Here is a 288358-nt window from a genome sequence, read left to right on the forward strand (position 1 = left end):
ATCACCTGATGCTTCAGCCATGTTGGGATTGAGTTTAGAATTTGACTGTTTAATAATGGAGACTTTTTGTAGCATGTCTTGTACTGACTTCCTCTTTGTCGCCACCAACTTGGTATGCTAATCTAGTGGGTTCCTGGCATGCAAATAGAAGTAACACTCAGAGGAGTTTAGTTAGCAATTAGTTCGGCAAATCTTATGATGTAGCTGCATCCACCCACCCGTTGGCCATGTGCAGTGAGATTAGGTAGTGCCTCGTAGTGTGATCCTGCTTAGTCCTGTGTCAGTCTGTTAGACCAGGCCCCTTGCTCCAAAAGTCAAAGCCTTTTTTTTCGAGGATCTGTAGAGCACCTTTGGATTACCAAACTCAGAGCAATTTGCATATGCTAATCTCTGACACTGGACTTTTCACTCCACATTGAAAGCCAGTGACTCTAGACTGCTCACAGGTTTTGAATAATGGCTTAACGATGGCTCACATGACTCGGAATTTATTTCCACATTTTACAGATTTCTCATTGAGTCCTCTCTTGTCACTAAGACCCTGGGCCAGCGCATAAGGGAGGAAGAACTGGGACAATCATGTTTTATCAAAGAATGGGAACGCCTCTAGGACCGGGCACAGACATTCGCAACAGATGTCTGCATTCACGAAATGCAATATAAATTCTTGAAATACATGTACAGGCCACCGGAGAAAATCAACAAATGGAACCTGACTTTGTCCAGGAGCTTCTGTAGAGGATGTTGCACCTCCGGGACCCTCCTAAACCTTCTGTGGCACTGCCCTAACCTGGGGAGGTTATGGGATGAAAGCCTGTAAGACATCCAAATCCTGCGTGATCCAACAGTGGTCCTTCTGGATTGAAAGCACAAGACCTGGACTCCAATTTGGCTGACCCACTCCAAACAACTGGCTATGTGCCTGGTGGCTGTGACTCAAGTCTTGATGACCAACTAAGGAAGTGTTAAAGTGCCTAACATCACATGGTAGCATAAAAGTCTCTGGAACATTCTTGACTTAGAAAAAATCACCTTGGAAATTACCAATGCCCTCAAAGCTTATGAAACCAGCTGATGGCCATTTATTGAGCTGCTGACTAATGAAGTCAGAGAACTGTCATGTCCCAGGTACCTGTAGTCTATCAACTTGATACCAGATAAGTTTTCTAAAATACTGCTGACTCAACAAATGTACAGATGCTCCCTTTCCAGTGCACTTTCCAAATGAGAAATAGGGAAGTGTCTCACTTCAGTTATTTTAAACACATCAGCTATTCTAAAACATGCAGTGGGGTACAAGGTGGAAGGGCTTTATTAATTGTTTATCATTAAACCTGTACTTTATGCCTTTTGAGCTCCCCGTCCGCCCGATGGCTGTAGGTAATGGTATGTGCAAACTATTGAATGAACACAGTTGTCACTAAAAACGTTCACTTTTTGAAAGGTTTCTTTGAGAGATGACATTGATCTCCTGGACCACCACCTACACCCTTGAAACTTTTTTAAAAATTCACAAAGGGGATGGGGTTGAATGGGGACCCATTTACTTTTACAAATGAGATACCACCCCAAATTGGAGATTGGTAACTTTACAATGATTTACAACCACTCTTTTGGTTGTAAACTATTAATATATATGAAAAAGAATTGCTACTTATAAGGGACGTCTAGTACACGCCCCTTCCAAATAGCGATTTGTTATGCATTTCTAAACTCATGTTAGAAGTTGGTGAAACCTTTCTTACTCCTGAAATGGGTTTAGTATATTTGGAAAAAACACTTTTTCAGTCGTTAACTCTAATTTGGAGTGATTGCGACTGTAAAAGTACTTAGTACATCTGGCCCCAGTTGACCTAACTGTGCTTTAGGACCATATTAGACTGGTGGACAGTGGTGATGTGGGAATCTAGTCTTGTTAGATCTCTCAGTTGTCTTTGAGGTCATTGATCACCCCATCCTTTTCTCTAGATTGTCTGAGGTTGGTATTTCATGCTTAGTCTTAGAATAGCTGAAGTCCTATCTGAGTAAAATATGTTATTTAGTTATGCTTCCCCTATTCACTCGCAGTCAAAATGATTAGCTGCAGCCTACCATAGGAGTCCATAATTCCCTCATATTTAACATGTACATGTAACAAATTGCTCTATCTAGAATGGGCCCAGATTTATATGTATTCTGATGATACTCAGTTCATGTATAGTTTGGTAAAGTCCCTTCAATCCTGCAGTGGGAACCATGAACTAGTTTCTCCCTTACACATTCATCACAAGTTTGTAGATGGTAGCCAACTTTGTGAAACTGAATTCTTCTAACGCAGACCTTCTCATCAACAAAGGTGACCACGGACCCGAACAACCCACTAGGTCAGTGTTATAATTACATCCCTTTACCTTACATATTTCTTCCTCCATCTTATATTATTTTCTTCCCTTGGAACCTTCCTCCCTTTTCCCTGTCTTCCCCTCCTCCCCACGCTGTTGGTATATTCCTACTGTTGGCCTTGAGGCTACCTTAGAATGTTGAAGTGGACCTTCTGAAGAGAGCTGTTTAGACGAACTGTGGAGGTGAAATAAAGATGTTCTTACCTGCATTAGCTTTCCAGTCATCTTTTTAACACTGGCGACGAGAAGACTGCGTAAGAGAGCAGTATTCACCTCCTTCCCTTCTGTGTGAGCGAAGTAATCCAGTTCTGTGGATTTAAAGCGTAAACCTTGTGGCCCACAAGGTCAGGTACATTTATTGATAATAAGGAAAAGATTGATCAGTTCCACGGGAATTAAAGGACTTCTATTGAACAGAGCAACGTAAAGTTACGTGACTTTAAAAAGAGAAGTTCCGGATGTTTTTCATGGTTCGCATCGACATGAAAAGGAAAATTTAATTATATAACGCTTTAAGTGTAAAGCTATATACGAACTTCAATCCTTTTACAGACTCTCGCTATATTTTCAAAGTGGGCAATCTAACAGCTGAGGATCTGAGGGGCTTTTGATTGATTCTGCTTGTAGGCGCAACCGGGAGTAGCGGTCCTAACATCCGTTGCGGACGATTTTTTCCGTCTTTTTCTGAGGAGAAACGAAGCATTATTTTCCTTCCGCATACGTGTCTTCCCAGCCATGGCCGCCCTCACCAACGTCACGCCTCTAATTTCTAGCGGCGCGCCATCTTTGAGGAGGCGGGTCAGGCTCTAGTGTTTACACGGACAATTAACCCCTCACAAGGAATCTTTGGTTTTAAAAGGAGATATACCAGCATAATTCTGCTCGATACGAAATCCTCTGCAGAAAGGTTTCTGCCTGCTTTTCTTTATCCACGGTGACAGGCACATCTCTAACTCCTTGGCAGCCTGTGAATATACATATAATTGTAATCTCCGCTTCAGACGACTTGGGAATTTAGAGTCATAATTGAAGGACTACCGCGGTGACAGGCACACCATTAATACTTTCAGAAATGTGCATACGGTGAAAACATTCGTCTACACAGCCTGTTTATTTCAGTGACAGGCACACTTCTTCATATTGGGAATTAGAGTTATTATTGAAAGTCTACTGCGGTGACAGGCACCCCATCTACATTTTCAGCTATGTGCATACTGTGAGAACATTTGTCTACACAGCCTGTTTATTTCAGTGACAGACTTCTTCATATATATATTATTGATTTGTTATCTTTTCTTTTCAGTGACAAGCACACTTACTAATTATTTGGGTGTTATTTTAACTATTCAATTGTTCTGTGGGGTATTTTGTTTTATCAACCTTACTATTGTCATTTGATAACCAGCTTGGTATTGGTAATTTTTATGATGGCGGCTAGTATGGCTCAACCTTCTCCATATTTAAATGAGTTTTCTGAACCTAATTGCCCTTGGAAAGAATGGGAGAAAGCATTTGAATCTTACTTGATAGCTATTGGGGGGGAAAGATTTGGCCCATTTAGGAAACAACATATACTACTACACAACCACGGTACTCATGGCAGAAAGATTTTTGATACTCTTCCAGACATTCCACAAGGTTCAAATTTAGCTGATGATCAAATGGTCGTTTACAATTTGGCACTGTTAAAATTGAGGTTACACTTTGGAGATAAGGTGAATATTGTTCTTGAACGACACAAATTCTTTAGCAGGTTACAAGGGAAGCAGGAAAGCATTTCAAATTATGTTGCTGTGCTTAGGGGCCTGAGTGAATTGTGCGAATTTGGGGATCTTCAAGATTCCCTAATTAGAGATCAGATAGTTAGGTGTACCAACAACCCTAGAATCCAGAAAAAGCTACTACAGAAACAACCAAACCTCTAAAATGCAATAGAAATAGCAAAATCTATTGAACATACAGCGTTATGCATAAAAGAAATGAAAACCCCAGCAACTAATGAACAAGTGTCTGAAGTCACAAAGTTGGCAATAGAGCATACTATATGCAAAGTGAAAGAGAAAAGCAAAGAACACCCACATAGTGATGAAAATACCAAGCTAAAATGTTATCGTTGTGGCAGCAGCAACCACTTAGCTAATAGTCCTAATTGCCAAGCTAGATCGTCTATATGTAGAAAATGTAATAAAAAGGTACACTTGGCTAGGTTATGCCACAGTAATTTAAAGAAACCCTCTAGTGGTAATGACACACATGAGAGTAAACAAGAATGTGTGAAGAAAATTGTTTTTCAGATTCATGATTGCAGTGGGGTCAATCAGATCAAGTACCCACAATGTGAGGTGGGTTTGAATGGGAAAATGATAAATATGTATGCAGATTCGTGTTCACCATTTACTTTGCTTAATGTTTCAGACTTCAAGAAAATGGCGATTTGTCAGGAAGAGGAGTTACAGGTGGCAGATATTTCCCCTAGCAGTTACACTAGGGATTCGATTCCCATAAAAGGGATGATGAATACTAGAATCTCTTTCAAGGACTGTTCTACCACAGGGAAGGTTTATGTTGTTGAAGAAGGATCAAACCTATTGGGATGGCAACATCAGAAGGAATTAGGAATCAAACTGGATCCTAACAATCCAGAACAGGTGCTTGTAATAGACCAGGGAGCGTCAAGTAAAGAGATTTGTAGTAAATTTCCTGAAGTGTTTACTAAAGAGTTAGGGCTACTCAAACATTACCAGCACCACATCAAACTGAAACTGAATGCTAAGCCCAAGGTATATAAAACCAGACCTATACCACACCTCATGTGGGAACCACTAAAAAAGAATTAACCAAATTACAAAACTTAGGTATCATACATCCTATAGACTGCTCGGAATGGGTTGCCCCTATTGTGATTGCCAGGAAGGCCCAGGGAGAAGACATCAGGTTATGCATTGATCTTAGAGATCTTAATGACAGCATAATAGTTGAAAGGCACCCATTGCCCCACATAAATGAAATACTCAGCACGATGGGCAAGGCAACATGCTTTATTGTTCTAGATCTATCAATGGCATACCACCAGGTGGAATTGCACCCAGATTCGAGGGAACTTACGGCATTCACCACTCCTTTGGGCACATTCATGTTTTGCAGGATGCCTTTCGGTTTGGCTTCAGCGGCCGCATACCCAAGACTTTATGCTTCCAGGATGATGTCCTAATTTATGGTGCAACCACAGAGGAGCATAATTAGGAATTTATTTCAAGTTCTTTCTAAATTTAAGGAGGCTGGTCTTACACTCAAGGAAGAAAAATGTAAAATTGGGGTGACCGCAGTTGATTACCTTGGACACACCATCACAAAGGAAGGTTTCAAACCTAAAATGTGCCTGGTGGAAGCAGTAAAGAATGCTCCTGCTCCTCCAAACAAACAAGAACTTTTATCTTTCTTAGGCTTAGCTGAGTACATGGCCAAATATGTTAAAATTTTTGCAGATCTTACTAGCAAGATCAGAGATCTTACTAAAAGTAACACACAATTTAAGTGGCAAGAAGAACACCAGGAAACTTTTGAAAATTAAAATCAGCCATACTCTCCACTCCATACCTGTGCAATTTTGATCCTAAAAGAAGGACAATACTCACTACAGACGCCAGTAATAAAGGTCTTGGTGCTACTCTGTCACAAGTAATTGATGGTAAAGAGCGCATAGTTGCATTTGCATCACGCATTCTTAACAACTCTGCAAAAAACTACTCTGTACTTGAAAAGGAGGCCCTATCCTGCTTCTGGGCCATTAAACACTTCAAATTCTATTTATGGGGTATAAAATTTACTGTGCGAACTTACCACAAACCTCTCATATTTATGTTCAACCCGAAAGGGACTTTTAACAGCACTCCAAGAGTAGCAAGGTGGGTGTTGGGTTTAGAGGGATTCTGTTTCAAGGTTGAATATGTTGCAGGAGAACACAACTTAGTTGCAGACTTCCTTTCGAGAGCACCCTTAAATGTGGAAGAACAGTTTGAAATCACAGAGTACCCAATCCTGGAAATACACTCATCCACCAAAAGCTCCGATGAATGGTGTGCTTTTCAGAACCAAGATATGATTCTGACTCAATTAAAGAACTGCACGTTGCAGGGGTGGCCAGACACATATGATGAGGTCAACCAGGAAATTAGAAAATATTGAGAGGTGAGACATGAAATTAATCTACACCAAGACCGTATTTGGAGAAATGACAAGATTATACCACCATCAGGGTTGAGGGATAAAATCATCGACCTCGTTCATGAGGGAAATCTGGGGCGTAGTTTGACTAAGTCCAGACTCAGAGAACGATATTGGTTCCCTGGAATGGATTCCTTGGTAGAGAATAAGGTAAAAAATTGCAGTGTGTGCGCTAACAGTGACAAATCCAAGGCTACATATAAAGCACCGTTGTCTCCGGTATCTATACCTTGCAAACCATGGGACAAACTAGCCTTGGATATTATTGGTCCTATCAACAAAAAAGGAGTTAGTAAAAGATTTGCATTTGTGTTGACAGATTACCATTCTCACTGGGTGGTCATCAGAATGGTTAATCAAACTAATACAGAAACACTTATACATTTCTTGAGAGACACATTTGCATCTGAAGGCATCCCATCAACCATTGTAACAGATAATGGGGTGCCATTCACTTCATCAGCCATGTCGTCATTCTTGTCTAAGTTAGGGATCACACAGAATAAGACAGCTCTTTATTGTCCCAGGGCAAACGGCATGGTTGAAAGAGTCAACAGAATGGTCAAAGAACATATCCAACTTGCATGCTCTAACCAGTTGCCAGTGGAAAAAGTGTTGCAAGAAATGTTATGGGCATACCATACTACTCCTAATCAAATTACAGGCATCTCTCCATTTTCATGCCTCAGAGGGAGGAAACCTGGTACCAAATTCTTTCCTAATTGGATTGGTGGGGGAGAAAGTGTTGAGCATGATGAGGATGAGAGGAGTAGAAAAGTTGTTGCCAACCAGAATAAATATAAACATTACTATGATATCAAAAAGGGTACAAAAGAACAGAAATGGGCAATTGGAGACTTGGTGTTAGTTAAAAGACCCACACGTAGTGGGGAGAGTGAATCAAAATTCTTTGAACCAATGAAGATTGTGGAGGTTAAGCAGAATACTGTCATTCTTGAGAATGGTCAATGCTGGAGCATGGATAGACTGACCAGATCCCTTGATCCTGCCTCGGAACACTTAATGGTCTCCCTTGTTCATCCTTCTCAGCAACCATCCTCAGGAAAATAACATAGAGGCATTTATCGGAACAGTTTTCAGACTTTCGCTTTTGAATGGTTGTTAAGCTGACTGTAATATTACTTGTATTTCCCCTTCTTTAAGGGGGAAGATGTGTTATAATTACATCCCTTTACCTTACATATTTCTTCCTCCATCTTATACTATTTTCTTCCCTTGGAACCTTCCTACCTTTTCCCTGTCTTCCCCTCCTCCCCACGCTGTTGGTATATTCCTACTGTTGGCCTTGAGGCTACCTTAGAATGTTGAAGTGGACCTTCTGAAGAGAGCTGTTTAGACGAACTGTGGAGGTGAAATAAAGATGTTCTTACCTGCATTAGCGTTCCAGTCATCTTTTAAACAGTGAGGTGTCATGAGCTCCCTTCCTCAGTCCTTTTAGCATGTGCACAATCTGGGGATCCACCTTGATGCAAACTTCTCCCTTGAAACTTAGACTTCTAAGACCTCCAGCGGCTGCTTCGTGCAAGTAAAATCCCTTTAAAGAATAGTTCCTTTTATCTAACCCTTACATCATGTATCAGTAGTGAATGCAATGATACAGTCTGGGTTAGACTTCTGCACCTCCGTCTAAGCACAACAGTAGAGTTGTGGGACAGACTTCAACTGATCCAGAGTATGGTAGCCCCGATGATGGCTGGTCAGTCCAGATGCAAGCATGGTAGCCTCTTCACTTCACTGGCTCTCATTTACATCACAGATTGTAATTTATGACAATGGCTATTACCCAAAGGACTGTTTACCTAGTTTACACCTGGATTCCTTGCAGCTACATTTAAGTGGCACTTCCAGGACTGGAATCTTTGCTCTGCCTCCTTGCTCTCCTCTCTGGTCCCAAAATAAGAACAACTACATTTGTTTTTCACTGCGGTAAATTCTCCTACCTGTGCTTCCATCACTTTTAAAGATGTTGTTGACCCAATAGTTGTTGCGTATGTTTGGCCTGCCTAACTGAACTATTTTATTTCATTCTGCATAGCTGTTGTATTTTATTTGATCTCAAAGAATCTGCTTCCTATGTGCCCTTTAATACTAATTTACATGTTATTACTAAATTTAACAAAACATAACTGCACCTCCCTGGCCACCTGCTTGGAAGGATCCCTAGGTGACCTGTCTCTTCTCCGGCCCATGTAGGAGTGTGCCTATGTGCTCAGTCACTCATCTAGCCTGCACGGGGTTGCTCCTAAGGAGCTAGTGACTCAGCCTACTTGGGATAAACCTAAATGGCCCATTCATTTTCCAGCCTGCGCAGGGGTGTCCATATGCGACCCTTCACTCTTCCCGCTTGTGTAGCGGAGTCCATATCTGGCCAGTTCTTCAGTCTCTGAGAGGTGCCCCTATGTCACGATTCTCTCTTCTAATCTGTGAGAGGTTGTCGTGATGAGACTTGTCCCTCCCCACTTTGCATTGGGGGTGTCCCTACCAAATGTGACTATCCAGTGCCTCTCGCAATCTGCTTAGGTATGTCCTTATGTTGCATGTTTCCACTCGGTGTAGTAGTGTCCCTACGTAGTTAATGCCATTCCAGCCAGCGCAGGGGTGTCACTATTAAATGCATCTTTCCTCTTGTCTGCACGGGGACCACTTCCTGCTCCAGTCAATTCCTACGTGGCAAGGTACCTCCAAGCCCGCATGTTCGAGTGCGCTCAACTCGTCAGTACAGTCCTGGAAAGTAACAAATTCATTATAGAACAAGCATTTACAATGCAATAGGTCTCGCATTTAAGCGAGTTTGAGCTATTGGCATTGTAATGACAATGCATTTTATTTATGTTTTTTTTAAAAACTTATATAAAAGGCATTGTCATTTATAATGCCAATAGCTAAAACTCGCGTAAATGCGAAACCTATTGCATTGCGTTGCGTGCACATCATCTGTCCGGGCAAGTGCACATCTCCTGTCCCCCTTCGGCAACCAAGTCGACGACAATAGATCTCGCCAATACATCTACATCAACATTCCATACACACAGACACATGACCATATACACAAACACACACAGAAATTCACACAGGTGTACACACACGCATAGGCACTACCACCTACACAAGAGTAAACAGATATACTTTTATCCGTAGACAGACAAGCAACTCGAGGCACAACAGACACAAGCACAAAAGTACACATGGAATGGAAGCCCACAAATACAGAAAATGACAACATGCACACACATATACCCACACACCTGCAACTTACTGTTGTGAAAGCATATTTACAGGCACACGCGCACAAGCATCAATTTACACAAATTTGTACCAATACACAGGCACATGCCTTAACACATACACATTGACACACAACCATGGACACATGAAGAAATAGCTGCATACGCAAGTATAAACAAATATAGAGACATACAACCAGATGGCACAGGCATAAAGACACAGGTCTACATTGGCACACCAACGCATACACATACATGCACTAGCAAAAATACACCACCTACCAGCTTACAGACCCATCCTATATATAAACAACTCCATATGTTCTTATTTGTACACATTTATACACCAAGAAATACACAGATACACAAGCACTTATGCACATGTCAAAACATGCAAACACAAACGTACACATACAGACTCGTACTCAAAGACTTACACACTTGACCACGTGCAAACACAAGCATAGACGAGTACGCAGGCACAAACACACACAGACTTGCAGGCACACATACTCACATACACACAGACTCATAGATCCAGACACACCATCCAACACACTGATCCACACGGCACGCACACACACAGACTCACAGATCTAGACACACACCATCAGACAGACGCACAGACACACTCACAGAGAATCATGGGGCAATACAAGCCTGGTGGAAGAAATGGCTGCGGAGAGAAATAAGCATAAAGATAGATCCAGACACACCATCCAACACACTGATCCACACGGCACGCACATACAATCACACATGCACACAGACTCACAGATCTAGACACACACCATCAGACAGACACACAGACACACTCACAGAGAGTCAGGGCACAATACAAGCCTGGTGGAAGAAATGGCTGCGGAGAGAAATAAGCATAAAGATACATATAACCATTAAGAAACAACAAAACGTAATACTGGAAAGCAAGCACCCATGTAACTGGTATCGAACCCTTCCAGTGCCACCCTTCCTCATCGCTCCCCAGAATCGTTTTAAACATAAAAGTACATCATATGGACTAGCAGTTCTTATTTTGATCGTGCTAAATCCTGAATTGTCCTGATCCTGTCCTCCCTGCTCGTGGAGGTACCCCTACACCACCGCCACCAACTCGTGGTTGGCAGGAACGGTGACCGTGTGAGCGCAACATGCTCTCCCACTCATACAACAATCCCACCACCCACCACTGACCAGAAAAAAACACTGAGTTCCTCTGCTGCATCACTGCACAGCTGGTGTTACTGAGGGACAAGACCTCAGCAGCTATGACACACTGGGAGCGCAAACGCCCAACTTCCCTGATTGCCTCATCGCAGCCCACAGCTTTGTTCCGGAAAACACACGCATAAACCAAGCGCGGCCGCTAAAGTTAGCGGACTGCGCTCCAAAATAATTAAGTAAATAAACAAATGCAAATGCAACAATACAAGCCCGGTGTAAGAAATGGCTGCGGAGCGAAATAAGCAGAAAGATACATATAACTATTAGGAAACAACAAAACATAATACTAGAAAGCAAGTACCCATGTAACTGGTATTGAACCCTTCCAGGGCCCCCCTTCCTCATCGCTCCCCAGAATCGTTTTAAACATCAAAGTACATCATACAGACTTACAACATACGGATTTGGATCGTGCTAAGTGAAAGTGAAGAGACGCTGTGCGCGTGCCCATCTGCTGTCCGGGGGCAAGCTGAAAGATACGCTGTGAGCGTGCACATTGGCTGTCCGGGCAAGTGCACATCTCCTGTCCCCCTTCGGCAACCACGTCGACAACAATAGATCTTGCATGCGCTGTGTCGCTAGGCGAGACCTAAAAACCTCTGCCCAGCATTAAAGCTGCTCACGGAGCAACTTAAACGACAATAGTGCACGTTAAAGGCATCCCACCTCTTGCAGAAGTATACCAAAGCTGAACCAAATAAAAACAGGAAAGCGGAAACAAGATGGTGAGTGTAGCAGGAGCTAGCCATGAACACAGTCCAACTTAAAGTGTGTTTTAAATACCTAAAGGCCAGCCTTTTCAGGCTGGCTTTAGAGCTAAAGTCAGAATTATTGGCCAATCCTCAGGCTATCTTGAATCATATGGAAATATGTCAAGTTAAAGAAAGACCAGCTGTATGTTACCATTGTGGGCCTGCGGGCAGCATTCGATCTTGTCCCCAGACATGTTTTGTTCTAGTAATGCTAATGCAATTATAATTAGTTTACATGAAAATAACTATGCGCAGATGCTCTGGGGCAGGCAGGGGGAACTTAGAGAACGCATCCCTGTTTGTAGATCGTGTGCGGCAGGGATGCGTTTGACCCTTTTTCCCCTTTATATTAACAATGTCATTGAAGCCTCTTGGACTGCATACATGATTCTCTCAAAATAAATTGCATTTTAATAAAAGCCCTATTCTTCATCGACGATACTCTGTTAATATTGAGCGCACCGATGGGATTTCATTTGCTGGCTAAGTTTAAAGCCTTGTGCAATTTGATAGGCCATGAAATTAATACCCCAAAAGTCTTTAGTGTACATGGCTCTCTGCCCACCCACATAGATCCTTTGGGGGAAAATCATGTTGGGGGCTACTCGTCTGGACTGGGTCGGCAAGTTTAACTATTTGAGCATTTAGGTCGACCTTAGAATAGCCTGGAACCCTCACATTGAGAAGAGTGGGGCCTTATTACTCCACACGGTTCTAAAAATACATTGAGCAACCATCGCTAAATCTGCATCTCTGGCATTAGAGATTCATAGTGCCAAATCGCAATCTGTTGCCCTTTTTGGAGCTGAAATTCGGGGTTCTGAAAATGTCAAGGTGCTTTCCTTAAGGGAGAGTGACTTCGTTATAAATGTCATCATTCAACCTACCTCAGAGAACTCCTTTGCTGCCTTTATATTTCAACACCGCCTCTAAAAACATGGACATCTTGCAGTTTTAAGACCTCTTTTGTTTTCAATTTATGGCAGGTTGAAGAGCTTGCCCCCGTATAGTGATGAATTAATGGAGATCCTGAGCTTTGACACAGTGGTTATCTTGCCATGGCTCTGACATGTCAGATTTTGGTTAGATGCCCTGGAATTGGAAAGTATGTGACCTGTCCTGCGCTCCTTAACCCTAAGGGTCTTTTAAAACACAACTATTTTGTAATCATACTTTGGGTTCATGGTCCCAGAATATTCAAAATGAGAGCTTATGTCTACTAAATTCTTGGAGTTCAAGCTTTTCCCCCCTCTTTTGTATTATACATGGCCGAAATCAACCAAACCATGCAAGAACATTCTGTATAAAATTTCACTTTGGCATTCTGCGAATCAAGACTTTCACGTCCGAGTGGAAATCCTGCCCTGCTGAGAATAACTTGTGAGATTTATGTCGTAATCACTAGGGGTGGGCGGAATTTGCGTAGTCGCGCTACGCAAAACTCAGCGAAACAGTAAAAAATTTCCGTGTGCACGCAGAGTTCCGCGAACATGCAGATTTGCTTGTTCCGCCCGTTCGCGATGCTTTTTTCCTGTTCGTGAACGCTGTTTGCGTGCTCGGGGGGAAATATCTCACGAACACGCATTTTGAAAGCGCAAACGAGCAAAAAATTCTGCGAAGCCGCGGAATTTTTGGCAATTCTGCGTTTTCCGCGGAACGCAAAATTACCCAAATTCCACGAGCGGAACAGAATTTACCACCCAGGCCTAGTAATCACGCTATCTAAAATATCGAGCATGTGTAATTCTTTGACTGGCATACCAGTTTGCTAGAAAGAAATGGATTCGTCCTTTATGCCTCAGCTTGGCCTTTCGTCAGTATTTGCCTGCCCTAAAAATGTTTAAATCTGACACATACACCTGTATAAGTGTTTTAAAGCAGGTTTCTGTATTGTGTTTGGTTGCGTAGGCAGCGTCTGAGAATTGACTTTCAACTTTTAATTGCTCGACTCTATGATTCATTTTTTATGATTCTGTAACTGATTATTACTGGCTCTGACATTTTTAATTCTATTTTATTTTAAAGGACCATGCAATATATCTGAATTGTATTTTACTATATCAAGACGTCTCTTTTATTGTGTGTTTTGTGGGGGTAATACCACTAAATAAACGTATTTACTACTACTACTAGTAAATGGCATAAAAGTGTCCGTAAAAATGAAGCCAATGGAAGCGGGAGAAATGAATGGGTTGGTATCAAAAATAAAACTAGACTGAATCGTAGAGTTGGGCAAGTCAGAGATTTCATTGGCTGAGCCAACCCAGGGCCAAACTGGAGGTCGTTTTTGGTTCTAAGACCCAAAACAAGGTCCGGGACTACAAACACCACTGTGTGTGAAAAGAAAAAATTCACACACTTTTTCTCTTCCAGGGCGACATAAATTACTCGGCAAATGGGGCAGTCCTTGGAGATAAGTGCAGCTGGGAATGAGGGCCATAAGTATAAGTGATCCCTTTTCCTTCCAAGTACAGTGCAGGCCGGTGATAAAAACTTCTGCTAAAAAGATGTAATTGATAATAGGATGAACAGTGGGTTGGCAGATACAACAAGATAGGTAAGGGAAGAATGAATTCACCACAGTTAAAGAAGCTTAAATATTCACAGACCTATCAATTAAAAGGGTTTCTTGCAGAGTAAGTGGGCTGGCTGTCTAAAAGACTATCAAGTCGCAGTGTCTTATTGATGTAGACGTCCCTTGGAATATGCTAGCACTGGGACAGAAGTTGGTTGAATAGCTGTGTTGTGAGATGTTTCCTGAAAGTAGCAAGAGGCGTGAGTTTTCTAAGGTGCACAAGTAGGGAGTTGCACGCAATAACGGCTGCTCCAGAAAATTATTCTTTTCTTGCTAGTGAAGGTGTAAATTTGAGCACCTCCAGCAACAAAGAGTTTTTGCTTCACAATCCTGGACTCTCCTGAGATGGTTAATATTTCGGCAGGATATAGAGGACCATTTTCATGTATGGGCGTGTGGATCAGGAAACAACTTTGAACATACCTGAGCCGGTTGGGGATGCAAGTGGAGGTCAACAAGAGTTGAAGGGATGTTGGCCTATTTTTTTTGCATTATGAACCCATCTTGCCTCCCAGTAAAGACAGCTTTGATTGGGGACCGGTGTGACTGGTGAACTGCAGCGGGTAAGGCGTTACCAAAATCTAGTTTGCATGTGACAAGAGCCGCCACTGAAGTTTGGTGGAGATGCAAGAGATTAGGTGACTTGTCTTCTGGACATATGTAGATGGAAATGTGCTGCTTTGGCAGTCTTGTGAATGGGAAGAATCAATGGTGAATCCCAATGATTTAACTGATGTCGCCGGAGCAGAAGTGAAACCATTGAGGTAACAAAGGCTCAAACGAGACGGATGCGATCTTTTAATTACCGAGGAGAAGGAATTTTTCTTTTTTTAATCCCACACTATCTCACTTTCTGTATAAGCCTCCTTTGTCTCTCTCTTTCCTGCTGTCTCCCCCTTTCTTTCTTATTCTTCTTCTTTCTTTTGCTGTCCCCTGCATCTCATTGTCACTCCAGTCTCTCTCATCTCTCTATTCCTCTCCAGTTTCTCTGCTCCTCTTTCTCTCTGTCTCTGTTGCCTCAGGGTATGAGCCTGATGGAAGTGCCAGTGTCAGTTGTAGTTATTGATTTGCCTGTTTGGAAAGCCCCACATCCCGCCTCCCTGGAAAATCAATGGCCTCCAGAGCCATCTGATGTAAAACAAAAAACATAATTCGTGTAATACAGGTGTTGCCGGTGCAATAACACAGCAGCACTGGGAAGGCCATGTGTAATACTGGAGAAGCAATTTATACCCTGTATGGCTTCTTCCTGTCTTAAACACAGCCTTCTCAGTGCTGTAAATAACTCGAATCCCTGCGGGCTCCACCCTCCCATTCACCACAAGGGCTTTTTGCATTTTCACAAGGGGGTAATCAAAATGCAAAAAGCTTGTAATATAGCTTAGCCTCTCTGCTGCTGCACCCAGGGTAGCTGCAGTGACCCACATGAAGGCATGACCTGGATAGCAGGGTGTACTAACCATGAAACCCCAGTGCTACAAGGGCCATTACAGTTTAGACTTTTTTGTAGTTTTGAGCCTAATAGAAAACAATGGGGCATCCATAAATATACAGTAGCCAAACACTGCGGAATATTTACAGGTAGAACTTATGATGATTGAGCGGTGGGGGTTAAAAGTACTACTTAAGGTTTATGGTGGCTCCCCCACACATCGCTTTCCCTACTGTATGCCTCTGCACTTAGGGTCACGACGACTGCCACCATTTCGCGATGAGTTGATCTGTTGAGATGAGGATAACTATATTAGCGTGTTATCCAAGCTGTCAACTTTGACTATTACAATCAGTGGTGCGTATGCTTTTGCGGACTCCTAATGAAGATGTTACGGGTAAATGTATTCAATATTTGTAATTGAACCAAAGACTGGAAGGATTCCCAGATTATATACTTTTCAGTGTTGCCACTTGGCTTTTCCACTATCAAATCGCTGATGGGTATCATGCCACTCTTCCAGAGTCTAAACAAATTTCTTGAACTTTTGCAATAATCTACAAGTGCCTCTACTACGGTGTTGGTCCATCAAACTCTTACATGGACTCCCAAAGTATTGTAGCGTACATTGTACGTTAAGTGTTCTCAAGTTGTTTACCTCTTCTCTTTGCCCTGATGGAAGTACACTTAAATTTGACAAGTCGCGAAACGTGTTCGCTTCAGTTCTGAAAGACAATAACCATTAAAAATCGCATTTTTGAGAATTTTGCTCATTCTTTATGGCTTATTGACTCTCACCCAAAAGAGCCTTTGCATCTCTCGCTACTAAATATGAGTGTCCTGTGGCTATTGTGTTATATTTATTAATAAAAAGGGTTGCCCGCCTTTGGTCAATTTAAGTGCTAAAGCCAGGTTACATTTTTTCACCACTGACAATGTAAACAATTCACAATTAGATGAAAAATATGTACATTTATCTGAAATAAATTGCCTGAAATGTCTGGCGTGCCTCAATCCCTTAAGGAATAAGACTGGATACATGTAATTAATAATTGCAGTTCACAAATCGTTGTTCTTGCTCCCAAAAATGTTCCAAATATATCTGAGTTAAAACCATGCAGTGCTAGCGTGCCTATCCAGAGATCTCTCACATTAAATTCCTTATCACACGCGATCCGGATTTGTATTCTTCTGTTCAAGGTGGAGGTTGATGTTTTTACTCTCTCCCACACCTCCAAACTTGGTTTGTGCGAACATGAAGTTAGTTTGTGGGGGGTTTCTGCTCTTTGCTTGGTTGTGAACACCATGTTATTGTGGATGGGCACGTTTTTGCCATATCCCAGAAGTGTAGTTATAAGTGATGCAGCTGGTGCAGTGGCGCCATGGCACAGATGCGAGTGGGAGGCCCAGGCCTACACTGTACCGGCTGCAGTTAGATGACAGTTTACATGCTGTAAAAGATTTAAATACAGTCTAGCTGGGGCCTGGCACTGTGTTGACTCTTAGTTGGGGGACTAGTAGATGGATTATGGAGGAGAGCATAGAGGATGTGAAAAATGGAGCCAAAAGAGAAGTGATGAAAGAAAAGGAAAGGATGAAAGATAGAAAGGAAAGGGCAAAGTGACAGAAAGAAGAAGATAACGATGAGCAAGGGGGATAGAAAAGAGGAAGAGAAAGGACCGTAAGGATATGAGAGAGAGAACATGAGAAATGAGATGGAAGACAAAAAGAAGTGAACATAATATATGTGTCTGAGAAGAGGGAGGAAGGAGATAGAACAGGTAGATTAAGAGGAGGTTGCTAGAGAGAAGGAAAAAGATGCTGTTGTACTTGGGGGAAAGGACGAGAAAGAGAAGAAAGGGTTTTAGTCAAGCAAGGAGAGAAAGCGTGTGAGAAAGGACATAAGCATGAAAGAGGAAGAAGAGAGACAAAGGAAGCGAAAGGGAGAAGTGGGGGTGGAAGGAGGACAGGGATGAAGTGAAGGATGTGAGAGAGAACGGCAGGTAGAATGAGGGTCTTTGAGACCAATAGTCACCATTAGTGCAGGGAGTATAGTGACAACTGGGCTAAGGGGTGTGAGGGGCACTCTGCACCCCAATATCTTTTATTATTGACCGCAGGTGTAAGGGGCCTAGTTTCCTTTCTTGCATTAGGATCCATGTCATCTGGGCATGATAGTTATCAGTTCTGCTGACAATTAGAGTAGCTAGAGCAAGGGAGGAATGAAAGCAATCAATCAATCAATCAATCAGGGGTTTATAAAGCGCGCTACTCACCCGTGAGGGTCTCAAGTCGCTGGGGGAGGGGGGGCAAGGGGAGCAGCTCCGTATCAGTCAAAGAGCCAGGTCTTGAAGTCCTTCCCGAACATGTGAAGGGTGGGGGAGGGGCTGAGGTTCACCGGGAGCTCGTTCCAGGTTTTGGCTGCGATGTAGGAGAAGGTTCTCCCGCCTGCTCTGTTTCTGCGGATGCGGGGGACCTATGCCAAGGCGAGGTCGGCGAAGCGGTGGTTCCTCTTGGGTACGTGGAAGGATATTCTCTTGTTGAGGTATTTGCAGTTTCAACAATACCTGGGTAACGAAAGGTGAGAGATCTTCATCCAACGAGTTTAGTAATATAAGTTAAAACTGGCATGTGCCAATCATGGGGTATTCTCCAGCAGAGATTAGGCATATAGCGAAAGTCTGGACATTGTGGTGATTAACAGATCGGCAATCAGAGCAGCTCAGAGTATACAGCCCTCAAGCTCTCATTTTGGCGCAGTCAAGTAGCATCAGAGAGAGCTCCCTACATCTATTAGCTGTATAAGAGATATCGGCTTGTGTTATTACATGCCGGCTGCAGTACTGACATGGACTAGAGACTCAAGACTGAATCCAGGGCGCGCAAGTTGCAAATGAGCTGCACTTTCAATGTGCAGTGAGGTATGATCCCATCAAAAAATACATCTTCATTGATTGTTGACGTTTCAAACCATTTAATTTATCCAATGGCGTTTGACAGTAGAGTAAAAGTCTGACTTTTTTATGTTTAATGGTCATCACCCATAAAATGTCACATTGTGGTCTTACCACCTTTATGGCCAAACAATGTTACAACACGATGTAAAAAAGTCCCTTAAATGAATGGAAAAAGTCAATTTTTCAGAAAAGCATAGGACTGAAAACTTAACTTGATACGAGCCAAGACATGGGTTGGACCAAGAAAGACACAGGTAGTTCAACAACCAAAAGTTGACAGAAGTGGTAACTGAAGAGAGCCACAGTCATTGGTGAAACATATTATTAGGCTATTTTAAAATGTGCCAGTTTATCCCATTAAAGCAAAGTATTTACTTTCTCTGACATATTTTACCACAACCAGGCGAGCAAGTAAGTCACTTTTAACAATGCTGTTAAAGTAAAAAGGCTCTTGTGCCTTCAGAAACCTGGCTCTTGTAATGTGGGTTCCTGCTGCACCACGCACCTATTATACTGAAAAACTATATGCAAGCCTCTACTGTGATGGAGCCCCCCTCCCCAAAAAGCCTTATTGATGAAGTACCTATCACTTGTATCTTTCGGATTCTATCATAAACTAGGCAGAGTTCACGTACTAATTCAGGACTTGCATGAAACACACCACACCTGTTCTATCCTAAAAGGCCTAAAGTTGTATTATAGTTTATTCGGAATGGATCATCCCTCTACCCAAAATTCCCAAAAATATTAGTCCAAAATATTGCTTATTCTTAGTGATTTTCTCATTGAAGTGTGTACAAAACAAGATGTATCTTCCAGGGTCCTCTTTCACCACAGGAAATCAGATGCACTCTTGTCCACAGTAACAGACCTTTCTAATCACTCCTTGGCAATGTTCCCTCTGCATAGAAACACGCCATTGTCAAACCCTTACTAAAAAAGCCCTGGGCCGATCCTCTACTTGTAGAAAATTACAGACCAATCTCCTTACTTCTGGTAGCGAGCAAAGTACTAAAAAAACATGAACTAACACCTCTCTGGCTATTTGGGAACTCAAGCCATTCTCCATCCCACCCAAACAGGCTTTAGAGCAGGCAGCAGCACGAGGACTGTCCTGCTAGTAGCCACAGAGGAACTTAGTTCAATCCTTGGCTAAGGCGGCTCAGCAGCTATGATAATTCTAGACCTGAGCATGGTCTTTGACACTGTTTGGCATTTGATCCTTATTCAGAGGCTGGAGAAAGGCAGAAGTTCTGAGGCTGCACTAAAATGGCTAGTAGCCTTCCTAGAAAATAGGAGCTTCCAGGTCTACAAAGTAGCCCTTTTCCTCGCCAGCCACCCCTTAAAATACGGGGTCCAACAGGCCTCCTTCCTTAGCCCTACATAATTCAATCTATGTGTGCTTCCTCTGGCGCAGTTTGTGTGCGTACAGGACCTCACACTTGTGTCTTATGCAGGTGACACGCCGATCATCATATCTCTCACGCCAGAAATTGGGAAGACATCTAACCAACTAAACTACTGTCTAAAGGAGGTTACAGACTGGATGTCCGCAAGCAGCCTAAAACTGAAGTACTAGTCGTTGGAAACAACCTCTCAAGGTGGAAGGAACTTTCATGGCCGGACCACCTTGGTGATCTTTCCAACCCACCCTAGCAGTCAAAAGCCTGGGTTTTTGGGTCGATAACAAACTCTTCATGGAATCCCAGACCAGTAAGCTCACCGGAACCTGTATTGGAATTCTGGGAACTCTAAGAAAACTGCTACAATGGCTACCACCCTCCTCAAGAAGAGTGGTGGTGCAGGGACTGATCAACTCCTGCCTAGATTATGGGAACTCCCTTTATCTGGGCAGCCTCAAGTCTGTGATAAAAAGACTACAAGTTGTCCAGAATGTGGCAGCTCGGATTCTTAAAAAAATCCCCAAACACCAGTCGGCTGCACTGGCTTTAGCAGCCCTGCACTGGCTTCCGGTGCAGAAAAGAATCCATTTCAAGGCACTGTGCCACGCCCATTGGGCCATTTACGGGAGAGGCTCACTGCTTATACAGCAACTACTCAATCTTTACATCCACAGGAGGTCTCTAGAGTTCGGTAATCTAAGGTTGCTAACAGTCCAATAGATTTAACAGACAAAGTGTGGGCCGCTCTTTCGTCTTCCCTGCCCCCCAAATTTGGAACAAACTCCCCACAGTCCTCACAATGAACCAGTCTGAATCCAGTTGTAGGAAACTTCTGAAAACAAATCTATTTTAGGCTTTTTCCTTATTTTTTTGTACATCTAGTAATCTTGCAGATGTGTTGTCTTTAGCCCTGGGAGACCCGGTTGGATAGCTACAAGCTGTACAAAAAACACGAGAATAGAATAGAATACTACAGACACCAGGGCCATGGTGGTGGTGTGCGGAGGTGTTCTTTTTTGAGCTACATGGTGGTCTTCATGTGTTCAGATGCTTAAGGAGCCATTTCCATCTTCTCTGACCTCAAAAGTGGAAGTGTCTATTTGGTTTGGAAGAACATGGTTCAGTGTTTTGGCGATTTCATCAGGGTTGTTCAGTCTGGCCAACATCAGTGTGTACTCTCTCTCCAAGATGGACAGACGCTTCTCCTAAAAAACAGAGAGATCATCATTAGACTTGACAAAGACTCCTTAACCTGTGCTACTTATTTCAGTATGCGGCTCTAACATGGTGCATCTGTATACACACTAGCTGGTGTGCAGAATTCTGGAGGTATTAGTGTATTGGGGAATGTTTTTGGGCTGATTTGTGTATATGTATTTTACTACAGTTGCATTATATAGCGCTTCATTCATTGCGGACGAGTATATTACTCTGTGGGAGTGTTACGAATGGCAGAGTGTGTGTCTGTCTCGTAGACTGTATGTGAAGTGTGGTGCTTCACGTCGGAAGGGTGCTTGTTTCAGCCATGTATGGCAGAAACTGCTCGTAACTGTGGTGTAGCAGGAGATTAGCTGTGCCTGTACATGGGTTTAGGAGAAAAGTGTGAGAATAGAATCTGTCACTCATGCGGATACTGTCTGTAGTTGGAATGGTCTGTATCATACAGCCTAAACTGCATTCAGTAAGAGGCACATAGGCACACCCAACAGCTAAGGGTGTTACATCCCCCCCCAACCCCCCGTACTATACTGTGTGCGCTAATTCCATAGGAGAGAGCACCATCTGAGAATGGGCATTATGCAGTCAGGGATGGTTTATATATGTATTAGAGTCCATCCAGGAGTCACATGGAGCTACCCAAAAAATGAGGATAGTACAACAAGCAATGGTATATGCTGAAATGTGTCCACCCGAGAAAAAAGGAGGGACACATTATTATATGACCAGACACAATATATGCCTAAGGATTCTGTCGAGGTGTAGCAGGAAGAAGCCCATCAGAATGCGCATTTATACATTCAGACAGAATATAAGATGTTACATTGCGGTGTTCACACCGTGATACCTTTACAGCGCAGGCATTACAATGCAAGTCGTTACAACGACTTGCGCTGGAGGGCGCTGGACTTAGGAATAGTATGATTTAGTATTCCAACTCCAGTCTACATACGGTAGGGAAGGCGTTGGAATAGTAAATCATACTATTCCTTAGGTTAGAGCGCCATACAGCGCAAGTCATTGTAATGACTTGTGTTGTAATACCCGGGTTGTAAAGGTATTGCGGTGTAAACACCGCGATGTAACCGATGTTTCCCATCCAGACATGGTACATTCTATCCACTGAGATGAGACAGGGAAAAACATTGAAATGGGCATTATTCACTTACATATTCACTCTGGTGTCTATTCAGGAGAAACTACGGAGTAACCTTAAAGCAACTAGCTATGTTCTATGCTCTGAGGAGTCGGCACAGGAGTGGTAGAGATGAAAATGAGCCACAGTACATGTTCTGAGATGTCATTCCAAGAGCAGCAGGGAGTGTCCCATAGGAACGGGCATTTAACAGCCAGCCATGGTATATTGTCTTAGGAATACACATACGAGTGGCAGAAGAGCAACCCAAGGAAATCTACGTAGATCTTGAAGGTCAACCCAATTAAGTCAATAGAGACCACATATACTTTGCGCTTTGGGGTCCACTCTAGATAATGCTTGTCGCCGTGAATTTCTTCAGAATGCACATCTATTCTGGTCTTTCTGGAGTGCTTTTGGAAAGTTTACAGGAAGAAAGGCCACCTTGTCTACAAATAATACCACAAATAAATGTATACAGAGACAGACCAAGCCCTTTTCTTAGAGGGTGTTGTGTTTTTATTGGGTCTTTATTATACAGTTTTTTTAATGTAAGGTTCTCTTACGGTGTCGTCCCTTTAGTTAGCTTTGTTTATTCTGTGAGGCATTTTCCTTCTTGTTTTTATATTGCAAGGCCTTTTGACATTTACTTCCTTGATTTTATTTTGACAGCAACCTTACTTTGTCCCTATATTACGAGAGTATATTTATCCTAATGATCAGAAAACAACTTTTGTGGTAAGTATTTAGTATCAGGGTAAAAAAAGGAGATCATTTGCAAATCATTTATATTAATGCAATCTGATTAACTTATGGTTAGGTTTAGGGTTGGTAAATCAGTGGCGGCTGGTGACCGCAACAAGCGGTGAGGCGGAAGTCCATACACAGAACTGCACTATGCTGGTCAGCATTGCACACAAGCCCGATTCGAGATCTTGTTTCAGGGAGGATTTAGCTGGGAGAAGGGTGTGGGGATATTATAACGTTATTCATTTTCACTCAACTCATCAGTTCTCATTTTATAGATCTTGAGGGGATGGAACGCTGAGAGAAGTGCTGGAGTTCAAACCTTGGGGTCCCATACAAATGATCAGCTTTGTCTGAAAGTTTAATGGATGCATTGGTGCATTGAGCCGGAGAGGCAAGAGGCCTGTGACTGAAAATTTCTCTTCAAACCTTCACCTATATTACTGTACACGACATTCCATGCCAGAAGCGCAGTGCCATGCAACACACTGACCACTGGTGCATAAAACTAGAGTCCCTTACCCCAGAAGCCAGTTCTCAGAATGGGGAGGATGGGTGGGGAGGTAAGGAATCCATAACTAATATATGTGTCTTACGGATATATCGTTACCGAGGGTAAGTAACTTGTTATCTGAAAGAAACTATTAGTTATGGATTCCTTACCTTAGAATAGATACCCCAGCAATACCAACCCCGGAGGTGGGTCTGCAAACTAAGTTCACACCAGAAAGTCCTGGAGAACTGAACAGCCAAAGAAGCCGTCTCTCCGGACTTGGCTGTCCAGACAGTAATGCTTAGTGAATGTGTGTAAGGAAGCCCACGTGGCTGCCTGGAAGATGTCATGAAGGGGGACTTCACGTCCCAAAGCAGTAGTGGCTGCTGTCGCCCTGGTGGAATGGGCGCCCAACCCCACTGGAGGTTCCTTCTTCGCCAAGGAATAACAAATTTTAATGCAAAGAACGACCCATCGAGAGATAGTTCGCTTTTGCATGGCCTGACCTTTCTTGGCCCCCACATAGCCAACAAAGAGCTGATCATTCACCCGGAATTGTCTTGTGCAATCCAGATAAAAAGAGGGCACATGTTTTGCATCCAGACAGTGGAGCCTCTCCTGTTATGTTATCATAATTTTATAAAGCGCACAGCTACCCAACAAGGGTTTCCCAGCGCTGAAGACTAACAGAAAAAACTGGAGCACTCCGACAGTAAAGGGAATTACAGAAACTGGTTATTGGTCAAACAACCAAGTCTTAAGGAATTTTCGAAAGACCAATAAAGACGGCTCGATACGGAGTGCTATTGGGAGGGAATTCCAAAGCACAGGTCCGAGATAGGCAAAGGAGCGGCCGCCCATTCTTTTCAGCTTGATAAAGGGCACCATGTATTTACCTTGGGTAGCAGAACGAAGCACACGAGAGGGCAAATAAGGGTGCACCAGAGCTTGAAGATATTTAGGGGACGAGCCCGATTTAATTTTGTGCATATAGCACAAGGCTTTAAATTTCACTCTGCTTCCAATCTTGGGCCAGTGCAGATTATACAAAGCACTTGAAGTGAGGAATGTTTGGGCAGCAAACAGAGCAGCCTAGCAGCTGAATTTTGCACCACTTGTAGTTTCCGGGTGACCTCCCTATTAATACCCAAGTACAAAACATTACAATAGTCTAGTCGCGAAGTCACGAGGGCCTGGACAACGTTTTTTTTGGCTGGGCATGGGGTCATCCACATGATTTTTTTTAACCATTTTAAGATGGTGAAACAGGTGGCGGCTACTTTTACCACCTGTTGTTTCATAGATAGGTTGACATCAATCAAAACTCCCAAGTTACGAACACATTCAGCGGGCTGAGGCGGGGCTCCCATTTCACACGGCCAATGTAGAGGGCCCCAGAGATCTTTATTCTTCCCTAAGATAAGGAGCTCGGTCTTATTTTTGTTTAAACATTTTCTCTTTATTTGCATTCATCTGCATCATAACATCTTCAATAAGGAGCTCGGTCTTATCGTCATTAAGCTTAAGGAAATTGCTCTGCATCCACGAAGCAATATTCCTCAAACCCATCTGAAGTTTGGATGAACCATGGCACTGTCCAGAGGAAAGGGAGAAAATAATCTGAGTATCATCAGCGTAGGAAAATAGACAGAGACCTGCTTCTTCTGCTATAATTGCCAAAGGTTTGACATATAGATTAAAAAGAATGGGACTCAAGATAGAGCCCTGGGGCACACCATAGGAAGAGAGGTAAGTTTTAGACATAGCTTTAGAAGAAAAAACTTGAAAGGTCCGTTTAGTAAGAAAAGATGCAAGCCAATCAAGAGCAGTGCCGATGATACCAGAGTCCTGTAATATTTTTAGGAGCACAGTATGGGACACCGTATCAAATGCAGCGCTCAAATCAAGCAAGATGAGAGCTACGGTGTCCCCAGCATCCAAATGCTGCCGCAACAACTCTGAGACTCCGAGCAATGTAGATTCCGTAGAAAAACCAGCTCGGAAACCCGATTGAGAAGGGTGAAGAAGATTAGATGAATCTACAAACAGTGTGAGTTGTTGATTAACATGTCTTTCCAATACTTTGGAATAGATGGGAAGCAGGGAAATAGGCCTAAAACTGGACAGCTGCGATCGATCAGCTCCGGCCTTTTTCAAAAGAGGAAGCACCATCGCATGCTTCCAGTCAGAAGGCACAACAGCCTCCTGAATTGAGGCATTCAACAGTTGCATGATAAGGAGTAAAGAAGAAGAGTCCAACTGCTGCAACACAGAAACTGGCATCAAATCACGGGGAGATCCTGACTTGATTCCATTTAAAATTTTTCTGAAAGAAGTAATATCAAGAAGTGACCAGGTTTCCAGAGTCATGGGACTGCAAGTCCTATGATCAGGTTCCGTCCGGCAGAGAGTTGGACTGGATACTACAGTCCGAGTATTTTGTAGAACAGAGTAGATTTTTTGACTTTGTCCACAAAAAAGTTTGCAAGATTATCACACTGTTATTCGTTAAGAGTAGGTGGACGTGCCTGCGTATCAGAGCCCGCAAGTTTTTTTACTGTACTAAACAATGTTCGAGAGCAGTTTCCAGAATTAGAAATGGTCTGAGATATATAGGCCTCTTTAGAAGGATGCGGCAGCGGGAAGAAGGTGGGCAAAGTGATGGTCGGTCCTATGTGGAAAGAGGTAACCGCTTTGGGAAGAAAAGAAGGTCGAGTTCGAAGGAAAACCTTGTTCGGATAAACAGCAAGGAAAGGAGGCTTAGAAGAAAGAGCCTGAAGCTCACTCACCCTGCGAGCAGAGGTGATGGCAATCAGTAAGGCAGTCTTCAGAGTCAAAAATCTGAGAGGACAATTATGTAATGGCTCGAAGGGAGCACACATCAGATAAGTCAGAAGAGGATTCAAGTCCCACAGAGACATTACGAAAGGGATAGGTGGAAAGAGATGAATAATGCCCTGTAGAAACCTATTTACAATAGCGGACTTGAAAAGAGAAGGCTGATCTAGAAGGCGAAGAAAGGCCGAAACGGTCGAAAGATAGCCTTTAAGGGTGCCCAGAGCAGAGGCCTACTTGGCCAAAGAAAGAAGGAAGAGGAGAGCCTCTGAAAGAGGGGTGGAAAGGGGATCCACAGCCTTTGCTGTGCCCCATGCCACACATTTGTTCCATTTGCAGGCGTATACTGATTTAGTGGAGAGACGCCTGGTTGCCAAGATGACATTACAGACTTTGGGAGGAAGGTCGAAAGCTGTAAACTGTCGTCGCTCAATCTCCATGCAAGGAGGTGGAGGCTGGACAGGTTCAGGTGGAGGACCGTCCCCTGCTGCAGTGACAGAAGAGGCAGTCTGATCGGAGGATCCATGGCCATGTGCAAGATCTCGGGATACCAGAATCTTCGTGCCCAGTGCTGAGCCACAAGAATGACTTGGGACCGGTCGCGCTTGATCTTATTCAGCACTCTGGGCAGAAGTGGTATAGGCGGAAAGGCGTATAGAAGACAGCAACTCCACTTGCGGTGAAAAGCGTCACCGAGCGAGTGCTGCCTCGGAAATTCCAACGCGCAGAACTGCTGACATTGCTCGTTCTCTTTGGTGGGGAATAGATCTAACCAAGGCTCTTCCTAGTGCTGAAAGAGATCTTGCACCGCCATTCGTGATCCATCATGCACTGGCGGCTGAGTTGTCCGCCCTGGAGTTCAGGTAAGCCCCCCCCCCCCCAGGTGTTGAACCACCAGGGACATGCCCTGATGTTCCGGCCACTTCCAGAGACGAAGGGCCTCCTGACAGCGGGCCCACGACCCCACTCCACCTTCTTTGTTGCAATACCACATGGTGGTGGTGTTGTCCATGAATACCTGCGCTACTCTTCCTTTGACTGAAGGAAGGAATGCCGTCAGTGCAAGACAAATCGCCCGGAGCTCCAGAAGGTTAATGTGGAGCCCGGACTCCGCCGGAGACCAGAGGCCTCTGATCTCTGCCTTCCCCATGTGGCCGCCCCACCCCAGAAGTGATCCACCTGTCACCACTGAGAACTCTGGGTGGGGAGGGGAGAGGGCTCTGTCGTTGACCTAATCCTGGTCCGTCAGCCACCTCTGCAGTTAGTGTGCAGTGCCCTCTGAGATCTGGATGCAATCGGAAAGATTCCCCTGATGCTGTGCCCACTGGAACTTCAAGTCCCACTGCAGATCCCACATGTTCCACCTGGCATGATGCACCAGCAGGATGCAGGAGGCCATGAGACCCAGCAGCCTCAGAGTCATTCTAACCAAAACCTGGGATAGAGGCTGTAAGATCGGAATCATACCCCGAATATCCCAGACTCGGTGCTAGGGAGGATAGGCCCAAAACTGCGCTGTGTCCAGAACTGCCCTGATAAAAAGGAGCTTCTGAGAGGGAATCAGGTGTGACTTCGGCACGTTGACAGTGAACCCCAGTGAATGCAGGAGGTCTGCCGTAGTCTCGAGGTGAGAGACGACAGCCTAGGGCGAGCTCGCCTTCAACAACCAGTCGTCGAGATAGGGGAAGACTGGAACCCCTGATCTGCGCAGCTGAGCTGCGACCACCGCCATCACTTTCGTGAACACCCTAGGGGTGCTGGTAAGGCCAAAGGGGAGCACGGTGAACTGAAAATGCTCGTGACCTACTGCGAAACACAGGTAACGCCGGTGGGTGAGCAGGATGGGGATGTGAAAATAGGCGTCCTGCAAGTCCAACGCTACCAACCAGTCTCCAGGGTCGAGGGCAGACAGGACCTGAGCCAATGTCAACATTTTTAACTTCACCTTCCGGAGGAAGCGGTTGATGTTCCTGAGATCCAAGATAGGACACAGGCCTTTGTCCTTCTTGGGCACCAGAAAGTAGTGGGAATAACAAACACTACCTACTCTGGGGCAGGAACTTGCTCAATAGCTCCCTTGACCAAGAGAGCCGTAACTTCCTGGTGGAGAAGGGCCAAGTGAAACCCAACTGTCAGACTTGATGGTTTGACAGTGGGGGAGATGATGGCGGATCCTGCTGCCCACTGGTAACTGGTGGCCCTGAAAGGTCGGACTAGGAGGGCTTGGAGGCTGCTGCAGAAGGGGCACTGGTGGACTGACCCGCCCGCTGGCTCCACGACCCATAACGCTGGGTCCCACGTCCCCGGCCACGCAGAGGCTGAGCAGCTTGCGCCGGCCTGTGGCTCTGAGAGGAACGTGGCGGGGCACCCCTTCCGTAGCCACGAAAGAGGTGAAAGGCAGATTGCATGGGCGAGATGTAGTTGCGAGGCCCAAGGACCTGGCCGTAGCCCGAGGCTCCTTGAAGCCCTCAAGCGCGTGGTCTGCCTTGTCGCCAAACAAGTGACGGCCATCAAAGGGCATGTCCAACAGTGTAGATTGGATATCACTCGAGAAGCCAGTGGACTCAGCCAGGCGTAGCGTCTCAGGGCTACCGACGTTGAAATAGTCCTGCCTATCGAGTCGGCGGCGTCCAGTCCGCAGCGAATGGCAAACTTTGCTGCATCTCTTGCCTCGTCAACCGCACGGGAGAGCGCGGCCCGGGCCTCCTCCGGGCACTGCGGCAGCACCTGCTCAACTATATCCCACACAGAGTAAGTGTAATGGCCCAATAGATATGTGGTGTTCACCGACTGCAGCCGCAAGCTGGCGGAAGAAAACAGCTCCTTCCCAAGGTTTTCCAGCTTCTTGTTACCAATCTGGGGGAGCAGTAGGGAACGAGCCTTTCGAGGTAGAGGATTGGACAACCAAGCTCTCAGAGGTAGGGTGTTGGGAGAGGAAAATGGGGTCGCCATTTCTGTCGTATACGATGAGCTGAAACTGAACGACTGACCCACCTGCAGGAGATATCATAGATTCTGAAATACAGGCTGACCCACCTATTAGGATATGTAGCAAACCTTTGAGGAGACCTGCTGCCATGTTACACCAGTTATCTAAACACCAGGCTGACATATTCTGGTTCAGGGGCCCTAACCCCACACTTTAGACATGAGTACAAGATGCAACACTGTGCAACACGAACGCTGACACATATCAGGCTCTACAACATGACAAGGCTCGGCCACAAGACATTTAACCCTGTCCCACAGCCACCATGGCACAAGACACATTTTGAACTGGGGGCATTTAAGTTCAGGGCTGGAGCCTGGCCATAAAGCTTATGATTAGATACATTGTCACATTCCCAATGACCGGGCTGTGCATGGACTGAACCCGCTTTCTTTTTCTTTGTCTCTCCTTGCCTCTTCTGAACATCTAAGCAGTAAAATGAACACTCGCTGTAATGCCCAATGAGCCCAATGAATTGCTCTTGTTGATGATTAACACATACAAAAGGGGTAGGTAGATACAGAGTCTGCCTTTCTTGGAATGAATGTGTTGTGCATGCATTTGTATAATGTGTTTTGGGATACAATAGTTATTAAAGATACTCTATCACTAAAATGCTTTTCTGTTTTTGTGACGGGTGCTGGATCTGTCATCCTAGAAAGTATTTTGACATTAGTTTGTATGACAGAAAGCACTTTAAGTTCAATTAATATAAAGGTGCTCCTCTGCCTTTCTACAAATTGTGTTTTGATACAGAATGTATAAAAGGTACTTGGCCTTTCTTCCAATAAACTTGTTTGTGGTACAGTTTCTATAAAAGGCCCTGTGGGTGTCTTTACACAAGGCACTTTCAGGTATATTTCTCATAAAGGGCTTATCCCACTTTGAGACATGCTTTTCTTGTTAATTTAGCATTTGCTCTCCAGCATCACTTACCAGGCCTGTGATCCTTTGTTCTGTGTCACAGGGAGTTGTTTCTCCTGGTTGCCCTTGCCCTTGCTTCTTCTCGTCAGCGGAGGCACGCCTAATAGTGAAAGGAACATTTCTGTGAAGAGGGGTGATAGTTAATGTGAAATTTACCTAATCTAGACCACATGTACCCCGATTTTGAGTTTGATGGACGGTACTCCACTTGTTAGTGTGGCGGGGGACATTATCTCTGCGATCCTAACAGACTACCACTTGTCAAATTTACAGATGACTGCCGACCCAGTGAATAGTCATCTTTGTATCTTAAAGGGAGCCGCCATCATGACGGTTCCATTCAAGGTCCAAAAAAGTTGGTGGACTGCTGCCATCGAACTTGATGGCCATCCACCAAACCTAAATTATTTTTTTTGTTTTCAAAAAGAATCAGCTAAATTGGGAGTTTCTTTTTGAGAAACAAAAAACAAACGATTCCCACACCTTGCGAGTTTTCTCTCATAGTGTGAGAGATATTATTGTGTTTTTTCTGTCCCTCGTCACAAGACGGACAGAAAAAAAGGACATGGCACCATCCATCCTAAGTAGGACAGATGGCGTAATGCGCTGATTCCAATAGGCCCTACACTATTGGGCCGATGGAGAAAGCTTTCTGTTCACTGAACCAATGGATGCTCCATCGAGAGAAACCTTACTGTCCATTTGTCTCTAAATGAGGCGGGCAAACTCGGGAGCTTATTCACAAGCCCTTTGCGCCGCAGGTACGTCACTTTTTCCTATATTAAAATTGGCACGCCTGAGGCGCAAGAGCCTTTTAAATAAGCCCACCAGAGTTTAGCGATAGGGTACTCTGTTGCATTTGTGATGAAATACCTGTCTGCCAAACTCTAAATCGGGCCCTACATTTTTATTTAACTTCTCTGGTTATGGCATACTATCATGCAGTATTGCTTTTGTGATACCATGGTGAAGGCACACTGTGGGATTCACCATTTCTTACCCCTTTTACCTGCTATATCTTTGCTCCAGGTGGTTTTCCTTTTGCTTGAGTGGGCCACTTAGTCTCTGCTGGCTGTCTTGAAGGTGGTGCAGTGCCTTTAGTTGTCCAAGCATTTCTTCCAAATGGGCCTCCAAGCTTTGCTGCCTCTCCTTCGTCACCTGCAGCTCTCTCCGCAACTCTGTGATCTGCTTTGTGTACTGAAATTACACAGTGAGAGGTTTTTAAAATGTATGTCCTAAAAGGGTTATCTGCAGAGGTGCACTGTTATATGATAAAATTGCAAGATTGTACAACTTGGCTGCAGTAATGTAGCAAGGGTGCCTTGGGCTCTGACACATGCAGAGACAACGGGTCCCCCTACTGCTGTTTAAGCAATAAAATACAGCAATAATCATGGCTCAGTGGGTCTCTCAGGCCTCTAGCTCCCGGTCTACTGTACCTGCTGCCCCACTGATAGCTGCTCTCTTGTTTGGCTGTCCGGCACATAGTTGGTGACTTCAGGCTCTCCTTGCGACACATCAATCTTACAGCATGGCAAGTGACATTGCTTTTTTCAACCTACTATCGTGTGTGCATCTTAAGCAGAGTTTTGAGGAGGATGCACATGTAATGTACAACTTTAAAAAATATATATATATAAAAAACACTGGCACAATATTTTATAGCACCTAGACATACAGAACAGTTCGCAATTATTCGAGGGTCATTTACTGCTGCAAACGCATTACAGTTTAACAGAGCCACAGAGACAGCAGTTTCCATTCACATTTCCATTAGCCCATGAAAACCCAACCACTTGCCCCACACACAGTCATACTTGACTGGACACCCTCTTGCCTCATATATAGGTTTTTCTTACGTGGCACACCAATCAAGTCCCTTATACCAGCGGGAGATAGTAGGGGACAGGATCCATCCAAGTGACTGCTATATCATGTTTGGCCACCATGGTGGCCATCCCCAGAAATGCTTTGTCAGCTCAAGAGCCTCCAAAACCCTCCATAATCCCCAAGATGAGGACCAAGGAAGTAAGCGGGACCTCCCATCCCAGAATGATACCCAGTTCGCTCAATACCTCATCCAGTATTTAGTGAGAGCATTGCAGGACTAGCTCATGTGGCACAGCGTGGGCTTCGTGGAGTCGGGAGAAAACCAGTGCGGTGCAGTCGGATTGGAGTGAGAAAAGCGCAGTGGAGATAGTAAATTTGGATCAACCGTAGTCTGGCTGAGATGGTGATCACTCGAGGGGCCATATGAGTATCTCTCCAGTCCGCCACCTCCAGGGGGCCCAATCTTCGTTCCCAATGGTTCCTCAGATGATCTAAGGTGGTTGGGGAGTTGTTAATGAGAGAATGGTGGACCTGGGACACCCCACCTTTCAACAGGTTACCCATAAGGAGTTTGGCCTCTTGTGGACTAAACTCAGGAAGTGTGGTGCTGGCTGGAACGTTGAGGGTGATAGTGTGCCGGAGCTGTAGGTATTTATAGAATTGAGTGTAGTGAAGGGAGTACATGTCTTTCAATCTTGAAAGGTACGCAGGTGTTCCCCCGACCAAATATCCCCAAGTTGCAAATGCCAATTAAATCCCACTTCCTGAATCCCTCTAATGCAGCTACCTCCCTCATCCAAGTAAAATGCCACAAAGGCATCTGTAATGTGAGCTTAGCATCCTATTGAGTATAGTGCAGAGCGCCATGCAAGAAGGATGGCTGGAGTCACTGTCGGGAGAGCGTGGGGAATCGGAGCGCTGTAGAGCATTTCTTGGATCTGGGTGAATCCCAGGCTCTTTAGCTCCAGTTGATATGTCGGGTCCGACCATCCCCCCGAGAACCATTCATTACTCACTAGGAGGCGAGTTGCCATATACTAAGAAAAAGGCTGGTCATCCCCATCCCGCCCTCATAGGGGGCCCGCGGGCAATGAGCAAGGGCCATGAGTGGTCTTGAATTACCCCAGAGAAATGCTGTAGTCATTTTGTCTAGGAAGTGGAGCTACTGGCGCAGAAGGTGGAGAGACAGATTTAGCAGTACATACACAAATCGGGGGAGCACCATCATTTTGAATAGGACGATGTTTCCTAGAGGATTCAGGGGAAGGTCTTCTTTGGTTTTCTTTAATAGTGGGGTGAGGTTGAGGGACCAGGTAAGTTCCGGGTGGAGCGCCACCCAGATCCCCAGGTATCGAAAACTGAGGCACATTACAGGGCTGTCAGACTGCCATGCCACACATTTTCGAGAGCCATGCAGGATTATTAGAGTTGATCTGGCTGGGTTCAGGCATAGGCCAGACGCCTCCACGAATAGCTGTTGGATGCGGTGACAACGGGGACCCGAATGCGCATGATCCCCAATGAAGAGAAGAACATCGTCTGTGTATAAAGCGATATGATCTTCATGGGAGCCCTTCCATTGCCACCCTTGTATTTGTGCATCACATCGGATAAGTTGGCCAAGTGGCTCTATCGCTAGGACGAAGAAGAGGGGAGATGGGGGCAGCCCTGCCTCATTCCTTGATGGATAGGGAAGATATCAGAAAGAACACTATTCATGTCGGCCAAATCCCGCTCTAAACAGCACACCTTCTAAATATTGCCAGTCGACTGTATCAAAGGCTTTTTTTAAATCTATTGGTAGCAAGGCCAAGTGGGCTGAGAGGAGGTGGCAATTGGCCAACGCTACTTGCAGGTGCCGCAAGCAGTGCCTCGTGCTGCGATGAGGTATAAAGCTACATTGATTAAGATGTATCAGAGTGGCAAGTACAGGTTTAAAACGTGTGGCTAGGATGGTGGTGTAGATTTTAACTTCAGTGTTAATGAGTGAAATTGGATGGAAGTCCGAACAAGAGGGTGATGGGAAGTGCGTATTAGGGATGACTACAACAGTGGCCGTATCAATGTCAGCTGGAAAGGCCCCTTTCTCCACCGCTTCCTTGTAGAGAGCATGAAGGCACCGTATTAAAATATCTTTAAATGCTATATAGTACTCCGCCAGGTACCCATCGGGGCCCAGAGTCTTCCTAGTCACCATTGTGGAGACAGCCGTGGAAGAGCCACATCTCAGAAGAAATGAGGGTTAGGGTCTGGGCGCTGGGATGGAGCCGCTGAGTAGAGGCGCTTATAATAATCAGCGAAGGCCTGTGAAATGGCAGTAGGGGCACGCTGTGTGGGCCCCTCCACGTCCAGAATCTCAGGGACTATCCGGTTGGCCAGGAGGCGAGATGCAAGCCAATCATGAAGTTTGCCATTTTTCTCTACTCAGCCATATACTCTGGCCGTAGAAGATCTCCATATCTGCTTAGCCGACTCTAGGGAGACATGGCATATTTCTTCACGCAGGAGTTTGAGTTGCCGGAAACCGACGTTGTGGTCAGCTGCGTTAGTGGCTTGTTCCAGACTGAGAGCTCGAGCTTCTAGCCAGGAGAGGTGTTCCACTCGGGCCAAATGTTTCTTCTTGAGATACCCTTTAGCAAAGCCTCTGACCATGGCCTTGCCAGCCGCCCACAGTGTTGCCTCTTTATATTGAAAGTATTGCTTAATCTCCTCACCCACAGTCTGTTTATAGAGCTTGTCTTGCAGAAACCAAGCGTTAAGCCACCAGATGGGACGCAAAGGCACCTGTAGGGCCTCCCAAACAAAGGAGGAGGGGCAGGTGACCAGAAATTCCTCGAGCTAGAATTTGGAGTTTGGCTACCCTACAGGGGCGGGCATAAATATCAGGTCAATACGGGAGTGAGTGTGATAGGCCCCAGAGGTGTGGATGTATTGACACGATCGAGGATTCCATGTTCACCACACATCACACAGGGTGATTCTGGATGCCCACTCAGTGAGGCGCTTAGCACTCAACCACGGATGAGGGGAGGTGGACCCTGTAGCATCGCAAGTTAAGTTTAGGACAGCATTAAAGTCTCCTCTGATCACTGTCAGTCCCAGGGGGAGGGATGACAGTAAGGCTGCAAGATCTCAGAGAGGGGCTCAAGAGGTGCCGGAGGTACATAGACCGAGACGGGATTGAGGATAGCCCCCCAGACTCCCGGTAAGGGCCACAAAGCGTCCCTGGGGGACTTTGGTATCCTGGGGACTGTGAAGGAGAGGAAGCGGTGCAGGAGAATTGCCACACCCCGAGAACCTTGTGTAAATTCCACATGGAAAACTCTATCATACCCTTGGCATGTGAGGAATGGACAGTGATTTCCCATGAGATGCAATTCTTGCAACAATAGGACGTTAGGGATGGATCTCTGTAAACACTTTAGGACTGCTATGCATTTCACACAATCTAGGAGGCCGTTAACATTCAATGAAAGAATCTGAAGTGGTTCCCAATCATAGTGGGGCATGGTCGTATTTGCCACTTATTAAAGAGAGGGGCCATCTGTCTGGGAAGTATACGGGTGCCTGGCTGTCATGTCCTGAGGACCCCAGTGGAGGCATCGCTGTGTTGTGCGATCTGTAAGCATGCGGGTTGAAAATGTCATTCCAAGTGCTGCAGACAAAGAGAAGGGATACAAAAACAAGTGAACATTCCCAACCAACCCCCCAGCCCATACTTCTTTCAAGGAAGCATCTATCGCCCTAACAGAGAAAACTCCAACAACCGGACTGATTTGGGAGCGGAGTGGTGGACCCCTCCATACTGCAGGATCAAGAAAGCTTCAAGGAGTCAGGGACAGTCACAACATTGGGCCCTTCAGGGGCAGGGAAAGGTCAGTGTCCTCCAAACTAGTTGCAGGGGGTAGTAGAAAACGTCTGTGGAACATCCCAGAATCCGACCCCGGATCTTGCGAGAGTTTAAGTGGTCCGGCAGGTTCAGGATACTCATTCAAACCCCTTGTGGTGACCACAGGCGACAAAGTGGCCACTCTTCGAGCATTGCGCCCTCTGCGGGTGAGTCTTCTCTGAGGCTTGATATCCTTGCCTGCTGTAGATCGTGCCCGGGAGGGGGAAGAGGAACCATTGTTTTGTAAATGTAGTGGGTGCTTCTCAGTCAGCCAGGTCCATGCCGCCTCTGGGGTATCGAAGAAGTTGCTTTTATTGTTGAAGACCACCCTAAGGTGGGCTGGGAACAGAAGTCTGTACTGGAGATTGAGGGCCCGTAGTTTTTGTTTGACTACAGCATAAGATTGACGCTGTGCTTGCACCTCCCTGGTATAATCAGGGAAGATCATCACCTTACTTCCTCGGTAGGACAAGTTAGGATGAGAGCGGGCCTCTTGCAGGATGGCATCTCTGTCCTTGAAGTTGAGGATCCATGCAATGATCGGTCTGAGTGGGGCTCCGGGCTTAGGGGCAAGGGCTCGGTGGGCATGTCCCATGGTGAACCATGATGAGAGGCGGTCTGATGGTATCCAAGACTTGATCCAGGCCTCCATGTAGATCGCAGCTTGCGTGGGTTCCACTCCTGCGGGGATGCCCACCTGGTGAAGATTGTTCCAACGGGAGCGATTTTCGGCATCTTCTGTGTGCCGATGGAGATCATTTGTATGAGACAGCAGCCACGAAACCTGCGCCTTCAGAGTCACGTTATCCTCCACTGTAGACAGGTGGGATTCGGCCTGTGAAATTATAGCTGTAGCGTTGCCGAGGTCTTGCCGTATGAGGGCCTTGTCGACGCGCACCTCACCTATTTTGGTCTCTACAGAGTCCTGCGAGGAGCGTATGGCTTGAAGGATAGTGGCAAGATCTCCCTCTGGGAGAGGGCCTTAGCCGGAGCGAGATCGCTATTGCTGGCCCCTCCCATGGTATATTGGTCCATGCGGGTTTGAGATGGAGGTGGTTTCGCTACTTTGTCTTTTCCCATGTCTAAGTCGTGGAGGGAGGGAAGTTGATCAGACAATACAATTCACCCCTGGGAGGGCAGCACAGCCAGGACCGACAGTGATCCGGCAATTCAGGATGCTGGAGGATTCTGGAGGATTCATCCCTCCACCTCCACTCTCAATCTCGCTTCGGAGTACTTCAGAACGAGATCAAGGGGGGAGGGAGGGTGGCGGGGATACTCACCTGACCACTGATGTAGTTGAAGCCAGCAGGGGCAGGGCTGCCCCAACGTCTAGGTAGCTTGCACTCTTGTGTCCCTGCCAGATTACCAGGATAGGCAAGGGTTGCCCGCAGTGTCTGCATCCGTGCAGCAACTACTACATGTCTTTAAAGGTGGCCACTGACACAGCTCAGCCGCAGCTCCTACTGCATGTGTGTTTTGCCGATCTAGGGAACCATAGCCCATCTCCAGCCCCCTGACCAAGGAGCGACCACTGAATGAAACAGTAGGTCCGACTACCCCGCTCTCTGTCCAGTGATGGGAGTGGACCCACATTTCCCTATGCCATTTGCCTGAGGTCAGGCCACTCTTCAAGTTTCCTCCTCCACAGGCCCCACACCTGGCCTGTGGCATCGGCGCTCAGGATGCAGTAGCCTGACAGGAGCTCAACTGCCAAAGAATCCCTGCCCGAGCGCCTCCACTCCACCGGGCGGGGACTGCTGCAGCGTCAATCAAGGCCCAGGCTCTTCTCTCAGGAGGCCCTCGACCCAACGTGGTGCAGCTCTAGTGTCCCCCCTCAGCCACAGGGTCAGCCCCGTCCACCGCCCACCAATCTGGGCCCCCTCACCTGCCAAGATGCCCTCAGTGAAGATGCCTACTCAGGGCACTGCTGCTGGTATTCTTCAGCAGCCACCACGAAGGGCATGAATGGAGCCTCAGAGGTCCGCTGGTGCCGCAAGTCTATAGGCCAACTGCCCGGCCCCCTCTCTTGAATGCGGCAGAGTGCTCAGCAAGCCGGGGAAGTATGGCTCAGGCCCCGGAGCCGGGATGAGGTCGGGCAGGCCCACGCATCCTCCAGTCTCTCTGTGGGTTCTCAGCAGTACACGTCAGGCAATCTGAAACAGGACCCTTTCAGGGCGCTGCCATTTAGTGCTCGCGGCTGCTGTCTGGGGGCAATGCCTGTGGAGCGCGGGAGTCATGAGCGGCAAAACCTGTACAAATGGTTCACCAGATCATGGCTGGGCGATTGGAGGTGTCCCCTACTACAGAATCCCTGCCTGAATGCGATCAGATGACGGAGGAGGTCAGGAGCACTCTTAGAGTTGACCACTGTCTTGACGCTCGTAGCCACGCCCTCGTAATGTTCGTCTTAATCTACTCATTAACAAGTGAAGGAAAATTAAAAAATACTCAGACTTTCAGTTTCAGGAAAATGTTTGTTATTTTATTTGGAGACTTCGAGAAATCCATGGATCTTGTGAACTTTTGAGAGAAACGTGAGTTAATAATAATAATACTGGATTTTATAAAGCGCGAACAGCTACCTCACGAGGAGGTGTCCCGGCGCTAGAGGAACCACAGAAGTCCTGGGGCGGAGATAGAAGACCTAGCGTGGCTGGGAGAAGAGCCAGGTCTTTAGCATCTTCTTAAAGCAGGGTTCAGATGGAGCCTGCTGGATTGCTTGAGGTAGAGAGTTCCACAGAACGGAGACGTTTGCTGAAAAGGTACGACCGCCAAGGCGGGCCTTTTTTGCTCGCGGGACAACCAGTAAGACACGGTCATTTGACCGTAATGCACGGCTTTGGGAATATCTTGGAAGGCGTTTTTTTTAGGTAAAGTGGGCAGGAGCCATGCAAAGATCTGAACGCAAGCGTCAGAGCTTTGAATTTTATCCGGTTGACCACAGGAAGCCAGTGCAGGGTTCGAAGATGCGGAGAGACTGACTGCTTGAAAGGAATTTGCAGTAGCAGCCTCGCAGCCGCGTTTTGAACTACCTGCAGTTTATGGGTTAGGAATTTTGGGAGGCCCAGGTAAAGACCATTAGCATAGTCAAGCCGTGAGGTGACCGTTGCATGGACTACCATTTTTCTACAGCTCTCTGGTAGAAGTTTAAGAAATTTTCGGAGGTTTCTTAGTTTACTTAAACAGCAACCAGCCACTTGTTGGATATGGGAAGTGAAAGACATTTTATTATCCCATCTCACTCCAAGGTTTTTTGCCGAGTGACTGGGCAAAGGGGGGGGGCCCATCTCCACCGGCCACCATAGCTCTGGGGCGGGGGTGGGACCCTTACCGAAAAAGATAACTTCGGTTTTATTGGCATTTAGTTTTAGTTTGTTAGTATTCATCCAGTGAGCAATGTCCTGGAGACAGCCTTTAAAGTTTGCGAGGGATTCCTGTGTCATCTCAGAGTATGGAAATACCAACTGGGTGTCGTCGGCATAAGAAATTGCCTTAACACCCCAGTTGGCAATTAGCGTAAAAAGGGGGGCCAGATAGATATTGAACAAGAGAGGGCTGAGGGCCGAGCCCTGCGGGACTCCACAGTTGAGGGTTTTAGGTGTGGAAGAAATCGTCCCAAGTGCCACCTTCTGCGTTCTCTGAGATAGATAGGAGTTTATCCACCTCAACGCGTTGTCTTGAATGCCTATCTCTGCCAGCCGGCTGAGTAGTCTAGCGTGGTCCACCGTATCGAAGGCGGCCGACAGATCCAGGAGTACCAGCATAGCTGAACTTCCTGCATCCATCGACCACCTCACTGACTCGGCTACCTCTAGGAGCGCTGTTTCTGTGCTGAAACCGGGTCGAAAGCCAGATGGAGTTTCATGGAGAATGTTGTTGGTTTCCACAAATTTACTCAATTGGCGTTGTATCACTTTTTCCAGCATTTTTCCCGGGGCGGCTAGAAGGGATATTGGGCGGAGATTCGTGAGGTCATCTGGGTCCCCGTTTGGTTTTTTCTTTAGGGGAAGGAGAGTGGCATGCTTCCAAACGTCAGGAAAAATTCCTGACGTGATGGAAGAATTCCAGATACTTTGAAGTGTGGGCGCTACAGAGTCCGCTATGGCACTCCATAGTTTAGCAGGACAGGGGTCATCAGGGGAGCCGGATTTACAGCGGCTGAGTTCTTGCCTCACCTCGTTCAGAGGGATATGCGCGAACTGGGTGAGGGTTTCTCCTGTCTCGCCATTGTTCGCTGTGTCCTGTTTCACAGTACTTATTACTGGGCCAAAGGAGTCATATACTTTCTTAATTTTAAGATCGAAGTATTCTGAAATTTGCTCGCAAAGTAATGGTGTGGGAACAACCTCTCTTTCAATGCATTGAGGTTTGAGGAAGGACTGTACTACTTTAAAAACTTGTTTGCTGGACTGTTCTGCCTGTATAATCGAGTCCGCGTAGAAGCGATTTTTATTTTTCCTAATGGCTTTTCGGAATTTTTTTGATGCTTCCTTATATCTAGTTTTTTCTTCTAAGCCGTAGTTTTCTCTCCAGAGTCTTTCCAGTTGTTTACAAGCCGCTTTCTCCTCTCTAAGTTCCTGCGTAAACCAGGGAGCTGAGGGGGATTCTCTTTTTGATAAAGCCCGAGAGGCTGATCCAAATTTAGAGACAACTTACATTTTGAATTTTGTGGCTGTGATGGGATTCCATTTAATGAATGCACAGTTTACTGCATGCTCAGTGATTTTTTTCTAAACTTTTATTTCTCTCCCAGAACAAGAGGAATTAATTCCGCTGGGCGTTAATTTTAGTAGTGCGTGCGTAGTCAGCAGCACTGTTTGGACCTATGTGTGAATGGCTGAAAGTCAGTCAAGAGAGTAAAAAAAATATAGTGTAGATTATCATCTCAAACAGACTGGTCAAGTGTAGGCCCGGAGGTGAGGGGACTGGGGGGTTTGGGTTTTTACCAAATTTGATTATATCCCCCATAGAATAAATTTACATACAGTGACTCTAGATGGAAATCCTGGTAATCCTGAGAAACTGGTATGCACCTACGTTGATCACCCCAGTGTACAGCATTCTAGTGTATAAATCCTTTTTGCCATATTCTAAAGATTAGGGATCTAAATTAGTTTGGTTGCGAAGATGCCCAGCAGCAAAAAGGCAGGGTTCCCACCTGCCAAACTCGCATATCGCATGCCTCATTTAGGTTTAAATCTCTTTATTGTTACCATCCCCAAAATCAAGGTATAGTTCCGAAAATGTTAAAGAAATGAAAATCACTATGTCCCCAGATTTTAAACCCAGAACAAATAAAATAGGCAATTCCCCCAATTTGTTACAATAGAAAAACACAGAGGGCCAAAAAGGGCCCAGAAAGGAGGGAAAGAGAGGACAAAGATCACAAACCCCATGAGAAGTTCCCCAGCCCATATATCCACAATCCTTGACCAGAGACTCCGAAAGATCCTTAAACAACTAATGTAGTCTGCAGTTCAGTACTACCCATCAGAGCTGGTAAACCACAAAGGAAGGCTCCTGCCATGTCCACCTGGGAGAGGGTGAAATGTTTCTCCTCATGTACCACAATCAAACTTGCAGGATAGATGACTGAAGCTACCAGCCCCAGTGACACCAATTTTATTTGTTATGTCCTCCAACACCTTCTTCCTTTTCAGAGTATCAAGGGTGATGTTGGAAAGAACAGGAGAAAGCATTCCCTCATCTGCACTATTTTTAAAATCTTGACTGCTGTCCTGCTCATTTTGTTTTCCCAATCCACTGAATGAAGTGACACTAAGACTGTAATGACTTCCGAGGTATTCCTTCCTCATTTTCAGGAAGGAAGCCTATTTAACAACCTCACAACCTCATGACCAGGGTTCTTCTCAATGTCCACCAAAAACACCAGCAGCTTGAGCACTTCAATTGGAAGAAGTTCTACCAGTACTTACGGGGGAACTCCTAGGATCCACAAATGAGCCAATTCAGTCTTCGATTTCAGAGTCCAGCAACAGAATTTCTCCTCCATCGCAATAACCTTGAAGGATGTCAAGCCATGCACAGTGGTATTAGTCTCCATTCAACAGTCCTCCACTGACTGAAGCCACCCCAAGTTCTATATCCAGTACTTTACTAGTGAGGCCCTCCAGCGTTACCCTCTACCACTTTCACAGCAGCCTCAATGGTTGCCATCTTATCAGCAATGTTGGAACACAGTGCCTCTATCCTGCCTCATTTACAGATAGACAGAGCGCATGGCTTCAATCAGCAGAGCCTCAGCAGGCAATCTCATTAGAAAACCCTTGAATAGGTGTCCGATTTGTCACTGGGCCGCTAGGTCGTAGCAACAGTTGCTGCGCAACAGTCATTCGATTTGCCTGCCCATAATTGCCAAGGGAGGCATGGCGGTCCTAGGCAGGGGAATCCAGCTAGCCAACAAAGTTGGTTTATTGTCCTGGTGAATCTCCTCTTCAGCATGTTGATAGGTACTCATGTGACTTGTGGTGGTGCACCAAAACTACTGGTCCTTAGTCTAGGAGGATCATTCAATTTGAGTGTTTATTACTACTTTGGGTTTCCCGTTGTGCTGCAGTTTTTGCACCTTGGTGCTGCCTACTGCCAGCGGGACAGACCAGTGCCCCTAGATCATGTTCCTTCAAATCACCAGTCTCCTATGTTGCTAATGCCTCTAGCCAAGCAGCCCTTTCGATCTCGATATCTCCCACCACAGTAGGTGTGCTTCCCTCGCTGACTCACATGACTTACAGTGCTTCCCTAGCAGTTTCAAAATGACCTTATTTTATGACCCGAAGTTATGCCCCTCTGATCTTGCACAGCAAACATCAATGGGCAAAACCCAGGGGCATCCCGTGCTCTTTGGTGCTGCGTTGCTGCCTCCCATAGCTTCAATATTGCTCCTCCCTTACTCTGCTCTCACTGCAGCTCCATATATGTGACTCTGAGTTCCTCACAGTGTCTTCTGGTAGTAGGATTTTGCCACTGCATCAACCCCGACCTTCAGTTCTATTAAGTGCTTCAGCAGTACTCTCCCTCTGGTTCTTGTTCCCTGAGCTGGTGTATCGCTTCTGACTGGTGAGTCTCATGGGGGTTCCTTAGTTTGGTTCACGACCAAGGGGATTGTGCACTCCAGTTACTCAAGTCTTCTTACGAGTTTTATGCCACCCTGGCTGCTCTTCCCCAAGGTAACGGGGCAAACCCTGTCTCTTCTAGTCCTCAGTCTGCTATGCAACCTGTGTTCTCATGAAAGCATGGTAAGTGTTCCCCTAGTTTGCCCAGCTGTCAGTGCCAACCTCAGGATTGGAATGTTTTTCCACTGCGATGTTGATCACCCTAATGTCATTGCTGCAGTCGAAGCTCACAAAATGTGCTTCGGCCATGTAAGCCACGCTCACATTGCAATGACCAGCATGAGAAGGGTTGGGAGCACGTTATGTTCTAGCATCTGGTGCACTTTGGGGTGGTGAGGAGGGTTGGTTGGGCAGAAGGAATTGAGGGAAAATTTGGTATTTAATTTTGACTAGTATGATGCTGCATCTTCATCCCTTTGTGAACTGGAAAGTTGAGCGGTAGCTGTGACTGTAAGATGAAACTTGTTAGAAAAGGCCCAGGACTTTACTTTTGTGATATTTTTTGTATGGTCACAATTAATCAGTAATGTTTGCATTTTTTGTACAAAGTTTTGTTAAGTTTTGGATTTTTCCCTCCGTTGTTTTAAGCTTGCCTTTGCTCATGTAAAGTGTTCCTTGGCCTTGCAAGATCATGTTCAACACATTTACTTTTTGCTGAATTGTTCTATGCACAGTGGAAATTTGTATGCAGAATATTTCTATGCAAATTATTCTTATGTGACGTAAATTGTTGAACACAGGAGGGGGCGTGGTCAAGCAGACCAAGATGGTGGATGCTTCTCTCTGAGATCCCGTGCTTGAGTGGCTAAATGGATGATCCTCAGTGCTGACAGGGATCCCTCGCTGACACCCACTGACCTGAGGTGCTCCAGCTGAATCCTTGGGCAGTTTTTGAATTGGGAGAGTGACTCACCTGTTGCACGCAATTGCCACGTGTCGCGATCCTGAATCAGAGAGGGGATCCGGGGTTGTCTGCTCACTCCTCCCCTTGTAACGCAGGCACATGGAGACCCAGGGAGAACAGGGCGCCACAGAACGGAGCGCAGGTAACAAAAAACTACAAGGCCCAGAATGCCAAGGGACAGCGACCTGCGCATCACAGCAGGAGCCGCCTGTTCATTTGCCAGATTATAAATATATATACAGCGCTCCAGCAAAGTAGTATGTTAAAGCGCTTTATTAGACAAATATTTACTTGGCATCCTGCTGCAACATCAATTCCAATGCATTCACTGCCTGCTTGACGCTGTCTCTGCCCCTCCTTCCCTAAAGTAGCAATATTGGGCTACTTTGGGCTACTTTTTGGTTGGCTTTGGGCTATAGAAAGCTTCAAAAATCTGACAACACGGCAAACGGGGCTTGACAAACTTCCTGATTACCCCCGTGTATGCAACGTTCAGCGGATGGTGTTCCCCGCAGGAGTTTGAGCGCTGGATTTCTTCTGATGCTGCCGAGCCGGTTCTTGCTGAAATTCCCGACCCATTGTGTTTCACGGACATCAGTGTTTTGTTTTGCTGAGGATTCAAGGGCGTAGAAGCCCTTTCAGGTATTTAGGTTCTTACAGGGTTGTGGTTGCTATTTCCGCTCCTCCCGCAATTCCATTATTGTTTTCACTCCCCTGTCTCCCGGACTCGGAGGGGACTACCGGCTCAACAATTACTTAGGGTCCTATGTTCACTGTGACGTAACAGCCATTACGGATACCGGAAGAAGTGCAGGCCGGTCTTCACTGTGACATTTCCCTCTCGTCTGCATTTCCCTGATACCATCTACATTGAAGGTGCTGTGACTTCAACAAGCCTTTCTTTTCTCCTATAGACATTGATGTCGGGTATTTCTTATCCTGCTTATCGCCAGTTACCCGGTACTATTTTCAGAGTCGTGGGATTCCTTGTTCTTCGGAGCCATTGTGGTTTGTTATAGTAAGGAGGGGTCTTTTGGGCATATATATATATAGGAAGGAAGTTAATTGTATGACTGGTGTTGTTACCATTCTTCCACCTCACATGTATGTCCTTGTGGTTTCTTCCCTATGCAGCTCTCCCATGAGGGGTCTTCACTAATGCTGGACTGCTCTACCAGAAGCTATATCAAAACCGCAGTGTTTGTTGTTTTCTCCACTTCCCTTTCTTCCCCAGGGTGCTTCCTTACGCAGTGGTATTTGTGTTCCTCTGGGTGGGGTTGTTCCCTGGGGAGGAAGGGGGCTTTCTTCACATCATCGTCCCTGCTGGTCGACTTTTGAGGTTAGTGGCCTTCCAGATCTTATGCTACTAACGGCCTGACACCACAGAAGACAGCGGCCATGGTGGCCGGTGAGACAAGATGGTGCCCATGACCTGTCCGGGCTGTTGAATTGTCTGAGAGCAGTTTCTTGCCTGCAACTGGAGGCCAGATGACTGTCGTGCAGTGACAGGGTCATCGCAGCAACAATCCCGCAGCCTGGAGGTATTCTGGCGCTCATGGGACTTGGTACTGCATTTCGAGTGAGATCCTAGGCCCAGTGCTTGTGACCGCATGGCCATAACATGCCATGTGTCGGTCCCCACCTAGAAAGCAGTGCAGCTCAAGAACTCCCACAACACTTGGGGAGGTGAACTGTGACAGAGGGGGCAGTGGGACATAGCCAGACTCCTCTGGCCTGCCTGGACTTTGGCACGGCCTCTGGGGTAAACTTCAGGACCCTGCCCCCATAATCACACCTCTGGCACCCCCCCCCCCCCCCTCACAGGGGCAAAGTGATGAGGACAGCAGATACTTTATTAATTTGGAAGACTTTCCCCGAGGCAGAGCCAGAGATTGAGCGGCTAGACTGGACATTGGCATAGCCCCTAAGATGGCTTTGTGTGCTTTGTGCTTGAAGAGGAGCATGGGGGCGAGTTCTGGACCTTCAATACATGTGCTCATCCCCCTCTCTGGGAGGTAGATGAGAGACTGGGGCCCACAAAAGAGGCAAACAGCATGTACAGGGCCTAGCTCAGGGATATAAGTCCTCTACGACTGAGGTGCGAGTGAAGACTGGGGCTTCAGGCGATCCAGGGCCAACACCGGCGCTATGTAATCCCGCTATGGAGGAGGCTTCCCCCTTGACTGCTTCTGCTGCATGCCATGGTGGGCAGGTGGTGCAAGCAAGCTAGGGGTCTTCACTAGGCCGGTGGCGCACTTCCCATCCAACTATGAATTATTACCTGATCCAGAAGCGGGTGGTGGGGCTCCCTTGTCCTGATGAACCGGTGGTTACTCTTTCCTGGCAGAGAACTTTGACTGAACCAGTCATCATGGCACGAGACAAGCCAGTGGCTCAACATATGCAAAGCAAATTGAACATTTCATGGCTCTGACATCAGGTACTGGCGGGATGGCAGGGCAGGAGGGACAGCCCACACAGATACCCGGGACAGCCAACACTAACACCATCCATATCTGCCGCTCGTTCCTCAAAACAAAAATTGGGGAGGGCGAATTTGAATTTGACGGAGCGGGTTACTGAGGCGGATGACCGTGTTTTGGAGTTGACAAGGTGAAGGAACTCACAACTACGGAGTCCCATCTCATATATGTCAAGAACCCTGGAAAACCAGGTAGAAGATGCCGAAAACAGGGCAAGACGTTGTAATCTTCGCTTCGTGGACTTTCAAGATGGGACAGAGGGCTCCGCTCCAGAGACATTCCTTCAACAATGGGTTATATCCTGGGTGCTCGCAGACTGTCTGTCCACCTGCTTTGTCATCAAACGGGCCCATAGATCCCTAGCACAGAAGCTCTACCTGGTTCTCCACCATGCCCTCTTATTGAAAAGATTCTCAATTATAAGGATAGAGACACAATCATGCGAGAGGCATATTGAGTGGGGAACCCGGTCTTCCCAGTCTCAATGCATAATAATGATCTTCCCCGACTGTATTCGCTAGGTGCAGCAACAGAGGAAATGTTTTGACAAGGTAAAGAAGAAACTACAGGCCCTTTAACTTCAGTATATGCTCCTGTTTCCGGTGAAACTCAGGGTGATCCACGCCTCCATAGCGTTCTGCTTTGACACACTGAATTCTGCCTGGAACTGGACAATGGAACAGGGAAACCTCTGGAGCAATCAAACCCTCCCCTAAGGCATCACGGACGATCAACGGGGTTCTGGGCGGGAGGCAGCATGTGGGGGGTCATAGGAGGTCTTGTAGAAGGCGGCAAACAATGTACAGGAGGCGACCATCCTCTGACTCAGATAATGCCCTACCAGACTGGGCCCTCAATACTGATACTACTGCACCTCAAAGAGGTCGCCATCCCCTTTACTCTTTGACTCATAGACTTCCACGGGCTTGAGAGCACTTTGCTGAGGAAATCTGCAATTACCTGTCAGCACCACTATATCCTTCACCAAGCTGCTACTGCCTGGCTCATGTTGTATGACTGATACGATTAAGACTATCACCTACTTATATTTGGGGGGTGACAGATGATTCTGGAGGAAGTATTGGGAGGAGGGTAGTTGGAGAGAGGGGAGTTATTTATGTTTCCCCGACTGGGCCTGTTCCTCTTCAAGGGTTTTGTTGTAGTTCTAACAGTCTTGTGTAGGTTGACAACTGCCTCCCGGGGTACCATATTGCTTCACTCACCCTGGACTGTCCGCCTGTCAGGCCAGCAAGGGCCCGCATGCACTACACAGCAGTTTCCCCAATATCATGCAAGAGTTTTCACTCATGACACGGAGTGTAAATAGCAATATTAAATGCACCGCAGTCCTGAGATTTGCCAAACAGCACCCCCCGGCTGTTCTGTTTCTCCCAGAGGGGAAACAATCTTTACATAGCGGTCATTAGACCGCGATGTCTTTACAATGCGGTTGTTACAATGACCGCGTTGTTACAACGCAATGCCATTACTACGCAAGTCATTACATCGACTTGCAGTAGATGGCGGTCTAACATAAGGAATAGTATAATTTACTATTCCAACACCTTCCCTACTGTTGCGTTGGCTGGAGTTGGAGTAGTAAATTATACATTCCTAATGTTACAGTGCCATCTACTGCAAGTCGATGTAATGACTTGCGTAGTAATGACATCGCATTGTAACAACGCGGTCGTTGTAACGACCCCATTGTTACGGAACGCGATGTATTTGCATGCGTTGTAGCATGCTATATTCCTCCCGGAGACACACTAGTTGGAGAATAGTTGCCCCCTCATGGGTTGTTAAATACAACAGTGTGTGCCAATCCGGATATACAAGAGGTTGCCTGGGGAAGGGGTAGTGATCCTTATACACAAAGCCTACCTGCTAGCCATATTCTGAGTTTCACACGATCCCTTAAGCAGATATGTTGTGGCAGCAGAGGGTACCCTTGAGAGGCTCCTCATCTATCTCCTGAGCAGGTATAACCCCTTCACTACTGAGCAAAGACACCTCAATGACGTTCTGGGACTTGATACTGAGGCTACCTCAGGGACTTACCATCATAGGGGTCAATCAATGATGTGGTGAACCCAGAAAAGACTCCATACCACTCCAGAGATCAGGGGGTGGTCCTAGAGGAATACTGAGGGGATGACTTGATGGCCTGGGTCTCTGTGATGCATAGAGTGTGTAACTCCCTGATCTGGCTTATACCCACTTGAGGGCTGCACATGGAACATCATCATGCATCAACCTCTTCCTGCTTTCAGCTTCTGACCTGAACATCTGAGGCCCATACATTACTCTGGTGCATCTCAGACCATGCTCCTGTTACTCTCTGTATTGGATCACCGAGCGAGGGAAATCACCTAGTCTGGTGCTTCAATGCATGGAACGTCATGAACGCTCCCTTTACAAAGTTTCTCGCCCACGAAATTAAACACTACCTAGGGATAAATAAAGATTCATTCTCCTCCCATGACACGCTCTGGGCCCCCGGGAAGGCCACTCTATGGGGCATAACTAGAGCCTCCCTGAGGGGCAAGGAACAGGAGACAGGCCAATATATGCCCAACCTAGAGACTGACATCTTAAACCTGTAGCACCTCCACTAGAGGTGCCCCTCCGGACAGACACAATGACGCCTAATTACGGCCAGGGCGTCCCTCTGAGAATTATCGCTCAATGAGGCACGCCAATGTTGGATGGCCTCAACTAGAAGAGTGTATGATTGGGGTGACAAACTGAGTAAATTACTGTACTGGCTGGTGATGAGAGACGCAGCCGCACATATGGTCACATTGGTAGTCATTGCCCAAGGGGAGAGACTGGTTGAAGCAGCGGATATGGAAGCAACGTTCGCAGCAAATTACTGTACACTGTAGGCATCTTGTGAGCACCCCACCTAGAGAAGTATCCCACTGCCTAATTGATGGCCTTCCCCTGCCACGCTTGCACTCAACTGACCATCAAGTGCTTGAACAACCTCTGCACTCTGATGAAATCTGACAGGCTCTCCATGACCTGAACACAGCAAAAAAACGTCGGGAGTGGATGGATACCCGGTGGAGTATTATCAAAGGTTTGTGATGCTTCTAATGCCACCACTTCTTAATATGTACCAACAGGCAATTACCAAGGGGCATTTCCTGCCGGAATTGGACTTAGCCACCATTGTTGTACTACATAAACCAAGTCATCCCATGGATTGGCGTGATGCATACTGACCAATATCCCTAATCAACTCAGAGCTCAAGATCTATGCTAAAATGTTGACAAACATACTGCTCACACTACTGCCACATTTGGTTTACCCAGACCAGAGTGGGTTCATACCATACCAGAGTACCAGACACTGCATTCACAGGGTACAGATTGAGCTGGCCCACCTGTCAGGCATACGAGACCTTGCTGTCCTAATGCTAATCGATTTAGAGAAGGCCTTCAACTCAGTTGACTAGTCTTTCATGGAGAGTGCAGCCATGAAACTGGGCTTCAATTCAAGATTTCGAACTTATGTCAAAGCCCTATACTCACAAAAAAGGACGCAAGTCTATACCAATTGTACCCTTTCAGGCCTCATCACGAATGGACAAGGTACCCGCCAAGGATGTCATTAAACCTCCTTCTACTTGCGCTGGCTGTAGAACCGCTGACAACATGAGTGTGATGTGATATGGGGCTTTGATTGGGAGCTGGCTGGCTACGTGAATGTACTCCATCTGTTCCTCGCACATCCCTCCCTCATGGGCCCTTACCTACTCCAAATGCTGATGCTATATGGTGAGACATCCGGCATGCAGGTCAATTGGACTAAGTCCCTCTTGGTACCACTAAAGGGTGCTTGAGCATGGTGGACTGGCAGGTACAACTGCCAATCCGCAGACTGAGCTTTCAGTACTTAGGGTTATATATTGCCTTGGACCCCAGCCTCACTTGGCACTTAAACCTAGCCCCTCTAATGGTCAAACGCTCAGCGACCCTCACCATATAGTTCAGGCTCTGCGGAATGTGCTACGCAAGTTGCCATTATTTAAAATTATTATGCTCCCATACATCCTTTACACAGTTTAGAATTTTCCATTTCCAGTATCCCGCGGGCAGTTTAAAAAATGACCACCAAATTCCGCTCCTTCCTCTGGCTGAATTGTCCGGCCAGAGTGGCATATGGCGAATATGTTGAGTCGCCATATGATGGGAGTAAGGGTATGGCGAAGGTTCACCTATATTACTGTGCCGTGCAACTCCTGATAGTGAATGACTGGCTAATTAAGGGTTGGCATGAGGGAGCATTCTGCCTCGAGGTGGCATGAATCAGTTGAGACAATACACTCAATATACTTTATAAATGCGTAATTCCCCAGCCCCTTTGTGACATCACCTGGGTAGTCCTTGGGGCTTTACGCTCAGCTCTGAAATGGATTGGCTGGGACCGAAACATGACTCTTGAAACCCTCCCTCTGGACAGGTAATTGGTTACACCAGACGTCAAAATTCAAGGGGTTTGAAATATGGAACCTCATTGGCATGACCAAAGTGGGCAACATTTGGCTGGGTTCTCACTTAAAGAATTTTTATGAACTCCCTACACAAATCCCAATTCTTCTTTTACCTACACTATGTAGTGCTTTGTCAAGGTGTTCTATGTTGACCCTATGCGGCTGTTCTGCTGTGCTCACATCATGATTTTCATGCACATGTGGAAATGCATAAAACATATTAAGTCTGTGAAGTTGGTGAAGTTTTACAAAATAACTTGGCAAAGGTTGCGAAAAAAACATTCTTCAGAAATGTGCACACCCAACACTTAATGACAGTAACAGCTATCTTATAACAATGCTTTTATTTTCATTCTATTATTGTCTGACATTTGATGTTCCATTCACGTGTCTCTATATATTACACATAGTTCTATATGAGTCTGCTAGTGTATTTTACCCGTAAAAACATAGTATTTCCCTACATATACACCGTGGAGTCAGAGGAGCCGTCTAGATGCACTCTGGACTGATGGTGTAATTGAATTACTGGATGAATATCCCTCACACCCACGGCCATCCTACGCCTATTTATTGCTTTTGAGTAGAGACTGTGAAGGCTAGAAACCATTACCAAAAAACAACCCATTGTAGAAAGCAGAAGATTCCTTTTCACTTAAGGGATTCACACTTTGATTAAAACAATTCAAACACTGTTAATTTCTGTCAGTTTTACATGATGAACTATATTTCTTTGCATTGCCCTTTTTAGGTGTACTTTAGTAATGGAGACTATACGTCCTTTGCCTGCAGAGTATTTCCATGCTGTATAACATACACTATGTGTCCCTTACCTGCTTGGACGGCCAGCAGTGATCCATCTCCTTGTTGGCTTGCCCAGCTTCTTCAGAAGATCGTAACCAGGGGACCGTGGACTTCCTTCGGGGCAAAGACGCCGACTGCCGTACTCTTGGTCGCCCCTGTAAACATGTATACATCTGCTGTCTTTATTTTGTTCAAAACAGACAAAATACAGTGAGTACCTAATTAAATTACACAGCACATATGATAAAATGGATTAACTAGGTTATGTTTTTTTTTGTCAATATCTTTATTTGCTTAAATGTAGGGAATATACAGCATGCACATTATTATGTCCTTCAAGGAATACAATCAAAGTACGCTCCACACATAATATTCACACTTTTGAAAATATCCATATTTTGAGCATATTTATTAAAAATATAGCTTTTGCAAAGGCATATTTTTAATAAGTTCTAAATTGAAAAATATGCATATAGGTGATTTGTTTTTTTAAATATAGTCATGTGATTGACGTGTATTCGTTCAATTCCAGTAGGTGTGGGAGATGGATGATTGTAAATATTTGTGGTTGTGTTTTGAAGACTATTCCAGGTATTGAGACTGGATTTTCCCTATTTGCTGTGTCAATCTTGTAAACTGTGATGCTGTTATCCCTATCTGGTTACCAGAATGAGCAAACTTTGCTTAATAAAATGCGGGGAAATTATATGAAAAATATTTGTAATGTAACAATAAGATTTGTCAGTTAAAACTTAAAACAGTAAGGAAGGTACAAAGTCACTGCTTTCACCAAACTCCGCCCCCAGTTCATCAATAGTCACATTGACAAATGTATTCGTTTTTACACCTTCTGACATTGAAAGTATACATTGATCTGACACTGAAACTGTAAGACGATATTCTGATGTCAGAACCTTGAGCCATTTCACTGACATCAGTGCCATGAGACAATTGTCTTATAAAGGATGCATGAGCATATCCCCTAAGAATAGGCCTATGAAGGGATCCTCGGGCATCTTTTGCATGTCTTGTGCCATTAGAACCAGGGGCCAATCTTTTAAGATCAGGAACATCTGTGACTCTGATGACCTCACACGTGTGAGCCAATCTTAAGAATATCATAATTATGAATCAAGCACATCACAACTATAAGATCTGAAATTAAAATCATGAACTAGTCGTCTTATATTTGTATTGTGATCTAGTCTCTGACATATAATAACTAGGGCTCCCGGTTTTATGGTATTTAATTTTTTTGACATTTCTGTCTGTATTTATGCATATGTATTTTTTGGCAACTTTATCTGTAGTTATCTATATTTATTATGGGTTTTGTCAAAAAAATAAAGCTGAAACTGATATATTTCCGCATTTATTTCACCAATAAATATTCTGTCCTGCTTGAATGCCTTCTAGGTTTCGGTGATATGAACATCTGCTGAAGGTAAATCAATGCACTTATATGAAATATGCACATTTCAATCAATCAATCAATCAATCAAATAATTTGTAAAGCGCACTACATACCCGCAAGGGTTTCAAGGCGCTGAAGGTGGGGAGAGGGGGGTGCTGTTGCTACTGGTCGAACAGCCAGGTCTTGAGTTGTCTCCTGAAGGTTAGAAGGTCTTCGGTTTGTCGTAGGATGAGGGGGAGGGTGTTCCAGGTCTTGGCGGCGCGGTGGGAGAAGGATCTGCCTCCGGCTGTGGTTCTACGGATGCGTGGGATGGTAGCCAGGGAGAGGTCTGCGGAGTATCAGCCTTGTGCCTATCTACTACTGTTTAAGCCTCTTTATTAAAATTATTTTCTTTTTTAACCCCCTTACCTATCAATCCACAAAGTTATTGGTTTGGCAGGCATGGCAAAGTGTATTTAGAATCACTCAAAAGGCACCCGATTTCCGTTTTTATCCACATTTAAAAATAAATACAGACAAGAAAGTAAATGGTTTTCTGTCTGTATTTATCTGTAAAAATCTGTAAAAACGGAAAACATTGAGCCTTAATTATAACTATGTAAAGATATTTTGAATCCAAAATCTGCTTTTGTAATATCAAGAGTATGAGACAATCCTCAAACCGTGGCAGAATAATGACAGATTTTCTGAGTTTAGAATCTTGACTAAACCCTATGATATTATTACAAAGGTTATCAGTCTGAAATAATTATCATATGTTTGTATGTTGACATACCAAATCAACTGATTTCAGTTTTACTTTGATATTGATAGCATTCTGTGTTAAATTCAAAAGGAAATCCACTTACCAAAATAGGTTGCCATTAGAAAGGCTATTGGAATTGAAACAATTATTTAGTGTACATACTTTTGTCAAATGAGAGATGTACCAGTCCCACTGATCTGTGACTTTCTCTCCCTGCCAATATCGACCACTCAGAGGCATTAGCCTGTCAAGAATAATGTCTAATTACTACAGACCAATCAGCCTCCTCTGTTCCATTTCTGAAGAGAAACGAGACACATTCTTTAGTTTTGGTATGACCGATTGCCTTAGTATTGAATTCACTGCAACAAGAACAAAGTGATTGATGGAATTCTTGAATTAATCTCAGTCACTGGCAATCCCTCGGTGCTGCAATCCAGTCCACCATTTTGCCCATCATGCCACTCTAGACAAATACCCGCTTCGTACAAATCCGAATCTGCCTTCTCTTCATTGGAATAGTCCATCCGGAAATGCCCAGGACAACAGGATGGACAATGGAATCAAGATGCATCTCACTGACGAGGCCCAAGTAGAGTGACATCTGCATGGGCTTGTTAGTTTCCCCTCTTGAAGGTGATCTGGCCTGGGACTTTGGACTGAACTGTTCTTCTTGGAGCAGGAGCAAAGTGGATTTGCATAGGGTTGGTCACTGTCTGAAGTGGCATAGTGGGGAAAAACATACATAGGATTGTAGTCCTAATAATTACCAGTTTTGAGATTAATTCAGATATTCCATCCATCACTTACTTCGTTTTCTCACTGGGTCCGTTTCAATGTTTCTAGAGTATGGGCTTTTTTGTATCAATGCCCCTTCAGAAACTGGTTATATCATGTGATGTGCAATCTACATGGGAAGGACATCCTAAAAACAGGGCGAGTACAAACAGGGGTGGCACTTGATGACCATCTAACTTATGTGCTTCTATGAAAACACTCCCAAAGTGTATGCTTTTAATATTGTTGTAGTAACCCTTCAAAAATGTTTTCCCGGGATGGGTGCTGCCGCTCAAGAAAACGTTGGGTGAGGGTGCTATGCCTTCCTCTGCCACTTACCTACTTTCACGTTGGTGAACTTGGCAAGAATGTTAGTTCTAGATATAATGCTACCACAAGGAATGGAACCAAGCAAGGGATCTTGTCACATAGATGGGTCATTACACCGTGGACACTAATGTGTTAACACTTACCTGAGGCACGCTCACCCCCCCTGGGGGCGATATCTGAAGGCAGGCTATTTTTCTGCCATCTTCTTTCTGGAGCAGCTGTGGTAGGTGTTCGGTGCTGCTGGGCTTGTGCATCCGATGGTCTCGGCTCCCGGCCGGCACGCTCTGAGTCCTATGGATATGTCTCCTGGTCTTAGTGAAGCTCTGGGAGGTGACCAATCCGTGAAAGGCTCTCTCCTCCTCACGGCCTTTGTTTTTTTGGATGCTCATCATGGATATGCTTTTTGTCACCAGGGGGCTATGTTTAGGAAGGTCTCTGGGAGCCAGGAACCCAGGCTTCTCGTTTTCTCCATCGCTGAAACAGAAGAGTGGAACTCAATGTGTGAGAGTAGGGATTATTTATAGAGTTTACACAGTCTCCAGTACCTTCAGTGTCTGTCTTTAAGAAATAGCAATGTATACCCAATGTACAGAGATTCAGAAATATGCAGTGACAAAGCAACTACTGACTCCAAAACTAGTGCTTTCCTCAGCAAACCTATCACATCTCAGACCATTCATCCTGACGTAACTGGACAATATAGTCACTGATGTTGAGAGACCTCTATGAGATAATGTATCAGTTGCAGGGATCTGTGTGCAATGGTCACAAGCTTGAGTCCCATAGACTGCTTATGCTTTTCTCCAGCCTTCTGATGATTGATAACATTAGTACCAAGTCTATTGGGTAATAGTAATTCTGTTAACCATTTTCGAAGCATAGAATGTGTTGGTATCAACCTTCTAAAGTAACAAATGTTAGAAACTATAAAGTTTGTGTCCTGGTGGAATTTGGTGGCGCATATAGAATGGGATAAGACAACTTACATAAAAATACTGCAATAGATAAAAACTAACAATGCAGAGGAGCAAAAGGCTAAGAAAAGCTGTCTCCTAGCTCTAGAAAAAATCAGTGAAATCACTTAGCTGAGTCCATACTAGTGCTAGTGTCAATTGCCATGCACAACATAAAGTACTTGCCATTACATCTATTCTGAACTTCCATGTGGAGCTTTTTTGATGTCACTACAGAAGAAGTATAGACCCAGATATGGAGCAAGAAATTACACTTTACAATTAAACAGGAAGTCAGGCAGCCCAGCTTTGTGCTTCCCAAGATACTGATAGCGGGCCAAGGCTGAAGCAACACTTAGGCAAGCCCAAGCTTGATGAGCTGGCTTGATAAGGATGTGATTGATAAGAGTGTGTCTGTCGAAGCTAGGATGTTAGATGCAACATGAAAGTTCATTCTTCTGGCTTTACCTCTTCAATATGTGAGGCATGGTGGTCCCTTTTCCAATTTGGCATATTTTTCATCACTCAGTTATACAAATGTAATTGTGCAGTTAATGATATAGGGATGCTACTGATAGGGAGTCAACTTGATAATTACAATGTGAAGGCCTGTAAAGTTCCTTTGTTGATCTCCTGACTCCAGGGAAGGGAAACAGCCTGCTGTGCTATCCAGGCGTAGATTCCAGTAGAAGTTCCAATTGCTCTAAACCACAAATCAGGGATACAAATAGGAGCAAAGGGGCAAAGAATGTGACAAGAAAATTAGGGAAATAATTTGTTACGACGATCGTCTTCTCACGATTACCTCCTTTATATATGCTTAAAAAAGTAGCTGATATCACAGTAAAAGTGCCTATTACAAGCTATGGACAGGCCACCATCTTCAACAGGGCTGCCTTTTACGTTTGCCCATGCCTGTTTTCTGGAATTTATGGCATTCTTTTGGCAATAGAAGAAGCCCAAGTTTGACATCCTTTGCGCTGTGCTGAGTTCTGCATTCCCGCTGTCATATTTTATGTTCCACACTCCAAGAGGTACTTGGAGCACCCTCCTGGGTGACCGCAAGCACAGAGATGGCAGTACATTCTCAGTGGCAAGGGTGGTCATCCATGAGCTGAGCACGATGTCCAACAATGTGCTGTCAAGCAACATAACATATGTATTTGTAAAGCGCATGTTCACCTAGGAGTATCTTGGCACTGAATAACAGATATTTATTGTTACCCAGTGCAATGGTACTCATTTTATTGACCTCAAAATGAGGGAAGGCTGAGTGGACTTGTTGGGATTTGGACCTGTGACCATGAGGTCGAACACAGGCCCCTACAGTGGATGCATTATTCCACTAAGTCACCAGACCACTCCACGCATGGAGTGCTCCTTCCCTTCTGAACAGTGGTGTAGCGGGGGGCGGTCCGCCCTGGGCAGCATGTGTGTTTGTGAGGGAGGCAGCTCCCCCTCCCGCTCTTACATAAGTTTGCCGTGGGGGGCAAAGGCAAGAACGGCTACGAGTGTCAAAATGTGTAGCTACGCCACTGCTTCTGAATGTGTGAAGTCTCTGGTTTGCTCTTTCACTGCTCCTGGAAGTGCTCTCGGCACAGATTTTCGCTCTGATGTAACACTAAGATCAAATTATTCATATGTGATGTTGACTGTGAAATAAGAAACTCAAGTTTGCAACAACAGATGTAATTTCTAACTTGTATTTGTAGGTTTGCCCAACATCCAAGTACCATACAAAATAGTCTGGTTTGCAAAAAGAGGTAAGACACACTTTCCAGAGACATTCATTGTAATGTGGGTTCTCTAAAAATACTCACGAGATCCTCTCTCTCTCTGTCTCTCTCTCTCTCTCTCTCCATATATATATATATATATATATATATATATATTCACTGAAAAAACCATAGGTTTCACACACGTTATAGTTAGGAATTAGCATTTAAAAAACCTTGCAAATTCACTGAAAAAACCATAGGTTTCACACATGTTATAGTTAGTGGAAATTTTACTGATAAAAAACCAATGAAATTGCCCCGTTATAGTTAGCGCAGGCAACTATAACTCACGCGACCACAATCCTCTGCTGATGCTAATACTGTATTTAGACACTTATTTGCCCATGTCTTCTTCCATACATTTTTAGCTATACATATATTACAAATATTTTTTTTTCATAAAGACACATATGTCATCAGCAGAGGATTGCGGTCGCGTGAGTTATAGTTGCCTGCGCTAACTATAACGGGGCAATTTCATTGGTTTTTTATCAGTAAAATTTCCACTAACTATAACATGTGTGAAACCTATGGTTTTTTCAGTGAATTTGCAAGGTTTTTTAAATGCTAATTCCTAACTATAACGTGTGTGAAACCTATGGTTTTTTCAGTGAATTAGTACGGTTTTTTAAATGCTAAGTTTTTTTCCCTTATAATAAGCCCTGTACATTTGGTGGCCTACGGCCACCAAAAGCACAGGGGGTGGGGTAAGTGTGGATAGTGTTTTTTTCCATTGTAATAAGCCCAGCACATTTGGTGGCCTTCGGCCACCAAAAGCACAGGGGGTGGGGTAAGTGTGGATAGTGTTTTTTTTATTTTTATTTTTTTACCGTACGCTTACCGTAAGCGTACGGTAAGCGTACCCCGCGAAATTGCCGAAAAAAAAATAAAACCGTTTTTGCACTTGGGGGATGTTTGGGGACTCCCTCCACATGACTATGTGGGAGGGAGTTGTCAAAACAGCCCCTTTACATGTTTTTGGGCTTCCGATTTTAAAAATCTCTCTCAGTGCGAGAGACAAAATGGCGGCCGCCGCTTCCTGGTTTCGGCCGATTCGAATGTTTACTAAGATCTAAGAGCCAATCAGAATCGCGCTCGCGCACGCCACCGTACGCTTACCGTAAGCGTACGGTAAGCGTACCGTAAGCTGGCTCAGATATATATATTGATTTAAAGGCTATTTTCTCAGAATCTACTGAACAGATTTACACCAAACCTACAAAAGGCACTTCCTTGACCTAGGGACTACCTCTCTGCCAAATTTTGAGTAATTCTGTTCAGCCATTCGGGCTGTAGCTCGTTCTAAAGGTCCTATGGAAAAATGCATGGGAAAAACGCGTTTTGGGACCCCCCTTTTATCTCAGCCCCCGCTTGACGAATCCCCCCGAGACTTTCAGGGTAGGAGCGGAGCGTAGCGCCCCACCTATTTTGAGAAATTCGCGAGGATTCGTCGACCGGCGCCAAAGTTATTCAAAATAGAATGTTGAGGTTTTCCTATGGAAACGTGGTCCTAACTATAACTACCTACTGGCTATCGCCAGTAGGTAATATATATATATATATATATTTGTTTTAAACATAAGTGCAACATTAGCGCATTCAGGCACTAACACTTTCATAGCAAGGTAATGAAGACAATTTTTGAAGATAATTTTTGTCGTTATCTAGAATTTTGGACATTTTTGCCAGTTGTCTTTTCAGTCACATAAAATTATCAGAATTCAGGGAATTTGCACAGTAAAAATTTAATCATTCTCAAAATTCTCAGAATGCAAGGAATGTTGCACAGATGATCCTTAAGTCCTTTCCTGAAAAAAGGTAACTTGAAGTTTGATATGTGATTACAGGATTAACGAATGACAAACTAGTGTAATTTACCTGCCTAATCCATTGGGGTTGGTACAGATGCCAGATGGAACTGGGGTCCCCTCCTGGATGGCTTGAAGAATGGTTGGAAGCGGCTCCAGTCGGTCCTTCGTTTGCTGTTGAACAAGAGTAAAACAGTTGTTACCGCCTTCACATCGCTAGTTTCTGTACGAGAAGCACCTTCCTCAGTTTCAGGTGGAGTCCCAGTTCAGCAAAAAAACTGTCGGAGGGAACCCCAAATAATGTAAGTTGACTGAGCGAATGTGGAAGAAGTGGCTGATGTGGAATTGAGTGTGCCCTGCCATTACAGGGTTTCTCAGAACCTTGTCTGAAAGCAAAAGGGCAAAAGTTCTTGCACGGTAGATTGTTCATTTGGAACCTGAAGCTCGCAGCATTTTTAACTGAGGGGTTAGATAGGCCTGGAGATTTATTTGCTTACTCAGGTTTGTTTTTAGGTCTATCTCAACAGCGCAGATTCTGCAAAATGCATTGTTACCCTCTTCCTTAAAATATGCATAGAGCGGGTTCTGGCTCCGCCCAGAGGAGTAATACTCTCTCAGGTACTGCTCCCATTGCAATGCTTAAGGGATTATTTTACACCACAAAAGCACAATAATCAAGTTGTTTGTCACATCCATTTCTTTATCCTCCATATGCATTCTATATAGAAACAAACTTTTTTTGCTATTTCCTTATTGTTGGCAAAGCTATTAGGGTGTAATTAATGTGATACACAGCATTTGTGCATGCAACTCACTTTTGTGAATGTCTGGGTTTACAGGCGTTGGCACAGTAAAGCCAGGCCTAATCCTTGTTATATGTGTAACGATACAGGTTCATATGTTGGGGCACTGTACAGCACATGTGTGTCGTAACTCAGAAACAAATTCTTGAGGCAAATTACATTTTGTACTTAGATGTTTGTAAATATTGCATGGTTTTCATATGCGTGTCAGTGGGATAAGGTATTCACCACTGGCTGTTGGGGATGTAGAACATAGTCAGGCCTTAAGTCATGCATTACTGAAAAACACATATATGGAATAATTACTGTCTAGGAGGGAGTATATCAGTACTGAAAAAAGATATGATCTTGTCAACATCTTCTAAAGGAATTTATTGCATTACTATGATTTTATGTTTTATATCAGACATTCTAAATAAACTCTTTCTCTGTTTTTTGATTATAACACTATCATGATGTAATGATTTTCCTAGTGTATCAACAAAACAAAAAAAATACTGGCAAATTACAGAAAGATCAACAACATTTTTTTAAAAAACAGTAGTGGTTTTGTCCACCTGTATTACTTAATGTAGATGACATAATTATTGAATGTGAACTATGTTATTCCTTAGCTTAGTTAATCAGTCATTCAAAGCACAGAGGTGAGGGTTTTATTTAAATACATCATTTTCACTTCTTCACTATAATAATAATCACCAACATATTGTTTAAAAAGTTTATTTTTTATTTGATGATTTAATTTTATTTAGGAGTGTATACATTGCACTGTGATAGCTATTTGTTTTACAGTACGAAGAATGTAATGCCTCAGGTCACCGTTGGAGTTGCAGAAAGCAAACAGTGCACATCACAGCACTGCCCACATTCTGTTCTTGGCACTGCCCCTGCCAGCAATGAGGCCAGCAGCTGCCAGCCCTGCCGACTCATAAATGATGTCCATGGTCTCCATGTCCTTAGCTCTAGTTGAAGAGCTAGTTGTATTATTGTGATGACTCAGTGTTATGTCTTCTTCCTATGTTCAGTTAAGTCTGGTACAGTTTTGGAGCCCATGAGTGTGATCTGAGTATTAGGTTACATTCTGACTGGCACTAAAGATTTCACTTCATTTCCTTCCACCCAATGCTTTAAATGGAAACACAGAAGTGCAAGTACTCATTACCTCAGAGTACCTGCCCATTAAAGCACTACTTCCACTCGAATAATCCATTAGGGTGGCCAAAGTTGTATTTTCACTTACGGCATAGAGGAAAGGTCAGGTTTTTGCATTATTCAAGTTGCAAATAGTTTGTCCCATTCAGTCTGGGTCAAGCACTCTCCAGCAGCAAGTGTATTTGTTATTTTAATTTTTCAGAAAAATAAGTGAAAACTGTTTAAACTATAGTGTTGCAAAAACTCTACAAAATGGTAATTTGTGGTTTACTCTCTGCTTTTTGCAGACTTTGTCTCAGACGGTTTACAAAAAATAATCCTTGCTTAATTTGTGAAGTTTTCACACCTTGCAATATTCACCACAAAACCTGACAAGGTTTGTTTTGCATATCCTCTCTTTCCTCATGGTAAAAGTCTGCAGTGTTATATTTCTTACACCATTGGAAATGTCTTCTAATTATAAAGTGGGTTTTTTGCATTTATTTATTAAGAATTTTACAAATAATGCTTCAATACAATTGTGAGTAAGGAACAATAACACTGTGTATTCTAACAATCATTTAGGGCTTGATTTAGATTTCGGGTGGACGAGTTACTCCGTCACAATGGAGACGGATATCCCGTCTGCCGAAAAATAAATTCCATAATATCAAATGGGATTTATATTTCGGTGGACGACAATCTGCTACCGTTGTGTTGGAGTAACCCGTCCACCGAAATCTAAACCAGTCTCTTAGTGTTATTTCATTCTGTTAGGAATATCTTATCAGCGGCATTCAAACAATAACGTTATCTCAAACCATTGGCAAGTTTCTCATCCCCATAGTTTCCTTTTTTTCTCTTTTTTTATTCTCATCCAGTGTGATTCACATTTAGAATCCATATCCATGACAACAGTATTTTAATGTTCCTTTCATCCTGCAATTTTGGCATGTGGCTTACTGAGTAGCTTGCGGGTCGTCCAGTGTACTTCGGGACAGACATATATTACACCATATTCGTGGCCTAGGGAGCCAACTCCTTAACCCGTCAATCCTTGGAGCTCCCTTTGTTGACAGTAATTTTCTGAATTCAAGTGGTCGTGTACCTAGTGAATCAGAGAGGGAATGGATCAGGTCAGCCCATTCCATCAAATCCTCTGCCAGTTCATCATCCCTCCTCACTTTCCATGTTTGAGTTTCCTCTGCCACGGCCCATTTCATCATGTCCCGGACCCAGCTATCAATAAATGGAGGTTTAGGGCTCAGACATTGTATGGTAATCCTTCTTTTGGCTAGTGTTACTCCTGATAAGGAGAATCTTTTTACTCATACGTTTCTTTTTTCATTTTTGGTGGTATTTCTAGCAAGCACTGCCTCATCATAGGGGGCCGCCCGCTTCCCACACTGCCTTTAAGCCTTTGTGCAATCTCCACCAAACTATCATTGCATAGTCACAGATAACGTGTAAAAAATCATCTCGTTCCTCCTGTCACTGAGCACACCTACAGGACCGTCTCGTTAAATTTCACTCAGCTTTGCTGAAGTCAGATAAATCATATAAACGTAGTTGTACTAAATTAATTTAAAAAGTGCATTACTCAACACCGTCTTTACCTCTCTGCACACTGACAATAATTCTTTATCAGTAAGGTCCTCCCCTAAATATATTTCACACTTTTCCCTTACCTTTAGCTTCTTGGTCGACCTTTCTGCTCTCGCAGCCCTATAAATATTGGAGACCAGTTTTCTACACTGTGGCAGGGTTTGCATCTTTGCCAACGTCTGTGTAGGTTCAGGGGCCTCTGGAAATGGAGTCCATATACATCTAGAGGTACGAGCCACACAGGAATATTGGAGAAACTGTCCACTACCAACACCAAAACTTTCTTGTGTCCCTTCAAATGTCACAAACCTATTCTTCAGATACAGATCCGCCAAAGTCAGACAACCTTCACGCTTTCAGTTCTCTGGCGCCATATAATGGGCAACTTTGCTGAATGGATGAATGCTCCATATTGACATATCCAGCACAGACAACAGAGGTTTCAATACTGTCTGAACCACTCTGTTCCATATTATAAAAGTCTGTCTTACCCCATAGGGTAGGTGTAGCACTCCACAGACTCTCATTAATACATTTGGTAAGGGCTCGTCCCCATGTGTTCCATCCAACAGTCTCTTCTCCCAGTTCCAACCCTCCTCCAGCCAGTGTACAGCATGCTGTAATTGGGTGGCTATATAATATAACTCAATTTCTGGGACCTCTAATCTACCCTTCTCCCATTCATGTTTCAGGGTAGCAAGTTTAACCCTGCTTCTCCTGCCTGTGCAGATCAATTCCACCAATAACTGATCCAAACCTTTGAATACTGTGTATGGGATAAGATGCATAGCTCCCTTAGGCATGTACAAACAATGCAACAAAGAAACATTTTGGTTGAAGCTTCCTTGCCATTACTGATAAAGGTAGTGTGGTCTAGAACATAACCGAGGACCAAAGGCCATCTATGAGCATGCCGATATTCAATCGGTGACTCTCCGTCAAATTTTATGTGACACAGATACCTCAATATCTAAAGTCTGTCGTCACCCATGGGCCATCAGATCCTCAGCAGCGAATCAGAGCAATGGCTGTGAAGTCCACCCAGTGGGTATGCTTTAGATTTATTACGACTGATATGCAGCACGACACCTCTTCATATTCATATAACGCATGCAATAGAATTGGGACAGAGTACTCTGGTTGCCTAAGATATACCAATGTATTGTCCACATATAGGAACGCCATGTGATTGGCAGTCCCTACCTGTATTCTGCAACGTCCTAACACCCTCCACCCACCTCAATCTGCCGGGCAACAGTTGCATTATTAGCAAAAATAGAAGGGGAGACAGGGGGCGGCTCTGTCTTGTGACCCTCGCTATTTCAAAAGTTTTTGATATTATACGTTCATTGCAAACTCTCACCACAGTCCTGGTATACAACAGTTTGAGCCATCTGATATATTCCTGCTCTAAACCTACTGCCACAGTACCGCCCACATGTAAACCCATCAGACAGAGTCAAAAGCTTGTTCAGTCTCTAACAGGACTACAGCACACTCCTCCTCCTCCATGCTCACTGTATGAAGAACATGCAACAGTCAATGTAAATTACACAGCATATTCCTCTATGTCACAGATCTGCACTGATCCTCATGGACTGAGTGAGTCTGCTGGCCAACACTTTGCTAGGTATTTTGGTGTAAACATTCAGTATTGACAGTGGACGGTACGACGACAGTTCTTCTAGATCACCATTGGCCCGGAAGGATGACTAGCTAGGCTTTCCTCATTGATTCGAGTTCTGATTCTTTTTTTTATTGAAACCCGTTTCTTTCAAATGTTTACAAGGACTCGAACAGTACTATAAGCATTGCTCTACATGCAGTGTTTTATTTGAGTGTAAGCATGTCAGTACTTTCTTGGGGATTTTACTGAGCTACTGTGCTTATAATGCTTCTTTCCCTGTTGATTTCCATCGTCTGTGCCGCCAGTGGTTCTAAGTCTACAACTTAAGTAAGGCTATGGTATCACAGGGGCTATGGAATACATGGTTATAGCAGTAGAAGCAATGGACAGATTCAGTACCTGGTCTATTGTAATGAACATACTAAACAAGAGAGAATGCAGGACAGACAGCTGAGTTGCCAAGTCGATATAACCATCGTAGGTGGACATTTGCATTTCGCTCTCCCGACTCGAGATGGTTTGAAGGAACATCTTCATGTTCTCCTCGTTGTGCTCTAGGAATTCATTCATGAACCCCATGTATGCTTCTTTGTCTCCAAACCTACCAGACAAGGAAGGGCAGAAAGATTAGCTAGGAAACAATGACTGCATAAACAAAATATTTTCCTTGTGCTTCCACAATTCCGATGTCTCGAGGCTTTGAACTGCCAAATTAATTGCCTACTGCCACTAAAGGAAGGAAAAGTTACTTACCTGTAATCCTAGTTCTTGCCCGGGAAATTCCTCATAAAAGGTGCACTTTTCTAAAAATATATACATATGCACAAATCTTTTTAGTAGAACAGTGCGCTTAAATAGAGGAAAACACTGCCTTTGAAGCCAAATAGCATAAAATGTACAAAAAATCCAATTGAACCAAATAGTCACTACATAAGCAAAATATAATCAGAAGCCTCTTTCACAAACTTTTTATTTTAAAGAGAAAAAAAAGAAAATGAGGGGCAGTATTAGGAGGTAGGCTGTCAAAGACATAAGAGCAAAGAAACTAGCACAGTGCCTTTAAGGGCCTCACCCTTTGTTCTGTGTCTCATCATGCTCCCTCAGGTAACAGTTAGGTCAGTTCCTTTTCATGGAAACAACCGAATTCTGAGAGCAACACTATACAATGCTATAGAGTTTCTTGTCTGATGATGTGGGAGGGTAGCTTATGACTTTGTTGAAGATTTCGCTGAAAAAGAACTAGCTAGGTAAGAAACCTTACAAGAGTAAGGCTTCTTGTTTATCGTGCCGGATACGGGATGCCGTAGACAAAGACGGCTCCTGACAGCCTTTTGGATGCGGCCAATACCGACATTCAATAATTCTATCCACAGACATTGTTTGAATACTCTTGCCTCATTGTGAGTTGTTTCATCATACTTTAGTTCGACTGAATCCGTGTCCTATTGCTCGTTGACTCGCTCGCCAGAAGACACACCTTACATTTATACTATCTTGCCCTGAAGAAGCCCATGTTTGGGCGAAACGCGTTGGCTGGCTGTTTTTATGAAGTGCAACAATGAAAATAAAAAGACGTAAGATACAAAACATTCATATGTGATATGTTTTATGTTGAAACACAATTGTTTACTTGGTTTACCTGTCTTATCATATTGCCTCTAATCCAATTAATTTTCAGGTAAGTAACCTTTCCTTCTCTTCCAGGGCATCCTCATTAATAGTCATGAGCACTGAATAGGATCGGAAACTGATCCCATTATAAAAAGTAGTTAAGAAAACAAAACCTCATCAACCATCACACAAGCAAATTCCTCTGAGAGGCTTGACCTACTGGGCCATCTGCTCTTGAGTACGAATCTGGACAGTAGTGTCTCAGAAATGTTTACATGGACCTCTATGTAGTGGCTTTAGATATCTTTGAAATAGGTACATTTCCCGACAGAGCCACTGTAGCTGCTCTCCTTCTGATTGATTGGGCATTAGTTAAAATACAACATACTATCTGTCTTGAGATGAATTGTTTTGTTGTAGTTAAGCCAGTGCTTACAGGAGCATCATTTATTAACCGATAATCAGATTATCTTTCTTCCCAAGGCCCTGAATTATAACTCAGACAGAGTGGAATTATCGTATAGAATTCCATTCCCCCTAATTTTGAGTGGACCAGTATTCTTGCTTCCAGTTTCCCAGGTGTTGCAACGCCAGAGTTAAATTTGCCAGGTGGTAATTCCACCCGGGAAAATCATTGTATGAGGCTTTGGCTGCAGCAGCAGGCAAGCCCCTTGTCCTATTTTTATTCATGTGCTCGGGAGCATAAAATGCTCAGCCATGCCAAAATGTAGCCTCCCCTTCTCTTTCATATTTCCCACATCCCCTGCTTTTCAATAACACCCCACACAGAGACTTCAGCATATATTTACCACCTGCTCTGAGCAGGTTGTAAATGTTTGCGTTAAAGCCCCAAAGATTAGAAATTCTGTCTAGTTTTACAATTGGTAAATCTGGTCTCTCATGGTAATTCCCCATTCTATGTGGTTTAACTCCTAATTCACAGTACTACTGCTGTTACTGTTACTGTATCGTTATTATTAAATGCAGATTTACCATTCCGCCAGTACAGTGAAACTCATAATCAGCCCCTTCATAGAATTTTAAAACTCTCTTCATGTCGAACATGTAAATGGCTCTATCTGCTGGAACTGAAGTATTCGGAAAGAAGGAGGTTAGGGAAATGGACTGACTGACATGAAAATCTCGGACCTTGCTAGATGCAGAATGTAAGGAATCACCATTTTATCCAACATCTGGAGGGATTGTAGTTGTTCTGGATACACCAGATGCAGAACCTCTACCACTTGAAAGCATATGCCGTTCTGGTGAAAAGATGCTTCGCTGTTCGTAAAATGTGCATAGAATCCGGTGGCAACATCAAATGCCTATACTGTAAGAATTAAGGAGCCAGGCTGCTAAGTTCAATGATGGAAGGTTGGGATGCAGGATCTGGCTATCTAACTTGTATAGTACATCTGGTCTGCACAGCAGCTTCCTGTGTGATTGGTCGGATAGATGAAGGAAGTCTGTGAACTACCACTGATGCTGCCACTCCGTTGCTATCATGATCATTCTGGCTTTTTAAATGGTATGGCGTGATCACCACATTCAGGATCAAGAGAATGGAAGTAAAAGTGTACAGAATCCTCTCCAACTAGTATGGACAAAGGAAATTCCCCATTGTCCCTGGCTGATAGTCCCTGGAGACTATGGGCCTGATTTCCAGACTGCATTTTGTACCATGTCAAGTAATCTACAATAGTACGACTTATTTATTGTAAAATGAATTTCACAAACCTTTATGTGGAAATCTCTACCTCATATATTTTCAATGAGGAGATCTCTGCACATGTAAGTTTACTACTTAGGGGTCGATTCCGATGTAGTTCGGAAAGCATACCGAACGACTCGGTTCCGGAATACTTTCCTGATGACTCGGATTGGGAGAGTCCGACCAAACCATTATGATGCATCCGTATGCATCGGTATACGATTCGGTTGGACTCCCATCGACATCAATGGGAGCCTGTGCTCCGAACGTGAACACAGCCTCCCATTAAAGAAAGGGGAGGTTGGGGAAAACCTTGCACACTGAGGCGGGCACCGCATGTGCATGGTGCATGCCACACTGTGCATGGCAGGGAAGAGGGGACCCATGGGTACCCTCACTGGCCTGATTCGGAGGGCCCTGGGTGAAGGGGACCTGCTATGGGCCCCAAAAGAGAGATTCTGGCAGCCGTTTAGTTCCGGGTAAACCGATTCGAAATGGCTGTCCGAATCGTTCATCGTACATCGCTCGGAAACCAGGTCCATAGAGCTGTACGAATCGACTACGGTAAGGCTCGATCGAATGCCTTTTGGAACCGATTCGGTCAGCGCTAAGGGTTTCCAGGCATCGTACTTGGTCGTTCGGAACTGGGAACGAATCGGTCAGAAACAAGGGCTCTGGATTGGTTAGGGCAAAGCCGAATCCAATTCAGAGCCCTTCCTACCGAGATCGGAATCGACCCCTTAGTAGTAAATGTGAACAGGATTAGAGGGATTGGTGTGGAAATAGGGAATGTCTACTGCAAAGTGGGAGGTGTTTGGGGAGCCATAAGTAGGGGGATAAGGAAGGGTAAATGACGCGTTTTGGGAGGGGCATGCTAATACAAACACCTACCCACAAAAGAGTAAGACCATTGCTATTCACAACCTGCTCATCTAAAGTTATCATTTCCCTAAAGGCAGTGCTCATTTAAAAAACAAATGAGTGCAGAGGCCTAAAGATTTTTTCAGAAGCTCACCAGTTCTGTGGCTGTATGTCAGGTTTGCCAAATACCAAAGATGTCCAGTCTTAATTCCATCTCATGCCTCTTTCATGCACTGTCATTCTCTCCCTACACCATTATTTCACTCTTGCAGGGTCTTTTATATTCCTGCCTTCTACCTCTGTCACTATTTTTCATTCTGTCTCTTCCCCTTTCCTTTTCCGTTGTCTCTTTAGGTCTGCGTCAGATTTTTTTTAGAAATTGAGTCTCGGTCCCCAAAAAGAGAGCAGGGACTTAATCTAGCACTTTTTAGGAACTGTTAAGAAAATTTGACTTTTAAATAATGCGTAAATATATTTTTTGGCTTAAAAATTATGCAGATGTATTAATTACATATTGTATAAGTATACACATTAATAGTTACCTTATTAAAAGAAATTACATCTTAAAACGATTATTAATGCTTGAAATGTCATTTTTTAATAATTAGACACCAATTTTAATTACATTTAATAAACATTAATTTAAAATGAAATTGCTAGGCAGATAGCGTTTTATTTTATTTAAAAGTTAAATATTATGCATTAAATAAATTCATATTTTTAAGCTATTTAATTATTTAGTAAACATTTACTCTGGAGAGGTGCTCTATCATTTTATTTTATCACTTACCGGAAAAAAATACTTGTTACTGTATTTTAGATTCAAATTTTCCCAATTTTTTTTTTAGAAAATTACTAAACTTTAATAATTTACTCCATTCTTTCCCTTAGGGAGATCTCCGTTTTAGTGGCAGAGATCTCCTCTGTGGTGGTGGAGATCACCACCATAGTGGTGTTGACCTCTGCCACAGTGGTAGAGAGCTTCACCAAGTTGGCAGAGATTTCGGTCTATGTGAGAAAAGTTACAAGTAGTAGGCTGTCAGAAACCTGTTTTTCAGGTGGTGGAGACATGTAAGTCTACACTTTGGAGTAAATGTACACTTGAAAATAATGAACTGCCAAAAGTAGTACATTTACTTCAGTGTAAGAGTAAATTTACACATGTCTGGACATGTTCTGTGTTTGCAAACCTGTCTATTTGTGGATTGCCCCAGTTGCCAAAGATGCTTTGCACCACTTTGTCATTAAGAACTCATTTGTGGTTTTCTTGAAATGAAGTGAGTATGCTTCTGCATTCAGGATCCCTGGCAGATGAACCGCTGTGATGCGCAAGTCTCGTGTTATAAGCCATCTCCAATTCATTTGTGCATCCACGTACAGAGGTCGTGAATGCGCACTCATTTTCTTTTGTAAATAATACATTCTTGTTGTCCGTTCGAAAAAGCAGAGCATTCATCTTCAAAAGACTGAAAAAAACACTTTTAGGCTAGATGGGCAGCTTTCAATTCCAACAGGTTAAAATGATAGGATTTTTCCTTTTTTGACCAGGTAACTTGAAGTTAGAGATAATCCATGTGTGTGCCCCATCCTTGGGGATAAGTGTCTACAGCTATTGTCTCAGTTGATAAATCTCGATGAAAATGAAATCCCTTCAGAAGGAATCCATCACTCTCAGACACTTCAGACAGATAGATGTAAGTCTCCCCTCTGAAGGATTCGCTCTTGCGACCCGGGTGTCTAAGATCACGCTCAAATAGCATATTTATTTATTTATTTAATTTATTTAATGAGTTTTATATAGCGCTGGCTAGACCCGGAGGTATCAGAGCGCTTTACATAAGGAAACGGCAAGTTGCAAGTTACAAAATTTCACTTACGTTACAGAGTAATTACATAGTCAAGACAGGAGTTACTAGTGAGCACAACAATCCAGCCCCAAAAAGACCAAGAGAGCTGGAAGTCCATAGGGAGGAGACTGCAGCGGAGAAAACGACGAGTCATATGTCCGAAGTCCGGCTGGGTAGGTGACAGTCATAGCGGTGAGCCAGAGCCAGTCTCCCCTATAGCTATTGGTGCAGCTCCACCGGGAATAAGCCATGAAGCTCGGGCTCCGCAGGGTTAGAATGAAGATCATGAAGTGTCCGGAGGTCATGAGTCAAGAAACAGGAGAATGGAGATGACGAGGATGGCAGGATAGGAAAGGGTATGGAGCTTGGTGGCCATCTTACAGTCAGGCAGGTAGTCAGTTGGACTCTGTGGTTCGTTTACTCAGCTATGCCATTAATCCGGCTAGAACATCGGGACCCCCTCGTCTAATGGGACGTCTTCCCTCTCAGGTGGAAATACCTTGGTGGGCGCTATGTTGGGGTCAGACTCGGCGAGTTCCGATTTTAAAGTATTTGCCGAGTTTGATGGGGGATAAATTTAGGCGCCAGCAGTACCTCTGAACCAACATTGGGATCGCAAGTGGCTGTTTTCCGCTCCACCCACTCACCGCCCCTGAAGCGCGGCCACCGTGTAGACTGAGATTGGCATACCATGGCACTTTCTCTAGACTCACTCTCCGCACGCAGTATTAAGCTGGCTAAGAGACTGAGCGCAGCCGCCATGTCAGGCACAATGGTCAGGCAGTCCATCGCCAGTTTGCGGCGGCTCAATTTAAGTCCCAAATACACTAAAACTATTGACCAACTATGGTAGCGTTTCCGCCAAACGCGGCCTCACTAAGTAATGATCAGACTGGTGGCTGGATCAGTTCACCGCCCTCCGATCTCCGGGTCTGGGCCTCTATCCGTTTCCTTTACACCTTACTGTCCAGAGTGCGCCAGCTATGTGGAGGTCACAGCGTCCGTCCTGCCGGCCTCTCCACTTCCCCGCGGCCTCTCTGTGCTCGGCCTCAGCGCATACCTTTGAACCACAGTGGTAGTGGATTTCTTTATATGTACATGCGGACCCAGGCGGTAAAGGATGTCTGAAGCCTGACTGACATGACTCAGAGCATCGTCTATAGATGGAACTCTTATTAACAAGTCATCTAGATAGAGGCAGATTATGATCTTTGGCCTCTTGGGATGTGCTGCGACAAACTCAATACATTTTGAGAAACTTTGTGGTGCCAATTTCAGCCCAAAAGGAAGGACCTTAAATAGGTTATGATTCTTGCCTACCACAAAACTCAGGTACTTTAGATGTTTCTATAATATTAGGATGTGAACATAGGCATCCTGTAGACCTAGGGCACAAATCTAGTCCACCTGCTGTAACTGTTGGTAAATCTAATGTAAGGCTAGAAGTCCTCTTTGTTTGTAGTTCAAGTCGATTAGGAGTCTCAATTTTTGATTTGGACCTTTCTTTTAAACCAGAAGGTAGAAGGAATCATTTCCTGCTAATTCTGTTGTGATGAGGGAGCTCCTTCACCGCAAGTTTCTCTAGTAAGGTGTTCACCTCCTTTCGAAGTAACTCTCGGTGATGCTAAGAGGACTTCATTGGTGGCACGACAGGAGGAGATTTGAATCTCAGTCAATATCCATTTTGAACAAAATTTAGGAACCATTTGGCTTTTGTTATTTTCTGCGATTCTTCTAGATGGTTTACGATACTATCCCTACCAGACTGATTGGGGGAAGGGATAAGTCTCTGCTTAGGAGGTGGCTTCCCTGCAGTCTCTGATAGTTGCTTGCTTCTTCCTTTCATGGTTTTTCTTTCATGTTAGGACTGCCTTTGATAGTGCAGCTGTTGTTGGTGCAACCATGGACTGGTTTAATATCTCTGAGGAAAGTAGCACATAACAAATGGCCTGTAGCACCTTCAATACCCTTTTCTCTTCTGCTTGCACACAGCTTTCATGATCTCCATCTCCATTCAATTAATTTCATCATTAGCGTGCAAACCAAACAGGGAGTTTCTTGAAAATGGAAGGTTTGGTTTTGCTGCTGTGCCTCTGACTTGAGACCAGTAAGTCTTAGCCATGAAGCATGCTTCAAGCATAACCCATGACAATATCCATGGACTGCAAAGTCAGAAAAATCTACTGCTGTGCATTCCTTCATACAGGACTTCTTGGAAATCTTGCTGCCCTTTCCTTGGCAGCTTCTTTGTTAACCTTGGAGGAGCATCCCAAAGGGAATTGTCATATTGGCCTAGTAAGGCTATAGCAGTTGCAGTCTTAATTACTGCAGTTGCGGTGCTGCACATCTTCTTGCCGACTGAGTGCGTTTGTTTACTTTCCTTGTCTGGAGGGACAATGGAGGAAAAAGCCATAAACCTGAGATTTTCTGGCTTACAGAAATAATGACAGAATGCGGATGCAGATCTCTCTTTGAGGAAAAGAGGGTCTTGATTCAGTGATTTTTACTTTTTCTGAAGTCGATATGGAGCAGAATTACCGATGATGGAGTTAGGAATAACAGCATGGCTGGCGACAGTAGACCAGAGGCAGGAGTGGTCTGGATGTAGTTCTGTGATGCCTCAAAGTCTCAAACACCACTGAGGCCAGCATTTTCGAAACATGCATTAGAATATTTAACTTAGCCAATGCTCTAACCAGAACCTTGCTGACATTCATTATGTTGTCCATAGGGGAGTTTTAAACAGGAGGTTTGGGGGAAAAATCCTTGGTGGATAAATGGTCTGAAGAATCAGGAGACCAGGACGGACACAGTCTGTGTCTGTGCATGCGGTAAGAGAATCAGACTTCCTGCTGGAATATCTTGAGCATCTAGAATTAAATCTGGGCCTCTTCTAGAACAAGTCCTAGAGTGTGATCTTGTCCTATTGTGTGGACTTCTCCGCTTTGAGGATTTAACATGAGCAGAAGGAGGCAATAGCTGAGGACCATGGTGACCTTGGCAGATTTGGTGAAGTCAAAGGCACTGGTGAAGTTAGTAGCACTGGAGAAAAGCGTGGAGAGACTGATGTCAGAAATGACAGAGTTGATGATAAAGCAACTTCTAGAATTACCTTCTTCAAGGAAATTTACTTCATTACTCAGAACTTAAGGTGTGGGGTCTATATTGAACGTGGTCTTGTGGCACCTGGTTGTCAATGGCGAATCTGGCATCGACGTCCACGATGGTCTTGGCAGGAAACATCTGTGGGTCTTGGAAGCTGGATTGCACTTATATCGATTTCCCTTTTAGCATACCTATTGACTGCGAACAAGAGGATACTGAACACATCTTTGATGTCATAGATCTCGAAGTCATTCAGTTCCCCTTCCTCTGATGGTATATCACCAAGGATCTACCCCTGGGGGTGTGTCCTTAAAGAGTGTATTGGTAGTTGTTCTGAAAGGACACACTTCTCCTTGCCTCTAAGATCTTCCTGAAGCAGCTTCCTGGAGCCTCGAGTGGAGTCTGGGCAGCCTGATAATCTGCCACCCTTTCAGAGTCCTTCTGGACATATTTTGGCAGTAGCTGCAGGCCAGTGGCATTGTCAAACCCTGCTTTAGTAGCTGCAGCGGAGGTGGGATTTTTTATGATCCTGTTCTGTCTGCAACTCGTCAGACGAAAGGGTGGGAAGGTGATTGGGTGAAAGGATGGATGGATGGATGAGTGAAATGGTGGATGGGTGGGTATGTCAAGGGGTGCATGGATAGGTGAAAGAGTGAAACGATGGATGTAAGGATGGAGAAGAGGAAGGATGGAGGAATGGATGAATGGGCAGAAGTGTGAAACGATGGATGGATGATGAAAGGATAGATGGATGAGTAGGTGAAAGGATGGCTGATGAGTGAAAAGATGGTTGGATGGAGTGAAAGGCTAGATGGATGGCCAAGTTGAAAGGGTGGATGGATGGATGAGTGGAAGGGAGAATAAATGGATGGTAGAGTGAAAGGGTGAATGGATGGATGAATGAGTGAGTGAAAGGATGGATGAGGCAAAGGATGGATGTGTGAGTGAAAAGGTGGATGGATAGATGCATGGATGAATGAGTGAAATGATGGATGTAAGGATGGATGAATGAAAGAGAGGAAGGAAGGATGGGTGAAAGGATGGATCGATGAGTGAAAGGGTGAATGGATGGATGGACGATGAGAGAAAGGACGGATGGATGGATGAGTGAGTGAAAGGATGGATCGATGAGTCAAAAGATAATTGGATGGATCAATGAGTGGATGGATGGACTGAATGAAAGGGTGAATTGGTGGATGTATGGATGAGTGAAAGGATGATTTAAGGATGGGTGAGTGAAAGAATGGATGGATGAGTGAAAGGGAGGGTAGATGGATGGCTGGATGAAAGGGTGGATGGATGGATAAGTGAAAAGGGTGGATGGACGACTGAGTCAAAGAGTGGATGAGTAAAAGTGTAAATGGTTGAATGGATGAGTGGATGGATGGGTCAAAGGGTGAATGAAAGGACAGATGGCTGAGCGAAAGGTTGGATCTATGGATGAGTGCAAGGGACGATGGATGGATGGCGTGAAAGGATGGATGGATGAGTGCAAAGGTAAATGTATGTATGGATGGATGTGTGAGTGAAAAGGTGGATGGATAAATGCATGGATGAATGAGTGAAAGGATGGACGTAAGGATGGATGAGTAAAGGAAGAATGGATGGATGGATGAGTAAAAGGGTGAATAGATGGATAGATGAGTGAAGGAGTAGAAGGCTTGATGAATGATGAAAGAAAGGATGGATGGATGGATGGATGAATGAGTAAAAGGGTAAATGGAAGGACTGTTGAGTGGATGGATGGATGGGCTGAATGAAAGGGTAAGTGGGTGGATGAGTGGATGGATGGATGAATGAACGGTGGGATGTATGCAAGGATAAGTGAAAGAATGGATGGATGAGAGAAAGGGAGGGTAGATGGATGGCTGGATGAAAGGGTAGATAAGTTGATGAGTGAAAGGATGAATGGATGGATAAATGAGTGAAAGGGTGGATGGATGAGTGAGTGAAAGGTTGGATGGATGAGTGAAAGGGTAAATGGATGGATGAGAGGATAGATGGGTCAAAGGGTGTTTGGATGAGTGAAAGGATGGATCAGTGAGTGAAGGGATGGATCAATGAATGAGTGAAAGAGAGTATGGGTGGATGAATAGATGGATGGGGTGAAAGGATGGATAGATGAGTAAAAGGGTGGACGGATGCATGAAAGGATGGATGGATGAGTGAAAGGAAGGGTGGATGAATGAAAGGATCAATGGATAAAAGGGGGGATGAACAAGTGAAAGGATGAATGACTGAGTGAAAGGATAGATATGTTTGATGGATAGGTTTGAAGATAGATTAATAGGTTCGGATATGGATGGGTAGACGGAGTGGTACAGGACTGAATATTGGAAGAAAGACTGAATAGATGACAGAATGTAAAGGTGAAATGGTGATTATCAGCGAGTGGCTGGAAGAATGAATAGATGAATGGATAGATGCTTGGATGGAAGAGACAAGCAAGCCCTTCTGGCGAGGGTCCCGATGATTTGCTTGGTATCATAAGAGTTTTGGTTCAAAGTGGGGGGTATTTCAATTTTCTGGCTACTCCCTTGCTGCAGGCTTCAGGGGCAAACATCTTCCAGAAAGCACACTACGCTAGATCAGAAGGGTCTGACTGGGCTTTGTTCTTGCCACAGGCAGGGCAATGCATAAAAAGTGAAGACATCCTTACAAGAAATATAGACATTTTCTATCAGAAAATGTTTCCTGCACAATGGATCAAGTAAAGCAGTTGGGGAAAAGTTTGGAAAGATTTGTAATGAGATAAAAAGCCAAAAGTGTTGAACTCAGTGCTCAAGGATCCAGTTAGCTGGAGCTAGAAAAAAGAAGTGACGTAACTGTCACCTGTGACGTACAGGAGGAAAAGAGAGTAAAGGCGAGGCCTGTAAAGGCACGGTGCTATTTTTTGCTTTCATGTATATGGCAGCACAAAACAATGTTCACAAGGAACTCATTTATCTAGAACAGTACATGATATGCAACAGTACAGCACAGACATGTATTCGTATAGTATCCTGGATGTAGGATGTCGGTTGAACGGTGAAGTACAGGAACGATAGATATACAGAACTAATAATTAGTTCCACCCAAGTGATATCGGGGATACTCCAGGGTGTAGGTGGAACCCGAAGCATTCACTCCACGTGTATGATATTCACGCAAAGTAGTTATAACACGAATTAAGCGTCACATCTTCTAACTCTCGATCGAGCTTTCCTTCCGTGTGTCAGCCGCCTGAACTATGCGGTAATATCCTATTATCGTGTGGGTGGAACTAATTATTCGTTTTGGATATCTATCGTTCCTGTTCTTCACCGTTCAACCGACATCCTAGATACTATACCAATACATGTCTGTGCTGTACTGTCCCCAGAAACACAGTCCTGAAGAGACCCCGTATCTAGAGAGGGTCGAAACGCCGTCGACACCATACAAAAGAGAGAGCCTGAATTAAATTATCATCTACTGTAAAACAACCGCAATGGACCGCACTCCGCTAGCCCCTCCTCCGGGTCGCCCCAAGGGAAGCTGGTACATGAAGTTCTTGAGTGGTTCACCCCAGTGGGTGCAAGTAAGTACTTGTTGAACTGATGATCTCTGATGGAGTTCTTGAGTGGTTCACCCCAGTGGGTGCAAGTAAGTACTTGTTGAACTGATGATCTCTAGACCCGATACATGTCCCGGGTTTTAAAATATCGCACGAGACATGGCTCGGGTTTCGGGATAACTTCCCTCCTCAGTAGAGAAAATAGTTAGGGGTGGAAGAGAGGGCCTCCAAGCAACCGTCAAAGGCCTCAGTGCCCGCACAGGCACGCAGGTGCGTCGTCCAGGAGCTCGTCAGCTCAAAGCTCGAGGGAGCCATTTTTATAAACAACCGCAATGGACCGCACTCCGCTAGCCCCTCCTCCGGGTCGCCCCAAGGGAAGCTGGTACATGAAGTTCTTGAGTGGTTCACCCCAATGGGTGCAAGTAAGTACTTGTTGAACTGATGATCTCTGATGGAGTTCTTGAGTGGTTCACCCCAGTGGGTGCAAGTAAGTACTTGTTGAACTGATGAACTCTAGACCCGATACATGTCCCGGGTTTTAAAATATCGCCCGAGACATGGCTCGGGTTTCGGGATAACTTCCCTCCTCAGTAGAGAAAATAGTTAGAGGTGGAAGAGAGGGCCGCCAAGCAACCGTCAAAGGCCTCAGTGCCCGCACAGGCACGCAGGTGCGTCGTCCAGGAGCTCGTCAGCTCAAAGCTCGAGGGAGCCATTTTTATAAACAACCGCAATGGACCGCACTCCGCTAGCCCGTCCTCCGGGTCGCCCCAAGGGAAGCTGGTACATGAAGTTCTTGAGTGGTTCACCCCAGTGGGTGCAAGTAAGTACTTGTTGAACTGATGATCTCTGATGGATCATCTACTGTACCAAGCTCGTCCTTTTGAATTTTACCAATAGCCCGTTTCCTGGTTTTTTCACTATGTCACACAGTACTCACTAAAATAGGTTATGGTCACCACTCTGAATGTGCAACTAAAAGAAAATATTCTAATTACTTATGTTTAAGGAAATACGTCTGTGGTACAGACTGTAACTGCAGAATAAAATTATCTACTTCGGCTGAAGTAAGGTATATCTTTAATTAAAAGATTGTTGGGCTTTTTTAAGGGATGCTAATACACGAGTGTGTATAGATACTCTGATATAATCTGTACTGTGACTCAAGGGAGGGTCATAAATGAATGAATATATTTTTGACTAAGATTGAATCAGAGCAACTACACTAGTTGCATATCATATACTGTTCAAGATAAATGAGTTCCTTGGGAACATTGTTTTGTGTTTCTGTACTTACCCAGCTTACAAGGACGTATGGGTCGCTCTTGTTCCTTAAAATATTCATGTATATGGCAGCCTAACATTGTCTTTCATTGCCTTTTTTCCCTTTTATAAAAAAAATGTATAAACGTTGTTTCTGGTCACATTTTGTAATGTAGTGACTTTTTGGTTGGATTGTCTTATTTTTAAAAGGAAAATTGATGAATTTTCTCATTATAGCCTGCAGTAAAGACAGCTTTTTATTCTCCATATAAACACACTTTTCTACTAAAAAGCCTTGCCTATCTGTATATATTTATAGATTTTAAATACAATGCTCCGGTATCCCCCTTGTAGCGGGAAAATTCAGCACTTATGACTATTAATGCGAATTCACTGGAAGAGAACTTACATCGTGATTGCAATGGTTTAGGTTCTGCATTCCGCTACTTAGTGAACAGATTAGACACTAAAGAGGAGAAGCTCCAGTGAGCTAAAAAAACACTAGCTCAAAAGAAACTAATTTACACGTGGAAATTTATCCTGTTTGGGACTTCATGGGGTAGCAGGGGAGACAGTTGTGCTGTGCTCTGGGGAGGAGCCTTACTCCTTGGGGGCAGAAGTTTGCTCCTGGCGATGGCTGTGCTCACAGCTGATCATTGCCAACATATGGATGAACTGACCGACCCTCCCAACCCCAACACCCCATTTCACATGGCCCCATTGCAATTGCCCAAAAGGGGTGGAACCACCCAAAGAGAAAGTCACAGGAGCCATGGATTAGGGAAGGAGTCAATAGGCAGAGGTGTGAGTATGTAGTGCATATAGAGGGGGTATCATTTGCTGACCTCCCTGTAGACTGACAAAATGTTCAAATCCACCACTGTGAAATCCCTGCAGAGCCTCCGTTAAGACAACTGATGCAGAAGGGGAAGACTTTGTTTGAAGGCAAGATAACTACTACTCAAAAGGACATTAGTAACTGTGACCTCTAAATCCTTATTGTATAAGTTTGCTTAAACTGGAATACACATCAAGTGGCATGGGTTTCCCCTGCTATTTTTCCCTGTATCTCCATGCTCATGAAGGTATGGTGCCAGAATACCATTACCAAGATAGCTTTTGACTTAATTATTGTGTCTTAAATATAATTTACAAAAATACCACCTCATTGGGGTTAAACATATATAAAATCATCACACAGTAGGACGATATTTTTGTAAATGATATTTAGGATAAAATGTGTAAACCAGACGATATTTTTGCTAACAATGTTCTGACATACAACCTCTCATTAAGAACCAAATCCTCACAAGTACACAGAAACAAACCTCTTTAGATGCACCCTCCCCTACAGTGCCAACCAATGTGTGCCTGAACGACACAGCATTTCTTCCAAAACCAACCCTCCACTTCATGCCAATTACAAATAAGTTTACCCACAACCATATGCTCCACCAAGGAGCCCAACCCTTCAAGAGTGGTCAAGGATTGTGCAGAATCACTGACCTAGAGACCTGAATCCATCTTGGTATATTTCCAAACTCGCTTTTCATTATTTTGGGGATTAAGTCTAACAGAAAAGGAAACAATAGTGTTGTGTGGCTATGCACTAATGAAGGACACATCAGTAGCACATTTTCCTTTTCCTGATGGATAAACCTCGCCCTGAGCTCCTTATCATTTCCTGGTTTGCTACACTGTTTGGAAAGATTGAGGTTGTTTGGTAAGATATCCCAGGGATCCCTGACCCGGGTAATAGCAATAGCCTTCAGTGCAAGTCGATAATATGACTATAGGGGTTTGGTAGCTCGTATTTCTAATTACCTCTACAAACCTCCTCCTGGTTGCAAAACCGTTATGTACACATAAGATAAAATACCTGGTTTTCACCTGAGTATAATGCCTAAGTATAAATTGCCCATAAAGTCCTTGCCATTTCAGAGCTCTCTCTCCAGTACTGCTTCCTGTTCCGCGTCCTGTCCCTCTAAACGTACCTAGTGAAGTTAGCCAGGTTTTGGATGACTTTGGCCACCAAAGTCAGTGTGCGCGAAGTGTTGCTGCTAGGGTACTCTTGCGTAAGGTGGAACAGGCTGGGCGACATGATGGCTGGACACAGGAAGCGCAGGAACAGCGAGGCGCAGATCAGCCTCTGTCCAATCCCCACCTTCTGGCGGTAGAAGCATTCCTCTTGCCACGTGGCGAAGATTTCGTTCAGCTCAGCTGGGAAGGAGCTATGATGGAGACATGGAAAGTAAAGGCCACTTCATCATCAGAGCCTCCATTGTGCACTTTCTCGGGTGTTCCTAATACGAAGAAGAGGTGTGTATGTGGTGAGAGCACTGGTCAGTAAACATGTTTACATCCCAAGGTGGTATGCTGTGAATGCAAACATATAAATGGAAAGTTACAGATTGCATGTAACAATTACTTTACGCAGAGAAACAACTCTTGTAATAGTCACAATATCTCTTCTGTGTGATTTTACCTTGTAGCACAAATTTAACTCCTTGCATCCAGATTTTGGTTAAATACCTTTTGTGAAAACAAAAATACATGAAACATACAATGGCATAGCATAAACCCTATATGCAGATGCACAAAGAGTAATATGTTATTTATTACCATTGGGGGGGCATCATGATCCACTTCAGGCTTCGCCTCTTGTGGGTCGTGACATCTCTCTGCCCTGAACAATGGTAATAAATGGCATATGTCAGTTTGCATCTGTATACATACACATATATAATATATATATATCTATATGCACACTAATTACGTGGATAAGTCGTCTTCTTACACAAATAATACAGTTAGACGTTATGTATTCTCTCTCTCTCTCTCTCTCTCTCCCTCTCTCTCTCTATATATATATATATATATGGATGGCACTGTGCTAATCCTATGCTTAAAGATTTTGATAGAAAAACAAATATTTGAGGTGAGCAGATCTAGAGTGTCGCCTGTGTTGAGAGTGCTCGATACAGGAGCTGCTTTCCACCTAAACTTGAGAACTACCCAGAGTTCTCTGCTTCTTTTTTGCATATATATATATATATATATATATATATATATATATATATATATATATATATATATATATATATATATATATTTAATAGCAAAGGAACCTCGATTCGAAGAGGCACTCCGAATCAGACCAGTAAGGCAAGGCGGCTTCACTCGCATTCAAAAGTTATTTCTTTATTTAGCCTTACGCGTTTCGGAGCATAGGCGCTCCTTGGTCACAGGCAATATCAAATGCAGTCACAGGCAGAGCGGAAAGGCACTGCTTCCAGCACGTACTTATTACGTCCCTCATTAGTATCAGGTGCGTTCCACTCGTGTGGCATGCTGGAAGTTGCAGTTCAGTAAATACCTTTAGTGGGTGTATTATGCCTTCCGTTAGTCTTCCCAATAGTTGGTCCCATGGCTTGCACGTTATTAATGAAATTTCCTTCACCCTCCAGTGGGTCTCTGAATTGCAGGATCTGCTCAATGATGCGCCGTCTGATTCCCCAAGCGGAGACTTGACACAGTTCTGTGTCTCCGTGGCCCCTCACACACAGAGGGTGGTGCCTCTTCACGGCCGGAACTGCCGCAATATTTATTTAATAGCAAAGGAACCTCGATTCGAAGAGGCACTCCGCATCAGACCAGTAAGGCAAGGCGGCTTCACTCGCATTCAAAAGTTATTTCTTTATTTAGCCTTACGCGCTTCGGAGCATAGGCGCTCCTTGGTCACAGGCAATATCAAATGCAGTCACAGGCAGAGCGGAAAGGCACTGCTTCCAGCACGTACTTATTACATCCCTCATTAGTATCAGGTGCGTTCCACTCGTGTGGCATGCTGGAAGTTGCAGTTCAGTAAATACCTTTAGTGGGTGTATTATGCCTTCCGTTAGTCTTCCCAATAGTTGGTCCCATGGCTTGCACGTTATTAATGAAATTTCCTTCACCCTCCAGTGGGTCTCTGAATTGCAGGATCTGCTCAATGATGTGCCGTCTGATTCCCCAAGCGGAGACTTGACACAGTTCTGTGTCTCCGTGGCCCCTCACACACAGAGGGTGGTGCCTCTTCACGGCCGGAACTGCCGCAATATTTATTTAATAGCAAAGGAACCTCGATTCGAAGAGGCACTCCGAATCAGACCAGTAAGGCAAGGCGGCTTCACTCGCATTCAAAAGTTATTTATTTATTTAGCCTTACGCATTTCGGAGCATAGGCGCTCCTTGGTCACAGGCAATATCAAATGCAGTCACAGGCAGAGCGGAAAGGCACTGCTTCCAGCACGTGCTTATTACGTCCCTCATTAGTATCAGGTGCGTTCCACTCGTGTGGCATGCTGGAAGTTGCAGTTCAGTAAATACCTTTAGTGAGTGTATTATGCCTTCCGTTAGTCTTCCCAATAGTTGGTCCCATGGCTTGCACGTTATTAATGAAATTTCCTTCACCCTCCAGTGGGTCTCTGAATTGCAGGATCTGCTCAATGATGCGCCGTCTGATTCCCCAAGCGGAGACTTGACACAGTTCTGTGTCTCCGTGGCCCCTCACACACAGAGGGTGGTGCCTCTTCACGGCCAGAACTGCCACAATATTTAATTAATAGCAAAGGAACCTCAATTCAAAGAGGCACTCCGAATCAGACCAGTAAGGCAAGGCGGCTTCACTCGCATTCAAAAGTTATTTCTTTATTTAGCCTTACGCGTTTCGGAGCATAGGCGCTCCTTGGTCACAGGCAATATCAAATGCAGTCACAGGCAGAGCGGAAAGGCACTGCTTCCAGCACGTACTTATTACATCCCTCATTAGTATCAGGTGCGTTCCACTCGTGTGGCATGCTGGAAGTTGCAGTTCAGTAAATACCTTTAGTGGGTGTATTATGCCTTCCGTTAGTCTTCCCAATAGTTGGTCCCATGGCTTGCACGTTATTAATGAAATTTCCTTCACCCTCCAGTGGGTCTCTGAATTGCAGGATCTGCTCAATGATGCGCCGTCTGATTCCCCAAGCGGAGACTTGACACAGTTCTGTGTCTCCGTGGCCCCTCACACACAGAGGGTGGTGCCTCTTCACGGCCGGAACTGCCGCAATATTTATTTAATAGCAAAGGAACCTCGATTCGAAGAGGCACTTCGAATCAGACCAGTAAGGCAAGGCGGCTTCACTCGCATTCAAAAGTTATTTCTGTATTTAGCCTTACGCGTTTCGGAGCATAGGCGCTCCTTGGTCACAGGCAATATCAAATGCAGTCACAGGCAGAGCGGAAAGGCACTGCTTCCAGCACGTACTTATTACGTCCCTCATTAGTATCAGGTGCGTTCCACTCGTGTGGCATGCTGGAAGTTGCAGTTCAGTAAATACCTTTAGTGGGTGTATTATGCCTTCTGTTAGTCTTCCCAATAGTTGGTCCCATGGCTTGCACGTTATTAATGAAATTTCCTTCACCCTCCAGTGGGTCTCTGAATTGCAGGATCTGCTCAATGATGCGCCGTCTGATTCCCCAAGCGGAGACTTGACACAGTTCTGTGTCTCCGTGGCCCCTCACACACAGAGGGTGGTGCCTCTTCACGGCCGAAACTGCCGCAATATTTATTTAATAGCAAAGGAACCTCGATTCGAAGAGGCACTCCGAATCAGACCAGTAAGGCAAGGCGGCTTCACTCGCATTCAAAAGTTATTTCTTTATTTAGCCTTACGCGTTTCGGAGCATAGGCGCTCCTTGGTCACAGGCAATATCAAATGCAGTCACAGGCAGAGCGGAAAGGCACTGCTTCCAGCACGTACTTATTACGTCCCTCATTAGTATCAGGTGCGTTCCACTCGTGTGGCATGCTGGAAGTTGCAGTTCAGTAAATACCTTTAGTGGGTGTATTATGCCTTCCGTTAGTCTTCCAAATAGTTGGTCCCATGACTTGCACGTTATTAATGAAATTTCCTTCAATTCAGAGACCCACTGGAGGGTGAAGGAAATTTCATTAATAACGTGCAAGCCATGGGACCAACTATTGGGAAGACTAACAGAAGGCATAATACACCCACTAAAGGTATTTACTGAACTGCAACTTCCAGCATGCCACACGAGTGGAACGCACCTGATACTAATGAGGGACGTAATAAGTACGTGCTGGAAGCAGTGCCTTTCCGCTCTGCCTGTGACTGCATTTGATATTGCCTGTGACCAAGGAGCGCCTATGCTACGAAACGCGTAAGGCTAAATAAAGAAATAACTTTTGAATGCGAGTGAAGCCACCTTGCCTTACTGGTCTGATTCGGAGTGCCTCTTCGAATCGAGGTTCCTTTGCTATTAAATAAATATTGCGGCAGTTCCGGCCGTGAAGAGGCACCACCCTCTGTGTGTGAGGGGCCACGGAGACACAGAACTGTGTCAAGTCTCCGCTTGGGGAATCAGACGGCGCATCATTGAGCAGATCCTGCAATTCAGAGACCCACTGGAGGGTGAAGGAAATTTCATTAATAACGTCCAAGCCATGGGACCAACTATTGGGAAGACTAACGGAAGGCATAATACACCCACTAAAGGTATTTACTGAACTGCAACTTCCAGCATGCCACACGAGTGGAACGCACCTGATACTAATGAGGGACGTAATAAGTACGTGCTGGAAGCAGTGCCTTTCCGCTCTGCCTGTGACTGCATTTGATATTGCCTGTGACCAAGGAGCGCCTATGCTCTGAAACGCGTAAGGCTAAATAAAGAAATAACTTTTGAATGCGAGTGAAGCCGCCTTGCCTTACTGGTCTGATTCGGAGTGCCTCTTCGAATCGAGGTTCCTTTGCTATTATATATATATATATATATATATATATATATATATATATATATATATATATATATCAAAGCTCCCAATTGCCTGCTAGGCAGGATTGAACTCTAGCAGCAGCCTCAATTTCAACGGGTAAAGGACCTCCGTTCACGCCGACAACTGCATCTTCCCTGTCATGTCATGGATTAAAACCTGACTCGTTTCTGAGCCGTGTTGCTCGCCTTCAGAGGCTCGACCTGGGAAAGAATTCACCACCCCTTTGATGGGGGTCACGGGCTCCGATACACAGAGTCCACTATGTGAAGCAGTGGCAAGTGATCAATGGACTTTCTGTTCGCCGAGGCCCATCTGAGGGCTTTGAATGTGAAACTGTGCCCAAAGGAAAAGGGATACGAACTACATCACCCACAATCCATTAGCGTTGTGCTCATTTGCATACGCCCATCTGAGGGCGGTTAATTATAAATGTGTGGGTATGTCCCTAGAATTCTTTCCCAGGTCGAGCCTCTGAAGACGAGCAACACGGCTCAGAAACGCGTCAGGCTTTCATCCATGACAGGGAAGATGCAGTTGTCGGCGTACACGGAGTTCCTTTACCCGTTGAAATTGAGGCTGCTGCTCGAGTGCAATCCTGCCTAGCGGGCAATTGGGAGCTTTAATATATATATATATATATATATATATATATATATATATATATATATAGATATATAGATATATAGATATAGATATTATCTGAGATGGGGCTACCAATTAGATGCTAGAATCAAGCAGACCCCTGAAGTGTAACTCCTATGTTATCTATCAACCCAACTATTACTCTACTTCTTGATAATTGCACAAGAGTGGAGTTAAATCTGCATTTAATGTGAGTGAAAGGTGATAAAACCCAACGCATTTGTAACTGTGTCTAAACATATGAGTGGGAGGAACTAAAACCAAAATTAGCATATGTAGGCGGCTTCTAAAGCTCATTAGCAACTTTTGCTGAATCATAGTGCAAGTTAGCGGCATACCAAAATTTGCTAAAAAATGGTAGCACGTGAATGGGAAGATACTTTCTTCTACAATCATCCTTGTTAATTTAATTGGCTGGACAGGATCTGTGTAGTGGCTGCAGTGGGTCTCAAGGATACCTCCCCATTCAACTGAACCCATGATGACTCATCCTTATACCTTAGCACATTATCCCTCATGTTGGTGGAGTAGAAACCACCCAATCTTTACAGAGGACCTACAATGGTTCCCTAAGGCAGAGTTGTGCTTGCCTCCTCCTTACTAGCATGAGTCGGTGATCTTCCTGAACACCTCCTCGCAGCTCTGCCGCAGGTTGTTTTGGTTGTCGGAAAGGTCATTGCTCAGGCACTTGCTCGGGTCCACCTCGCAGCTGTCCTCTGAGTCATAGAGCTGGAGAATGGACTCTCCTGAGGGCAAATATTGTAAACAGGGTTGGTTAGGATCCATCCATATATAAACAGTGGCCAATAAACGTACCTTGGATTCCTCGCCATCACTAGCTCTGATTTCTCAATCTTGCACACTCTCCTCCTCCTCCCTTTCCAAAACTTTGGATCATCTGCCACAAACGTTTACATCCAAAAATATATTGAAGTAGTAGCAACATGCACTTAAAACCTTCACACTAAATGATAGCAATATGGAATTCTCCTTTTAAGATACATTTCATATATTCTTGCAGCAGGCTAATTTACTATTCTAACTTCAATTCCAGTATGTTTGGGACTAGGTGCATAATGGTAGAATTTCCCAATCATTTTTATTTCGATATTTTGGTATGCAAATATAGGTGCAAGTCAGGGTTATTGCAGTAGGGAATTTTGTTTTTGAATTTTGTGATCTAAATATTTTGGGGTTGGAATTGTACTGGCTATCCATTGGCGACTACTGGACTTTGGTTTACCTTATTAGGGAACGTTTGTGGCAAAAGGCGTGGAAGACCATATCTCACCTATCTGTGAATCAATTTCATGAAACTTCTCTTTCTTTTTTACAGTCCTTCACCCAGCTGCCCACCCTACCTCCACTTGAAAATTGGCTGGCGTCTTTGTTCAGCAAAAACATACGATTATCTGTCCCTCTACGTGGTGCCCTTTGATTGCCCGCTACTGTTATCAATAGCCAACTAACATCTGCAGCTACTCTTACCACAAAAAGGGCCCGATGTACAAAGATCCACTTGCAACCAGTTTGATATGCAAGCTATTTACTAATAGGTTACATCGCAAATTGCTCATTCGCAGAGGTTCGAATGAATATTAATTAGGCAGGCCACAATTTGTTGCAGCTCTCTTTTAATGGCTGTGAGCGCAGGCATGATGGCCTGCAAGGGACAGCAATTGGCTACCCTTGTAGTTACTTACCCAGATCTTTTTTTTTTTTTTTAAAGCAACCTGTGTCTATTAAAGGGACAGATGATGTTTTATTTAAAAAAAAAAAAATGTTTCTTATTAGGGAATCCCTGGGGAGAGGGGACAGACTGCTACCCAAAATGATTCCTAAAGGGGACGTTGTCAGAGGGAGACAGGATCCCCTTTATGAATCAAATACCACTGCTTTTGAGGAGTCACATTCCATTGCTACTTCCAAATAGAAGATTCTCTTTTTACACCACTTCCGAAATGCGATTTACTCCTTTTACGAGCCGAAAATACTTTTCCAACTCGTGAAATGGGGTTTTGTATATTCCAACACACCCTTTTGTGGTCAAAAAACAGTTTGATTTTTTTTAATCACAGGGTTTGCGGCCGGAAAATTGTTTTGTACATCAGGCCCCTTATTTGTAAACATCTGGCATTTCCTAACACTGTTAACTTCATTGTAAATCCCATATATTTTACAATGGCATCAGATATAGTCAGTGGCACGATGGTCTGTTTAACCATATCAGTGATGTTTGTACCTAGGGTATTCAGCAGGTACTTCTGTCCAACAAGCTTCATGTACTCATCAATGGCCTTTGTCGTCAGTGTATTTTCTCTGAAGATGAGCGACTCCTTAACATCAAAGCGGTCTAGTTCGGCAATGCCCAGGTCTATGAGGAACGCCTACAATAACCAGTTCAAAAAAGAAATGAAGAAATCAAAATACAGTGGACAAATTTTAGGCTTTTTGGGAGGAAAACTTTTGTCTCACCAAATAAACTAGGACAGAGACCAGAATTTCACACCTTTGAAAGAACGCTGATGATTCTTTTCAGAAAATATTTTGGGCCTCTTTACGATTGCCGGATTAACCCTCCATTAGTTTCTGGCCACCTCAGGATTACATTAGGATTACAAATCCCTTAGGAACAAAGTAGGTTTCATTCAGGCACTTCTCCTGAAAACGGGCAAAATATATGGATGAAATACCTAGGGAAACAGGAAATTACCTTAGGGCTTTGACATAGCCTTCCCGATTTCCCTGGTAATTCCCCATATCTCAACTAATCCATTAAGACCAAGACCTGCTCTTGTAGTATCTTCATTTGCTAGAAATACTGATGAGTGCAGTATCGGTAATTCCAGAGGTTCGGGTATTGGGCAAGTTTCCAGTCTACTCAAAACGGGCCCCAATAACTAGGAATCCTTTGTCCCCCCACTTCTGACCTTTCCCTGCCTTCCATCCATCCTTCTGTCTCCCCGTGCTTTTTGGTGACGTTTCAACATTCTGGCCATTCAGAAGCTGCTACACCTTGGGATTTAGTGCAAGTAAATAAGTAAAACATATAAAACAGAGAAGGGAAGAATACACTTGGAAGGCCACATGAAGCTAGCAAGGGTAGACATTAGGTAATACCAGAGTTTGCATTTTAAGTTTTCTAGGTGAATGTGGCAGATAAAGGCAAATGTATCTAATATCATTAAATTGTGCACTTGAAAAGTCAGGGAAGAGTGGAAAACAACCCAGGGAGCAGGAATAATCGAAGATGGAGAAAGGTGTGAAATCAGATGTTGGAATATAGGAAGACGCAGGAAAGATAAACGATTTCTGTTGTAAAGCATTAAAGGATGGAGATACACCGTCCGTGACTTGACCTTCATGGCCAGGACAACTTGACCTAAGTATCATCAGCAAGGACATTCAATTTACAGGGTGGACAAAGACACTTCCATGAAAGCCGTAAAAGAGCATCGTAAAGGAGATAGGGAAGAAACCAAACTATAACAGCACCAGGGACCCTCAGATGGAAAGAGAACAAAAACGTTACTGCCCAGGGAACAATGACCACCCTAGTTTGTTAATTAGCTCAGCCAATTAAGACCTAGAAAGAGCCGACACAGCAAGTAGTCAAGAGAAAGGTCACTTGAACAATGTATTTTTTCAAACAGAAGACCCACTCTCTCTCCCCACACTCTCACTGGTGAGGTATTAATCTGTTATCCGAGATCTCCACTTGTATCGCTGCTGGTTGCCATCATGCTCTCTCAAGTGTGTGCACATGTGTGTATGTGTTAGTTTTCATAAAGCGCACAAGGCTCTCTTGCCAGCCTGACACATCCTGCAGTACTTTAAGTTTAGTTCAGTGTATCAGAAAATGAGATACCATATGTTGAGGATTTAGGGTCAAAAGCAAGAGTTCCTTTGCACAGAGGCTGGCTGTTGTTTGATGGGCTGCTCCTCACAATCTTGTGTGGAAAATCTGGAGGGCACAGAATGGATGAAAATAATGATAGGGCTTGATTCACAACGGGTCTCCGCTCTCGTGGAGGAGTCTCTGCACTTGAGGCGGAATCTCGCCGCCAGTGTGGAGGCCCTTTGTGAATCAGGCCCATAGGGCGCTGCCGCTAACCTAAGGGGTGACCTGGTCCTATATGTGGTATTATGAGCGCTAAATATGCAATCAATGCCAACCTCGCGTTAAAGCCCATCCCTTAGTGGATTTGTTGTGATCTTGTGTGATGAGTCTTGTAGTTGATTGCGGACCCCTTGTTTATGATTGCGTTGTGTTGTCAGGCAGTCAGGTGAGGATGTATTGCTTTGTGTCTTGTGCGGCACCTGCCATCTTTCAGAGACATGACATCCAGTGATTTGGAGTGACACTTAAATGGAAGAGTGACATGTATCTGTGAGAGGAAGGGGACAGCTGTCATCTGTGAGAGGCATGTGCTGGTGTATATGTGCGTTGTAACCAAATCAGGTGAAAATCCAGACCTCCAGACAAGGGAGCGACAATTGCATCGGTAGAAGATTTTTTCATTTTGTACTCCAGGACAATTCTTTTTTGATCTTGGCTTCAGTCCCACAACTCCACTCTTAATGACTCCTGAAGCCTATATTCAATTCTATTTTGAGACAACTGTGACTGTACTTCTTGGTATCACCATGATTGCTTAGTTGAAACTTCCTGCCATGTGGAAGGATTTCCGGCTGCCGAGGTGAACTTTCTGCCATATGGCATAACCTCAGAAGGGGTTGAACATTGACACAAGCCTGGAATGCCTTCTCCTGATGTCTGGCTTTCTCTCGTGAAATTTTAGAATAGCTGTCGTTCACTTTTTACTTGTCTTCTGCCATGGAAGTCTGTGTTAATTTGTGCCAGTGGTTGTGGCGTGCCCCACCAGTACGTGCGTGTTAACATAATAGCTATATTGAATGGAATTGTGAAACTGGACCAGTGGTGTATTATACACATGTTTATGTGCACGTCTGACGACGTGTTGGTTTTTTATTTATCGCTGCCCAAGAGAGGTGTTATTTTATTTTATGCAGTGGTTCCTTGCAAATTTTATGAACGGCAGGGCGGACTTGGGTGGGCGCACATGCACACACCCACCCAACACCGCACACACATACTCACACCCACCCATCTACAAGCACACTCACTCACACCATCCATTCACAAACACGCACACATACACACACACACACACAGCAAAGCAAGTGAATGCCTCCTGTCTTTTTGATTCCTTTGAGGTTTAAGAGTGCATTTGTATGTGCTTTTCTGCCAACATTTGCTGTGACTGGTCCCACGGTGTTGGAATGGTATGTCCACCACATGTACCACTGAGAGCATGTCTCTTGTACTTCTTTCTAGTGCCCTGTCGTTGTGCGCGAAAGAAGTAATACATTTTTAGGTCTCGCCTGACCCAGCGCATGCGCTGGTCTGGCGAGACTTATTGAGAGGGCTCCAAAAAGTGCTACCAGGCCAGCCTAGAGCTACAGTGCATGTGTGCGGGCGTGCGCACTGCGTTTTACCGCAATTACTTTCACTTTCGCGGCCGCAAGGCCGCTTTGATGTTGATCACGATCGCAATCGCGAACACTTTCACTTTCGCGGCCGCAAGGCCGCTTGGCATAGCCAATAGGTCTCGATTTTGGGACCTTATAAGTATTTAGTTACGCAACTGTTGCATGGCTAAACACTTATAAGGTCCCAAAGGCGAGACCTATTCGCTATGCCAATGCTTGTTCTATTTAGGGCCACTGTTGAGCAGAGTATTTCCAGAAGTGAAAATTGCCTGCCTACCATTTAAGAGACCCAACCTATGTGTGTCTCAAGTGCAGACCTCGCCGCACAGTTAGATGGTGGCGTAAAAAGCAAAGCTTTGAATTTGAGGGTGTCTTAGGAGCTCTCACATTATTCCCCAGCAGCACAGTATAGTAGTGCTGCCTGGTTATGACCAACCGAGTACAGCATTACTTAGACGAGCATCTTAACGCAGGCCCTCAAAGTAAACTGTGAGCCACTGTGACCTGAAATTGTGCCAAAAATTATAACTTCAACCTAGTGTCAAGTATTCAATTCTCTTTATGACCTGCTGGTGTCCCAGGCCTTCTAGTCCAACCTCCGGTTTTGGTGACATTTTTATTTTTCAGGTGGGTATACGGTGTTGGTTAGGAGGAGGGTTGACCCGCTGGTGGTCCAGGCCTTCTAGCCATATCCCTGGGTTGACCATGGCTTTATGGCTTCATAGGGTGTGACCAGGCTTGGTCACGGATGTCCCGGGCAGGGATGATGTGTTAAGTGCTTCCCTGGTTGCTGCTGAGGTAACTTAGATTCATGTATATCATGAGGTCGTATTCAGATTTTATAATCCTTTGCTATGTATAGATTTGTTAGCTGTCTGTGCCTACCCCCGAGCGGGGATGTAAATGGCAACATGTGTGAATTCTCATTGCAATGATATATATTGTTATATTTAGTTTTCACTGTGTATACAAAAACAGGTTTACCTATGTCTTGTGTGATACTGTAAGTAAAATCAAGCTATTTCCTACTTGGAATACCAACAAAGTTTCCGGGTTCTTGTTTTACAAATTTTATGAATAGTTGGGAGTTGGACAACGACATTGTATGTGTGAGCATACTATAGCCCAGGCCCTCTGTAAGGTAAACTGAGAGCCATTGTCATATGGCATTGGTCCAGTATATTATATATTTGGAAAGATGGGTCCTGCGTGTCAGAGTCCCTGTGCTAGATCGACCAAAGGATGTCTTGATGGATAAACTGAGGGGCCACGTTGCCTCTGCAATATATCATCAGACATGTTACACCCTTGTCAGGGATGTGTGGCTTGTGCCTGCCTTCCCTGCCTACGTAAACAAAAAACACAGTATGGTATAAGTTCTATGCAAACCTGGTATCAAATATTTACATCAGCTATAATTTTGCCACTGAGCCACATGGAACAAGATAAACCACTTGTATGTATTAGTTTACTAATAATGAGGTTTTGTCTAAAGAGCTGTGTATTGCCTTTTGGTGGCTATAAAGCAATAAGCACACGCACACACATTAAATATTGGTTATCAGTGCTATGACTTCTGTCACAGTCTAACACTTTACAAAACAAAAAGAAAAGGTAGTGCAGCAAAGGAAGCTATCCCAGCTCTCTTTCCAAGGACACAGTAGAGGCTGCCTGTCCGCCTAGGCTCTCACAGCCCTCACAAACAGGGAATGGCTGAGTTCTACAGGTGCCTTAAGAGTGTATGACTGAGGACACACTCACATGTGCAGGTATGCTTGAAGTTTATGGGGCAGCTGCAACGCTGTGGTGAGTATGGCTGTCTGAGCAACACCCGTATGCTGTAAGAAATGATCTTACCACAACCCATCCATCCCTCCCCTAGTCACTCACTACAGTTTCATCCACCCCCCCACTGGCCTACCTCCCACCAACACATCCTCCCCCTCCACTCTTTGCAAAGCACACAGTTAAGGTGATGACATAACGGTTTATTTCCACTGCAGTAGTTGCTTTGCTAATGATGAACTTGCTATAATGCGAATGTAAGATTGTAACAAGTATCTAACACATTTGTTTTTTACACTGGGCCCATTCACTGGGAGAAAGCCCCATTGTTAATGTTTCATATTTGTTCGAATATCTCCAGATGACATTAGCATAGAGAGTGTTGAATACATTTTTTTTACAATTAGAATGTTGCTTATGTGTTCATGTATGGCATGTATTATTCTTTTCTTCTAATTTGCTCAAAAAATGATACTTTTGCTCACACCACTATGAGGATGCAGAATTTTTAATAATTCTATTTTTTACAGTTTTTTCAATATCATATTGAATGGGGCTACAATTCCGCCTACTTGGCTGTGGGCAGAAATTGTTCCCTTATATAAAAAAGTCTGTCCATCACTTCAATCGAATTGTAGGCCGATAATCCTGTTTGATTGTTCCCAGGTACTGAGACCTGAGAGACTATGGCAGCCTTTCCAGCAACCCCAGATTTATTTTTAGTTTTTTATCTCTACTGAAGAAGGATAATATCCAGAAATACATGTGTCTAGAGATTCACAGCACTAATCTGCACCAACTTTGGTGAACCACTACAGCTAAAATTCAAGCAAGAAATCACTGTGAACTGCATTTACCACAATGCTAAGGGGCGAACTGTGCTGGGAGGTGTGGCAGTGTGCTCCCATCCCCCATTTGTTTGAAAAGGCTCCCTTGAGCCACTGAGCTGACGAGCTCATGGCGATGCACCTGTGCGCCAGAGAGAGGTACTGAGACCTGAGAGACTATGGCAGCCTTTCCAGCAACCCCAGAAAGAATTTTCGTTTTTTATCTCTACTGAAGACGGATAATATCCAGAAACACATGTGTCTAGAGATTCACAGCACTAACCTGCACCAACTTTGGTGAACCACTACAGCTAAAATTCAAGCAAGAAATCACTGTGAACTGCATTTACCACAATGCTAAGGGGCGAACTGTGCTGGGAGGTGTGGCGGTGTGCTCCCATCCCCCATTTGTTTGAAAAGGCTCCCTTGAGCCACTGAGCTGACGAGCTCATGGCGATGCACCTGTGTGCCAGAGAGAGGTACTGAGATCTGAGAGACTATGGCAGCCTTTCAAGCAACCCCAGAAAGAATTTTCGTTTTTTATCTCTACTGAAGACGGGTAATATCCAGAAACACATGTGTCTAGAGATTCACAGCACTAACCTGCACCAACTTTGGTGAACCACTACAGCTAAAATTCAAGCAAGAAATCACTGTGAACTGCATTTACCACAATGCTAAGGGGCGAACTGTGCTGGGAGGTGTGGCAGTGTGCTCCCATCCCCCATTTGTTTGAAAAGGCTCCCTTGAGCCACTGAGCTGACGAGCTCATGGCGATGCACCTGTGCGCCAGAGAGAGGTACTGAGACCTGAGAGACTATGGCAGCCTTTCCAGCAACCCCAGAAAGAATTTTCGTTTTTTATCTCTACTGAAGACGGATAATATCCAGAAACACATGTGTCTAGAGATTCACAGCTCTAACCTGCACCAACTTTAGTGAACCACTACAGCTAAAATTCAAGCAAGAAATTACTGTGAACTGCATTTACCACAATGCTAAGGGGCGAACTGTGCTGGGAGGTGTGGCAGTGTGCTCCCATCCCCCATTTATTTGAAAAGGCTCCCTTGAGCCACTGAGCTGACGAGCTCATGGCGATGCACCTGTGCGCCAGAGAGAGGTACTGAGACCTGAGAGACTATGGCAGCCTTTCCAGCAACCCCAGAAAGAATTTTCGTTTTTTATCTCTACTGAAGACGGACAATATCCAGAAACACATGTGTCTAGAGATTCACAGCACTAACCTGCACCAACTTTGGTGAACCACTACAGCTAAAATTCAAGCAAGAAATCACTGTGAACTGCATTTACCACAATGCTAAGGGGTGAACTGTGCTGGGAGGTGTGTCAGTGTGCTCCCATCCCCCATTTGTTCCCAGAAGCTATTCAGCAGAACCCTCGTAGGAAGATTACAAGAATAGCTAGCTGCCCAGCAAGTGCTAGCTGCCGAGCAGGTGCTGTTCCTAAAGCCAGCCTTGATGGCTGGCTTCAGGAACAGCACCGGCGCGCTGGACCAGGTCTTCCGCCTCCAAACGCTTTTCTGAAAGATGGTGGTTCTGGGAGGCGAAAGGTTGTATGTAGTGTTTGTAGATCTCTATTCTGCATTTGACCTGGTTCCAAGGTTTATGCTTTGGCAGGTGTTGGCTGATATGAGTGTCCCTAAATATTTAATGGTCAACATCATAAGACTTCATGAGCACAATTATGCCCAGGTGAGGTGTGGTGTACTAAGCGAGCTGACATACAGATTTCCTATTATAAGAGGGGTCAGTCAAGGTTGCATTTTAGAACTACCCTCTTCACAATTTATGTTAATGATCTGAATGACCATCTGAAAGGATGTGAGGGAGATTCCCCAAGTCTCGCAGTCATCAGGGTTCCTGCCATCATGTTCGCGGACAACACTTTAATAATATCTAAATCACCCAAGGGGTTGCAGAGGACTCTGGACAGATTTTACATTTTTTGCACTAAGAGGGGACTAGAAATCATCATCACAAAAATAAAATACATGGTTCTCAATCCCCGTCGCACCACTAGACTCGATTCCATGGCTTAAAGGCTCCTCAGTGGAGCGTGTGCACAGTTTTGAGTATTAGGGTTCATCCTTATTGAGAAATTGGACTGGTGTTACATTGATAGGTGCAGACTTAAACTCGAGCAACATACTAGGGGTTTCTTAAAAGTACATAGAAGCTCCAAATTCCGTCCAATTTCACCGGTGCTGCAAATTTATAAACAACAGGCCTTGGGGCTGCCCAGTGCTTAATTTGAGCCAGTGTTTTCCGGTGGCTGGCACTTAATTGGTTTCCGGTGCTCGGCACCAGTACTTAATTGTCACACCGCACTTACGACAGTCTGCCACATGGTGGCGCTGCTCATCTAATTCAAAGATGAGCAGTACAACGGTTGTTTATGAACTCAATATACATTAAAAATTACTAAAACCTGCCTCCTCAGCTATTACTTAAGCTTTGGGGACCTGGAATAATCTGAACTGTCGCACTTGCAGGCGAGAGAGATGGTTAGTAGTTGTTTTGCCAGCAACGACAGTGGAGATGGGTCATGCAAGCTGCAGTGGCCTCCTGGTCAGGGCCCTGGCACTTTTTATTTTACAAACTAAGCAGTGGGGCTGCCCTTTACGGGGTTGCGTTGGGGCCACAAGGATGTGTTGGTGGGGGGAACACTCATATCAGCCAGCACCTGCCAAAGCATAAGCCTCGGAGCCAGGTCAAATGCAGGACAGAGACCTGGTCTAGCGCGCCGGTGCTGTTCCTGAAGCCAGCCTGCAAGGCTGGCTTTCGGAACAGCACGTGCTCGGCAGCTAGCACTTGCTGGGCAGCTAGCTATTCTTGTAATCTTCCTAGGAGGGTTCTGTGAATAGCTTCTGGGAACAATAAAACAGGATTATGGGCCTACAATTCGATTGAAGTGATGGACAGCCTTTTTTATATAAGGGAACAATTTCTGCCCACAGCTAAGTAGGCGGAATTGTAGCCCCATTCAATATGACATTAAAAAAAACTGTAAAAAATAGAATTATTAAAAATTCTGCAACCTCATAGTGGTGTGAGCAAAAGTATAATTTCTTTAGCAAATAAGAATAAAATAATAATACATGCCATTACATGAACACATAAACAACTATCCAATTCTAAACAAAATTTATTCAACACTCTCTATGCTAATGTCATCTGGAGATGTTCGAACAAATATGAAACATTAACAATAGGGCTTTCTCCCAGTGAATGGACCCAGTGAAAAACACAAATGTGTTAGATACTTGTTACAATCTTACATTTGCATTATAGCAAGTTCATCACTAGTAAGGCAACAACTGCAGTGGAAATAAACCATCATGACCTTAAGTGTGTGCTTTGCGAAGAGTGTGGGGTGAGGATGTGTTGGTGGGGGGAGGCCAGCGGGGGAGGGAATGGAACAGTAGTGAGTGACAGAGATGGGATCCATCTTGTGCACAATAGAGATTTATACATGTACACCTTAATAACTTCACTTTTATACATCCTAGGAAATTTGTTTTAATTGCAATTATTTTGTTTCAGTTTATATTTATAGTATCATATGTAAAATTGCATATTATATGTAATTATTGATGTACAAAAATGTAAACTTAAAAAAAATTCCACACCATCCACTTCCAGCTCTGGTACCACCTGCTACCTCCCCACTGGTGACACCCCCTTTTCCCCACTGGCACCACCAACTTCCATCAATGGTGCTGCCTGTTGCCTGCATTAACAATGCCCAAAGTTGCATTGAAGTGAGTGACCCAAGCGACCCTCACTATAGTAAAAATCGACTGCTGCACCAGCTGGCAGGCCTCCCTGTCAGCACTCCTTTGCTTACACTCAGGTTAGATATGGGCATTCGGACGATATCGGAAGGGATAGGGATTAGATCAATCCTCTATTGGAGGAGGCTCTGGGCTACTCCCAAGCTTATATCGTACCACCAGGGTTTAAAAGAAATTCTGGGTCTGCCTGGTTCCAACAAAATCCCATGGATTTGATACATCAGCGACACACTGAGAAAGTCGGGCAATGGGATTTTGTGGGATATCCCGGTGACAGCAGGGTCTATTAGTAAGAACGCCATCAAAGACAATTATGGGCAGCACACAATGAACCTAATGCAGTCACAACCCCCCTTCGCCCTTCTGACCAACACTTTCCTTCTCGTGAAGGATGAGTTTAAGGCAGAGCGGTTCCTTGAAGAGATTGAACCTGCGCCAGCTAGGAAACTCTGGGCCTTATTTATGAGGCCTTGCGACAGTTTTGCGCTTCTGTTGCGTCACTTTTCGTGACGCATCGGCAGCGTAAAACATGCCTCCTGTTGCGCCCTATTTACAAAGTGACGCATCTAAGCAGACGCGTCACTTTGCAAACCCCTGCGCTACATTATACCTGCATCAGGTATAATGTATGCAGGGTGGGCGTTCCCACTTAAGTAAGCCTCGTAGAAGTGACGCAGTGAAATCTATGAGATTTCACTGCGCCACTTCTCGGGTGCAAATGCGTCAATATCTTACGCCTGCCTCACAGCAGGCGTAAGACTGATGCAAGCCCTTTCACATGGGGCTTGCCCCATGTGAAAGGACACATTGCTGGAGTTGCATCACTTTTGTGACACACTCCAGCAATGTGTCACTTTTGCGCCTACAGATACGTCAGAAATACTGACTCCTTGCGACATGATGTGTCATACAGTAAATATGACGCATTCATTATGTCGCAAGGAGGGCGCACTGAGAAGTGACTCATCGCTGCTTTCACGCAGGATGCGTCACTTCTCATAAATGAGGCCCTCTATCGCCAGTTTCGTTATGGCACCATTCCCCGCTCTCCTTCACCTCAAGCTGGGGACGGCCACATGACCAGGATAGGTGGGCAATGCCCCTCCTGTGGTGCCAATAAGGAAACTGTGGAGCATGAACTATTCTTCTGTCCTGCCTATGGGAAGGGGAGGAAAAAATGGACACTCCCAATATTCCGAATTTTAGGGGTTAAAAAACATGCTGAGGCTCTTCACATTTTAAGATACGACACAAGACAAAGCATTGTTTTTGCTGACTCTTGTTACCTTTTGACGATGGAGAGGACTAGGCACATGCTGTCCAAGCTCAATGCGGGACCTGATATCACAACAGCACAGGGTGCTCCCTGTGTCGTCGCTCCCGCTCATGCACTGGCACTTTGCGATGTTGTAGTCCATGACTGCATCTACACATTATTATATAGGGTGCCCTTAGAGATTTTGTTTTCTCCTATGCACCAGCACCTTGAGAATTAACGGACCAAGATTGCATTTGTTTACTTTTGTGACCCATTTTACTGAGTTTCTGAATTGTTTTGGCTGTATCGATTTTATCACATATTTTCATGATGCATGTCTAATTTAAACAGGTTTTAGTGCACCTTTTGGTGTATGCTTATTTTATCTTAATGTTTTATACACATTTTTCTTTTTCTTTTATGGCTTACAGCTGAACTGAAGATTTGAATTGAATTGAATAATTCTTTGCAAGAATTGTGGATAAAAAACCCTCGATTTGGCAAGAAGACTTTCCTATTCTGCTTGGGATGCTGCCTGATTTTCTTATGACTTTGCTGTCCATTGAGACTTAGAATAGTTTCTGATTTTTCATACTCTTTATATCTTTGCATCTGGGAGCCTTCATGGCTTGTACCGCTAATTTTGTATTTTAGTAATACAACCTTTTAACGTTGTATTGCTCTAGAACTCACTTATTTAGTGGACACCATTACTGTGGAATTGTTCTTACTCTGCTAATATAATGTTCTGTGAGATGTCTTAACGCGGGGACACTTTGCCTCATGAAACTGTGATTCAACACTTTTTCTGATACAGTAAACTGTAGGAGAACCAAATGAGGTACATTTTTGGGTGTCCATATTTCGGGGTATGGCTTTGTTCCCACAGTGGGAGGCTTCTAACAAAATATGTGGGCATCTGCAGTTATATTTTAAACAAATTAGGCAATGGTGAGAGTACAAGCTGCAGTCATGCAACAGTGGTCTGCCTTACCAAAGGAATCCCCAACAAAATAACCATGGATTTTTTTAGAGGTAAAGATGTCGTCTCCTGGGCCTACATGAAAGATTGCAGATAGATTGATAACTCCAATTCAAAAACAAACATTCCCTCACTTCCCAGTATAAAGACCAGATTTGCAACATTCACACATTTTATCCCTCTCAAAATTCATAAATGTAGGAAATACACCTTCCGCATAGGGAACAAGGGTAAAAGTAAAACAGGTGTAGAACGGTTTTACATGAAAGGAATAAAAAGGTAAAAATCACCTATTTCCTGTTAAGAAGTCACACGTCCTGGAGGATGAACAGTTAACTGTGTGTGTCGTCTTTTGGAAAAGGGGTTATTTTAGCACTTACCTTGGCTTTCCCAGTACACTGTAAAACATGTACCAATGAGCTGGCCAGCTCCTCCTTATCCTTGACTGAGATTGCTGGTTCAAGCTCGGTGCACAGCTCGGTGTAGTTGAAGGCAATGTACTCGGCAAACTCCTTGTACTGCAGAATGGGAAGCACTCTCATGTTCTGGTACCTGCCTTTGACTCGTATGGAAGGTGCCACAGGTTTCTCCTTGCTGGGTGCGGCCTTGCAGACCGGGAACCATTTCTCCACATGTTGGCGGGAGACTAGGTCCGACAGTTTGATGGTGACACTACCCGCAGGCGTCGACTCTCTGGGATCCTTCTTCTTCTTCTTCTCATCCTCTTGCAGGAGATGTATGGAGACCACGCTCACCGGGGGGAGGTTTTCAAATTCAAAGTGCTCTCCCCAGAAGATGGTGCCCTGGTTGAGTTTGCTTGTGGTACGGGCATAAAGGGACCCGTCCAGGTGCAGTTCACAGAAATATTTCCTTTTTGGCAAGATGTCCTTGGCCTCATAAATCCACAAGCTCAGGGTGTTTTCGACTCGTTCACAGTTGTCCTTGCAGAGAAATTGAAACTGGAGTTAATATCGAGTAAGAAACAATGTTGGTTCTATGAATTAATTATTATGTTGGGAATTACATTTGTATATTCATGTGACCACCATAATTAGATAAAAGGCCTTCAGTAAGAGCAAATCTGAGCTGTCCTATTGCTCACCTAAAATAAAGGATGGCTAGATGTCTTATAAGGTCTAAACTTAAGGGAATTTATTGTTTAACCTAATAACTATTGTCTTAGGCTGACCATCTCAAAATTGTAATGATATACTGAAGTGCCTCGTGCTCATTCATTCACCAGAGTCATTGTAGAGAAAGGCTAACTCAGGCAGGGCACAGAGAGGACAAAGTAGACAGGGAAGTGTCCAAACAAGCAATAATATGTTGAGTGAGTCTGACTCAAGCAAGGGATATGGAGAACAGCGCAACTTAGAATTAGGACGAAAGTCGATCCTTCAGTTAACTTTTTTGGAGTGGAACTCATAAGTTCTATGCCTAAACATTCGGATTTTCAATATTATCACATATAAAATAAATGTCAGGTGTGAGTCGGTCTGATGATTCAGATGGCAATCTGAATCCCTAGGAATTCCACATTTCAAGTCATAGAACAAAATGGATGGCAGAGCAACCCGTCACAATTTCTGGGTACAACGAGTAAAGTGAGGAGCTTGGGGATAGGTCAAGGGAACAAGCGTGGCCATCAGTAGGTGAAGAGTACTTCTGAGACGCATGAGTTGAAAGCCATGATTGAAACAACTGCGGTCTATTGACACATGGAGTTTGGTGTTTGATATCTTTTTCATAATTGGATCTAATATAACAAAACAATGGTCAATAGACAGAGAGGAGGAAGAGCAGTAAGCCGGGACCCAGATGGAGGCGAGGCTGTAGATAATTGATTTAGGGAGGGTACCCATAAGCTGAAGGCAGTTTTTTCCTTGAATGTTTTTTGGGCCATTTAATGAAAACATAATAGGTCAGATCAACGTGTAACTAGGAAATTTGTTTTATTTACTCTTAATGAATTACTTGTTCAGGTTGCTTTTTGTGAACTTTCAACATCCATTGTTATGAATACCCAATAGGATCTCTTTTATGTTACCACATGGGAGAACACACAGGCCCCTCTTATTGGCTGTGATGAGCTCTATGCAGCCTTAGAATGTTCCAAAGAGGTGACGTTACCAGTGGAGGTCTCCTGCCAGGGCGTATACTTACGTTGGCAATAGGTTAGGGTGAAGTAGAGCAGAGAACATGGAAAAATTCGGACGCTTAGCAGGATTGTGCCCGGGCCACATCCATCCTTTTACGTTGTCTGTCAGCTTGACAATACATTGTTTGTTATTCACTTTAAAAGTTAATTAGCTTCTCTAAATGTACATCAGCTGGGAGTTTGGAATAAAGTGGACTGATGAAGGTATCTACTTGAACACTCTTTTTATCTTTTTGGACAAAGCGTGGCTACCCATGGAGCATAAACTGTCAGAAATGGATAACAATGGGTTAATTTTGTTTTTTACCAGGCATGTGACCCCGGTGGGTGCTTTAATGTTTAGAAACATCCATTGTAATATTTAGGAGTGATCTAGAGTAGGTGTTGGGAGTCGTACTCCTCAGAGCAGTCAGATCCCACTTATTGCGCAGATTGGGGGGAATGTGCCTAATCTTCACCTCGTATGTCCTTGGGATGTTTTGCAGGCAGTCCCTCCCACTAGACATAGCGGCTCATACAATTCAGGCCCTCCAACTGGACATAGCGGCTCATACAGTCAGTCCCTCCCACTGGACATAGCGGCTCATACAATTCAGTCCCTACCACTGGACAAAGCGGCTCAGTCAGTCCCTCCCACTAGACATAGCGGCTCATACAATTCAGGCCCTTCAACTGGACATAGCGGCTCATACAGTCAGTCCCTCCCACTGGACATAGCGGCTCATACAGTCAGTCCCTCCCACTAGACATAGCGGCTGATACAATTCAGTCCCTACCACTGGACATAGCGGCTCATACAATTCAGTCCCTCCCACTGGACATAGCGGCTCATACAATTCACTCCCTCTAAATGGACATAGCGGCTCATACAGTCAGTCCCTCCCACTAGACATAGCGGCTCATACAATTCAGTCCCTCCCACTGGACATAGCGGCTCATACAGCCCCTCCCACTGGACATAGCGGCTCATAGAGCCCCTCGACCTGGACATAGCGGCTCATATAGTCAGTCCCTCCCACTAGACATAGCGGCTCATACAATTCAGTCCCTACCACTGGACATAGCGGCTCATACAGCCGATAGAGATGTTTTAAGTTACTTCAGTCTGATTGACCAGAGCTTGCAAAAGAGTCTGGAAACTAACATGGACGAGCAAAATAAACAAATACGTAGCCAGGACTCCTTTCAGTGATGGGTGGCTTTTATCCGTTTTTAATCTGCAAAACAGCACTTATTAAATTTGAGAAATACTTGTGCAAATTGACAGGTTTGGCGAATTTCCTGTCGTGGTTTGACTAAGGGAAAGCTCTGTGCCTATAAGACAAAATCAAAGTGCATCGGGAAAAGAAAACAAAAGTATCCCCCTTAGTGAACGTTGCTGGAAAACGCATGTGGGTGAGACATTTACACATACTGGTGAAGAAATATTTGGAAAACGCAAAATCAACATGCTTGAGAGATAAATGCATGTTCTCGTATCCTGCAGACATTTTCACCACCGATGTAATCATAAACAGGTCTAGAATTCGGAGAGTGTTTCGGGCTGGCTGGGCGTATATGGCTACGGTGTTGGTGGAGCCTGTAAATAAATCCACTTTCTCTGGAAATACTGGGCGTATTTATCATTGTCATAACGTAATTGACATGCATAAAGAGTTGTTGCTATTAAGAACCTGGTGTCAAATGCATAACAATATTTGTAATGCTATTTCTTTTCAGCACTCACAAGCAGCTTGCACATTTCACTCTACCCATAACCTAACCAGCATTCGTGGAAACTATAAAGCGGTTGGAAAGATGATGTATTCCATTTTTACCCTTCTTAATCCTAATTTTATTATTACTGTATGATTTGCGCCTGTTTTACTGCCTCAGAATTTCCCCTTTTAATTACGTTTTGTAATGTAAAACAGCTGTTGCTCCAAGGGTGAACGGCTGAGCTAATGCACTCAAGTTGTGTAATGTACTCTGGTATTGTATTGTACTGTACTGTAGCATTTGTGTAGCATTTGTGTAGCTCTCAATACTCTTTGGTGGGGGGGCTAAAGCAGCCGCGGCCACTGCAGGCAAGAGCGTGGGGCGGTGGGGCCGGCTGGAGGGGGGCTGGGGGGTCAAAGACGACCACGAGGGAAAATTAATGATTAATTTCATTTTCCCTTGTGGTCATCTCTCGAACCCCCCCCGTTCCCCACCTCCCCCCCAGCCGGCCCCACTGCTCTTACCTGCAGCTGCTGCAGCTGGGCTTAAGGGCCTGCCCTCAAAGGTAGCATGCTTCACCATGTGGGGTATGTGTTTGGAAGGGTTAAATCTTAAAACCTGATTTAGTGTTTGGTGGACAGGGTACTATGTCGCAAACGTGCCGGAGTTACCTGCCACCAAACCTTTGGTCTTCCCGTCTCATTTAGAGATGGATGGTTCTTAAGTATTCCCTTGACAGAGCCCCCGTTGGTTGAGGTAATGGAATACTTCCTACGACAGCCTGATGGACTAGGGGCTTTCGGAGGAAGGACTTTACATCACCCGCCTTATTTTACGTGGACAGTTTAATGGCTTTTTTTGTCCTGTTTGGAGGTCATTAATTTTTTGTTTTTCAGGAATAAATTCCTGCTTTGGGAGTTTCTTCCTGAAAGACGAAAAAGTATAAAAAGTTTGGTGGACAGCCGTCAAAATCAGTAGCGGTCATCCACCAATCTTTTAGTATGTTGAAAGGAACTACTGTGACGGAGGTTATTTTCAATCTACAGAGATGACGGCTGGGTCGGCAGTCATCACTAAATTTAACAGACAGAGTACCCTCGGGAAGGTGGTGGTAATGTTCTCCGCCATCCCAAAGGACATTGCACCATTGGTCAAACCCTAATTCAGGCCCTTAGTTTTGAGTGTTTTCATGCCAGTGTAATGACCACCCAAGTTTTTTCATGTTGGATGCAGCATTTAGCAGTGTGGTGAATGAGGAAGTATGAGAGGCTGAGGTACACTTTACGGTTTGTATTCTGGCAGCAGTAGTTTGCTCTGCATGTCCCTTTGCTTTGGTTGAAAGTAGTCAGTGCTTAATTTCCAAAAGAAAAAGTGCCGGGATCCAAAATGGAGCTCAAAAGCCATGGCTGGAGTCATCATATGCCAGGGGCGCCGAATACCAAGGCTGTGGAGTCCTGATGCCACCTTATGCCTCTTTATCCACCACCAGACACTCCCTGCCCCTCTATTTTAGTCTTTCAGGTTACTTTTTCATCCCTGTTTTCTTTCTTTGTCAAAGTTTATCTATCTTTCTCTTCCTCTTTCTTCACCCCTTTGGTGTTTTTCTCTTTCTTTCTCTGGATAAAGTCTGATGAGGAAAAATATGTGCCAGCCTAAAAAAAACATAAGTGTTGATGCAACCTCCTGCTCAATTAAGCACTGAAACTATTATTAAGGATTTCAGCATGGTTTTGGGGCAGTAATGCTGCCCCACCCTAGAACAGTCCCTAAGTATAGAACATTGGTCCCAGTGCAGTAAAGTTCCTAAACAGCTGCTTTTAATTGTGCACCTGATTATAGTACCTGGAACCCAGTGAGTAATCTTCCTCTAATCTAGAAGGGCTTTAGTTAACCGGGGACGCAAATTTAGTACCAGATTAGGTATGGTCCTTGCCCCAAAAATAGCTCATGTCAGTTGGGCCCCTGAATATACTTCACTATCCTGGTTCAGTTATTTTTCTTCACCTCAGAAGTGATGTTGTAACTCAGTAAGCTTTATGGCTCTATGTAGTACCCAGAAACCAGTCTGGGAATGTTACACTGCTTTTGAACTGCTCTACCCAAATTCGCCCCTCGCACAGTCTACCATTCTGATACATTTACATTTTCATATATCACGTTTACTTTAAATGAACCTTTGCACAGATCTGAGGACATACATCTGGGGATGTAGTTTCAGCTACAGAAATCATAAAACTACTCAGTAACTATATTTCCCTGCTTGCATCACCAGCAAGCAATGGCTTTTCACACTAGAACCCAGCTTTACTCTTGAGGTGAAAGATTTCTCTTGCAGTTAGATAGGTTATTATAGGGCTCCCTTTCACCAGTGAGCTTCCTGGGTGATTGGTGGTGATTGGACTGGTGGACGATGAAAGGATCCTTTACAATGTGGTACACAACAGTGCTACAGGTTTCACCTGCTACGCACAAACATTTGCCCTAAGTCCCTTTCAACATATTCATGTGTCACCTTATTGGGTTGAACGATCCTTCGGAGATTTTCAATCCATCGGTCGCGCTCCTCTACTGATGTGCACGCAAAGCAACGGCTGCCTTCGGAAGTAATAACCTGTTGTGATGGAGAAAAGGAAAGTAAAGACTGTTTAGTTGCATACACTGTGTAGGATTGGTGATTAGTAGGTTTCCTCACATATATATATATATTGTTAAATAAAGGAACAGAGACACAGTAAGGCCCTGTGGTTGGCCTCTGATCACATATTATGGTCAAAATGAGAAGCCTTTGTTAGGTCTCCTGGTTGAAGAGCCAACAATTTAGGGCTCGATTTACATTTTGGTGGACAGAATGATTTCAGTTGGCCTGAAGGAGGAGTTTATGTCCACCAGGGGAAGACTACTCTGCTCGTCAAATTATATATGTATTTGTAAATGACCGACAAACTGGTGGTCATTTATAATGCATTGTCAGGAAGCATCATCACAGAGGTACTTGTTAATGCATTTTTCTGTTTGGTACAGGGCTGCGTAAGCAGGATGGACCCCTGTACCAAATAGTTTCCTTTTTTTATTTTCAAAAAGGAAATCCGGAAATTAGATTTTCTTTTTGAAAATAAAATGTTCTATGCTCCCCTCCCATAGCGAGGGGATCATTTAGCAGTTTTCACTCCCCTTACTGCCAGGGTTTCCCTGGACGGTGCAGGCTGGGAAATCTGACCTGTCATTTTGTCCATCTAAATTAGGTGCTCGGAATGACAGGTCAAACTCTGATGACCATTAACCACAGGGCCATTGCAGGGGGTTAATAACAGCAGAGATGGAGTAGTCTCTGCCGTGATTAACACTAAGGTCTGTCTGCAATTACATTTAACGGGCGGACTGTATTCTTGGCGGCAAGGATACTCTGTCACATTTGCAATACCGTTGCAATGGAGTATCCTTAACCCCCAATAATTAAATCGGGCCCTTAGTCCTAAAATTCACTTCTCCTCTGCACAGAGGTCCAGAGAGGACATTCCAGGTTCAGCTTTTGAGCCTCCTAGCAAAAAGAAAATGCTTTCATAGCATGATTTAATGCCAATTCATGAAACTGTATCAAAACTTGAGATTGATGTCAGAAAGAAATTGGGTCATTAGTTATGCAGGGTGTGAGTCCTCTTCAAGTAATATGTCCATTATTGTCTTCTTACTGGGAACCAAGTACTCCATTGTAGCACCTGACTCTCAGTGTAGCGAAGCAGAGAAGTCCAAAGCCTACTTAACGTAAGGGAGGTGGTGTGTGCGAGTAATCTCCAACACTCAATAAATGACTGCCCAGTCTGTACATTTATTACACACACTAATAAATACTACACATTCATTATTAAATATATACACCAGGCTTTCGTAACCCTCTGAAATCACATTTGATCCCTAATGGATCATAACCTCAAAAATTCTAGTACGACCCACCTATACCAGATGCAATTTCACAAAATAAAAGTGTCATTTTAACTAACTAATTGGCTTTATTAGGGGTCACCACATTAAAATATAAGAAAAGCCAATTGACATTGTAAAGGAGTATGCATATATTAGGTTTCAACATTTAAAAACAATGGCATTGATTATCATAAAGAGATTGCAACTTTTACCAGCAATCATTGTTCTTAAAGTATTTTGAATAAGCATTGCAAAACAAAATGACATTTGCCTGAGTCTTTCTTTTACCATTGAAACCATGTAAAATGCTGCCAAAGAACCCACCATTAGGGATCCTCGCACTCCTAAATTGTAGAGCAGAAGCCAAGTAGTCTTTTGCAAAAGTCTCCCCAGGTCATGCATTTTATGACATGAGAGACATAGGGTTAATCTTCCTAATCCATCCTGGGGGGTGGGGGGGTTGCTTCACTCCCTGCAGCCCCCACTTCACTTACAATTTACATTGGTGCTGCTACTGCCCCTCCTTGGGGCACCACAGGGAAGAAATCTGTCCCGGCAGGACATTATGGGGCGTTCCCAACCAGGAGCAGTGAATAAATAATGAGTGGCTTCTCCGCTTTGTATATTTTCAAATGCACCTCATCACTGTGTATTCTCTTTTTTTATTTTTTTTTACTGGGGGCTCAAGTGCCACCAAGGGCACCCATAGCTTGTGTTTTCCCTTATGTGTCTTGTGGCAGGGTTGTGGCAGTGGAGGAAGCACACTCTGGCGCTACCCTGCCAGCTCATCACCACCCGCCCGACACTGCTGGTTGCCGCAGCAGAAGTAGACGTCCTTATTTTCCCTGCCCACTCCATGCAAGCAGCATGTGTGGATTGCAGTGGCTTCTCCGCTCCCCATATACACGGACACGTGGAGCAGGGGCTAGCACTCTGCCACTTTGGGAGGGGGTACCGTGGCACTCTCCCCTGTCTCCTCACTTCATGGCCTGGAGCTTCGGTCCCTGGCCCCAATCACTATTGAACCGGGCTCCGGGGGATGGGGTCCCTGGGGCCAACAGTAAGTCTCAGGAGTGTGCCACATACACTGTCTCTCCAAAATGAATTATTAAATGTAGTTTGAGCGCTGCACTATCCCCTGGGTACTGTCCCACCCTAGGGGGGAGGAGGGGGGTTTAAAGGAATAGCAGAATCAGTATATTGAAAAGAGGGGTCAAAGTTAAAATCTTTAAAAGACCATAACATGCCCTGTTGGGTCTTTTTTTTACAATCTTGGGCTTATTTTGCTCCTAGTGGCTAGCTCTAGCTGCCAGGAGCATTTCAAACAAGCCTTCTAACCTCTAACAGTCTGCACATTGCAGGGAGCTAATATCAATGACTCCCTGAGCCAGTCTTCTCTCCTTATGCTCCTCTCCTGCTGGTGGGGGTGTCTTGAATAGTCTGCCTGTTACTAGCCAGCAGAGCACCCTCATCCCTCACTTCCAAGCCGCAGAGCATCCTGGATGTTTTGGGGGGCAGTTGGGGGGCAGCAGAGTCCAGATTTACCCCCAACTGGTCCTCATTGGATATAAGTGGGCCAGCATCACTGGCTCTTGAGAAACCCATCTGGTCCTGTGGGACAGCTGCAGGCAAAGTCCTTAGTCCATCAGGGGCATCAGGTGTCCTGTCCTTGCAGTTACTTGTTAACATTTAAAAGTAAGGTTTAAGCATGTAAAAAATGCTTCCTTAGGTAGAATTTACAGTTTAAAATTGCCATAGACAGGTTACCTGGGTGTAGCTACCAGGCTGCTCATTACAGTAGTCTCTTACGTACAGCCTGTGCATGTGCGCACACGTCTAACCAGCCCAGTGCGCCTTACCTGAGCTGCATCTCAGTGGCCTCAGCTTAAAAAGCACATACTGGCGGTAAACACAAGCAGTCCAACTGCCACGAAATTACCGTGAATAAGACGCAGGTAGGGAGACTCGCCCACAGTAAAGGATAAACCGGGTGATTGTGAAGCAAAACATTTTGGTGTATTAAAGGAGTGGTACCCATTTCCAGCAAGGTCCCATTCAAATGCCCCTCTTAAAGCCCTCCAAACGACATACCTCTGTGTTCTCAGAGCTGACAAAAAGAATGGTTGGTCAGTGTTTGTGGGAGTGTTATGTTATATTAAGGGGATTTATAAAGCGCATAGCTGCCGCAACAACGGGGCTTCCCAGCGCTTGACCTTGAAGATGGAAAAGCTGTAGCTATAGGCCTATCAGAAAGAAAAGACAGGTAATTAGATGGAGAAGAGCCATGTCTTCAAAGATTTCCTGAAGTACAGATGATTTTCTGTGTTCCTGATGGAAAGAGATAGTGAATTCCAAAGAACAGGAACCTTGGCACGAAAGAAGCGGCCTCCAGCTTTGCCCCTCCTGACTCGAGGGACAGAGACCAAATTAACCTCGGTTGAGCATAGAAGGCGGGAGGGTCTTTAGGGAGATAAGAGGTTGGACAGGATGGGCGCCCTTTGGAAGTATATGATCTTGTGAGCCACACGCAGGGTCTTAAAGTGGATGTGCTCTTCAACTGGAAGCCAATGTAGTTTGTGGAGAAGACCAGAATCAGAGCAGATCTTCAAAAGGGAAAAAGCCTAGCTGACGCATTTTGGGCAAGCTGGAGTCTACTGAGGACTGACATGTTAGTGCCTAGGTACAAGATGTTACAATAGTGTATGAGCAGAGAAAGCAACAACATGCAAGTGTAAATATGTGCTTATTTGGAGCTGCCCACAGGTGCAGCAATATTAAAGAGCCAGTTTGGAGGACCTGGCTTGTCATTTTTCTTTTTGTGCACTGGCAGGTGCCATGTGCCTTTCAGTCTTGAATAGCCCTACTGAAATTAAGTCTCTTGAAGTGTCGTGATTGATCATGGCACTGGACTGACTTGATACACTGATGTGTGACCTACCTCAAAACAGAACTTCTCACCCAGGATGCTGCTGTGCAGGGGCCGAATGACAACATCCTTCTCTGTGCTCAGGTCCAGCATCTCCACAGTGTTCAGTGGACTGTTGAGAGAGTCATGTGAGCTGTGCACACTCTGGCACCTAAATGCAAGGGGATAGAAATTGGACACTGTGCCATAGTGAGAACTTCCATGCATTATATCGGTATAATGGTGCTGTGGAAATAATGGGACTTTCTTCCAGTAGGACAGGGCATCTGAAAGGCCAGTTGAGCCAAACTTCAGAGAAATTAACCTTTAAGCAGATTCTCTCACTTTCCCTGTATGCCGTTCATCTTAGCTTCATTGCGCCTTAGCCATGATACACGTCAGAAAACCAAGGAAGTTATATTCAATACTTAAAGCTATCTGGCTAACATTTATGCTAGCTATGTTCCTTAACACTAACGGCCATTATTTGACAAATATGTGCATTAACATCTGTGTATCATATTGGGAAAGCACATTAAATTATATCATCTATCTATTGTCTTAGGATGATACATTCATTATATAATCTATCAAACTGGGGTGGTACATACATTATTATCAATGTATCATTTTACAATGGCACATGGATTAGTGTTATCAATGTGTAGGTTGGGGTTTTATCATATAATAGTAGTAACTATATACCATCTTAAGATGACAAACACATTCATATAATCTTTGTATCACCTTAGGACGATGCATGTCGATGAGATGTCTTCAACACATTTTCCCATACCTGGACTTCAAGCAGAAGATCCAAGATAACATCATCCTAGTACTCTCCCACCATGAATAGCTGTCAAGCTAAAAATATAAACAATTGGAAGTATCGTACTTCTTAAGTTTTGCTTCGCTGGAAGAACTGCAACTTTGCCAAATGGACCACATTGACCAGAATGCACTAGGAGGGTTACTGAGTCATGTTTCACTTGAAACCCACAGCTGAAGGCTATTGGTGAGTGCTAGTTTTGTTTAGAGTGCTGGCACTTGCTCCAACCTTGACTATGCGAAGGGAGCATGTTAAGAAGCACCACTGCTAATACTGCAGAAATTACAGACAATTCAAAATGCATTGGCCAGACAGCTCCTTATCCTACCAATGCAGACTCGCTTCACGCCTGGACTTTTCTCCCTACACTAGCTCCCAAAAGCTAGAAAGATCATCTTTACAGCAACAAGAATAGTTCATTATGCAATCCATGGGACTGGCCCACTCTTCCGTCAACAAAAAATCCAATATTACCACCAAACAAGATCACAGCACTCAAAGCTTGTTCATTATTGAGTGAAACACCATTCAGAAAGACTCAACCTGGCAGAGCCTCTTTCTATGTGCAGACAGCAAGCTCTGGAGTTCAATGCCTTCTCAAAGAAGGGGTACTGTCACTCACTTCCAACTCTGGAAAGGCATGGCTCTTGCTATCACTATGAACACAAGTCACTAATTATGATCCATACAATTTGGCAAATAGGCATGTCTGGCTGTGACTCATGCCTGTATTTAATCAATGCAATCTATCATCGCGCTATGCTGCATACCTTAATATCTACGATGTAGCGTCTTGGCACATCACCTGCCTTTTTATCATCGATATATCGTCTGTAGATGGAACATGCCTTGCATTTCTTCTTTGTATCGTGTTCAGATGCAGCATACATTGACATTATCTATGTATTGTTTTGGGAATTCACACAGTCTACTAGAATCTAGTTATTCATCTTAGGATGTCAATGTCTTGCGTATCTCTTCATTGTGTTAGGAAGAAATTATGCATTGTAAGTGTATCTTGAAATGGCACATCCTAATATTGTTCATGTGTTCAGTTACAACTGCACCCTACCTATGTATATGGTATGTATCCTTCTTGGGGATACATGGCTGCTTATTTTATAGGCATTGTGTTGGGTTGGGTTTTGACTTCTTATCATCTATGTTTCCTCTTCAAGTGGCAAATGCCTTAATATGTTCTCTTCCAAAGGCTTATTATCTCTGGATCATGTTTGCTTGGCTTGGAAAATGCTGGGCATAAGCAAAGACTTGGAAAAAACTGAATATGGTGAGCCTACAAAGCAGTTATGTTTACCGTTCGCCATCAGATAAGGAAGTTGCTGACAAGTCCAGCTTGGGAGGAGGTTTTTTTCTTTTTGTTCTTTTTAAAAGTATCCCCTGGAATTAAAAAAAGGTCATTTAGTTTTCAGTTCATTAAACACCATGGATATTACTCCTGGAAAAAAAAGTACATTCACATATTCTATCAGTGGGATCTTTTACCTCTATGTCCATGTACCCTGTGCTTACCATATACTGTACTGTGAATAATTAGCTAATATTATTTCCAAAAACAGGTACCCCTGTTATTTTCTACAACCAGGATTACCAGAACCCCAGAACATGGTTAAAGGGGTGGAAGGCAAATTTATTTTTCTCTCTCACTTGTAACGAGGGCTCTACTGCCAGTACTGAAAACAAAGAAAACTAGACAAATGTTGTAGAAAGCCGAAATTGTACTTACAGTCAATTGTTTGCATATTCACTGAGCAAAGCACCATTCTGAGAACTTGGCCTACTGGAGCTCAGAACAAAGAAAACGCATTGTGAGAGCTCAAGCCATGACTAATAAAGTAGTTATGGCTCCGTGTGGTGGAACTTCTGTAAACAATACAGAAGACATCTTATTATACAGATCAAACTTACATCTGATATATTAATTGTGGTGGATCTTGGTGACAGATTGATTCCCTGGCAAATATTACCATCATCTTCTGAGCTGTGCTCTTCCATTTGTTCACAGTCACCTCTTAACATAACTAAAGGCCTTTTTTAGAGTTCAGTTCATGACAGATATCCTGTCTGCCATATTGTAGGTGCTGTAGGCAGACGGGACAACCTCTACATTTGTGACAGAGTATCTCATCCGCCAAACTCTAAATAAGTGTCGATCAGACTTCAATGTTAGTAGACACCAACCTTGATAAAATATGCCAGTTTGAGAGCAGTATTTGGCCCATGTACAACGTACCAGTAAGAAATCGTTTCAGAATATTATCCCCTTTAGAAGAACTAGACTGACTACGTCATCCGGTAACATCTGTCTTAACTAAGTTTAAGAATGATAGGAGTAAGGATTTGGGATCTACTTATAAGAATTTAGAGGAAGTTATAGTAGGCCACGATGAAAGTATACAAGGGAAGGGGCAAAATAAATCAGATCAACATGTTGATCACAGTATACTACCTAATAGCAATGAGAGATCAAATTACGTACCAAAAAAGGTTAGAATACTGGGAAACGAAGGCCCTATCCAAGGAACACTAACAGTAAACGAGGGGAGGATAAAGATCACGTTTTGGAACATAGCGGGCCTATCATCTAAACTTTCTAACGATCCCTTTTCAGCCTTCATTAGGAAAACCAATATTCTTTGTCTTCAAGATACTTGGGCTCTTAGAGAAATGCACATAGACAGGTTTAAAACCTATCATACAACTGCAACCCCGTCAAATTTTGGGAGACCTAAGGGCGGCCTAAGTATATATATCTCAAATATGTTGTCAATAAAAAGAATTTCCTTTGTTGCGTCCAAACCAAATTATCAAATTGTGACATTGAATATAGATAGTAATAAATTTGTAATTATTGTAAATTTTTATAACAACATTGCAAAGGAAAAGGTGGAAGATACAGTGAATCAACTTAAACATGCTTTGCAAAAGATCCAGAACTCAAATTCGGGGACTACCCAGATTGTATGGGGCGGGGATTTTAATACCAACATATGTCCACACAATAATGATTCTACATGTGGTGTGGTGGATGAGGAAAATTGCAATTTATTTCATTTTCCGCATAATGTCCTTGGCAATGCTCTAAACGAGAGTATATTTGTGTTAGATTTGGATTTCGTTAACTCATTAATTTCACCCCCCATCCCATTCTCACAGTCTTTTAATGGGAGAGGCTTGAGCTCCATTATAGATTTTATTCTGTTCTCGAATCACTTTTCACATAACGTAATAGGATTTAAAGTGCACAAAATAGCCATCAGTGATCACTTCCCACTAACAGTGACAATATCGTGTAAAAAGTTAAAACAATATCCTAATAAAGAACGGGACCAAACATGTATTAATTTGGAGATCGATAAAGTAAATGGTTACTCATTGAAGTGGGAAAAGGTTGATCCAGACAAAATAACAAGATTAGTGGTCGGGAAGGCAATGGATTTAATAATGAACTGCTTAAATGAAAATACCCCACAGGAGACGGTTCTTAAAAGCTTTTTACATATACCAGAAATAATAAAAAACAGCCTGAACGTAGAGATAAAAAGGGGGACTGCCAAGAAAAAGGGGTGGTTTAACACAGTTTATTCGAATGCCCATTCTGCACTCAAAAAAGCAATACATAATAATAATAATAAAGATAAGACAGAAATAAAACGGAGCAGGATGGCGTACAATCAGGTGGTAAAGTTGCGGAAAAAGGAAATAAAAGAATCCATCTGGGAGGATATGCATAGGGCTAGTGCTGCAAAAGATAGTAGGGCTTTCTGGCGTGTGGTTAGATCTCCTTTTTTTTAATTCCGAAAGAAAGCCCTCAATTGAAATAGCAATTGATGAAAATCAGTGGGTGGACCACTTCTCAAAAATTTTCGGACAGGCAGAGGTGTTTCTAGACAGCCAAGATGTCATACCCTCAATAGCTAATGAAGTAGTAAATTATCCGATAGACTTCCTCTTTACCTTAAAAGAAGTTCAAGCAGCATTAAATATGAGCAAAGGAAGCAAGGCCCCCGGACCCGATGGGGTCCCTGTGGACATATATAAGCATAACCCAGATCTCTGGACTCCACTGTTAACCCGCGTCCTAAATGCTGCCACTACGAGGGGACTAATCGAAACTTGGTCTGATTCTATTATGGTCCCCATCTATAAAAAAGGAGATAGGCAGGATCCAGCCTGCTACAGACCCATCTCCCTACTGGACTCACTGGGGAAGGTAGCGGGCAGGATACTGCATAATTGCCTACAACAATGGGCTGAGGAGAAGAATATACCTTCGGATCTGCAGTTTGGATTCAGGGAAGTGTTGAGCACAATAGACCAAGGGCTTAACTTGTCTATACTTATGGGTAAATATACAAAGGCAAGGAGGGGGAAAATACATCTGGCGTTTGTCGATCTTTCCGCCGCCTTCGATTGTGTTTCCCATGAGAAATTGTGGAGCATTCTAGCAACAGTGGGGGTAGAGGCCCCCTTAATTATCTTTTTGAAAGCCCTATATACTAATGCAAAAGCCCGCGTCCGCTACGGGTTTAACGGGGAATGCACCACATCATTCCAGGTGAAGAGAGGTGTAAGACAGGTTTGTGTCCTGGCACCTTTCCTCTTTACATTATACACAAATGGCCTAGAAAAGGTAATGTTAGAGGAGTGCCAGGACCTACCCCAATTGGAAAGACGACCAATACCTGTATTATTATATGCGGACAATGCCGTAATTATGGCCAGGACCCCATTGGCGTTGCAACGAGCACTAGAATCTTATAATGTTTTTATGAAGAAACTAGGTTTGCAAATAAACGTCTCAAAAACCTATGTAATTAATTGTGGCAGGGGTAGTAAGAAGCAGAAGGATATTTTTTTAAATGGGAGGAAGCTGGCGACTACTTCTCCTTATCCCTATTTAGGGATATTAATTGACAATAAGGGTTCTTGGGGTCAAGCTATTAATATTAGGAAACTTTGGTTTGCAAGAACCAGGACAGCTCTTGTAAATGTCTCACAAAAATTGGGTAAGAGGCCCCCAACTGAACTAATTAGGATCTACAAAGCTAAATATATGACCGTAGCAACATACGGGGCAGGGCTGTGGGGCCACCGAAATGTATCAGAAATACAGAAAGTGGAAAATGCGTTTCTTAGATACTTATTGGCAGTGCCTAGAACTACATCTACTTTTATATGTCACACCGAACTAGGCTTGCCACACATTACAGATATTATAAAGGTGCAACCGGTTGTCTTATGGCACCGGATTTGGAAATCACAGAACAATACATTTAATCAGCTGGCATTGCAAGACAGCCTAAAGCTAGAACAAACCCTAGAGATAGGATGGATGAGATATATAAGGGATTTTATGATCGATCTTGGAAAACCGGAATATTATTATAACCCCCAGATAATCTGTGCTATCCCTGGAAAAGAATTTAAAAAACAGTGTATGCAGCACATGGAGAGCATTAGATTTGCGAATGAGGCGTCAAAATCTACAGTCCAATCAAATCTTTTGATAACTGTTTTCTTTAACATTCAACCTTACCTTCAATACACCTTAAAAGGGTATGACAGATTCGTTCTTACCCGCTTCAGATTAAATGTTTTCCATAGGCTGGTTAGTTTTCCAACGGTCAATGATTGGTCTAAAAATCTATTGAACTGTCCGTGTGACAATATGTCTACTCAATCGACGATACATGTTGTGTTGTTTTGCAAATTTTACCAGGATATAAGAAAAAAGTGGATAAAACCCATTTTAAAAATATGGGGCTTGCGACAATGCCGCCCAGCTTTTATTGCACTCCAATTTTTGGATAATGAATGTCTAACAAGCAATGTCGCCTTATTTTTGAAGAAAACAATCAAGTGTAGGAAACAATTTGACTTAGACACCTCTGATTGTAATAGTAGGGTGGCATTGTAACCTTCTCTATGAAGACTATTAAGAATAGAAAACAATTTGATTTAGACACTTCTGACTGTAACAGTAGGGTGGTATTGTAACCTCTTTTTTGAAGATTGCTAAGAATCTAGAATGTAAATATGAGGGTTCAATCTCCTTTTATCGTTTGTATGAATAATTGTAAACCTATGGGACATTTTTATAAAGCTTTTTTCACATTCTTGGCTTATTCACCTTTAAAAACAATGAAATGTGAGAGATATTTTACAAGTGTATTAATATTTTAACAGAAATTCTGAAAATGTTTTTAAAATTGGATTTGAATAAGTGAAAAACAAAAAATTAATTGGCAACTTTTATAAATGTATATGTACGCTTTTATGATTTTTTATGTGACAAAAATCGAATAAAGTATTTTGAATTGAATTGATAAAATATGGATGGCCTAAGGACCTGATTTAGAGTCTGGTTGTAACAACAAATTTTCCAATTTGTGGTGAAAGTGAGAAATTTGACTAGAATCACTGTCTGGATTTCTTCCAGCAAACTATACTTATAGTAGAGAAGCTACAGCAGGTGCATTCGCCTCCGGATTTAGCCTTTCCTTAAAAAGATAGGAGTATTTATCTTTACCAACTAATCAAATTAATCTCTTAAGTGTGGTAATTAGTATGACCAGTGACCAAAGCTGGTGCCATTAAGGCATTATTCTCCTAATCTCCTCTGGCTGGTAGGGATTGTAATGCACACTTGTTTGAGTAGTGATGTTTTCAAAACAGACATTACCTTAACGTTGTTTGGCTGATTCACAGAAATAATTTCTTGATCCAGTGATTCTCTAGGAAACTTGGGACCATTCAAAGTTTTCAGCGTGGCGGCTGTTTCTGTGGAATATATGAATGAACATAGTTGAATTGTGGCACCGCTAGGTGAAGGAATAATATTGTATACTGTGATGTGAGCTATCTCTCGGTGCTGACTAAATGATGTTAAGAAAGACCAGAAGAGCAGTTATTGTGAGGCCCAATGTCTTCCTTTTCAGCACTTACAAACAGCTTGCACATTTCACTCACTGATGGATCACGTAGGCTTACCTGTGTTAATAACAGAAATGTTCCCTATAAAATCAAACCAGCATTTGTGAAAATCACAGAGGCAGGACATATTTTTATCCTCTTTTTTTGCTTTTCTTTCTTATCTTAATTACATAAATATAGCATGATATACACTTGTTTTTCTGTCTCTGAACTCTCACTTTATTTTGAAATTGTAAACCTTTAATGCCCCAATGATGAACCCTATGCAGCATGCGTTGATGTATGTAAAGTGCTCAGGTACCCTGTCCCAGGGATGCTAAAGTTCTCCGACCATAGAATAGTTCTTATTTGGACACCCATATGTAGTAGGTATCTGGACATAAAGGGCTCTTTTCAAACTCTTGTGAACGCAGCTGTCTCTAAGTGCAGGGTCAAATTTCGCGACTTATAGTACACCCTGTCATAGGTGGAGATGTCTCATTGGAAGACTGATTTTGAGACTCGATCCAGCTTTGCTGAGTGTGCCTAAGACTTTGGTTCTTCTGATTGAGGAACAAGTATAGACCTTTTGCATTCTCTGGAAGCCTCTCCCTACCAGTCCTTGTGCAGGTGTGTGAGTCAAAGACAGTGATGTCCTCAATTCCCACCAGTCAGAAGGTGAAAATGTCTCTCTTGGTCTTGCGTTGTTAGTGAGTTACAGATATTAGTAGCAGGTGTTCACAGTTCGGGTTTAGAGTAGAAGCTGTCACGTTTAGTATGAGAATCGTAGAAAAATCTGGACTAACCATGTCACATCACTTCCAATGATCATCTGGGAACAAATGAAAAACAAGCATCTGCAAGGCAATAGGTATCGAATTTACGCGAGTTTGAGCTATAGGCATTGTAAATGACAATGCCTTTTATTTATGTTTTGGTTTTTAAAACATAAATAAAAGGCTTTGGGCCATATGTAGGAAGCCAAATTGCGATTGCAAATGCTAAAATTCGCAAATTGGGCAGTGTGCTATGTAGCACACAAAAACCCACACGCAATATAAGGAATCGCAAAATTTGCGATTCCTTATTTTGCGAATGCATTTAAGGAATCCCAAATTGTGATTCCTTAAATGCAATGTAGGAAGCACCTAAGTAGTGCGATTTTGGCTTAAGGAATCGCAAATTACCACCAACTTCAGGTTGGTGGTAATTTGCGATTTCTCTGAAAAATGCACTTTTTTGCATTTTTCAAAGTGCCATGTGGCGCACATACATGCCCTTAGCGTACGTATGTGCGCCACATGTGCACACATGTTTATTTCAGGGGTGCAAAAGGGTGTCCTATTGACACCCTTGCAACCTTGAAATTGCATTCTCAATTTGCGATTCTCTAATTGAGAATCGCAAATTGAGAATGTCTTCCTATTCATTCCTATGGGCCTTCTAGACCATAGGAATGAATGGCAAGGTATTCCTTATTTGCGAATCTCAATTTGCGATTCGCAAATAAGGAATATGCAGGATTCGCAAAATATTTTGCTAATCCTACCTACATTGCGTTTTGCGATTCTCTAATTGCGATTCCCTAAAAATCGCAATTTGAGAATTGCAAAACACGTTTTACCTACATATGGCCCTTTGTCATTTACAATGCCAATAGCTTAAACTCTCACAAATGCGAGACCTATTGCATTCTGCCGGCTCCAGCAAAAATTCTTGAGAAACTAGTCCAGAGTCAACTATTGGAATTTCTGGAATCGAAAAATCGATTCCACGACTCCCAATCCAGCTTTCGAGCAGGCTATAGCACGGAAACCGCCCTCCTAGAAGTGTCCGAGAGTGTTCGCAAGACTATCGACCAGGGCAACGCAGCCATGCTTGTGCTACTGGACCTGTCCGCAGCCTTCGACACAGTGGCCCATTCGATTCTTTTGGAGCAATTAAAGTGCCTGGGCATTCAGGGCACAGTCTTGTCCTGGATCCGGTCCTTTCTGAAGAACCGGACACAGCAAGTCTTCCTCCTGCCCTACATGCCTTCCCAGAAACCCTTGTTATGCGGGGTCCTTCAGGGCTCCACACTTTCTCTCCTCTTCAACGCCTACCTCCTGCCACTCACCGCACTGGTTAAATCCTGCGGAGTAGAGGTGATCTCCTATGCAGATGACACCCAATTGCTGTTCTCTTTCAAAGATCAATCAGAGGCTGCATTTGCCAATTTTAGAAGGTGTTTGAGTAACATCTCGGCCTGGATGATTCATAACTGTCTCATGCTGAACTCGGATAAAAACCGAGGTGCTCTTCTTCAATCAGAAAGGTTGCGCTCTGGTGGCCTCAAGAACTGAACCCCCCTCCCGAGCCAGTGGACTCGGTAAGAAACTTGGGGTTCAGGTTCGACAATGAGCTATCGTGTAAATCGCAGATTAGGCAAGTCTCCTCCTCCAGTTTGGGTAGCTTCGAACTCTGAGGAAATTCCTCCACTTTCTCCCTTTTGACTGCAGAAGGTCGGCAATCCATGCCCTCATAACTTCTCACCCGGACTATGCCAACGGCCTGTATTTGGGACTCCCCGCATATCTGACCCACAGACTCCAAATTATCCTGAACTCGTCAGCCAGTTTGATATGCAAGGTACCTTATCGCCATTCTATCGCCCCCCACTTGAGAGACCTCCATTGGCTGCCCATCATCATGCGCATAGAATTCAAGGCACTCACCCTGCCGCACAGAGCCACCAGGGGCCAAGGCCGGGCTTACCTGAGAGCCAGACTTCAACATTACCATCATGACAGGGCCCTGAGATCCAACCATCTGCGGCTCCTCGCAAGGCAAGGACAGGAGGCAGAGCTTTCGCTGTCAGGACCGCGAAACTATGGAATGCCTTAACACTCTCCCTCCGCCTGACTGATTCAGAACCTGCTTTCTGTCGAGCTCTAAAGACCTGGCTCTTCAACTGCCCCTAAAACTACTCACTGTGCTCCCGTACCAGTCGTTGGCCTTAGCGCCGGGACACCTCCGTCGGAGGTAGCCGTGCCCTCTACAAAGGTCCAAATAAATAAATAAATAAATAAATTGTATTCCAAATGCTTGAAGGCATCGCTGAGTTGCTGCCTTCTGTCTCTCATGGCCCCTGAAGAGCTCACTGTTTGCTACAAGTTCAATAAATAAGCCGGTAGTCACAACTGCACACAAGAGACCCTCCTGCCCTCCTGCAGTTAGAGAAACTCATTAAAGAAAATAGTGCTAACACACTAAAGAAGACGACCCTTGTACCAACCGAAGTAAAAGGGCCAATCTTCATGGGAGGTTACAAATGAAGACAAGGCAGTACTAAGGAGGGACTTACAAGCCTAATAACGAATCAGAAGCCAGCATTTACTAGGACAATGGCACAAGCAAATGACAAATATGGGCGGAGAGTGGGCAGGGCTTCAAGTAAATACTTCAATACAGCATGGCTTGCAGAGCAGCGCATGCGCTGCCCAGACTCGACCTAATGAAAAAAAATGCTGTTTCCCAGCTAAAAATGCCATATGTTCCAAATTTGGACCATTGCCTGCTTTTTCGGGCAGGTGTGCAGGGAGGAAGTTGTGTGTTCTAGCACAATATCACGTTTTTAATATCGTTCCGCCAAAATGTTGAATTCAAAATATCAACAACCACAAGCTGGTGTATGTAAGTATTACAAAGGTAAGTATAAATTTACTATTCTCATCTCCACATCTTCATAATTTGACTTCACGTGCTTTAATTGCATTTGTTTTTGGTTTGAACATTCTGTTGCAACTTTTAGAGATCTGGTAGAACATTAACATGGGTTCTTCCTTAGTTGAACAGACTTGTGGAAATTTAAATTGCATACAGTTAGTCCACAGTTTCATTCAGAACTTTCTCATGTTTATAATGTTTAGAGCTAAGGAGTTTGACAGCATAGATGTTTAAGGTTCAAGGTTCAGTGGTGGTGCTAAGCAGCTATCACAGAGATTCAATGGCTTTAGAGAGTACATTCAAATGGTTCTCACAGATGTCTCTTAGCAATCCTAAATAAATGCTCAACTATATTAAGCTTAGTCAAACTAATTTAAGCTTAGTCAGTGAGAGGTCCATTAACTTCACAAATGTTTTCGGTTTATCAATCAAGACTGTTTATTCAGTTCATTCAGTTAAGTGTCCTAAAAGCATTTCAATCACGACAGTGTGATGTCAACTATGATGTTCAATAACATAGGCAAAAATCCATGTGACCTCAAATACCCAATATGAGATACATAAATCAGAAAGCAATACATGTTACCATTACAGAACTGTCACAAAAGAGACACTCAACTTACTATAGTCTACCAACGCTTCAAACAGTATTGTTTTAAGGATTTTTGGGGCTCCGGGCAAGACATATTTCAGGGCCCCCTGTTCCTAATTTTTCCGCTAATTGAAGCCTGTATGATGCCAAACAAACTTTCAGAAACGGGGTTCACATAAAAACCCTTGAAATTTGACTTTCCAGGGTCCCCAAAAATCCTTAAGATGCCACCGGCAAAAAGAGAGAGAGTCAGAGGTAGTCGTAGATAGAGAGGAGAAAGGCTGAGATATGGAAATAGAGAGGTAAGCTATATAAAGAGCAAGTTTACATTCCCTGTGGGAGACTTGGCAGGTGGTGTGCCCTGGGCAATTACCCACTTTGTCCATGCCTTAACCTCTTCACTGCGGCGCAAATTCCGCCGCAGTGCTGGACATTCCAATCGCGGGCGTGGTCATGACGTCTCCCGGCCGTCGTCCGCACACGCCCATCGTGACTCATGATGGTCGGGAGACGTCATGAGCATGGAAGAGGTTAAAATGTCTCTCGTTATAACCCTTTTCAATTGGGACAGGATTTAAAAAATGCCTGATGTGTTTGTCACCAATAATAATATCCCTAAACTTCAAAAACGAGAAAAGGGTTGTTTATATGTTTTATTGTTTTTCTGGCTTGGTTTTCATGGTTAAATATTTCTGTTACAGAGGTGTGGTGGATTATTCGTTGTTCAGCAGAAATACTGCAGCAGATGAGTGGCATAGTAGCTGTGCACTGGACAAGTCACCCAGGTTCAATAGTCTGGCTGCTCTGCCAAAGCACCAGTTTGGTTGTTCAGCCTTGGACTTCCTCCAGGTAGCCATTGTTTATGTGATTGGCCAGTAGCTTGGAGCTGATGCAATTTTGTTTTCTTTTTAGTCAGGTGTAGGAAGCTGGCTCTTTATATGATATACCAAAGTGAGGTATATCGTGCAAAGAGTCCAGGGGTTCCCTCATGAGTGTGCAGGAGCTTGCTCTAGCAATCCGAATGTGCTCTTCTACGGGGTAGTGTGGTCGAGCAGCATTAGGTATAATATAATAATAAATGATGCACATTTTTTTTTTAAACGGACGCTCACGACTAAATAAGGAGATCCACACCAATTTATAAAAATAACATGTATCGTTATATATATTTGGGCACCAGAATCAATATGATCAGGTAAGTATGTTTTTCAAGAGAAATACTTTTTCGGTTAAAAAGTTGACAGTGCATTTTTCAGAAGCTGCAACATTATCCAATGGGAAGTATGGCATTCAGATAAAGTACAGTGATTTATGAGACTAAACTCTGGGACTTAAGCTGGGTATTAGGCAAGGTCCAATGCAGCACCAGCACATTACCTCCAGCGGCACTTGGGAGGTTGGGGGCAGTGGTGCAATACAGCGTCGGGTGCCCAATGCTAGTCTATGGGGATTGGTGCGCCTGAATAGAGGCTGCAGGTTTCGACTGTGAGGCCAGTCGAGCTGAACCAACAGGAGGGTTCAAGTTTTGCGATGCTAGTGGATGTGGGGACGCCGGTGATTCTCTTCTCCTCAGGCCGGGGCGACCGGATGCAGAGGGTCTTTGAGGTGTCAGGTTTCTTTGTCTCAGAGCACTCGCAATCAAGGGGACCTGCAAACAGATGCTCCACAGGAGTTCCTGAGTCTTTATTGAAAGCAGGCCATCCTCCCAGGCTTTGGAGGCAGGACAGCTGCAGGATGGGACATCTTTGGTGCAGGTTCGACGGGGAACAACGGACAGACTGGTAGTGTGTATGGCGATATATGTGTCATCTTGATTCACATGTATGTATTCAATCTTCACTGTAAACGTCCATGTCAAAAAGGGCCACTGTCCTACATCAGAGAATTGGCACGATACAAATATTTCCACTGGCCATGAGCCTTTGTGTGGGCCCTAGGTCTGCCCCTAATGACTTACAGCTGAGATTGGTTGTCTTTTTAGAGGCCATAACATGGTGTTATCCTGTTAACTTGAGCTTTAATAATCCAAAGTTTTGACTCAAACTTTGCAAACAACTAGGTGTAGTGTACAACTATTGAAGCAGTACTGTGTTGTAGAGGAAGGAAAGAACAAATATCATAGTCCTTGTAAGAACGTTGTAGAGGAGTATAGCTTTGAATACCTTCATAAGTAGGCATTCAACCTATACGAAAGCATTTACTTGTATATTATATCTTTGATGGATTACAGTTTCCTCTTTAAGTACCCCCTTGTCTCTTGCAAGGTAAAGAAAAGATAACAACTGTTCATAAGGCTCTGATTCAACACTAAAACCAGTACATGAAGCGCGTACAACCGTTTCTTGCCGCTTGGAGCCCTGTCCTCCTCTCTTCCTCTGCTGATGTGGGTTTATCTGAAGCTCGCAGCGGCTGCTTCCCTATAGTTAGGAGGTGGACTCAGAGTTATTGGCCTCTTTGCAGGAAGTGGTTTCTAGCATTGTTCAACTCCCCGAATGCTGCTTCTTGCATCAATGCCAACACGCCTCATATAGGCCTGGAAATGGGTAAGAGGTACACAATTGACTTTTCTAGACATACCATACCTTAAGCACAGGGCGAACTCAAATGTTTGAATATGTACCTATAGCTCTAGTCTTCGAACACCAAAATATCAGTTAATTGTGATTGCCCAGACGTACACATAAATTGCCGAAAAGCTGATTGCTCCTGGCATCCAAATAATAAATCTCCTAGTTTAAATGCCCTATCCATCTCATATAATTGGGAGTTATAGCTATTTTGCAGCCGTTTCAATTACCTTACACCCCAACTAAAATTTAAATCAGTGACTCAAGAAGATGGAACAGTCTAACCGAAATATTTCTGTGGAGTGCCTCAAACAGATAAAGAAATTGCAGCAACATATTAATATTGATAACATTATAGGAGTTGATATAGAAAATGGAAGGTCATAACACATTATTAAGACACAGGGTGTGTTTGCCTACTCCAAGTTGTTGTCCAAAGGTATACAGAGATGGTGCTTCAAAAATTGGACTTTCATTCAATTATTTGCATTTTACAATAACAACGCCGGTTAGGTTCGGCCGAAGACTCCCAACGACTGATGATGCATTGCTGTCGGTCCACAAATGAACACCCATAAGAATAGACATGGAGTAAGTGGACACATGCCTGGTCTGGTGGGATCCATGGACAGGGTAGAAAGGCAGATAGATGAACTACCAGGTGCTGCATGGGTGACAAGTAGGTATGAATAATTAAAGGCCTTTGTGCTACTGAAACCCTTTCTGCGCATTACAGGATTTTCAAATTACAGGAGGTGTATTCTATGGTGACTTGTGGCGAGAGCAGCCATGTTAGATAAGTATGCCAAAGAAACAATTGATAGATGGAAAGCTAGACAATGCAAACATTCGCCCCCAGTCACAAGGATCTGGGTTTAATCCATTGTTCTTTTGCTCACCACACCATCCCAGTTTGGACCCAGCCATTTGCAAATCAGTCTTGACCCTGTTCCTTATGGGAACAGTCCAGCCCGAAATTGCCAGGCCAGGTGCTCCCTGGACAAGAAACAAGCATTCTGGGACCGGTTTCACGGCATCACCCTTCATCAGCCAAGCTAGCTTGAATCCAGTGTTGTAGTGAGCATGGGACCCACGTCTGGGCATACCCTTCCCACTTAGGGCGACATATGCAAAAGAAACAATTGATGGACGGAATGCTGGGCAATGCAAGCATTCACCCCTAGTCACAAGGATCTATGTTTAATCCATCATTCTTTTGCTCACCACACCCCCCCAGTTTGGTCCCACCCATATGCAAATCAGTCTTGACCCTATCCCTTATGGGAACAGTCCAGCCCGAACTGCCAAGCAAAGTGAGCTAAAGAACGATGATGGATTCAACCCAGATCTGTGACTGGGGGTGAGTGTCTGAAAAATGTCAGCGCTCCAGCCATCATGTCCTTGTGTTTGCTTTGTTCACCCTAAATTGGCAGGGTATGCCCAGACGTGGGTCGCTTGCTCACTTTGCCACAGGATTCAAGCTAGCCTGGCCGATGTGGGGCTGTTACCCGAAAACCGGTCCCAGGATGATTGTTTCCGGTTGAGGGAAGACCTGGCTTGGCAGTTCGGGCTGGACTTTTCCCATGGGGCACAGGGTCAAGACTGATTTGCATATAGCTGGGTCTGAACTGAGGTGTCGATGTGAGCTATAGAATGATGATGGATTCAACCCAGATCTGTGACTGGGGGTGAAAGTCTGAAAAGTTTCAACGCTCCGTCCATCATCTCCTTGTGTTTGCTTTGTTCGGCCTAAGTTGGCAGGGTATGCCCAGATGTGGGTCCCTTGCTCACTTTGCCACTGGCTTCAAGCTAGCCTGGCTGATGAGGGGTGTTATCCTGAAACCAGTTCCAAGATGCTTGTTTTCGGTTCAGGGAAGACCTGGCTTGGCAGTTCGGGCTGGACTGTTCCCATGAGGCACAGGGTCAAGACTGATTTGCAAATAGCTGGGTCTGAACTGAGGTGGCGTAGTGAGCTAAAGAACGATGATGGATTCAACCCAGATCTGTGACTGGGGGTGAGTTTCTGAAAGGTTTCAGCGCCCCGTCCATCATCCCCTTGTGTTTGCTATGTTGGAAAGGTAAGCACTGGCAGAATCTTAGTGACTGGGCACATCTTGGAACGGGAACGGCAAATGTAGGACAACATGGCGTGGAGTCAGCAGCCATATAAGAAGGTATGAATCCTGCATACCCCAGTGGAATACTCGTTCAGCCAAACCCCCGTCCAATGTTTAGGTCAGAGTCGGTCTGCTTGCGGCAAGGTGTTCATCTGTATAATTCCAGAATTCTTTACCAGACTCATGTTTACATCAATTTCATCGGTCATGGAGGTATTAAGAAAGAGTGCTGGGAATGTGATTTGGTTACCTTTAAGGTACAGCACTCGAAAGATAGAGAATCTTAAAGCAACTGCTGTGAAGAAGGAATGACAACTCTGCACAATATAGATTCGAAGCTCAAATACTAGAAATAATTGTTGTATATTGTAGGTATTCTACCAAAATTATGTTTGAACAGGTGTAAGCCCTAGATACATAAGCTTCCTATCACATCACCAAACAACAACTCCAAAACATCTGTGAAATGCCCCAAAGTCTAAATGAAACACCCTACCAGACTGCATGAAACAGGGGAGAGTATATGAAATACCACCATGTCCTCAGGGAAATGCCAACAACATTTTAACAGCAAGTGTCCCAAAATACCAACATGGCATGCCTGAAACTGATGAAAAGCCTAAACACTGATCTGTGGAAAAAGGAGTGGCAGCAATTTATTATGTGGAATATCTGGAAAGCGAACAAATGATTGGGTGGCACGTTGCCAGCGCATGCTGCAGCATTGAAAATAACTGCAACGACTTTGTCTCTAGGAGGAAAAGGAATGCCAAGCGATTCTTTGGCATCAAGATGGATTCTGTCATCTCCGCGGGGTATAGACAGGAATGGCAATTAGTAATGTGTCAGGTAATTTGTAATAAATTCTCTGGCAGAAGAAAGAATGCTAACTATAAAGCACGAATGAAAATTATGTGCCAAGAAGGGAGAAACGTCAGCCCTCTGTCTAGACTTCATATTTAGCTTCTGGGTGCTAACAGCACATAGAGCTCCTGTCGATCTTTGACCCTGGTAGGAACACAGAATATTGAAGTGCGAGTGGCCATATAGACATGATGAGGATACCTGTCTCTCATGATGGCACGTCATAGTTTCAGATGAAGGTCCAAAACACAGACAAGGTGACTGACTGGGATGGGGCACTATGATGCGTGTAGGTCCTGTTCCCACTGCTTGACCACCGTTTTCTTATTTAATTCTAAAAAAGGGATTTCATTGATCCACTTAAACCCCTCTAGCTTGAAATATGCCCTGGAAGGGCACACAAGTACTGTCTGCCTGGGGAGAGAGAGTGTGAGATCTGGGAGTGTGCGAAAAGGGGCATTTAATCCCAGTGTGTTGCCCTACTGAAGACCTGCTTGCCAAATTCTTGAACATCAGCGACTTGGGCTATACAAATCTTTCAAGTAGCCACGCTTGTTTTTGGAGGTCATACTCACCAACTTCGTCCAGGCTGCATGCATGCTGCAGGCTGGACCCCGACAAGCAGCTTCCAGTTCTATTCCGTGTTCTGTATGTGTTCTAGAAAAGAGAAAATAAACCAAGAAATTTGAACAATGAAAATGTTAAAAATGTGCTTGTATTGTTATATCAAGCTAAGAAACAAACTCCATATGTTGTGGGCATACCAACAGCTTACTGAATGACAACCATGACATGGATGCTTGGCTAATGAAAGCATTGGGGTTTATCATGAACATTGTGACAGATAGAGAAAAGCTAAACATTTATTTCTTACTGAGAAACCATATGCGGTGCGATCCACCTTAAGATATTCAGGGGCATATTTACTAACCCTTGTGCTCCAGCGGCACAAACCTTGAAATCATATCTATGAGGCCACGCAAAGCCACTTTTCATGACTTTGAATGGCCTTATAGATATGGAGTAAGGCAAAGCAGCTCAAATACCTTCTTTGCCTTACTCTGCACCCAGGAGGTGTTCCATGGGCGTTGCGTGGTGTTATCCCACACAACAGCCTTGGATTTTGACACTTTCCCAGATTTACGAGAACATGTAAGCCTGAGGAAGCACCAAAACCTTACGCCTCCCAAGGCGAGGTGTAATGAGGAAAAATTACGTTATTTATCCTCGTTTCTTCCTCTTTCTATGTGTGCTGTATTCTGCAGCACACATAGAAAGAGGAAAACGCCACTTAGGCACAAAAACCATGCTGCCGACATCACAGGCACCCTTGCACCATGGTGCAAGGATGCCTGCATTGGCGCTAAACTGCTGAAACGACGACAGTGTAGGGGGAAAGGCCAGGAATGCACCGTATTGCGAAATACGGTGCATTCCAGCCCTTTTACTTTGGCATAATGCAGAATAACAAGCAGACATGCTTCGTTGCCCTACACCAAATCCCCATAAACGAGGACCTCAATGTATAGGCTTTCTATTTTCTGCAAATTTTAGCATAGTGCTTAGAAATAGAAACAGGGTGTTAAGTTGCTAGGATCTTGCTAACCATGTTAGGACTGTTCAGCTTGTTGTCGCTGGCCATGCCATACATTTCTACATTTAGTTTCTCATTCTATCTGGTAACCATTCATATTTTATGCACTAGACTTGGGTTTTTAAGAAAAAATATTTTAGAGTTTTATCCTGTTTCTTAATGCTATTTTGAGTGTGTTCCACTGTGTCCCTGAACTGATTTAGAAGGACTAATTGTGAGCAGAAAACACCACCTGCACAGTATTGTTTAGTGGGTTGTGTATGGTTCTCAGTCCAACTGGACTTGTGATTTGTGTTGGTGTATTGATCTAAGTTTTTGCACCAGAGGGTTAGAAATCCAAACCACTGCAGCTCTATGAGGGCCCCCAGATTGTCACAGGTTGGTTCTCGACTAGATGGATGTAAGAGCACAACTCCCGGTCAGGGAGATCATAGCTCCAACTCCAGCAGTTGGGTTCGGAATTCCAGAGCCCAGACCAGGAGTCGAGGTGTGCACAGCTCCAGAAGATCAGTGTTAGCAAACATCTCCAGGTTAATAGTCATAAAGTGTAAAGCTCCAGGACATGGGTTAGGGTGTGCACAGCTCCGGGTCAATTATCAGGGTATGCACAGTTCCATGGATGGTCACTGTAGTGAACAGCGCCGGGTTAAGGGTCATTGAGTGCACAGCTCCAGCTCAAGGATCAAGAAGTGCAGGGCCTCAAATCAGGAAGTTTAGGCTGCACTGCTTGTCACGATTCGATCCCTGTGCTCTCGTGCCCACCACCAGGGTGCCGAATTGTGGGACTTTCCACTGTTATAATAAGCTTCTGGACCCTTCCCTTCATGCACATACTGACTTCAAGCCATTTGGACTCTACTTGGAAATGGCCATCCATTCCCAATCCATGCCAGGTTTTGTGGAAGCGAGCCTGCGCTTTTGTGAAACTCTATTACCTAGAATTCTCTACTCGCTGCTTCGTCTCCACCCCTGCAGGACAAGGATGGTTGGAGGAGTCCAACTCACCTGTGGCTGGCTGTTAATAGCCTGCTCACACCCGATGCATGTAATTACCATGAGCTCTTTTAAGATCCAGCTTCTTTCAGTCCAGGGTTGGTCATTGTAGCTGTGTACTGGTAGCATCGACCTGTGTTTCCTGAGCTTTGGATATCCTTGTTTTCAGTCTTTCCTGAGCTTTAGTTATTCCTTGTTCCTGAACTGCTGCAGTTTTCCTTGTTCCTGAACTGGCACTACCTGCAGTGCTACCTTGACTTCTGAGCTTAAGTAATTCCCTGTTCTTGAACTAGCACTGCCAGTCCTGCCAAGTATCACGCATCAGGCGTTAGACTAACGCATTTCTGTCGGTAGTCCGCATCACTGCACTGAAATGTAAAGTCATGCATAAATGGGATAGCGCCTTGTTGTATGCCAAGCCGTAGTAGAGCTGCTAATGCTGATCAAACTAAAGGAGCGGCAGCGCGCTGTGTCATGCGTGCCGCTCCCAGCAGGCTTGGGGGTTGACTGAGGAAGTAGATACTAACTCACGTGGCTGCAATTTATTAATAAATGGATAAGATTTCCCACCACGGCGTGGTATTCATTGTGACTAACGTCACAAGGCAATGCCCAATATGCGCGTGCCGCAGCACGTTACGTCCTGCTGCCGCCGGCTGCAGTTAAGCTTGCAGGAGACCAGCATATCATGGCAGAGCTGGTGGTGCTTGGCGGTAAATTGAAATCAATGAATCCGCGACCGCCGGACCCAACCCACGGACCACAGTGGCCGCAGGAGCCCACACTGTCCAGCTCAGCTGTTCCTGCTACTGAGTCTGATGACCGGATGGCTGGGGGATGTTTACCGAGGGAGTGGCAGGCCAGGACTCAGGAGGTGGGCAGCCGGCCTGTAAACCAGAATTGGCGTGGCTCACAAGTAAGTGTCAGTGAGACAATGACAGACTCAGCACTTAAATGTCAATCTAATTTGCTTTAAATTAAGTGCTGCTTAGCGCGATCAGCTGCCTGTTGGTCAGTGTAGTTTTGCTCTTGTCACTGAGCACACGGGACCTGGAGGATTGGCGCTGCAGTTCTTCTCTTCTATTCTGCCAACAGATCTCAAATTGAGTTAAATGGTACTGCTTTGTTAAAACCACCCACCCAATGCTCGGTGGCACTCTAAGGGGCATAACCAGATCCCAAACTATTTTGTACCTCCACAGAGCTGCAGTGCTGGATGACCAGGACTGTCAGGGGTGAGGCGTGTCTCTGCAACACCTTTGAGGACACCCAGCCTATGTAACAATCGCCGGCTAAGTGACAGCCACGAAAACAAAGAGGGCTGAAGATCTATTCATCTGTTAAAAGTTCTAAAACGGAGCATCTAAAATAATGATTTGTTGTTTCTGACAAGTCCTGTTTATGCTTTGTCTTTTTTATTTAGATTTTTTTTAGGTCTTGTCTCCACTCTTTGGGCCAGATGTAGGTAAAATCAATTTTGCGAATCCTTAATAGCGAATTTCACCGATTCGCTATTAAGGACTCACAAAATTGAATGTAGGTAGGAATAGCTAAAATATTAGCGATTCCTTAATATTCCTTAATAGCGAATCGCAAATTGAGATTTGCTAATAAGGAATACCTACCCATTCATTCCTATGGGCTATGAGGCCCATAGGAATGAATGGGAAGACATTCAGAATTTGCGATTCGCCAATAGAGAATCGCAAATTGTGGGCGCAATTTCAAGGATGCAAGGGTTCCAAAAGGACACCCTGTTGAACCCCTGAAATGTGCATGTGTGCACATGTGGTGCACATACATGCCCTAAGGGCATGAATTTGTGCCACATGGCACTTTTAAAAAAGCAAAAAAGTGCTTTTTTAAAGGAAATCGCTAATTACCACCACTTTGAAGTTGGTGGTAATTAGCGATTCCTTAAGGTTAAAGTGCACTTACTTTTGTGCTACTTAAATTGCATTTAAGGAATCGCAATTTGCGATTCCTTGAATGCAATCGCAAAATAGGAATCATATTTTTTGCGATTCCTTATTTTGTGAGTAGGTTTAATCTTACCTACATTGCTCAAAGCCAAATTGTGATCGCAAAAGCCGAAATTCTACGAATTTCGGCATTTGCGATCGCTATTTGGCTTCCTACATGTGGCCCTTTGTTCCTTACGATTTTATTTGAATAATGAGCTTAATTTCAAAGCTCATCTCTCAAAGCTTACCTAATCTTGTCACTACAAGCTGTGCCTGCTCTACTGGATCATACCTCTTTACTGTCATTTTCCACCCAAACCCTGGTTATTTAGACACAGAACTGGTGCGCATTTCCACAGAGACAACATGCATTATTAGACAACAAAGTTAAGCTGGTCAGAGGTGCAGAATGACATACGTCATTGCTCTGTTCTGAAAGCATTAAGCATTATGTTCAAGCCCTGCCCACTGATGTAATGCATTTTGGAATGCCTAAGCTGTTACCATCTGAAGTGCAGCATATTTTGTTTGCTCTTTTTGTAAATTATTTAAATAGTCTAATGCATGATGCCTGGTACTTAGCAGGGCTGCTGTGACTTTTAAGTGTGTGCCTCAGCTGCCTGTCAGGCTGTCTTGCCCAAATTCAATGCCTGGCTGTGCGCTGCCTGCCACCTCTAACTTGCATCATGGACGATCTGGAGTTCGCACTGAGAGTCTCCCTGTCACCACAAGGTAAGTTGGCTCCCGCTCATGCCCACCTATAATGTTTAGTATTTTATTTCTACTAGCGGGATGTACTGTTTAAAAATGGAAATATTGGAATTCTGCAACCTAAAATGCCTTTTATTTATTTATTTATTTATTTTAAATGCAGCACCACAACACATTTTATTTTCATGTATATGCAATCATCAAAAAAAAAAAACTTATTTAACAGAACCTAAAACAACCTCTGAAAATTGACCATCTTTTCTAGAGGCTACATCCAAATGATAATGATGTAGAAATCTGTGTGGGGCAACACATGTTACTGCTCTACATATTTCAAACATTGATACACATCTGGCATCAGCCAACGAAGCTGCCATACCTCTTCTTGACCTGCCCATTAGGTCTTCAGAAACCAGTAGATTGGCACATTTGTAGGTTGTGATTCTGTCAGCGATTAGTTGTGGAAGTCGCAGGTTTGTGCTCTTTGTCACATGTTCAAAAAGTTTTAAAAAAAGAAAGACAAGAGAGAAATGATGCTATTGGACTTAAACCAGTAATGCTTCCCTAACAACCAACAAATGTAACTTGGATTCTTCAGGATTGGACAGATTTGGGAAGAAAACTGGCAAAATATAATTTCTCGCACTAGGTGAAACGTAGAACAAACTTGTGGTCGAAACAATGGGCCTGGTCAAAGAATCACCCTGTCCAGTGGGACCGTGAGGTAAGGCTCATCAGTGACAAATTCTCCTAGTGCCTCTAAGCATCAAGTTGACAAAGCTGCTAATAAAAAGCATTGGCTGAGATAAAAAGGAAAAGCCACAGGCTATAACTGTTTTAAAGAAGCATTCTGTAGACTAAAGAAAGATTGCAAGACAGAATTGGGGAATGGATAATGGGCCTGCACTGTTGAAAACTGAATAGTCTACGCACTAAGGTATCAACGGTTTTGAATGAATTACCATGATCTCTAATTGCTTTGATTACAGCTCACTATATTTTGAGCGAGGAAACCAACAGCTCCAGAACCTATGCCTCTAAGATATTCAAAACTTTCATAGGGTTAGGTATGTTTGGATTCACAGCTTTCTCTCAACAAAATTAGAAAATTATTTCCAATGTCTCTCACAAGTGGGTAAAGTAGCTTGTTTGCTACCTTGCTGCATACACTTAGCTACTTCCAGAAAGCAACCCATTTCTGGCAAACTTAACCTCTCAGACTTCAGGCCACTAAGCAAATTCTCCTGAGAGCAGATCTAGAAAGATCAGGCCAATGAAGAGGAATTGGAAACATCAGCGGAACTTCAGTAGAGGAAGAAACCACTAATTTATGGACAACGATGTGGGTATTAACAATACTTCCACCTTCCCCAGCTGTGTCTTCTTGAGAACCCTCGGTAGAAGGAACATCAGACAGTAATTAATATAGCAGACATTTCAGGAACCTGTAAGACAGACCATCCACCCCAGGGTTCCTGACCACAGAGTTCTGGTACAAAACTTCAGGAGTGGCACCTGCTGGGATGCAAAAATATCCCCATCCGAAGTACTAGAGTCAGAAATATTTCCCATTGCAGGAAGAAGCTCACTTAGGATGGAAAAATCATGCTCAAATAGGCTGCTTTTACTCTGATAACCCCTCCTATGTAGAATGCTATTAGAGATATGAGATCTTCACTTTCCAGAGCTGTAGAGTCTGAGCTAACTTGGCCAATGTCTGACAATGTGTCCCCCAGAAAATATATACGACGGGCCACTTGGTTGTCTGTTTCTCTTATCGTCACTGCCTGAACTTGAATCAAAGAAGCAAACGCCTATAGTGCTTGAAATATTGAAATTGAATCTCTTCAATTGGAACTGCGACTCGATTCCCTCAGGGACCACTGACTGTACGCTACTGAATTCTCCAATGTCACCCCCAACCTGGGACACTCTCATCAGTCATCATTATTTTTGGTAATGGTGGAAGTAGAGAAACTCCCTTCACCAAATCATCTTCCACTAACCATCAGAGGAATTTTCTAGAATTTTGGGCAACACTGGCATCATCACTCCGTCCCAGTATTCCAAATGATTACACATTAATGGCTTCAGATGCAGGAGAGCCAATGGAACTACAGTGTGGTGGCTGGCATGAACCCTTACACCTAAAGTCAAGTTTCTGCTGGAGCCCAGTCCTTTGACAACAATGCACTAAGATGGTGCTGCAGAGTGGACATTCAATTTAGATGCAAGAATACTCATTCCAAATGTTCGTAATCTTGCCCAGAAAAGCACTCAGTCTTCAAATGGTATGAGATTTGATTTGTCTTGATGTAGGAGAAAGTTGAACTCTTGCAGCAGGTGGCATACATAATGTATGGCTTTTTGTGTCTTAATGAAAGAGGGAGAACAAATTAGAATATCATCTAGATAAGGAAACAAATTATTTCAATTGATTTGCAGTAAAGCCACTAAAGGATCAAATACCTTTGTGAAGGTCCAGAGAGATGAAGATATACCGAAAGGCAGTACTGTGAACTGAAAGGGGTCATTGTCAACTGCAAACGTTTTGAAACTCCTGATCAATTGGCATGTGTAGATATGCCTCATGCAAATCTATAAGTGTCAAACAATCACCTGGGTTGATTAGAGGGATTATTGTTTGGAGAGATACCATCTTGAATTTTGTTGTTTTTGGAAACAAATTGTATTTGTCAAATGCACATACAGCTGAGCTCTGTATCACAGAGTCTTCCAAAACATCAATGAACAATATCCTGACTTTGACAGTTTTCTCATACAATACCAAAATAATGAAGGGACGTGCATATGAAATACAATAAAATTAAACAACAAAACAAATAACACCCCCCACCCCACACCCCATCGCACAGTCAACCCAGCAAAAATAGCAAGTATGATCGGAGCACCAGTTCTACAATTGCTATGAAAAAGGCCCAAGAGACACCCCGCCGCCCAATACACGTATAATACAGCCCCCCCCAAGACAAGGGAAGAGAAGACTACAACCCACACAATCCCTGCTCTGGAATGGGATCCAATTTCAAGCCCCTGTAGTCCGCCCAGCACTTCCAGATTTTATAATGTTTACGCGGGCATCCCCGTGCTATAAAAATGGGAACCTCTAGGCCCATACAGAAATCCAGTCCTGCCTTCCATACCGAGATGGATTGTGCGGCAGTCGCCTTCCAGGCCTTAGCAATGTCGCGTTTGGCAAGGGTGAAACCCAGGAGCATCAGGTGGCGCTTGTAGATGTTACCCCCTATATCATCCATAACATGCAGGAGTACTAATTTAGGGGAACGGGGGAGATCCCAACCCAGGACCTCTGAGAGGCATTCCAGTACACCCCTCCAAAACCTAACTAGCGCGGAACAATCCCATATAGTTTGCAGCAGAGTACCCTCTTCATGCAGGCAGCGGAGACATTCTGGGGATGCCACTAAACCAGCCCTGTACAGTCTGACTCTGGTAAAATAGACCCTAAGGAGATATTTAAACTGAATGAGTCGGAGGCTCATAGCAATAGCCGCCCCATGTGGGGTGGCCAGGGCCTCCGTCCAGTCCTCCTCCTCGAGTGAGCCCACATCCTCCTCCCATGCCCTGCGGAGATGTTGCAAAGAAGGAGAGCAGTGTGTAACCAGGGACTGGTAAATCCTAGAAATTTTAGGGTCATGCCGGTCCCCCATGAAAACTTTCACCTCTACTGGACTAAAGTCAGCCAACTCCTCCAGGCCCACCAAGCTAGGGGAGAGAACATGCCGAAATTGCAAATATTAAGAAAATTGAGTACGCTGCATTTGAAAGTCCTTCTGCAAGCCCTGAAACGATTTCAGGACAGGCCCCCTCATAACATCGCCCAGGGTGGAGATCCTGATCGCATCCCAATTTTGGAAGCCAGGCAAAGCCGCCAACTGCGGCAGACGTCCATTGCGCCATAACGGCGTCTCTCGAGTTAGGAGATTCCACCAGCCCATCCTCCGCAATGCCTGCCGCCAAACCCAAAACACCAGCTGTGTCACACTCAGCAGAGTGCGCCACAAGGGTGCAGAATAGAGGAGCGTATGTAGCGAGTGATCACCCATCAAATATAGCTCCAAGGCATAAGCCGGGTCTGACCGATCGCCATACCACCATTCATTGAGAACCAACAGGTGTGAGGCCATATAGTACGATAGAATGTCCGAGGTAGTGAGTGCCCCACAATACGTGGATTTAAAGCAAGTATGGAGAGCAACCCTGACAACCCCCAGTAGAAACCGGCCCAAGACCGCATTAACCTGGTGGAACCAACCTGGAGAAATAGGATATGGATGATTTTGCAACTGATAAAGCAGGTGAGGAAGAGAAACCATTTTGAAGATGGCCGAGTGACCATATATAGATAGGGGCATGTGGGACCAAACTTAAAGAGCTTCACGCACCCTGTTCCACACCGCCACCACGTTCCCTTCCCAGGCAGTCGACTGCGCATCTGAGAGAAACACACCCAAATATTTCAGCACCCCACGTACCACCTGAACCGCGGAGGCCCAGGCACCAGGGTCCGCCCCTCCACCCAGGACCCAAAGGGTAGACTTTCGCTCATTCATATAAAGGCCAGTAGTCTCCCCAAACACCTGCATGATATGCAGCAACCGCGGGCCAGTCCTATCCAGCTGAGTAAGGAAAAACAGCACATCGTCCGCATATAAGGCCACTTGAGCATCAATACGCACCCATGGGGCCAGAGGCTCCATTGCCAGGGCGAACAAATATGGGGACAGGGGGCACCCCTGACTGGTGCCTCAACCAATGGGAAGGACCGACGAGACGGAACCCGCCACGCGCACCGACGCCGTTATGTCCTTGTAGAGTAAAGTCAGATAGGAGAGAAAACGAGGTCCTAGATTCAGTCTGCAGAAGAGGGCGAATAAATTCTTCCAGCTCAGTGAATCAAAAGCTCGAGCCATATCTGCGAGCAATAAGGCCGCGTGTACCCCAAACTCCTGGCTGCCGCGATTGCTGCATGAGCCCTATGGATATTGTGGTGGGTCGCCCGCTGTGGCATAAACCTTGCTTGGTCCGGATGGACAATATTCGAAACATGGGGACGGAGGCGATTAGCCAGCGCCTTGGCCAGAACCTTGGCCTCAACATTGAGAAGGGAGAAGGGAGATGGGACGGTAAGATGCATGGTGTTCGGGAGGCCTGCCAGGTTGTGGAAAACCACCACCTCAGCATGCCGCCAGTCTCTGGGCAAACGACCAAGCTCCATGGCCTCCTCCACAACCTTACAATAATGGGGACCAAGCTGCTGGAAATACCGTTTAAAAAATTTGTTTGGGAAGCCATTGGAACCCGGTGCCAAATCCAGAGCCTCCTAAAAGCCCGTTTACAGAGCCAAAGCTTCCAAAGAGCCTGCCTACAGAGCCAGAACTTCCTACCAGCCTGCTTTGAGAGCCAGAGCCTCCAGCCGGCCTGCCTTCAGAGCCAGAGTCTCGAGCCGGCCTGCCTTTGGAGCCAGAGTCTCCAGCAGGCCTGCCTTCGGAGCCAGAGTCTCCAGCCGTCTGTCTGCAGAGACTCCAGTCTGTCTATTTCAGAGCCTTCAGATGGCCTGCCTTCAGAGCCAGAGCTTGCATCCAGCCTGCTTTTGGAGCCAGAGCCTCCAGTCTGTCTGCCTTCGGAGCCAGGGCCTCCAGCCTGTCTGCATTTGGAGCTAGAGCCTCCAGCCTGTCTGCCTTCGGAGCCAGAGCCTCCAGCCTGTCTGCCTTTGGAGCCAGAGCCTCCAGCCTGTCTGCCTTTGGAGCCAGAGCCTCCAGCCTGTTTGCCTTCGGAGCCAGAGCCTCCAGCCTGTCTGCCTTTGGAGCCAGAGCCTCCCTGCCATCAGAGCCAGAGTCTCCAGCCTCCATGCCTTCAGAGCCAGAGCTTCCTACCTCCCTGCCTTCAGAGCCAGAGCTTCACGCTTCCCTGCCTTCAGAGCTAGACCTTTCAGCCTCCCTGCCATCAGAGCCAGAGCTTCCAACCTCCCTGCCTTCTGAGCCAGAGCTTCCAGCCTCCCTGACTTCAGACACCAAGCTCCCAAATGCCTGGTTTCCGACCCTGAGCCTCTAGCTTGCCTGCCTTCCAACCTTGAGTCTCTATCTTGCCTGATTTGTGACCCTGTGCTTCCAGTTTGCAAGCCTTCAGAGGTCTCAGCACATATATATTTAGAGACTGAACCTCCAGCCTCAGACACAAAACTCTCAACATGTAAGCCTCCAGGACCTGGGTCTCCTACATACCTGCTTCCAGAGTATCCTGCATGTGAGACTTCTGTATGTTTTCCACCAGGGCCAGAGCCTCAGGTCTGCTTTGTGTCACCTCCGTTGTCTTCAGACAGCTTGACTTTGACCTCTGTGCCTTCTGCCAAATAATTATATGCTTTGGACCCTACAGCCAATCTACCTTCATTTTCAGAGTGCTACTCTGGCCTGCCATCATCTGGACTTCAAACAACTTTGATTTGGGCTTCCACGCCCCCAATACTGGATTTGGACTCTTCAGGTTTTGCCTTCCATACTGGTGTTTTTGTACAGCATATTATCCTACCCTCCAGAACATCATGATTTTCACGCAGTCCTCTGGTATTTTGCAATACATCTCTGCTGGAAATTGACTTATTTCATAGGAGCAAGGGCTTTGAACCAAGTTCCAAATTTTGGGAGCCGGTCGTTGGAGGGGGTGCACTGTCATGATTCGCTGCCTGTACTCTTGTGTCCACCACTAGGGGGGTGAATTGGGGGACTTACCACTGTTATAATAAGCTTCTGAACCCTCCTCTTCATGCACCTACTGACTACCAGCCATTTGGACTCTACTTGGAAATTGCCATCCATTCCCAATCCATGCCGGGTTTTGTGGAAGCCAGCCTGCTTATTCCTGAAACTCTGTTACCTAGAATTCTCTGGTCACTGCTTTGTCTCCACCCCTGCAGGTCAAGGGTGGGTGGAGGAATCCAACTCCCCTGTGGCTGGCTGCTGCTAGCCTGCTCACACCTGATGCATGTGATTACTGTGAGCTCTTTTAAGACCCAGATCCTTTCAGTCCAGGGTTGGTCATTTTAGCTGTGTCCAGGTGAGACTGGCCTGTGTTTCATGAGCTCTGGATATCCTTGTTTCCAGTGTTTCCTGAGCTTTAGTTATTCCTTGTTCCTGAGCTGCTGCAGTTATCCCATTGACTCCTGAGCTTTAGTAATTCCATGTTCTTGAACTAGCACTGCCTGCAGTGCTACCTTAGTTCTTGAAATTTTGCTCAATTCTTGTTCCTGCTCCAGCACAGCCTTCAGTGCTACTTTGTTTTCTTAACTCCTGAGCCAGCACTATACTAGTATACCCTAGTAGCCTCCCCTTTTGTATATCATTTACAGTCCCTGCCTTTCTTCGCATTTCCTTGGTTTCAGTTCCTAGTTTGCTGTCTTTCTATTCCTGCTGTCTTGCTTCTATTACCTTGTATGCTTGTTACTTGCTTTCTGCAAGTGTGCTCTGTAATTTCCTTCCTGCTTGCTGTCTCCTTGTCTATCGTGCTTGTCTTTAGTTCTACCCCCTTGCTGTTACTGCCTTGCGAGTTCCTGTTTGATCTCCAGGATCCGTGGACACAGCTGACAACCTAGGTGGTGTTTGTTGTTCACTGTGAGTATTGTCTTTGCGTTACATTTATTAAATCACCATTGGTATAAGCCTCACAGACCCTGCCTTTGCATGCATATCCTATATGTGGGTACTTGCAGTCAGTATCTGTAACAGCAATTGTGGGTGAAGAACTAATTGAGCGTCAGTCTCACCGTGTGGCGCTCCTGAGTGCTTTACTCCACATTCCCTTTATTGGTAATGTTGTTATATATATATATATGTTGTTATTCTATATACGAGCATCAGACACAAAGATGGACTTAATGCTTTAAAATACTACTTAGGCAAAAGATCTATTGACTCTTACACACACACCCTCATGTTGCTGGAGATGTCAGAATGGTGTCTAGACAATAATGTTTTTGTATTTGACAAATTGTTCTACAAACAGCTACGCGGGACGGCCATGGGTACCTGCTTCGCCCCCAGCTATGCTAATTTGCATATGGGTTGGTGGGAGGAGCAGGTACTCATGGTTGAGCATAAGCGTGAGATGGCTGAAAATGTGGTGCTATATGTAAGATACATAGACGATTTGTTCATTCTTTGGCAAGGTACAGAAGAATCTGCTCTCAACTTTGCCAGAGCACTTAATGAGAATTCTCTTAATCTATCATTTACGTGTCATACTAACAAATCTTCTATACAGTTCTTAGATTTAGAGTTATTTGTGGAGAATTTAAAAATAGAAACGAGAACTTACAGGAAACCCACTTCTGGGAATTCTATTCTCCACTATAGTAGCTTTCATCCTACCTCTCTCAAAGAAAGCATCCCATTTGCAGAATGTCTCCGTATGAAGAGAAACTGCAGTACCGAAAACAATCTTGTCATAGCTACCAATACCCTGTTTGACAGACTAGAACTAAGGGGTTACAATGATAACACTTTAAACAAAGCCAATGCCAAAGTTAAAAAGGTCACTAGAAAGGAACTTCTTTTTCCTAATCCTGAAAAAACAAAAAAGAAAAATTCTACATCAGGAACTCCAAGGTTTATAACTGGATACAATGCGTATCATGACCTTTTTAGAAAGATGTTGTACAAACATTGGCAGATTGTACGCAGTGACCCAGTCCTAGGTCATAAAATGCCAAAGACACCATCCATTTCATTCAGACGTGCAAAATCCATGAGACAAGAATTAGTTAACAATGCACCTAGTATCAACAAGGGTTCTGAGTGGCTCAAAACCAACAATGGCTTCAGAAAATGTACAAAATGTAAGGCTTGCCGACATGGTATTAACATTAAAGAAATCAGCTCCCCACTAAGACACTCCCCCTTTACTATAAGAGGAAGCTTCACGTGCAAAAGCGAGTTTGCTGTGTACATGTTACAATGTACATGCAATAAACGTTACATAGGGAGTACCATTCACCCTGTCCATGTACGTATACTTCAACATTTACGGGCTATCAACAATGATGACCCCAACTACCCTGTGGCTAGACACATCAATCAATACCACAGTGGAAGAGCCAGTGACCTCTCCTATTGCGTCATTGACACTGTACCTAGGAACCCAAGAGGAGGGAATAGACAACAATTATTGCGTAGACTTGAATCCAAGTACATAATTTTGTTTAATACCAAAATACCTATTGGTTTCAATACGAATGAGGCTTTATCCGTACATTTATAATTCTATTCTGCCTGTCTCCAACCGTACCCAGACTCCGTTTTTTTCCCAGGTTCACCTCACTGTATTTTAAATTTCCATTTCATTATGTGTCTTGGCTTCTATTACACCCAGACTTAGTAGACAGACACCATTTCTGTTATGTGATCACACCAGAGGCTTAGTTTTCCCCTCCCTCACAGTCTATCTGCTCATATTCAGAAAACATTTAGCTACTCAGCTATTCTGTGCTCATCCAGGTAACGAGCCTGGAGACTGTCTAGGGAGTTAGTGATCTAGGCCCACTTGGGCTCAATTGTGTGGCTTTTCTTATTTGTGACTCTAATTTCTGTTTCGGCTTTCTGTTGAACCTGTATTGCACAAATATGCTTTTTTGTAAATGTAAATTCAATTTAATTTACTCTCAGCAGCAAAGAACATTTAAGCCAACTCACAGTCTGTCTTTTATCTCTGGGATAAAGACTTCTTTTCTATTTTCTATGTTCATTGTTTATCGTTGCTATGATGATTTTTCTAAAGACACAGAGTATATAATGGTTACTATTGGTGTTACCTGTGATATTGACAAAGGCGGCTTGCCGTCGAAACGCGTCATGGTCTCTTGGTGAAATAAACTACTCCTTGCTTTATCCTCACGGAGTCTACGCCTGTTTTGAAATTTCGTAGCAGGATTGGTTGTATATATATATATATATATATATATATATATATATATATATGCAATAATTAGTAGAGAGAAGCAGATAAATGTGATTACAATCACCAAAAGCGTAAATAGTAGATATCGTTCTACCATGGTGCTGAAACAATTTATATATGCAAGCATATAAAAGAAGCCCATAATCTAGTGTACTCCTACTATGTGAACCCTACTTTAGGTGTACCTAGAGTGCGTGTAGGTGTAGAGCCAAGAATCCTCCAAGGGATGATCTAACCCTATTACCTGATGGGATAGAGTGAAGGACCCCGTCTTGGTCACAAACTGGACACCCTTCACGAGATATCAAACCCCTGCGTGGTGATTTCTCAGCATGCAAGGACCCTCGGTGTCAGAGAAAGTACCTCCTCTCCTAATCTATCACATGCTCATCTTTTATAATAGAAAGCAGCCTTGCAATGTGCGCCTAGATCACCCCGTGGATGAAGATAGTGATGACATTTGTACATCGTGCGAAACAAGTCTTTGCACATAATGTTCAGGGCGTTGTGATAATGTTATGCGACACTAGATGTATAATCAAGTTTAGTTTCAGAGAAACTAATCCAACATTGTCATGCGTGCAAATGTGTGCAAAAGGTCACAGCTGGAAATGTTATTTGTGAGGACAATGTAAGAAATAAGATACTTCGCTACATGGGCCTAACTCGGGAATATAACAAAAGCAACTGCTTTAACTAGAATGTTTTTATAGCTGGCCTAGACCAGAGTGTATACATCTGAATAAGTAGAAAGTAGGCTAGTTGAGAAGGTTTCTGAAATTAAGAAAAGACTTGCAAACTCTGCATGGAAGTGAGAGTGCAACTGGCAATAAATGAGTATTGACGAGGGGCTGAGGTAAGGGACACACTTACATTCCTTGGCATCCCACATTGTATTGTTTAAGAATCTTTGTAGGGCGAAGCACTCATTCATTTATTCTTTGATTAATAGTAGAAGTCCTCCAACTGTTCATACAGGATCCTTAGCAAAAGCGCTTAAGGCTAATCAATTCACTTGAAATCCACAAATCAATTTGAATCCATCTCCGTACTGTGTTTAATTATTTTGTATTCTTGATACAAAAAAAGGAATCAGCCCAGCCAATGGAACCTCATCAGTGTTTTTAGTTTCCTATTTTACAAAGAACTATGATGGCCACAATTCATTGCTGCTGAAGTCTCAACAGTTGAACAGGTCCAAGCAACTGCGTGCGTCAGCACTGGAGCAGCTCATCATGCAAAGCCCTGGGAAACTTGGCAGCTATGTTCAGGTCACAGAACTGCTTGATGCCAGCAACCCGTACCCTCCAGCAATTGAGTTGTAAGGAAGCATGTTATGAGCTTTAAAATTCGCAACAAGTGCTTCGATCTGTTCAACTTTTTAGTATACAGCAGCAATACTTTGTGGTAGTTCTTGAAAAATTAAATAACTGTAATGTTTGATGAAGTTCTAGTTGGGAAGAAAACGCATTGCCTGGGTTGATTCCTATTTTTAAACATTTTTTATGAGGAATAAATATAATGGATGAAGATGTATTTAGAGTGATTTGTGGATTTCAAGGGAATGGATTAGTTTAAGGCTCTCTGACTAAGGATAATGCATGAACAGTTGGAAGACTTGTAGTATTACTCAATGAATACATTTATCGGAGTGCTTTGCCTTACAAACATTCTTTATCAAATATGCTGTTTATGAAAGAGGCTAGTGGTAGCTAAGCCTTAGGGTTGATTAGCACCAATCTGTGCATTTTATTACTGTGCAGGTGAGGGCTATTTTACCTTAGCTGCATGCAGTAATTTGCAATATTTGTATTGTATTGCATTGTGGCATTTATATAGGATTTGCAACCCCTATGTGGGGCACTGAAGTGCTTGCCTATATTGGCAGCATGTTACACCGTATAGGGTGTGTTATTATGAGGGTGTTGTCAATTTGATCTTGTGTAGGAAGTATTTTCATGTCGTGCATGATGACCACCGAGGCGCAGTTATCGTGTGATAGGGCATGGCGCTTAGCAGTGAGAGGGATGAAGCAGAGTGAGAGATAGGCACGCAGTTGACGTTTTTGAGCAGCCACCTTTATGGAATTCCTTAAGATCTTAGTCCACTTTCTGGTTACTGCATTGGGTTGTCCATTTTGAGAAATTTTGTCTTGAGTTTATGGACCTGTGCAGGCATAGATTTGAGGAAGAATAACTTTTGGGGAGATCTTCAGGGATGGACTTTGTTACTATCATCTCATATCTGCTTCTCATTGTGAGATATTATGGAGTGGCCACAGTGTGTATCTACTTGGGACCTGCAGTCCGGACCCCCAATTTTTTATGATTTCTGGTCCAGTGGGACTCTTGTGGCGGCCACAATGGGCTCCTGTACTCCAGTGTGAACTCTTGCAGGAGTGGGCCATGATGGTTCCAGTGATAGCCCTACGGGATTGTGCGAAACCCCTAAAAGTTTGTTTTCAAACATTTGGCCCGGGTTGTCCCTCTGAGATGCCCCACAAGGTCCGGGGGAGGGATCAGGGTACCCCTGCCCACTTAATTTAAATGCAACATTTCAATTCTGTTGTGTCCAGGCAATTAGAGCTTGAGCTCTCGTGGGACTTGCAGTAACCCCTAGCTCCTGCTAATCAGATCAGACACTTTCTTGGTAAAGATCGAGCTTTCTGCCAAATTGGGTATAATTCCATTATATCACTATTCAAAAATCCAGTCTGAAATTGCATGGGGAAATTGTGTTTTGAGACCCCCCACCCCCTTTATCGCTGCCCGAAAATTTCTGAAATTGAGCTGAGGTGGGATGAACCTTTTTTTGGAAAGTTTTGCGAAGATTAATCACACGCCACCAACATTATAAGCAAACCAAAAAACCAATTTCCTATGATAACTAGGTCCTACCTATATCTACACAGTGTTGACCTCTATGGCCAGACAGGGCTTAGCGAGCACTGGGCATTTTTTCCATGTGGGACGGAAGGGTGGGGGCCGGTTTTCAACCAGTGGGGGCCTTTTTTGTTACAGGGGCCGGTTTTGCAGCAGTGCAATATCTGTTCCCTGTACCAAAAGCAGAAGCACTGTTTCCCACCAGAACTCCCCTCCCCCTCTTGCCCCTGCGGCCGGTCAGACTTAGCTGCCAGGGCTGGTTTGCATTCCCATTCCAGCCCTCTTGACCTCCACTATACAGGCACACAGACACACACACATATATTACCTACTGGCGGTCGCCAGTAGGTAGTTATAGTTAGGACCTATTTTCCATAGGAAATCTGCAAAATTTTTTTTGGAATAACTTTGATGCCCGTTGACGAATCTTCGCGAAATTTTCAAAACTTGTGGCCAGCTCCGGTCCGCTCCTATCCTGAAAGTCTTGGGATGATTCGTGTAGCGGGGGCTGAGAAAAAAGGGAGGTCCCAAAACATGTTTTCCCCATGCAATTTCCCATAGGACCTTTAGCCGCAGCTACAGCCCGAACTGCTGAACGGAATTACACCAAATTTGGCAGAAAGGTAGACCTTGGTTCAGAGTCGTGCCTTTTGCTTAATCGTGAGATCTGATTGGCTGTCAGTACTTCATCCAAGAAGTGTTGGCAGCCATCTTGGGACCAATATACATGATAGCACCTCATTAAAAAGCATTGCAGTTAATAGAAGGTTTTAAGACTTTAGTTACATTATAAATCATTTGTTGATGGTACCATACTCATTTTAGGAATTGTGGTGTGTTCTAAGGTGATTTTACCATGTGAAAAAGCCTTCTGCTGTGATATCATGAATCATGTTTGAGAGAAAACTATTTTCTCATGCTTTTCCCACAGAGGTTTGGAAGGTGATCTATAAGCTAAACTGAGAGCCTATTTTCTGTAAATTCACATTATCTTTCCTAGTCATGTGAGAATGAAGTCTGACATTCTCAGTAAAACATGTACATCCAACAAGGGCAGAGAGTGTCAGTTGATTCCTTTGTGTTCTACTGCAGCTTTCCAGAGTGCTCTAAAGAACAACTAGAGCGCTAACAGTCCTACTTATGACAAACGTATGGCACACCTGAAGCCATCTTAATTGGAATAAAGTGGTAACTTTTAAAACATTTAATTTAAAAAGGAACAAAATGAGGGGGTTCTTTTTGCCATAGAAAGTATGATTAGTGCTGCAGAAAGAAACATTAGGGCACGTTTTGACTTCTCAAATCCTCTTCTATTTCATAAAAAAATTCTGACATGCAGAGTGAAACATGCACTTTGAATACCAGCAGCAGACTTCCCTGGTGAGCAGTAGCTTTACTACAGTGATCTAATGAGCAACTAGAGTGCTAACATTCAGAATTTATGGCAAATGTGTGACACATCTGAATGCCTTCTTGATGGAACCAAAGTAAAAAACTGAAAGCATTTCCTACTGAGGAGACTGCAGTAAATGAGGAAATTAGGAAACTTCATAACAAACAAGTCTCCCAAGATAGCCACTAGAGACAAAAGAGCCCAAATGTAGCCCAAATAGCACCCAGATGTAGTCCAAGTATACCCCAATGACAGAATGTCCCAGAGTTTTCTTAAGAACAACTAGAGCGCTTACTGTCTTACTTATGACAAAAGTATGGCACACCTGAAGCCATCTTGATTGGAATAAACTGGTTAAACTTAAAACATTTAATTTAAAAAGGAACACAATGAGGGGGTTCATTTTGCCATAGAAATTATGATTAGTGCTGATGAAAGAAAAATTAGGGCACATTTTGAGTGACTTCTCAAATCCTCTTCTATTTCATAAAAAATTTCTGACATGCAGACTGAAACATGCACTTTTAATACCAGCAGCAGACTACCGTGGTGAGCAGTAGCTTTACTACAGTGATCTAATGAGCAACTAGAGTGCTAACATTCAGAATTCATGGCAAATGTGTGACATATCGGAATAGCATCTTGATGGAATCAAAGTAAAAAACTGAAAGCATTTCCTACTGAGGAGACTGCAGTAAATGAGGACATTCGGAAACTTTATAACAAATAAATCTCCCAAGTTGACCACCAGAGACAAAAGCCCAAATGCAGCACAAATATCACCTAGATGTAGCCCACATGTAGCTCAATGACAGAAGTGTGCAAAACACTTATTTTTTGTGTTTTAGCAGTTTTATATAGTGCAGACTTGTCAGGTATTGGAGTGCTTTACATGAGCATTGGTTACATCACACAAGATCAAATTCATTTTAGTTGTAGACATGGGGAGATTAAGTGATTTGACCAGAATCACAGAATGTTGAGCTGAAGCAGAAACTCCAACCTGGTTCCCCAGTTGCAAAGTCTGCAGCTCTGGAAGTAACGCCACATCCTCTCCCCTAAGTGCAACATTTAATCAAGTGGTCAACTGGATAAAAAAACATAAAGACAACAAATAATTTAAAAGTGCTTTGTCTCTATTTGAAAATTCAGAAAATATGTCCTCATTTTAGTTTTTTAGAGCACTAACCATATTTTTTATGCAAATAAGACCCTCTCATATATGCTCTAGGTATTACAGTTTTGATTACATGAAGATGACGGCAGGCGTTCCACACTTTTGTAATAAATATAGAATGTTAGCAATCTAGTTGTTCATTAGGATACTGTTGAGAGGCAGAGGCCAGGGGCACGGACTCTGAAAATTGAAGGCAGGTAGGAGGGTGCAGAGGCAACAATTTGACCACACTGGGCAGGCAGGAAGGGCAGTGGCAGCACAACAGACTATGGAGGGCAGTGGAAAGGGGGGCAGGGGCAACACACCAACAATACAGGACTGGCAAGAGAGGATGTGGCAATATAATAGACCATTGTGGGCAGAAGGAAGAGGCAGTGGTAGTACAACCATACATGCCAACAGACCCGATTCAGCCAGGAAACGTCCAATGTTTTTAAGCTCAAATGGGCTTTATTTGATCTATCTCCTGTCTACAATCTCCTCTTTTTCAATGTAACTCAAAGGGGAAAATCAATACCCCAGTTTTTTTTCAAAATCTCCCTCTTACCAAGTTCAAAATGTTCGCAAGTATGGTACATTGGATCATGGAAGGAAGGAGGAATTGGGGTAGGGACATGGACTTGGATAACAGAGGACAGGAGGGACATGGAGAGGTGCACCAATCTGACCCTACAGGGCAGGCATCAGGGTTTGCAGCAGCACAATACACAACACAGGGCATGCGGGACAGGAGTGCAGCACAACATTCCATAGAAAGCAATAGGGAGGGGACAGGACCATGCACATGGACAACAGAGAACAGAGGGGAAAGAGGCAATGGTAGCTAGCTGACCATAATGGACAGACAGGAGAGAAAGCTGCAGCATAACAGACCATAAAGGGCAGGAGGGACGGATGAGGGGCATTACAATGGAACAGACAAGCCAGGAGGGAGGGGATAGGGGTCTGCACATGGAAACAGAGGGCTGGGGGCACGGGGGCATGGCAGGAGCATCAAGATGACCATGGATGTCAGGCAGGATGGGCACTAGAAACAAGACAAACCATGGAGAGCAACAGTGAGACTATGATGGCATACACACAGACCATGGAGGGAAGGTGGGAGGGGGTCAGGGGCAGCTAGCTGACCACGGGGAGGGGCCGTAGTAGCACAGAAGACCATGCATGGCAATCGGGAGGGTTAGTGGCAGCACAATAGCTATGATGGGCAAGAAGGAGGGTGCAGGGGCATGCACAAAAGACCATGGAGGAGACAAGAGAGTTCAGGGGAAGGGGCCTCACAACAGACCACGCGGGGCAGGCAGGAGGAGCAGTTGCAGCACAACAGACCAGGGAGGGCAGAAGGGTGTGGCAGTAAAATGGACCATGGAGGACAGGAGAAAGGGGATAGGGGCATGGCATGTGGACAGGCAGGGTGGAGGTGGCAGGGACAGGTTACAGTCATCTGACAATGCTAGGCAGGTGGGAGGGGAGTGACAGCTCAACAGAACACTCAGAGTAGATAGGAGTGGCAGGTCCATGGAACATGGTGGGCAAAAAGGATGGAGCAGGGACATGCACAAAGACATCGGAGGGCAGGGGGAAGGAGAATAGGGGCAGCAAGCTAAGCACAGAGGCTAAGCAGGAGGTCAATGATGGGGCATAGAATTGGGCAATGGAGGGCAGGAGGAGTGGACTGGTACATCATGCTTAATGGAGGGCAGTGGCAGCACATCAGACCATGTGTCAGGAAGGATCTGAATGTCATTATCACAAGGCGTAAGACAGTGGGACAGCATCGGGTGTTGGTGAAACCTTCCCTCTGCAATTACTGGACTAGTGTCTAAAGGCTATGGACTCCGTTCTAAGATGGCCGCTCAATTTTCCTTACTAACTAATGAAGTTACGAAGTCTCGCGAGAGAGGAGACTTCTTTTGCTCACGGAGCGCGTTTTGCCGCGCACTTCAATTTAGTCACAGTCGAGTGAGGTAGCTTTAGTTCTCGCTCCTCGACTCGAAGTTTCCCTCAGTAATTAAATGTATTTTGGTCATAGCAGGTCTCTAGGTGTAGTTAGAGACATTAGTGAGGGAGTAATTCTGAATTAGTCTGAGCCAATATAATCCTTGGTCAAGTAGAAATAGAACCCAGAGTGGGAGAGTAACTTGACTCCGCCGTCTCCGAAGATATTTGAGGTAATTCCAGGGTCTCCTTACTCCGGTAGGCTTACCGTCGAGTGAAGGAGACCGGCTGCAGTATTTGAAGATAACTCCACACAAGTAAGCCGTTACCGGAGAGATTTGAGAGCACCAGAACTACCACACAAGTAAGCAGATAGCAGAGAGACTTGAGCACACCTGAACTTCAGTCGATGAAAACCGTTCTTCATCTGTTTGCTTCTACCCTAACCCTCCTTGCGACTTACCTACTCTTACCTTCCTCTGTCTACCCTACCCTGTCCCTTTTTGCGCGTAATCCAAGTAACGCAAGAAGGACACAGTGAACTGCATTCTTCACCTAGGAAGCAGCTTAGACTAAAACTTCTGTTCCAGTCAGTTTGTCAACCAGAGTGGCAAGGAAGGCTGGGAGAATTGGTAAGAGGGCACAAGGGTAAGAAGAGTATAAGAATTGAAGAAATGAATAAGACCTAACCAGTTCTTTTATGTGTGTATTAGGTCTTCCTGTAGAACAAAACCAGTGATCATCGAACTGGGAAAATAAAGAGAGGCATAGCTCCTGCAGAGGAACTGGTAGGGTAAAGGTCCAGGGGAAAGCACATTGTCTAATAACACCAGTTAGAATGTTGAATGGAATTTTGTTCCCTTCTGTGCATTAGGTCTTCCTGGGCAATTACTGAAAGACGAAGAGGGAGCCAGTTTTGCACGAGTGTCTCTTTTCTGTCCACTTCCCCTTTCCCCCTGCCTGGAGCAGTTGAGTCAACGCAGCTAGCTCCGGGAGGTGGGCATTGGGAATTCAGCTTCATTCTGCCTCCGTGAAGATTCCGTCTGGCCTTCCTGATAGATTGAAGTGCCCACGTAGTTCCTTCACCTGGGCAGAATGGCAGAGGGTTTCAGTTTAAAGGCTTTAGGAGAGATGTTGGAGGGTATTCAAAGAGAAATAGGGACCTTAAGTGAAGAAAATAAGAATTTAAGGCAAGAAGTAATGGCCTCCAGACAGGAGGCAATATTATTAGCTCAGAAGGTTAGAGAGATATCCTCGGGGGCTACACCCGCTCAAACCTTTCCTAGAGAAACCCAGTCCAAGCAAGACCCGCACACAGTAGCTCAGGTTGTTCACTCTGTTTCCCCCATCATTCCACTTGCCCCTCCCGAAAGATATTGTGGTGATCCACAAAAAGCTCAGCTCTTTCTCACCCAATGTTCTTTGCATTTTATGTGTCGAGCAAATTTGTTCCCAGATGCTCAATCACGGGTGGCCTTCATCTTGTCTTATTTGGGTGGGGATGCTGCTAATTGGGCCATGCCTTTAGTTACCCGTAATGATCCCTTTTTGTATAATTTGGAACAGTTCAAGGCAGAATTCCTTAGGATTTTCGACAGACGCAGAGTTTCTCAGGCTACAGACAATGAGCTCTTAGAATTGCGCCAAGGTAACCGGGATCTAATCTCTTACCTTACTCAGTTCAATAAACTGTTGGTAGAAACAAATTGGCCGGAAGAGAAGAGATCTGCCTTATTTTATCGAGGATTACGTGATGACATCAAAGATACCCTGGCGCAGATTCCAAAACGACCTATGGAATTCTCTGAGTTGGTGGATTTGGTTTTGGAAATCGATTTCCGAAGCTCCGAGAGAAGAGGTGAAAAGAAGACAAAGGATCTTCGCTGGAATTTTCCACGCTTTGATCGGATAAAGACAGAAGCAGGCAAGACTTCAGGTGGAACTGTCGAAAATGAACCTATGCAGATTGGATCTGTCCGGGGACCACTAAGCAAGGAGGAGAAGGAGCAAAGGAGGCTGAAGAAGTTATGTATGTACTGTGGGGGATCGGGACACTTCGTAAGAGAGTGTCCGAAGAGGCCGAAGTTTTCGAGTTCGGGAAACTCTCAAAACCATCTGTAGGCGGAGTCGCTCAGATGGCGAAGTTGGAAGATCAGACTCCAAAGGTGCATCAAATATCGAATACCCTTCAGACTCGGACACCACATGTAACCCTACAGATGAAAGTGAAATTTCGAAGCCAAGAGATTGAAGGAGTGGCGATAATGATCGATTCAGGTGCCACTGGCAATTTTTGCGACATAAATTTTGCCAAGAAGATGGGAATCCAGGCGGTGCGCAAGGAGCAGAAGGAATCAGTCCGGGCGGTAGATGGTACCAACCTCTCTTCGGGTCCGATCACCCATCACACTGAAATTTTGGAATTAATTCAGTCTAATGGTCATCATGAGGTCCTTCAGTTCAACTTGATCGACGCCCCTCAGTTTCAGTTAATTTTGGGACTCCCCTGGCTAACCCTGCATAATCCAACCATCAATTGGGAGGATCGAACCATCAAAATGGACTCCTCCTTTTGTGCGGAACACTGCTTCTCTTTGGTTTGTGACACCCATGAACCATCCGTGGCCACCTTGTTGTCATTCAGTGGAGAATCCATTGGGGTCATAAACACCTTAGAAATTCCCACAGAGTATAAAGAATTTGAAGATGTCTTCAGTGAACAAGAGGCTGAGAAACTCCCTCCACATCGTTCTTACGATTGTACCATCGATCTCGAACCTGGGGCAGCGCTACCTTGCAGTAGGGTCTACGCTCTAACAGAAGCGGAGAACAGTTATTTGAAGGAATACCTAGATCGTTACTTGGCGAACGGATTTATCCGGCCGTCACAGTCCCCAGTGTCGTCGCCGCTTTTTTTCATTCCTAAGAAGGAGGGATCACTGAGGACTTGTATCGATTATCGTGCCATCAATCGGGTGACAGTAAAGAACCGCTACCCCCTGCCTCTGATTTCGGTCCTTCTAGATCAGATTAAGGACGCCCAAGTATTTACTAAACTGGACCTCCGAGGGGCGTACCATCTCATTCGAATGAAGGAAGGCCACGAGTGGAAGACTGCTTTTAGAACTAAATACGGGCTATTTGAATATCAGGTCATGCCCTTTGGCCTGTGTAATGCTCCGGCAGCCTTCCAGCACTTCATCAATGACATCATGGGAGATTTGGTGGATCGGATAGCCGTGATTTATTTGGATGACATCTTGATATATTCCACCGATCCCAGAGATCACCCTGATCATGTCAAGTTAGTTTTGGAAAGATTACGAAAACACCAACTCTACGTAAAATTGGAGAAATGTGCCTTCAGTGTGCATACAGTGGAGTTTCTGGGATTTGTGTTATCTCCAGGAGGGATCACAATGGAGGCCAAGAAGGTACAAGCAGTGGTAGATTGGCCATCACCTAAGGATGTTAAGGAGATTCAGAGATTCTTAGGATTCGCCAATTTTTATCAGCGATTCATCCAGGGATTCTCGCAGAAGATCATCCCAATTACCAGACTGCTCAAGAAGGGAGTTAAGTTTCATTGGTCGGCAGAAGCAGAACAAGCATTTGAGTTTCTAAAGAAGAGTTTCACTTCGGCACCCATCTTGCTTCATGCAGACCCTGCAGAGCCTTTCTTTGTAGAAGCAGATGCTTCGGATCAAGCGATTGGGGGAATCTTGTCCCAGCGGCACAAGTCCACTGGGCAGTTGCATCCTGTGGCTTACCATTCACGGAAGTTGAATGCAGCGGAATTGAATTACACCATCGCCGAAAAGGAACTGCTGGCGGTTAAGGACGCTTTTGTGGAATGGAGACACCATTTGCTTGGGGCACGGCACACAGTTACGGTGTTCACCGATCATAAAAATCTTCAATTCCTTAAATCAGCAAGAACCTTAACTCCACGTCAATTACGATGGTCTCTTTATTTCGCTGATTTTGATTTTGTGATTACATACCGCCCTGGAATTAAGAATGGTAAGGCAGATGCCTTGTCCCGGATCCAAACTGAAGTTACTGAACATTCTGTGGCTCCGCAACCAATTATTCCTGAATCAAAGATCGTGTGCGCAATGTCTGGAAGCAACTACAAAGAAGGAATCAGAAAGATTATGTCTTTGACGGAAATGGCTGAGTGGGCTAGTCAACAGGAGGGTCGAGAGGTAGTGGATTCCTTGCCGTACCAAGATGGAGCTCTGTACTTACCTACCAAAGAAATGCAAGAACAAGTGCTGAAAGACTGTCATGATCAGCCGTTAGCAGGCCACAAGGGTGCCTTGAAAACTATAGATCTGGTTCAACGGTACTTTTGGTGGCCCAATATGATTTCTCAGATTAAGAAATTTGTGGAGACTTGTGAGGTTTGTGCCCGAGGAAAAGCTAGTAGGCAAGCTCCACAGGGATTGTTACGGCCCTTACCCACCCCACCACATCCTTGGCATACAGTCACGTTAGATTTGATTGTAGATCTTCCACTGAGTAAGGGTTATAACACAATATTGGTAATTGTAGACACCTTCACCAAGATGAGCCATTTTATTCCTGTCAAAGGGGTCCCTTCAGCTCCAGAGTTGGCCAGGCTATTCAGAGAGAACATTGTAAAGATTCATGGGGTTCCCAAGATTGTGATTTCAGACCGTGGCCCCCAATTTGTGTCACACTTTTGGAAGTCATTCATGAAGGGAATGGGAGCGGAGGTCAGGCTTTCCACCAGTTATCACCCAGAGACAGATGGTCAGACAGAGAGGGTAAATCAAGAGCTAGAACAGTATTTACGTCTGTTTCTTTTAGATCAAGGGGGTGACTGGTCAGATTTGCTTTGGATGGCTGAATTCGCACATAATAACGCCAAGAGTGTCTCTACTGGCTATTCTCCATTCTTCTTAAATTTTGGACAGCACCCTAATCCTTTCAGTAATCAGGGAGATTTTGGGGTTCCAACAGTCAACAATTTGTTAACTAACTTAAATCAGGCCCGCAAATCTGCAGAGTCCAATCTCCACAAGGCTAAGGCAGGTTACAAGAAACAGGCAGACAAACACCGGAGGAAGGCCCAGCAGTATCAGGTGGGGGAGTCGGTTTGGTTGTCTTCACGGCATCTTAGGTTAAAGGGAAATAGGAAGTTTCAGCCTCGTTACGTAGGCCCCTTTATTATTGAGCAAGTGCTGGGTCCGGTAACTGTTAAGTTAAAATTACCTACCCAGTTAGGCATCCATCCTGTGTTTCACGTGTCACTCCTAAAGAAGACAGCTCCTAATCTTAGATTAGAGAAACCACCCCCTCCTTTGTTAATAGACAAACATTTAGAGTACGAAGTAAAAGGAGTTTTAGATTCAAAGGAGACAAAAGGAAACTTATTCTATCTAGTCGACTGGAAGGGGTTTGGACCTGAGGAGAGATCATGGGAACCAGCAGATGACGTACATGCCCCAAGACTGGTAAAACGATTTCATGCACAGCATCCTTTGAAACCAAGACCGAGAGATCGGTCTTTGAGAGGGGGTACTGTCAGGAAGGATCTGAATGTCATTATCACAAGGCGTAAGACAGTGGGACAGCATCGGGTGTTGGTGAAACCTTCCCTCTGCAATTACTGGACTAGTGTCTAAAGGCTATGGACTCCGTTCTAAGATGGCCGCTCAATTTTCCTTACTAACTAATGAAGTTACGAAGTCTCGCGAGAGAGGAGACTTCTTTTGCTCACGGAGCGCGTTTTGCCGCGCACTTCAATTTAGTCAAAGTCGAGTGAGGTAGCTTTAGTTCTCGCTCCTCGACTCGAAGTTTCCCTCAGTAATTAAATGTATTTTGGTCATAGCAGGTCTCTAGGTGTAGTTAGAGACATTAGTGAGGGAGTAATTCTGAATTAGTCTGAGCCAATATAATCCTTGGTCAAGTAGAGATAGAACCCAGAGTGGGAGAGTAACTTGACTCCGCCGTCTCCGAAGATATTTGAGGTAATTCCAGGGTCTCCTTACTCCGGTAGGCTTACCGTCGAGTGAAGGAGACCGGCTGCAGTATTTGAAGATAACTCCACACAAGTAAGCCGTTACCGGAGAGATTTGAGAGCACCAGAACTACCACACAAGTAAGCAGATAGCAGAGAGACTTGAGCACACCTGAACTTCAGTCGATGAAAACCGTTCTTCATCTGTTTGCTTCTACCCTAACCCTCCTTGCGACTTACCTACTCTTACCTTCCTCTGTCTACCCTACCCTGTCCCTTTTTGCGCGTAATCCAAGTAACGCAAGAAGGACACAGTGAACTGCATTCTTCACCTAGGAAGCAGCTTAGACTAAAACTTCTGTTCCAGTCAGTTTGTCAACCAGAGTGGCAAGGAAGGCTGGGAGAATTGGTAAGAGGGCACAAGGGTAAGAAGAGTATAAGAATTGAAGAAATGAATAAGACCTAACCAGTTCTTTTATGTGTGTATTAGGTCTTCCTGTAGAACAAAACCAGTGATCATCGAACTGGGAAAATAAAGAGAGGCATAGCTCCTGCAGAGGAACTGGTAGGGTAAAGGTCCAGGGGAAAGCACATTGTCTAATAACACCAGTTAGAATGTTGAATGGAATTTTGTTCCCTTCTGTGCATTAGGTCTTCCTGGGCAATTACTGAAAGACGAAGAGGGAGCCAGTTTTGCACGAGTGTCTCTTTTCTGTCCACTTCCCCTTTCCCCCTGCCTGGAGCAGTTGAGTCAACGCAGCTAGCTCCGGGAGGTGGGCATTGGGAATTCAGCTTCATTCTGCCTCCGTGAAGATTCCGTCTGGCCTTCCTGATACCATGATTGGCAGGAGGGAGGAGGCTAGTCCATGGATTCACACAACAGAGGATAGGGAGGAGGTGGATGGGGCAGCAAGCTAACTGTTCAGAGAAGGTGGGTATTAGGAACTTTATTGTTTTTAAAATGTGTGTCTGTGCGAACTACTTAAAATATGAACAAGTATGCAGCATAATCTCACTTTTATTCAGGAAGAAGAGGACGTTTGTGACTGTGACTCTGGGCTCACTTGGCAGAAACACCCCCTGACCCTCCACCCCCATCGCTAAATGGAATGCCCGTGAAAAGGGTAGGTGAACGCAGTGTTATATAGAACATAGTCCTGAGAGCACGATTGAAAATGAAAACTAGATATAGTGTATGGTATAAACTATGCACAAAAAAGTGGGATATAAGATGATCCGGGGCGTGAAATATAATATGCAATTCATTGTGCGCAATGACAGATTCATTGGAGAGTGCGAGATAGCACAGGCACTAGCGCGTGCTATGCGATATGCGCCTTGGAGTGTAATATGCATAGGGCAGTGTTGTGTAACCTAACTAGTCTCTAAAGTTGTAATATAAAATATGTGCTGGGGAGTGTAACGTTGCATATACACTGTGACAAAGATATGGATCCCAGATTGTAATATGTATGGCATAACGCTGTGCGTTATAAAATAGGCATCGAAGAAGGCACGTTAGATGGGGCAATATAACCCGTGCGAAGTCAAGTGTGGCATGACATATTCACGGGGTGGTGTTACAGTGCACATGGGCTAGAGAGTGTCATAGCATACGCACTAGCTGGTGGAATACAACACAGAGGTGTGTTGCACTCGGCGGGCACCGGTGGGTGTAACACAGCATTGGGCTCAGCCAGGAGCGCGCTGTGACTCTCAAGTGAGGTTCGCCTCCTTTCCAGAGAGTAAAATAAAAAGTTTTACACATCCGGCGGTGGATGTGTGTTTTATTAACCGTGAGGGGGGTTTCTTGCATAGTTTTGGTCTAATTTTTGTCGAATCCCCTTTGAATGGCTTGGTGTGCGTGTGTATTAAATGTGCCCGTCAATAGCTACCCATGTTTGTATAAATAAACGACAAGGGTGTCCACTTGGAGAGTACCCACCGGCGGGGGCGCCGGGATTAGGCACGGTAGGGCGCCAGACACGTTAGAGCTTCACTAGCGGTGTAAATACATTCCACGTGGATTCATTGTATGCATAGTCGCCTTTTAATGAATATCACGCAAATCGTCATGGTGATAGGTACATACGGTTTGTCCAGCATGTCCTAGGTGTTTCTATAAATATATTTTAAAAAAAATAATAAAAAACAAAGGCCGGCCCCAGGAGATTGGCTCCCCGGGGCCATAAGTGGCCTGAGGAGGGGGGCAGCGCAGTCCCCCTCCTAAAGAATTTAAAAAAAAATAAGGCCGTGCCCCGGGGTTGGGGTCCCCTTCCAAATTTAAAAAAAATTAAAAAATTAGGGGGCACGCCCTGGGGGATGGGGTCCCCAGGGCCAATAAATTAGAAAAAGAAGGGGGGCCACACAGCCCTCCTTCTTAAAAAAATTAAATAAATAAAAGACCGGCATCGTGCCGGAGGCCACGCACCCTCCTTGCAGCGCTCTGCAAACGCGCCGTCTGGCCAGTTGTAAGTTGGGGAATTAATTCCCCTTCAATACTGAGGGTCCCAGAGGGCCAACTAGCCCAACAGGTATCTCCAGTATGCGCCAGGGAGCTGCGTTGCAGATAGGTGTTCTGAGGCCACGCTCCTTTTTACACCTCTCTGCAACGCAGCTCTGTGGCGCTTACTGGAGGTACCTAGTGGGCTAGTTTGACCCTAGGAACCCTTAGGATTCAAGGGGACTTAATCTCTCAACTTAGAACGGCCACAGGGCGCTTTTACACAGTGGTGAAGTGAGGGGACGGGGCCTGAAGTGACGTGTGCAAACACACCCTGTGGCGCGTTTTAAGTTGGGGAAATAATTCCCTTTCAATCCTGAGGGACCCTGGGAACCAACTAGCCCACCAGGTTCTTCCAGTAAGCGCCACTGCTCTGCGTTGCAGAGAGGTGGTGCAGGCCGTGCCCCTTTTTGTACCTCTCTGCAATGGCGCTTACTGGACGTACCAAGTGGGCTATTTTGCCCCAAGGGACCCTCAGGATTCAAGGGGACTTAATCTCCCAACTTAAAACGGCCACAAGGCATGTTTACACAGTGGGGAAGGGAGGGGACGGGGCCTGAGGTGACGTGTGCAAACACGCCCTATTGCGTGTTTTAAGTTGGGGAAATAATTCACCTTCAATCCTGAGGGACCCTGGGGGCCAACTAGCCCACCAGGTGCTTCCAATAAGCGCCACTGAGCTGCGTTGCAGAGAGAGGTGGTCCAGGCCGTGCCACTTTTTACAGCTCTCTTCAACGCAGCTCTGTGGCGCTTACTGGACGTACCTAGTGGGCTAGTTGGACCCTAGGGACCCTCAGGATTCAAATTAACTTAATCTCCCAACTAAAAACGGCCACAGGGCGTGTTTACACAGTGGTGAAGGGAGGGTACGGGGCCTGAGTTAACGTGTGCAAACACGCCCTGTGGCGCGTTTTAAGTTGGGGAAATAATTCACCTTCAATCCTGAGGGACCCTGGGGGCCAACTAGCCCACCAGGTGCGTCCAGTAAGCGCCACTGCGCTGCGTTGCAGAGAGGTGGTCTAGGCCGTGCCCCTTTTTACATCTCTCTGCAACGCAGCTCTGTGGCCCTTACTGGAGGTACCTAGTGGTCTAGTTGGGCCCTAGGGACCCTCAGGATTCAAGGGGACTTAATCTCCCAACTTAAAACGGCCACAGGGCGTGTTTACACAGTGAGGAAGGGAGGGGATGGGGCCTGGGGTGACGTGTGCAAACACGCCCTGTGGCGCATTATAAGAGGTAGTTTTAATCCCCCTGCCCTATTATATACTAGGGGCTTACAGAGGAGGTCATGCTAATCACAGGGGGACCCCAACGCATAGTGTTCCCTAGTGTATGTAGGTGTTTTCACTGTATTCTGAGTGTCTTTTAACATAGCACTGGCTCTAGGACTGGTTAGTCAGACTCAGTTACCACCAGTATCTGTCTGAAAAAGTTGAGGGTACAGGATGATTTTGCAACAAGGCTTCTTTCTGCTCTTCTGTTTGTTCTTTCTGCACGTTATCCTTCTTCCTGCACTTTTCTTCGTCTTTGAGGACTTCTGTTGCTTCTTTCTGCATTTCTTTTTTTTTCTTTTTGGCGTATTTTCTTCTTTCTTTACATGTCCTATCTCTGTAGGCATAGCTAGGAATTAGCATTTAAAAAACCTTAGAAATTCAATGAAAAAACCATAGGTTTCAGGGGCGTTATAGTTAGCTGGACTTTTCACTCGTACAAAACCATTGAAATTCCCCCGTTATAGTTAGTTCAGCTAACTATAACTCGCGCGCCTGCAATGCACTGCTGATGACGTCACATATTACATCACTGATGACATGGTCAGTGACATCACTCATGACATCACTGATGACATCTCAAATGACATCACTGATGACATCATCCTTGTGATAGAGTGGCAGACCTCCTCTCACCCTAATATAACCTTTCATACACACATTCAAAAATAGAAATTAAAATTTTCAAAACAATGGACATACCAATACCAGTTACAACAACCTATTCAGATCCACATACACATCCACTCATTAACCAACAGTCCTATACAGTCACTCGTACATGTACTCACTCATCATATGTACTCATACACCTATACATCCTGTTACACAACGCCACTCATCCATAGAGTTACTCACACACATAGTCACTCATGCTAATAAAGAATCAAACATCCATTTACTTGCATATACAGTTATACACACACCACCACACTTACTTCTACAGAAACTTACACATACTTAGTCTTTTAAACAATCACTTATAGAAACACATACTTATTCATACAGGAACTCTTCCAATCTCTCACTCTCACATACACTCACTTATATACACCAATAGTCACATATACTAGTTTAAAACATATGTAGTTACTCATAAAGACACTATTGAGACAGTCATTCACTCACTAACACACCCATGCACACACTCATCCACCCATAGTCCTGCACACATGCTGTCTTCAACACATACAAACAGTGAGTCACTCATTCATGCACCTATGCACTACGTAATACCCCCACCGACCCATACAGACACTCAGACACTCATACTGATACTCAAAAAACCAACTAATAACATATATAGACACTCATGTAGCTACTCACCAACCCATTCAACCACTTATACACAAAGTGAGAGACTGATACAGATATATACATATTTAAACATTACTCACTAAGCCATGTATTCACTAAGATACACTTAGTCAGTTATACAATCAATTTTTCTAAAACAAATCATCCATTTAGACACTTATATACCCATTTATTCTTCCATCGACCTTGAGATATACATATATAAAACATATTTAATTTTCAGAAAAACGCACATTCACTGGATGATGCCATCAGTGAAATCATCAGTGATGTCATTTGAGATGTCATCAGTGATGTCATCAGTGATGTCACTAACCATGTCATGATTGATGTAATATGTGACGTCATCAGCAGTGCATTGCGGGCGCGCGAGTTATAGGTAGCTGAACTAACTATAACGGGGGAATTTCAATGGTTTTGTACGAGTGAAAAGTCCAGCTAACTATAATGCCCCTGAAACCTATGGTTTTTTCAATGAATTTCTAAGGTTTTTAAAATGCTAATTCCTAACTATAACGTACCTGAAACCTATGGTTTTTTTCAGTGAATATATGTATATATATATATATATTCATGCTCCACAACACCAGCCAGTTGCACTCTCGAACGGGTGCACGCCAAGCGGGGGTGTTCCCGCTTCAAATATAAAGCTCACAGTTCCATTGGGTAATCGTACCCATCACGGACGACAGCACTCACGGGGGAGAGTTCAAAAAGGATTTATTACTTGAACCCTGGGCAAAGACGCGTTTCGGCACTCAGCCTTCGTCAATTTCTGCAATGAAACGCGGCGGCCATTACACATTTTTAAAGCACTTTCAACATTTCCGGTGTAGAGACAGAAAACAGACTAATCATAAATTGGCGACAAATCATAACGCCATCTTTGAACGTCTAAAAAGAAGGAAAATAGTGCAGTAAATATAGCAATAATTCCATGTAAAGATATGCAACCTACATTCTATATAAGAATGTATAATTTGATTTAGCCCACAGACGGGCATTCATATACTGCCTCAAAAATACCACCAGAACTAAGTAGAACACAACAACATAGGGGAGTCATACGTGAATCATGCCCACAGATGGGCTCGTATTCTATCTCCTATGACAGGGCTCGAAAATTCGCTCCACATATACATACACATATAGTACAATTTGTGTCCAATAAATACAAAAATGCAGACTTTATACAAGAATTAGAGGAAAATCAGAGGAAAAAACACATCATAATTTAGCAATGTGAATCAATTCATCCTAGATGCACAGCAAGTTCTTCACTACTATTCAAACCCAGTGGATTCTTACTTTGTAAGTCGATGATGTAGCGAGATTCTAAACGCCTAAGTTTCTGTATCCTATCCCCACCCCTAGGGCTTTGTGGTACATGATCTAGGCAAAAGAAAGAAAGGAGATCCTTGTTGTGACGATGCATCTTGTTATAATGTCTCGCTACTGGGTAGGATTCATCTACATTGATTCACATTGCTAAATTATGATGTGTTTTTTCCTCTGATTTTCCTCTAATTCTTGTATAAAGTCTGCATTTTTGTATTTATTGGACACAAATTGTACTATATGTGTATGTATATGTGGAGCGAATTTTCGAGCCCTGTCATAGGAGATAGACTTTTTTTTTTTTTAAACATACCCTGTGTGGGGGAGCTCAAGCCACCCCACACGCCCCGGTGACCGCCACCCCCCCCCGGGCTCTAAAGATTTAAATTGGGGAGTCAGTGATGGACCCCCCAGCCCCGGGGACCACCAACCCCCGGAGCTTTGTAGATGGTGGGAGGGGGGGCTGCTTGGCCCCCCTCCTGGAGCCTCGTGATGGCCCTGGGGACCGCCACCCCCCAGGGCCTGCTCCTGCAGTGTCCTGGGGTGCCCACCCCCGGGACACAGAACAAGGCAGGTGTGCCGAAACGCGTCAAGCGTAAGAAGAATAAACCTAAGCTGGATAGCGAAACCATAGTCCTGTGTCGGTGTCCGATTTTTAATGAAGTCGGGATTGGTTGGAATATATATATATATATATGACGCTCCACTGCCTCCTTGAAACAGTAAGGACCAGCACTCTCGTTGGTTTGAAATCCCAATCCAGATTTATTCGTGCACAAAATAAACAAAGAAACACGTTTCAGCCTAAGCCTTCGTCAGTGTCGACGTACGCCGGAAAAACAAACATACTTATAGTTCAAATAACTAAAAGTGAGGAAGGACAATTCAATTGGAATTATTGAGCGCCATATTGCAGTGTGCAATGGTCAAATTCATACATATGTGCATTAACCATATCTTTGATTCTATATCACAATCAATTACAATTCGAATTCATTGTAACAGACAAACAAAGCAATAGGGTTGGTCAACATTAATGGAAGAGACAATATTAATCTGTTCACCTCAAATATCTGCTTTTCTATGAAAGTCTTTAAGCGTCGGATTAGCACAGTGCCATCCACGCCAAGATAGAAAGGGACAAAGTCTTTTGCCATTTCTACAGCAAAGTCTTTAAGCATAGGATTAGCTGCTTTCTCTCCTAAACAAGGGGAGGTTAGATCAGGAGGAAAATTGAAATAATTAAAGAATATGGGTTAGGATGTTCCACTTTTGGAAGACAAGTAATGGGTGTCTGTATTATGAATTCCATTGAACACTTATGGTTATGAGTATCATGGTAGTGGTGTGTTTTTATTGCACCCAATAAGTAAGAATGCCCAGGGGGAATGGTATTTATCAGGAATATAGAATATGAAAATAGGTATTGTGAGGAAATGGGGTGTATTAAATTGTGTGGTTGTGCGACCTCACTGTGTAATGCACGTACCAAACCAACACCAATTTATAAAAATAGGCTATATATTTATAAATTTTTAGACACAACAAAGAAAAAGATCCATCGTAGGGTACAGTGATATAGTATTTGCAAGGTATAGTAAATCAGAAAATTCCAGTCAACCAAAAACAAGTACTGACAAATTCCATCAATTTGAAACAGAAACCTTTTCAAGAAAACTTTCAAGCAAGTATCAATTTGGTTACTTAGAGTTTCTTTGGGTGACCAACTGCGACAGGGAGCCAGGCAGGGTGACCAGCAAGGTCCTCATACCCAGTTAGCTCCACAGAAGAAGTAGTCTCCAGACAGTTCCAGGCACTTTCTCTCTGGTGCAATGGATTCCTATGGAAGTAGTCCTGAAGCTAGGGATACAGGATGTTGAAGATTCTGTGGATGAGACACGGTCAACGGGCTTCTACCTGCAGCTACTATTCGGTCCAAATGTTTGGCAAGGTGGTCCTGGCTACGAGGGTCAACGTCCCTCGAGTTCCTCATGACCGTGGCAGAAGTCTAGTCACCACTAGGCTACCTGTTGTCTGGTGTTGCGGTCACAGCCAAATCCAGCACTCCAACAACTCTACCACATCCAGCAGACTCGGTGCAATGTCTGAGTATCGGGTGCTGGTACTTTGTACTGCATGGTGACGAGGAGCGGTGTTTCGGAGATCTGGGCTACTATTTGCGCTTAGCAGGCTTCTTCAGCTTTTGTATCCCTCTGCTGCGAAAGGAGGTCAGTCAACTGATCCTGGGAGTCTTTGGCTTCAGATGGGCTCTGAAGATGATGTCTCCACGAGCAGGACACAGCAGGCACAGTCCTTCTTCTTTGCCTGCCGCCAGGTTCAGCAGGTGCAATTCAGGCTGGTGCAGCCTCTCTTTGTTGGTTCCATGGTGCAGCAGGGCAGACCTTCTTTGTTCCTTCTTCTTATCCAGACAAGATCGGAGTTCTGGGTGCCCGGGGTGCCCTGTATATGCATAGAAAATTCACTTAGGGTAGGATGTGGCCAGTAAGCAATGGGCTGCCAGGTTTCCTCCCTCTTCATGACCACTTCTTATGAAGTGTAGCATTTGGCTGTCTCAAGATGAACCATTCTGTCCACTTTCAACATGGGAGAACCTCTCTTTTTTGTGTGTCCAGAGCTCCCTAGCCCAACCAATAGGTGTGTGTACCAAGGGGCTACACGTCCCTCTAAAACAGGTTTGGCAACTATTTCCCTCTACTTTGGCCTTCGTGTCAGCCTGTCTACCTAGACAATGGAGCAGCCCCCTTTCCAAGTAATATCAATTTGTCCTTTAAAGGCATCTTCTCCTTTGAAGCTTGCACTTTTGGCCATCACTCTTGTAGGTTCCTGCAGGAGAGAGGTAACACCTGTCTCCAGCGCAGTCTTCTATTGTCTCCTTTCAAGGTAGTCATTAGCACATTTCCCCAGGAGGGCAGAAACTGTCTGCAGGACAGACCCCACGTACAACAGTAACTGGGTCTGTAGACTTGGGGCAACTAAAGTGACAACTTCTAAAGTTGCACTTTGCCCATCAGTAACCATTAAATCCGATTCAATGCACTGATTTTGTTTAATACCTTAAAGTAAAAAATGTAGTCGCCCCATGCAGAAGTTAGCAAGGCTAAGATGTCAGCCTATAACTGTATTTGCCAATGCACTTTTCCACAGTGACAATTTAGGGGTTTTACTGCTGGAGCATGTAAAAGTACATGTTCGACTTTTTAACATACAACACCCTGCCTTAGTGCTTGTTAAGCCTTCTTTAGGGGTGACCTACATATATTAAAATGGGAGGTTTGGGCTTTTCCATTACTTTAATTGGCAAAGTCGAATTAGCAGTTTTAAACAGCCCTTCCACTCTGCAGTGGCAGACTGTGAGCCACGTTTTACCTTGCCACACTCGTGGTGGAACAACTAGTGCTGCAGTCCACAAGAGCTACTCCAACTTACAGGCTCTAGGTCCCCCTGGCACTATAAACTAGGAACTTATAGGTAAATTGAGCTATGCCAACGAGGAACAGGCCAATTAAACATACATAATTTTAAGGGTCAGAGCACAAACTCTGAGTCCTGTTTAGTAGGGCTAAGGCCATATCAGAGCCTTTACACAAGTACCTAGTAGTCAAAAATGGGTCAAAAATTGGGGTAAGACTGCAAAAAAGCATGTTTCCTTACAGGGAATAACATGCAGAGTATGTAGCTTACTGCGATAAAATCTGCATGTTCTGGTATTTACTGGCTATTTTATCCCTGGTAATTATCAGCAGGTTTGGCTTGCTGAAATTTTCTTGGGTACAATTGCAGGGGTCTGATCTATGCCTCTGGGACTTGTTATGTTATGTTATGTTATTCATGATTTATACAGCGCACGGCTACTACAGAAAACCGAAAACAACCAACCAAAACGAAAAACGCACCTAGTCGCCGTACTGGAAAAAAAGGAGACTTAAAACTGAAAAAGCCACGTCTTTAGGTGTCGTCTAAAGGTCAGAAGGTTCGAACTCTGACACAGTGAGAGAGGGAGGCCATTCCAAAGTCGGGAGGCCATAACCTGAAATGATCTTCCACCAACCCGCGATAGCCTGATCCTTGGAATTAAGGTCAGGGACTGGGAGGAGGATCTTAAAGAGCGCTGAGGTACATAGGGCTGAAATCTTTCCCGTAAATACGGGGCCCCGATCCCTTGGAGAGCCTTAAAGACCAAAACCAAGGCCTTAAAATAAATTCTTTTTTGCACTGGAAGCCAGTGGAGTGAAGACAGCAGATGTGAGGTATGCGTTCTGGGCTTAATTAAAAAAATAGCCCTGGCAGCCATATTCTGGATGATTTGTAGCTGACTCAGTAGATACTCGGGAAGACCCAAATACAGCGAATTAACATAATCAAGTCTCGACAACATCAAGGCCTGGACCACTGTTTTACGATGTGATACTGGGAGAAGTGGAAGAAAATTTTTCAACATCTTCAAAATCCCAAAGCAGGTGCCAGCCACAGATTGGACTTGCGTCTTCATAGAGAGAGTAGAGTCCAATTTGACCCCCAGATTCTTCACAATCGTGACTTTCGAGAGTGGGGGAGACATGTCCTGTGGCAACCAGGAAAGCCAAGCTTCATGGGTTTGGGAGCCAAAAAAGATGATCTCGGATTTATCGGAGTTACACTTTAATTGGTTGTCATTAAACCATGCAAAGATCTCCCCAAGGCAGTTTTTTATACAATCCCCATCAAACTCCGAGCCCTTCTCACAAGTGAACAACAGCTGAGTGTCGTCCGCATATGACACTATTTTAGCACCATGCTTTTCAGTGAGATGGGCGAGAGGGGCGATGTACAGATTAAACAGCGTGGGACTAAGGATAGATCCCTGCGGGACCCCCTCATTCAAGGAGGGGATTTCAGCTGAAAAAGGGGGTGTCCACACTGTTTGAGAACGATTCCTAAGAAAGGATCTCATCCATTTCAGAACCAAGCCTCCAAGCCCGCCCCTCTCTAGTCTTTGCAATAAATGCTTGTGAGGGACGGTATCAAAGGCCACGGGGAGATCAAGCAGCACCAGAACTGCGCTCCCACCCCTATCCAGCGGGCTGACCGCTCAGCAGGAGAGGACATTGGCATAAGGCACTCTGTATTGCCTCCGGTAACATCAGATGAAAGGGTCTAAAACTACTACGGGAGAGAGATTTACCCATAGGCCCAGCTTTATTTGGCTCCTTTCTAATGCTGACATTTATTAAGTAATTATCTGACCATGTTATGGCAAGTGGAGCCTCAAGTTCGATCTTCACAGAGAAGAAAACTTGATCTAGGGTATGTCCTTTTTCATGTGTGGATTGTTTAAGGTATGGGATAAGATTAAGAATATCCAGGGATTCATTCAGTTTTATGGTATCAGGAACCTGTACCTTGTCCATATGGATATTAAAATTGCCCAAAACCAAACACTGACTATGGTTGGCCGCAATAAAAGCAAACACCTGACCTATAGACTCAAGACATTTATTGGCCGGGCCGGGGGGCCGATAGATCAGAGCCCCAGCGATCGTCTGATGGGCTGAAACATTCAGAAGAAAACCCAGGCTCTCCGCACCATCTACATCTGGCAGTGTTAAGGGGGTGCAGCTAAAAGAACTTTTAAAAATTATGGCTAAACCACCGCCCCTGCCGGAAGGGCGATCTTTCCTCAAAATCAAATACCCCGACGGAATAGCGTTGGCAATAGTAGGGTTTGAGGCTTCAGTGAGCCATGTTTCAAAAAAATTACATCAGGATTGAAGTCAGCTAGCACATCATATATTTGAAACTCATGTTTCCTCATGGAACGCGTATTAAGCAGGAAAATCTTTAAATAATTATCCTTGTATTCCTGCGCAGACCTTTGCAGAGTGAGGGAAGAGATATCCCTAGCTGACTCCAAAACGAGTCGAGGCCCCCAACTGCAGTCTCTACACCCAAAAGACAACCTGCTATCAGGGGCATAGTGGTGAGGGCAGCACGATGCATACCTGCGGATGTCATGGAGACACTGCGCGCTGTATTTGATCATAGCTTGCTGTTTCAGTAGTGATCCGGCAGCAAGTCCTGCCCCGGCCACCTCCGGGACGCTGACGGGCACAGACGGGCTTGCCTTAGGCACGCCTTTTGCGCGCCAGCGGCGCGTCCGCTGCGCGCTCACGCAGCGTAACGTTTAAATATGGCCAGCTTGAGGAACAACTAGACCGCGCCGTCAAAAGGAAGGCGGTGACGGTCCGGAAGCTGAGCTAAGATGACGATCGATTTCCCCTTAGGACTTAAAAAGCACCACCAAAGTTTAACATGAAAGCCACAGTTTTCCCCCCCACAAAATAAAAACATAGTACTACACAGCTAAAAATAATTTTAAGAATTGATTTCTAAAAGATTTTACAAAGTGACTCAATACTCTTAAAAGCAGAGATTAGCAGCAAAAACAAAGATTAGCAGCAAAACAGTGCAACAACGCAGAGTGCAACGTTGGTCAGTTTCAGGGCTCGCACAGCGTCGCGTTTAAATATGGCCAGCTTGAGGAACAACTAGACGCGCTGTCAAAAGGAAGGCGGTGACGGTCCGGAAGCTGAGCTAAGATGACGATCGATTTCCCCTTAGGACTTATAAAGCACCACCAAAGTTTAACATGAAAGCCACAGTTTTCCCCACACAAAATAAAAACACCGTACTACAAAGCAAAAATAATTTTAGGAATTGATTTCTAAAAGATTTTAAAAAGTGACTCAATACTCTTAAAAGCAGAGATTAGCAGAAACAACAAAGATTAGCAGCAAGACAGTGCAACAACGCAGAGCGCAACGTTGGTCAGTTTCAGGGCACTTAACAGGAGTTCTGTTACAGCATAAATTGACATTTTTCAGGGCACTCATAATCAAGGCCTTAGTGATTAGTGGTGAGTCTGCAAACTTTATAAACTGTGAGAACTCCAGTTATTTGAAACTTGTAGAAAGGCACTCCTGAACATGAATCCACAAGGAATGGGAGTGGACTTGCATGGATGTAAATTTGGAATTAACATTTGATCTGCAGATTTCACCCTCTCGCTCCTCTCGTGATCTGAGTTAATCAGTGCTGCGAATCCCATTGGGAACAGCACCTCTGAAGTCTGCACCCTAAATGAGACCAGCCTTATCACAGAAGAAGCGAAGAAGTGCTTTCCGACCTCGTAGTGGAGGGGCAAGCGCAGGAGCGCATTGCCTTTTCAGCATTCATTATTTGGTGGTAAGCGCAGGAGCACATTGCCTTTTCAACATTTGTTATATGGTGGCAAGCGCAGGAGCGCATTGCCTTTTCAGCATTCATTATATGGTGGTAAGCGCAGGAGCGCATTGCCTTTTCAGTATTTGTTATATGGTGGCAAGCGCAGGAGCGCATTGCTTTTTCAGCATCGTTTGTTTACGGCGCAGGAGCGCTCATGTATGTTCAATGAGGGCTACGCACAAGGATGGTTATCTCTCAGTGTTATCTGTTATTTCTTTCTGTGCAGGAGTGATGGAGCAAGGTTTCGTATAAAAAGAAACTTGCTCTTATGCAATCCTCTCGAATAACCTGTAACATAATAACCAACCTGTCTGTAAGTACTAATTTTGCACCACATTTTCCATATCGTAATCAAGGGAAGCTTTTCTATGTGCTTTACTAATGAATAACACGAGTGTCCTAAAAATGGCCGCCAAAAACGCGGGAACTCTTCGTGCATGCATCAACCACATCTACGTGGTATGACGTTTTCTGTCGCTTAGGGGGAAATCTTTGCAGCTGCGCAATAGCTTTAATATGGCTGCTCAAAACCCTCGCACTAATGCACATGCTGTGCTGAAACTAACCTATGCAAGTTTTACTAAACCATTAATGCAAAAGATTTACTAAGTAAATGGAGTTAGAGTAGAAGTAAGTGGTATACAGTGAATTCATTTAATTTTGTATTCTGACATGTGTTTCTCTGACTTTATTAGTAGCTCATATTTGGGCCTTGGAGGGTGACCACGTCTCTGTATCCTTGTGGCAACTACGCATGCGCAAAATCTGCTTGTCCTGAGACCAATGAGATCATTGACTGGCTGCCAAACGCTAAGCCTAACAAGGACATGGGAAGAACAACTTCTGACCCTACGAGAGGAAGAAGATGAAACATTGTAGTACAGATTTATCGATCTACATATGAAATGCTTGTGGGAATAAAGCTTGTGGGTATTAAAATTAAGGGGCGGGAAGCTAGACAATAGAACTAAAGAAAGTTATTGCACTTAGTATGGTATGATGTCCTCACCCCACTGCTTGGCCCAATCAAATTGCGCGTGTACATGGAATTGAAACATTTGGGGGTGGATCATACATTTGAATTGGTTAACAGAGGTAAGTTCTAGATAGTTAGACAAACTTGACCCACGAGATGCCGATGCTATGCTGATATGCTGCCCGATTTTGCTGCAATCTGATCGAAGAATCCAACACTAGGGAAAGATCGCGGAACAACCGAGGAGGCACATCTAGGAAGGGGTTCGGACTAGCCCGAGCCAGAGAGAGTAGCACCAGAGAGGGGTGTAACGCTGGCGTTACACTAAAAGAGGTCACCTTCCCTGTTCTGAATCTGGCCTGAATCCTTGACACGCTGATGTCTAGGTCCTCACACCATTCTAGGTAAATATAGTTTTGTGGGTTGTGCTTCGTATTTGCTCTCTTTACTTCCTCTCCTCCGGTACTGTCATCATATGCGATCAATTAATGTGAATTGAATAATAAACTATTTGACCTGCCTTTACTGATGGAGAATCTCGATTCTCGATGTGTTTATGTGTATTTGATTTGACTCACAAAAAAATTATTAATTCTGATAAACCTTTAAAACTCCTACTGAGTCTGTGGTTCTTTTGAATGAAAATTGAATGTATTGTTTATTACTATTATCATTTCCTCCCTATTCTAATCTACTACTAGATCTTTCGAACGTACTATTTCTCAGGAGACAGGAATGGTAAGATTACTGGTGTCTAGGGTTTGCTAGGGTAAATAAAAAGTGATGACCAGCGGATATTTGCTAGCTCATTGAGTGTATGAATGTATGTGGGCCCAAATGTGTGTTGAGTGTATGTATGTATAGAGTTGGTAAACTCCGCTGCATCAGTTTGTTTGAGTGTTTGTTTGGATGTATGAGGAGTGGTGCATGAATGTTTGTCTAAAGTATCATGTCTGTTTCCCCGGCAGATGAGTTTAGTGTAGTCCCCCTTTCAAAAAATATTCTTTTTGCTCAAAAAATTATTTTGCTTGTCTAAAATGTTTTTATGTTCATGCATTTATAGTTATTGACGGCTTCTCACTTTTGTATTCAAAGAATTTTCACACAAAATAGACCAAAAAACTTTATGAAATAAATACTATTGAGTAGTACTCTCGTGGTTGTTTGATGTTATCTTCCACGTTCAATTGAAGGTTTTGAAGGATTTATCAGCATTGGCACTTCTTTGTTCTCTCTGTGTGAAGAGTAAGCGGAAAGGTTTTACTCATAGTGTATGAAGAGTAAGCGGAAGGGATTTACTCGCAGTGAAAGAAATGTTACTATTCTTTGAATTAGTGGGTCAGACATAATAGCGAATGTTTATACGTTGTTAATTATTGAAAATGTTGTGAGATTTTGTGAGAAAATAAGTTTTCGCATTACCTTGTAAAGGAGGGGTCAGTTGTGGGTGCTGCACTGACGTCACTGAGAGCCGCGCTGGGATTGGTTGAAACAGCGGGCGTGTTGTTAATGCGAAATTGTAAAGGAGGGGTCAGTAGTAAGGAGTGATACTGACGTCACAGAAAAGCCACGTGAGCATTGGCTGAGGGAGTGAGCAGAGTAGAAGTTGATTGGTCCTCAGACTAGAAAACGCGCTGATATTGGAGAATTATTAGAATTAAAGCGAGTGTCTGATTGGTCATCAAAATCGAAGTTCCAAGAATAATAATAGACAGTGGAGTTTGCATGTACAATCCAACATATATAGGAACTCGACCAGATAGAAGATTTATAGGGTTTGCTTACTAACAGTACCTTAATAAGCATAAGCACGCAATGTACGGAGAAAAGAGAAAAATGGAATTTATGCAAAAGGTTAAGAATTATTTTGAAAAGGACAAACCCATTAAGAGTAGAGAAGGAATTCTTATTCCTCCTCCAAATACGCCTGCATCAGACATGATGGTGGAGAGAGGCTATCATACCTGTGTATGGTTAGAAAACTGGGTGGAATACACAAAAGATTATGAAATATTAGCATTTCCTGAGAAAGGAAGTTTTAATGGAAGAATATTGTACAATTTAAGAACACGAATGAATGAGTTAAAACCCAGACCTAGATTGACTCAGTATGAGGCTTTAGAAGAATGGGAATGGAAGCCTTTGAACGTGATAGACCACGAAGTAACAGGACCTTAAGTAAATATTATCCCAAATTTCCCCGAGAGACTAGAGATAGTCAACTGAAACAATGGAGACAGGCCATGGTGGCAGAAGGTTTATATCCTGTGTTAACCTCAGAAGAGCAGATGGGAGGTAAATGTACAGAAAAAACCAAGCACTTAACTCTGCTAGGTAGCGGGGATGCAGAAGAAGGATACTTAGAAGACATATTGATGAAAAGTCCTCCACCTTATAATGATGGATTCATTAAAATGACTACTAGTGCACCGATGACAGGAACACCTTTGGTTCCTCAGATAGTACATGACACAGCAGACAGAGTACTTCAAGAGAAAGAAAAGGAAACGATAAATAAGAATAGAGATGAATTGATCCAGAAAATAGCTCAAATAAATGCTCATCCAGAAGCATTGACCATACCAGTAACAATAGTCCTGTAATGCCTACCCCAAGCATAGAACCTAGAAAAGAAAAGATGATAGTGGATGACCAAGCAAGTGAATGTGAATCAGTAATATCAATAATTGATTTGCCCATAAGAGAGCCAATGATAGAAACCCCGAAGAGAAATTTACCCAGTTGTTCGAAGGAAGTTAGACTAGAAACCTCAACAGGAACTAGAAGTGCCACAATAGTAACTCCAGAAGATATAGAGAGATGGTCTCAAGAAATAGAGAAACCAAAGTCACAGCCAAAATTATTAGACATTTTCAAATTGAGAGTGGAATTGGAAGAAATGGTTGCTGGAAACGTGGGTCTAGACAGATTAAACACATACAGTGAGGAAGAATTGCTGTTTATTTGTAGAAGCATTACACAAAATACAAAGGCATTCCATTAAAAAACTAACAAAGTTGGCATCGGAAATGGGAATTGACATAGGGAAGTCAAAAGTGTTGCAGAAACCATATAGAGCAGAATTTTCTGATAAGGATTTGGAAAACATGAATGTGTCTGGAAGAAAATTACAGATCAGGGAGTTGTTATTTCTGCTACAAAAATGGGGAGATCTTGAAAGATGGAAAGTTAGGTGGGCAAAGAAAAAGGAAGAAGCACAGGGAAATCGAACGGCATCTGAATATGCCATGAGAGAAACAGAAAAGGCTGAGAGGTTGTATCCGATGAGGGAAGTACCCGGAGGGGGGTACGTACATGTACCATGGCCTAGACAGGATATTTTGTCATTTACAAATGATTTCCCAAAATTGAGAGACAAACCAGTGGAATGGTACAGACAGGGTGAGAGGTTTGTGAAAGTTTCAAAGGTTCTGTTAAAGGATCTGGATGGTTTATTTGACATAGTAGTACCTGCAGATTTGTGGACCGAGTGTAAAATTACTACAGATTGGCCTAGTGGGGAATATCCAAGAGATTCAAAGACAGGAGCCCAGTCAGAAGATGTAATGAAAAAATATCATCAAGTAATCACTTTTCTGAAGAGTAAAATTCCCCCCAAAGAAACTGATTGGGTAAAAATAGACAGGACAACCCAAGAGAAAAATGAGTCTGTACATACCTACTACGAACGTCTTTTACAGGTGCTCAAACAGTATAGTGGGTTTGAAAGTTTAAAAAACAAGGACATGACTAATTTTGTGTATCGATTTGTGACCGGGCTGAGATTAGACACATCTCAAATGATTAAGCAGCACATGCTGTGTTGACAATCAAAGCCCATTGATGAAATCTTAAAATATGCTAAACATTGTGGGGATGAAATTGACAACAAACGAAAAGCTTTAGAAGAAAAGGTAATGTGGGCTCAAGTAAAATTGGCTGAACAGCAAGAACTTCAATTAAATAAACAGTCAGAAAATCAATGAAGAGCACAAGGTCAAGGTGACAATAATGGGGGAAACCCACGGGGACGGTTGGATCGCGAAGAGGCAAAGAAAAGATTTCCCTGTCATGGGTGCGGGAAGTTGGGGCATTGGAAAAACAAGTGTAAAGTCATACAAGTTAAAAATGGCCCAAATCAAAATTTAAATCCACAGATGCAGAATGAGGTGTTAATGAGTCATCAGCAACAGGGTATAGATCTACAGAGTCAATTGCCACCTGCCCCTAAGTCAAATTTTGTGAGTCAAGCCAAGTACAGTGTAGACGACGGATTTCTAGAAGGAAGTGGTAAGAAATAATTTGTAACATCACAGTTTCTTTTGCAGGATACCCTAATTGATTATGAGCAGGAATGACGGTGCCTGAGGGGGGAGGAAGGGGAGTGCGAACTTGGCGCATCCCTACCGGTAGATCAGTCAGGTCCATACGTAGAAGGTAAAGTAGAAGGAAATGATATCACTTTCTTGTTGGATACTGGTGCTACCAGGTCTACTGTGAGAACAGCAGACATTCCTAACCTGCCCCTCTCGGGTGAAGACATCCAAGTTGTAGGTGTTGCAAACAAACGTATTAGAATCCCCATCACAGAACCAATGGACGTGCGAATTGGACATTTTAAAGAAATGCATACATTTGTGGTGTGTGACTCAAGCCCTGTAAACTTGTTTGGAAGGGACTTACTGTGCAAAATGAATTGCACCATATTTTGCACACCGGATGGTGTTGCAATACAAACCCCAGATGAAGATAGAGTTTACAAGTTCATGTTAGCTAAACAGGGAACGGAAGTAAATGAATTATGTTCGATGATGACACAAAATGAATTACCTGCCAAAGTCAAATTGACTGTAAATGCAGAAATATGGAATTTTACTGGAAAAGAAATAGGATTAATGGCAAATGTAGATCCCGTAAAAGTGACAGTGAAAGAAGGTGCTGTTTGTCCGAATACCCAACAATAAAAAATGAGTCCAGAAGTAAAAGCAGGTGTTGCAGCAGAGATTGAGCGATTAGTAGAACAAGGTATCCTGAAAGAGATAATGAGTAGCCCTTCTAACTCACCTATATTTGGCATTAAGAAACAGAAAGTATAGGGTGGTTCAAGAGCTTAGGAAAATTAATAAGATTGTTGTACCGTGCTGTCCAGTAGTGCCTAACCCAGCTGTGAATCTTTATCAGATACCATGGAAAGCAGGGTGGTTCACAGTAATCGATTCATGTCATACATTCGTTTCTATTCTATTGCATCCAGATAGCAAGTTTTTATTTTCGTTCAAATTTGAACAGCATGTTTACTTGTGGAATCGTGTGCCTCAAGGGTACACTGAAAGTCCTTCAATCTTTAATCAGATTCTCAAAAGAAGCCTTGAATCTCTTGTGTTGCCCAGAAAGTCAGTCTTGGTGCAAAATATTGACGACCTGTTGGTGGCGTCAAATACATGAGATGACTGTGTTACTGATTCAATTGCCTTGCTAAATCATTTGGCAAAGGGTGGACATAAAGTGTCCCCTGAGAAACTTCAGTTTTGCAAAAATTCTGTTAAATATTTGGGACATCAAATAGAGAGAGGAATTAGAAGAGTGACCTCTGAAAGAATCAGAATAATAAGACAAATGCAGTTGCCACAAACCCAAAACGAAATAAGAATGTTTCTTGGAGTTGTACGTTATTGTAGGCAATGGATTGTAGGATTTGCTTTACTAGCTAAACCCCTGATACAGATGACCAGAAAGAGAGCGAGAGATCCTATAGAATGATGAAAGCATGGGATCTTTTAGAAAGTTGTGAGATTGTTTGTGTGAAGCACCTGCTCTAGGAATGCCGGACAATTCAAAAGAATTTGCATTATTCTGCTATGAGCGGGGTAATTGTGCACTCTCAGTTCTGACACAGAGACATGGATTCATGAGAAGGCCAGTGGCATATTTTTCTGCTACCATGGATCCTGTGGCCTGTGCATTACCAGGTTGCCTGAAAGCTGTAGCCGCAACTTGTGTAAGCATAGAACAGAGTGAGTCAATTGTGATGGGACACCCTGTCAAGGTGTACGTTCCTCTTGCAGTAGTGATTCTGCTGACCAAAACATGAATGCAGTACCTTACTCCCAGTAGGCTGACAAAATATGAAAGGATAATACTGGGGGCTGAAAACGTGACTTTAGTGAGGTGTACTGTTCTTAATCCAGCCACTTTACTACCTGATCCTTACCAAGAAGTGAAAGATGAGGTTGAACATGAATGTCTTGACGTAACTGAACTTAGCACCAAACCACGTCCTGACATACAGAAGAACCCTTGAAAAATGCTGATCATGAGCTATTTGTAGATGGCTCATGCCTGCGACACGAGGAGGGAGGATTGAGAGCTGCTTACGCTGTATGTAAATTAACTGGAATAGTCGAAGCATCCTATTTACCAGAGGTCAGATCTGCACAAGTAGCTGAACTAATTGCTTTAATTAAAGCATGCAAAATGGGGAAAAATTAGAGAGTAACCATATTCACTGACAGTCAATATGGTTATGGGATTGTGCATGATTTTGGACAACTGTGTATGCAAAGGGATTTCCTGACTTCTTCAGGAACTCCTATTAAAATTGGAATTGTTGTGAAAGAATTAATTGAAGCAATTCAATTACCAAAAGAGGTGGCCATGGTTAAGTGTGCTACTCACCAATCAGGAGATGACTATGTGACAGCCGGTAATCGATATGCTGACCAGGTTGCTCAACACTGTGCGAGGCATAAAATTGCCCTAAACAAGCAAATCTAAACATGTGGAATCAGCTGCCAACTTATGCTACTTGCAGGAGTGGGAACCTGCAAGGAGGGGAAAGATCTACAGGACGCAGTAGACATGAGAGAAAAGGAAGAGTGGGTGAAAATGGGATGTCAGAGAAGGGCAGAAGATGGTGTGTGGGTTTGTTATGATGGCAGACCAGTTATGGCAGACAGTATGCTTGCACCAATGGCTAGAATGTACCATGGAGACACACATGTGGGCAGAGATGCAATGATTCGACTTTTCAGACAAGATTGGTTTAACGCAAAGTTCAGGAATGTAGCAGAGAGTCTTTGCAAAAGATGTTTAATATGTCAACAAATGAATCCTGGCAGGAAGACTGTGGTTAGTATGGGAACAATTGGAAAAGCAGAAGGTCCATTTGTTAGACTTCAATTAGATTTTATTCAACTGCCTACTTGTCGGGGGTTGAAATATGTACTTGTCATAGTTTGTTTATTTTCAAAGTGGGTGGAAGCATACCCGACCCGAAGAAATGACAGCTTGACAGTGGCCAAACTTTTATTAAGAAAACTCATTCCTAGATTTGGTTCTCCAGTAATGATTGAATCAGATAGAGGGTCTCATTTTAATAATGAAATAATTCGACTAATTTGTGAAGCATTCAAAGTCGAACAAAAATTGCACTGCGCTTACCGTCCAGAGGCTTCTGGGGTGGTAGAACAATTAAATGGCACAATCAAGTCAAGACTCGGAAAGGTGTGTGCATCCACTCCACTGGAATGGTCTGATGCTTTACCTCTGGTACTGATGGGACTCAGAAGTATTCCAGACAAAAATACTGGATTGAGTCCCCATGAAATACTCATGGGAAGATTCATGAGACAGGCATGTGTACCAGGACACAAGTTGTTGAATATAACTGATGACTTGGTTTTGGAGTATTGCAAAGAGTTGGCTGACAGAGTGCGTTCTATCTCTCCTCAGGTTGGGGAAGACGCTTTCAACAGACAGCTGAGCAACTCACACGACCTGAATCCCGGTGACTGGGTAGTTGTGAAGGATCACACTCGAGAATCGTGCTTAGCACCAAGGTGGGACAAACCGCAACAAGTTATACTGACTACTTCAACAGCTGTAAAGTGTGCAGGATTGCCTAATTGGATTCATGCAAGTCATACCAAAAGGGTACCAGCTCCTGAAGAAGAAGAGTTTCAGTTGAAACGAGAAATTGATGTTGCTGAAGGTTGTGCAGCTGAAGAACTTCCTATAGAAGATCCTGAGGTCGCTGCCCAAGATCAACCGAGCACTTATCAGGATGACTGGATCCCAGTGGTGGACATACCTGAAGTATTTAGAAGAACTAGGAGTCAAACACAGTTAGACAGACAGGAAAAGAGTGAGGACCAGACAGTTGTAGAAGAACTCACTCAGGAGAGTAGGGAAACCACTGTTAGGGAGCCTGAGCAGGAACAGATAAGGAAAGAACAATATACTCTGACAGAAGAAACACAAAGCCCCATTCCTGAGTCTGAGGAGGGACAGAAAGGTTTTAGAGAAAACTTTCAGGCAGAAGAAGGTAAAGAGGTAAAAAGACCTGAACAGGACCAGATAGGCATAGAAACGCAAGTTCACGATATAGAAGAAAAACCAGACATCACCAATCCTGAACAGGGTCAGATTAAGATAGATGAACCTATCCAGGCAGAACAGGCCAGAACAATAAGCCCTGGACAGGGTCAGATAGAGAGGAAATCTGAAGATGAAGCTGATCAAGTTGTGCCAAAATTAAAGGAAAATAAAAGGAGTCTCGAAGAACCTGGCAGTGTAGTGAAATTTCGAAGAAAAGTCGAAAAGGTGATAATTGGCCAAGAATTATCAAGAGACTGAGATACCATCTTAAGACAATCAGTGAAGAACCTGATCAAGTAAACGAAGTATCTAGTCAATCTGGACCTTCCGCAGTAACACCACAACGAAGGAGTCAAAGGTTGAAGACATTGAATAACAAGTTCAAGGGTCCTGAGTGGACAAATGTCATTCTTGAAGACTTTGAAAATCTCAACTTAAATGAAGAAAGTGATGAAGAACTGAATGTTGAACAAATCGATGAAGAAGTGAGACCAACTTGAAAGGGAGAGAAGACTCATAAGGTGTAATCTCATACCAAGTTCTGAATTAAAGAAGAGAAAAATCTTCTTGTCCAAAATGTCTGACGATAAAGTTATTGGAAAACCAAAACAAAGCTGTATGAATAAGTGTTGTAGGATCTGTATATGTAGCTTATTATTAATTTTCATAATATGGGTAATATTAGCAATAGCTATTCCCTATTTGACGGTTGCTGACAAACAGAATAGTACTAATGCACATACAGAGGTAGAAAACATTAAAGGAGATAGAGTAGAAATAGAAACACCAGACGAGTTAGATCTACACCACACTGTAGATAAAAACGAAACTGATTTAAATGTATTTGCAAATCTCTTAGTACACTATGTAGAAACTAAGGGACATATTAACAAGAATGGCGTAAAATTATCGCCGCTTTAGCGGCAGTTTCCTGCCGCTAAAGCGGCGATAATGGGCTTGGTTATATGCCCTTGAGAATTCCAATAGATGCCCATGTTCTGGTGTGAACCTGGGCTTCTATTGGAATTCTCAAGGGCATATTATCAAGCCCATTATCGCCGCTTTAGCGGCAGTTTCCTGCCGCTAAAGCGTCGATAATTTTAACGCCGTTCTTAATAATATGCCCCCATGGAAGTTAGTGATTGTTATGTTTGCATGAGATTGCCAAACTCAGTAGCTGAAGGGGTAACTTATCATCATTTATCCTTGACATATGGTATTTCATGTAGTGTATTAGCTAGCTTGTTTTATAGAACTGAAAAACTGCAGTATTATTATTCAAATGTAGATGTAATATTTTCAGAAGTCCCTATGAGAAAGAGCATGAACCCTGTCCTTAGTACTAGAGAATCACAATTCATGGGTGAATATTTCCTAACAATGAAGACAATAGATATAGCCGATGCACATAAACGCAACCTAACATGTAAATTACATGAAGAATAAAATATATTTTTGAACTTAGTAGAACAAAGGAGACAGGATTTCCAAAGAAGGGCCTCAGAACCGAAACCTCAGATACCTAAATGGGCTGAAAGGGAAGATCTTTTGGTAACTGGCAAGACTCATGCTGCTATGTCCCTGGATTTTGAAAAGAAAGGGAAAATCTGTCTCCATAGACTAAAAACAGAATATAACAATGCATTTATTGGTTTCAGTGAATGTGAACATAACTTCTTAGTAATTGGGGGTTGGGGACTAAAAGGAGGAACTGATCCATTATTTCCTAGAATGTATTATATTTGTGGAAACAAAGCCTATTTTAGATTGCCTGATCATTGGTATGGGAGTTGCTATTTCGGAATAGTATTCCCTAAAGTTTATCATGTTAAAAGGATCACTGGAAACAATAGGTGATATATTTGGTGCATTGATACCTTCAGTGGAAGTTCTGCTGAATTCTCGGAAAATTAGTCAATTGTCAACAGAAGTTGATTGGTTATCTACTGACACTGCTGGATGATTCTTACTGATCAATACAGAATTAGTTGCTGTTAGATCTATGGTTTTGCAAAATCGACTTGCCCTTGATATCTTATTAGCAAAAGAGGGAGGGGTCTGTAAAATGTTGAAAGGGCAACATTGTTGCACATATATACCTGATAAAAGTGTAGAAATTGGAAGGTATATTAAAAATATTACACATTTGGAAGAATAACTAAAACCACTGGAGGTTGACAGTGTATGGAAGAAAATTACATATAGTTTTTCCACCATTAGTAGCTGGTTTTCTAACATAGGTAAGAGTATCTTAAGTCAAATATTGTTGCCTATTATGGGCATAACTCTGTTCATTTTGATGATAATGTGTTGCCACAAATGCAGTGGAAAAAGAAAAAGGTACGAAGTGAATGAGAAGTGTAAGAAAAGAAAATCAGACGAAATACTACATGAAGAATTGAAGGGAAATATCTATAAAAGGATGAAAGGATCACAATTTAAGAAAGATAAAGAAGGGAATAAAAGATGTGAAGAAATCAAAATGGTAGAATGCTAAAGTTGGCATCTGATTTATTGAAAGCTAGTAATGGCATAAAATGCCATCAGAGAGGGGATTAATGGAGCAAGGTTTCGTATAAAAAGAAACGTGCTCATATGCAATCCTCTCGAATAACCTGTAACATAATAACCAACCTATCTGTAAGTACTAATTTTGCACCACATTTTACATTACGTATCTAGGAGAAGCTTTTCTATGTGCTTTACTAATGAATAACCCGAGTGTCCTAAAAATGGCCGCCAAAAACGCAGGAACTCTTCTGCGCATGCGTCTACCACATCTACATGGTATGATGTTTTCTGTCGCTTGGGGGGAATCTTTGCAGCAGCGCAATAGCTTTAATATGGCTGCTCTAAACCCTCGCACTAATGCACATGCTGTGCTGAAACTAACCTATGCAAGTTTTACTAAACCATTGATGCAAAAGATTTATTAAGTAAATGTGGTTAGAGTTAGAGTAGAAGTAAGTGGTATACAGTAAATTCATTTAATTTTGTATTCTAACATGTTTTTCTCTGATTTTATTAATAGCTCATATTTGGGCCGTGGAGGGTGACCACATCTCTGTTTCCTTGTGGCAACTTTACGCATGCGTGACATCTGCTTGTCCTGAGACCAATGAGACCATTGACTGGCTGGCAAACCCTAAGCCTAGCAAGGACATGAGAAGAACAACTTCTGACCCTACGAGAGGAAGAAGATGAAACATTGTAGTACAGATTTATCGACCTACATATGAAATGCTTGTGGGAATAAAGCTTGTGGGTATTAAAATTAAGGGGCGGGAAGCTAGACAATAGAACTAAAGAAATTTATTGCACTTAGTATGGTGTGATGTCCTCACCCCACTGCTTGGCCCAATCAAATTGCGGGTGTACATGGAATTGAAACATTTGGGGGTGGATCATACATTTGAATTGGTATAACAGGGGTAAGTTCTAGAAAGTTAGACACACTTGACCCACGAGATGCCGATGCTATGCTGAGATGCTGCCCGATTTTGCTGCAATCTGATCGAAGAAACCAACACTAGGGAAAGATCGCGAAACAACCGAGGAGGCACATCTAGGAAGGGGTCCGGAGGAGCACGAGCCGGAGAGAGTAGCACCAGAGAGGGGTGTAACGCTGGCGTAACACTAGAAGAGGTCACCTTCCCTGTTCTGAACCTGTCCTGAATCCTTGACACTCTGATATCTTGGTCCTCACACCATTCTAGGTATAGTTTTGTGGGTTGTGCTTTGTATTTGCTCTCTGTACTTTCTCTCCTCGGGTACTGTCATCATATGCGATTAATTAATGTGAATTGAATTATAAACTAATTGACCTGCCTTTCCTGATGGAGAATCTCAATGTGTTTACGTGTATTTGATTTGACTCTCCAAAAAATTAATAATTCAGATAAACCTTTAAAACTCCTACTGAGTCTGTGGTTCTTTTGAATAAAAATTGAATGTATTGTTTATTACTATTATCATTTCCTCCCGATTCTAATCTACTACTAGATCTTTTGAACATACATTTACTCAGGAGACAGGAATGGTGAGATTACTGGTGTACAGGGTTTCCTAGGGTAAATAAAAATTGATGACCAGCGGATATTTTCTAGCTCATTGAGAGTATGAATGTATATAGGACCAAATGAGTGTTGAGTGTATGTATGCATAGAGCTGGTAAACTCTGCTGCATCAGGAGCGCTAGAAACCTCATTATTATTTAATCAAAATCCACAGTCTTGATACTTCCTTCGCCAGTGCAGGTACGCCTTCATTTATGTTCCGTGTTCCTTTGGTTTGTAATGTCATACACCACACCCTATCTGAGTGCTATACTCCTAGGTGACTATAGCTGTTTCCCCTGACTGCTTTTCCATGGTGCGTATGTATGTGTGCTTGTGAGGGCGGTATTACTTACCTGTGGGTTTGTCCTTACAGGCAGTATTCCAAGAGGGGTTCCTACATCTCCATTGGGCAAATCCAACCGGACCTACACACTGAAAACAAAACCACCACCTTTTAGGATTCCTTCCCCCGGCCTCCACTACCACCCCGGTCAGGTTATATACTAGGACAGGGGTGAGGTGGGAGACTGTGGAGGTTGTTCATGTCATCCCTGCGAGACTACTCTACAAGCAGAAGGTAAGACTTGTGGGGTCCTGACAGTAATACCTATTTTCTCCTGTCTGTCATATGGAAACCCTGGTGGTGAGGGAAAGAAAAAAAGCAATAATACTCCCAGGGTGTGGAGATAATTCGTTTTTTTTGTTTTTCAAAAACAAACTCCCACTTCAGGGGGTTGTTTTTAAAAACAAAACAAAATGTCATACCTTTGGTTTATGGCTGTACGCCACTTTTTTAGTTCATTGAAAGAAACCACCATGACAGTGATTCGTTTCATTGTATATTGATGACTGGAGGGCCGACGGTCATCTCTAAATTTGGTAGGCAGAGAACCCTCAGGGTGGCGGAGACAATGTCCTCTGCCAACCCGACAGATACTACTCTGTCCACTAAACATTAAATCAGGCCTGCAATCATGGCTTCTGTCAAGCGGCCCACACAGACGCACTGCAGGATGTCCATTGTCCTGCATTTTGATTCCCCACCACATTTAACCCTCCAAAAAGAAATACGACTCTCACTCTTGCATCTCTTTATGAGCTTTGAAATAGGTTCCTATTGGTGGCTTGGAGCAGGACAGGTCCTAAACAATATAGCTACAGGGGCACGTTCATCTGTGAACATGCAAATCCAGCCATCTGCTGATTAACAGCTGAATATGCACAGAAAATGTTATGAGTCCATTGCTGGGGACTTGTCCTGGAAGTACGCCCTTGATTTTTATTTCTTCCGTTAAGTCTGTTTCAAAGTGCTAACATATTGTCAGATCTGTGGACAGAAGCACAAGGAAACTATGCTTTGGCAAGGATCAAGCAGTTTGGTAAGTACTATCTGCTTCTTGCTGAAAACGTTATGCATTTACCACCGTATTGCTTTTTGCGGAATATATCATTAGACTAGGAACGTCTCCCCTTCCCTAGGTCAAATCAAATTCATTTTTAAACACACACTTATTAGTAGCTTTTACATTGATGGCTAATACTCACAATATTGCCAAAAAGGGAGCAGAGTAATACGTTCAATAAGTGAGTGCCCAAAAGCACACAATTTGGCCAAATGGGAGGCCATGATTATAAAACAATGTCTTCTAGTTCTGCGTTTCCAACTAGTTGAATAAACCACTGCTGGGGTGGCCGTGATTTTGATGGCAAAGCGAACGGGCTGCCATTCCTAGGGAGCTATCTCTGTACAGTGGGCTTCTGCCCAGCTTTAGAAGACTGTGTTTGTTTCTAGCCTATTTAGGTTAAGTGATAAAGCTGAGATTAGATGGTAAGTGTCCTAGTTTCTTAGCTGAAAGGTTGTTACTGAACCAGGTCCTGTAGCAGAACTGGGTAGTATGCATGGTTGACACTAATCTTTACCATTGATGTTTAAAAGCTTAAGACTATTTCACTCCATTTTCCATTTGGATATCAGAGTCGTTCATTTTCTCATCTTGTCTCTCAAAAGTTTCAGTAGCGAGCAGTCAAGGCTTACTCCAGGATGTGCTAAAGAGATTACAATTTCAATCCTAGGGTTGAGTTATATCTTTTAAGATGCCCTGATTTATAAGAAGGGGATTTACAAAGGGCTACATGACTAATTGTCCCCAGATCCCCAATAAACCTTTCTGTTTTCGATGTCAACAGGTGTACTAAGTCACCGGTATGCCCAATGTGTCTCCACACATGCAATGTGTGCCGAGGAGTGATAATAGAAAGTTGACCACCCTATTTTTAAGTCAGTCTAGTTTGTTCAGGCACTGACATTCCAGAATCACAAATACACTATGTAGATACCAACTGTGCTGCAGGTTGATACTGCAAGTTTAATAGTAAGAAAATGGGTTGCGTGTTCTAAAGAACCAGTCAGTCTTTAGAGGGTGCCCACATTAAGAAGAAAATGGCTCCTGTGGTACACACAACCAAATACCTTCCTGGGATGCCCATGCTGTCAGGAAAAGCTCAGGCATGGTCCAAGCTACCAATCGGCTTTTATCAGGTACCTGCACTAACAAAAACATGGCAGTCGTCATTCAAGCAACCAATCAGCTTTCAGCAGATGCTCACAATAACAGATAGTACTAACTGCTTTCACTGGAAGTTAAGGGGCAACTTCCAAGCTCTAAAACTGCTACAGGTCCAATAATGTACCTAAGAGCAGATTATTATTATTTCTTTTCAGAATAGCATCTCTTAATCAAGCTCCAGTTTACAAAGCAGATGATGACTAAACAAGGATTAGAGATTTCACTTGACTGTATTTGGTGTTATGTTTGATACCAAAATGTGATTGCTGGGAAGCAGTGCAATATAACCCTTGAAGTGATCCATATGGAGCTAGAGAAGAATATAATAGAGACCGAAAAGATACAGGCCCTCAGGTCATTACACAGATTAAGGTGAATATCAACAGAAAGAGAACAGTGTGGCTAACAGATAATGCGCAAATGTGTGTACCCATTGTGCCAAATTGTTTTAAGGTTAAAATGTAATATCAGTTGACACATTATAAATCTAGTACATGTAAAGTAATGATATGCAGAACACCCAACTGAAATGCTTAACATCATGTTGCAAATGTAAATTGATGCATTATAATGAAAACAATAACGATGATTTAAAAATATCCCTGATGTCAAAAGCACTCTATAGGCCATTGAAATGTATGCCACTTCGTATTTTGTTGTGTTTGGTGCTTAAAAAGCCTTAATCTCACTAAGAGAACATCAGAGGTTTAGTTCAAGCCTCTCCCAAACAATGCTATATTAAGATTCCTCTAGGCATGAACATGCACACCATGGGCCCCAGTTGGGCAAATGTTTATGTAGATATTGGCTCAACATGGTGTAGTGCTATAAGCACTCATTGGGACCGCATGATGACTTTTAACTATCATTGTTTTAATTGACTCTATGGGGTTTATTTACAAGCCTCTTGCGCCACTTTTGCGTAATTTTTAACATTGTAAAAGTGACGTACGGGTGGCGCAAGGGGCTTGTAAATCTGCCCCTATGTGTTTGAATTTACTACATCTTGAATGTACATCATTTTTTGTGCACTAGCATTTTAAGTTATGATTTTATTTTGTGTCTTCTTATAGCTTTGGAGTAGGAGGGTTTCAAAACAGCCTTGCGTGGAACAGAACGTGTGGGATTTGCGTTTGAAACCTTGAGAGAGAGGAATGTGTGGAATGTACTTCTGTGTCTCGGAGTATAGTGCTGTAGGCAATGGTGCACAATGTGCATTATGTTACACATTGTGAAATGAAGCTTTAACTATTAGCTTTAACGTGCCCTAACTCCATCTTGAATTCAGACTCTGTCTGGCCTAATTTCTGCACACAGAACCAGGACCCCAGGTTAGTCAAGGTTATTTAGGTTATTCACGTATTCACGTTCAAGATTGTTTTCCTCTTTGAGGGTGTTTTTGTACTCGTGGGATGTTTTCTACTTTCTCGAGCTTCACTAAGATATGGGGCTGGAACATGCACTGTGTGAGGAAAATGTGTGAGAAATCCTTTGCCTTGGATTGCTTGCAGGAGCTTGGCCAGCACCAGTAAGTTTCCTTGCCTTAGAGGGTGTCTTCTCATGTATTAAAAATAACATAAAAACTTGGGTTTCTTGGCTGAGTGACCAGCCTGTGAAGTACTTCTGTTGTTAACTTTATATTTATGTATATACAGTTATTATTTTCTTAGGTTTTGCTCCTTTGTATGTCACTTGTGAATTTTCCATTATTATTATCTGCTTGTGTTTTACTCCCTTGCATTTCACTTGTGAACGTTTCTGACTTGTGTTTATTATTTGCATGTGTTTTACCATAATTATCTGCTTGTGTTTTATCCTATGCATTTGCATTATTATTGGCTTGCACATATATGAGTATATTTACATTTACATGTTGTTTTATCTGATTCATTTGACATCTGGGAAAGCCTTTCTGTTAGAGAGTGTTGCACTAATAAAACCCCACTCTTTATTCTGAAGCTGGCTTTTGACGTGCCTTATTTGGTGAGTGGAGCCCCCACTTTGCAAGTGTTTTCTTGCTTTGCCGAATGGCTCTGCTGGGGAGTGAAGAATTTTTTTTATTTGGTAGTGTAAAGTAAGACACATGGGCAGTGGCGGCTCGCCGAGGGTGTGCTGAGGGGCGGTGAGGCAGGGAGGGGTAGGGGCAGCTTGGGGGGTAGTAAACTTCAGCATACGGCCGAAGGGAGTTGAGTAAATAAATAAAACAATTTATACTGCGCGCACTGCATCACCGAGTTAGCGTAGCAGCGCGCGCAATGTAAATTGTTCTCTTTATTTATTTATTTACTTGACTCCCTTCGGCCGTATGCCGGAGTTTACTACCCCCCACCTTGCCCCTCCCCTGCCCCGCAGCACACCCTCGGCAAGCCGCCACTGCACATGGGTAGTGATGGGGCAGCTTTTTTTCTGACCAGCACCTGCCAACCACACCTCAGTTTGTTTAGGTCTAACGCGGACATGTGGGACACATTGTTATTATTTACATGACCAAAAAGAGGAATGACAGATGTCACTATGCCTGGTCTGAATGGCCCACTGATGTTTAAACCTTGGAAGATCAGCTGCCAACTCACCACCATCCTCAATACCTCAATCACCACAGCCACCTTTCTCGATGCCTGGAAACTCACAGAGGTCTGACCCCTCCTCAAGAAACCCTCTGCAGACCCCAGTGAGCCCCAGAACTACCATTGTATCTCACTGCCCCCGTTTCCCGCCAAAGTCCAGGAGAAGGCCATCAACCTCCAACTCCCCGAACACCTGGAGAGAAACAACCTACTGGACCCTTTCAAATCAGGATTCATAGCTAATCACAGCACCGAGACAGCCCTGATCGGCGGAACAGACAGCATCTGCACCCTACTCGACAGAGGAGAATCAGCCGTCCTCATCCTGCTCGACCTCGCCCCAGCATTTGACACCGTCTCCCACCACACTCTCATTGATTGACATGCTCAAATGGATGGCATCTTTTCTGACAGGGCGCACCCAGAGAATTTGTCTCCCACCCTTCATCTCTCAAACCTCATGCACCATCTGCGGCATCCCTCAAGGCTCATCCCTCAGTCCAAACCTCATCAACATCTACAGGACACCACTCGCGGACTTCGTCAGAACCCATAACATCAACATTGTCTCCTATGCTGACGAGACCCAGCTCGTCCTCTCGCTCTCAGCAGACCCCACCACAATAAAGACCAACTTCCACAACTGTACGAAGAACGTCTGATCTATATGAAGAACAACTGCCTGAAGCCCAACATGGACAAAACTGAAGTACTGATCTTCCGCAGACACACCTCCCGCCGGAACGACTCCTGGGGGCCATCGGAACTCAGACCCACCCCAACTTCGAAAGACAACGCCCGCAACCTCGGCATCATCCTGGACAGTGAACTCTCCATGAAAAGTCAGGTCAAAGCCGTCTCCTCAGCCCACACTCTCTGCATGCTCCACAAAATCTTTAGGTGACTCACCATTAGCACTAGATAAACTGTGACGCAGGCCCTCATCACCAGCTGGTTGTTTGGCAACGCACTCTATGGAGGCACCACCACCGAACTCATGAAAAGAGACTCCAGACGATCCAGAATGCAGCAGCCAGACTGATCCTCAACCTGCCAAACAGGACCTACATCACCCACCACCTGAAAAACCTCCACTGGATCCCTATCCAGAAAGGATGCCAATCCAAGCTCCTGACTCCCGCCTACAAAGCCTTCCATGACCAAGGATCCACCTACATGAACCTCTGCCTGAATTTCCAAGTACCTCCCAGGAACCTCCGCTCTGCGTACCTCACACAGATACAATGCATGTGCCGCACCAGAGGACGCTCCTTCTCCTACCTCTCCGCCAAGTCCTATAACACCCTTCCCCTCTACCACCGTACCTCTCCCTCGCTGACCCACTTCAGTAAGGGTCTCAAGACCTCTCTCTTTGACTGACACTGCAGCACAGTGCCTAGATACTCTCTCGGGGGAACCGCAGCACTATATAAGTTTTGCCCGATTGATAGAATGATCATTCTGTTTGCCGCCTTGATACTGGCCCCTATCTTACCTCCTCATCTCTGTTGGTCAACATTAGCTGCCCATCCAGGAGTGTAAAATTGGAGATGTCCCACACATTGACTTCTGGAGATGGGGTCAGGGGCATACAGTGGACTGTTGGAGGCTTATCTGAAAGAAGATAAGAAAACATTGTTACTTACAATGTGCAGTGCCACCTACGACTACGTCTAGAAAAATTCAGAATTCCACTCGCAGTGCCCACCTTTACTCAATGCAGTTCTGCCCTCTCCCCCTTGACATTACTATACAGAGACTGGCAGGTCTACAGGAAAACTGGACACAGTCTGATGCTTCTGAAGTGCTAGCCAGGTTGGTATGCCGCTTGACCCAAAAATGTCTACCCTGCAGAGGTATCACCCAACTCATGGCTTCCTTATGTGCAGGTCTGGCTCTGGTTGCCAGTAGAGTTTTGACACCGTACTGAATGTGTCAAACAGATCAGTACTGCAGTAGGTTTTATGTACTGTCGCCAAGGCCTTTAGAACTTTTCCTGGCCGAGCTGTGATTCATTCAGATACGTTTTTTTGAGGTTTTTCTCTCTGAATGGGAGTGACTTTTTTACTTGGACAGATCATAATGGATGGTCTAAAGCACAGGTGACCAAAGCACAAAAAAAGGTGACCATTCACCATAAGTAGTATGCGCAGGTCGCATGAGGCACATATTGCTACTTTGAGCCATCTCTACTTAGTTCTACAGGTGGCCAAGCACCTAAGCGTGTCAATCTATAATTAATAACCTAATGGTCATTGAGACTGTAGTTTCAGGCTTTGATGTCTGTATCTTAAAACATCTAGAAGGTTGTAGACATCGACCTTCAAGATCACATGGGTCACAAGATGAAACGGCTAGAGCAAGTTGCAAGGATTTGTTCCTCTAAGTCAGAGAAACTGATTCACAGGACTCTATTGGTTTTGGCACCCACTACCATAGCCAAAGGTCCCGATCAGTAGTGATGTTTCACGGGAAGGCACACTACTAATCTAGCTGCCTTATCTGAACAGGGTGGAGGAGATTAAGGTGAAAAATACCTCAGTTTCCAAGAAAAAAAGAATGACCATGACTTATCTTTAAATTTAATACATTTTAAGTTTTCAAACCTGTTTAAAAATTATCCCATTGGGAATGAGAATTATTTTTTCCTTGCTTGGGAAATTATTATTCCTTCAGACCTAAAAGTAGGGAGTAATGTACTGCCAATTGCAAACTTTATCTGCAGTCCTACGTGAACCTAAACAATTTAATTTAAATAAGTTCAAGTTGAAGTTGTTTTGGGTCATTGAGCTGTTTGTAACATCACACATCTAATTGTTTTCAAAAGTACATACTCAGAAACTTGTTATGGTCACTATTTCAATTTACACCCACTTTCTATCTTTACACATCAAATCTGTATCAATGCAATTTTCTGTGTGTTGACATTTTTTCCAAAACCCACTTGTCTGTTAGTTTTAGTTGAAGACCTGCCAAAGCCCTACATTGTGGCACTTATGTTTGAGCCATTGTTACTTTTTCTTTTAGGGACTGTATGCTAGGGGCTTCCAACATAGATCCTGGAGGGCCGAATCCATGACAGATTTTTAGGATATATACATAAAATACATATACATAGTCCACCACTGCTCTGAAAATGTAGTGTGAATCCATCTGGACCTACATTGGAAACCCTTACTTACTTCGATAATTTGAAGTATGAAGTTCCAGTTGAGATTCCAGAGCCATCATCATGCATGGTCAAGTCACCCACAATGTGTGGATGTAACTCAGTGCTTAATAGAGCTAGGCAAGCCACTGAAAGCTCATGCCAGGCTCGAGCCTGATGCCTGGCTCCGCTGGAGGTCCTGCTCGAACCTCAAGCACATATCGAGTCGAGCTTTCATGCAGCTTCTGCCTGCCATCCTTCCTCTACCCAGGATGTGACACTACGGCCAGTGCTGCCAACTTTGGAACTGAGGAACCTGGTTCAAGTCTCAGGGTGAGCTCAAAGCCATATGATTCTGGGCAAATCGCTTTATCTCCCCATGCCTTAAAGCAATGAATGGGACTTTGTGTAATGTAACTGGTGCTCGTGTAAAGCACTCCAATAGCGCCTTTAGGGCAAGTTCATTCTAAATAGAAAATGCAAAAAGAGGTAAAAACAAAGACTTAACATAAGGAAAGACAAAGGTACCCATTTCTTGGCTGATTTATATAAAGTGAAACCAGAAAACATGGAAAAAATCACGGCTTCATCGCTTAAATTGTGTGATCTTAAGCAAATATTTTATTTTCTTCATTATCCTGTATGAAAGCACTTTCAAATATGTGACTTTAGAATACCAGATGTACAAAAACCTATTGTGTTTGATTAAATACACTATAATGTTGCTCTATAATAATGTGGGCCACATACGGGCTTTCCATGACAATTGTCTTGGCTCTTAGTGCACTAATTGCTTATGTTTAAAAGCTATTACTTTTAGTAAGTACTTCTCAGTGCAGCGCTATTGTGTGACAAATTAATGTCAAAGCTTCACATGTTATAGAAATACACATTTTTTAATTTTAAAGTGACTTTATCATATTTTACATAACGTTTGTTGTGTGATTTACATTCCACACATTTTTAGGTCCTCATCTCTACACGGGCTCTAACTAAGATCTGAGCCAGACCCTTGGCTCAGCTCTGGCTCGGCTTGCCCTGCAATTGTATTGGTTGGTCCTACTCTAGTGCTTAATTTAAAACAAGCATTTGCAATGCAATAGGTCTCGCATTCACGCGAGTTTAAGCTGTTAACATTGTAAAGGACAATGCCTTTTATTTATATTTTGGGTTGTAAAACATAAATAAATTGTCAATTACAATAATAATAGCTCAAACTTGAGTGAATGCAAGACCTATTGCATTGCAAATGCTTGTAATATATATACTACTAGTGCTTCGTTACTGCGGTAGAGTTATCCTGCAAGACTCATAAAGTCTGTAGCTGTACCAAGTGTTATCCGTTAGGTTCTTACAGCTCATAGGAAACATGAACATTGAATAAAACACGCCCCTCACTATACCTATATTAGTGCTGGCAGCTTTGAATGTTGGACGACCATCAAACTTCTGCTATTAGGTTTCCACACTCAGCAAATAGAAGCGCAATTATGTTATATGCACTGACGCGCATTTCAGTCCTCAGTCTGTGGGTGTGCAGAGCCTCCCTCACCCGTACATAAATTCAGAAAGTGCTAATAGCGAAAGCGAGAATGTGAGATTCTCTAATAACCATGTCCCATTCTTACCTTGCTGCGAGGCAGTCCAGTTCTAAATCAGCGAGTATCCCGCTTGGAACCCGGTACGATTTTGGCATTTTTAAGACTGACACTGATCCGGTCTTTAAAAATGGCGCCTGCTCAGAAAAACGTAGATCTTCTTGCGGTATGGTGATGTCGTCATACATCACGTGCCCAATATTGTGAGTGTTTTGCCGAATCCTAACTCGCTCACAGTCGCCATGTTGCTGTGGCAAGTAAAGGTCCAAGCCTAGATATATTAACAGCTATGTATATAGATATCTGCCTTTTGTGCAAAGCATTGATGTGTTGAATGTAATAAAAACCGTACCGGTCTGCCGCCTATTTATCCCATATGGTACAATCACTTAATAAAGACACATCGCAAGAAAATTCTATCATACTGGATGGAAATATTTAAATGTGCGTGGTGTGTACGAAGTGAATGACTGCCCAGAGATTGCTTCTCGGTTACTATCAACAAGGTGGGCGGGGCCTAATGAACAGGGCGGACACCAACAAACGGCGAGAATGCTTCATAAAAAGCCCGAGCAAGGCTCGCGAAATTTCCAGTCTGGGTGGGTGGGGCCTAATGCCGACAGGGCGGACCCCAACCCCGCTTCCACAGAAGCCGGACACAAAAGCAACGACAATAGATCTCGCCAAGGCGAAGCCGCGCATGTGCTGCATCGCAGGCGAGACCTAAAAAAGTAAGTGTAGGGTTTCCAACGTTTTTCTCAGAATCCTGTTGCCTGTGCTCCTGAATGTCACGGTTATTGAATGCTAAGACTGTCACGCCGTGATTCCGGGGAACAACCTTTACAACGCAACTTTTACAACGCACTACCGTTACAACGAAACTGTTACAACGCGAGTGCATTGACAACGCAGGACATTACAACGCAAGTCTTTACATCGACTTGCACTAGATGGCGTGCTAACATTAAAAATAGTGTAGTTTACTATCCCAACACCTTCCCTACTGTTACGTGGACTGGAGTTGGAATAGTAAATTACACTTTTTTAATGTTAGCACGCCATCTAGTGCAAGTCGATGTAAAGACTTGCGTTGTAATGTCCTGCGTTGTCAATGCACTCGCGTTGTAAAACTTTCGTTGTAACAGCATGCGTTGTAACAGCATGCGTTGTGACGTCATACATCCGTGATTCCACCTCATGCCTTTTAGATCCATCAGCATCCATCCTTGCACCCTTTATTTCACTCTTGCTGGTACTTTTTTCATCCCAGCTTTCAGCCTTTGTTACTGTTTTCTGCCTTTCTCTTCCTCCTTCTTCCTGTCTTTTTTTGTCTTTCTCTCTCTTGTTCCCAGTCAAAGTCTGATGATGAAACATAAGTCCCAGTACCCACAAATGAGTCCAGTGGGCACCACCAACAACCACCATCTAAATTACGCACTAATGCCACTCACATTCTTGATTCAACACCCGCACACTTGCAAAATGAGTCTTTCACCTGCAAAAACAATGAATTGTAGACGTCAGGCCCTCCTGTGATCTCAAGTGGGATTAATCTTCTCGTGCCTCTGGGAGGATTAGCTCTTTCCAACTGGCAACAATATGACGACAGGAAAACTGTTGATTCCCAGTATTCACCACTGTCTTACAGAAAGCGGGAAACTGGAAAAGGCACCGCTCACATAGAAGCGGCGTAAAGTGAGATGCCACCTCCAGAGGTGCTCCCTGACCTCTGCCTTATGCACTGTGTGTGAGACTAAAGTCGGACCACTTTTATGTGCAAAGCCTATAAAAAGATTGGTAAGAACTATGGTGTGGGAGGAAACAGTGGCATCTTTTTTTGAAAAGATTTTATTTTATTGCATTTTAACATACAGTACATCCCTCCACATGTGTTATACAACAGCAGGAATTCTGTACAAGGGAATCAATAAGGACAAAAACATCACTTTAGTGAGCACCGTCCAAGCCTCTTCTCCACAGATACACGTCCCACCTCCCACGGGTAAAAAATATGTCTTCAAGCGTCAGAGTCCTGTCAGTGGTCTTCTTGTCCTTACCCTGTTTCTTCAAACCCTGCCAGGCAATAGGCCCCAAGTTTATAAATTGTCTGCCTCCTTTTCATCCCTTCTACACTGACGAAAACAGATCTCTTCTGCTGCCCTCCATTCTTTAACATCCTTCATCCAACTCTGTTCCCTAGGACCTAAGGGAACTATCCACAAGATGGCAACCTGTCTTTTTGCCAGTGGCAGGCCCAATTGCATACATTTCCATTCCATTTTCCTACCCTTTTGTTTCTCTATGTCTCCCAGGAAACATCTGGTCTGGTTTGCATCTAATGTAAGACCCTCGCTATACCCCAGTCTTTGGATGACTAGGTCCCAGAAATTACAAATCAGGGGGCAGTGCCAAGCCGAGTGGAGGAAGGTGGTTGGGTCGCCCTGACCCCTGGGACTTCCATCTGTCTTAGTAAGGCGTATTCTGAGCAACAGGACCGAAGTTATATATGTAACGTATATGTAGTTGAAATGTACAAGTTTAAACCGTGCATTACAGGTCCCGTGTTTAACCAGAGAACAAATACCCTTCCACTATGATTCCTCTAGTGGAGTACCAATTTCCTCCTCGCAGGCCTGTGGTCCTTTGTTTATCAGCAATCATGGCCTTGTACAGATGGGATACTAAATGCCTTCCCCCACCAAAGTTCAGTAGTGCACTGAACATGTCGGAGGAGATTGGGACTGCCAGATACGTTGGCCAGATATCCTAGACTACATCTACGATACTTGCGCACAGTTGGAACTGACTCTGACTGACATCAAAGGCTTCCTCAGCTGCTTCAAACGTAATGAACGTTTTATTGGGGTATAAATTCCCCAGTGTCAAACAACCCCCTCCCTCCAAGCAGTATCGTCCACCGTGGTGGTCAACCGGCAGAATGCTGGAAGGTCCCAGAAGGTAAACTTGTGTGCGAAAGCGGCGGGTCTCAGTACCACTTGCACCCCTCGCTCCCATAGCAAAGCAGTGTGCGTGGTGTGCCGAACTACCTCGCCCACTACTATGGAGCAGTTGCGGCAGTCCCATTTACCTGGAATCGTCTAGGAGGAGATCCATCTCCCGGTTTTCTCCATCCGATAACCATTTTTCTGCATGTTGCAATTGGGATGCTAGATATTATAGCTCCAGGACGGGTAATGCCAGCCCACCCTCCTCCATGGGTAGATGAAGAACTTCCCGGGACACTCTGCTCCTACCTCTCGCCCACCCCAGTGTTGTCAATAAAGAGTGTAGTCGCTTGAACCCTGCTCGTGGCCGGGTGCTCAAAGAGTGCTGGAGAGCATTTAGGCTGTGTGGCAAAAACACCATATTCGCCACTGTTACTTATCCTATAAGAGACAGTGGGAGCGTGTTCCAATATTGCACTGATTGAACTGTACCCTCTATCACGCGGTCAGTATTATATTGTTTCAGTTTCTGGGCTGAGTGTGCCACCTGGAATCCCAAATAACAGAACTGGTCAGTTTCCCAATGCAATGGCAAAGCTGGGAGTGTAGCAGGGTCCTGTGATGCCATCTCATCCAAGGGGAACACCAGAGACTTGTTTGGATTGATTCGCAACCCTGAAATGTCACCAAAAATGTCCAGGTGTTGCAGTAATAATGGTTGCAACTCACTCGAAGCCATCAGGTAGAAGAATGTATCGTCAGCGTAAAGTGAAAAGAAATGGTCCAGTCCTACCACTCGGATATGCCACCCTGCCATTTCCCATCAGAGCGTTATGGCCAAAGGCTGCAGTGCTATCGCAAACAGCAGGGGCAACAAAGGGCACCCCTGCCATCTGCCCCTCCGGATCTTCAGGGCTGCAGAGCACAAAACTGCCAGGTCTGACCCTTGCTGTGGGCTCTGTGTAGAGCAATCTCACCCAATCGCGAAAACCTCATTCAAAGCCCATTGCTTTAAGGACCCCAATTAGGCAATTCACAGTGTCAAATGCATTGGCAATATCAATGGAGTCCAAAGCTATTTCTCCCACTCTTCCCTCTACTTCATGTATGATGTGCATTAAACGCCTAATGTTTATGGTGGTGTTCCGGCCTGGTATAAAACCACATTGATCCGCATGGACCAGCCGGGGAATCACCGGCCCAACCACAATGCAAGAACTTTACAAAGGATTTTCATAAGCAGTGTCATCTTAAGGATTTTTTGGGCTCTGGGCAACACATATTTTGGTGCTCCTTGTTGGGAACAACCTTTAATGTATTGCCCACTTTCAGCCAGTTCAACCCTCATGATGTTGAATATTATTGAATTATATGTTAAAAAACAGGCAAAAGCTCAATCTGTCCGGCATTCGCCAGCCAATAGTACCAAAATATGGCATGAATATTCGTTGATGAAACCATTTCTTAGTGTGGCAGGATCTAGGTGTATTTTGCCTAGCAACTTCATTTTACGCTAAATTCAGTGCCTAACCAGACTGTTACTTCCATCATAGGAAATACACAATGACATGACGACGTTCTAGTGGATTAGAGGATAATATTTTTTTTAAACATGCACATTACCCTTGATGTTATAGTTTTACTTGCCAAATATCCATAATCACAAATATATCCCCTTCACAACTGCTATTCTTGCAACAATAAGGAAAATAAAAGCAGTGCACTGCGACTTTTCCCCATTCTACTACGGAACATCTGAAAAAAGTGTCCTTAATTCTATTCCTGTGCCTTTTCCCTCCTCACACCTTTCTACATGTACACTTCTCTGGCTAGACAGGAATCCCAGGATGTGCTGAGTAAGAGAAATGGGAGGGAGCAGAAGACAGGAGGAGGATAGAGAGGTAAAGAGAACTGTAGTGTGAGAGAGGCGTAGTAGAGATAGAAAAGAGATAGAGATAAGATAGAAAGATAGCTGAGGTAGGAAGAGGCATGTAGTAAACAGAGAAAGCCTAAATCATAAGTAAAGGTAGCAGAATGAAGAAGAGGTAGGTAGAGGTAATGAGGTTGAGAGATTTAAGGTTGTAGAGTAAGGGAGAGCAGTAGAGAGAGCTTCATACAATGAAAAGGAAATAAGGGGGAAAGGGATGTGGTACACCAGTGGATGAGGCTGAGAGAGAGTTGAGATAGAAAGAAAGGTACATTATAGAGACGCAGGTGGAGACAAGAAGAGAAATGAGTAAATGAGAGCAAAAGAGAGAGTGATGAGGTACAGAGGGGCAAAATCAGATGTGAGGTATAGAAAGACTGGTTAGATAAAGAGAGTTTTTAGGCAGTGAGAAAATTACAGATGGGTGAGGTGAGGTGAAGAATGAGACATAAGGTGTAGATGGAAAAGGAGTACATCTGAGTGACAGAGAGGTGAGTTACAGAAAGAGAGGTGAGGTACAGAGAGAGAGAGAAAGAGAGGGAGGTAGAGACAGAGATGAGATAGAGATGTGTATAAAGAGAGGGGTAGGTGAAGAAGAGAGTGTGATTTAAAAAAGAAAAGGCAGTAAAGAGAGAGATGAGGTAATGATAGTGAAATAGCTAGAGGTAGAGAAAGAGGTAGTTAACCCCTTAACTGCTGGGGCTAACCCCTGTGCTGAGCCCTTTTTTTGACTATTTGGGGTAGTTTGTGCTCATGGCTCCATAATGTTTTTTCCACATAAGGTATCAATACCAAATTTGTGTCCTTTTTTTCCAACATCAAGGGGATTCTAAAAGCACCCAGGGTTTGTGGATTCCCCTGGAGGGGACCGACAAACTAGGCAAACTATAGCTACAATTTGAGTTTTTGAGGAAAAAAGTGCTCTGGATAAAAGTGTCGTTTTTCATAAAAATGGCATCGACAAATGGTTTGGTGTGGTAAAGTCACCATCTTCCCAGCTTTCAGGAAAATGCTGAGCTGAATAAAAAAAGTACTTTTGTTTACCACAGTTTGGGCATTTTTCAGAGCGGTAGCCCATTTTTCCAATTTTTTGTTCTCTCAACCTACCTCCACTTTGCAGTGGAAACCAGTGTGAAACACATGGGTGATCTAGAAAAGCCCTAGATTTCTGAAACGTAGAGAAAGTTTAAATTGAACACGGGGTCTTGTGTAGATCCCTCAAGGCTTTCCCAAAGAAACTAAGTGTTGAAATAAAGAAATATTGAAAATGAGTAGGAAAAAACAGCTATTTGCGACAACTTTTTCGCCTGAAACTTTTTGTCACAATGGCTGATTTGCAATATACCATTACACCCGCTAAACCCTTCTGGTTGTGGGGATATATTGGGTTTGTAGGTTCTCCAAAAACCCATGGTATCCATAGCCAACAAGTCTGCATGGAACAGGGTGGGGAGCCTACCAGAAACTCCTCAAATGAAAGGAACTGTCCGCTAGGGAACAGATCTGTCACCTCCTCTAGGCCCTTACTGAGCAATTGTTGGATTATGCCGAATTCAGACATCATCAACAGCCTAGGGTGATCAGCGAGGGGGCTGTGAGGTGACTACATGAGAGTATAGCAGTACATATGGCCAGTCAAGACCAGATCCAGGTAGTGAGGTGCACCGTATGAATTTCAGCCCAGGGTCTGGGGGCCAAGAACAGGACCGCTGAGTTGAAGAGGGGTAAGTAGACCCGCCTCTAAATTGCTATGAGACGACTGGCCAGTATCATAGAGCCAGTAGTTGCTAATTGGGCTTTGGCCATCAGATAGTAAGGCTCAAAGTCAGGGTTGGAGAAACCACCTTTCCTGTATGGCCGTATTAAATTTGTCAAAGCAATTCTAGGCTGGCTGCCAGCCTAGGCCTGTCCGGCCATTAGGTTTGTTAACCGTGAAAGAAACGCACCTGTCAGTGGTATCGGAAAGTTCTGAAAGAGGTATAGTAATCTTGGGAGGATTACCATTTTCATTATTGCCACCCTACCCGCCAGAGATAGGAAGCTTCATCCATCTGTCCACATGCTATTCCAATTTAGAGACACATTTTTATTAGTTTTCTCAGAACAGTGTCTCACTATAAAGATGAAACCAGATACCCAGGTAGTGTATAGTCTCCGTCTACCATTGTAAATCTGGGCATTTCAGTCTTCTTGGTCACTGGCCTAATAATAGATGTATCCCAGTTAATCAGCAAACCTGACTGAATCCCAAAAGCAACACTACCCCCACCCCTGGAATCAGATTTTTGTTGGGATCTTTCAGTATCAACAGGATGTCATCTGCATACAAGGATATAATTAACCTGCGTGTATGGAATTGTATTCCTCTGTGGGAATGATGTTTGCCAGTGTTTCCATTGCTAATACAAACAAAATCGGTAACTGGGGCTTTCCTCTAGTGATTGCAATTGGGGACGAAAAAAAGACTGTTAACACTGATCCTAGCCTGAGGGTCTATGCAAAGAAGCGTGACCCACCGGACCAGTATCCTACCCATACCCATCCTCTCCAGCACCATCAAGAGATAAGACCATTTTAGAGAATCAAAGGCATTGGCCGCATCAAGAAATACTGCCACCACTGCCAACGCAGGATCGACTTGATGTGTTAGTGCAAATAGCGTTCACAAATTGTCTGAAGTGGACCTAATTGGCATGAATCCCACCTGTTCAGGTCGTATCATGAAAGGGAGCATGGGAAGGAGCCGTTTTGCAATACACGTTTAGCTAAAATCTTTGTATCTACATTTATTAATAAGAGAGGCCGGAAGGATATTTTTTGTGGGGTGGGGACTTGGCCATGCCAATATGCCCCCAACTCTATATATTTTTTAAACAATAGTCCCTGTGTCTAATGGGCTTTGTGCCCCTCCAGGGGGCAGATCTGGGGTACGTACCCCCATCCACCCTCAGAGGGGCAGAAATAGTGTTCTATTATAGGGGTGTGGGAGCACAAGCCCTTGTACAAGGGACCGCTCCCCCAATGTCCCTGGTGTCTTGTGGGTGGAGCCCTGCTTATGGATCACACTCCTTTTTTTTTTTTTTAAACAATTTTTATTGGTTTTTCCCCAACTATTGCAGCATGATATCAACGTTACATACAGTAATCTTGTGCAAGAGAACTAGGCAAACTTAGGACAGTACAGGAGAAAGCAGTTCCGCAGCATTGTCATCCCTAACACCCCACCCCGCCCCCTCTCTACCCCCACCCCCCCCCCCTGTCAGTGTGCCCGCACCGGACCCCCTCTCGGCGAGACGTATAGTGCCCCACGCAGCCAGGGAGCCGAACTCAGAATTATGGGACGAGCCCCATCAGTGTTCTCAAAAGGACCAAAGGCTGCACGCTGCCACCCACATGCATACCACCCCGCGGCTCGCCTACTCTACACATCTTAAGAAATTGTACAAATATCGATGTCTCTCGGAAAATATTCAAGCCGCCTCCTCCTGAGCAGTCTCCCCGGCAGTCCCAGTGGATGGATCACACTCCTATAGCGACTGGGCAGAGATATTATTGGAAAGGGGAGATTCTCCCCTTTCCAACTATACTTCTCCCATCCCAATCAGTGTTCGGAGGCTGAGATATGCCCCTCGAGCACTAATACAACAAAAGTAAAATGAGCCCAAAGGCTTGTTTAACTTTCACTCTAGTGTAATGACGTCAAAAAGCCCTGTGCGCTCATCGTCATTGCACTAAAGCATAACAAAAGACTCAGCCTGCTCGGGAAGCTCTCTCCGAGCAGCATGAGGTTAAAGAAGAATAAAGGACTCCCTTTGGTGCAGAGCACCAGAGGGGCCTTTTTGTGCCTCCCTAGTGTTTGCCAATGGCTGACAAACACACTTGAGAGGTAGTATGGGTGTCGGCCAAAGGCCGACACCTGCACTAAAGGGGTTAAAAAGTAGTAAGGCATTGAGAGCCAAGGTAGAGTAAACATGTAGTAAGAGAGAAAAAGGGAGGTAGATAGGTGAGGTAGTGAATGAATGGTGAGGTAAATTGAAAGGTTATGTAGTCAGAGTGAGAAATCGGAGGAATAGAACCATGGGGTAGTGAGAGAATTGTAAGGTAGAGAGGTGAGGTAAAGATAGATGAGGATGAGAGACAGGTGATCAGTAATATGCAGAGAGAAGTGAAGTAGAGAGGAGTAAGGTAGACAGAGTTGAAATAGAGAGGGGGCATTGTTGTAGAGATGTAGAGTTGAGAATAGATTGATGAAGAGAGACATGAGGCCATGAGAGATAGAGAAGTGAAATAGAGAAAAGTGTATAGAAAGTGAAGTGAGGTAGATAAAGGTGAGGTACAGAATAAAGACAGAGATCGGGGTAGGTATATAGAGATGTCAATCTATGTAGATAGAGATAAATAGGGGTGTGGTTGAAGAGGTGAGATAAGGGGAGAGGTATAAGACAGAAGACGTAGGTGAGGAATAGAAACATCTTTAGAGGGTGGTACAGAGAGGGGATAGAGATAGTCAAAGAAAGGGGTAGATAGAAAGTGAGGGAAAGAGAATGGGTGGGTTTCAGTGATTGAGAAATAATTTACAAAAAGATAGAGAGGTAGAGAAAGTTAACGTAGAAATTAAAGGTGGAGGTAGAGACAGATGCAATATGTTTGCAGGAAGGTTGGAGTACGTTTGAAGAAAGTAGACAGAGAAGTACTGAGAGGTAAAGAGAGGTGAGAAAGTAGAGCAAAAGGGAAGATAGAGCGAGAAATAGGTAAGAGTGAAAGAAGTAGATAGGAAGGCACAGAGTTGTGTGGCAGTGATTAGTAGGGATAAGCAGAGGGACACAGTCAGGAGTAGATGTCAGAAGAGTGAGGGAGAGAGGTTGAGATAGAAAAAGAGAGGACATGGAGTAAGTTCTAACTGGCTTAATCGGGGAACAACCTTTACAACGCAACTGTTACAACGCACTACACTTACAACGCATTTTTTACAACGCAAAATCCATTACGACGCACTACACTTACAACGCATGACACTACAACGCATTTTTAAAAACTACCTTTACAACGCATTCCATTACAACGCCTACCATTACAACGCATACTATTACACTACACTTACTCTACTGTTGCACCCCCTGGAGTTAGAATAGTAATTTTTACCCCTACACTATCCAACACTTACTCTACTGTTGCACCCCCTGGAGTTAGAATAGTAATTTTTACCCCTATACTATCCAACACTTACCCTACTGTTGCACCCCCTGTAGTTAGAATAGTAATTTTTACCCCTATACTATCCAACACTTACCCTCTTGTTGCACCCCCTGGAGTTAGAATAGTAATTTTTACCCCTATACTATCCAACACTTACCCTACTGTTGCACCCCCTGGAGTTAGAATAGTAATTTTTACCCCTATACTATCCAACACTTACCCTACTGTTGCACCCCCTGGAGTTAGAATAGTAATTTTTACCCCTATACTATCCAACACTTACCCTACTGTTGCACCCCCTGGAGTTAGAATAGTAATTTTTACCCCTATACTATCCAACACTTACCCTACTGTTGCACCCCCTGGAGTTAGAATAGTAATTTTTACCCCTATACTATCCAACACTTACCCTACTGTTGCACCCCCTGGAGTTAGAATAGCAATTTTTACCCCTATACTATCCAACACTTACCCTACTGTTGCACCCCCTGGAGTTAGAATAGCAATTTTTACCCCTATACTATCCAACACTACTCCCTACTGTTGCACCCCCTGGAGTTAGAATAGTAATTTTTACCCCTATACTATCCAACACTTACCCTACTGTTGCACCCCCTGGAGTTAGAATAGTAATTTTTACCCCTATACTATCCAACATTTACCCTACTGTTGCACCCCCTGGAGTTAGAAAAGTAGTTTTTACCCCTATACTATCTAATACTTACCTTAAATGCAATTTAATATTATGCGTTGTAATGGTATGCGTTGTAAAGGTAGTTTTTAAAAATGCGTTGTAGTGTCATGCGTTGTAAGTGTAGTGTGTTGTAATGGATTATGCGTTGTAAAAAATGCGTTGTAAGTGCATGCGTTGTAAAAGTGTGCGTTGTAACGTCATACATCCGCCCTAATCACTATACCAGGAGCCCCTTTAGATGGTGGGGGTCCTGTGCAATTGCCCACTTTGTTCATGGTTTAAAACAGCTCTGGGGTGGGAGAAACGCGACTGATAGGGCAAAAAAATACTTCCTGCCATTCAACATGGTGTAGGCTGTAAGTGTACATTTAGGGACGAGGGAACAAACAGGACTGTTTTTAGCTCAACGCCTACTAAACTGTGCATGCACTGTCTGTTGCAAGACATATTGTGTCTCATCAAGAACATACAGGTGCTTGCTGAATATGTTTTTTGCTAGGAGTTCTGGAGAGAATGGGACTCGGGAATGCCATGTTGAATTTGTCAAGCTTATTTATTCGTAGTCCCTGGCTCAAGTCAGGGTAAACAATGGGCAATATGCTGCATTTCAGATTAGTTGTGGAACACTCCAAGTGTGTCCCCTGTCCCCAATATTGTTAGCTCTCTCTAGTGCCCCTAGCCTATATCCTTAGGGAATTTCATCATCAGCAGGGTGTTTATCTGGAATTTCGGGATAGCCTTAAGTTGATTTATGGAGATGATGCTCTGTTTGTGGTGAAAGATCCTGCTGTGAACTTAAACCCAATCACATGTGAGATTATACATTTTGGATGTTGTTCTGGATTACGGATCAACTGGTCAAAATCGATCATTGTCTCCCTTACAGACACCACAACACAAACCTACACTTGAATACCTGCTGCAGTGGCAGACAGAAACTGTCCGTTACCTGGGCATACGTTAGAGTATACAGATATCCAATCTATTTTGCAAGAAAACTACAGGAGGGGTCTGATGAACCGCAGCACACTGGTAGACGAATGGAGCAAACTTCTGCTGTCATTACCCAACAGAATTGCACTGATGAAAATGGTGGTGTTGCCAACACTGCTATACATGCTCCAAAATGTACCCATCCCTCTCAACAAGGCATATTTTACGCAGCTGAACACGCTTGTGATAAAATTGGCATGGGCAGGTACACAATCTAGAATAAGCTGGAACAAATTACAACTCCCATATGATAGAGGTGGGTTTTACAGCACCACACACTGAAACATAATATTAAGTGCCACAAGTGCAATTCATCCATCGCTGGATTCACAATAGGCAAAATGAACAGCACGATACTCTTGAGAAGGGATTGATGCACCTACTTCCGATACAAGGTGCCCTGAATCTCCAATTCACTAGACTACACAAGAGATACATACAGTGAAATGTGCTGCATGGGCTTTGTCTCGCTTGCCGTCACTATGTAACATCCCATAATTTACTCATCCCACATTCTTATCAAACATTATTACCTGCTGCAGATATATTGTACATCCACCGTAATGGCACAGCTCCATAAAAAATAAATTAACACGTTGGGGGATCAATTTACAGATCATGTATTTAGGACATATCAGAAGTATCTGGGGGAGACAACCAGCACGCTAACAGACACCATTACTTGTGTTGAGGTATGGCAGGCAGCACACAAACTGTGTCTGACATTTCCTAAAGAATCTTGCTGTCCACTAATTGAGTTATCAAATTAATCACTAGACTATACCAAGTGGATATAGAGGTAGTGGTCCACCGGGTGCAAGAACAATAGTCTGTGGACTTGTGAATAGACATCACTGATGCAATAAGGACATACTTTTTCCAGCCGACAAGGGAGGTGTCGTCCAAGGGCCGATACATACTAATTCATTATAACTTTCTGAATAGAGAATACCTGACACCGTTGGCGATGGCCAGGTACGGTCTCACGAGATACACCAGTTGCAAAAGATGCTTAGTCGAAGAGGCGGACTTTATGCATATGGTGTGGCTCTGTTGTGAAGTAACTGCGGTTTGGGTGAAAGTAATAGATGCTATGGAAAATATGAGAGGATAGGATTTTCAGATTACCCCCAGCATAGCACTGCTTGGCTGTGTGAAAACAATCCAAAGGAATTTTGTAAATTGACTGCTACAACAGTGGTGCTGGGCAAGCGGAGAGCGGCCATGGTATGAGGGGGTGTAAGATTCCTCGCTTTCACGACTGGCTTAAAGATATGAATCTCTACGAAGAATGGCCGGAGACTTATTCCACAACGTTTACTAGCACAGCAAGACCTCGAGGCTTTTGGTCTGCACTGCGGTCTTACCTGTGTACCGTAACAAATGCATAATAGACTGCAATGGGGAATTTAACAAGATGTTGTTACTATGATGTAGGGATTTGATGCCTGTTCCATATGTTCTTACCTATGCGGCTGCTATAGCTGCTTGGTTTGTAAGGATGGTTATATATATCGATACCCTTGTGGACCTGGAATGGGTTTTCTGTATGTTTAACTACTAACCCTGAAATCTGGAATTATTCTTAAATTTGAGTTCAGAAGACTTGGAGATGTACCTGTTTTGTCTACCTACACAGCTGAATAAAGTAAAACATAAAGGAGAAAAAAAAGAACATACATGGGCTTGGAGCCTGCTCGTTGCTTACCATAGGTTGGCTTTCCTTGTGAGTCTTGTTTGCTTGCTTTTTATTCGTGTCCCAGCTTATCACTCTTTTGTTTGCCCCTGGTGTGGAGTATTGCCTCTTTCTATCTCTTTAAAATGGTTGGCTTTGTGGCTTCCACTGCTTGCTTTTCAAGAACATCTTTTTTTCTTTTGTGTTAGGCACTCTATGTGAGTGTGATTTTTGAGCTGTCTCCTTTGTGCACTTCTTTACACCTGGACTCCATGTTGCTCTTTCACATGTTGGCTACTTCCCGCCCCCTGCCTGTTGCACTCACCTATATGCGTCTCCCTATTGCCTCCCTATCGCTGTGACCTTGGTTTTGCTTCTCCCACCTGTGCCTTCCTTCTGTTTTGCAACTAAGTTTATTTTCTGAGAGCGCGGAAGTGGGGGTGGAGGTTTGGGCCAAGCTCTCTTAAGGCGGGCTTTACATGGAATCCAGTTATGATCAATCTTACTGGTCCTGTGTGTGATAAAATGCACAGGCTCCCGTTATACCTATCAAATTATGCCCAATAACTTGTGTTAAAAACAAGGGGATATTGCGGAAATGGTCTACTATTGATTCTGACTTTGTCTTGCAACAGATCATGACAATCAACTTGAATCAAGTTTTAGACTGTTTGAAATATAGTTTAAATCTTCATCTATGCTAACATCCTTTGCGGCTATAATTGAGACTGTCACTGCTGCCCTAACGAGGGATCTAAAAACAAAACCTGGAAGGCATAGTAGGTGGTTTGACAGTGATAGTACATATTTCCACACTAAACTTCTTAAGGCACTGAAGAAAAAACCTCGAGACATAATGGAAGTTAGACAGTCGCGACTCGAGTATAAACAGGCACTAGGGAGACGTAAATGAGATATAAGATAAGAATCCTGGGAACAACGCCATATAGCTTGTCAGAGTAAAGACACCAGACTCTTCTGGAAAACCGTTAACTCAGACTTCTTTAATAGCTACCATAATAGCAATATTGACGCCACAATTATGCCCTAAGTCTGGGTTGCACACTTTTCTTCTTTATATTGTATCAATGGTGAGTCGTATTTTAATATAAACTACAGGGCAGTTGAAAACTCCTGAGGCGGAAGCCGGGAGAACGCCGAAATACTTTTAAAAACTATCACCACTGTATTTTTGTGTCACCTTACTAAAATTGTATTTTAAAAAGCGCACTCACCCGGCAAACAGTCAGAGCGGGCTAGAGTCACGCTGAAACAGCGACTCCTTCGCTGCAACGAGCAAACCCTGGAAAAACAATTTCCCGCCGCCATTTACGGCGAGGAAGCAAGGCCACGCCTACCTGAGGCCACGCCCACCCCCCTCAGCATATATACGCGACCAGCAGCGTTGAAACTGACAGAACCTGAAAACTCCTGAGGCGGAAGCCGGGAGAACGCCGAAATTCTTTTAAAAACTATCACCACTGTATTTTTGTGTCACCTTACTAAAATTGTATTTTAAAAAGCGCACTCACCCGGCAAACAGTCAGAGCGGGCTAGAGTCACGCTGAAACAGCGACTCCTTCGCTGCAACGAGCAAACCCTGGAAAAACAATTTCCCGCCGCCATTTACGGCGAGGAAGCAAGGCCACGCCTACCTGAGGCCACACCCACCCCCCTCCTTAAACCCATAAAATAATGTGCAATTACCGGACGCGCAGCGGACGGGCGCAGCGGGCGCGCCGTCAGCGCGCCGAAGGCGCGCCAAAGGCAAGCCCGTCTGGGCCCGTCCGGACCCGGACGGCCCGTGGCCCTGTTACTCTGCCAGGTGACCCTCAGGAGCGAGTGATGTATACAGCTGATACACTACGAGCCCTACGTCCGAAAACCACCCTGACCTGCTACCACACGGTTACGGAAGGTAAGGTCTTTTCGACCTGCTCATACTGCAATCCGACTCCCCCCCCTAAAATCACCAGACCGGCTCTGAAAGCTGGACTCCTCAACTGCCGCTCCCTCCCGAAACACGCCACCGAAGTAAATCTCCTAATCCAAAATCAGGATTTCGACCTAATGTTCCTAACAGAGACATGGCTTTCTGACTGCACCGATCCGGATGTCGTCACAGCCCTCCCCACAGGTTATCTCTGCCAAACGCTAAATAGACCTAAAGGGAGGGGAGGCGGGGTAGCCATAATCCACAGGGAACGATACGTCTGTAGGATGATTAACGCTGATATCGAGGATTGTGAGTGCGGCCAGTTCTCCATCCAAATCTCCCCAGCCTTCACTGTGGCGGGGCTTCTGACCTATCGTCCCCCTGGGGCCCCAGGCAATTTCTCCAACTCCATAGTTGAATCCATTTCTCAACTAGCCTCCTCCACCTCCAACTTCCTGTTATTAGGTGATCTCAATCTCCACTTCCTTGATCCAACGGATCGTGTCGCCGCGGACATCAGACATGACCTTACAGTTCTAGAGGTATGTCTGGTGAACAACGAGCCCACCCACGAGAAGGGCCATCTATTGGACCCCATCTTTACCAATATTCCAACGATGACCACCAACCCTCCGGTGACCCTTCCATGGACTGACCATTTCCTGGTTCCGTTCTTCTGGGAAACTCCCATATCTAATCACTTAACTCCTAAAACCCAGGTTACCGACCGCCAATGGCACAAATTGTCATCTGATATATGGGCCCGTTCTCTTACAGATTCCACTCCCGAGCTTTCCTCGGACCCGAATGCGGCCGATAAACAATTCAGTGACTGGATTACGTCGTCTCTCGACGCTTTGCTTCCAAAAATCACTACTTTTAAACAGCTTAAAAAGATATCCCCTGCTCCATGGTACACTCCAGAGCTTAAAGCCCTACGGCAAGAATGTAAAAAAATCGAACGCTCATGGAGACGTGATAAAACAGGAGCAAATAAAAATATCTACTCCATCTCTCTTCTCAATTATAAAACCGCTATCCGGAAAACCAAAAGCGTGTTTTTTCAGGAGAGAATAGAGAGAGCGGGTGGCTCCGGGAAGGAAGCATTTGCTATCCTCAAAGAACTCTCAAAACCACCAGAACAAGAACGGGGACCCCCTTCTGACCCTAAAGTTGACCAAGAGAAATGCCAACAATTGGCTAACTTTTTCCAGGACAAAATCCGATTAATCCTGGATTCAATTCCTCCCCTGAGCCCGAGGGAAGAAACCGTTCTCCCATATCCGACTTCTTCCACCGGCCTGTCCACATGGGGCCAGGTCACCTCAGACGAAGTACGGACGACGCTCAACTCCATGAAGAGCGGCTCCCCCAGAGATCCTGCTCCTCTTCGGATCCTTAAAGAGGTAGCCCCTTCTATCATCCCCTCCCTCACTCAGTTGATTAATACGTCACTTCAACAGGGAGTTGTGCCCCTGAGCTGGAAGAAGGCGGTGGTAAAGGCCTTACTGAAGAAACCCACTCTTGACCCTGAAAACCTGGCGAATTACCGGCCCATTTCCTTACTCCCAGGAGTAAGTAAAATCGCGGAAAAACTCATCAACAAGAAACTTTCGCAGTACCTAGAGGCTAACAACAAACTGAAAAATTCCCAGACGGGCTTCCGACCAGGACAGGGCACGGACATCGCCCTCCTGGCGGCGGTAGAGGAAGCCAGAACGCTGCTGGATGGAGGAGGATCAGTGGCAGTGATCCTCCTCGACCTTAGCGCAGCGTTCGATACCGTTGACCACCAACTCCTCATCGAAAGGCTGGCAAGAGTTGGTCTGGAAGGCACAGCCTTATCCTGGCTCTCATCCTTCCTGACACAACGATCTTATCAGATCTGGGAGAAGAACGCCCGCTCCTCCGAAATGCCCCTCCAATGTGGTGTGCCTCAGGGCTCCTCCCTGAGCCCCACATTATTTAATATCTATATGTCCACATTGGAGGAGGTTATCTCCCCTTTCGGAGTGAGTGTCATCAGCTATGCTGACGACACACAATTAGTGGTGTCTCTGTCCCACCCTAAACAACAGAAAGCTGATCTCCTCAACTGCCTCACGCAGGTCCATCATTGGATGAATAGATCAGCGCTAAAACTAAACGGGACAAAAACCGAGGTCCTTGTACTCGGCTCAAAAGGAACTTCACTTCCTCTGGACATGTGGCCAACATGTCTAGGTCCTCCCCCAGACCCAAAGACAGAGGTGAAAAGTCTGGGTGTTTGGATTGACTCGGAACTCTCATTCGCCCCGCAAGCAAAGAAGGTCGTAGGGACCTGTTTCGGTCTTCTAAAATCCTTGAGGAAAGTCCTGCCCCTTCTTCCTCCGAAATCACAAAAACTATTAGTCCAGGGTCTTATTATATCAAGACTGGACTATAGTAATGCGATTTATCTGGGTGCACCGGAAGCAACACTGAATAAACTGCAAAGGATTCAGAATACTGCTGCCCGGATCATTACCAACACCCCGGCAAGATCATCGGCCAAACCTGCCCTCAAACTCCTGCATTGGCTCCCTATAAGGGAGAGAATTAAATTTAAAGCCTTGTGTTTGGTGCACAAAACTTTGAACAACCAAGGCCCCCCAGTTCTCCGCAATTTCATCACCCCTTACATAGCCACGAGATCCCTCCGTTCCAACGCAGAAAATCTCATCAACGCCCCAAGGTTTAGGAAAGCACGTTCAGGAGGAAGACGGTTCTCGGTCCATGCGGCCCGTCTTTGGAACTCCCTTCCTCGGGTTCTCCGTCTGGAACCCCAATACCTTTGTTTTAGGAAACTGCTAAAGACACATCTTTTTCCCTAGCTCCTATGTCCCCCTCGTGAACTCAGCCTCGGTCCTCAGTTTTACTGTTTTAGGGTTCTTCAGCGCTGGGATACCTCCGGGTGACTATGCGCTTTATAAAAATAAATAATAATAATAATAATAATAATAATAATAATAATAATTGCCTCACACAACACTGGATGAAGTAGAAAGGGTGTTAAACCATACCGTGAAGAATAAGGCTTTGGGCCCTGACAGTATCCCGGCAGATTTGATTTTAGATAACCCCCACCCATGGCTCCCACTGCTGACAAACATTTTAAGTTGCTGTGCAATTGTGGGACCCCCTGACTCGTGGAGAACTGTGACAATAGTCCCTATTTTCAAAAAAGGAGACAGGTCTGACCCTAAAAGTTATCGGCCGATCTCTTTAATAGATTGTACTTGTAAACTGATGGGTAGGGTTATATTAGAACGGTTAGAGGCCTGGGCAACCGATAGTGGGAAATGATCTGATATTCAATATGGTTTTAGGAGGGGATTAGGAACGGTGGAACAATGACTTCACCTGCACCTGGTCATAAGCAAGTATACATTAGCTAAACCTGGATCTCTTTATCTTGGGTTTATGGACCTTACGTCCACTTTTGACTGGGTGCAGAGAGGGAGACTATGGGAAAAGATGTTGACTATGGGCATTGAACATCCATCGTCCATTTCCTAGCCACTATGCATCAAGATGTCACGGGTAGAGTCAGGTATGAAGCCGGTTGCGAACTTACGTCCCCAATAAAAATTAATTGTGGGGTTCGCCAGAGTTGCGTTCTCGCACCATTTTTATTTTGTTTGTATATAAATGACCTAGAAAACTCTATTAAATATGGGAATGTGGATGCCCCTTTGATAGGTCGGAGGATGTTGCCTGCATTACTCTACGCAGATGATTGTGTACTAATGTTCAGAACTGGGTTAGGGTTGCAGAGGCTTTTAACAAGGTTTAATGCTTTCATGAATGAACTTGGATTAAAAACTAATGCAGGGAAATCTTAGACTATGGTGGTGGGTAAAACCCCCTCCGTTTTAAAATCTTGTTTCATAAATAATGAAAAGTTGTCCTATGTACCCACCTTTTCTTACCTGGGAATTCTCTTCGACCAAAAAAGTACCTGGCATCAGCTAGCAAAATCAAGGATTAGTAGTTTTAATCAGAATTTGGAGGTGATTTTTAGATTCACAAAAAAATTAGGCTCTAAACCAATTAACACAATTATTAATATTTATAAGGCACGTTCCTGTTCTGCTACTCTGTATGGTGCCGGAGTATGGGGTTTTTGTAATGTAGGGGATTTAAAATGAGCAGAGAATGCTTTTATGAGACGCTTGTTGACAGTTCCTAAAAGTCTTGCTGCCACTATCTGTCACAGCGAAGTAGGTTTAACACCTTTGTCCTTTCGCATACAGTTAGCACCGATATTACTGTGGCATTCGATTTGGACTATGGATAAACTAGCTCTAAATCGTGCTATCATTTTAGATTGTGTTAAACTGGATCAGTCGACAAAATACACTGGCTTAGTTATATAAAAAAACAGTTAGAGACCATGGGGCTGGTGGATTGTTTTTATAACCCATGTAGTATTGTTAAAATACCAAAAGTGAAATTGAAGAGTGATTTTCTTACTCATTTATATTCAATTAGAGGAACTGTAGAAGAGGGAGGGAAAAGTATTTTAGAACACTCTTTGCTAGTTTGCACTCCAGGTATTGAGCCCTGTCTTTCTTTTTATTTTAGTCATGCCAAATTGTTCCATCTCATACGATTTAGGTTTGGCATTTTGCATTTTTTGGTCTCTTATCCTCGTAAAGCATATTGTGGTGCTAAACTGGATTTGTGCCCCTGTGATTCCAAGTCTACCCAGTGCACATTACATGTTATGTTCTTTTGTAAACTCTATATCACTCCAAGGCCTGATTTTATTATACCCCTCTTAAAGTTTTTAAATATTAGGAAGTGTCGGCCTGCTTTATATCATCTCCAGCTTCAAAGAGATGAATTTACTTGCTTAATGATTTATAGATATAGCTCTTCGGCTGTACGATTACGGGATATTGTCAGAAAATGATTTTACCATATGTTTAAACAAGGATCAATTTTAGGCTTTGCTGTTTTATGGAATATGGGATTGCATATGAAATTATTTTTTTTCCGTCTTAACTTATGGGGTTATTCATGAGGTTATTCATGGAAAATATTAATTATGACTGCGAAATCCTGAAACTGAAGTTGTTACTGTATTGACTACATTGCCTTGTATGTGATTCCCTTTTTGTCTTAAAGGTTTTATGATGCACTCTTTTATGGCTGACAGTCAGTCGAATAAAGATTGTTTGAATGTCTGAGCACAGGCGCCCACAACATTTACTAGAAGGTTCTTAGGGGAGATCCTGCTTTCACCTCCAAACTCTGTAAATAAATATTTAAGCCATACCAATTATAACTAGGCCTCCTGGTTTTATGCTATTTATTGTTTCAACATTTCTGTCTGTATTTATCCATATATTTTTTTTAACCATTTTTTCAGTATTTATCCATATTTATTTTATGTTTTGAGAATAAATGTAGTTGTAAAATGGTATATTTCGCCTGTTGCGTTTTAGCAACTTAAGCAGCCATATATAACAAAACACTGCACCTACAGGTAAATATTAACATTATACACAAATATAAGTTAACATATGCCTGTATTTAAGGGTCTGAAACCATTGGGTCTCGCTAGCACAATACAAAACTCAAAATAATAATAATAATACGGGAATTGCACCCTGTTTTTAAATCCACATGGTGTCTATCTGCTTAGCAAGGACTACAAGGAGTGTTACATGAAGCATAATTGTCTGTCCTTTTCCGCTTTTAAAAATAAATACAGACAGAAAATAGATTGTTTTCTGCCTGTTTTCATCTGTAAAAATCAGTACAAAACGGAAAACTGAAAGCCTTAACTATGAGCAATGTTACTTGTTATAATACACTTAAAAGAACCTCCTTTTCCATAGAATGTTTTTGTGTGGAGACACCCCGACCCCATCTTAAAATAATCTTTAAGTTGAGTTAGTTCTAGCCAGTAGCATTAATCCAGTGTGTTTTTTAAATGTACCGTTTCTCACAGCTTGCTAAAATTCATTGGAGCAGATCTCACCCAGTAAAGTGATACTGTTTATTTGAAACGATTCCTGGCCAAGAATACAGGTCCAATTTACTTTAATGAGCTCTGTTTCCAACAAAACTTAGAAAAGTGCATTGAGGGATGACCAACAACCCCAATGTAAAGTGCAGCTTCAGCCTTGTAAAATCGACACCATGTAAATAACCCCCAGCACGTCCTAAACCCACTGAGGGTGTTTGCAGCTCCCTGCAATAAGCAGCCTCATTTTTGTCTTGGAAACTTGTCAAGTATGCATCATGCAAATCAAATTCTTTATACTTTAGCGCCTCGTCAGTAGTAAGCGCTATATATAAATAGCACTCACTGTTCTGTGCCTGTTTGTTAAGATTGGCAAATATACATAGCACAATAGAACAGGTGATACATTGTTTATGCATAAGTTTTAATGTTCGATTCACATGGACACTACTTTCCAGTTGTGTATCTTTTGATCAATTTGAATGTAACCACTGGGGATTACTGCCTCTTGGTGTGTCATTGATATTTTATTTTAATTTTTATTTTGAGCGGAAATTAATTGCCAGTTATGCATGCACTAATCTTTCCGAGCATAATCTGTTAAATAGCTGCATTCAGCCTTCAAATCCAGTCTATCACATGAAAAACTCCTTTTGATATATTTGATAAAATCAGTGCCTTAGGTATTTGCAATTACCAAATAGCTAATTTTAGCGAATCGCTATTTGGTAATTGCCAACAGTAATGTACTAAAGTGGGTTTTCAACTTTTTTGCGACTCCCAGTGGGTCGCAAATGGACCTACGTAATGATTCTCAATGAGGTAGATCACCGTTTGCGACCCATTGGGAATCGCAAAAATCAGGTATGGTGGCATGCTGGGGTCAGCAGACTACCATGTCTGTGATTGCTTTAAAATAAAACCAATCTTACTTTTTTAAATGCAGCCCGTTTCCCTTAAAGGAAAATTGGATGTGTTTAAAAAACTTTTTTTAAAGTTTCTTTTCATTTAAACTACTCTTTCCACCATTCTCAAAGGGGAAGAGGGCCCATTGGGATCTCTTCCCCTTGGGACCTCTTCCCCTTTGCAAATGGGTTACCAACAGCCACGGCCCGTATAGGGCTTGTTAGCGGGTCGGTGACGTGGGGCGGGGGAGGGGCAGGGTGGGGGTTGTAAAATGCGGCATACGGCCGATTTCAGGTAAGTTACGAAAAAAAACAAAAAATGAATTTCGTTGCGCGCGCTGCTTCGCCAAATGCGATGCAGCGCGCGCAACAAAATTCATTATATTTATTGTTTTCGTAACTTACCTGAAATCGGCCGTATGCCGCATTTTACAACCCTCCACCCTGCCCCTTCCCCGCCCCACGTCACCGCCCCGCTAACACGCCCTATACGGCCCGTGGCTGGTTACCACCAACTTTGAATTGGTGGTAAAGTGCTAATGTTTTGCGACTGCATTTCGGTCGCAAAACATTTGTAAATACCATTTCTGTTCAGTATTTGGAAGGGACACCCAAAACTCAACCTTTCCAAATACGAATCTCAAAACCCAAATTGCAATTTGGTAACGGGTTATCGAATTAAAATTTAAGTTTGTACATCTCAAAAAGCAGTCATCGAGGCGTGACCAAGATGGAGGCCGAGTAGGACGTGCCTGCTCGCCGCTCCGGTCCTTCGCCCGGGCACCGGTCGTTTAGCTTTAACTAGCGGACCCCACATAGCACGAGATATTGTTGTAACCCCTCCTGAACAGTACTAGCGATAGCTGACGGCGAGAAACAGGGCAGCCGTGTAGTGAGAGGGCTGAAGACCTGCACCTGCCGTATCTACGCCATCAGGCTGGGAGCCTCCGGATGTGAGCGGGCGGGCTGGGCCTGCCGCAGCCGGGGCGGCATCGGAGACTCTCCTCTGACAGCGGAACAGAAACCGGCCACCTGGCTCCAGAGTGTGGGATGGGAAGCCTTGTTACAGCGGTGGGACCATCCCTTCCCCCGGGGGCCGGCCCGGCGGGGAGCAGCTGCCGTGTCAGATCCAACCAGCACCGGTGGAGCTCTGCGGTGTTCTGGTGGAGCAGGAGTGAATACTGGGCCAACGCGCCACACTGGATCGTCTGCGGATGGGAGCAGCACACCAAGGTGAGCCCGGCTGTGGTGGCCTCGCCTTCCTGGCCCCCTGCTGCGTTGTCGCGCGATTTGCGTCAGTCCACAAAGAGCATTGTACAAGAGTGGGAGAGAATGTTGGGGCAAGCGGCCTGGGCCGCGATCAAGGCACGCCGTGAGGAGCCAGGACAGGGCCGTGGTGGGGAATTAAACTCTCCCGGCAGTGACGGTGTCAGCACTGGGCCTCTGCAAGTGCTGGATAGCCCGTGAATGGACATACGAAGTTGAGCCGCATTGAAGGAACGTCCCGGCTCCCACTTCCTTGGCGTTCTGACCCATGGGGGAAATTTTGTGGCATCCGCTGAGGACTGAACAGGAGCAGGTTGATGTGGTGCGTGACTGTGGGAGCCGACGGCTGGCGGCCAGTGACAGAAGTATTGAGGACTGTGCCCTGAGTGATGGCAGGATCACGCTTGATGGTTGCCGCGTAGCTCCATGCTCCACAAGTATCTGGCCCACTGAGTGGCAGGAGGCGCCCGGGGGGCAGGCTGTAACCATCCTCATAGGGTGAACATACGACGCCTTCGTACCTGCCCGAAGGCACTGCAAAAGGCCAACGTGCTGTCGGGTGGTGGGGGCCTCGGCCTGCGGACATTTGTCAGGTTCATTGGGCCTAGAGCATCCGAGCCTGGGATTGCTAGGGTTGGTCCCTGGAGATCGGAAGGCGCTCGCTGCCCCATCCCCCTCTGGACTTCGCAGGCCTGCCGGTCCGGGCTCTATCTGCATTATTCACAGTTGGCTGCATGAGGGACAGCGAACCTACACACTCATGGTGACATCCAAAGCTAAGAAGGAGCAGTCAGTGAAGGACCTTCTTGTTAAAACTGGCGCCACTGGGGCCGAAGCTGCTCAGTCCTCCGGGGGACACCTAACAGATCGCGAGCAAGGGGACGCAGATGGGCCGGTAACTCGTGGTTTCCTCGAATCTCTCTTCGCCTTGCTGACCAGGGAATTCCACGCTATGAAAAAGGAGGTCTCCCTCGAACTCCGGGAGATGTGCAAAGACATAGACTCGGTTGGCGAACTGGAGGATACTTTGGAGACTCAGGCACAGACAAGCTCCTCTGCCTTTAGGACCAGCGAATCATCCTCCAGGCCCAGGCGGAGGACCTCGAGAACTGGTCCCGCCAGAACAATATCCATATTCAGGTAGTCCCTCAGGGCACTGAAGGGCAGGACATTGAAGCCTTTGTGGTGGACCTGTTCCGTCACATCTTGGATGCACCCCCGGACCAACAGATTAAACTGGACCAGACCCACCGCGTCGGATCGAAGCGACCAGCAACCGCTCCCCCACCGGATATACTAACCTGTGTCCAAGATTGTCAGCTTAAGGAACGGATCCTCCGGGAGGCACGTGCAAAGCACCCTATCAACTTTCGCTCATCCAGGCACCTTCTGTTCCAGAACTTAGCTGCCTCCACTCTGCAGACAAGGTGAGAGTTCAAATCAGTTACAGCTTTTCTTCATTCTAAAGACATCTCCTACTCCTGGGGCCATCCCTTACGAATCGTTTTTAAATGGGAGGGCAGACTCCACCAAATCCGCTCTCTGCAGGAAGCCACACTCCTACTCAAATTGCCAGAGGAGCGAAAGGAAACCCCGCAGCGGGAAGGAACCGGGAGTCGCTGTGGTGGCACTGAAAAATAGCAACGGGTGGGGAAGTACCCACTGCGTCTACGTCCTGACTCCGAGACTATGGCCAAAGAACGTAAGGCAGTTATCGCATCCCTGGCTGAGGACTCTGCCACCGCTGATTGAGGAATGCACAGCATCGGTACCTTTGGAGTGGGCCGGCTGAGGGGTCCTTCTGGATTTCTGGGGCTGGGGCCTGGGGGGCGGCGGGAGGTTCCTGCTGTACATCTCACGCCGCACCATGGGGTTGACACTCCAGGACATTAATGGACTTTACTAGTTCCAGTTCCAGTTTAGTTTTGTTTGTTTTGAGTTCAGGGTAACGGGGCCCTATCCTCGTCCTTCTGCACATGGGTGATTTCTTGAAGTTTTTGGCTGTGGTGATCACTTGGCACTTCCGGCAGGTCATGACATGGTGAGCCATCAATGATACCCCTGATGTCTCGGTAGCAACCCTGTGGGATGCCTTAAAGGCGGATGTCAGAGGGCAGTTCCTCTGGATCTCTGCAGCTGACAACAGACTTAGGAGGGGAAAAAGGGAGCAGCTTTCAAAGGCAGTGACCGAGCTAGAGCGCATCCACCAGAGAACGGGGGCTCCTTGGATCTGGAAGCAACTCAAAGCAGCGAGAGCTCAGTTAGCAGGACTTCATGTAGATAGGGCCGAATATGCTACCCTCCGGCTTCGGCATGCCTTTTATGTGGGGGGCGGACATATGTGGAAGGCTTTTGGCCAATAGGCTACTCGCACAGAGACAGGCCTCTCATATCTTCGGGGTCATAGATCACCTTGGCCAGGAACTGTCCACTGATCAAGGGATAGCAGAAACATTCAGGCAATTTTACGCGACGTTATACAGGGCCCAGTGTCTCCCAAAGGACAGGCCAGCCCAATATCTAGCTGGGGCTGCCACTGCCGAGTTAGCACTGAGTCAGGTCCAGGAGCTCTAAGCCCCTATTCGACAAGAGGAAGTCATCTCAGCCATATCTAAATTAAAGCCTCATAAATCCCGGGGCCCGGATGGCTTCTCCTCTGTCTTTTCTAAATCCTTTTGCACGATCCTGGCTCCGTTGCTAATAAGAGTAAATAACTCAATTGGGGCTGCTAGCCCTCTCCCATCCTCAATGCTGGAAGCGCTCGTCACAATGATCCACAAACCCAGCAAGGTCACACGGCTGTGCGCATCCTACCACCCAATCTCCCTCCTTAATGTTGACCCTAAAATTTTTACGGGGATCTTGGCTCAGAGTCTTTGCCCCCACCTGCCCAGATTGATAGATTCGGACCAGTCCAGCTTTGTCCCAGGGCGTCAATGCTCTGATAATACGAAGTGACTCCTACACCTAATAGACAGATCTGAACGCTTTCCCGCTCAATGCATGATTTTCTCCGTAGACGCTGAGAAAGCGTTCAATAGAGTTCATTGGCCATATCTCGCAGAGACCATGGCCCACTTTGGCCTGCCGCAGCGTTTTATCACATGGGTACTTAGCAGCTACTCTAATCCTACTGCCCTGGTGCGGGTGAACGGGCTCATCTGGAAGCCCTTTCCCATCAGGCAAGGAACACGACAGGGGTGCCCTCTGCCACCCCTGCTGTTTGCCTTATATATGGAGCCTATGGCCCAACGGGTCAGGGACGACCCCTCCGTTATCAGGGTACAATTTGGAGGGGTGAGGCATAAGATCAGCTTATATGCTGATGATGTGGTGGCAACATTGGAGAAGCCTGCGGAATCCCTCCCTGCCTTGGTGGCGGAGCTCAACCGATTCGCTACGGTCTCTGGTTTCAAGATCAACGTGCATAAGTCACAAAGACTTAATTTATCTCTGTGCCCCGACATCCTGGCACTGCTGCAGCGGTCTTACAGTATCCATTGGGCATCGGGAACGGTCCCTTATCTGGGTTTGCAGCTCCTGGCCGACATTCAGATGACTAATACATCAAACTACACGAATATGCTGCGACATGTGCGGGATTGTCTTTGGAAGTGGAGGTCTTATACACTCTCGTGGCTGGGCCGCATAGCGGCCATAAAAATGACCATTATATACTTGTTTCAAACTCTCCCACTTGCTACCCCGTCGGGAGTCATCCTTTCACTCCAAAGGGACATAGAGCGTTTCATATGGAGAGATCAGCGACCCTGGCTGCGTAGGGAATTGAGTTACAGGGATCTGGTCGAGGGTGGATTGGGTATTCCTAACCTACAGGCTTAATGGTGAGCGGTACAGTTGAGAGCATTGGTTGAATGGTCTCATCCAGAATCCTAGAAGCACTGGTTGTTTATGGATAGGTCCCTGGCTAGACAGCCACTATGGGGAGTTCCCTTCCTGCCCCGCTCTGCCAGGTCTTGGAACTTATATCTCTCTAAGGCAGGGGTCTTCAATCTGTGGGGCGCGACCCCCAGGGGGGGCGTGGAGTCGGGGGAAGGGGGTCGCGCCTTCCGGCCGCACTTCTGCTTGGAACTGCCTGACTTTGGAATCCAAAACGTTTACCCTTCGTTTTGGATTCCAAACAGTGAATCACAAGGAGCTCTCTGATTGGCGGACCGGCGACTGTCCTCCAATCAGAGAAACTGCAGGGTGCACACCAGGAAATGCCGGGAACTGGGGCCATAAAGATGCACCTGCGGAGTGTGAAAGGCTCTGGGGTGCTTCAGTATTTGTTTGTTCCTGTTACCTTTCCTGGACTTCCTCGTTGCTGCTGCGTTGTTCTATCTGGTGTCCTCTTCGCGCTTCTTCCTTGTGGCTGCCTCTGAAACCCGATCTCCCGGCTGTTTCCTGGTTTCCAAGGCAACCGGAGCTTCACAAAACTTGTAAGTAAAGCTGCCTCTTTCCCCACCTTCCAAGCTGGCTTTTAACCCCTCAGACACACACACACACACACACACACACACAGACACACGCACACACACACACACACACACACACGCACTTTCTTTTTTGATTCCAAAAGTGCAAATGTACAACATGATACTGTGGTGGAGACATTTTTTGAAGTTATGGGATTTCTAGCAAGCTGCTGCACACACATCATTTGTGAAAATAGCAACCTGAAGAGCGATCTACGCAGGCTTGTGGCAATTTGGTGCCTAGTTTTATGGCATTTGAATTACCCGGTGATGATTTAAGAAAAGGTGTCCTTATGTTTGCCATAGTGAGGAAAGCATAGTGTTGCGCATCACACAGAGACTGCACTTTCTTGAGATAGTGAACCTTGGAATTAACTTAAGAAAAAGGATGATCATTAATATCAAACTGAAAACTGGGAGAAAGGTATTGGAGGCAGGAGGGGCTGAAAACTATACCTCACTGGGGATCCACACAGTGTCATGCTGTAAAGTACGGTGGCACCACCAACATTTTACCGTTTGCACTTATTTGTAAGGAATGGAGGGACTGTTTTGATGTGTATGTAATAGTTAATGTAGGTATGTTTACAAAAAAAGAGAAAGCAATCAATTTCAAACAATTACCTCCTTAACTGATGGAGAACAAATGAGGAACTTTATCGCCTATAGTTAGCTGTATATCAAAAATATTTCAATTATTGCAAAAGAAAAATACGTTGTAGAGCGGCACAAGTTTATAAACAGAAGATAAATTGTGGGGGAACCAGTCGATGGCCACATGGCAGCATTGAGAATGTTTAAAGATGTAATTACTTACTGACCAGTTATTAAAAAACGTGTTACTTCAGCAAACAAATAACAAAAAGGTGCAGGAAAAATAATTACTCATATTTCACAATAAATTTAACATTAGACATAGTGGTGGAGATAGATTGCACTCTGATGGAAGAATCCTCACAGAGAATAAAGGGATTGGCAATGGTTGAAGGGGGTCAAATGCATTCCCAAGAGAGTCAAGTTAAATGTAAGAAAAACGCTATGGGGTCTATTATGATGTCGGGTGGATCGCCACCGCCCGCATGGCGGTGGCGATCCGCCCGACATCATTCCCCGCTGGCCTCCCATTTCCCCTCCGCCATATTATGATGGCGGGGGTACCGCGGCCGACGGGAAGACCGTGAGGACCGGGCCGAAAAGGGTTGAATATGGTGGCAGTGTCTGCTAGACACCGCCATCCATATTACAATGTCAGCGGGAAGCAGCCTTTCAGTGGCAGTGTTGCCGCCACAGAAAGGCATGTGGATTCCTCAGTCGGGGGCCCGTTGCGGGCCCCCAGGATGTCGGGGCAGTGGGGGAGGTACATGGGGGTACCTATGGTACCCCCCTGCATTTGCATGGACGACATGGCAGGCTCCGCGCGGTGCCTGCCACGTTGTGCATGGAAATGCACAGATGCCTTTTTTGCATTGCGGCGGGTGCTGCTGACAGCACCACCCACCGCAATGCAAAAAATGCAGAATGCGCCCGCCAACGTGGCGGGCGCATCCTAATTGTACCTGCGGGACCGTCACACACATAGCGGGCGGTCCCATTTTTTAATAATATTTCCCCACTGTAAAAATGATTTGCCATGGGAACTGGGGGCGTTTGTGGTTGTCGGTGATGAGGAGTACCAAGTTCTAGAAATTTTTGTCAGGAGGGGGTCCTTACGCCTGGAAATTTTGACAGGAGGGTCTCGGCATCCAAAAGTTTGAAGACCTCTGCTCTAAGGTGACCCACCCCATCCTGTTAGCATGGGATAGGGTGGCTAGCTCCCGGGGGCTCACAACCTTCCCATCACCAACTACACCCATAGTGCATAACTCAGAATTCACTCCAGGACTGGACCGATGGGATTCACACACTGGACCAAGGAGGGCCAGTGCTGTCTAGGGCATTTTTTCGACACTACTGGATCCCTGTCTTTCTGACTTTCGAAGGGACCGGGACGTTCCTGAAACGGAGCGGTTCAGTTTTCTACAGATACTGCACCGGGTGATGCACCCAAAGGTACGGGAAGGTGCTGAAGGGCACCTCACCTCCTTCGAGAAGTGGCTACTTACAAGGCATACAGATGCTCATTTGACCACAGACTTGTATAAATTCATTAGTAACGTCCCCAGTAATGGGAAATCCCCTGGTCAATTGCGTTGAGAGGGGGAGCTGGAATGCAGAAAGAGTGGTCTGACGTATATTACAGAGCCCGGCACACTGCTCGCAATGTAACATCCACTGAAACTGCCACAAAAATTGTCACCTATTGGTATTTGACCGCTCCTCGGCTCCACAAAGGGAACCCTTCTCGCAGCCTCCATTGCTGGAGGGCTTGTGGCTCCATGGGCACTCTCAACCACCTCTTATGGGATTGCCCCTCACTGTCGGACTATTGGAAACAAATTCTAGATGACATCGACTCCCATTTCGATACTGAGATCCCTCGCCTTCCGCTGTACGTTCTTCTTGGACTCCCTAATCCGCTCACCTTTCCACTCAAGGCACGGAGGGGTCGACAGATGGCTTTAGCGTTGGGGGCAGCCTTACAAAATATTCTTTCCCACTGGGGTACTCCGAAGATCCCAACCTACCTGGGGTGGCTCGATAGACTCTGGAGAATCATCAGGATGGAGAAAATTCACTCTCTCACACGCCAGGTGCCTCTTTTCACGATATGTGGAAACCTTTTCTCACACTGCTGCCTGCAGGATTTACAGAGATTCCCTGCCCTAAGTATCTGAGGCTCTTACGGTTAGCGGATCCACCCACACATGCAGAGCCGGATGTTCACACACACATTTCGGACCTCATCCTTGAGGATGTCCCGTAGTGGAGGCCTCGGAGGCTTATAGTGTTAGTTCAGGTCACCCGAAGGTTGGAGGAGGGGAGTGGTTCTTCTTTCGCACCTGTTTGATGTTTCTTATTGTTCAACGAGATAGTCCCGCTAAGGGGCTACACTATGACAAGCATAGCTTTTGGTGGATTTGTTTGCTGATCTTTGTTTTTGAAATCAATAAAAGAGATCTAAACATAAAAAGCATTCTTCCAGTCGCAAATAGGCTGATTCTGCGAATCGGCTCCATGGATGTCATTTAGGGGTCATCAGGGGGTCGCAATTGCGACCCCTGGCTCGCCCCTTGCGACCCCTGGCACTGCATTTGCAACACCTGGCCTCAGAGGTGGTAAAATCAGTGCTAAGAACATAGGGACAGCTCTGCTTTCCTTATTTTCTGTGCATTTTGCATTATATTAATAGTGAATAATATTGGAATATTCACTATTAGTGTAATAAAAAATGGAGCACACTTAGCTAGAACAGGACCTTTGGCGGCAGTAAAAATGGTTTAGAATGTATATTGTGTGCATGCTTGTGGGTGAGAGTGTGTTTATGTGAGAAAGCCTGTGTATGTGTGAGAATGTAGCTGTGTGTGTAAGCAAACGTGAGTGGGAGTTACTGATAGGGAGTGAGTGCGATTGTGACCCAGAGTTGCTAATCTTTGATGCTAGACAATACTGCACCAAAGTTGCTTCACTGTCTTGCATAAAATTGTGAGAAAAAAATGCACAAGATACGGTGCATTTTTTCTCTCTCTGTGAACTGGTGCACTTTTGCAGCTAGGCGCCAACGCACACACCCTTGCATAGTAGAGCAAGGGTGTGTGCTTTCTCTGAAGCATAGGTTTTATACTGGTAGGAGTTTCTTACAGTACACAAACTATGCTTAAAGGCATTTTTAAAATGTTCTATGTGTGCTGCACAATGCTGATAAAGCAAACACAATAAGATGATGGATGGATTTAACCCAGATCTCTTGACTGGGGGAGAATGTGTAATTTATTCAGCCTTCGTCCGTCATTTGTTGCAAGTGCACTTTTCACCCTTAGTGGTCAAGGGTATGCCCAGACGTTGGTCCTTTGCTCGCTGTGCCACTGGAATCAAGCTAGCCTGGCTGATGAGGGGTGAAACCCCAAACCCAGTCCTAGGATGCTTGTTTCCGGTCAAGGGAGGACCCGACTTGGCAATTCAGGCTAGACTGTTCCATGAGAAACATGGTCAAGACTGATTTACATATGACTGGGTCCAAAGTGGGGTGGCGTAGTGAGCAAAAGAATGATAGATTTAATCCAGATCTCTTGACTGGGGGAGAATGTGTGATTTATTCAGCATTCCGTCCATCATTTGTTGCTGCAGCACAATGCTGATGGTCATGCCTCGAGAAGTCGCAAGATTTTGGTGCAAATTCCTGCCTACCAATGTTTGTAGATAGGGATTTGCATCAAAATCCATGTGTGGTTGCATGCGAACATCCATTCACCACCCTTGGAGCACCCCTTTGATGCAAAATAATGCAAATCAGCGCATAGAGCAATTTTATGTTACTTTTGGGATACTCTCTAGTGCAAAGCAGGATTTGTGTTGGTTAGTAAATCCCACCTTAACACTTTGCGCCGGGGTTTGCATTACAGAAGTGATGCAAATACAGAGCAAAGTGTTAGTAAACCTAGGCTTGAGTGTCAAGGGTCATATGATGTCACTTCCTGTAATGTCATTAAGAACACAGGGTATGTGATATCATTTTCGCTACCCCTAGCATTTTGGTGAATTGACGCTCATGATCGACCCGTTTGCGATCGGGAAAAGGCTATGTACATGTGTCCCTTTGTTCTCAACAATGACACTTATGGCAGTCTGCCACATGGTCGCACTGCTTGTATAATTTTGAGGTGAGCAAATCGACAGTGTTTAATAATTCAATATATATTAAACATTTATAATACCAGACGTCCAGGTCACTCTTATTGCTTTTGGGGCCTGGAACAGTCTGAATGGTCCCACTTGTAGGAGTGTGTTGTTAGTAGTTGTGTTGGGACTGGCATTGGCAATGCTCTTAGGGGCAATGGGTGATGGAAGATGCAAGTGCCTGGCACTAACGTTTTTACAAATTAAGCCCGAGGAAGATCAAAACTTTCCTCGTATTTTGTCAGTAATTTCGCGCTTAGGTCCAGGCTCGTTATGGTGTGGTGGAGAAAACACAATGGCTTTTACTTTTTAGACAAAAAATAAGATTTTTTTTAATGCTGTTTTATTTGCTGCAATTTGCGGTGATGGATTGCCCACATTCAGATCGGCAACCACTGCTGTGTCAGCACAGCGCGCTGGGCACAGGCCTGCGAATGTCACAGCTGAAGGCTCACGTTTGTTTGCCTATCTTCCCAGAGAGGGATGTTTTAGGTTACAGCTCAACCTACATGTTTTACTTCAGGCCACCTCGTGTACAAATCCAACCTGGGCTGCTGGTTAAACTTGAGCAAACATTTGACAGCTATGAGTCCTTGCTCTGAGAGACAGCGGAGTGTCAAACCCCTGCTTGACATTTAGAATTTGAAAATATACTTTTTTCTCTTGCCTGCCTTCTCTTTTAACCCAGATCTAGGTGTAACATCCTGCCGTGTTTTGAGACCCATGTATCCATTGCTCTGACGCTGAGCAGGCCTTGACGCCCTGGCTTCTGTGTCACTTCCTTTTTGCTTTAACCAAAAAGGGAGAGAGAGCGAGAGAGAGAGACAGAGAGAGAGAGAGATCACAACCAGACCAGAGGGTGCTCTAGTGAAGCGGCATGTGGCTAAGACCAAAATCACAGGTGGGCCAGCGGAAACGCTAACCACTGGAAAATAATGTGACAGACAGCTAGCTCTACCACATCCTCTCACCAGAATTATAGACCACGGCTGAGCACGGCATCACTCGATGATTTACGCCACACCTGCATAAATGAGCTGCACAGCACACTGTGGATTGGGCATCTGAAAGAAGTGGAAGAAAGGTCTGCAGGGTGATATGCTATGCTAGGCAGAGCAGATTAGAGGATAAAAAGGATTTAAAAAAAAGAAAGGATTAGGATTACTGATTCCTGGTTTAGATAAGAGATTGGTTAGTAATCACTGATTCCCAGTTCAAAGAACTAGCTGGTTACAGATTAGCTATCCATAGCCCAGGGAATAAATCAGTTAGATGCTATTGATTGTTGACTCAGAGAAAAAAACATCCGATCAATGTTTCCAACATACAGGCAGAATCAGTTATAGATTACCTAGTCCCAGTTCAGTGAAAGAATCAATTGCATATTAATAATTCTTGGATCAGAGAAGGAGTAATCCACAAATTGTACAAATTGCTGAAGTCATCTCAGATAAGGAATCAACTCCATATTCCAAATACCTGGTCTAAAGTAGGGATCGATTCCAAATTACTGAGTGTCAGCTCCAAGGAGGAGTAATTTACAGATTTTTTGATTATTTCTGCAGAAAAGGAATTGGCCACAGATTAGTGCTATCAGCTCAAGGCAGGGATCAGTTTCACTGAACTGATTTCTGGCTCTGGGAGGGGATTGGTTCCAGAATACTAATTTCAGTTTATTTAAGGGATCATGTACTGACATTACTTGTGGTACCCCACACTCTCACACCAAACAAAAAGTGACATCTCGGAGAGTGTTTGGTGATATTTCTTCCGCCTCAGACTTTACGTGCGGTCCGGCGCTCTAGACACATTATGAGGTGAATTCTCTTCTATCATTTAGCACATTAATGATAGCTGATTTGCCCAGAATCATGCAGTCTGTTGAGCGACACCAAGACTGTATCCTAGTTCTTCATTTCCAAATTCGACAACTATGGCCATAACACCACATTCTCTCTCCACCAGGGCTTTAAGTGAGATGAAAAAACTGGGAGGTCTCTCAAAGGGGCGTGGCCAATGTAATTAAGGGAGTGGCTTAAAAGCACGTAAGCTGAAAATCTGTGCTTAGCTTAGTGTGCCACCTGACTTGTATTTTGCTGTGTCTGTCATTGCATCAAAATATATGATACAACAAGACACATCATACCTACAAGAAGTCAGGACTATTGGCTTTGTCAATGGTTGTTAGTTGCATAAGATAAATGAGCAGCAACTATGGCTTGTTGTATATAATATTGAAAAAGCTTCCACTTAAAGCCCTGGTGACACCACGACAATGTTGCTGCTCCTGAGTTTCAAAAAGAGAAGGGAAATACAGAGAGAAAATGACTCTCTTTAAAGGATTTCCCGTCCTCTACAAGTCTCACCTGGCATGACGTCATGCCGTAACTTCTCCACTAGTGAGAAGTGAGCAGCACACATCGATGAGCCTGCTTTCACCGCAGTCCGGAAAAAAACAGACCACCTGTGTCAGGGCACAAAACAGAGCACGATAGAGGCCTGTTTCGAGGCCCCCTTTAAAAAACTGTGGGTGCTCAGCACCGGTGAGACCCGGCCCACTTAAAGCCCTACTCTCCACCCCTTCTCACTTGCCCGGTCCCTGCCGGCCTCTATAACCTTTTGCAGTCCTTGTTCTCCCTTACAACCTCTTGAGTATGCCCTCCTCCAGCACCCTCTACTGCCTTCATGTATCCCTCTCCTCAAACGTTCCTGTTCTGTTTACTCGCTCTATCCTCAGCAGCTGCTGCATTCCTATACTCCACCAATCTCTTCCCTATAGCCAGGGCCAATGGAATTAAGTGATTGTGCAGCTGCATCGTTTTTTGCATAATTATTGATTTTCTGCATGTTCCACATAATCTATCATCTGCTGCATAATCTGCAGATTTTAACCAAAAACATCTATTTTTATCTCAAACGCTTGAAAAGTGACTGCACAGCGGAAGGCCCTTTGCAATGGTTGACTGGTCACCTTTCTGTTGCTTATTGCTAAATTTGGGTGTTTAACTGCTACTAACGAAGTGCAACCAATTACCAGACAGTTTTAACAAGTGTAAAAATGACAAAATAATGAAGTAAAATGTGCTGCATCATGCTGCATAATTTGCCCTTTCTTGCCGCATAATTTACTCAACCCTGCCGCACAATTTGCCCTACACTGCGCATAATCGCAGTGCCATGCCTATAGCCCCTTCCAGACGTTCTCTCTCTTTTGATTCCTCAGGAGTCCCTTCTCTAGTTTACCACTTCTGTCTTCTCAGCAGTTCCTGTCCACCCTTATCAATCCTCTCCTCAAATGCCCCTACTTTCCCTTACCACCATCTCTACTCAGCAATCCACTCCCTGCCCTCCATTACCTCACTACCTCCTCAGCTGTTGCTGTTTTTGATTGCCTGCTCTCTCCTCAGCAGCCACTGCTCTCCTTTACTCTTAGTCTCTCATCAGCAGTCGCTGCCCTTCAGTAACCCTAACCTCCTTTCCCTCCCATCTCTTTCAGCAGTCTGTGGCCCCCTTTACACTCTCTCTCTCTCTCGGCACCTTCTGTCCTTCTTTTCACTCCCTCTCTATCCTCAGCATTCCCTGCCCTTGTTTAATCTCTCTTTATTTTTTTCCTCAACACAACCTCTCCCCCATTACTCTCTCCTCTCCCCAGCAGTCGTTTACTACCTCCTCTCTCCTCAGCAGCCCCTACACTCCTTTACTTCCGTTCCCTCTCCTCGGCATGCAATTTTTACCCCCTAACAGGGTCAGATTGGTAAGGCGGAAACATGGGCAATGGGCCAGTATCTGAGTTGCAGCTGTGGGCCGCTTTTTTGGCCAGCGTGGTGGCCGAGTTGGGATCTGTCTGTGCTGTTCAGATAGTGCCAGTGGCACAGTGGGGGTCTGAGCGGCCTTTCCGGGGGCAGATGGTCCTCTGTTGCCTCTCTTTTACCAATGGGGCAGAAGTGTCATTCCTGGGCTCTCGCTGGACCGGCCCATTAATGAATGTATACAGATTGAGCAGGGGCAGGGGGCCTGAGCAGAAGTGGCCTCACTCATACAAGGTGGGGTTCACTATTGTGAAGTAATCCGGGCCCAAAGAGTCCTGGCAACAGATGCATGTTTTTAAATCTCAGTGAAGTTTAAAAAACTATGCCTCTTTAAGAGAAACCACCTCTATCTTTTTATAATAACATTGACGCAGTGTTTTGCAGAAAGGCACAATCTATAAATCTATCTATTTTTTTATTTTTTAAGGTGCCGGGTTCTATTTTTGATCCCAATCCAACCGTGCCCCCTACTCATACATTTCTGACCCCCTTCACCCTCATTCACCTATTGTCTCCAAGGAAGGCCTACTATTCGTATATAACGTACTCTAGTTGCACTCCTTCCTCACTCTTCCTAGCAGTCCAGCCCTGCTCTCGTTTACCTTCCTCACTCTCATCAGCAGCACTTGTTCTCCACAACCCCAGCAGTCGGCGTTTTCCTTTACCATTACTCTCATTAAAACATCCGCCCTCCTTTCCCCTACCTCTTCAAGCCAGGCCCTGCCTTCCCATGTCCCCCTCTACATTTTCTCAAACCACCCTGGCCGCCTTCGCCCCCCTCTTTCTCATCTCAGATGTTCACGTCCACGTTTCTTAGGCAGTTCTGTTCTACATCACACAGCCCTCTCTAGTCAGTGGTCCATGCCTCCTTAAATTGACCATCGTCGTTTGTCCCTGGCTCTTTTTAACCTTAACCCTCTCTACTTTAGCAGTCCCGGCGCTCCTTTACCCCCTCCTCCCTCTCATTGAGCGGATGCTCCATCTCCCTTCACGAGCTCGGGGGGTTCCCCACAGTACCTTCAGCCACCGCCGTATTCTCAGGGCCCAGGTTGGCCGCGCTCTTCTTCAGGAGCCGCTGGGAAACGGAACGGAAGTAATTCCTTAGCCTTTTGCCTCTTCCGCCAGTATCCTGGTCCGTCTCCTTGACTCTGGCAGGGTTTGAGACGGCCCTGCGGAAGACGGATCTTTTGGCGACGGCGGTGGCTTCCAGCTGCTTGGTGCCCTCATGAGTCAAGGCGCTCTCCTCAGCCTCTTTGGCGTTGGTGCTGGGGTGACTTCTCGACCGCTTCCAGCTCTGGAGCTTGTCCCACTTGCTGCCTTGAGTGGAGGCCCCTGTGGGGCTCTGCATCGCCTTGTGGCCCTCGGCAGTCGTCTGCCATTTGTAGGCGTTCAGGAGGGCATTGTTCTCGAGTTTGTCCTGAGCCTGGCAGGCCCCGTCCGCCTCCTCTGGCTGGATCTGCTCTTCCATGGCGGCCAGTAACGGACGAGAGTTGCTGCGCCACAAGAGATGGGGAGCCACCGACTTGTTGTTCGAAAGGAAACCAGTGCCCTTTGAGTTCCGTGGTTTGTATTTCTCGTGTTCTTCTACCTGTTTTTTTTTCAAAGGAGGAAGCAGGGGGAGGTTTTCTCACTTCCTGAGAAGGCGCTTCTTTTTCACATTATATTTGATATTTTTGTGGGGTGGGTGCAGATCAACCCTCGCAGCTCCAATCTGCTGAGACATTCAGTAGGGTTAGCTCTTCCCACACTGCTCCTTCTAGGACTCCCAAAGAACCACTCTACTGTACCACAGTGTGTGTGTGTGTGTGTGTGTGTGTATACACACAGAAAAAAACAGATTAAAGTGAAGCTATGCTTAGCGTTGGTTATAATAATTTAACACACCTTTAGAAATTCACCTGAAAACACAGTTTAAGTGCAGTTTTGGTTGGAAATTAAAACTGAAAAACCTCTGAAATTTGCAAGTTATGGTTAGCAAAGCAATACAAATCAAATCAAACAAAGCTTTATTTCGATTGTAGTGTAACAAACATAAAAAGCACATCGTACAATATAGTAAACATATTAAAAACAGAAATTATCATCAGTGGAATAAAAAAAAAGAGAACTAATTTGCACATATAAAAATTCCATGTTAAAATACATTTGATGGATATTTACACAAGTTAAAATAGGTGAAAATGTATAAACAGAGTGTTTGAAAAGGGCCTCCTCCACAGTCCTAAATAACAATACTCTTTCTATGGTGGAGAATAAAAAAAAAAAAACATAGATATCCTCCAGGCAATGTGTTCGTTTTCTAGAAGCTGGAGCCTAACAAAAGCGGGGCGACATTGTCTCAAGACCCAGTTCTGTAAAATCGGAACTAACCAGAGCTTTCTTGCCTCCGTTTAAAATTTACAAAATAAAACCAAGTGCATTGATGTTTGGGGCGACAATTATTGCATGGACATGGTTGTAACTCGTTTGCCCAATTATTCGTCATGGGGAAAGAAGCAAATCTGTGTATTATCCCTAATCTGAATAATAAGAACCTGTCAAAAACAGCTGGCACGAACGCTAAATATGACTGCAGGCCATAGGTTGTAAGGACCATCTGATGATTCAAAACCCTAGGCTTTCTGATTTCTCCAGATAGACTTTTACTTTCCAGAAAGGAAAGGACCTCCTTTCTAAGGTTTTTCTTGGAGATCAGGGCGATAGTGCTGGGGTTAGTGAAGTCTTCCGGGTTACCCATATCTTTTGTAAGTTCTTGGATAAACTTAAACCACTGTATCCTTAGCACGCCCCCCATCCTCAGACTATCCTGTAGTAGGTCCCTATTAAATTTAGTCTAATCTCTTGACCAAATCCTGTGCCAGAGAAGGATTGGTTCAATTTTTATTAGGTCAGATATGTGGGAGAGGCCCAACTCGGCATGGCAGACGTAGGTGGGGGTACTGGAGGATGCTGACAAAATATATTTAATAAAAGAATTTCATGGCAAGAACGGAGGCTAGCATTATGCATAAATACTTTTATTGTACTACTCCTTGCAGCACTTCAAAGCAATACATCACAAAACCCCAAAACGCTAGAACTTAGAACGTCCAACATTATATAATCCAATACCTAGCAGCCATCTTCCTCTTTTGTTCGCTGCTCCTTGCAGATAAGTATACTGTGTGTGAGCAGGGTGACGGTGAATTATCTAAGTTATAAAGATAATTTTTTGGTAGTTAAAACGATGTATGGGTGAGTGTTGATGCATGATTGACATTTGGTTAAGGAAGGAAAATATTTTAGAGTGTATGAGTGTTTTTTGTAACCCAATTTATGGGTTAAAATGGTTGTATTTACGGAGGTAGGTATCGATAATGATTTATAGATTGCTTATTTAATTTTAGGCGAAGCGGATAAAAAAAAGAGGAAGAAAACGGTAAGCTTGAGTTTTACCGGTCATTTTGAATGAGGCTTTCTTGTGAGCGGTCTTCGCAGCTCGCGACGTAGGAAGATCCGATAGGAAAAGGAATCCAAAGGCCGCGTTGCGTCATCACGCTTTGTGCGTGGGGACGCAAGGCGGCCATATTGAAGGTAAACTAGAGCGCTGACTTGCGTGTTTGCGAGCGCTCGCGCATCGACAGTTGTTTCTGTGAGAATTGGCTTTTCAGAGAGGATTTCGTAGGCGATTACAGGGGGAATAATTATTGGAGTGTTTTTATTCAGCTAGTTTGTGGAGAAAATAGGTTTTTTTGCTTAGATAGAATGGAGACAGCTGAAGTTGTACAAAACTCAGTATCGAGTGAAGTAGATTTAAGGAGGATGGTGCAAGAAGATATTAAATCTCCATGAAGGGTGTTTTGAGAAGTGTAATGAAGAGAAAGAGGAGAGTTGAGGAAAACTCAGAGGATGAGTTTTGGAGTTTGGAAGAGGAAGAAGAAGGTGAGATTAGACAAAAAGGTAAAAGAGCAAGGAAAGTGAAAAATGTAGAAGTGGGAATAAGGTTGTTAAAGAGAGGAAATGGTGAGCCAAGCACCACAAGGGATGAAGGTGTCCACCGCGGCACAAATGAGGGTGTCCTTAGCGGCACAAAAGATGTAAATATATCATTTGACAAAAGCTCGGACAAAGGAAGTGAAGATGAGGAGGACGAGTTCGTCTTGGATGAGTATTTTGATGACGGTTGGGACATGGATAAAGACAAGGTAGAGAAAGAGAGGAAAGAGAAAGGTTTGGTGAAAGATCCTCAGGGAGAGGATATGTTTAGTCCCGACCTTATAAGGCATCCTAGAAGCGCAGATTGGTGGCCTTTGCCACACGTTGCTGAGTTTATAACATTTTGGATTAGGAGGCCTCTGGAAAAGGAAGCAAGGGCCGTGCTGAAGGCAGAGTGTTCTCGCCCAGTGATAGAGGGAAAGTGTTGTTTAACACCTGAACTGGACCCAGACTTAATCCGTTTTTTATTTAAAATGGGTCGGGACCCGCGGAAGAGTCTTGAGAAGGCTTTGAAACAGTGCCAAGACTGGTTACTCAATGTTTTGGGGCCTGTGGCAAGAATTGTTGACATGGCGGAAGAAGCCAAAATGAAAAAGGTTAATGTGGATGTTGACTTATTGAGAGGATGGTCGCAGAGGGCAATTTGTATGTTGGGTAATGCTAACGCAGCCATAACGCCTGAAAGGCGTAAATCAGTATTAATGAGGAATAGTCCTAAGCTAGGGGACTTCTCTAAGAAAGAGCCTACGGACGATCCAAAAGGTTGTCTATTTGGTAAGAGTATGGTGAAGGGGGTTGGCAAATACGTAAATACCTTCACCAGCTTAGATAAAGCACAATCGTCTCTTAGACGAGTCTTTGGGAGAGGTGTTTTTGAGAGGGCTGGGGCAAGAGCCCGTTTCCCTGGCCGTGCTTCATCAAGGGCGCAGTATCAATCAGGCGGTAGAGCCGCATTCAGGGGATTTCAATCCGCAACAGGATTTTTTCCCCAAAGAGGGTGAGCAGCTGGCAGAGGTCGCCATCCAAGAGGGCGAGCGCAGTTTGCTCACGGATCAAATGGTAAGTATGAGGATTTTTACTGGTTCTTCCCCAGAAGGGGTAGGGGGAAGATTGAGGTTTTCCATGGAAAATTGGCAAATGATTACAGGAGACAGATGGGTTTTAGATACTTTAAAGGGTTTTGCATTGGAACTAGTGGAATTCCCAGTTCAGTCGAAAGAACCAAATTAGTTGGTATTCAAAAAAGAGTTTCAGAAAGTTGTAGAATCAGAGGTTTTAGAGATGTTGAAAAAAGGTGCAATAGAGAAGATTTCAGAGGATCAAAAGGGTTTTGTGAGTACTATCTGGTGGAAAAGAAAGGAAAGGGTTGGAGACCAGTAATACATTTGAGAGGTTTAAACCATTATGTGGTTTACAGGCATTTCAAGATGGAGGGTATGCATCTGTTGAGAGATATTTTGCAGGAGAACGATTGGATGGTAAAGCTGGATTTGAATGACGCTTACTTCACAATTCTGATAGAGATAGGAAGTCGAAAGTATTTGCAATTCAGATGGATGGATCAGTTGTACCAATTTACTTCTCTTCCGTTTGGTCTGGCGTCAGCTCCATGGTGTTTCACCAAGGTGCTGAGGCCAGTGGTGAAACTTCTCTGGGAGAGAGAAGTGCGTTTGATTATGTATCTAGACGATTTTCTGATAATGTCTCAGGGTCAGGATTTAGTGAAGGATCAGTTAGTTTTGATGGTGGATCTTTTGGAGAGGTTGGGATTCATAGTGAACAAGGAGAAGTCTGTTATGGAACCAACTCAACGAGTGGAGTTTTTAGGTTTCGAAGTAGACACTGTGGAGAAGTCCTTAAGTTTACCAGAAAGGAAGGTGAAGAAGATAAAGTCGGAAGTGAAAAGTTTGTTAAAGAGGGAGAGAGTGGTTTTGAGATCTTTGGCAAGGGTGATTGGTTTGTTTTCTTCTTCAATTCAGGCTGTTTTCCCAGGGCCTCTTCATTAAAGAGCTTTGCAATGATTGAAGGCAGATGCTCTCAGGAAAGGTTTATGGTATGGAGACCAGGTATTCATTTCAGAGGAGGCTTGGGAGGAGTTGGTTTGGTGGTTAGAAAATCTGGATGCATGGAATGGTCGTGCGATTTTTGGGATTTGTCCGGATTTTGTGTTAGAGACGGATGCAAACCTTTATGGTTGGGTAACATATCTGGAGGGTCAGGAGACAGGTGGAAGATGGTCCATGGAGGAGAGCACAGTGCACATAAATGGATTGGAGATGATGGCAGGCCTTTTTGAGTTGAAGAGTTTTGGGAACAAGTTAAGTAGTTTCAATGTTTTGTTGAAGATGGACAGTGTGTCTGCGGTGCGGTACTTAAATCGTTTGGGTGGAAGCAGATCGAGGAGCCTGTCACAGTTGGGGAAGGAGATATGGAGTTTTTGTTTAGAAGAGAGAATTGGTTTGCAGGCGGAATATTTTCCAGGTCAGTGCAATGTGATAGCGGATTGGAACTCAAGGTATCAGAGGGATTACAGCGACTGGAAATTGAATGTTCAGATTTTCAGGAGAATATATCGAATATGGGGTCCTTTGGAAGTGGACCTGTTTGTGTCGAGTTTGACTTATCAGCTGGATCGTTATTACTGTTGGAGGCCGGATGCTTTAGCGGAGGAGGTGGATGCATTTCAGCAGGATTGGAGGATGATACGGGGTAATGCGTTTCCCCCATTTGCATTAATTCAGAGGGTGTTGTTGATGGTGAGACGTCAGAAGTGTCAGGTGGTGTTAGTAACACCTTTTTGGGCATCACAGGCTTGGTTCCCAGGTCTGTTGGAATTGGCTATGTAGGAGCCTTTATTGATTCCAGAATCAGAAGACGTCCTTCTAGGAGAGGGAGGAGTGTTTCATCCTTTAGTTCTAGAGTGGGCTTTGAGCCTTCTTGTATGGAGGATTTCAGGGGAGGAGAGCAGTTCAAGGAACCTTCGGACCAGGCTCAGGAGTTGTTCAGAGAGTCTTGGGCCCCCAGTACAAGAAAGAGGTATTTTGGAGCTTGGAAGAAGTTGTCTTGTTGGTGCTTGGAAAGGGGTTTGGATCCCGTGGAGGCGTCTGCCATAGAATTGGCAAATTTTTTATCTGATTTGTTTGAGAAAGGATTAAGGTATATGACTATTAATTGTGATAGGTCTGCGGTTGCAGCTGGACATAGTTTGGTTGGAGGTTGTTCTGTAGGTAGGGAGCCATTGCTATGTAGAGTTTTGAAAGGGATCAAGTTGAGGAGACCTCAAAGACCTAGGTATAATGGTTTATGGGATGTTGGTAAGATCCTAAAGTTATTTGAAGGGTGGCCAGCTAATAAGTTTCTGAGTCTGAAGCAGTTGTCGGGTAAATTGGCAAATCTTTTGTGTCTAATCTCGTTTAGAAGAGTGTCAGACGTAAGGGCTTTGGACATTAGTGGACGATGTTTATCGCCGGATGGAGTAATTTTTAACATAACTAAAAGCACAAAATGTATGTCAAGGTCAGTTTTTTATCCGAAATTTGACGAACATCCTAAATTATGTGTGGTAAGGTGCTTGAGGGAGTATGAGGGTTGAATGAGTGAATTCAGAAGGCATGTTGATTATCAACTTTTGATTTCTTTTGTTCGTCCATTTAGACCGGTTACTTCAGCCACCATTGCGAGGTGGATGAGGTTTTGCATGTCTGAAGCTGGTGTGGATTTGAAAGAATTTGGTGCGCATTCTGTGAGGGATGCGATGGCGAGTAAGGTTTTTATGTCTGGTGGACGTTTGGAGGAGATTTTGCATGCTACAGATTGATCAAGTGTGGATGTTTTTGCAAAGTTTTATTTGAAACCTTTGGGTCATGTTTCGTCTGTGGTTTTATCACAGCTCTGAACATGCATTATGCTAACCTCCGGTCTTGCCATGAAATGTAGATTATCCAAGTCTGTGAAGAGAGAATCTGCATTTCATTAAAGACACGGAGGCTAGCATTATCCCTCCCTCCCTCCCTCCCAGTTTAGGGGGGGGGGCGGTTGTGGAGTATTGAGTATTTTTTGGGGTAATATTTCTTGTAAAGAATTGTTTATTTGAGGTTGGTTTTTTCATGAATTTATTTCTGAAATTATTTCAGAGATTTAGTAGATCGAGAAAAATTGGAGTTCTGCAACAGGAGTCTGTTTTGGATTTTGCTTCAGGAGCAGCTTAAAAAAGAGGAAGATGGCTGCTGTGTATTGGATTATATAATGTTGGACGTTATAAGTTCTAGAGTTTTGGGGTGTTGTGATGTATTGCTTTGAAGTGCTGCAAGGAGTAGTGCAATAAAAGTATTTATGCATAATGCTAGCCTCCGTGTCTTTAATGAAATCCAGATTCTCTCTTCACAGACTTGGAGAATCTACATTCTCCACTAATTGTATTGAGTTTGTGTTGACAAAATCCCGGCCCCATAGATGACAGTTGAGACACACTTGGCTGTATAAATTCTTAAGAGTTCTAAAGGTGGTTTGCGACCTAATTTTTTTGCAAAACTTGCTAGAGCAGATGTTGTTCTGATTAGAGACAGCTTTTTTGCTGCAACAGCTTGGGCCCAAGTATCATTGTGGCTAAATAGGATGCCTAAGTAAGAAAAACTGTTAGTTAATGCTATCGATTTCCCCTCCACAAAGATATCCCTGCATTTCTTAATCCCGTGACCACATCTCATTACAAAAGTTTTAGAGATGTTAATCCTAAAATTCAACTCCTTCATGTAGTTAAAAAAGTTATTTAGGGTCTTTTGTAGGCCAATCTGGGTACGGGACATGATTACTGCGTCGTCCGCGTAGAGTAATGCTGGGATGGATCGATTACCTACTTGGGGGAAATCTTGGGTATCTTTAAGGAGGGTTTGCCCCAACCCGTTATTATAGAGATTAAAAAGGAAGGGGGCTAGGACACAGCCTTGCCTAACCCCTCTTATGGGGAAAGAGGCAGTACACTCTTCTCCTAAGCCAAAACGGACACGTGATTTCGCACCTTGATAAAGGCGACGAATAAAATAGTACAGGTTTCCCTTTTTGGCCCTGACATACTTTCCCATAAGGATCGCTAGATTTAAACTTTGTTCCGCAGTCCCTAGTCCTTTGCAAAAACCATATTGAATATCAGATAAAGTTTGGCTTTCCTCTGCCCAAAGCTGCAGGCATTCCAGAACGATACGTCCTGAAACCTTGGCCATAGAGTCCAATAAGGAGATGGGCCTGTAGCAAGTCGGGTCCTGACGGTCCCCCTTCTTGAATATAGGGACAATGGTGGATTCCACCCAAGTTAATGGGATAGCAGTCTTACAACTAGCGTTGATTATTTGTGTAATGATGGGGACCCATAGGGTAACGTTGGACTTATACAAGTCCACAGGTACCCCATCAGGGCCTGAGGCTTTTCCCCCTTCACTTAACGAGAGTGCCCTGTTTACTTTGCTAATACTAAAGCATATGTCCAGTGTACCTATGCTATCGATGTCATTGTTATCGGTGGGACAGGGGCCGTTATATATCTTTAAGAAGTGTTCAATCCATTGGCTCTCAGTGATCGCTACCTCCACAGTTGGGCCCCCCACCGGAGTCAAGAAGGGTGTTTTGACAGCCTTCCAGAAAGCGGCACTATCTTTCATTTGTGCAGCCAAGGTGAGCCGCTCCCAGGATTATTTCCTAAGGGCATTCTTCCTCTCTGAAAGCGCTAAATTGTAATTCTTTATGGCTTCTCTGATTTTAATGATGTTCCTTGGGATATTATGGAGCTCGTGTTTCAGGTATGAATGTGCACAAGTGCATGTTAAATCAAACCACCTCTGGGGGGCTTGCTTTTTTCCACCTTGTTTGAACATTATATCCCTAACCGCAGCTGCTACGTCTTGGAAAGCAGATAGAATGTTCTCAGGAGAAGCTAGTTCATTCAGGTAGGTGTCAAAAGCTGATCTACACCTTGTAATTAGTAGTTTATTAACTATCTCAGGGTCCATCATATTCCATCGCAAAGTACACCCATTAACTTTATCGAGTTTTAGATTAGCTTAGGCCTCATCTACCATCTGTTTATCACTGCTCTGACTACTTGCGGCTAGTTTAACCGTGATACATAAGGGATAGTGATCGCTCACTGAATTCGTGTCTACTGCAAAAGTGAGTAATCTGGAGGCACACATGTTTGGCACCAAAATATAATCAATTGTTGAGTTAAGGCCTCTACCATTAAAAGTCTGCGTCATCCAATGTAGGTCTAGTACATAGGTCGTTAGCAAAACCTAAGCCTAGGTTGAACACCAGTTCATTAAAAAGTTCTCCTATGCTAGAATGACAAAAATGAGTGCCATGAGTGCCTTCGTCCGTATTAAAACCACATATCCTGTCATCATGCAGCACAGAGCGCAATTAAAATCCCCACACAAAATGAGCATGCTCTCAGGGCCCTTTAAATTACACGCAATTCTTAATTCTTTATGCAATGAATCGATCACCCTAGAAACGCTATCGGGTGGAATGTTGTTATACAATTACACAAAATCATAGGATGTGAAGCAGTTAAATACAACATTAGTACTTGGTAAAAGGGAGACTCAAGCTTTGATTTTATATTAACAAAGTTTAACTGGTTAGCGACATATGTACAGAACCCACCTTTGGCTCTGCCATGCAGGCCTCCTATCGCTTGGGTGTTAAATGTTCTATAACCGTTCATATGAATGGGATTCTTCAACCAAGTTTCTTCCAAACATATAATTTCATGTTTTAAAATGTATCCTAACCACTGAGGATTACTAAACTTGGCTCGTAAACCTGCTATATTCCATGATACGATGCCGCAGCCAGTAATTTGTTTAGTGGTAGAGATGCTGGCTGCCCCAGTGTCTATAGGTCTAACGGCTTCGCAACTTCTCTGCTGCTCTGATTCAGGCCGGTTGTTGGGCAAGACTGGTAAAAAAGAAAGCTCCGCCCCTTGAGGGTGGTCTAACCTAGGTGTATTCTGATCTCCGTGGGGAGGCCCATTGCCCTTTACCTGGACTTCATCCACCTTGCATTCCAATGTCAGATATGGGGTTGGCTCTTCTAATGGGATGCAGGGAATGTTTACATGCGATCTCACCCACACCCTATCTCTCCGCTGTCTTTTTTGGCCATCAATGACACTACAATGGTTACTCTCAGTTAGTGGTCAGTCAATATCATCCAGAGTGTTAAAAATGTCATAGCAGTTACTAGTTGGAACTGTATATATTGACTGGCCTCCATATGTGTACTCCGTCTCCTTAGACGTATGCCATGGGTGAATAGCTGGACGACGGTAGGGCGGCGGGTAAAAGAACCCCAAGGGTAATATGGCAAGCTCATCTGATCTAACTGCCGCTTTACCCGCCCTGTTCAGTATTAATTGTACAAAGTCTGGGGTCCTAAGGGATAAGACAATACAATCCCCTTTTAGTGACTTCCTGGACTGACCCACCCAGCCAATTCTGTGTGCCATCTTATATTCTGAATATAAGAGGTTAGAGTTAATCCCAGTCCTAGCACTAAGAAAGTGGAGAGATTTGTTCTGCAGGGTTGACCAGTGCTCATTGTTACCATCCGACAGCATGGGGACATTTGCCAGCACCACAGTGTAAGGTGTTGCATCAGGGGGCAAATGTAGGTTGCTTGCTGGCCTACGGACCTCCTCACGAACCGGAGACTTTCTCCTTGCTATGTTTGGAGACAGGCCTCTCCCCGTTTGAGGACGGTTATCCCTGCTTATACTGCTACCAGATGGTTCCTGTGAGGATATGACCTGGCTCTGTGATACCCCACCCGTGGGCGGAATGGAAGATACTCTTCCGATCTCGGAGTTACCAGAATCGATGCCTACGAGGCGCATATTACCGGGACCACTACCCCCTGGGTGAGAAACAGATAAGGGGCCCCTACTCCCCCCCCCGGTTCTCCATTGGCAATTGCAAAGGAGTTAATATAGATTTTTCGAGGTTTACTAGTCTTGCTTCGATGCTATTGAGTTTTAGAATTACAGGTTCCAGAAGAGTGGATAAAATTAATTCCATCTTACATATAAAATCTCCTTGCATTAAATAACTTGGGTTATCCACAATCACGGCTTCATTCGGGACTGATGTATTATCTTGGGTGTGGTCACTATTGGGTTCACAGGGTTTCCCACCAGCAGATTTTAACATGGATTTCAGCGTAGAATTGGCTGATTTGTAGCTACTCTGTCCTTTTCTTTTCTTTGTCGGAGGCGCAAGGGAATGACCCTGTGTAGACTTAGCCTTAGCCTTCTGGCCCCTTGTTGTAACTGGGGACTTATGTGTAGTATCATTAATTATTGGAACTGCCACTACAACTGGGGCTGGGGCTGGGATCGTTGTGTCTAGACCAATCACAGGGAGTGAAACCTCCACGGTTTCCTTCACACTAATAGAGGGCAGGGTGGTAGATGGGGCATCTCGTATGAGTGTACTCTGAGGATCCAGGGATAACCTCCTTTCAGCTAATTCAATCTCGTGTGTTAAAACAGATTCGGCCTTTATAAGGAAGGCATCCAAAGTCCCAACAATCCCCTGCCCTGATGTAGACTTTTTACTCATGTTGATATTGGCACAATAGGTCCCAAAGAGCACTAATCTCCTGGAGGAGTCAGTGCGGCTTAGCAACAGTACCTTATCAAAGTAATTCCACGGTGAATCTCCAGTAGCCCTGATCAATGGTGTGGCCCTGCCCGGCCTCCTTCGACCTCTGACGGGCTCGGACGGGCCCGCCCTTGGCCCGGGCTTTGCACTGCGGAAGCCAAAAGCTGTTTTTATGCGCCGGCTTGCGCGATGGTGATACGGCTCCTGCGGCGCTTGCCACGGTTCCTTCCCCCTGGGCTCTGGAGTCCTCTGGAGTGCTCAACGGCGACCAAATGTGGGCAAAAGTGGATCAAACGCTCCCGCACCGCTGGTGCCGAAAGCTGTTTTTATGCGCCGGCTGGCACAATGGTGATGCGGCTCCTGCGGCGCCTGCCACGGTTCCTCTGGGCTCTGGAGTCCTCTGGAGTGCTCAACGGCGGGCAAAAGGGGATCAAACACTCCCGAAGAACCACTCTACTGTACCACAGTGTGTGTGTGTGTGTGTGTATACACACAGAAAAAAACAGATTAAAGGGAAGCTATGCTTAGCGTTGGTTAGAATAATAATTTAACACACCTTTAGAAATTCACCTGAAAACACAGTTTAAGTGCAGTTTTGGTTGGAAATTAAAACTGAAAAACCTCTGAAATTTGCAACTTATGGTTAGCAAAGCAAAACATAGCTCGCACAAAAGCCATACAAACCGCACCTTGCACACCAAATATAGTGCTCATGACCCCCTCCCATGATGTGGTATGCAGTTACAAATTTCATGAATAATCTTTCTGGTGAGGTTAGATATCGAATTACTATTAAAACTATGAAAAAGACAGCTATGAATGTAGTGTTACTTACCGGTTTGAATATGTATTTCTATTCAAATACATTGTGCCTTTAGGTGTTTAGGTGTATAAGGACATAGTTGGATGTGCTTCAAGAACTGTGTTTGTAGACACTATCCCAATCCTTGCTTTAATTATACATGGGGGCTTCGTGTCTATGCGCACACACACACACAAATCCCATCCCCCCCCTCCCTCCACTCCCCCCCTTTAATAATTTCAGGCCCTCCACTGTCCACCTTTAAAACTCCATGTTGTCCCGAGCAGTTTTACAATTCATTGAAACACCTTTTGGAATACAGAGCAAGAGGATCTCAGCTCCATTTCTAGTGCTTTGCATCTACCATACAAGCCACAGGGTGGGTGGGTGGGTATACTAGCAAGGGGGCTAGTGGCCTGCGTCTGTCTGTGTGTCAGCATGTTTCATAAGTACTTCTGATTGGCCAGAAAGATATGTTGTGTGGTTGTTATCTGAGACTGAGCTCGAGTTGCAATTGGCTGTTGAAGCTATAAGAACTTACGATACACCGCAAGGCGCATTTGCTGAGGTTCCACACCAGGGACATCAAAGGCCTGGTATTACAATATCTGGGGAACCTGCAACTCTCATGGTGCTTCATTGAGGGGAATGCCTGGATCAATTGCGGCAGCAGCAAATTAGAAAAATCTGAACTGTAGCTGTGGGTAGCGTGAGGTGACCACCACTAGAATAAGCAACACTGTGGGCAAGCACTGACCTTGGTTCTAGGAAAGAGCTAGGCCCTTAGGCGTAGAGAGCCAGTCAACTTATGCTTAAACCTCAATTTGATGGTCTTGGTAGCTCCATGTCCATTCATCCCAGAAAGGAGTGAGCAAAGGAACTCTCCAAGGGGGTCTGTAGGCCTGTGGAGACCCACAAATGTGTCTCACTGCCCTGTGTGGTTCTGTTCTTAAGATTTGTGGAAATCTGTCCCCAGATCCTGGTAGGAGAGCCCTCCACACCACACCGTATTGTGATCTGGGTCGCAGATGTGCTGCTGCTAGTGCAGAGAATGCTGGGCCTCAAAGTCACTGTTTCATGCACGATCCTCTGGCCTAACTCACAAAGGTGAACTTACACTTTTGTGTACGTTTACATTCTTTGGGTATTCACAAACTACCAGTTAATAGTAAGATAATGACTGAAGATTCCACAGTCAGGTGGGGAACTCAGGACATAAAAAGATTGGCCTGTCTCCGCAGTCGTAAATTTACTATTATTTCCTTGTTTGTTAATACCAAAAAACGTAAGCTTATGCAAAAGTGTACGTTTACCTTTGTGAGTCAGACCGCTTACGTGCCCTTGAAACTTCCCAAGTTTTAAAGCGTGGACATTGTGGAGGGCTCAGATTGAATCTAATCATGGCTGTGAAAGTGCCCCTCAATGCCACTTGAGATGCCAACGGTGACTGCCAATAAACAGGGGGTGAAAGAGTTTTTGCACAAGAGGCTCTTAGATGATGCATACAACCGGTGAGGCTAGCAGAACAAGTACTGCCAAAGCCTATCGGCCTGGCCTAGAACGTCTTCTGGTGTGGTATGTTTTTCACGCATGTGCATGTTCTTTGTTTGTAACCATCTAGACTGTGAGGCCAGATCTCAAAAACCCACCAGCTGCTGTCACTCAGCCTCTTACCATGCCACAATCCCTTTTTTTAATATTAAAGCTCGGGTTTGGTCAAGAAATTGGAAATTCAGTCTCAGACAACTTCTTAGTTAATAAGACAGTATATCATTAATACTACACGTTTATAAAGTTATTCGTTTTTGCGCAGTGCATTTGTGTGTGAGACAATCTTTCAATCTACAGAATCTGCAGAGTAGAAGCAGAGCTGCATTTTAGCGTTATTAATAAGAGGTAGCGGCAGGAAGTTGCATTTTAAGCTCATCTGGAAATGTGTGTGGACAGTTCTGTCATTTTAAACCCACCTCCTTAAGGTTTTCTTAGGACGACAAACAATCCGATGTGAAAACCTTCCAGCTGACGATCATTAACCCCGACAGCCGGGTTATTCCAATGTATTATATCATCTTTAATAACTGGAGTGCACGTCACTCTTTATGTTGTATGACATCTAGAGTGCATTACCACAGTCTCTGTCTGTTTCCCAACAATTCACCACTGCTGTGATCACAAACATGCGCAGAGAGTCGCAGAAAAGAAACTTTCACTGCAAAACCAGCAGTAACAGGGAGAACGAAAGAGGATGCCACCAATAAGAGGAGAATAGATAACTGGGATGGAAAACAAGAGCTCCAGGGACATTTGGCAAACAGGAGCACCCCCACCCAACAGAGGGAAGCATTGGCAAAGCCAAATGGTTTAAACTATGCAATATCTATTGGCTTTGTCAATTTTTTTGACATGTTGCACAGTAACGCTGGCTGGTGTGCAACATTGCTTAAAAAATGGAAAAAAGTGCTATTATGCCACCAGCGTTGACCGTGTCATAGTGGATTTTGTTCTTTGAGTCATATTGCACAGCAGCCTGCGCTGCTGTGCAATATGTCTAAAAAGGTGCTTGGGAGGTGTGGGCAGGGAGGGAATAGAAACAACGGACAGCATGCGGAGAGTTAAAGCAACAACATAGAGGTGCATGGGAGGAGGGAGGGAACAGCATTCGTCAGCTTGAGGAGGGTGTGTGGGTATTAACAATACAAGGGAGCTTCGGGGGAGGATGAGAGAGGCAACAAAGGACAACGGGAGGGGGGCATGAGGTAAGGGTATGGGGGTGATATTGTACAGGGCCATGCACTCTTTTAAAGAGTATGGCAAAACGTTTTTTTTAAATTACCTATTATTATTATCAATGCTCCACATCATGGACAGAAGCCCTGGGAAGGAAGAAGGGGGCTAGCAGTCGGGAGGATGCATAACCAATGAAAAGCAAGGAAGCAAGAGTGACGGGGAAGCCAACCAATGGTAAGTAATGGGTGGACTCTAAGCCCGTTTTAAAGTTTTTTTATTAACAATAGATTTTGCTGACAGCGTGTGCGCGCTGTTGAGGTGAAACCTAAAAATGAACACACAGAAAGTGTTTTAAAAAAATAAACAGGCACGTACCAAATGAGAAAATGTTTTTTGACTTTACAAGTTGAATTATTAAATCTCTGGCCCATAAAGCATCATATCATGTGGCACTTCACTGCTGCTAGAACTGTATCACCAGTCAGCAATCATGAAAGTTATTGTCTATAATCTTTCTTTGTTTCACTGTCCCAGGTGGGTCACCGTGTTGCTTCTGAGCAGAGGGAAATCAGTGGTCCAGCAGCACTGGGAGCTAGAGTCCGCTCTGAAAAGTAAGTGACCACCACTCTAAAAAGAAAATAATAAAAAACAAGAATTGTCAAATCCAATGGATCTCACCATATGATATCTATTAACTTTGTCAGCCATATTGTACAGCAGCGGGCTGCTGTGCATTGCATAGTATGGTATGATATTGCCTGTCATTGTATAATATATTATGGTATGATATGGTAGCAGAAATAGAGGCCAAAAGCCACAGCCATGGAGGGTCAGAGGGAGGGTGCAAAGTCAACACAAAATGAGATGTCTCTTATACAACAAAAACAATAAAATTAAGAAAAATATAATGAACACACGCAGTATGAAAATACACTTGCTGTCACAGTGAAGTGTGTTTGCAGCAGGATGCAGTATTATGGAGGGCTTCCTCTAAAAGAAAAAAATAGTGCAGAAGTGAAAGTGTGAGCAGCACAAGGAGACTCAATTGGAACAAAAGCATGCTCCATGGGGGGGACCAACACACAGAGAGAAAATAAAACCAGCATGTGCTAGCCAAACAAAAGCATGGAAATAAGATTGACGATGAAGCCAACCAATGATAAGCAATGGGCTGGCTCTAAGCCCAATTTAAGCTAACAAATGCCTCACAAGCAACAGCGCATGTGCTGTCTCAGGTGAGACCTAAGAACTAAGGGTCTGATTTAGATTTTGTCTGACAGGATACTTTGTAACAAACATGACAGAGACCCTGTCTGCCAAACCCTTAGACCGCCCACTCAATTTTTAGTTATGCAGACCCTCAGTTTTCTGACAGTAGTGTCCCGCAGACTCTACTGTCGGAGTGGGGGGCCATCAGAGTAAGTACATCAGACCGCCTGCTCTATTTAGAACGGATGTTCTTCTGTCAATTTCTTTTCTGGTCGTCACTGCCAAGTAAACAAACAGAAAACATTGTGGGGGCCGTTAGTTTTCTGTTTTTTAGAAACAAACTTCTGCTTTGACAAACTTGGAAAAACAAAATGTTTGATGCACTGGCACCTAAAAGACGGCAGCCCCACACCAAGCTTTCAGTGCATTCACAGAGACCACTGCCGGCCCAGCACATCTTCTGTCCCTCAGGTTGGAGGACGTAATGTCCTCTGCCACCCTGATTGGCAGAGTAAATACCACCAAGAGCTAAATCAGCCTCTTTGCCTAGAAAGGAGAAAGAAAGATCTGACAGGAAGGCTAAATGGAAAGGAGTGGACCACAGGCTCTGGCACTGAAGCACACTCATTTGTAGGTGGATGTGCAAATGTAAACAAACAAAATACCTTCACTCACAGTTAAACAGAGCCAAAAACTGAAGTGGGCTGACAAATTGCATGTGGCTGTATTTGTCATGGGTGGAAGCAAAACATGATTGACAAATACACCAGTAAATGGAGGGGGTTGACCAAAGTCCCTCTGTGTGTATAAGTATGTATGTATTATTTGTATGATTAGTTTTGATTACCTGAGGTTCTGAACCAGACTTAAAAAATGCTCTAGATATTGTATTGTTAGAATTGAGAGATGCCCCAATCAATCAACCTCAATCGGGCACATTAAGTTCAGCAGGTCATATATGCATGCATGTTCATCCGGACAGGCATAACTCCTCAAGGGACACCCCTACTGGAATCATCCTGTAAGAGAATTAAATGAAAATCAGTGATATCCTCTTTTTAGAGCAGTACCAAAGGCATATGTGTTCCTGCATCCTTTTTAGTGATTGTCTTAAGTTTGTACTCACAATTGCTTCCATATTGGGCTTCCTCTGTGCTTCAGCTGCTCAGCCTACACCCAGTCAATTCTTCCTTCCAATAAGCTATTTGTCTTGTACTTAATATCCTCTGAAATGCTATACAAGTTCATCCTGATAGGGCATGGCATGACTAGCAGGTGGGGGTGCTTGGTCTGGGCAAGAAGGCAGCATAGTTGCTCGGGGAAAGAGCTCTTGCACCGTGCAATAAATTCCTGACACAACAAGCCTCATGGACGTTATGGACACCCTCCACTAGGCTCTGGCAGCAGCTTGAGCAATGGAGCAGGGGTAAGCAGAGCACAAACCACTCGGGGTGATGAAGAGGGAGCTGTGGCCTATGGAGAGAGATTGGCCTGAGAGCAGCGTGGGGATCTGCCCTACTCGTCCTGAGGTTTAAGTGAAGATACCTGCCAATGTGTCAGAAGCACCAAAGAATTGTGCAATGACGAGAAACATTTTTATTTCTCCTAGTTTTTTTCTCTTTCTATATGAAAGAGGAAAATGCCATTAATGATTGTTTTTGTGCAGTAAAGTGTGCCTTCCTGCACAAAAACAATAATCCCTGCAGTGCAGGCACCCTTGCAAAATGATGTAAGGGTGCCTGCGCTGGCAATGGCAGCAAATTGTGCACCAGAGCAGGGTAAAGCACAGGGATGCGTTGTATTGTTGTTTATTACGCTCATCCCTGTGCTTTGAAAATGATGCAGCATGGCGCAACTAAATGGCTTGCGGCGCCGCACTGTGTTATTTTCTTAAAGACGAGGCCCATAATTTCTAAAATTGGATGTCACACCCAGCAGGAGCTATTAAGGACTTCTGTTCGAGTTAACAGAAACCCCCACTCTGTCCTGAATACTCATTGGTGTCAGGTGCCTTATTAAAAATGAGCCCGCTCCCTTCCCCCAGTCACTGTGTTCATTCCTGTAAACATCGGCGCTGTGCATGGTGAAGACTTGAATTCTCCAAAGCTAGAAGTTCGAGATTTGTCCAAAATCTTGGGTAATCCTTTATTTACGCTACATACTTATGCGGAACTGGAGCAGATGGAGTGCTGAAACATCTTCTGGCTACAATCCCTGTGATTGTTCTGTCGTCTATTTCTCCTTCCCCACCACCCCCCTGTTTGCAGCGAAATTGCAACCTCAACAGATAACCAAGGGGAAAACTGATATTTGATTCGATTTAACTGAACAAACTGGTTGCTTCCCCGATCTTTGGAGATAGGATCCTTGAGGGACGATCAGTACTACTGTTGCTGCAGGACAGCATAGCAGTAACCAAGTGTACATTAGTAATAATTTCTGAAATGGGAAAACCAAAGACCAGCTTGCAATTCATGCAAAATCATGCAAGGTCCACCACTGGCCAGTTGTAGGATGGATGACAACTTGCCAAACAACAGAAAGGCCAACAACCACTCAGGCAATGCCTCTGCAACCTCTTGACAAATTGGAAGCAATACTGGAGCCTATAACAGCCTAACGAGCAGCATTAGAAACCAAAAAGGATGGTGTAGCTATAGAGTTAAATCTCATTAGAGCTGAGTAGACAAAGCTTGCACAGAGGCTGATGGAGGTGGAAACGGCAATGGCTAGTACAAGACACAGCCTGCAGGAACTGCAACAACATTTCACTGACTTTGGAAGACAAATGGAAACTCTGGAACAATGGGCCAAAGATGGAAAGAGCTGATTCTGAAGGAATAACAAGCAAATGGATGATTCAGAAGGAATAACATCAGGAATGTGGGACTACCGGAAAATGTAGAGGGCCCCAGCACCTAACAAGTTTTAGAAAAATGGTTAGGGGACAGAGTGTGCTCCAGAGGCCTATCACATGTTTTCTCAATTGAGAGAGAACACAGAGTGCCATTGGCTCCCAGAAAACCAATTCTTTCCTCATGACCAGTGGTTGCAAAACTCTTATGGATGCAAAGACAAGGGAAAGGGGCCCAATCGAAGTAGGGAGATGTAAAGTGTTTTATTTCCTGACTACACTGTTAGATTTCAGAAAAAACAAACTTCCTGCATTGAGGATAAAAAGAACCTTCAAATACTTCGCCTCATATTCATGTTGGTGTTTCTGGCTCAGCTCAGAGTTATTGATAATGGGATGTTGCACTTATATTATGTTGCCTAAGGACGCCTTTGCAAGGGTGATGAATAAAGCCATGGAAAGCAAAGTCAAACTAGACTCTCCAAGAGAGTGTGTTAGACACACGAGGAGACTAAACAGATTGACTAGACAGTTGGAATGCAAACCCACATCCAACCAAGCCAGGTCTGAACAACTGAAGATAATCCAAAAAATATTAAAATGGAAACATACAGCAAGAATCACATAATGAACAATCAGATCTGGAGAATGTAGAAAATGGATCCCGAGTTGGAATTGGGGACTCCGAATTTGAGCTTGACAGGAGACCCCTTGTGACCCCGACACTGGTTGATTTGTTTTGACAAGTACTGGGAATGTTGCAGGGGTACCTGGAAAGGAGGGATGACTGGGAAATGATCTGTTCTGATGGTAGCAAAAGACTTTAGTGGATCTGTGGTCTGGATGTTGTAAACAAGATGTTGCCATTATAATGCTATGAGTAGTTCACAACTTTCTATTATCGGCGCGGGTGCTCTCATTTGTGGTGCCTTCTCTTTTCTTCTGACTCTTGTGTTTCTTTCTTGCATCTGCTGTCCTACACGGGCCCACAAGAGGTCTAAAAGGTGACTGTTGGTTCAAAGTTACTGAATACTATATTAGTTTTAAGCCTTTCGATTGTTGAAATTTACAAGCTCTGCAATTGTTACATGCATGTTTGCAAACATATGCTGTCTTTTTTGTGGAGTGTTACATATGTGGCATTAATTGAGTGTGGTGCTGTCGCTTGAGGTTGGATATCTTACCTGAATGAGGAATATTCCCTGTGTTGCTCATTCTTCTGTATGAAATGATGATGTATTGGCTTAAATGGCTAATGTACATAAATACAAGATTGTGACGTGGAATGTTAGCGGTGTGGCGAACATGACTTAAAGATATCAAATACACTCCACCGTATGTCAGTGTGGTATAGACAGCATGTCTGCAAGAAACACACCAGGGAAAATCAGAGGGAGCAAAGATGTACAATCAGAGAAAAGGGCATTTGTATTGCACAGTGTACTCATCCTATGCCAGGGTTGCTTTGGTTTGGATTAAACAGGGCACACCATATGCTGTTTAAAAAGTAGATATGGATCCCAATGGGAGATTTGGTTTTGTAGATGATTTTCTAGGTGGTAATACACTCACGTTGGTTAGCATCTATGTATCCAACTCTGACCTGGGTGACTTTTACTCCTCTCTCTATGAGCAGCTGGTGCCCGGAGTGCATGTGGCTTCGCTGTGGGGTGGGGACTTTAAAAGAGTCTCTGACAAAATTATGGATGGATGGTGGCATGGTTAACTAACTGGAGCCTGTAAGACATGCTACAGACTATACACATTATTCAGGAGGACACAATCCCGATTGGATCTGGTGCTACTGTACATTTAGCAGGATCTTCACTGAAGATAGACCATATGACTAGGGTGCTTTCAGACGACACACCTGTAATTGCATATCTAAATGGGACTTGGGAATGCCATGCATACTGGCCTGCAAGCTATAGCCGGTGGCACTCGGAATGAGTTGCAGGCTGAGGAACTTGACTCACCGATTGGCATGTGTTGGAAAATGGCCCTCTCTGCAGGGTCACCCCAAATGTTTTTCCTTCCTCCTCCTCTTTTTCAGACCTAATTTTTGCTGGCCTTAGGATTCTGCCCCCTTCACCACTGCTACCCAGTGCTTAAGTGCACGTGGTCTCTCCCTAAAACATGGTAACTTTGTCTCATACCCAGTTGGCATAGTTAATTTACTTATAAGTCCCTACTAAAGTGCACTACATGTGCCCCTGGCCTGTAAATTAAATGATACCAGTGGGTCTGAGCACTGCTTGTGCCACCTACATAAGTAGCCCTCTAACCATGTCTTAGGCCTGCTACTGCAGTGCCTGTGTGTGCAGTTTACTGCCACTTTGACTTGGCATTTAATGCTGCTTGACAAACCTTAAACTCCCCTTTTATTACATATAAATCACCCATAAAGAAGGCCCTTTCTAACCCAAAAGGCAGGGTGCTATGTAAGTAAAAGGTAGGACCTGTACTTTTATGTTTTACATGTAATGGTCGTGAAAGACAGCCAATTTCATTTTTCACTACTCAGTCAGCTGCATAGACGCTCAGCGAGGCGAAGCGAGGCTACGGCTGCGGCCGCAGAGGAGGGAAGACAGCGAGCGAGGAAGCCAGTGGGGGGTAAGACAGCGTGGGGTGAGACACCGCCACCCGCCCGCCCGCATTTTCGCAGCCCAGCAGTTCACTGTCCCGCCCAGCCCTGCCACGCTCCTCACCTGATTTAGTGGACTTCCGACACCCAGGAGAGAACGGCCGCAACCCGGCCAAAGACAAAGGTCAAAGATACCGCTGCCGCCGCCCCGTTTCTCACCATTTTTCCCGGCTTGATCTGGTCTGCTGCAGGCTTGCACAAGTCAAAAGCGTACGGCCAGCATTTCGGTGGGAGCTTTTGGGAGGTTGTGAGCCAGCATCTAGAAAGTCTGGTAAATCTGGAAAGTCAGCAGAAAGTCAGGAGACCCCACCAGCAGGAACAGAGCAAGGTAGGTCGGGTGAGCGCGGCCGCCGTTAGCAGACGCCCGGTAAGTGAGTTCCCTTGACAAAACCACTGAGGTGGCCAGACCAGGTCTAGAGTAGCTTGCGGTTTCGCCGTGTGTGCCCCACTCGCCCGTATTTAAAGCACAGTCTTACGGACTCACAGCTCGCAGCCTCTGCAATAATAAATCACCGTATATTTTTGAACCTGAAGATCTAAAGTCCATCTTGTCGACGATAGCTCAGAACAGCACAGGGAACCAGGAAACAAGCGAGTCCCTAAGAGGATACAGAGGCCACAGAGGCTATAGAGAGAAGCAAGAGGCAAGAAGCAAGAAGCAAGAAGTGGGAGTTGAGAAGGGGATTTCCTTACCTGCCTGAGTGTTTCCTGCTTCATCTTTGGCCGCCCATAACGCCCGCAACGCCGCATTTGACTTTCTTGGAATCCCTGGTGGGACGAGGGTCCCAGGGGCTGCGCGGCTGCCATATCGCTTCCTGCCTTGCTGCAAACACTCTGGGGCGGACCACAACCCCCAGAGTGCATTGCCCCAGGGGAGCCGCTTTGCCCGGATTGTGCTGCTGGACTACGCTGTGGGACTTGAAGTCCCAGGATCCCTTCCGGCCTCCTGATTTCCCTCACCTGTGTCGGGGGCTTCATTTGGACCTCGCCGCTCCCGCTGCGCAGGAGACGCTTCGCCCGGATTGTGCTGCTGGACTGCGCTGTGGGACTCGTAGTCCCAGGATCCCTTCTGGCCTCCTGATTTCCCTCACCTGTGTCGGGGGCTTCATTTGGACCTCGCTGCTCCCGCTGCGCGGGAGCCGCTTCGCCCGGATTGTGCTGCTGGACTACGCTTTGGGACTCGAAGTCCCAGGATCCCTTCTGGCCTCCTGATTTCCCTCACCTGTGTCGGGGGCTTCATTTGGACCTCGCCGCTCCCGCTGCACGGGACACGCGCGGGCGCGCTCCAGGCGAAGCCCGGGCCAAGGGCGGGCTCGTCTAAGCTCGTCAGAGGTCGAAGGAGGTTGGGTTGGGTCACCCTTCTAACGTTGGTATGGTGACTTGGTAGTGTCCCTACTAATTTACAGCCATTATTTGTATGTTGTTCTTTTATTATTGTGCTTTTGTTTTCCTCTATTATTTTTATTGTATCTTGTTGTTTTTGTGACCAGTCTTACAATGAACAGGAGGGACACCAAAAAGGTTGCATCGTCTTCTAGGGGAGGGGTGGTGGGCACTCTTGACCAATTCATAACAAGGGCAACTTCTGTGCTGGAAAAAGAGATTGCCCACACGGAGCGCCGGCTATCTCTGGACCCGGTGTTAAATAAGAGATCTTATTTGGGCCCGCTATCTGTTTCTCGCTCCCCTGTTCATGTGCCCCCTCATCCTTTGCAGACGGAGGTCATCGAAACCTCGGGCATCCAATCCCATAGCTTTAGTGAGGCAGACGAGATTTCCTCTAGTTCCCCCCCGCTCTGTGCAGGTAGCGGCTTGCAGCACAAAGAAAAGAGCCTCTGCTAGAGCTGCTGCCGTCGCTAAGACCAAGTCCTACGATGTTCCGTCCGATATCACAGTTAAAAGGAAGAGGAGTGGTGGCCCACAAAAACTCCCGGTAGCTAGAGTTCCAAGGCCTAACACTCAAGCAAATGTTGTGACATCAAATCTGGCCAATGGGCAGGTTTTTCCCTCTATTCTAACTTCTGATCTGAACTCCCCAGCCAATGGAGATTTCAGTCCACATGGTGGAGAGGATATGTGGCGTAGACTAGAGAATCTCATGTCTACTTTACTAACCCCCATCACCTACAGACTGAATAAAATAGAGGAAAATCTAATCCAGCTCTCCAAGTTAGTTAGTTCTGGATCTAAGGAGCCCTCTCTTAACGGAGGCCAACAGGTCTTTCCACAGCCCCCCACTCATCCTGGTACTGATAAATATGATAGAATCCCTCCACCCCAGACCATAATAGATCCCTTAAGATTATCTGTTAGGGATCCTAGTACGAGTGGGGAGGGCACTGCTAAACCCCCAGAATCAACTAATAGGCCTTCATCATCTCCTATGAATTTGGTCGACCAGGGTAATACTTCAGGTGAATTTGCACAAACATCTCTGTGCCCCTCTGCGGAGCCCGATTCGATCGCAGCTAACAAGATTTACATCAAACCACATGAAAGCAGAAGTGGCTCTAATAGTAACTCTCTACCTAGGGATCTTACGGAAGGTGTTAGGGGTATGCAAGGTTCTCGGATGGATAGTAGATCTTTCCATCTACCGCCGGCCGCAGCCCGTCTAGTGGTCGTTCTGAGCAATGTGCCTCAGATCCAGAATAGCTTCTCTGAATCCACTGGTCAACTTCTTTCCAAAACTAGACACTGGCTCAATTCTAAATTGAGGGGTGCTGGACTATGGGACGAAGATATCCTTAACCATATGATTATGGCTATACGCATCTCGTGGGTAGGCCCCCTAAGGAAGGAATGTAAAGGCGACTGCGTGATAGTCAATTTTGACAACACTCAGTGTCCCAGAGCAATATTGGATTTTTTGAGTGGTCTACTAAGGCCAAATGGCGATTCAATAGCAGTCCTGCCACTCAGGTTCTTTTACGGGCAGGGTCCTCAACCATTTCATTCTTGGAAATTCACTACGGGGTATGGACCATTGAGTGCTAATTCGAAACCAGCCCCTAGATTATATGAGACCTCTACTCATAATCGGTTTGCACCTCTATCTGACCTAGATGCCTGCGATTGACTACCGTATCGCACCCTCGAGGGGCATTGTAAGGGCCATACCTCTCAGTTCTCCTCCCCAGTAGCTCCCGACTTCGATCAGGGCTCTAATTCACCAAGAGTACGGTTGTCTTCCACTGCTATAGAATTACAGGGTTCAAATGATAATCTACCCTGTGTGAATTTTAATTTGCTGTCTTGGAATATTGCCGAATTGCCCTCCAAATTTCCATCCACCGATTGGTCGAACTTGGTGGACTGTTACGATTTCATTGTGCTTCAAAAGTCTTGGTCGAGGATTATTATTCATCGTCTGGGCTTTTTAGCTTTTGGGAAAGTAGCCACCTCTAAAGGGAAAGGCCGACCTAGTGGGGGACTACAAATTTGGGTCAGGCAACACTCATCTCTTCACATTAGGGAAATACCCTTGGACGATGGGGACATCATGGCTTTAAAAGTAACGAGGGACGGTGAGATGGCCTTTATTTTAATCAACATCTATTCGCGAGGGCTAGCGGGGGGCAGATCATCTCCTACTATTCAGCATTTGGATTCCTTCCTTGATGAGTTGGTAGGCCCCAAACCATTGGTGATTATGGGCGATTTTAACTGCACTTTCGAGCCCTTAGGGTTCGAAGATGGTAATCTTAGTGCAGAAGAGGACTCAAATTGGGGTGTTCCATCTTTGTCCTTGGCTCCCATTAAGAAGTGGACCGAGGCGGCCCTCCAAATTAAAAGTTTCTCCTTGGGGCGGGGCTTGAGAGCTGCAAACGGGAGAACACCATCAGATGGTAATGGTAGCAATACCTTCTCTAATGGGAAGAGTGCCAGCAGGATTGACTATATTTTTGTTAGCTTGGATCTATGGTCTACTCTGCTGGATATGGCTGTGATCAACAGACCAGAGAGTGACCATGATCCTCTTTCTATGAGGATAGCAACCAAGCCATTAGTAAGTACTAGTCCCCCTCGGGATATAATGGAAGGCGATATTGTGCTAACAAACGACTTACGTCGATTGAAGTGGGCCCTAATATCGGATAACGAAAGTACCCAAGGTTCACTTAGAAACATCCTTAATGAAACCCTTGTGACCCTCTCAGCCGTTAACCCCTTAGAAGAACCCAGTGTCTAATGGGTGTACATGAGGCCCTTTTTGTTAAACTGAAATTATTACTTACCTCTAAAAGGAAGGAAAGCAGACCAACTCTATCCCATTCAGCTAAATGGTATGACCATGATTGCTCAGTAGCCTTTAAAACACTATCCCTAACGATCAAATCAAATGATGTTCACGCGATTAGAACAGCTAGGGCTACGTATAAAAAGGTGCTCTTTAAGGCTAAGCAGAAGTTTGACAAGAATAGATGGGAGAAGTTAACCAAAGCTTCCCATGAGAAGAATTGGCTGAAATTTTGGCATTTAATAAAATGGGGTAGTGGGGTACTTGAGCCTACCCCCCACAACAATGTCCCTCCCGATCAATGGGTTTCCTATTATCAAGCCCAGTTTACGTGTCCCTTAACCTCAGTGTCTGGCTACAATGATATAGCAACTCCGGAGGTCTTAACTTTTGGCCTGGTGGAGATCGAGGCAGCCATAGAAGCAGCACCGGCAGGTCGGGCTCCCGGTCCGGATTGTATTCCTACGGATCTTTTTAAATCGGATAAGAAAAACTGGGCCAATTATATTTTTATTTTGATAAATGCTTTGGCAAGGGGTGCACCGTTGCCCGTTTCCTGGCAAGGTGCGGAAATCATCCCAATTTTTAAAAAGGGTGACCGTTCTTGTCCTTCTAATTATAGACCTATAAGTCTAATTGACTCTTTACAAAATATTGTGGCAAGGACGATACTATCTAGAGTCAATGAGTGGATTGATGAGTCCCAGGCAATATCAATCTATCAAGCCGGTTTTCGGTCTTATGTTAGCACAATTGACCAGGTATTTAGGTTCACAATGATTTATTGGAGAACGGTTATTTTATCGGGGGGGACTTTATTTGCGGCTTTTGTTGACTTAAAATCTGCTTTTGATTTAGTTCCCCGTAGCAAGTTGTGGGACTCTCTCAATGAGGCAGGCATGCCTTTGGCGCTCCTTTCCCTTATTGACAAACTTCACACCTCTAACTTTGCACAAGTTAGATGGGGACAGCAGGGTGAGTTAACTGACAAATTCCCATTAAACAGGGGCGTAAGGCAGGGGTGCGTTTTAGCACCCACACTGTTCTCCTTGTTTATAAATAGGGTTATCTCCTAATTTACAGATTACCCAACCAATGCTCCATCCTTAGATGGTTCTAAGGTCCCACTTCTTATGTTTGCAGACACGCTTATATTGTCTAAAACACAATCGGGTCTACAGCGGGCCTTAGACAGATTTACGATCTTTTGTAATAATCATGATCTGGTTATTAATGTTAACAAGACCAAGTTCATGGTGTTGCATAGAAATAAGAAAATTAAGAGCAAAGTGTCAATGAATGAAATACCCCTTGAACAAACTGACACATTTACATACTTCGGCATCACCATGGGCAGTAGGTTGTCTTGGAAACCTCAAATAGAACTTCTTGTACTTAAACATAATCAACTAGCAGGAGCATTATTGAAAGAACATAGGGCTTCGTACACTAAACCGGTGGGGCCTGCCATCGCTCTGTATAAAGGGAAAATATGAGCATCCATTATTTACGGGGCGGAGATGTGGGGTTTTGACAACTTATCCCCCCTAGTCATAGCCCAAAACAAGTTTCTGCGATCATTGACCGCCCTCCCCCAGTCAACACCCACTCAGCCTTTACTGTTAGACTTGGGTTGTAGGGCGTTTGATGACGACGCCGGTTTTAGACCTCTCTCGTATTGGAGAAGGCTTTGGACTACACACGAGCTACTATCTTATGCTAACGCTATATGGTACATTAAGGTTCTTGATAAGCACAGAAGAATAGTCTGGCTCCAACATATTAAAAATGGTCTGTGTGACATGGGGCTGGGCCAGTTGTGGATAGATCCCAGGGGTAATCAATTTCCCAATAAATTAGATTATAAAGCTCTATATTGGGAATCTAGGTTTAGGAAATCTTGGTCGGTGACAAACAGTAGTTCACTCTCTGGCCTTTTTTTGGAGCATAAGTGTTTAAGTAACTTTGAACCCTATTGGAATTTTATTTCCAAACCAGAGGACCGTACATTATACCATCAATTTAGAGTGAGGTCCCTTCCTCTCAATTCTTATAGGCACAAATGGAAGGGTGATCATGACAGGTTTTGTTCCATTTGCACAACACAGGAAGAGTCCATCACCCATGTTCTGTTTGTGTGCCCTGCCTTTGCTTATCCTAGACACACATGGCTCAAGCCGATATGTTCTAACCTAGGTACTAGATCGCATGTAACAGCTTTGCGTATCTTGAGAACTAATACCCGAGAGGACATAGTCATCGCAATGGCCAAATTTCTTAGTTGGTCATGGGCCATACGTAGGTCTATCGAGAAGAGGAATATTCCTTAAGAACTTTCTACCTCTGATACCTAATTGTTAATTGGCCCTGTTTTTGTGCTTTTTTTACTTCTCTTTATCTGAATTATACTATGGAAAAATGGAAAAGTTGTCATGCTGGTTAATTTTGTTTTAGTTGTGCTCTTTTGGGCTGGACCCAGTTAGAGCTATTTATCATTTTCAAGGATTTTAGACTTTGTATCCTTCTTTATTATTAATTGTATTTTTTATCTTGTATTTTCATTTTGCTGTAGTATATCTTTTATGATGTAATATTCGAATAAAGATTTTTGATGATGATGATTTTTCACTACTGTGAGGCCTACTCCTCTCATAGACTAGGCTTTAGAAGTTCCCTTACATGCTTCTAAGTGATAATTCATGATCCCAGGGGAGTAGGTTTATCATGTTTGGTATGAGTGGAATAGTAGTGATAAATGTGCTTTGCTTGTTAGGTTGGATTTACCAATACCAGTGCAGAAATTCCGCTTTTAGAGAGTGAGCATTTTTCTGCTCCTAACTTTGTTCTCTGTGCTCCAGCATGTCTCCAATACACATCTGGATGGGGTGGCAGTTCCCATTCATGCATTCCTCCCAGACAGCCATAAAAACATAAAGGCAGGGGTGGTTGCACCTATCGGCATCAATCTGCATTCCGATGGCTGGACTGGGAAGATAGGAGGAAAGGGAGCTCACACTGGGACAGCAAAGAATAATGATCTGACCCCACACAAATGGCTGGTGATCCTCGTAGATAACCTGGCAGACAGGACTGTTTTGAAAGGGGAACCCGGGCACTTCAAATCCACTCTTTGAAGTTACCCCCACATCAAAGGCACATTTGGGTATACGTACTGGGTCTCTGACCCTCTCAAATCAGTCACTTCTGGACCTACACCGAATCTCTGTTAGAATAACTACGGTGCTGCTCAAAGGACTCAACTGGATTGGTTTCCTGGGAGGACTGCTGCCAGGTTGTTGCCCTGCTGCCTGTGGCTCTCTGACTCTGCTGAAGAAGAGCTTGCCTCCTGTTTCCAAAGTCACAGGGACACAAAAGACTTCCTGCAGTTCTGCTGGTGCTACTGGACTTTGCCTTCTATGAGTCTTACCCTTGCCTGAGGTGCCCCCTCCAAGTTCTGGGCCTCTGAAGTGGGTTCTGCAGCTGATTTTCTGCTAAGTCCGACATGAAGCAGCGCAAAGCCCCTCAAAGCCTCGCCACACAGTCTCTCGGAACCAATGACGGAATATGCCCAGCCTCGCCGAGCAGACTGCCCCCAGAATCTAAGGTACTGTGTTCAGCGGGCCCAAGTGGGTCCCTGTAGCTGGCCCATGTTCCATCACAGTCGGCCTGAATTTTGGATTTGCACCTGTCCCTCACCACCTGATGTGACCTGCTTCTAAGCGCTTTATCACATTTATTTCTACAACCGTCAATATCTCAACTTCAACGTGATGTTTTTTTTTTTAAACGTTTTTTATTTTTAGCAACATAGTATCAGCATACATCATGTATCAGTATAGTGATTACAACCCCACCACAGTGTGTCCGGAACTCTATGTCCATACACATCCAAGCACAATCTTGAGCGCTTCAATACCTCTGGTCGCTGGTCAGCCATCCTCGGGACACATAACTAGGGGTGCACACTTGAACAAACACAACAAATAATGTAGGTCAATGCATTGTATACTTCCCTACATAGGGGGGTGGGGGGGAGGAGGCTACAACCTCAGACGCTAACTGGTCCAACATTTCTTGTCTTTCATGCCGCAGCTCTATCTTAGGGGAGATACTAATGTCGCCTCTGTATCTGTTCCACCTCCCCCACTTGCGGTCTCACTTCCCAGGGCAGCCCCGTCATTTGAATACTGTATTTTCTGCAATCATTGCCGAGTCCATATCCTTTGCCCAATCTCTCACCAACGGGATCCCGTCCACCTCCCATTTCTGTGCAATGTTGCGCTTTGCGATAATAAAGCCATTCACAGCCCAGGCCTGTTCAGCCTGGGCGAGGTCAGTCGCCTTCCAAATATTGAGGAGGCAGAGCTGGGGGGACATCTGCAGGGGTTTATCACGTTCTCACAATTTGACGGGTGACTGCGTCCCAGTACTGCTGTATGTGCGGGCAATCCCATAGGATATGCATATAAGTACCTACTTGGTTACAGTGTCAGAGACAGAGCATGTCAGGGCGCCTACCCAGTCAGAATAGAAGTTTGGCATCAAAGTAGACTCTATGGAGAATCTTCAACTGGATTAACCGTAACCGCATGGGAATGGCTACTTCCCTGGGGGAGGCCAGAGCATCACGCCAATCCTCGTCTTTTATAAACCTGATGGATTTTGAATGTTTTTTTTTTTTTACTCAGATAAATATTGTCTATTTTTCTGCACTGCTGTGGAGTCTTTTTGTAGGGTATTTACTGTGTCATTGTATAAGTTATTGCACAGATACTTTACACATTGCCCTCTAAGTTAAGCCTGCCTGCTCTGTGGGTGAGCACAGGATAATTTAGGTTAGCGTTCTGACCTACCCTGACTAGAAATGTGGTCCCTAGGGTGCATACCTCTGCCAACTAGAGACCCAATTTCTAACAGTATGGAAGAAATTAAAGGTTCAATAAAGGGCAGACGCTTGGCAGGGATGGACTTCCAGCAGAATCTTATACAGCGTATGCTGGGTTGCTGGCTCTCAAACTGCAGAAATTCTATGAGCCGGCCTGCACGATTGGGGCCCTACCACTAACAACAAGAATGCCCTTATAGTGGCGACCCCCAAGGTAGGACAGGACCCACTACAGACAAAAGTGTATGGCTCCCTCTCAATGCGTAACTAAGACCACAAAGTGCTGGCCAACAGGCTAATGCCCCTGAAGACAGACCATGTTCAAAATGATAAGAAGGGTTTTATACAAAGTAGATGCACAGCTATGACCATTGAATGCCTTATCTGTGTTCTGGAATAGTGTCCACAGAGAGACACACCACCTTTTATGATGTCATATATATTGAGAAGTCTTTTGACACTCCGAATTGGGAATATCTTTTCAGGGTGTTGGCAAACACTGGAGTTGGAACAGAAATGTTGAGATGGATCTATTTATTGCAAAGTTGGCCAACGGCTAGGAATAGGATGGGTAGGATAATATTAGAGAGATGGAGGCAGGAAGGGGAAGACACCAGGGCTGTCTGCTTTCCCCTCTCATATGCCCTGGCTCTGGAACCGCTGGCAGCAACATTTAGCCAAAATTCTGAATGCTGTGGGATATCGGTAGACCAAGAGACATGTACGTAGTCGACATTCTGTTATACCTGAGAAGATCGATAGTGGGCATTGATGTTGTATTACAGGTGCTATGAGACTTTTAGAAGTATCTGGGCTGAAAATCAACATAGACTAGGCTTGTCTTTATTCACTGAAACAGCTGAATCTAGCTCGCCCCAAATCTGCAATGATCTCATATATTGGTTTTGAGAAAACAACGCTTAGCTACTTGGGAGTATATGTGTATAGAGCAGAAGAAGATTTAATTGATGGGAATATTCAGAAAACACTGGGGTGGTGTAGCAGGATTCACTGGACCCAGGATAAACCTCCCCATAATGGGATAAGGCAGGATTGCTCAGTCTAAAATTATTGTTCTACGCCAACTGTTAAATCTGTTTGCTGCAATCCCAGTAAAACTCCTGAAAGGTTTGTTTGGTAGAGTCAGTGGTATGCTGTGAGACCTGATTTGGGGAGTTCAGTGCCACAGATGCTTCTTAAAAAAGTTACAACTCCCTGCTTGGGATGGGGGACTTGAAGGTGCAACCAGGGAACTCTAATGTATTGAAGTGCAGCAGCAGTGGGTGGCCAGGGAGTGTTGGGCACTATTAATGCAGATCTGACATACGTATGGTTGTGAAGATAGAGGCCTACTATAATGACTGTTTAAACAGAGTACAAAATACACTAAATATGTGAAGCGAATGAGTATCATGAGATACTGAATGACCAGAATGGTGTTGCACACTATGACTAAGGATGCCTTTTATCCCACAGCTACTGATATGGTCACTGCCGGCTTGCAATAGATTAACTAGGAAAGTGGATGGCAAAGCATGGGAGACTGCAATTGTGAGGACATTAGGTTGCCTAATGGGGGAAGGCAAATTACACACATTCCAGACATTCAGAAACTCTAGGTTAATAGATGTTGAGTAATGTTTATCATTTATTGCAATACTGGAAGTGAAACAAAAAAAGATGGGGTCTTGGGGGGGGTGGCCACAGCGGCCAAGATGGTGGCTGTGAGCTGAGTTGGCTCCTGTTGTCTCAATCCTATCTGTGCCTATCCTGCCTGGCATTAACTTTAATTTCCCTCCCCTCTGAGTGTAAAGGGACGCAGGCAGCTATGGAACTAGACGGCTGCGTTGTGGGAGCTACTGGACAGTGCCATGGCCCCCCAGAGGATCTCCTCATTGCTGCAACCATTTCCAAGATGGCGGCCTGCACGGGGGCGCGCCAGCTGCAATGCAGTGGATATTTCGGATCCAACAGCCAGCAGTGGTGGGGGTCTGTGGGTCGCGGTTGAGGACCAGGAACAGGTGATACTGCTGGACAGCAGCGAGGGAGTGTACCACTCATAGGACTACATGGTGAAGAGATGTCATAGAGAGTCACAAGAAACCATATACAACACGACACGTCTGAATATAAGCTGTTTATATAAATGCGTCTTCAAATTAATCAAGATAAATGCATGGTGTCCCAAGTGAACATAGAACCTACATATCAAATTAGTGACAGATTGTGACCTAAAAATAGGTTTCAAGAATACAACAAGCATTTGCAATGCAATAGGTCTCGCATTTACAAGAGTTTGAGCTATTGGCATTGTAAATGACAATGCCTTTTATTTATGTGTTGATTTTAAAACAGGTAAATAAAAGGCCTTGTCATTTACAATGCCAATAGCTTAAACTCTCGCAAATGCGAGACCTATTGCACTGCACTAAAAAAAAATGTTTCAAGCGTGAGGAGAGAGCTTGTCCAAAGCGATTTCAGAAAATTGTGCTCGGAGGCTGTAATTAAAGCCCTAAGTAACAACACATATAGCAGGGGGTGTCGCCATGCGTTGTTACAAAATAAGACAAGGCGGTACTAAGGAGGGACTACTAAGCCTATTGACCAATGAACAGCCACAGTTTACAGTGGACAATGACACAAGTCAATGAAAAATATGGGCTGAGAGTGGGCGGAGCTTCAAGTCCCTACCTGAATACAGAATGCCTTGCAAAGCAGCGCATGTGCTGCCCAGGCTCGACCTAAGAACCACCAGAATCAGAAGAAACAGGAGTGACCATTCAATAAAAGGGATTTTCCTACAGGTGGCCTCTGCAGTGCATCAGCATTTCCCACTGTTTAATTAGAAACCTGTTCATACATTGTAGAACAAAACCTAAACATTCAAACTGCACACAGGGCCCATTGTTAGCAGACTATAACAGGAGAAGCTTGAAACAACGCTGAGCTTAGCCAATGCTCCTTGTGTAGTGGTCTATGTGTAAAAGGAAACCCTAAACATTCTGAATAGAATCAGGGCAAAGTGTTCACTCAACATTGCAGAAGTAGTTTAAAAAATGTCTGAGCATAACCACTTTGTGTTGTGCGCACTGCTATATTCACAAAAGCTACACTTTCTAACTGCAATCAGGGCCCACTGTTGGCTCTGCCTTGCTAGCAGCTTCAACAATCTCTGATTTCTATAGCCAGAATGTGCTTTTTAAGCAAAACATGTTTTATGAGGAGCCCTGTTTTGTAACTACATAATTAAATACTTTCCTCGTATTAGTAGCACAACTAAAGAGTTTAAGCCTGTATTTTATTTACTGCTTGAAATAAACATTTACATGTCTGAAAATTATGCAATGTTGTCATGCTCTTTGCACCAAAGTAAGTAAACATGCAATACAAAACATACATGATGAGTAAGTTGTGCAATATGTTCCTATACTGCCATTTGGAGGAGGGGGTGTCTGGTGACATTCACGATGCCACTGCAAATGCTTGATGGTGATACAAAGGACCATAGCACATTGATGCCTGTTTTGTGTGATAGATAGATAGATAGATAGATAGATAGATAGATAGATAGATAGATAGATAGATAGATAGATAGATAGATAGATAGATAGATAGATAGATAGATAGATAGATAGATAGATAGATAGATAGATAGTTCACAGGGAATGAGACAGAGGAAAGAAAACCACAGATACAGATAGAAATACAGCAAGAGAGGCTCACAGAGTCTTGAAAAAGGACACATTTTAATAGTAGTCGCTGGCACTGAAGGACACTTAAGGGAACTACTTTCCATGTGGATGAGCTCCTTGTGGAAGAGAAGAACTCCTTCAATTGCAGTGGCTGATGTGAGACGGTGGCGTAGCAAGAGGGGCCAGGGCGGCAGGAGTTTTGGGGGCGGCGCCCTCCCATTGACCCCCCGCTCTTACAGGGGCAGCTGCCACAGGAATCGCCAGCCAGCACACACACTCCCCCCCCCCCGTTCCTTCATAAGGCCGTCGCGGGGTGGCCAGCGCAGGAGCCACCACGGGAGGCCAAAGGTCTAGCTATGCCACTGAAGTAAACTGACCCAGTACCCTATCCTATATGCTGCAGTACGTGGAAGTTTAACTTTAAATAGGAGCTAAGGGCGGAAGCTCGAATTCAAGATAGTCACGGCTAGGAGCTTAAGAGGGAGTTTATACAAGGAGAGGAGCCCGGTCCCAAAGGTGAGGGTGGTAAGGGGGTGCAAGAGGGTCTCACATTAGAGTCCCTTTAAGGATCGTAAGTTTCTTCCAACACTTTGTCTTCTGTGTTTTTTTTCTTTGGAAGGATAGTAATTTGGGAAGGGCTCGCTGCAGTTTGCTGTTAAGGGATGCAGGGGTTTAAAAGGTATTTTGCCGTCTGGAGCATCTGTTCACCAATGTTCTCTTAGTTGCGACGAAAATCCTAAAATCACCGAGTCCGCAGCAGGCTGTGTTCTCCAATGACGAAACCGAAATAAGACACCGCAGACAAGCCATCCATTGTCATAAGCAAACTGAAAGAGGGCGTATGAGCAGAAAAAGACCGAGAGCTGAGCAAGGGAACAGGCACAGAAATGAGACAAGACTGAAACGAACCGGACTCCGGAGGGGGGTTGCTGCTCCAAGGAAGGGGTCCTTGGATTTCACTCTGCAGTGCCCAGCAACTGGCGTGATTCCTCCTCTGTGCCGATGCCTCCTCTTACCCCGGACTGAGCCTCCCCGGGTCTGGTGCAGCTTCACAGGCAAAGGAACGTCTCCACGCTGCCATAGATCACAGAATCACACAAAACCTCCTTTTCCAGACAAAAAGAGAACTAACCGGCTTGTTTTTTACCACATAACCTGTGACGTGTTAGGTCGGCATACTTTCAATTGAATTCAAGGTGGAAGAGACACGAGCCGCCGTGCAGGTGCACATCGCCTGTCCTGGCACGTGCAATCTCCTGTCCCCTTTCGCTAGCAAAACCGACGACTATAGGTCTCGCCAAGGCATGCAGCGCATGCGCTGCATCGCTAGGTGAGACCTAAAAACGACCATGACAAGAATATTCAATAATTAATTACAGCCTACTAGTACAATGGTATGGGCTGGGGAATGGTTTGTTTTAGGATTTTGTCGCCGGTGTCTCGACCCCACCATCAATAGGGGGTCTCTTCAGGACCTAACATGGAGGGACACCTGAAAAATGATAACCAAGGGATCAGTATAGGGCCCAAGGAGGAGAATGCATGAAATGGTCAAGTGTAGCTAATAGGCTGGTGGTCGTTCCTGAAATTAAGAATCCACTGTCGGAGTGTATGGTGTACACCACAAGGAAGTGAGTTAAAAAGAGAGGTACTCACATAGGGCCCAGCCGGGCACTAGTTGGAGACGGAAAATAAACAAGCATTGGCATAGCCAATAGGTCTCGCCTTTGGGACCTTATAAGTGTTTAACCATGCAACAGTTGCATAACTAAATACTTATAAGGTCCCAAAAGCGAGACCTATTGGCTATGCCAAGCAGCCGCGTGGCTGCGAAAGTGATCGCGATCAAACATCAAAGCGGCCGCGAAAGTGAAAGTAGCACTTTTTGGAGCCCTCTCAAAAAGTCTCGCCAGACCAGCGCATGCGCTGGGTCAGGCGAGACCTAAAAATGACATTGAGCCTTATTGTGGTGCTGAGAGGAGCAATTACTGCAGACCTGAATCTTAGTAAAACTTACCCCTGTGAGGGGAGGGGACTGACAGTTATTTAGGCTAACTGGTTGTTATTTGCTGTATCCGTAAATTGGAGAACACGACAATCCGTGTTTAAAAATGTTTGTCTAGGAGAAAGATGGCAAAAATAATAAATAGATAAATACGAAGAGAGGGAAGGTTATTCTGTTACCAATAAATGGCAGCATTGCAGTGAGTGAAGGAGAGGTCCCGAGGGACTTACCTGTTTCACAAGAGTAAAAGATTCCTCTGGAATATACTGTGCGTGAGGCCGCCGTAGTCAGCCTCGCATATGATTAAAAGTGATACAATGAAATGAGTGAGAACTGCCGAAGTCCGTCTCCGCTCGTAGAATGACTTCGAGCCATGGGCAGCTACGGTAATGACTTATAGAGTTCAAGTGTGCCCTACCAGCCATGTTTGGCGCCAGGGCTGCTGAGGCCTCAGAGTCGGGGTGAGGCCCCTGGGCATCGAGGGACTGCTGTTAGGGGGCTGGGCTTCGGCCTGGTCTTGACGGATGACATCTGGGCAATGTATTGGGGGCTGGGAGTCCCTCTCGCACACCCTGCGTCCCCCACCCCTCCTCATCGTTTTGCTGGTGCCTGCTGCAGCCGAGGAGAATACTAGAACAGGGGCTGCCATAGCTCCTTGCTGATGGTACTTGTTCCGCCCTGAACCTGGTGTGTGACACTGCCCTAAATCTTTGGACAGAGCGCCTGCACCGTCCATCTTCCCTCCTCCCGGGCCACTGATGTGATTGGTTGCTGACCAGATGTAAGGGGTGCACCTGTCACAAGCTTTACCGTGACATTACCGGTGCTGTGCCAGCCCCTCACTCCTAGATTTTTCCTGTTTGCCCCCCCTCGAGCCGCCTTCTGGCATCTCCGTGTGTGGGCCCTGCTCTGGCAGTGGGGGCTAGCGTTATGAGTTGTTCCTGAGGCACTGTGACTCCTGGCTGGTGATGAAACTTTCTGCCCTCCCTGGTCCTCGCATGGATGGCTACCGACAGCCTTAAGTGACTGCTGCTGCCCTGCCTGCTCATGCTGCCCCTTGGGGTAAGTGGGCCACAAGTGGTGAAGTGCAGTCTGCTTCTCTTCCAGTCAGAGATGTCTTGGTATAGATGGGTCGAGACAGACCACCCCCCTGGCCCCGGCCTAAACAAAGATTAACCAGTTTACTAAGCCGACACCCGTCGCATCTAGGATCACTGGTGGATCCCAGGAACTACACCTGCCCCTGCACACTCAGACCATGTCACAATCCTTCCTGTGATCCAAGACTCAAGAGAGGCAGTTGAGACTAAGGTGGGTGTGGTGCATGCCGATGTTTCGTTATTGCGTCAGGACCTCCAAAATGTTGACGGCTGTGTAACAGATCTGGAGCCCATGGTGTCCACGCTGTAGGATGAGGTGGCCACCCTTAGACTCCAGGTCTCCTAACTGCTTTCAACAACAGCATGAGAACAGGACTGAAGATACCGAAAACTGCTAGCAGAAGTGGAACAATCTCCATTTGTTGGATTTCCGGAGGGCACGGAGACTGCCAATGAACAGTTTCTGGAAGAGTGGTTGCGTTCTTGGATCCCGGCTGACAAGCTCTCACCCTAGTTTGTGGTGGAGGAGGCACATAGGTCCTTGCCTCGTCGACCCCTCCTGGGGCCAGGCTGCCCACTCATTGCACACCTGCTTAACTATCATGACAGGGACACTGTCTTTTGTGAGGCGCGGTCGGACATAGATTTAGTTTCAGGATTGTGATAATTCCTAACAATACCCGATAAGTCCAGCAGCGCTGGCACTCTTTTGAAGAGGCCATACAGAAACTCCAAGCACTCAACTTGCAATATATGCTCCTCTTTTGATGCTGCAGAAGGTGAACTTCAACTCAGACACCTATTTCCTTGATACCCCGGAACAGACTTGGGATTGGGCGATGGAGAAGAGAGAACTTCGGCGATTGGACAGACCAGGAGAATCTAGATGTGCTGCAGGGAGGGCGCCCTGGTTCTACCCCCTAGTTGGACCCCGGAGGAGGAAATTTGCTTGCTCCCGGTGGACTTGCTCACACCCTCATGGGCCTCGGGTCTGTCTGGTTCAGATGGAAGGAGTGTGGAACTGATGGGCAAGGCTCCAGACAGCTCTTTGACGAGCACACCTGAGCTTTTTGGAACCAGAGATCAGGGCCGGCTTTAGGGCGGTGCGACCGGTGCCACTGCACCAGGTGCCGGCTTCCTGGGGGCGCCGTGTTTGCAAGTTTATTATGTTTTTGAAGCACCTGCTGCAGCGTTTCTTTCCTCCGGCAATTGCCAGGCCTCACAAAAATGTCAAAATAACTCGTGTGATTAATTATCTTCCTGGAAAGAGATCAGTGTTTTGTATAGTTGAGGTTTTGACTTCTGTGAAGTTAGTGCAGAGGGTTAATATGCCTGCTGCAAAGAATGTGTACCAAGTTGATTTCAGAGTGCATATAATGTGAACACATCAGCAGGTTACTGCTTTCAAAAGAGGCATCCTTTTGTTACTTGCAATTTATAACTTAAAGTCCTAATATTCAACAGTGAGCTATTAACTTTCATCACAGAACTGCATACACACTGCAAAGCATACATTAGAATAGTGATTAATGTTGCATAAAGGGTTAATTTGACTAGAAATTGATTGATATTATTAAAGAAAACTCCCAACGTTGCTGTTTCTTTTTCGAGTGTGTTCTTCTCCACACCAAGCACTCTTACACTATACTGCCTACCAGTATGGATGACATGTGACTCCTACACTTTTAGTCCTTTGGCTTATGTAAACATTTCCTATACTCTGATTTAAAACACGTATGATTGATTGTCTCTGTGTAATGTGTGTGTGATGCAAAGTGCTCTGACACCCTACACTGGTATGAGTGGCGCTATATAACTAATTCAATGTATCTGAGAGAGTGTGGTTATGGAGACTGTTAAAGGGTGCTAGTGAGAGAATCCGTGGTGGAGGTGGACATGGGGGGGGGGCAACAAACATTGTCGCACAGGGCGCCACCAGCGCTAAAGCCGGCCCTGCCAGAGATGATGATGATGTCCCTGGTGTTCGTCTGTGAGCCCATGTAGGGACCCGGACTTGATCTTGACTCTTGCTAATGCTGGGGAGTAAGGGGGTTGTGTATGTGTATGTGGGGGTTGTCTGAGCTCCTGCATTGGTTGGTGCTGTTTTATGTAACTGCTTTTCCTTGCAGGTCCTTTGTGGGATTATATATTTGATTGCTGCCAGGCAACAGGATCCTATTGTTATGGAGGACCTTAAGGACTGTTGGGGTAGTTAGACTTCATTCTGATTGTTAACAGTATGTGTGGGGTCAGGGAATCAGATGTTTTTAGGGTAAAAGTATGAGGTGGGGGAATTGAGGATTTTGGGTGCTCTTTTTGTTCCTATGAGTTTGATCGCACAACTACTAGTCAACTTTCAGGATTGTAGGCCATGTGAGGCCCCCACAAGTAGCGCTGCTGACCTCCTTGAAGTTTTGCCCCAAAGGGGCCCATAAATGTCACTGGTGTCTCGCCTGACTGCTTCTCCATCTTGATGATGACGCTTAGGGTTTTATCTTGGAATGTAAGTGGCCTGCTGAATCACATTAAGAACCCTGCTGTCCTCCACTATGCCTGGCAATCCCAGGTGGTGGCCCTCATGCTCCAGGAGACTCACCTACTGGGCACACACGTTCCTTTCCTGGGTCGCTTGGGTATGACAGGATCTATCATGCTAGGTTCTCCAGAGGCTCTCGGGGTGGCCATTTTGCTGCACAGGGGATTCCCATTGGTGGTGTCTGCGTCCCACGTGGACCCCCAGGGAATGTGTGTGGGGGTTGAGAAGCAGCTGGAGAGCAAACACTACAACTTCCTGTTGCTCTACATCCCATAGCCTCAGTTGTAGTGCATATTGCATTCCCTTGGAGCCCTTCTTCTGACCCTTCCGCATGGAGTCACTGTGGTGGGGGGTGACTTTAATCTTGTTCTAACTCTGAACTAGACACCTCTGTTCCCTCATGTCTGGGGTGTCAGGCGTGCTCCCGTCAGTTGATGGCGTGGGCTTCGTCCCTGGGGCTCTGCGATGTGTGGCATACATGGCACCACCATGAATCAATTTTTACCCATACCTTTCCCGCTGCATAAAACCATGTCCTGCATTGACTATCTTTCTACGATGGATGTTGTCTGAGACTCAGATATTGAGGTCCTCCCCAGGGGTATTTCAGGTCATGCCCCCCTCTCATTGCAGATTGGTCAGGCCCCCACTGTGTTAAGGCCTATGTGGCGGATTAACGCCTGGTATCTTATGTATTTCGTATGTGCTGATTTTATTGAGGTGGAGATTTGCTCATACTCAATGGGGGCACGATGGAGTCAGAGGGTACAGTCAGGGCCGGACTAGGAACCAAAACCGGCCCTGACAAAGTGCTCGGCCGGCCCCCCCTCCCCCGCCCGCCCCCCATCCCCCCAGGGTTTGGGGGTGCCGCCGCGCTCTTTGCCAGGGCCCGTTTTCATCCGATCTGATTTTGTTACAGGGATGATTTTGCAGCTATGCTGCAAAAGCGGCCCTGTAACAAACACGAGGGGCCCAAAACCGGCCCCCACCCGTGCGGCGCACCGGGGGATCGCCCGGTGCCCGCTGCAGCCAGTCCGGCCCTGGGTACAGTATGGGCAGCGAATAAACCCACCTGACGAGGCCTGGTTGAGTGGTATGTTTAGTGCCAAGAAGCCAGAAGGATTGAGCAGACGATGGACCTAGAGGCTCAGATCCTTTCCCTGGAGCAATGGCCGTTGAGACGACCTTCCACCGAGCTGGACCGCCGACTGGTACTCAGATTTTGCTCGAGGAGGCACAACAGTGTTGGAGGGCCTCCGCACAGAGGGTCTATGAACACGGTGACAAGTCAGGTAGGCTGCTCTACTGGTTTGCCACTAGGGATGCCGCCTCTAGGGTGGTGCCCGTGATCAGGGACACCGGGGGACAAACTGGCTCTTGACGTCACGGAAGCCTTTGTGACTTACTATGGTTCACTATAAGCGGATAGATCATGTTCTCCCTGGAACATGATGCATCAGGTGTTGCAGGATATCCCGCTGCCCTCGATCCCCCCGTCATTGGCTGCGGACCTGTACCAGCCACTCACAATCTAAGAGATAGGGAAGCGCTCACTGAGCTGTCAGGGAAAACTCCTAACCCAGATGGGTCTCCGGTTGAGTACTAGCAGAGGTTCTGCAGTCTTTTGCTCCCCCATCTGCTGGCAGTGTAGAAGGAGATGTCACACCACAGTGCATTCCTCGGTGGCCTGGATGAGGCCACGTTTGTTTTGATTCCTAAACCGGGCCAACTGCTTGACAGGTGCTCTTCCAATTGGCATATATCTCCCTATAAGGCTGAAGTGAAAGTGTTTGCCAAGTTCCTAGCGAACCTGCTCTGCCGTACTTTGTCCTGTCTGGTCCATCCAGATCAATTTGGTGTAAGGCCTGCCCGGGGCACATGTCACTGTATCTGTAGGGTCCAGGTGGTCCTCGACCAGCCCCATTGGCTTTACCGCTCCTCAGCTCTATTCCAGGTAGCCATTGCGACTGCATTTGACACCGTGGACTGGTCCTTCATGAAAATAGTGCTGAAGCGGGTAGGATTAGGAGCCCGCTTTCGTGCCTACGTGGGTCTCTTATACCCTTGCCCTGCTACTCAGGGTCAGGTCAACAATGTCTTGTCATCTTCTTTCCCTAATCATCGAGGCACCCATCATGGCTGCCCCTCTCTCCTCTTTTAGTCTCCTTGGTGATTGAACCCCTTGTTTTCCTCATCCACCGTGCTGCACATATTCAAGTGTGGTCCTGGGATGGTGATCCTGAGGAGCATATCGTAGTGCATACAGACAATGTCCTGGTGTTCTTTGCAGACCCCCAGGCCTCGGGCCCAACGTGCCTGGAAATCCTTCAGATAGATGGGGGTGTGACTGACCTACGGGTTAATGAAGCAAAATCCCTGTTGGTCCCCATTGCTGGTGATGCGAGTACCTGCTCATGGCAGTCCACAATCCCCCTGCGCCACCTGTCCTTCAAATACTTAAGTATTCACATTTCGTGCCTTCCAGACCTGGCCTTGAGTTTCAGTTTGACCCCCACAGGTTACCAAAATAAAGCAAGACTTGCAGTAGTGGGAACGCCTGCCATTGCACTTCCTAGGGAGAATAGCCCTCTTTAAAATGATAGCCCTACCCAGTTCCTTATATGTCTTTTCAAACTTTCTGTTTCCAATCCCTCTGCACTGGTTGTCCTTTTCTTCAACTATCCGTACCTTCCTTTGGGCCGGTGGACACCCCATGTGGCTTTTGTGAGTTGCCAGCAGCCTCCCTGTGATGGTAGGATGGGCATGAAAGAGCTTTACTGTTACTACCTGGCCTCACAACTGGTCGCAATCAATGGCTGGCTTAGGAGGGGCTGACATGACCCGACTTATTGTGTGGAGTTAGCTTCACCTTGCTTAGACAAGCTACTGGGGCTGCTATATGGGTCCCATCCCCCCTTCCTGACTGCACCGCTGTGATCCTGTTTTGCTGGAGGGCAGTGTTTTGTTTTTTGGGCTGGAATATGTCCTTGCCAAAAGATACTCCTTTCGAGCCTTACTTTCTCTTTCATACAATGTGCCTTTCTTTAACCAGGAGTTCTTGCAAATGCACCTGCAGAGGAGAGGAAAACATTGCATCCAAAGCAAACATTCACGTTAAAAGTTAAAGATTAAGAAATCCAAATGCTTAAGGCCTTTGGTCAATTTAGTGCGGCAGGCATTTCAGTTCACGATTAAATGCATGATTACAGATACATATATATATTTAAAATAAATGCAAAATATTGTTTATAGAAATACGCAAATATAGAAGAATTTCAATATTATTCAAACCTCACAAATGCAGATATATGTGAGAACTGCAATTCATTGTTACTGTAAGGGAAAACATTAGAATGCACACTCATATAAATGTTGAGATTCCACATTGAATGCACTTTCTGTAACTGCTCAAGCCCACTACATTACATTAATAATATTAAGTCATACAAATACATAAGGCCAAATGTAAACATATATGTAGCCTAGTCAAACATGAAAAGGTGGAGCCAAAATTGCGTTCCTCCAACAACATAGGAGATGTGATATGTGATAGTGATTGGAATATATGGTGGCCTACCCCAGTATTGTTGCACTGAATGCTTGATTTATATTATTACAGTTTAATGTCTTGCTCTGTACATACCTCGCCCTGTATAGACTGCATGGAATGTTTAGGGACTCCCCTTATAGATGCCCCAGATGTAAGATGACTGGCGCAGATCTCATGCATATATTGTAGTTAAGCCTGAGACGTATGACATACTGGACTGTGGCCTTGTCGGTGCACAAATCAGTCTGAAATTCTAATTCATGGGACACGCCAATGGCTGGGGGCGGTGTAGTCCCAAAATGTACTTTGGTGCTCCCCGACTGGAGCCGTCACTAATTCTAATTAGGGGAATCCATATAACAAGTCTGAAACATTCTCATGAGAATGACAGAAAAAGATTTCTGTTTCAATGATGCATTAAAAAAAATAATAGGCAGATTATAATAAAGGTTCCATGAGTAAGTTTAGCAGAACAGGATTCTAAATCATAAGTACAAATCAGTGCCGTTCTAAATAAAATCTGGCATAGATTCACCCTTTAAGGGAGGGGAATGGGTCTCACTGGGTACAGAAATCCACACTTTAATAAGGCTTTTGATTTTTGACAAAGATTTTCATGCATTCGGTGGGAATACATTGTTCTCAGGCTTTGCACCAATAAGGGACAAGCTAGAAAAAACATTTTATTACAGACTACATTTGAGGATGCTCTCTGGACAGTAACACATTGAGATTCTGTCATTCGCACAGTTGTAGCTGAACAGTTCAACAGATACATTGTTTTAGCATTAGCCTGGGACAGTGGGAAGCGTCCTTGAGCCGATACAAGGAGAAGGCTTTTTTTGAGAACACTCTGCTTACCCAAGTGAACACTGCCCATACTCTATGTAGAACAGAAATCCGCCCTAGTCATCACATAGTATGTTGTAACATTGATGCAAGATGGAGGAAAGTGTCAACACACCTTAATGTTTGCATAGGCTCAGTCCGTAATGCTCTTTATTGACATCAAATCAACTCTTGCACCTTCAAATGCATTTGCAACATTTATAAAACTGCAAACAAAAGCTTGAAACTGCAAACAGCAGTGTGCAAATTGGCAGATTTGGCGTTATTGATAGCTAAGCGCTAAAGAGCAATGTGTTGATAAATGACGCCGCCCCACGACTGGATGGTGCTCGGAGCTATGTGAATGGGTGAAGGCAGAGACTGTGGCACTAGCTCTATTAGCTAATGATGTGACAGGGATGTGATGAGTGGGAGTTATATCTGAACAGAATGAATGAAATGGGTGATACTAGACCACCAGCAACACAAATGATGGTTATATGTAAATTGATAATTACTCTCTAGATGTTACAGGATGGGGGATGCATGGCTAGAGACATAAAAAAAAGTGCTGTAACACAAGTCAACAGGTGGAGAAGTGCGACAGGAGGACGCGTCTCATCACACAACTGCCTCCTGTTATCCTCTTAGAAAGACTCATGCCAGCTGTCATTCTCTGCCTTATTTTATTTCAATGCCACAACAAAGCACCTGAGTTTTAAAACTGTGCCTATATTTGTATAGAGCTTCATTAAGCCACGGTATGTCATGTATATGCCTGGATGTTTCATTTTCATATATTTGTAATATTAAAAACTGCAATAAAAATAAGTTAAAAAAAGACAAGCCCCACAGGTGTCATGGTGATTGCGATCTAGCCAGACCCACAGCTCTGAAAGAACTAAGGAGCTTATTTATGAGCCCCTGCGTCACTTTGCGCCGCCGTTGCGTCACTTTTTGTGATGCAGCGTCAGCGTAAATAATGCACCATGTTGCGCGATATTTACGAAGTGACGCATCTAGGCAGATGTGTCACTTCGTAAACCCATGCGCTACATTATACCTGCGTCAGGTATAATGCATGCAGGGTGGGCATTCCCCCGCAAGAAAGGGTCATAGGAATGGTGCAGTGAAATCTATAAGATTTCACTGCCCTCTTTCTAGGACACCAATGCATTGATATCTTACGCCTGCCTCATGGCAGGCATAAGGGTGACGCAGGCACTTTCAAATGGGGCTTGCCCCATGTGAAAGGAACATTGCTGGAGTTGCATCAAGCTTCCGACACAACTCCAGCAATACGCCACTTTTGCACCAGCCAATACGTCAGTAATACTGACGTATCTGTCATTCTTTGCGACATGATGCGTCATACAGTAAATATGACGCATCCATCATGTCACAAGGAGCGCATACTGAGAAGTATCGCATCGCTGCTTTCATGCAGCGATGCAACACTTCTCATAAATGAGGCCCCGAATCTCTTGAGAGGGTTATTTTGCAGCCTGCATTTTGGTCTTGGGTCTGAAGACATACTCTGAACAGTTTGGGCTGGACTGTTCCCATGAGGCACAGGGTCAGACTGATTTGCATATGGCCATGTCTGAACTGGGGTGGCAGAGTGGGCTAAAGAACGGTGGTGGATTAAACCCAGATCAGTTGACTGGGGGTGAGTGCTTGCAATGTTCAACACTCCGTCCATCATTTCCTTTGGTTTTGCTTTGTTCGCCATAAGTTGGCAGGGTATGCTCAGACGTGAGTCCCTTGCTCACTTTGCCACTGGATTCAAGCAAGCCTGGCTGAAGACAGCTGCAATGCCAGAAACCGGTCCTAGGAAGCTTGTTTCCGGTCCAGGGAAGACATGGCTTGGCAGTTCGGGCTGGACTGTTCCCATGAGGCACAGGGTCAGACTGATTTGCATATGGCCATGTCTGAACTGGGGTGGCAGAGTGGGCTAAAGAACGGTGGTGGATTAAACCCAGATCAGTTGACTGGGGGTGAGTGCTTGCAATGTTCAACACTCCGTCCATCATTTCCTTTGGTTTTGCTTTGTTCGCCATAAGTTGGCAGGGTATGCTCAGACGTGAGTCCCTTGCTCACTTTGCCACTGGATTCAAGCAAGCCTGGCTGAAGACGGCTGAAATGCCAGAAACCGGTCCTAGGAAGCTTGTTTCCGATCCAGGGAAGACATGGCTTGGCAGTTCGGGCTGGACTGTTCCCATGAGGCACAGGGTCAGACTGATTTGCATATGGCCATGTCTGAACTGGGGTGGCAGAGTGGGCTGAAGAACGGTGGTGGATTAAACCCAGATCAGTTGACTGGGGGTGAGTGCTTGCAATGTTCAACACTCCGTCCATCATTTCCTTTGGTTTTGCTTTGTTCGCCATAAGTTGGCAGGGTATGCTCAGACGTGAGTCCCTTGCTCACTTTGCCACTGGATTCAAGCAAGCCTGGCTGAAGACGGCTGAAATGCCAGAAACCGGTCCTAGGAAGCTTGTTTCCGGTCCAGGGAAGACATGGCTTGGCAGTTCGGGCTGGACTGTTCCCATGAAGCACAGGGTCAGACTGATTTGCATATGGCCATGTCTGAACTGGGGTGGCAGAGTGGGCTAAAGAACGGTGGTGGATTAAACCCAGATCAGTTGACTGGGGGTGAGTGCTTGCAATGTTCAACACTCCGTCCATCATTTCCTTTGGTTTTGCTTTGTTCGCCATAAGTTGGCAGGGTATGCTCAGACGTGAGTCCCTTGCTCACTTTGCCACTGGATTCAAGCAAGCCTGGCTGAAGACGGCTGAAATGCCAGAAACCGGTCCTAGGAAGCTTGTTTCCGGTCCAGGGAAGACATGGCTTGGCAGTTCGGGCTGGACTGTTCCCATGAGGCACAGGGTCAGACTGATTTGCATATGGCCATGTCTGAACTGGGGTGGCAGAGTGTGCTAAAGAACGGTGGTGGATTAAACCCAGATCAGTTGACTGGGGGTGAGTGCTTGCAATGTTCAACACTCCATCCATCATTTCCTTTGGTTTTGCTTTGTTCGCCATAAGTTGGCAGGGTATGCTCAGGCGTGAGTCCCTTGCTCACTTTGCCACTGGATTCAAGCAAGCCTGGCTGAAGACGGCTGAAATGCCAGAAACCGGTCCTAGGAAGCTTGTTTCCGGTCCAGGGAAGACATGGCTTGGCAGTTCGGACTGGACTGTTCCCATGAGGCACAGGGTCAGACTGATTTGCATATGGCCATGTCTGAACTGGGGTGGCAGAGTGGGCTAAAGAACGGTGGTGGATTAAACCCAGATCAGTTGACTGGGGGTGAGTGCTTGCAATGTTCAACACTCCGTCCATCATTTCCTTTGGTTTTGCTTTGTTCGCCATAAGTTGGCAGGGTATGCTCAAACGTGAGTCCCTTGCTCACTTTGCCACTGGATTCAAGCAAGCCTGGCTGAAGACGGCTGAAATGCCAGAAACCGGTCCTAGGAAGCTTGTTTCCGGTCCAGGGAAGACATGGCTTGGCAGTTCGGGCTGGACTGTTCCCATGAGGCACAGGGTCAGACTGATTTGCATATGGCCATGTCTGAACTGGGGTGGCAGAGTAGGCTAAACAACGGTGGTGGATTAAACCCAGATCAGTTGACTGGGGGTGAGTGCTTGCAATGTTCAACTCTCCGTCCATCATTTTCTTTGGTTTTGCTTTGTTCGCCATAAGTTGGCAGGGTATGCTCAGACGTGAGTCCCTTGCTCACTTTGCCACTGGATTCAAGCAAGCCTGGCTGAAGACGGCTGAAATGCCAGAAACCGGTCCTAGGAAGCTTGTTTCCGGTCCAGGGAAGACATGGCTTGGCAGTTCGGGCTGGACTGTTCCCATGAGGCACAGGGTCAGACTGATTTGCATATGGCCATGTCTGAACTGGGGTGGCAGAGTGGGCTAAAGAACGGTGGTTGATTAAACCCAGATCAGTTGACTGGGGGTGAGTGCTTGCAATGTTCAACACTCCGTCCATCATTTCCTTTGGTTATACTCTGAACACAAATCATACTCGAGCGTCAACTGGAGCAGCAGAGGTATTTCCTAGGAGAACTGCTCATGCAGAGAGACAAGGCTTCCAATCATTGGCTTAGATAAACTGCACATCAGAACAGTGTTACGTCAGTGGGTCTATGTCCTAGAGTTAGAGTGATCAAGCAAATGAGAGGGGAAGTGGTGCTAAGCCTAAGATAAACTGTACACAAGTGCAGCGGTGGAAAATTAAACAATGGCAAAATAAAGCACTCAAGCTATGGTCTAGATAAACCTCAAATGACCTCCACTTGCTCTGTTTGCCGGCACTCACCATTTTCAAAACCAGCTACATCATCTGCAAAGCCACCACAACCAGCACCCATGTCTATCTGACTGACAAGGTCACTATACATTCTGCCTTTCGGCCAGTGGCGGCTCCTCTGCTATGGCGAAGGAGCGTCGCCCCACTGCTTTCAAGCAGTGGGAGAAGAGAAAACATAAAATGATAATAACTTCAGTTATGGGCAGGGCTTCTCTGCTCTCGGAGCAGGGCAGGGGAGGAGTAGTTTGGCCACTCTTAAGTGCACAATGACTGTTTGGTTGGCCCCCAAACCTGTCATGCGCACTTTCCCCCTTCTCCATGCAGGCTGCATTACAGCCTGAACGGAGAACATGCCCAGACTCCCATTCCTTGGTTGAGAGTGAAACCAGGATGCTCAAAACCAATCTCAACGCTGCATTGCAGTGTTGTGATTGGTCAGAAGAGCCTGGGTGCCTAACAATCAGAAGGCTGCATTGCAGCCTTCTGATTGGTCAATGGGGCCTGGCTGTGCTTCCTGATTCATGCGACGTGTGGCAGAGACACGGGACCCAGCAAAAAGGTGGGTTAATGTTTTTGTTTTGCGCATCCTCGCGCAACTCCCCTGTGCCTGTGACTCCCCACACGCGCCCACCCCTGCCCCGCCACCCGCGAGCCATGCAGGCCGCCACTGCTCTCTGCACAAGATAAAGAAGGGCAACCCCCCCCAAAAAAACAGGGTAACAGGCTGTCTTCATCTAAGCACCTTTGATTTGAGATGAAAACCCCGTATCCATCAGGACTGCCCGAACCCTGCTACAATTCATGCAAGAGCTGAAGACACAACTCTTTAAAGAATATTACATCATTTTGTAGTTACAGTCCTCTTTCACTCTTAGAAACCAGCTACCTCTCCAATCACATGGTGGTGGTGACTTTAGACCTGACCAGGGCTCTACTGCTGTTCAGCTGTGTTCGTGCTGTATAAATACCAATTGCGTTTTGCTCAAGTTTAGTGATGGGAAGGGGAGCTTTACTCTAGATGTGGTGCTCAAGCAGGGGGGGGGGTGGATGAAAGAATGGAAGGATGAGTGGGTGAAAGGATGGATGGCTGAAAGATTGGAAGTATGGGTGTATAAAAGGATGGGTATGTGCTTGAAAGGGTAAGTTGGTGAAAAGATGGATGGGTGGGTGAAAGTTTGGATAGATAAGTGGGTGAAAGGATGGAAGGGTGAAAGAATGGATGGATGAGTGGGTGAAAGGATGGGTAGATGAGTGGTGAGAGGATGGGTGGATAAGTGGGTAAGATTATTGGTAGATGGGTGGCTGAAAGGATGGCAGAGTAAATGGAAATCTGAGAGGATGAATGGGTGGGTGAAAAGATGTCAGGGTAAATGGAAATCTGAGATGGATGGATGGATGGCAGAGTAAATTAAAGCCTGAGCGGATGGATGGATTGATGGATGGGTGAAAGGATGGCAAAATTAATAGAAATCTGAGGAAGGATGGATCGGTAGGTGGATTGAAAGGATGTTAGAGTAAATGGGGATCTGAAGGGATCACCGAATGCATAGCAGAGTAAATGAATATCTGAGAGGGTGGATGGCAAAGTAAATGGAAATTGGAGAGTGCATGGATGTGCAAAAGGATTAACTGATGTATGAAAGGATTTATTGATGGATGGATAAGTCAATGATGGATGTGTAGGTGGATGGATTTACAGATGGGTCAAGCATAGACGATGGATGTCTGTACGGATGGATGGATGGAATGGCCAATGGAATGGTGGAAGGGTGAATGACGGATAAAAGAAAGAATGGATCAGAAACTGTAAAGGTGAAATGGTTGATATCAGCGGGTGGATGGAAGTGTGAAAGGATGAACAGATGGATTCTTCCATGCAAGAGACAACAGAGCTCTTATAGGGAGGTTCGGGCTCACATGCCTCTCTTGATTAATGCCATCCGAGCTTGGGTTCAAAGTGGGGAGTATTTTAATTTTCTAGCTACTCCCCTGTGCTCAAGTGCTGAAACGGGAAGTTGAGCTATACTTTAAATGAGGACACTCGGTGACAAAGATGGAAAATGGCAAAAAGGGTCTAAACAAATAGCTCTCAAAGACAGGGGCAGGAATTGACACTAATAAAGCGCACACGTGCAGAGGAAGGAAATTTAGCTACGGCTAGATGAACCGCTCAGGTGCGGGAGTGTGGCCTAGATAAACTGTTGCAGTGCAGGAGTTTGAAATGGAGCTGTGTCCCAAATAAATCACACTCATGCTTAGGGGTAAGCAAACATCTATGCTCGCTCTTCCCTAGGCTGCCACACACAGCCCTGTCTTCTTATCGGCAGACTCAACTGATCCTCTTTTTTTTTGTTGTTGCTGCATATTTACATAGCGCGAACTCGACCCGAAGGTATTGGAGCGCTTTACATGAGCACCGTATTTACATTACACATTCAGGCACGGGGAGATTAAGTGATTTGCCCAGAATCACAGGATGTGGACGCGACCCCGAGGCTCGAACCCTGGTTTCCAGCACCAAAGTCGGCAGTCTAGCTGACAGACCCCATCCTCTCACTTGGGGGTATGGGGTGCCCTAACAACGCACCCACGTGTCAGACAACTCTCTTCTGAGTCATGGGTGCTCCCTGGAACCAGGCACAGTTCTGCTTTTTAACATTCCTTAGCCACAGACGGATATTGCTTGAAAGAGGGCCCTGTGTACACATCCTCCATGTGGGCAGGCAGTCTAAGAAATGACTGAACATGGACTGCGGTTTCTCTTCCTCTTGCTGTGTGTTTACTGTCTCTCATCACCTGGCCTATGTTTACTGTTTTCCTGGTTGTGGGCTTGTTGGCAGTGGGCTGTGGTATTACAGGTTAATACAGGGTTCTGACAATGGCAGGGATGTGGTGTCTAACTATGGCAATGCTGTGGTATTACATCTTCTGTTTATGGTAAGGCTATGTTATTGCAAGGTTCTGGTTATGACAGGACTGTGGTATTTTACAGCCCACAAGTTATGACAGGGCGTGGTATTAAGGGGCTCTGGTTATTGTAGGGCAGTGTTATTACAGGGGTTCTGGTTACGGCAGGAGTGTGGTATTACATGGTGCTGGGTATGGCTGTGTTGTGGCCTTACAAGGCTCAGGGTATGACTGGTCTATGGTACTGAAGGTTCTTCACTATTATAACATTGTGGTGTTGCATTGTTTTAGATATGGAGGACTTTGATATTACATGGCCCTGGTTATGGTCTGTGGTACTGAAGTGTCCAAGTGAGGGATGCGCCTTCGTATTGTGGGGAACAAGCAACAACAGGACTGTAAAGTCTCTATTTATAGCATGGTAGGGGAATTACAGGGTTCTGGTATAGCAACATTGTGGTATTACACAGTTCTGGTTATGGCTAGGCTGTAGTACTATAGCTGTGTGGCATTACACTGCGCTGGAGATGGCGGCATTGCAGTATTACAGGTTTATTCCTAGTGCGCTGCTCTGGTATTGCAAGGTTCTGGTTCTGGCTATTGTACCAAAGGACTCTAGTTTTCTCAGGCCTGTGCTAATACATGGTTCCGTTTCTGGTAAGTGTGTGGTATTAGATTGTTGCCTCTTTAGATTGTCAGTGACAACAAAATGTTTTTTACAGGAATTTGGAAACTATTCATTTTAGGTCCCGGCTATTGTTTTAGTTATTTGTAGGCTGGCTTGTTGTTTCCAATACATAAACATATGCTCATAGATGGCTTTGGGTCAAACCGCACCTCATGATTGGATGGCTTTGTAGTCAATGTTAGTTGTCAGCTCTCAATTTGAAGGATTACCTCGTTATTCTTGTGTTTGTCCTGCCCTGGGGTACTTTTTCTCTCTCAGTTTTATGCTAAGTGGAGTTGTATATTTCTACTGAATTATTGAACTCTTTTGGGCATATTTATGAGAGGGTTACGTCCTATTACGCAACGTGGCACATGTGTGATGCAAACCTCAAAGTCAGATTTTTGAAGGCATGCAAACCTCTTTGCGGGGCTCCAAGAATCTGGAGTAACACAACTCAGCGCAAATCGCCATGTTGCGTTATTCTGCCCTGGGAAGGCATTTGATGGGAGTTGTGTGGGTGTTCCCATGCGGCTCCTATGGGTTTTTACGCATTCACAGATTTACAAGATCTTGTTAACCTGTGAATGCACCAAAGCGATACGCTTCTCCAGGAGAGACATAACAAGGTTAAATATCTTTATTTCTCCTCATTCCTTGCTCTTTCTATGTGTACTGCATTATGTGGCACACATAGAAAGAGGAATATGCCTCCCAGGATTGTTTTTGTGCAGAAAGGTGTCCTTCCACACAAAAAAACAATCCTGCATGCAGCACAGACACCCTAGCACCATGGTGCAAGGGTGCCTGCAGTGGCGGCTGCTAATAATGAGAAGTGGTAGGTCAGGGTGGGGGAAAGGTGGTAGGGTAAATAAAAAAATAATTTTAAAAAAGTACTCATCTGTCGGTTCAGGCCGCTGTCTCAGTGTTCTTTTGCTCCAGTTCCGACTCCCAATTACCAACAGGCTGATGCACACTGCTCAGGTTCCCAGGCGCCAATCAAGATGCTAATTTCATGCTGGTAATATTATTTACCAGCATGAGAGCAGCGTCGTGATTGGCTGGTTTAATGCTCGCTCAAGGCCTGAGAGCCTGTGTCAGTTCTCCAACCGGCTGTGCAACACAGCTTGGGTGGACAGATCTAAGTGTGCATGTCAGTTTGGCTGTCCTTAGACAGCCGGCCAAACCAACATGCATACTTACAGTGCACACTACTCCTCTTTCCCCTTTTGTCATCATAGCCCCGCTCCACCCTAGACCCGGCTGACTCTAGCACTGTAAGAAAAATTACATGTTAAAATGGTTTAATTATCATCTCAGCGGGGGGGGGGCACTCCTTCACCATAATAGAGGAGCCACTGCTGGGTGCCTGTTGTGTCCGTTGTGTGCCAGCGCAAGGGGAAAAGTCAGGAATGCACCATGTGCCTTAAATACGGTGCATTCCTGTCTTTTCCCAGTGTCGTAGGGCAGCAAGGTGACTTGCTGCGCTGCACTGCGCCACTTTTTCAGAATTTTGCCTCTGGTTTTATTTTGTTTTAAAAATGTAATGGGAGTGCATGCGTTTCCCTGCACTCTCGTTCTTTTCTCTCTGCTTCCCCAATATATGCAATTTTCAATGCTCTTCATCTTTGTCCTCATCCGAGATTTACTGGCTTTGCCAGTGCTTGTTTTTTTGTATTATCCACAAATGCTTGGCATTCTACGTCGAACTATTGTGTGTTAGCTTTAGGCCTCCTTCACAATACTCACTGAACAACTGGCTTGAGTGTTGTCTCTGATTATTTCCTAGGAAGCATTGCCATCTGCTGGAGAATTGCGGAACATGAGCGCTGTAAGATTCTAGTACCGGGGAAAATGTGAGTCAGGCTAACCAACTCCTGGAGGAACTGAAGAGAATTATCGACATGAATTTGGCAATAGCTGATCACATGACAAACTTCAGGATTAGATGAAATAATTAGAAAGATTTGACCGTAAAGGCAAGCTACATGTAAAACTGAAAACAAGAACCGAGAAGATCATGCTGTGTAAATATGATATATATATTTGTTCAAACCTAATCACTTCAACATAAAATGTAACCTTGAGTGAATTTGCAACTTGTAAAAATGTACCTCTAACCACTATTATCTGTAGTAGACTTATGTACTTAGTAGAATTCTTATGTGAATTTACAGTTTATTTGTTTGCATCTTTTATGTAATTCATGTACTCTGAAGTCCTTATGTAATGTAACTGGTTCTATTGTAAAGTGCTCTGATACCTTCTGTAAAGTTCACGCTATATAAAAATGCATAAATAAATCAATATATGACTAAAGTCCTCGGCGTATTGGATTCCTAGGAGAGACAGCAACAGAAGAACAAAAATAAATTGATGCATCTCGATTCGTTCATTTTTTGAACGTTTTGCACCTTGATGTGATTAGCTCCCCTAGCTGAAGATGAGCACCTGTGCACTTGCCCCTTTCTCCATCTGAATGTATCTGAGTGTCTGTAAAGAAACAGCTCAAGGGTCGCCTCATCACTCCTGCAGGCAGGCGAGATTGGAAAACTCTTTTTCAATTGATTAATTGAAACCATTTATGGAGCGCAAACTGCTACTTCAAAAGAAGTGTTAATGCGCTTATAAGGAAATATAGTGGGGGTGCCCTCCCAGTTCCAGAAAGAGGAAAACACGAAGAAGTTAAGATGCAGAACGTAGAATCCCAAATATTTAGTCTATCCTCAATTTATCCATCTGACTGAAGACTATGACTTAACAGGAAAGGTTTAAGCTGTTTCCCTGAAACTCAGCAGGTTAGTTTGCGAACGAAGATCCAACTTCAAGGAGATCCCTGCTCTAGAAGTGACTGTCGCCAGTGAACGGCCTCATTGTCTAGATTTCCATACTCTAGGACTTTTAACCAGACAACTGCGTTTGGATCCTAAATCCTGGGTTGATGTACACCAGGGGAAAAGACATGTCATGTCATATAGGTATTCTGACTTGTGGACTTATGACACAGGCATAAAGTCTTGAAGTAGAATCTCTTCTGAACTGAGCCAATCCATGTTTTTTAAATGCTGTGAGATAGCTGAGTCTCTTTTTAATCCCAAGACTATCCTGGCTGAGGCGTTTTGGAGTAGCTGCAAGCACTGGATAAGATGTTTGGGGGACCAACCAGTAAGGAGTTACAGTAATCTAATCTTAATATAATAAGTGCTCGTATCTAATCCAGGATTAGATGGTCACGAATAGGTGGCCGGTCCTTTTCTTATATGGCCCCCTCACTATGGAACGCACTCCCCACCCCACTTCGACATGAAAATATCTACACAAATTTTCGCAAAGGTCTCAAAACGTGGTTATTTAATCAATAATGCTTTCCCTTTCTTGTTGCATTAGTCCGATGGCGCCGGGAAACCTCCGGGTAGCTGTGTGCCTTATAACAATAAATTAATAGTAATAATCCTTTCTGGCGTTCGAGGGAGGACTTTCAAAATTATATATGGGACGGAAACCAGTGGAACAGGTGGCTTTCACATGGTATCTAAAATTCAGTTTATTATCCATCATCACCCCCAGGTTAGGAGCATGGGATGAGAAAGATGACAAAGGTCCCTCCATTTCTGGCTACCAATCC

General features: G+C 44.6%; 1 protein-coding gene across 1 annotated transcript; it reads right to left on the bottom strand.

The window, feature by feature from the left end:
* Nucleotides 1-18790: 18790 nt before the first annotated feature.
* RASAL3 (RAS protein activator like 3) lies at nucleotides 18791-232693 on the bottom strand. Its single transcript, XM_085654354.1, has 18 exons — nucleotides 232157-232693; nucleotides 191297-191415; nucleotides 129489-129570; nucleotides 118839-118936; nucleotides 113451-113533; nucleotides 111340-111478; nucleotides 106993-107091; nucleotides 101005-101565; nucleotides 88688-88832; nucleotides 87047-87191; nucleotides 80978-81214; nucleotides 65453-65654; nucleotides 59958-60061; nucleotides 55492-55822; nucleotides 52112-52237; nucleotides 31544-31731; nucleotides 30547-30634; nucleotides 18791-21398 (listed from the first exon to the last, which is right to left on the bottom strand). Exons 1-18 carry the CDS (start codon nucleotides 232605-232607, stop codon nucleotides 21237-21239), a joined length of 3360 nt encoding a protein of 1119 aa, XP_085510480.1. The 5' UTR covers nucleotides 232608-232693; the 3' UTR covers nucleotides 18791-21236.
* Between the last annotated feature and the right edge of the window lie 55665 nt (nucleotides 232694-288358).

The sequence above is a fragment of the Triturus cristatus genome, chromosome 4_1 (genome assembly GCF_964204655.1).
Source record: "Triturus cristatus chromosome 4_1, aTriCri1.1, whole genome shotgun sequence".
NCBI lineage: Eukaryota > Metazoa > Chordata > Amphibia > Caudata > Salamandridae > Triturus > Triturus cristatus.

Coding starts and splice junctions, on each gene's coding strand:
- RASAL3 (XM_085654354.1), bottom strand. CDS start 232,607: ATGGAAGAGCAGATCCAGCCAGAGGAGGCGGACGGGGCCTGCCAGGCT. Junction 129,571..191,296: donor TGACCAACAGAGATGAGGAG/GTAAGATAGGGG, acceptor TCTCTTTTCTAG/AACACATACAGAACACGGAA. Junction 113,534..118,838: donor ATCAGCCAAACAACGTTAAG/GTAATGTCTGTT, acceptor TTTTAATTCCAG/GGGATACTTTTAAAAAGAAC.